General features: G+C 44.1%; 2 protein-coding genes across 3 annotated transcripts; both read right to left on the bottom strand.

Annotated features, from left to right (window-relative positions):
• Positions 1-26,950: 26,950 nt before the first annotated feature.
• On the bottom strand, positions 26,951-161,756 carry tm9sf3 (transmembrane 9 superfamily member 3). Its single transcript, XM_078530542.1, has 15 exons — positions 161,493-161,756; positions 124,431-124,626; positions 113,896-114,018; positions 96,818-96,978; positions 89,472-89,549; positions 87,083-87,214; positions 74,943-75,109; positions 69,745-69,839; positions 60,284-60,414; positions 54,229-54,368; positions 46,068-46,136; positions 42,524-42,670; positions 41,498-41,581; positions 40,232-40,308; positions 26,951-28,329 (listed from the first exon to the last, which is right to left on the bottom strand). The coding sequence occupies exons 1-15, from the start codon at positions 161,574-161,576 to the stop codon at positions 28,262-28,264; spliced, it is 1,752 nt and encodes a 583-aa protein (XP_078386668.1). The 5' UTR covers positions 161,577-161,756; the 3' UTR covers positions 26,951-28,261.
• Positions 161,757-205,155: 43,399 nt separating this feature from the next.
• LOC144668700 (fatty acid-binding protein, intestinal-like) lies at positions 205,156-254,714 on the bottom strand. 2 transcript variants are annotated; one of them, XM_078531026.1, is made up of 5 exons: positions 254,601-254,714; positions 244,848-244,954; positions 225,410-225,582; positions 208,398-208,508; positions 205,156-205,343 (listed from the first exon to the last, which is right to left on the bottom strand). In XM_078531026.1, the coding sequence occupies exons 2-5, from the start codon at positions 244,912-244,914 to the stop codon at positions 205,293-205,295; spliced, it is 402 nt and encodes a 133-aa protein (XP_078387152.1). In that variant the 5' UTR covers positions 244,915-244,954; positions 254,601-254,714; the 3' UTR covers positions 205,156-205,292. The 2 variants fall into 2 exon arrangements, with proteins under 2 accessions (XP_078387152.1, XP_078387153.1); XM_078531027.1 differs by lacking the exon at positions 254,601-254,714 and adding an exon at positions 250,144-250,202.
• Positions 254,715-288,358: the final 33,644 nt, after the last annotated feature.

The following is a 288,358-nucleotide window of genomic DNA, read 5'->3' on the forward strand; positions in this document are numbered from 1 at the left end:
GTAAGTAGTGGAGGCCCCAGCACTGATCCCTGTGACACTCCACGATTCACTGCCTCAGCACTGATCCCTGTGACACTCCACTGTTCACTGCCCCAGCACTGATCCCTGTGACACTCCACTGTTCACTGCCCCAGCACTGATCCCTGTGACACTCCACTATTCACTGCCTCAGCACTGATCCCTGTGACACTCCACTATTCACTGCCTCAACACTGATCCCTGTGACACTCCACTGTTCACTGCCTCAGCACTGATCCCTGTGACACTCCACTGTTCACTGCCTCAGCACTGATCCCTGTGACACTCCACTATTCACTGCCTCAGCACTGATCCCTGTGACACTCCACTATTCACTGCCTCAGCACTGATCCCTGTGACACTCCACTATTCACTGCCTCAGCACTGATCCCTGTGACACTCCACTATTCACTGCCTCAGCACTGATCCCTGTGACACTCCACTATTCACTGCCTGCCAACTTGAAAAAGCCTCGTTTATGTACATTGTTTTCTATCCATTAACCAGTCCTCTATTCATGCTAATATATCGCCCCCAAATCCATGAGCCCTTATCATGCCTATTAACCTTTTGTGTGGCACCTTATTAAATGCTTTTTGGAAATCCAGGTATACGACATCTACGAGTTGCCCTTTATCTACCCTACTAGTTACATCCTCAAAATATTTTAATAAAGTTGTCAAACAGGATTTCCCTTTAGTAAAACCATGTTGACTTGATCTAATCATACTGTGCTTTTCTAAGTGCATTGTTAAGACTTCCTTAATAATAGATTCTAGCATTTACCCAACTGATGTCAGGCTAACTGGCCTGTAGTTCACTGTTTTCTCTCTCCCCGCTTCCTTGAAAAGTGGTGTAACATTTGCCAAGTGCCAATCTAATGGGACTATTCTTGAACCTAAGGAATTTTGGAAAATCATAGCCAGCAGATCCACTATCTCTGTAGTTATCTCTCTTAGAACCCTGGGGTGTAGGCCATCAGGTCTCAGGGATTTATCGGATTTTAGCTCCATAGTTTCTCCAATGCATTTTCTCTATTGATATTAATTTCACTAATCTCTTTTAAACTCCCAGGTTACCCTCTATTTCTGGTATGAAACCTGTGCCTTCGATTGTGTCTAAAATGGAAAACTGGGTGGCACACAAGAAGACGCAGAGACTCCAGCACTATCTGCTTAGTTCTCTTAGACTGCCTGGTGGTCACCCGTTCGCTCTCTGGCTGCAATCTTCTAACCTGTTCACCTCTCTAAATGTGCTATCCACATAGTTCTCTGCCTTGTGGATGCACAACAGTGACCCCAGCGCCGCTCCCGCTCTGTCACCCGCAGCTCAAGCTTTTGCAGCCCAGTTCAAAATTCAATTGGCTGCAGCAAAATGCAGCTTGGGGTATTTTAACCATGTCAATCCCGCCGGCTGACGGACCACTCATTCCAGGAAGGGAATTGGCAGGAATTCATTCAGCCCAGAGAGGAGCAGGATCAGCTGTCATGCTGTCGCCCCTTCTCCACATCGGGGATCCCACAATTGGCGGAGATGAGTTTGTGTCGGGGGCTGAGGGGAGCGCTAGCTTTCCCTGTGGGACTCTGGAGGATCTTTACTCCATCTCCTCCTGGCCTCATAAGGAATTTTTTATTTTTTAAATCTTTTTTGGGCCTCTTCATCTCCTTTCCCACTGACTGGGAATCTCAGTTATTGCTTCCTGCTCAGGTTTGACAACAAACATTTTAATTGGATCCCAATAAAGTCATCGCACTTATGTTAAAAGGAGACTGCCAGCTGTGGGTATGTGTACTTGCTGCCTGTTGAGTGATGTAGATAAACTCACGCCAGGTTAGATCTCCGCGAATCCAGGTCCAGCAACTGACCTGGGTGATTTTAAATGCTCATTTGCCTAGTTTCAGCCAGGAGGGGAGGGTTAAAATTGCACCCCAGGCCAAAACTCCTGTAATGTGGACTAAACCGTAGCATTGAATGGAGTTACTCACCAATATTAGGGCACACTGCCCTCTAAGGGGCAGCACAGAGTGGAGGTGACGGGGACTCAGTGCAACAAGGAATGAGTGCTATCTTAGGAAAATTGGTATGGGTGGGATATCTCTCAGGTTTTCTCAGGCTATAATTTAAATTAACAGTCAGATTCCAAATTAGTACTTTAAATTGGCAATCTAGTTAAAAACACCTAGTTGAACAGAAACTGGCAGTGGCAGTTATCTGACAATCAATTGAGCACGGTTGCCTGAATTGGTGTTAATTACTGTAGCAGGAAGCAGACTTAGCAGTTGCAATTTGGGTGTGAGTCACCAGCCCTCTATAAAAGCAGGCAGGTTTGTAACCACACAGAGTTACAACATGGGAATTTGGTGCAGGTTGGAATTTGGTGTAGAAGAGAGAAGAGGTGCTGCTTTTGTTACCTTTTTATAAGTCTCTTGTAGCCGTATGGTCTTCTCCTGGCCTATTCCTTGTCTTCTTAGTTGTCAAAATGGGTGGAATCATCCCAGATTTGGACAAAGTGCGGTAGCGGGTGGGTAAAATGTTAATTTACCCACCAGCCGCAATGGTGGCTTCTCAGGCTGTATTGTCCCAAACCCGCTCTGGCTGCAGGAGGAGCAGCATCCTCAATCATCGGGCTTGAGAGGCACCAATGCCCTGCAAAAGAGGACAGCCACCCAGTGCTGAATGAGGATGAATGATCTCTTCCGTTCTGCCAGGGTAAGTCACGCTACTCATCACTCTCAACTCACACACTCACAAACTCATCATACATCTCACTCGCAGCCAGTTTGAGGGACATCACCATTCACTCTCTCACACTCACCTTCATTGTCCTCATCCCGTCCATGGGACCACTCACCACCCACACATGCCAGGCAAACTGGCCTGGCAGGCATCCTGCTTACACTCTCTCCATCTCAATTCATGCAGGACTAGCTGGCACACAAGAGGGAGAGGTCACAGACCGGTGGAGGAATGCTTGAAATCGAGGTCCTCACAGACTTTGAAAACAGAGCCATCCAGCTGGCCGGTGAGGATCTGGACCATTCCTGTGCTGACGGTGAGGTCGGTGGTGCTCAACCAAGTGAGGATCCAGCAGTGCAACATCCATCAGACAACCAGGCTGTGAGTGATGTGTCCTGTTTCACAGGCCACTGCCCTGCACTGATTATCTCCCCTTTGCTTTCACAGGCACATCTGCCAAACAGCCGACAAACAGGACCTTCAATCAAGGCCTGAGGGAAGTTCAGAAGAGGAATCCGCTGAAACCCTCCCTGAAGTCCCGTCACAGCATCACCCACACCCTCCACCAGCGCAGAGACACACACCTCGGTGTGACCTGGCTTTAGAGCAGCCTCGGGATCACAATCTGGTGAGCACATCGCACTGTCTGATCCACAGCAGGTGGAGGCAGGGACTTCGCAGGTTTCCGGCACTCAGAGGGCTGCTGGAGGCCAGAACATTGCTGAGTCCGAGTCAGATGATGAGCCTCTGGACTCGGTCATGTCACAGTTACTGGAGCTGCAAAGGCAAGTTGGGAACATCAGGAAGGGATGTCCGCTGCACTCCTCAGATTGCAAGGCACGATGGAGGAGTCCGTCCACCTTCAGGCTGAGGTGATAGCGCCGGCATTGCAATGCACTGAGGTCAACACTGGGAGGATGGTGGCCGCCATGGAGACCTTGGTCCAGGACGTCGCTCCTGCACTGCTGCGCGGGCTTAACTCCAGCGCTGATGCCATAGTTGGCCTCCAACAGTGTGTACACGAGAGGGGTGCGGGGCAGCTCAATCTCACTCCAGTCACCCATTCTCCTCAAGGAGTCAGCCAGGTGCCCTCGGTGCCACACATCCAGATGACTCCGGGAGTGTCCGGCCCATCCGAATTCCCTCTTCCTGTGACCTCAGCAGCTCTAGCTCCACAGCTTGATGAGGGGGCCACTGCCACACAGCAGGCCAGAGTCCTCCAGGTCTCAGTCCTCCTCAGTCCTCCAGAGGATGCAAACCAAAGTCATCACAGACAGGGCATTGCAGTCAGCAGGCTGCCTCCACCTTCACTGTAGATGTCTGGGGAGCACCAAGATGAAGCAGCAGGGTTAGGGAGATTAAGAAGATGTAGTTACACAGCCTGGGCATAGGTGTTAATTGCTTGTACATAATGTTCGCTATTGTAAATGAACTCCCAAGAATGTCTCCCTGCCTATGGCTCCTTGTCCTGATGAGCAGTGTTTGTGTCACTCAGATGTGAACCCTTTCTGTACAAGATAAAGGCAGGTGTCTCAGTCCAGGGTCTCTTCCCTGTGCTTTGTGTAACCTTCAGACCAAAACGATGGTCCGGCCTCACACTCCCTGGACATATTACTGATGTCTGCACCTTGATGGTCATTGCTGCCAAAATGTAATTGGCAGAAACATAGAAAATAGAAGCAGGACTAGGTCATTTGGCCCTTCGAGCCTGCTCCACCATTCAATATGATCATGGCTGATCCTCTATCTCAACACCATACTCCCGCGCTCTCCCCAGAGCCCTTGATGCCTTTAGAGTCTAGAAATCTATCTATTTTCTTCTTAAATATGTTCAGTGCCTTGGCCTCCACAGCCTCTGTGGTAGAGAATTCCACAGGTTCACCACCCTCTGAGTGAAGACGTTTCTCCTATCTCAGTCTTAAATGGTCTACCCCGTATCCTGAGACTGTGGCCCCTTGTTCTAGACTCCGCCAGCCAGAGGAAACATCATCCCGGCATCCAGCCTGTCCATCCCTGTCAGAATTTTATACATTTCAATGAGATTCCCTCTCATTCTTCTAAACTCCAGTGAATACAGGTCTAGTTGACCCAATCTCTTCTCACACAACAATCCTGCCATCCCAAGAATCAGTCTGGTTAGTCTTCACTGCACTCCCTCTATGGCAAGTATATCCTTCCTTAGGTAAGGAGACCAAAACTGCACACAGTACACCAGGTATGGTCTCACCAAGGCCCTGTACAGCTGCCGTAAGACATCCTTGCTCCTGTACTCAAGTCCTCTCACAATGAAGGCCAACATACCATTTGCCTTAACTGCTTGCTGCACCTGCATGCTTGCTTTCAGTGATTGGTGTACAAGGACATCCAGGTCCCTTTGAACATCAACATTTCCCAATCTATCACCATTTAAATAATATTCTGCCATTCTGCTTTTCCTACCAAAGTGGATAACTTCACACTTATCCACATTATACTGCATCTGCCATGTATTTACCCACTCACTCAACTTGTCTAAATCAACTTGAAGCCTCTTAACATTCTCCTCATCACTCACATTCCCACCTAGTTTTGTGTCACTAGCAAACTTGGAAATATAACATTTGGTTCCCTCATCCAAGTCATTGATATATATTGCGAATGGCTGGGGCCCAAGCACTGATCCCTGTGGTACCCCACTAGTCACCGCCTGCCATTCAGAAAATGACCCATTTATTCCCTACTCTCTGTTTCCTGTCTGCTAATCAATTTTCAATCCATGCCAATAGATTAGTCACACTCCCATGTGCTTTAATTTTGCACACCAACCTCTTATGTGGGACTTTATCAAAAGCTTTCTGAAAATCCAAATACACCACATCCGCTGGCTCTCCCTTATCTATTCTACTAGTTACATCCTCAAAAACCTCCAGTAGGTTTGTCAAACATGATTTCCCTTCATAAATCCATGCTGACTTTGTCTAATCCTGTTAGTATTTTCTAAGTGTCCTGTTATCACATCTTTTATAATGGACTCTAACCTTTTCCCTACGACTGATGTTAGGCTAACCAGTCTGTAATTCGTTGTTTTCTCCCTCCCTCCTTTTTTAAATAGGGGGGTTACATTTGCCACCCTCCAATCTGCTGGGACTGTTCCAGAATCTCCAGAATTTTGGAAAATGACAACCAACGCATCCATTATTTCCATGGCCACCACATTTAGTACCCTGAGATGTAGATTATCAGGCCCTGGGGATTTATTGACTTTCAGTCCCATTAATTTCTCCAGCACTGCTTTTTTAGTAACACTAATTTCCTTCAATTCCTCCTTTCCACTAGACACTCGATTTCCTAGTATTTCTGAGAAGTTATTTGTGTCTTCCTCTGTGAAGACAGAACTAAAGTAGTTGTTTAATTGCTCTGCCATTTCCTTGTTCTCTTATTATAAATTCTCTCGCTTTGGACTTTAAGGGACCGACATTTGTCTTCACTAATCTTTTTCTTCTTACATACTTATAGAAGTTTTTACAGTCCATTTTTATGTTCCTTGCAAGTTTACTCTCGTACTCTATTTTTCCCTCTTAATCAATCTCTTGGCCCTCCTTTGCTGAATTCTAAACTGCTCCCAATCCTCAGGCTTGCTACTTTTTCTACCAACTTTATATGACCCCTCTTGGGATCTAAAACTATCCTTAATTTATTTTGTTAGCCATTTCCTGCTTTTCCTGTTGTGTTTTTGCACCAAAAAGGAAAGTATAACTGTTGCAATGTAGACATTCATTCCTTAAATACTAGCCATTGCTTATCCACTGTCATGCCTATTAATGAAGTTCCCCAGTCTATCTTAGCCAAATCATGCCTCATATCTTTGTAGTTTACTATGTTTAGATTTCGGACCCTAGTTTCAGATTGGACTACTTCACTTTCCAATCTAAGGAAGAATTCTATTAGGTTATGGTCACTGTTCCCTAAGGGACCCCACACAACTAGATTATTAATTAACCCCTTCTCAATGCACAAAGCCAAATCTAGGGTAGCCTGTTTCCTAATTGGTTCCTTGACATACTGATCTGAAAAATCATCTCATACACACTCCAGGAATTCATTTGCAACAGTGTTATTGCTAATTTGGTTTGCAAAGTCCAAATGTAGATTAGTGTTAGCCGTGATTACTGAAGCACCCTTGTTCCATGCATCTCTAACTTCCTGTTTAATACCGTCCCCTACCTTACCATTACTGTTTGGAGGCCTACTGACAACTCCCACTAATGTCTTCCACCCCTTCTGAGCCAATATCCTCTCTCACTATTGCACTGATTTCATCCTTAACTAACAATCCAACTCCACCTCCTGTTTCCTTTTACCTGTCCTTCCTAAATATTGAGTATCCTTGGATATTCAGTTCCCAGCCTTGGTCACCCTGCAGCCATATCTCTGTAATCACGATCAGATCATACCCATTTATATCTAAAACAAAAACAGAATTACCTGGAAAAACTCAGCAGGTCTGGCAGCATCGGCGGAGAAGAAAAGAGTTGACATTTCGAGTCCTCATGACCCTTCAGCAGAACTGAGTAAAGTTAGGAGAGGGGTGAAATATAAGCTGGTTTAAGATGGGGGGGTGGGGGGAGAGAAGTTGGGGGGGTGGGGGTGGTTGTAGGGAGAAGCAAGCAGTGATAGGAGCAGATAATCAAAAGATGTCACAGGCAAAGGAAGAAAGACATGTTAAGGGTGGTGATATTATCTAAACGAATGTGCTAATTAAGAATGGATGGCAGGACACTCAAGGTACAGCTCTAGTGGGGGTGGGGTGGAAAGACTGACAGGGCATTACAGTTATAGATTTAAAAATAATGGAAATAGGTGGGAAAAGAAAAATCTATATAAATTATTGGAAAAAAACAAAAGGGAGGGGGAAGAAGCGGAAAGGGGGTGGGGATGGGGGAGGGAGCCCAAGATCTAAAGTTGTTGAATTCAATATGCGATCGTGTCAGCCTGTTCCTGCCCCACGGAACTCATTTCTCGTTATCTTGACTCCCTTCTCTCTCCCCTTGTCCAGTCCCTTCCCACCTACATCCGTGATTCCTCTGACACCTTACGTCACATCAACAATTTCCAGTTCCCTGGCCCCAACCGCTTCCTCTTCACCATGGATGTCCAATCCCTCTACACCTCCATCCCCCACCAGGATGGTCTGAGGGCCCTTAGCTTCTCCCTTGAACAGAGGCCCGAACAATCCCCATCCACCACTACTCTCCTCCGTCTGGCTGAACTTGTTCTCACACTGAACAATTTCTCCTTTAACTCCTCTCACTTCCTCCAAATAAAAGGTGTGGCTATGGGTACCCGCATGGGCCCCAGCTATGCTTGTCTCTTTATGGGGTATGTGGAACATTCCTTGTTCTAGTCCTACTCCGGCCCCCTCCCACAACTCTTTCTCCGGTACATCGATGATTACTTCGGTCCTGCTTCATGCTCTTGTCGGGACCTGGAAAAATTTATAATTTTGCTTCCAATCTCCACCCCTCCATCATTTTCACATGGTCCATCTCTGACACTTCTCTTCCCTTCCTTGACCTCTCTGTCTCAATTTCTGATGATAGACTGTCCACCAATATCCATTACAAGCCTACCGACTCCCACAGCTACCTCGACTACAGCTCCTCACACCACGCTTCCTGTAAGGACTCCATCCCATTCTCTCAGTTCCTTCGCCTCCGTCGCATCTGTTCTGGTGTCGCTACCTTCAAAACCAGCAACTCTGACATGTCCTCCTTCTTCCTTAACCGAGGTTCTCCACCCACGGTCGTTGACAGGGCCTTCAACCTCAACCGTGTCCGGCCCATCTCCCGCGAATCCGCCCTCACACCTTCTCCTCCCTCCCAGAAACATGATAGGGTCCCCCTTGTCCTCACTCATCACCCCACCAGCCTCCGCATTCAAAGGATCATCCTCCGCCATTTCCGCCAACTCCAGCATGATGCCACCACCAAACACATCTTCCCTTCACCCCCCCTGTCGGCATTCCGTAGGGATCGTTCCCTCCGGGACACTCTGGTCCACTCCTCCATCACCGCCTACTCCTCAACCCCCACCTATGGCACCTCCCCATGCCCACGTAGAAGATGCAACACCTGCCCCTTCACTTCCTCTCTCCTCACCGTCCAAGGGCCCAAACATTCCTTTCAAGTGAAGCAGCATTTCACTTGCATTTCCCCTAACTTAGTCTACTGCCTTCGTTGCTCCCAATGCGGTCTCCTCTACATTGGAGAGACAAAACGCAGACTGGGCGACCGCTTTGCAGAACACCTACGGTCTGTCCACAAGAAAGACCCAAACCTCCCTGTCGCTTGCCATTTTAACACTCCACCCTGCTCTCTTGCCCACATGTCTGTCCTTGGCTTGCTGCATTGTTCCAGTGAAGCCCAACGCAAACTGGAGGAACAGCACCTCATCTTCCGACTAGGCATTTTACAGCCTTCCGGGCTGAATATTGAATTCAACAACTTTAGACCTTAAACTCCCCCTCCCCCCATCCCCACCCCGTTTCTTCCCCCTCCCTCCTTTTTAAAAAAATAATTTATATAGATTTTTCTTTTCCCACCTATTTCCATTATTTTTAAATCTACAACTAATACCTTGTCAGTCTTTCCACCCCACCCCCACTAGAGCTGTACCTTGAGTGTCCTGCCATCCATTCTTAATTAGCACTTTTCTTAGATAATATCACCACCTTCAACACCTCTTTGATCCTTTTGTCTGTGACATCTTTTGATTATCTGCTCCTATCACTGCTTGCTTATCCCTACAACCACCACCCCCCCCATAACTTCTCTCCCCCCGCCCCCCACCTTAAACCACCTTATATTTCACCCCTCTCCTAACTATACTTCAGTTCTGTTGAAGGGTCATGTGGACTCGAAACGTCAACACTTTTCTTCTCCACCGATGCCGCCAGACCTGCTGAGTTTTTCCAGGTAATTCTGTTTTTGTTTTGGATTTCCAGCATCCGCAGTAGCTTTTTGTTTTTATAGCTTTAATCCTAGTTGGTTTCACTACGTACTGCTCCAAGAAATTGTCACAAAAACATTCTACAAACTCACCCTCTATATCATGCTTGCCAATCTGATTGCCCCAGTCTATATATGAATGCATAGGGTATGCCCGGGCAAGCACCAGGCATACCTAAAAATGAGGCATCAGCCTGGTGAAGCTACAACACAGGACTACTTGCATGCCAAACAGTGAAAGCAGCAAGCGATGGACAGAGCTAAGCGATCTCACAACCAACGGATCAGGTCTGAGGTCTGCAGTCCTGCCACATCCAGCCATGAATGGTGGTGGATGGTTAAACAACTCACTGGAGGAGGTGGATCCACAAATAGCCTCCTCCTCAATGATGGAGGAGTCCAGCACATCAGTGCAAAAGGCAAGCCTGAAGCATTTGCAACAATCTTCAGCAGAAGTGCCAAGTGGATGATCCATCTCGGCCTCCTCCGGAGGTCCCCAGCATCACAAGTGCCAGTCTTCAGCCAATTCAATTCATTCCATGTGATATCAAGAAACAGCTGAAGGTACTGGGTACTGCAAAGACTATGGGCTCTGACAATATTCCGGCAATAGGACTGAAAACTTGAGCTCCAAAATTGCATCCTTAGCCAAGCTGTTCCAGTGCAGCTACAACACTGGCATCTACCTGGCAATGTGGAAAATTGCTCAGGTATGTCCTATACACAAAGAACAGGACAAATTTAACATGGCCAATTAGAACCCCATCAGTTTACTCTCGATCATCAGTAAAGTAATGGAAGGGGTCATCAACAGTGCTATCAAGCGGCACTTACTCAGCAATAACCTGCTCACTGATGCCCAGTTTGGGTTCCACCAGGGCAACTCAGCTCCTGACCTCATTACAGCCTTGGTTCAAACATGGACAAACGAGCTTAAGTGAGGTGAGAGTGACTGCCCTTGACATCAAGGCAGCATTTGACCAAGTGTGGTATCAAGGAGCCCTGGCAAAACTGGAGTCAATGGGAATCAGGGGGAAAGCTCTCTACTGGTTGGAGTTATACTTAGCACAAATGAGGATGGCTGTGGTTGCTGGAGATCAGTCATCTCAGCTCCAGGACATCACTGCAGGAGTTACTCAGGGTAGTGTCCTAGGCCCAACCATCTTCAGCTGCTTCATCAATGACCTTCCTTCCGTCATAAGGTCAAAAGTGGGGATGTTCGCTGATGACTGCACAATGTTCAGCACCATTCACAACTCCTCAGATACTGAAACAGTCCATGTCCAAATGCAGCAAGACCTGGACAATTTCCACACCTGGGTTGATAAGTGGCAAGTAACATTCCTGCCACACAGGTGCCAGGCAATGACCATCTCCAACAAGAGAAAATCTAACCATCACCCCTTGCCATTCAATGGCATTACCATCACTGAATCTCCCACTATCAACATCCTGGGGTTTACCACTGACCAGAAACTGAACTGGGCTAGCCACTGTGGCTACAAGAGCAGGTCAGAGACTGGGAATTCTGCTCCAAGTAACTCACCTCCTGACTCCCCAAAGCCTGTCCACCATCTACAAGGCACAAGTCAGGAGTGTGATAGAATACTCTCCGCTTGCCTGGATGAGTGCAGCTCCCACAACACTCAAGAAATGCGACACAATCCAGGACAAAGATAAGGGAGAATTAGTGGATGTAGAACAAGGGGTCACAGTCTCAGGACATAGGGTAGGCCATTTAGGGCTGAGATGAGGAGAAACTTCTTCACTCAGAGGATGGTGAACCTGTGGTATTCTCTACCATAGAGGCTGTGGAGGCCAACTCACTGAATATATTTAAGAAAGAAATAGATGGGTTTCTAGACTCTAAAGGCATCAAGGGGTATGGGGAGAGAGCAGGAGTATGGCATTGAGATAGAGGATCAGCCATGATCATATTGAGTGGTGGAGCAGGCTCGAAGGGCTGAATGAGCTCCTCCTGTTTCGATTTTCTATGTTTCTGTTTTTTAAACTCACTTGATCGGCAGCCCATCCACAAATGTTCACTCCGTCCACTGCTGACGCACAGTAGCAGCAGTGTGTACCATCTACAAGATGCACTGCATGAACTCACCAAGGCTCCTTCGACAGCACCTTCCAAACCCATGACCTCTACCATCTACAGAACAAGGGCAGCAGACACATGGGAACACCACCACCTGGAAGTTCCCCTCCAAGTCACTCACCATCCTGACTTGGAAATATATCACTGTTCGTTCACTGTCGCTGGGTCAAAATCCTGGAACTCCCTCCCTAACAGCACTGTGGGTGTACCTACACCACATGGACTGCAGTAGTTCAAGAAGGCAGCTCACCACCACCTTCTCAAGGGCAGTTAGGGACGGGCAATAAATTCAAGCCTAGCCAGCGATGTCCACATGCTGTGAAAGAATAAACAAAAAGGTTAAATTCTCCCACAGTTATTACATTTCCTTTGTTACAAGTTCTAACATTTTCTTGCTTCGTGCTCCAACCCAACAGCATTACTACTGTGTGGGGGGGTGCGGGGGGGGTGTATAAACTACTGCCTCCGTTGTTTTCTGACTCTTGCTATTCCTAATTTCCACCTATGCCGATTTTACTTCATGATCTTTTGAGGCAAGATCCTTTCTCCATAATATCCTGACATCATCCTTTACTATCAGGACCACCCCTCTTCCTGTGCCATTCTGTCTGTCTCTCTCCAAAACATTGTGCACCCTGGAATATTTATTTCCCAACCTGTAATAGCGATTAGGTCCAAATCATTTACGTCTATTAGTGAGACTGGTTCATCTATCTTATTGCAGGTGCTTGATGCATTCAGATAAAGACCCTTTAATTTCATTCTTTTCCTTCTATTCCCTGTAATGGCCTTATTTGCTGATGTACAGTTTTTGTTCAACTCTGTCTCTCTCTGCTCATCTTTACCACATTGCTAAACTGTGCTGGTGCCTAAATGGTTTCTAAACCTCTCTTTGTACGAACCGCCCATTAGTTCAAAACCTTGTCCACAGCCCTTGTTATCCGATTAGCCAGGATTGGCCCACCTGAACTAAATTCCCAACTGCACATTCTACTTAGGTCAACTCCGACATAGGTCAACTCCGACATAGTCTCCTCTCCGTGCAACTCCGACATAGTCTCCTCTCCGTGCAACTCCGACATAGTCTCCTCTCTGTGCATCCACTTACTCGGTGCAGTTTGAAAAAAACCGGTTTGCTGACATATGTAGTATTCGGGTTTTTAAGGGTTAACCGTGTAAATAGCTCTTCCCATAACGATGAGGTCAGACAACACATGACGAGCAGTCAAGGCAGAGAACGTTCATGGCTTCAGCAGTGTAACACCTAGTCGTAGATAGTTGTACATAATTCAGTTGGAACCAATAAACCAGTTATTATTTGGACATATCAACGTCTCAGTAATTATTTCAAAGCTAGACTAACCAACATATGACAATATTGAGCCTCTGATGAGTCACTAGTTAGCTTAGTTTCCGTCTATGGTAATTAACACCTATTGAACCAACTAATTTCAGCTGATTAACAGATAATTGGCACTGCCAGGCAGCTCACTGTTGAACAAGGCTATTTAACCCACTTGAAGGTTGAAAGTTCTATGTCAGACCCTGACCCTTAATCTAAACTTAAACTTAAGAAAAAATTTACCACCTGAAACAAAATTTTTAAAAAAATTCATTCATGGGATGTGGGCTTCGCTGGCTGGGCCAGCGTTTATTGCCCATCCCTAGTTGCCCTTGAGGTGGCAGTGGGTTGCCTTCTTGAACCGCTGCAGTCCATGTGATGTAGGTACACCCACAAATCCCCAACTATACACACTGTCTCGGTCTCATTCTGGTGCAGCCTCCTCTCCATCACAGATAGAACTGCTCTCCTCAGTACCTCTGCTCTGCAAATCCTGGCTTTGCATCAGGTACAATGTGAAATTCACTACCACATGGAGTGATTGAGACAAATCACATAGATACACTTAGGAGGAAGCTAGATAAGCACAAGGCAGCAAAGAATATAAGGATGCACTGATAGGGTAAGATGAAGGTGGGAGGAGGCTACCCTGGAACATAAACACCAGTGTAAGCTATGCTTCTGTGCTGTAGATACTAGGTAGCCCTGGCTAATAATCGGCATGACTCTTTCCATCACACTCACCTCACCGCCTGCTAGTTTACTGACATTGAGTGCATAGACTGTGCCAAATTCCCTGAATTCAGGGTCACCATATATCCAGCATCAGTTAGCCTCCTGGGCTGAATCGTTGTTTACACTGTGTCCCACCTTATTACAGTAACATTGTTTAAGGATAGAAAGTTTCACCCATTCAACCTGTTCCAGAGTTCAGAAAAAGTGTTGCATTTATATAGTGCCTTATATGAGATCCCAAAGCACTTTATGAAGTAGTCGTCCTGAAGTATAAAGCAGGAAATGTGACAGCCAATTATTACGCAGCAAACTCTCACAAAACCCAATGAGATACTGACTAAACAATACACTTTATGGTGATGTTGGTTAAGGAATTAATATTGGCCAGGGGGAGAACTCTGCTTTTCTTCAAGCAGTGCTGTGGATCTTTTGCATTCATTGGAATAACATAGAAACATAGAAACTAGGAGCAGGAGTAGGCCATTCGGCCCTTCGAGCCTGCTCCGCCATTCATTATGATCATAGCTGATCATCCAACTCAATAGCCTGCTCCCGCTTTCTCCCCAAATCCTTTGATCCCTTTCGCCCCAAGAGCTATATCTAACTCCTTCTTGAAAACATACAATGTTTTGGTCTCAACTACTTTCTGTGGTAACGAATTCCACAGGCTCATCACTCTCTGGGTGAAGAAATTTCTCCTCATCTCAGTCCTAAATGGTCTACCCCATATCCTCAGACTCTGACCCCTGGTTCTGGACACCCCCACCATTGGGAACATCTTTCCTGCATCTACCCTGTCTAGACCTGTTAGAATTTTATAGGTTTCTATGAGATCCCCCCTCATTCTTCTGAACTCCAGTAAATATAATCCTAATCAACTCAATCTCTCTTCATATGTCAGTCCCGCCATCCCAGGAATCAGTCGGGTAAACCTTCGCTGCACTCCCTCTATAGCAAGAACATCCTTCCTCAGATAAGGAGACCAAAACTGCACACAATATTCCAGGTGTGGTCTCACCAAGGCCCTGTACAATTGCAGCAAGACATCCCTGTTCCTGTACTCGAATCCTCTCGCTATGAAGGCCAACATACCATTTGCCTTCTTTACCGCCTGCTGCACCTGCATGCTTACCTTCAGCGACTGGTGTACAAGGACACCCAGGTCTCATTGCACATTCCCCTCTCTCAATTTATAGCCATTCAGATAATAATCTGCCTTCCTGTTTTTGCTACCAAAATGGATAACCTCACATTTTTCCACATTATACTGCATCTGCTATACATTTGCCCACTCACTCAGCTTGTCCCAATCACACAGAAGCATCTCTGTATCCTCCTCACAGTTCACCCTCCCACCCAGCTTTGTGTCATCTGCAAATTTGGAGATATTACATCTAATTCTCTCATCTAAATAATTAATATATATTGTGAATAACTGGGGTCCCAGCACCGATCCCTGCGGTACCCCACTAGTCACTGCCTGCCATTCAGAAAAAGACCCGTTTATTCCTACTCTTTGTTTCCTGTCTGCCAACCAGTTTTATATCCATCTCAATACACTACCCCTAATCCCATGCGCTTTAATTTTACACGCCAATCTCTTATGTGGGACTTTGTCAAAAGCCTTCTGAAAGTCCAAATAAACCACATCCACTGGCTCCCCCTCATCAACTCTACTAGTTACATCCTCAAAAAATTCCAGTAGATTTGTCAAGCATGATTTCCCTTTCATAAATCCATGCTGACTCTGTCCGATTCTGCCACTGTTTTCCACGTGCTCAGCTATTAAATCTTCTATAATGGACTCTAGAATTTTCCCCACTACCGACGTCAGGCTGACTGGTCTATAATTCCCTGTTTTCTCTCTGCCTCTCTTTTTAAATAGTGGGGTTACATTAGCTACTTTCCAATCTGTAGGAATTGTTCCAGAGCCTATAGAACCTCGGAAGATGACCACCAATGCATCCACTATTTCTAGGGCCACTTCCTTAAGTACTCTGGGATGTAGATTATCAGGCCCCAGGGATTTATCGGCCTTCAATCCCATCAATTTCCCTACTAATACTGATTTCTTTCAGTTCCTCCCTCTCACTAAACCCTGTGTTCCCCAACATTTCTGGTATGTTATTAGTGTCCTCCTTTGTGAAGACAGAACCAAAGTATGTATTTAGTTGGTCAGCCATTTCTTTGTTCCCCATTATAAATTCCCCTGTTTCTGACTGTAAGGGACCTACATTTGTCTTCAATCTTTTTCTTTTCACATACCTAGAGAAACTTTTACAGTCAGTTTTTATGTTCCCTGCAAGCTTACTCTTGTACTCTATTTTCCCCTTCTTAATCAATCCCTTGGTCCTCCTTTGCTGAATTCTAAATTGCTCCCAATCCTCAGGTCTGTTGTTTCTTCTGGCCAATTTGTATGCCTCTTCCTTGCATCTAATACTATCTCTAATTTCCCTTGTAAGCCACCTTTCCTGTTTTACTTTTGTGCCAGACAGGAATAAACAATTGTTGCAGTTCACCCATGTGCTCTTTGAATGTTTGCCATTGCCTATCCACCGTCATCCCTTTAAGTAACGTTTCCCAATCCATCATATCCAACTCACGCCTCATACCATCATCACTCTCCATCTTGATGAAGAATTCTACCATATTATGGTCGCTCATCCCCAAGGGGCCTCGCACAACTAGATTGCCAATTATTCCTTTCTCATTACACAATACCCAGTCTAGGATGGCCTGTTCTCTCATTGGTTCCTCAATGTATTGGTCCAGAAAACCATCCTGTATACACTCCAGGAATTCCTCCTCTACAGTATTGTTACTAATTTGATTTGCCCAATCTGTATGTACATTAAAATCACCCATAATTAGATGTTCCTTTATTGCATGCATCTCTAATTTCCTGTTTAATGCCATTCCCAACATCACCACTAGTTTGGGGGTCTATATACAACTCCCAGTAACGTTTTTTGCCCCTTAGTGTTTCTCAGCTCTACCCATACAGATTCCACATCATCGGAGCTAATATCTTTCCTCACTATTTCCTCACATCAGACAGGACCCGTCTAATGACTCATTTGAAAGACGCCACCTCCGACAGTGCAGTACTCCCTTGGTGCTGACCCTCCAACAGTGCGGTACTCCCTCGGTACTGACCCTCCGACAGTGCGGTGCTCCCTCGGTACTGACCCTCCGACAGTGCGGTGCTCCCTCGGTACTGACCCTCCGACAGTGCGGTGCTCCCTCGGTACTGACCCTCCGACAGTGCGGTGCTCCCTCGGTACTGACCCTCCGACAGTGCGGTGCTCCCTCGGTACTGACCCTCCGACAGTGCGGTGCTCCCTCAGTACTGACCCTCTGACAGTGCGGCGCTCCCTCGGTACTGACTCTCCGACAGTGCGGTACTCTCTTGGTACTGACCCTCCGACAGTGCGGTACTCCCTCGGTACTGACCCTCCGACAGTGCGGTGCTCCCTCGGTACTGACCCTCTGACAGTGCGGTGCTCCCTTGGTACTGACTCTCCAACAGTGCGGTACTCTCTTGGTACTGACCCTCCAACAGTGTGGTACTCCCTTGGTACTGACCCTCTGACAGTGTGGTACTCCCTCGGTACTGACCCTCTGACAGTGTGGTACTCCCTCGGTACCAACCCTCTGACAGTGTGGTACTGTCTCGGTACAGACTTTTCAACAGTGCAGTTGTCCCTCGGTACAATCTTCTGACTCAGAGCCAAGAGTGCTACCCACTGAACCATACCTGACACCGTAACAGAACACACAGATCACTGCCAGTATCACCAATTGTCACAAAATGCCTCTTCAACTTTCAAAGATTTTGCTGTTATCAGCCTCAATTATTTCCCACTAGCCCCAACATCCATTACCTCTCTGAAATAGTTAAACCTGATTTCTCCACTCCTCACCCCACGTGCGCAGTAATGTTATTTGGTCTGTTCAATCACCTTCAATCTGTCAATAAGGGAATAGTGAACAAAGGCATCGCAGTGATGCTGTAGGAGAGGAGCGTTTAGAGTCTGGGCATTGGGACCATTTTAGGAACAGGAGTAACCTTTACTGGGTGTATGAGTTTCACCTGTCTCTCACTGGGACAGTAACTGGTGCAGTGCAGGAAGTAAAAACAAGACATTACTAGCAAAAGTAGAAAGTGCAGGGAATGGCAGGTAACCTTGTAAGACAGGTTGGTAATTGGTTGGGAGGCAGGAAACAGTAGAGATACAGGGGATATATTCTAGCAGGATGTGATATGTGCTGAATCCCAGGATCTCTTCAGCTTTACCCAATATTTATCAATTACTTGGGCGATGGGACAGAGAATTGCAAACATCGCTAATGCGCAGTAGTTTCTGTAGATGGGATCAGAAAGTTACAAAGTGAGACACAGATTGCATGAGCAAAACTAAGCAACATGTGACAATACTGAGTCTGTGATGAGTCGCCAGTGTTCCAGGTGGGGAAGCGTGAGGTCATCCATTTGACATCAAGAAAAAAAAATATTGGAATATTTTCTTCATGGCAAGGGAGGAGGAACTGTGCAAGAGAAAGATCATTTGGACATCCAAATCTACTAAATTCACCGTTATGTTCCCCGTAGAGACCGGCAACTTGTTAAAAAGAGATGAATTTCCCCAAAACAATGTAAATAAACCGATGGACAAGATTCCACTTTAAGACTTTTACCATAACAAACTAAAATCAGCATAGATCAAACATTAATTAATTGGCAGCTTACACTTCAAATTAACAAAATGGGCAAGTTTCACGTTAACTAACACAACGGATATGTATCTAACGAAATGCTTTACTTTACACAGATATGTACCATTAAAGGAAAAGTCGCAAAGTTACTCCCAGCTCTCAAGCAAACATTCACCTCTCCCCACCATGCCAGTCAAAACCTTGTGTCCTTCGAGAATCGTTCAACTCTGCCCTAGTTTTCCCAGGTGATTATCACCAGCAAGTCACACATCACTGACTCCCCTTTTCCCAGAGGTAACACACAGTTCTGATGATCCAGAATTCCAGAGATTCTTGTGTAAGACCCCTTTCGATGCTTTAGTTGGCTCTGGTAAAACCTTTCCCCATGGAGAGCTTTACTTCTGTTTCTCATCGTTTCTTACAGGGCAGTGAAGAGAGCTCCAGTTAGAGAACTCCAGTTTTTCTCCTGCCTGAGTCTCTGAATTAACTGTCCTTTATTCTGAAGATACTATGAAAGATGCTAAAACTGGCACCTGACTCAAGGGGTCTCTCTATTTGAGTTTCTCACCCCAAACTGAAGTCACAAGGGCATTTCCCCGAACTGAGATGTTTATCAGGAATTTCAATTACACCCTTTCCAGAGTTCTCCTTCATTTGGGATTTAAAGGGTCATTTCAAAACATAATTGTCTTGCAAAGTTCAGGGTTCATGATGGTATACAAATCGCTAAAAATAAGTACAAAAAGTAATCAAAATAAGTCATCAAAATAAATATTGGCTGTTATCTCAGGAGGTCTGGAGTACAAAGGGAGGAGATGCTTCAGTTGTTTTGGACTCTGGTCAGACCCTATCTGGAGTAACTGTAGTCAGTTTTGGGCACTGCACTTCAGGAAGGATATATTGGCTTTGGAGCATTACAGTACATATTTAACAGAATGATGCTGAGGTTTAAAGAGGGGAGGGTTGCATAAAATGGGACTGCATTGTCCTGAGTTTAGAAGGTTAAGGGGGTGATCTAATCAAAGTACATTATTCCAAATGATATAGGGATTCAATGGGGGTAGATAGAGAGGAATTACATCCTGTGTCAGGGGAGTCCAGAACAAGGAGGCACAATGCAAAAATTAGATTCATGTCATTCAGTAAAATCAGAAAGCACTCTTTACAAAGGGCCATGGAAACCTTAACATTAGCAATAGAAGCTGGAGTAGGACATGGACCCTTCAAGCCTGCTCTGCCATTAAATAAGATTACGCCTGATCTTTTAACTCAACTCCTGCACTATTCCCATATCCCTTAATACTCAAATTTTTCAATCTCTGTCTTGAACATACTTAATGACTGAGCATCCACAATCCCTTGGGGTAGAGAATTCCAAAATTCACAGCAGTTTGAGGGAAGAAATTTATCCTGATCTCAGTCTGAAAGGGACTTTGATTCCATTTTCTAGATTACCGAGCCATGGGAAACATTTTCTCACCATCTACCCTGCTAAGTCCCTGATGAATTTTATATATTTCAATTAGATCACCTCTAATTCTTCTAAACTTCAGGAGATATTAATAAAGAAAGACTTACATTTATATAGTGCCTTAAGCAACCATCAGATATTACAAAGTGCTTTAAAGCCAATGAATTACCTTTGAAACTTAGGGCTAGGCCATTTCTCCTCATAGGACAATCCCCTCATCCTAGGAACCAGCCTCTTCCTTGCACTCCCTGTAGGACAAGTATGTCCTTCCTTAGGTAAGGAGATCAAAACTATACACAGTACTCTAGGTGTGGCCTCACCAATGCCCTGTATGATTATAGTAAGGCACCTTTATTCTTGCTTTCTAATCTTCTTTGTAGCAAAAGGTAATGTATCATTTGTTTTCTGAATTGCTTGCTGTACCTGCATGTTAACTTTGTGTTTCACGTACCAGGATATCCAGGTCCCGCTGAATGCAAACATTTCCAGTCTCTCACTATTCAAAATATAATTTGTTCTTTTATTCTCATCAATGTGAATAACTTCACACTTCGCCACATTATATTCCATCTGCCATTTTCTTTCCCATTGATCAAACATACCTATGGTCCTCCGCAGCCTCTTGACATCCTCCTCACCTTTTACTTCATCTAATTTTGTATCACAAGCAAACTTCGATATGTTACAGTCAGTTACCTCATCTAAGTTATGAACATAGATTGTAAAGGTTGTGAGGTTCATGTTCTGACCTTTGTGGTACCCTGCTACTAAGAGCCTGCCAACCAGAAAAAGTCCTGTTTATTCCTACTGTTTGTTGTTCATTCGCCAATCCTCAATCCACACTAAGATATTACCCCCAATCCCACAAATCCTAATTTTGTGTAATAACCTCTTGTGTGACACCTTCTCGAATGCTTTCTTGAAAATCTAAATACACATCTACTGGTTTCCCCCCTTATCCATCTTGCTAGTTACGTCCACAAAAAGCTAACAGATTCAAACAATTTGCCTTTCACAAATCTGTGTTGACATGGTTAGTGATATTGTGGTTAATGATATTATGGTTAATGATATTATGGTTAATGATATTATGATTTTAAACTCTTACCTCCCCAAAAGCTGTTTTGCTTTGCCAATTGAAATTTTGCAACCAGCAAGATGAAGGGATATGGATCAAAGGCAGGTAAATGGAGTTGAGCTACATATCAGCATTGATCTTATTTAATGGTGGAACATGTTCGAGGGGCTGATCGGTGTATTCCTGATCCTACGAAGCAGGAATAAACAACAAAATGATCAAAGGTGTTTAGGTAAAAGAGAGAAACAAACTTAGTATAGAACAGATCAGGGGGAGGATGAAGGAGTAAGACTGACAAACAGAGGCAAGTTTGATTTGTTTGTATCCAAATATGCAACGTATATTCCTAGTAAAACTGGTGCAAGAGCATATGAGTAGCAACAGAGATGTGGCTTAGGCTAGAACAGAGCTGGGAGCTAAACATGGGCAGTAACAAAACACCACAGGGAAAGAGAAGGATTAAAAAATTGCAATAAAAACTGAAAATACTCAGCATGTCAGGTAACACCTGTGGACAGAGAAACAGAGTTAAAGCTTCAGGTCAATGATCTTTCATCAGAACTGGGAAAAGTTAAAATATAATAAGTTTTAAGCAAGTGAAAGAGGGGAGTGTGGGATAAAGAATAAAAGGGAAGTCTGAGAGGGTGGAAGGCAGGAGAGATTGATTGGCAAGGGAACTGATAGTTCAAAGCCAAAGGGGACAAAAGTAAAGAAACAAAAGATGTGTTTTGAGGTGCTGTGAATGGCAGAATTAGCAGTTGCCATCTGAAAGCAAAAACAGGAGCAGTAAAAAAAGTAGGTGGGAGGTGGAGCACTGTACTGTAACGGACCATGTAAAAGGTGATTCCATTTTGTGTTATGATGTGGCAGATGACATGTGCCAGGTGGACCAAATTCACAAAGAAACTTGCTTGTGCTATCACAATGTTTTTGCAATTTGTATTTATGATGACAATATGTGTGCACTGAATTCAGAAATAATGAGTCCAAGACCTTTAGAGATTTTAAAACTTAAATTAAAATATGTACTAACAAAATAAAAGATTTCAAGCACATACATAAGGTTACAATTACTTATTACTATAACAAATCCTAAAATTCCTAATTGACCTGACTCCCAGTTATACATCGCCTTTAAGGCAGCAGTCCAAAATAGATTTTAGATTTAACAGACTCAGCAAATTAACACAATATGCACTTGAAAGTGGAATTCCAAATTGTTTTCCCAAACTTAAGTTATTTTATATAGCAGACTTAGGCACAGAAGGCTGGAGACTTCTTGAAGGCTGTTTCACACACTCCTGTTAGATCTTACATGGCCTTCCTTTCGTAGCCTTTCATTCTCCTTTATATGTTTCTCTCTTTAATATGTAAATTTTATTATTCCATATGTCTTTGAAACTGTGTCTTCTCATAATATAAAAACTTTCATGTTGCCAATATTGTCAGTAACCTTTGGCAAAAATAAACACACTCCTTAGCCTTGCTTATCTGGCGAGCTGTAAACAGACTAAGATCCCTTTGAAATCCAAACAGTCCCTTCATTTATCTAAAAATGCAGATTCCCTTCACATCTTACATGCTAAGCCATCCATGTTTACTCGTTGGCATGTCAAGCACATTTCTACACTTAGCTTCTTTTGATGATTTCAAGCTTACAGTCTTCTTGACTCTAAATGTAATTAAATCACAGAGACAGAACCACCAAACTTAACCGCCATAAACCTACTTCACAATAAACCAGAAAAATATTATGAAAATTATACTTTTGTAACATCAGGAAAGTGTAACTCTATTAAAAACCACACTGTAGGATAGAGACAGAGAAAGAAGAAAACAAGAAATGTTGGAAATACTCCAGTTCTGGCAGCATCTGTGGAGAAAGAGATAGAGTTAACATTTCAGGTTAATGACCTTTCCAGTTCTGAGTATTTTCAGCATTTTGTTTTTTTTTTCAGATTTCCAGCATCTGCAGTATTTGTTTTTTGTAGCAAAGCAAGTGATCTGTAGACAAGTTAGAAAAAATGTTGATCAATGGCCATAATTAGCACATTTAATTCTTCAGAGATTGAAGGGGGTTAATTTAAGTGAGAGATGTCTATTTGTAGGCACAACTGCCTATGGTTGGTCAAAAAGAGTAGGCAGTAATTGGATTAGTGGAGAGTTTGGGGGAATAGGAAGTGTTGAAGCACTGGAAGAGGTAAGAGAAGGAGATAAATAAATCCATGAAGGGGCTTAAACACAAGAATGAGAATTTTAAATTTAAAATATTAGAGGATCAAGGACTGACATAGTCAGCATGGGCGAGCATGATGTCCAAGCAGATTTTGGGTGACCTGAAGCTTGGGGAGGGTAGAGAAAAGGAGCTCGCCCAAGAAAGCACTAAAGGCGGCAAGTCAGCATGTGACATAGATGAGGGTTTCAACAATGTGATCAAGGGTGAAGGCAGACAATGTGAAAGACTTGAAAGTACACTGGTATTTGCGATGGAGATTTGGTGGTAGATTCTCAGTTCAGGCATGGATAGGACACCAAGGTTGCAAGCTGTTTGGTTCAGCCTAAGGCATTTGTTAGGGAGGGAGGTAGAGTCTGTGACAAGATGACATCATTTCTTACAGGGTCAAAGACTATAGCTTCAGTCTTCCCAATAATCAATTATGGCTCACCAAAAACGGAATATAAGGCAGGCGGTCTAAGAGCATGGAATCACAGTAAGGATAGAAGTGGATAAATATTTGAAAAAGAAAATTTGAAAGGACATAAGGAAATGGCAGAGGAATGGGATGTAGTGGATAGCTTCCGAGAGAGCCAGCACAGCTGAGATGGGCCAAATGGGCTCCTATACTGAACAATTCTATGGGAACAGCAAGAATAAAAGTACTCAACTGGGCAGCAATCAGAGCGAGTTCAGGCTTACATAGCATGAAGGCAGGAGGGACAGAGAATAAAAGAAATCCAGTATGCTGATGTCTAATTGATAAAACTAGCCCTTCTATCCCCACTCCCTCCACCCCCCCCCTCCAATTTCTCAATTTCTGACAAAAGATCGAGGAGACTTTGGGGGTAAAAGTTTAGTAAAGACAGACCTATGCATGTCCCTCATGCATCATCACACAGCCATGAGATCTACCTCTTTGCAAGCTCAGACGCTGCTCCCAATCACCTACAAATTCCACACTCTTCCCCATTCACATACACGCTGGATGTATGGCCCAACTCAATCATTGCTGGGGGGAAAAACACCACACAATCCAATTCTACCACCATTTGAGAGATAAGTGGACAATTAGAATTACCAAGATTGAAAAAAAGACTTCAGCACCACAGTTTCAAGGCAGGTAGCAGACACGTGAATTCATCAGACACCAGTGGCATCATAGGCCTTCCTCAACACAGGGTGGCTCAATAATGAATGATTATGGCCTACTCCACAATGCAGATATAAAGGTTACCCAGCTAATCACTAAATACAACCTGGCCATCATTCGACATCTAGGTAAATTGGACTGGAGACCCAAAAGCCAATAATCCAGATTTTGTGCTTAAAAATAACAGTGATCACTATATTAAAGAGTAAACTGAGCAGAAACAACTGGCGACTGCACATGTGCAGTTAAATGCGCAAATCAGGAAATTGCTTTCCATGTTGCTCTGCTCCTCCAGAAGCTTTGCAGCACTAGTATCTCACCCAGAGACTTGCATTCTTGCGTTTCAATGGGCATGAACTTGCAGTAAAAATTCACTAGATACCCATTAAACTCACTGGAAAATGTCACGGCTTATCCATTCTAGTGTAAGGGGATGGTGTGCAAGGTCTTAATTACCACTCTCCTGGCATTGAAAATTAACTTATACAAATGTGGAGTTTCATTCCTTCATATTTTGAGATTTTAGAAAAATTAAAAGAAATACTTTTGCTTTTTGTCTCTGAATCCCATCTTTCTTTCCCACTTTCACTTTCTGAATAAAATTTAGCAGTTAAATTTTTTAAATTCATGCATGGGATGTGGGTAGCGCTGGCTAGCCCAACATTTATTGCCCATCACCAATTGCCTTTGAGTAGGTGGTGGTGAGCTGCCTTCTTGAATTGCTGTAGTTCATGTGGTGTAGGTACACCCACAGTGATATTAAGGAGTTCCAGGATTTTGCACAAGCGGCAGCGAAGGAACGGCGATATATTTCCAAGTCAGGAGGGTGTGTGGCTTAGAGGGGAACTTCCAGGTGGTGGTGTTCCCATGCATCTGCTGCCCTTGTCCTTCCAGATGGTAGCAGTCGTGTGTTTAGAAGGTCTAAGGAGCCTTGGTGAGTTCCTGCAGTGCATCTTGTAGATGGTACACACTGTCACTGTCTGTCAATGGTGGAGTGAGAGAATGTTTGCAGGAGAGCCAATCAAGTGGGCTGCTTTGTCCTGGATGGTGTCAAGCTTCTTGAGTGTTGTTGGAGCTACACTCATTCAGGCAAGTGGAGATTATTCCAACACATTCCTGACTTGTGCCTTGTAGATGGTGGACAGGCTTTGGGGAGTCAGGAGGCAAGTTACTCGCCGCAGAATTCCTAGCCTCTGACCTGCTCTTGTAGCCACAGTATTTATATGGCTAGTCCAGTTCAGATTTTGGTCAATGGTAACCCCAGGATATTTGATAGTAGGGGGTTCAGTGATTGTAATACCATTGAATGTCAGGGGGCGATGGTTAGATTCTCTCTTGTTGGAGATGGTCATTGCCTGGTACTTGTGTGGCACGAATGTTACTTGCCATTTGTTAGCCCAAGCCTGGATATTGTCCAGGTCTTGCTGTATTTGGACATGGACTGCTTCTATTCTAACTAAACTTTCTGGTTCTGACTGCATTATTTGTAAGGATTCTTCAATTTGATTGGTTGAGATACATATTTGCTTGACCTGTCCACACAGGTAATCATCGCAAGTTTCAAAATAAAAGCCCTGAAAGTTTGTTGGCAGGTACAAGACAGATGAACGTCAGGTGCTGAATGTTTGTTGTTGACAACCAAATCCAGGTCAATATTTTCCAAAAGTGTCCATGTCTCCATTAACAATTCTCAGAGCTCACTGACCTTTATCCCCAACTCCGATCGTAAAAATCATATAGCATAGAAAGAGGTCACTAAGGGTTAGCTATTTGAAAGAACTATCCAACTTTAGTCTCACGCCTTCACCACTTTCCCCATAGCCCTTCTTTCCTCTTCAAGTTTTAACCAATTCTCCTTTGAAAGTTATTACTGAACCTGCTTTCAGGCAGCACTCACCAGATAACTTGCTGCATAATAATTCTCATTATCTGAAATCTGTGCCCTTTGTTTACTGACACTCTTGCTAGTGTAAACAGTTTCTCCCTATTTACTCCATCAAAAAACATACAATTTTGAGGATCTCTATTAAATCTCCTTACCCATTTCTGCTCCGAAGAGGAAAGAACATTCCTGAAGGGAAACTTCCAGAATATAAATACGCACTTTTAAAATCAAGAAAATGGAAAATCACTCAAAGTAATATTTTGATATATAGACTAATCCCATATTGGGAGATTTTATTGGATATAGGTGTGTATATATAGTTAGCATATCTGTACTCTTTATCTCTACCCTCTCTTTTTTCATTTTGTCAAGAACATCTCAACCCTCTGCAGACACCAATATGCTTTCCAGCAGTTTTTTATGGTTCAGATTTACAACACACACAATTTCGTTTTCGATGGCGCAATTTTGTACTGTGCACATAACTGTTTCATTTTAAAAACGACAGCAATTCTTTATGTCTGAAAAGTTTTTATTTTGTTTTCATTATTCCTGAACATTCCTTCAAGCAGTAACGCTCCAGATGATGCACGTGTCGAGTGCTCAGGTAGGATTAACAAAATTTTAGGTTCTAAATTACAATTTTGTTGAGCCTTCAGAGACAGAATTGGAAAAATACTAAAGAAGTCAGAGTAACATCCACACATATAATGGAGATACCATTTTCATGCAATGGCAGGCAAGATGTAAAAAGCCACCCAAAAAATTGTCACACATTTATACACCAAATTAATTTGTTATCAGAAAAAGTACTATGTAATAAATCTGTACATCCAAATAAATTTGGGTTCTACGCCTAAAGTTACATTATAAGGTTATATACATTTATTACCCCCTTTCATATTATCTTAAGTAAAGCCTTCATTCCCACCGCAACATAAAACAAGACTAAGCTGCAAGACTAACTCTTGGAGAGAAGGAAAAAAAAAAGAAAATCAGTTTATACGCCCAATTAAAATATTTCACTTAGAGCTTTCTAATAAAAACCATCAACAGATCACCAGCTTTTCAAACTGTATACTCTTGGTTTGTTTTGTATTCTAACTACTGTGAAGTTCAGTGCAGATGATCATCTCTGTCCTTAGTCTTCACTCTTTGGATGGACTGAAGCTGAGAACTAATTTATAACTTATATCTCAGACTTGATGTATAAGATACAGAAATTGAGTTGGTCCAATTATAATCATGGCTGATGTGCATCCCATTACTGAAGATAGTATATAAACTGTGTCAGATTTACAAATTAAAATAAATGCAATAAGCTCCCATTGATAAAGTACAAAAACATAGCAGGTTTCTGAGCAACTGTCACAAAACTAGAATGCTCAGCTTTTCTATAGCTACCTTTCTGATCTGTTTGGAAAGGTAACCATCTCAGAATGGAGGCTCAAATAACTTTTAACTAGTCAGATTTTTCCCTCCTCAATGGAACAAATGATTTTAAATAAACTGTTTGTCCTCTTCATTGAAGAGAGCTAGTCTATTCTTCATTAATAAGCTATGTTTTATGTGGGAAGATTAGCACTGTATTGTAGTAATGCTTACTGCATATAATCCAAGCTTTTGCTGAACAGTTGGTTAAAGCAGTCAATACAAGCTCAGGATCAAGGGGAACAGATGTTGCTTTAAGCTTCCATGAATGGAACCCACACTTTACCCAGTGTTAACCCAATGTCTCCTTGCAGTTTAAACTGTGCAAGTTCCAGCCTAATGAACAAAAAGCAGTAAGTGATCCTCAGCTCCCTGGGTCTCTGGCCTTCCGTTAGTCAATTTTCACATTGGTGTAGATCTTTCGGACAAAGGCACTTGTTCCCATATAACCAACAGCACCTGGAAATAAAGAACATTTTGTTGCAGGGTGAATATAAATAGTACTTATCTGTAACATCGGTATAATAGTGAAAAATTAACCTTCGCTTGCCTTGTATAGAGGCTGCGCACTGCTTCATGCAGGCAAGCTAAAAATCAGTGTCAAGTTCCTGATCTTGATGGACTGGAGGAGGAGGAGGAGGAGGAGGAGGGGACAGAACAGCCAGTGTTGCTCACTTCTGATTGATGTCCAGTGACTCCACACCGGAATGAGATACAACCGCACAGTGAGCACATACTTGGGCGTTATGAACCCAAGGTCAAATATAGCTAGCATTCCCTGCCCCAGTACATACTGTACATTGAAGGACACTCACTTGCACAGAAAGTGTTTGTGGAACTACACCAGCAAGTCAATCTTTAAAAGGTGAACAGGACAAAAGAGAGGATGCAGTATGGGTATTATATCAATTTGCTACATGCCTACCTATCCCAGTAGCCTATGCCAATAGGCTGATCAAACCCATGCATTATTTTCAGCTGAGGCTGGAACAAATCATTTTGTTTCATACCGACATTGCCATTACAATTTGCAGTTTCCATTTAGGCGTTTAAATCATTAATAGTCAAAACAACAAAGACGGATGTTGAACATTCAAACTTATTAAAAAATAAAAGGCTGACACATCACCAAATTCACAAGTCGTTCTGACAATGTGCCAAGTACAAGAATCCTAAACTGACTGATAGTTCATCACTTCTTGTAGAGTTGATGCCAGCTCAACTTTGTTGTAACTAAATAACCTGAAATACGACTACCTTTGATCCAGAAGCAGTATAGGAAAATAAAATTGTAATTTCTTTTAAAATGTCTGTGGAATCTGTAATTATTTTTAAAATGTTTGAAAGGACTTCAGAGCTTGCATCAATTGTTAAGTGGTCAATTATAACTGTCTTGGATAATAAGAAATATTGGTCCATGTGACCTGGCCACCCGGGATTTGAAAGCAGTACCAACAGGAAGGAAGTTAAGAAAGAAGCTGTGTGGCTGGCATGCACAAAGGAGGACTACAAGCAGGGTGAAAGTGATCAGTACGCAGGTGTGGACACAAAGAGAAAGCAGACACACAGAAAAAGGAACACAGATTTTTTGTGGGGAGAAGCAGCAAATCATTCCCAGGAAGGGGCTAGTTTTTCTGTTTGGCAGTAAAGGAGACAGAAGCTATTGGAGGTACTGTGCGAGCTGGCTAAAAAGGTTTAAAACTTGGAAAGCTGTGAGATTAGTTGTTTGGTTGAAAAGGAACTCTGGAAAGTTATACCACCTGGACTGAGGGTCCACAGAAGTGTGCCTTGCTGATGATAATCACACCTGTGAAACCCGAAGATGAAATTGTTGTCGGCTAAGGCTCCTGGCCTACCTGTGTGAATAAAGAAATGCAAATTGTGGAACTATATAGCTATGTAGTTCCACATGTCTGCGGAGAGTGATGTAGATACTTCTGGCTGTGTAAGACGCATCTTTGCTGCATCGCCTATTTAAAGTGAAATTTACCTTTTTGTCATCTACCTATTAATTCATATTTAATTTGCGTAGTTCTGATTCGTTTTAAAGTAAAAGCTGCAAAAAGTGGAATCTTGTTGGTAATTTCTTCATTTGGGGGGGTCAGTCAGTAATTGAGTTATTTTGGTTTGCACAGTGCTGCTCAAATACCAACAACGTAAAATGATTTTGCATCTCTGACGAAGTATGGTGCCACACAAGAGGTTATTATACAAGATTGGGGCTCATGAGTTTGGAGGTAATATATTAGAAACAGGAATAGGCCATTTTGTCCCACAAGTCAGCTCTACTATTCCCATATTATACTAACTCTGGTTAACAAAAATCCATCAATCTCAGTGATCCAGGATCAATTGCTGTTTGCAGAAGAATGTTTTAAAATTCTAATACCCCTTTGTGCATAGAAATGTTTCCAAATTTCACTCCCCAAAGGTCTGGCTCTAATTTTTAGATAATGAACCCCTGGTCCTAGACTCCCCAACCAGCAGGGATAGTTTGTATTGACCCTATATGTCCCCCTTAATATCTTGAAAATTTCAATCAAATCACCCCTTAATCTTTCAAACTCCAGGGGCTATCACCTTGTTTCTGTATTCTCTCCTTACAATTTAACCCTTGCAGTCCAGGTGCCATTCTGGTAAACCTATGCTGTACTGCAAGGCCAACATATCGCTTGTAAGGTGTGGTGCCCAAAACTGTTCACAATAATCCAGATGTCGTCTAAGCAATGTTGAATCGTGACCTCCGCTCTCTTGCTCCGTTCATCTAGATATAAGGCCAGCATTCCATTATTTTTCAATTATTTTCTCTACCTGTTTGTGACATTTCAATGATCTATGTAGTTGGATTCCCAAGTCTGTCATGAAAATATTATAATTTTCATAATATTGTGATTTATTGTAAAAGTAGGTTAGTAGTGGAGTTTGGATTAGTTTCTCTGTGTGGATGTGTGTGTGGGGGTTTTAATTAAATTGCAGACAGCTGGTCTGGAGCTTTTGAGTGATCAAAAGGGAAGCTAGGTTTGAAATGCTAAATACATAAACATAGCTGAAGTTTTAGGATGAGCTGTGAGGAACACCTGCATTTTTAGATAAAGAGTAGTTTGAATTTCAAAGAGATGATGGGACGTTACACCTAGCCATAAGAAGTTAAACCAAATAGTGTGTTAATTTTTCCCAAAGATTACTGATAATACGAGTACTATAAAAGATTTATTTTATGGAAAAAGTAAAGTTGCAAAGATATATTGGGACAATGGAACTACATTAAAAAGAGAGAAAGCTGTATAAAGAAGATGAGGTTATGTGCAAAGAGAAGGCATTCTAAGGTCTAACAAGTGTGAAAACCCTACAGCTTTTTGCATCAAACTGCTGTCTACAGAAACCGAAGCCAAGAAAACACATTGTGAATATCCCTGCCCAGGGTACTGTGCACTTTGCCTGGGTCTGTTGAAATCTATCTTGTTTTACTGTTGCCTTAACAGAGGTGTAACTGGGAATCAGATTAATTAGGGGAGTTAGGAGTTATTATAGTAGTGTTTTGTAGATCTATGTATGTGCTTAAAATATTTTCTTCTATTAATAAATGTTTAATTTAGTCTTGTAAAAAACCTCAGACTCGGTGGACTCATTACTACTGAATTCGAGGCATGCATCTCAAAATAAAAATACAAATTGCAAAACAGTTGTGGCAGCTGTTTCAAGATTCCCTTTGGGATTCGAGTAGCTCAGCATTTACCATTTGCTGTGCCATTACAGGTCTCTCTGGTCCTCCACTGTTTCTAGCTTTTCACCAAGTATCCTACCCTATCCTCTTTTCAGCATCCAAAGTTGATGACCTTACATTTGCCTACATTAAAATACATTGAACAGTTTTTTTTCCAATTACTTAATCTATCAATATCTCTTTGGAAATTCATACTTTAGCCTTTAGCATGGATTCAGGATTAGCTTAGCTAACAGACAGAAAACAGTCATATTGGCAGGCTTTAACTAATACAATCGGTGCTTGGGTGCAAGCTATTTATAATCTAAATCAATTACTTGGATGAGGAAAATTAAGTGTAATGTTTCTGAGTTTGTAGATGAAACATGGGGTGTCAGCGAAGATAGGTGGGCACACGGTGGCAAGGCCAGTGGAAACTAAGCTCAGTGGGAAAGTAGGTGGCGAGGAGGGCACAGAGGCTGCAAAAAGTTAAATGAGTGGGCAAGAACATGGAATATGAGAAGTTATCCACTTAGGAAGATAAACAGAAAAGCAGAATATTTTCTAAATAGTGAGACGCTAGGAAATGTTGGTATTCAATAAGCCCTAGGTGTCCTTGTACAGGAATCAAAGAGTTAACATACAGGTACAGCAAACGACAATGAAGTCAATGGTATATTGGCCTTTATTACAAGGGGACTGGAGTACTAGAGTAAAAAAGTCTTACAGCAATTGTACAGGGTCTTGGTGAGTCCGCACCCAAATGCTGTGTATAATTCTAGTCTTGTTGTCTTACAGGGAGTGTAATTAGGGCCCTCTACATGGATTCCTGGGATGAGGGGATTGTTGTGATCTCACTGAAACATATAAAATTTGTAAGGGTCTTAACAGGGTAAATGCTGGGAGGATGTTTTCACTGGCTGGAAACTCTACAATCAGGAATCTCGGTCTCAGGGTCGCTCATTTAGGAGCGAGACGAGGACAAATTTCTTCACTCAAAGAATAGTGAATCTTTGGGATTCACCACTCCAGCAAGCTGTGGTGCTCAGTCACTGAGTATATTCAAGTCAGAGATTGAGAGATTTTTGGAAACTAAGAAAATAAGGGATTATGCAGGAAGGTGTTGCTGAGGTAGGTCAGCCATGATGTACGCTGGAGCAGGTTCATGGAACCAAATGGCGTACTCCTGCTCCTATTTATTAAGTTTCTTATGTAGTTCACGAACAGAATGTGTGCAACCTCAATCCCTGCTATCAGCAAATCCTCCCATTCGCAATGCATTCCATTCAAACACTAAATTAAAGTCTGCATAATGGAGGTAAGGGGTTATGTTAAAATCCCCTGCTGTGTAATTGGAATTCCTGAAACACTTATATTACTTCGGAAAGTTCTTATGCTAGGCACAAAGAATATTTCAACCAAACGAGTATTGCAATACAAAATTTTTTGGAGAAGCTGATCTGATGAGAAAAATATTGTGCATTTAAGATGCTGCCCTCTCATTTGCCTATTCTGTTGACATGGAAAAATTAATTTTAACCCAATCTCCTGAACTTTTTTCCTCCCGTAAGACTAGAGCATTGCTGAAAAAAGCCATTTTGTTGAAGCTTTTCATCTTGCACCCATCAGGACAATTCGCAAGAACACCAATATCAGGGGAAGCAACAACTTTATACTGTATGAGAAGAGAGTGCTGACTGGCAAGTGGACTCTGATTGGTAGAAGCATTGCCATGAAGAATGCACCAGTTGATGGCGACTGAGTTAACTGCCAAGCATTGTTTGAAAATTAAACCAGGCAGCTTGACTCTGATTGGTCAAGGCATTGCCCTGAGGAATGAACCAGTGAATGGCTATCACTTATTGTGTTTAGCGGAAACAGGCACAATGTGTGTGCATGTTCTTTCTGTCTGCAAAGAACAGGGCCCTGAGTATTAATATTGTAACTTCCAGTACATGCAGATGTGCCACATTGCAAGCCCAATTGACAACCTTAAATTGGTTGTCAGCATAATTTTTAGCACCCTAAGAATTATTTAGCAAATGTTGTCCAATCACTGAATCAATCCTGTAAGATTAGTTCAATTCGGCATATTCCTGTATCTGTGTCAACAATAATCTTATGCCTACAAAATACAAGTTGCATAAAGACTTTTGAGTCACTTGGGAAAAGAAGATCGTGATTAACCAAAAATAGGTCAGGAATTAGTATGTTTGAATAGAACTTAAAAATATTGATGTCCACTAACCCAAGCCATGTTAGACCGCAACCCAATACCCTATAAAACACTGGTAGAATGAAGTTGCTTGAAAGTCTCAATTCACTTCTAATCTCTTAAAATTTGATGTGGCATAATTTAGCAGCAAGAGGTAGATGGTAAATATTGTTTGTGGTCTGCCAAAGAGCTTATAACCTACTTCTATAAAGGGACGGACCTTTCTGTTCATCTTAGAAAGCTGACTTGCATTTATAGGCCGCAGGACATGCTGAAGTGCTTTACTGTCAATCAAATACTTCCGAAATGTGCTCACTGTCAAGTGTAAGAGGCATGCCAGCCAATTTATGTACAGCAAGATTCCACAAGCAGCAATATGCTCATCATATTTTGGTGATGTTGGCTGAGGGATAAATATTGGCAAAGACACCAGGGAGCACCAGCTATTCTTCATTTTACTGAAAAGAAGTGCTCTTGTAATGCAGCGATAAAGTATGCAACCAGGTTGGGCAAATATCTGGTACATCGGTATGCAGGACAGTTAGTGAAGGTAGATTGGGAAAAATTAGATGAATAGGTATGATGATAGATAAGCAATGGCAAACATTAAAAACAATCAAATCTCAACAATATACATTCCATTGAGAAATTAAAAATTCCATGGGGAAAGTAATCCAAAAAGGTTAAAGTGAATATTAGATTAAAGGGAGGGGCTTATGATGTTGCTAAGAGTGCGAAGCCTGAGGAATAGGAGAGCTTTAGAAACCAACAAAGGATGAGTGTCAACTGACAAGAAATGAAGGAGATCCAAGGGTCCAAAGCAACTAAAATCAGTAAATAAATACTGGAAAGATTAATGGGACTAAAAATCCCCATGACCTGATGGCCTATATCCTAGGGTTTGATGAGAGGCGGCTGCAGAGATAGAGGCTGCAGCAGTTGTGATTTTCCAAAATTTAGCTGATTCTGGAATGGTCCTGGTGGATTGGAAAGTAGCAAATCTAACATTGCTATTCAAGAAAGGAGGGAGAGAGAACACAGGAACATACAGGACCAGTTATCTGGCGTCAGCTGTTAGAATGATTAAGCGTAATTAAAAAAGTGCAATTGGATGCAGAGTAAATATATTATGTGAAAGGAGAATCAAGTTTGACAAATGCCAGTTTTTAAGGATATATCTAGCAGGGTAGATAAAAGGGAACCAGTGAATGTAACATATTTGGATTTTTAAAAGGTGCCACAGGAAAAGTTATTGCACGATTCAGACTCATGGGGTTTGTGAGCATGGAGAGAGAATTGGCTGCAGGACTGAAACAGCTTAGGAATAAATGGGTCATTTTCAGGTCAGCAGGTTATCACTAGTGAGGTGCCACAAGGGTCAGTGCTGAGGCCTCAGGCATTTACAACCTATATTAATGACGTAGATGGAGGAACTGAGTAAATGTATCTAAGTTTGCTGATGTTGTCAAGCTAGGTGGGAAAGAAAGCTATGGGGCGAACAAAAGAAATGTCTGCAAAGGGAGACTGAGTGATTGACCAAGGTTGTGGCAGGTGGTGAGGTTTATTTACACTGGCAAGGTCAGAAAAGCTGGATATTTCTTAAAATGGTGAGAAACTAATAAATGTTGGTGTTCAAAGAGATTTAGGTGTCCTTGTAAATGAAACACAATGTTAACATGCAAGCACAACAATTAGGAAGGCAAACCTTATATTGGCCTTCATTGAAAGAGGGTTGGAGTACAAGAGTAAGGAAGTCTTGCTGTAATTGTGGAGGGCTTTGGTGAGACCACATTTAAAGTAGTGTACACAGCTTTGGTTTCCATCGCAATGGAAGGTGGTACAACCAAGGTTCATTGCTGGTACGAGAGGGTTGTTTGATGAGGCAAGGTTGAGTAAATGGGCCTATACTCTCTGGGGTTTAGAAGAATGAGATGTGATCTAATTGAAAGGAACAAGATTCTGAGGGAGCTTGACATGTCAGAATGTTTCCTCTGGTTGGATTTTTTTTTATTTGTTTACAGGATGAGATTTTTTTTTATTTGTTCATGGGATGTGGGTGCCGCTGGATAGATCAGCATTTATTGCACATCCTTAATTGCCCTCGAGAAAGTGGTTGTGAGCTGCCTCCTTGAACCGCTACAGTCCATACGGTGTACACCCATAATGCTGTTAGGGAGGGAGTGCCAGGATTTTAACCCAGTAACAGTGAGGGAATGGCGATATATTTCCAAGTCAGGATGGTGTGTGGTTTGGAGGGGAACTTCCAGGTGGTGGTGTTCCCATTATCTGCTGCCCATGTCCTTTTAGGTGGTAGTGGTCGTGGTTTGGAAGGTCCTGTCCAAGGAGCCTTGGTGAATTCCTACAGTGCATCTTGTAGATGGTACACACTGCTGCCCCTGTGTGCTGGTGGTGGGAAGTGTGAACGTTTATGGATGGGGTGCCAATCAAGCAGGTTGCTTAGTCCTGGATGGTGTCAAGCTTCTTGAGTGTTGTTGGAGCTGCACTCATCCAGGCAAGTGGGGAGTATTCCCTCACAATTCTGACTTGTGCCTTGTAGATGGTGGGCAGGCTTTGAGGAGTCAGCAGACAAGTTACTCGCTGCAGGATTCCTAGCCTCTGACCTGCTCTTGTAGCCACCGTATTTATATGGCTAGTCCAGTTCAGTTTCTGGTCAATGGTAACCTCCAGGGTGTTGATTGTTGGGGGTTCAGCGATCATAATGCCATTGAATGTCAAGGGGTGATGGTTAGAGATGGTCATTGCCTGGTACTTGTGTGGTGCCTGTAGCTTACCTCGTATCAGCCCAAGCCTGTATGTTACGCAGTTCTTGCTGCATATGGATACGAACTGCTTCGGTATCTGAGTCATGAATGGTGAACATGGTGGAGAGTCTAGAACATGAGGCATAGTCTCGAGATAAGGGCTGGGCCATTTAAGATTCAGCTAAAAAGAGCAATTTCTTCACTTATAACTAGGAAACTTTGGAATTCTCTACCCCAGAGGGCTGTGCATCCTCAGATCAAGTATATTCAAGGCTGAGATTGATAAATTTGTGGACTCTAAGGGAATCAAGGGATTGGGCAGGAAAGTAGAGTTGAGGTCAAAGGTCAGCCAAATTCTTATTGAATGGGGGAGAAAGCTTGAATGGCCATATGACCTACTCCTGCTCCTACTTCTATGAACAGAGGGACTTAGAGGTTCAAAGACACAATTCCCTAGAAGCGCAGGTGGATAAAGTCATAATAAAGGCTAGCTGTTTTTTGGGTTTAATAAATAGAGATGCTGAGGTAAGGTTGGATAGACTAAGCTTGTATCCGTGGAGTTTAAAAGAGTAAGAGGCGGCTTGATTGAAACATGTAAGATCCTGAGGGGGTCTTGACAGGGTGAATGTGGAGGGAATGATTCCTCTTGTGGATGAATCTAGAACTAGGGGGTCACTGTTTAAAAATAAGGGGTCGCCCATTTAAAACAGAGATGAAGCGAAATTTTTTCACTCGGTCTTTGAAATTCTCTTCCTGAAAAGGTAGCAGAAGCAGATTCTTCGAATGTTTTTGAGGCAGGAGTGGATAGATTCTTGGTAAGCAAGATGTGATAGGTTATCGGGGGTAGGTGGGATGCAGATTTGAGGTTACTATCAGATCAGCCATGATCTTATTAAATGGCGGAGCAGGCTCGAGGGGCTGGGTGGTCTACTCCTGCTCCTTGTTTGTATGCTCCTATGTACGTTCGTAAGTAAATAGTCGTTTGGTAGTGCAGAACTTGAGCATTGCTGAGAAAAGAGCCATGTCTAGGCTTTTCGTCTTTGTCCGTACTTATCAGCAAGAATACCAATATAAGGGGGAAAACAACAATTTATACTGTATATGAAGAGAGTGACTTAGTTGGAAGTCACACTACCATGGAGAATGCACCACTGATGGTGACTGACAGTTAACTGTCAAGCATTGTTTGAAATTTAAACCAGGCAGCTTGACCTTGATTGGTCAAGGCATTGCCCTGAGGAATGAGTCAGCGAATAGATGTCACTTATTTTGTTTAGCTGAAACAGACGCAGTGCATGTACATGTTCTTTCTGTTTGCAAAGAACAGGGCCCTGTGTATTAATATATGTAGCTTCCAGTACACACAAATTCACCACATTGTGAGCCGGACTGACAATCCTAAATTGGCTGTCAGCAATCGCAGAATCACACCTAATGGTGGATACCGTTTCGTGTTTTGTGAGCACAGGCTGGTTGGGTACCATCTGTACCCTGCCCATTATGAACAGTGGCTGGGACATGCTGCTTGATATGACCCGCCAGTCTTTGGGAAATACGGCCTACATACCTAGCATCACACCGGCACTGAAATTCATATACCACGTTACTCATTTGTGTGATAGGCCGAACATCTTTTTGGCTTCACAGCAGCATCCTGTTAGTGGTGAATACCACTCGTGTTGCTACTGCATAGTAGCAACGTGAAACTGATAGCTTCACTGGTTGCTCAAATTTTTGCAATACCTTGCCCTTCCAGGGTAATCTGAAGTAGACTGGGCACTTTTCAGGGCCGAAAGTGATGGTCTTAGGCCCGTTCATAAGTTTGCGCGATATACAGCGCGAAATGATCTGATCAGGGTAGCCATTATCCTGCAGAATGCTTTTGATGCGTCCTGTTTCAGCATCAAGCTTGCATGGCAAGCAAATGGCTCGGGCCCTATTTACACGATTGCCGACAAGACCAATCTCAAAGCGTGTGGAACTGTAAGAATCCAAATGTGTATATTGACCATTGAAGGTAGGCTTGCAGTAGACCGTGGTAGAGAATCCCCTGGCAGATTTCTCAACTAGTGCGTCAAGGAAGGGGAGTTCATTTGACTGCTCCATTTGAGAGCAGGATGGAGCCCATTAAGACGTAAAGAAATTGTTACATGCAGCTGCGGATTTAAATATAGCAAATGTATCAGCCACAAATCGGAAATATGCAAGGAGTAGGAAAGTTAGGTCTAATTCCATCAAAGGTACGTTTTTCATGGAACCCAACAAAGATGTTTGCGAGAGCTTGGCCTAGAGGGGATTCCATGGCAACACTATCTATTTGGAGATACATGGCATCATTAAAACTGAACTCAATTGCGCGAGTTGCTGGGTTCATAAGTTCAATGAATATTGATTAATGCAATGGTAGCAGGTCTCGATCACGATGATATAGTGCTGCAGCACAAATATCTATGGCTTCCTTAAGTGACGTTTTAGTGAATAGGCTAGCAATGTCAAATGAGCACATGGACACAACATTGATATCGATATGCAAGTCCTGTAATGTCTTTGCAAATGTAAGGGTCACTGGGTAGAACTCCTCTGCTCTTCTTCAAAATTGTGCCATGGAATCTTTTAGTGTCCACTTGACAGTGCAGACGGGATCCTCAAACCTGGTTTAACATCTCACTTGAAAGATGGCACCTCCAACAATGCAGCACTCCCTCATTACTGCAGTGGAATGCTAACCTTGGCTAAGTACTTAAGACTCTAGAGTGAGACTTAAACTCATGACCCTCTGATTCAGAGGGGAGAATGCTATCAACTGAGCCAAAGCTGACTTATCAAAAACATCAAACTTTCAATTTTGTTCCCACAATTCCCACCTCCTCTGCTGAAGGTGCTAGCTCTTTGTAGGCTATTGTTGCTTAGGTGGTGACAGGCCCACTTCACTCTCGTATATCAGTCTAGGCATTTGCTGTCAGCAGGTTACTTGACTAAGGTCAACGTTGGTGTGGAGTCTCACCCTGCTCTCACCGATATCCCATTTTCCAATGTCAACTGTTGGTCAAATGCCTTAATTCAAAGCAGGATGTTAAAGCCATGCTAAGGGAGAGGGTACAAAGGAGTTTAACTAATGACACTTACAATGAGGAGGTCGAGCTATGAGGAGATATCAGAGAAACTGGGACGCTTTTCATTCCAAAAAGGAGGCAGAGGCCTTTTCAGCTTCTAAGGAAATGTGTAATAAATATTTGCAGCAGATAAATGGAGCTATGGGACAGAGTGGGGCTAGTTTTCAATTTTTCCAGCACAAATACAATAGGTTGAGGAGACCTGATAAATGAATAACAAATTATGGCGTGTAAGGAAAAGTATCTCCACCTTGCAGCTCTTGACTTAATGGGAATGTGAATAAAGTACAGTTTCACATTTGGAGAAAGTCTTATTAAGCTCCATGTGATAGGAAGGATACAAAGTTATGTTTACTGCTAGATCTGGGACATTCACTAAAGCAAACCTTTGATGATAATTCTAGACAGCATCACATTTTAATTCTAAACCAAAGCCCATCTTTTTGCCAATAAATGAAATCAAGTGCCCGGTTGGCATTGGTTTTAAACTAGTAACTCTGTATTTATCGTCCACCTGCCCTCTGGCACTTTGATGTAGCCTCGGTCTGCGTATTTCCATTTCACTTACCACACATGATCCCAAGTGCAGTGCTGAATACTGCCATGTATCCAAAGTAGAACGCTGTTTGAAACAATCCATACATTCTGTTGTGGGAAGAAAGCAAAAGGTGTTAAGTCGCACACATTCAACATTCCAAGCCCGTCATTTTTTGGATAAATGACGTAATGGAGTGGAAGAATATTTTCTAATTGGGCCACACAGTGCTAGCAAGTAATCTGTTTGTACCATTAACTGCAGAGTAAATCTTCACTGCCCCACTATACCTCAGAGGAAACTCATTTCTACAGTAGCATGAGTTTACCATCTCCCACACAATTCATCCTGTGCACTGAAGGAAACTCACATTTCAGTACCAAATTAGAAACAATGTTGTCCATTAATTCTTAGAAAGAAAGTGAAGTGAAAAATGGCCAAACTTATCTTAGATAGGACCCTTACAGCCAGTAGACAGAGGTATTGGGCTGGGTTGGATTTAAACTCAGGTTCCACAAGTCAAAGGCCTGTGACAACTTCATTTTGCCTCAGCTCACCTGCTACTAAAACACTCATCTGTGCCTTTGTTACCTTTAGACCTGACTATTCCACTGCAGTCCTGGCTAGCTTCCCATGTTGTATCCTCTGTAAACCTGAGGTGATCCCGAACCCTGTTGCCTTTGTCCTAACTTGCATCAAGTCCCATTCACCCATCATTCCTGCCCTCACTGACCTACAATGGTTAGATACCACGATTTAAAAATTCTTATCCTTGTTCTCAAACTCCTTCATGTCCTTTCCCTTATTCCTATAATCCTTTAACCCCGCAATCCTCAGATATCTGCGCTTCTCTAATTCTGATCTCTTGCATACCAGTTTTTAATCGCTCCTTCATTGGTGACCTTATCTGCCTGTGCCCTAAACTGTTACTGCATCCCCAAACCTCTCAGCCTCTCTTTCCTCTTTTAGGTCATTCATTCGGTCACCTAATATCACCTTATGTGACTCAGTGTCAAATTTTCCTTTATAATGCTCCTGCAGCACCTTGGCAAATTTAAATACGTTATAGCCTCTATATAAATGCAAGTTGCTGCTATTCCATTGCACAGTGCCACTCTCTTAGAAAATCAGGGGAGAACTTGGGGTTGGGGTGAATAGCAGAATCTAGATTAATTTAGTAAAATGCCTATTAAATCAATTTACTCCAATTTCGTATTAAATATTCCAAAATACAAGAGAATGTGGACAACCTTTTTGGCATGTCTGCTAAAATGTGAAATAGGAAATATAATTGCTTACTTTGTTTTGAAGAAATAGTAGTAGAAGGAGTACATGTAAACGTAGACTGCAGTGGACGCTGCAGAAAGGAAGCTTGTCCATTGCCTGCAATAGCAAAACATTCACTGCTTTAAAAAATGGCTCATTAAGAATGATGGCTAACATGCTTTTGAGAATGAAAACGTTCTATAAATGAGACAAATTTCAAGAACAATACAAGTTTTAGATAGAAAATGCTATTCTTTGAGCTTATTTTGAGAAAAGAACAGTGCCACAATTGTATTAAACCAGTCATTATTTTACAATGTAAAATGCAGCCCAAATTCTGTTAGCTGTGCCTGTCTTGTCTTAGAAACAAATCTTTGTGCTATGGTTTTTTGTTCTGAATGAAAAGTTGCATCTAATTCAAAAAGCAGAGTCACATGGCAAAGGTCTGGCCCCACTCTGTACGGGGCTCTTTATTGCAATAGGCTGTGGGAAGGAGGTGACTGGTTCAAGGTCAATGCTGTTGCAATGAAAGTCAAAGAATCCCAACACGTTTATCATACAAAATGTCAGCTTTTAGACAAAACTAATACAATGGCAGCTCCTTTGGTCATTAGATTAGAACAATCTGCTAAATCTAAAGTTTACGCTTTGAGCAGGGCACTTGACACAAAAAAGTAAAACTAAATCCATATTATTACACTTTGCGATAACCATCAGGACCTGGGCATTTCATGTACAAGGCCAGGGCTCCCATTCCACAGTATTAATGAGCATGTGATGCTGTGTGCGAGGTGAGCACAGGGCAAAGCTTCACTATGAAGCTCTTCACGGTTACAAAGCCTGATGAAATGCACTATTCAGGTTTACACAGGAAGAACGGCCAACTGGACAAAGTATTGGAGACCACCTGTATCTGCGAAATTCCATCTGTCAGAAGATGAGGCAGAATCAGGTTTTATTCTCATGGCAGGATTCACTTTTGTGTTGGAGCAAGTTTCAGACCAGAGCGTAAAAAACTTACCAAGATTTAAACAGATGGATAAGAACTCTCCAACTTACCACCTGTAATCTTCAGCATTGAGCAGAAAATAAGTGCAGACAATGGTCACACAGACTGTCACGATGCAGAGAATAACCAGGACAAGCATCATGAAGCCATATACATAATAAATCTTGTAAGCCCAGAAAGAAGTGAAAATGAAGTACCTAAAGATAGAGAAAACTCAACATGAATGTTCTTTTTAATTAATCTGCTTAATCTGGTCAGATGATTAAGCACAGGCATAATATGTACAATTACGATACACAAATCCACTCTCCCACTCCATAATATACATTAAATGACACACCTGGTTTTCCACTTATTTTCTACAATCGGACACAGGAAGCCGATTCATGTACTGTTGCGATTAATTTAGTAACTGGTATCAAAACATGGCACAATTATTATAATTAAACCTTTAATATTGAGACATTTATTGTCAACCATCTCAAGCTACTCTCAGCAATTGCCACTGACAGGCTTGCGCCCATCAGTACTCATGACAGTGGTATGGTAGCACAATGGTCATGTTATTTGGCCAGTATTGCAGAGTAATTTCAATTCCAGTACGGACAAAAGGTTATCAACCTGAAAAGGTAACTGTTTTTCTCCGCGCATGCTGCCAGACCTTGGTATTTCCAGCATTTTCTGGTTTAATGATAATAATCTAGAGGTTTGGATTGATGATCTGGTCCTGAGGTTAAGCAACACCTTGATTTTAAAATTCTCATCCTTATTTTCAATTCCCTCCATGTCCTTGTCCCTCCTTACCTCTCTGATCTCCTCTAGCCCCACAACCCTCAGACAACTGCGCTCATCTAATTCTGGCCTCCTGAGCATCCCTGATTTTAATTGCTCCATCACTGGCGGCTGTGCCTTCAGCTGTCTCAGCATTAAGCTTTTGAGTTCCTTCCCTGCACCTCTGACTCTCTCTCCCCCCCTCTCTTCTCCTTTAAGATGCTCCTTAAAACCTATCCCTTTGACCAAACCTTTGGCCATATGTCTCAATATTGCCTAGTGTGGCTTGGTGTCTAATTTATATCAGTACCATGAAGTACCTCAGGGCATTTTATTAAGGTAAAGGCGCCATATAAATAAAAGCAGTAGTCATTCAAATCCCGGCAAGCCAGCTGGGAAATTTAAATTCAGAGTAATGGCGACCGAGAAACGACTGGAAAGTCGTAAAATAGCCATCTGGTTCAGTGATGTCTTTTATTAGGTAAGAAAAAGGGAAACACTGGAAAAACTCAGCAGGTCTGGCAGCATCTGTGGAGAGAGAAATAAAGTTAATGTTTCCAGTCCATATGACTCTTCTTCAGAGCTCACCATGGCCAAGTAACACCTGCTGTCCTGGCTCACACTAAGAACGGTCACTTAAATGAGTGAGAGTCAGCGACTTCAGAATAGGAAGGAAACATTTTTTTTAAATCCCATTTTTACAAAGCAAAATTGTTCCAACTGCATCCATTTCACATCCAGTCAGGATCTGGCTTTTCCCTTTCTTTGACACTGAAGCACAAGTGCAGGCATAAAGCAGGGATGGTTCCGAGACCTAGGCATCCAATTTGGGAATTACTGCAAATAAACTACGTCAAAAACTGAATGTGGCTTAAAACTTTTCCCCAAGGCTGAATCTAGATTGCACACAAGTCTAAATGAAAAAGGGTATAAAACAAGTTTTTATTTGATGATAGAGCTACCTCCAAATAATCAAACAATATAAAAGTAAATTACTGTGGACGCTAGAAATCTGACATAAAAACAGAAAATGCTGGAAAAACTCAGCAGGTCTGGCAGCATCTGTGCAGAGGGGGACGGAATTAACACTTCAAGTCTAATATGACCCTTCTATGGAACTCAAACAGTATGTTGAGTTTTACAATTTTCCCAAATGCTTCCATATTAAATTTCCCTAATGCAGTGCAATTTAGAAAGCCAATACATTATTGCAGCCAACATTAAATTATTTCAGCAAAGATGACAGCATGAAATTTCCATTTAAATTATAACAAGCTCACTTAAACCTGGGTTATTTCTGGTCAGGAACTGTTAAGGGTAGAACACTGTCCTTGTCCCTCCTTACCCCTTTGATCTCCTCTAACCCCACAACCCTCAGACATCTGCGCTCATCTAATTCTGGCCTCTTGAGCATCCCTGATTTTAATCTCAGCACTAAGCTTTTGAGTTCCTTGCCTGCACCTCTGACTCTCTCCCCCTCTCTTCTCCTTTAAGACGCTCCTTAAAACATATTCCTTTGACCAAACCTTTGTCCATATGTCTCAATATGGCCTAGTGTGGCTTGGTGTCTAATTTATATCATTACCATGAAGTGCCTCAGGGCATTTTATTAAGGTAAAGGGGCCACATAAATAAAAGCAGTAGTCATTCAAATCCTGCTTTGTTAAAGCTGCCGGTGGAGGGGGAACAACTAGATGTGGCGATGGACAAAGTTAATTATCACAGTGCTACACTGCAGACTTTAGCGTGATGTTTCCCTGTAATATATTTGCAGCAATACATTAAGGGAGGTGATGGCGTAGTGGTATTGTCGATGGACTATCCAGAGGCCTAGGATAATGAGGACCTGGGTTCAAATCCTGCCATGGCAGATGGTGGAATCTGAATTCAATACAAATCTGGAATTAAAAGTCTAATCATGACTATCAAGCCATTGTCGATTATTGTAAAAACCCATCTGGTTCACTAATGCACTTTATGGAAGGAGATCTTCTGTGACTCTGAACAAGGGCAATTAGGGATGGGCCAGCGACGCCCACATCCCATGAATGAAAAAAAACACACAGATGAACAGTCTCAATAATACTTTCAGATTAAAATGAAATATATTTAAAACGGGGTTTAAATGTGGAAAATGCACATTTTGATGACCATAATGTTGATGACCACCTTTTCTTTAAATGTGGCTCTCCATAAACTGATTTCTTTTTCTTCTCTCCAAAAATTTTGATCCAAGCAGCTATTGAAATTTAAGTACTTTTTCACAAGTAGTAACTCAGTCTCCATCTTTCTTCTTGAGGCCATTTTATTTTAAGCATTAATGCTGAGTATATGATTGATAGGGGGATTAGATGGGAAAATGAGGGAAAGCTTTCTCACCCAGATGGTGCTAGGGGTCTGAAAATCACACCTGAAAGGGTAGAAGCAGAAACCAGAAACCCTCAACTCATTTTAGAGCTGTCTGGGTATGCACCTACAGGCCATGTGCTGGAAAATGGGATTAGGCTGAGGGGCTTGTTTTTTGGATGGCGCAGCCACAATGGGCAAAATGGCCTCCTTCTGTGCCATTGATTTTTCTACATTTTCTAAAATTGGAAAGGAGGAATGCGCAGGGATGTGGGGAGTGTCAGTATGTGAATTGCTCCTTTGGAAGGCCAGCATGGACACAATGGGCTGAATGCCCATCTTGTGTGCTGTAATAATTTTATTCTGTAATATGTTATGCACCATTAATGTAAGTTATGAATTCAGCCTTTAACCATATAACACAATATGAACCTGTGCTGAGGTATAATGAACATCCCATACTACAAAGAAACTTACATTTCAATAAAAATAGATCCAAAAGGCAGGATTCCACCCAAGCATACAATAACAGCTGGCTCCATGAACCTGCAACAAAAGATCAAAATTAGCAATAGTCAACTTAATGCAACATGTCGAAAGCATCATCTGTGGATGTGGCATTGTCCAAAAGAGATTTCAACTGTGAAGAGACCTTTTAGTTTGGTTCTGTGAGCTAGCTTCCTTTGCACAGCAAGGTCAAAAGGTTAACAACTTCTACACTTCCAACAACAGAGGAAAGAGTCTGTTTTCACCCCACTGAAGAAAACTGTGAATTACCCCCAAGAGAGCAGTCATGTAGAGCTGGATAAACACGGTATTCCACAGACCGCCAAGCATTTATACAACGTGCATTAAAAATGTTAAACAACTAGTTTAAGCACTTTGTTGAAAGCTAGTGAGGATTGTAAGCAAAATGGACACAAAGTGCTTTCCAGTTATGTGACAGCTGCACCTAAATTAGCAAGCCTTTAGCCTTTTAAAGAATGGGGGAAAAGAATAAAGTCAGGCAGAAAAATGGGGGCGGGGGGGATGGGACAATAATGTCTGAAGTTGTCAAACGTCCTGAATTTCCTACCCATTTCTGCAACCACCTTTTTCATCCCCATCCTACTTTAATCCTCTCCTTTTCCATGCTTGAGATTATCTTTCAATCACCTTGCAATTTTTAACCTCTTGCAAACTTCCTTCATGTAAAAAAAATCCTAAACTGTTAACTTCCAACTATATTGTGACAGTTCATGCTCTGGGCTCAGCTTTTTTTGCAGTTCCCTACCCTCTCATTTTCAAGGATATGCTAGTTTAGTGATTACGGGTTCTGAACAAGCAAGGGGGGGTCATGAGTTCAAGTCATGGCAAATTGTGAATCTGAATTTGATAAATTGCCTCTCAACACCCTCTGAAGTGGCCTGGCAAGCCACTGAGTAGTGAAAACACAATCAACAATAAATGCAGTCTTGACCACATCACAAGGATAAAGTAAAATTATTCAGTTTTATAAAGGCATTCACTCCAGTGTTTAAAAAGGGACTAATTCAAACATTAACCAACCTTTTCTAGAAAAGAAAGGACCAGCATTTAAATAGTGCCTTTCACAACATCAGGACATTCCAAAATGCTTCATTTTCCATAAGGTACTTCAAAAAGAAAGTCACATAGGCAAACAATTTCCCCACAGCAAGCTCCCACAAACAACATGATATTAATCAAATCATCTACTATAATAATGACTTAGGCCTTTGTGTACAGGGCACAATTTCAAAGCTTGCAAATATTGTGAACTGTGAAGAGGACAGTGTAGAACTTCAAAAGGACAGACAAGTGACAGATGAAATTCAACACAGAGAAGTGTGAAGTGATTCATTTTGGCAGCAAGTACATGGAGAGGCAATATAAAATAAAGCGTACAATTCTAAATGAGCAGAGGGACCTGGGTGTACATGTGCATGTCATTGAAGATGGCAGGAGAGGTTGAGAGCGCAGTTAATAATGCATACAGTATAAGAACATAAGAACTAGGGGCAGGAGTAGGCAATTCAGTCCCTCGAGCCTGCCCCGCCATTCATTACAATCATGGCTGATCTCATTTCGGCCTCAACTCCAATTTCCCGCCCTCTCCCCATAACCTTTCAACCTGTTACTCGTTAAAAATCTGTTTATCTCCTCCTTAAATTTATTCAGCTTCCCGGCATCCACTGCACTCTGAGGTAGTGAATTCCACAGATTCATGACCCTTTGCGAAAAGTAATTCCTCCCCATCTCTGCTTTAAATCTACCACCCCTTAGCCCAAAACTATGACCTCACGTCCTAGAATGCCCCCACAAGGGGAAACATCCGCTCCATGTCTACTTTGTCTATCCCCTTTAGCATCTTTAGTATCCTAGGCTTTACTGATAGAGGCATAGAGTACAAGAGCATGGAGGTTATGTTAAACTTGTATAAGACACTGGTTAAGCCTCAACTGGACTATTGTGTCCAATTCTGGGTTCAGGGAGAATGTGGAGGCATTAGAGGGAGTGCAGACAAGATTCACGAGAATGGTTCCAGGAATGAGGAACATCAGTTACATTGATACAGTGAAGAAGTTGGGACTTATCTCCTTGGAGAAGAGAAGGTTGAAAGGAAATTTGATAAAGATATTCAAAATCATCAGGGGTTTGGACAGATTAGATAGGGAAAAATTGTTCCCAGTGGCGGACGGATCAAGAATGAGGGGGCACAGATTTAAGGTAATTGGCAAAAGAAGCAATGGAGACATGAGGAAAAACTTTCATGCAACAAGTGGTTAAGATGTGGAATACGCTGCCTGAGAGCGTGGTGGGGGTAGGTTCAATTGAGATGTTCAAGAGGGAATTGGGTTACCTGAAAAGGAAGGACGTGCCAGGTTATGGGGAGAAGGCAGGGGAATGGCACTAAGTGAATCGCTCCCTCGGACAGCTGGTGCAAACATGATGGGCCGAATGGCTTCCTTCTAAGCTGTAATTATTCTGTGAATGGTGCTGGCTGATGGATAAACATTGACCAGAATAAGGGAAGAGCTTCCCTGTTCTTCAAATAGCACTATGGGATCTTCTGCATCCATATGACAAGAAAGATGGGCACTCAGCTTAACATCTCATTTGAAAGGTATCACTTCAGACAGTTGCAGCATTCCCTTGGGTACTACACCAGGAGCGTCAGCCTGGTTTCTGCACGCAAGTTTTTGGAGTGGGTCTTGAAACCATAAACTTTGGTTGACAGCTTCCAGACACACATGTTGACAGACAAAATGAGTATTTCTAATTTGCTTTTATATAAAAATAATGATTTGTATTACATAATGGAGTATGATCCATGCCTACACTATAACAATAGGAAAAAGTTAATTAAGAGCCGAAGAGGTTTGCACAATTGATCATTTTCCTACTCTTATAATACTAAATGCAGCGATAATAAGTGTGGTCTTGCTTAGCTGGTGCAGAGTCAATCATACAGCCTCAGTCTACAAGACAGTGATAACATTTAGGCTACTTATCTTTGTAGCTCCAATCAGGCTTCCGCCCTGCCACAGCACTGGCATGACTTGCAAAGTGTCAAATTACAGCCTATGTGACTGACCATAGTAAACCATCCCTCATTCATCTTGACCTGTTTTCAACCTTTGACACTTAACATTGCCATCTTACCCTATTGTGCAGCTTGATAGGGCTGCCCAGTCTACTCTACTCCTGTCTATTCAATCGTAGCCAGAGAGTCACCTGCAATGACTTCTCTACCTATTACTACACAGTTAGCTCTCTATGTCCCAGGGATCTATCCTCAGCTGCATGTTTCCCACCTACAAGCCCTTTGCTGAAATTATCCAAAAACATGTCAGGTTCTACATATAAACTAATGATACTCAGCTCTATCTCTCTTGACTGCTTCACTGCCTCCGATTTGTCACGCTGCTTGTCTGACATCCAGTATTGGATAAGCAGCAATTTCCTATTGGGAAAGATATTGGGAAGACTGAAGCCACTTCCTTCGGATGTCACCACAAACTCCGCTCCCGAGCCACTGATTCCATTCCTCTCCCTGGTATGAGGGTGAATCAAATCATTTACAACTTGGAGTGGTGTTGAGCTTTCCTGCCCCATATCCTCTTCATCATTAAGATCACCTACTTAAACCTCCATCTCTGCCTCATCAATGCCATTGTCACCTGTGAACTATTCCAATGTTCTCTTGGTTGGCCTCCCACTATGCCCACGTCATTACATTGAGCTCATTCGAAACTCAGCTGCCCACATCCTAACTTGCCCCACCTCCCATTCATCCATCACTCCTGTGCTTGGTGAGCTACACTGGCTCCCCATTAAAAAATGCTTCAATTTCAAAATCCTCATCCTTCTTTTTAAATCCCTCCATGGTTTTGGCCATTCCTGTATAACATACACATGAACAAGGAACCATTCAGCCTCTCCGCCATTCAACAAGATCACGGTTGATCTGATTGTGGCTTCAACTCCACTTTCCTTCCTACCCTCTTGATTGACAAGGGAGTCAATTTAACTTAGCCTTAAAAATATTCAATAAGACTGCCTCCACCGCTCTCTGGGAGAGTTCCACGGACTCACAACCCTCAAAGATGTTTTCCTCATTTCCATCTTAAGTGGGAGACCCCTTACTTTTAAACTGTGTCCTCTAGTTCCCCACAAGGGGAAACATCCTTTCAACATCCACTCTGTCAAGTCCCTTCAGGATATATGTTTCAATAAAACCATCTCTCATTCTTCTAAATTCCAATGGATACAGGCCCAGCTTATCCAACCTTTCCTCATAGGATAACCCCCTCAATCCAGGGATCAGTCAAATGAACCTTCTCTGAACGGCTTCTCACACAATGATGTCCTTCCTTAAATAAGGGAGATGGAAACGCTAGATGTAGTTTCACCAATACCCTATACAACTACAGTCAAACATCCCTACTTTTATATTCCATTCTCCTTGCAATAAATGACGTCATTCCATTTGCCTTCCTAATCACTTGCTGTACCTGCATACTAACCTTTTGAGATTCATGTACCAGGACTTTCTCTAAACTAAATAGTGGGGGTGAGGGGAGATGCGATAAGCCAAAGAGACAGAAGGTCAGAGAGTAGGATAGCAATAAGGGAAATGGCTATCAAAGTGTGTCAGGAAGGGACAGAGCAAACAAACATAAGAATGAGCCAGCAGTTAAGGCTAGAGATTGTGAAAATAATAATTCAAAACTAAAGGCACTCTACCCGAATACACAGCATTTGAGACAAGGTAGATGAATTGATGGTGCAAATAGAAGTAAACAGGTAAACAGGTACAATCCAACTGCCACTATGGAGACGTAGCTGCAGGGTGACCAAGGCTGGGAACTGAAATTTCAAGGGTATTCGGCATTTAGGAAGGATAGGGAAAAAGGGAAAGGAGGTGGGGTAATGCTGTTAATAAAGGATGGGATCAGTACGTTAGTAAGAGAGGATCTTAGTTCGGATGATCAAGATGATCAGTTTGAGTGGAGCCAAGAAACAACAAGGGGCAGCAAACTTTTGTAGGAGCTTTTTATAGGCCACCAATTGTGGTAATGTAGGGCATGGTATAAATCAAGAAATTAGAGGTGCACGTAACAAGGGTATTACAGTAATCATGGGGGACTTCAATCTACATAGACTAGGAAAACCTAATTAGCACTAATGCTATGGAGGATGAATTCCTGGAATGTATACAAGATGGTTTTCTAGAACAGTATGTTGAGGAACCAACTAAGGAATGGGCTATTTTAGATCTAGTATTGTGCAATGAGAAAGGGCTAATTAATAACTTTGTTGTAAAAAGACTTTAGGGAAAAGTGACCATACTGTGAGAGACTTTTACATAAAGCTTGAAAGCGATGTAGTTCAATCCAAAACTAGGGTTGTAATCTAAAAAAAAGGAATCTACGAAGGTGTGAGGGGAAAGTTGGCTGAGGTAGATTGGGGAACTATATTAAAAGGTGTGATGGTAGACAGGCAATGGCTAGCATTTAAAGAATTAATACATAGCTTGCAACAAATTTAAATTCCTTTAAAGGTACAAAAAAACAACCATGGCTAACAAAAGAAGTTAAGGATTGTATCAGATCAAAGGAAGAGGCTTATAAAGTTGCCAAAAAAGTAGTAATCCTGAGGGTTGGGAACATTTTAAAATTCAGCGAAGGAGAACCACGAAATTGATGAAGAGAAAATAGAATGTGAAATTAACCCAGTGAACATAAAAATGGACTGTAAAACTTTTATAGGTATGTAAAAAGGAAAAGGTTAGTAAAGACAAATGTGGGCTCATTACAGGCAGAGATTGGAGAATTTATAATGGGAGTAAGGAAATGGCAGAGAAAATAAACAAATACTTTGTGTCTGTCTTAACTTTGTCTCTTTCTCCATGAAAGGGACTACTGAGGTTGAGGATCGGAATGAAATTAGCGTTAGTAAAAAAAGTAGCACTGGAGTATTTAATGGGACTGAAAGTTGATAAATCCTCTGGACCTGATGATATATATCCCTGAGTGTTGAAAGAAGTGGCTGTAGCGATAGTGGATGCGTTGGTTGTCATCTTCCAAAATTCTACAGATTCTGGAACAATTGCTGTGGATTGGAAGGTAGCAAATGTAACCCCACTATTTAAGAAAGGAGGGAGAGACAAAACAGTGAACTACAGGCCTGTTAGCCTGACATTAGTAGGGAAAATGCTAGAATCTATTATAAAGGATGTGATAACTGGGCACTGCGAAAATAATGGTAAGATTGGGCAGAGTCAACATGGGTTTATGAAAGGGACATCATGTTTGACAAACCCGTTGGAGTTTTTTTGAGAATGTTACTAGCTAAATAGATAAGGGACTATCAGCGGATGTGATATATTTGGATTTCAGCAGGCTTTCAATAAGGTCCTACACAGGAGGTTAATAATTAAGCAAAATTAGAGCTCACGAGATGGATTGAGGATTCGTTAATGGTCAGAAAACAGAGTAGCGATAAATGGATCATTTTCAGCTTGGCAGGCTGTGACTGGTGGGGTATCGCAAGGATCACTGCTTGGACCCCAGTTATTTACAATCTATATCAATGATTTGGATGTGGGGACCAAATGCAATATTTCCAAGTTTGCTGATGACACAAAACTTGATGGAAATATGAGTTGAGGAGTGGGCAAGAACATGGCAGATGGAATATAATGTGGAAAAAACATGGGTTTATCCATTTTGGTAGAAAAAACAGAAATGCAGAGTGTTTCTTAAATGGGGAGAGACTGGAAAGTGTTGATGTCCAAAGGGACAAGCAATAAGGAAGGCAAATGTTATGTTAGCCTTTATTACAAGTGCATGTGAGTACAGGAGTAAGAAAATCTTGCTGCAGTTGTAGAGCCTTGGTGAGGCCACACAGAGTAGTGTGTGCAGTTTTGGTCTCCTTACTCAAGGAAGGATATACTGGCCATAGAGGAAGGGCAACGAGGGTTCACCAGACTAATCCTGGGGAGGTGGGATTGTCTGATGAGGAGAGACTGAGGAAGCTAGGGCTATGTTATCTGGAGTTTAGGACAATGAGAGGTGATCTTATTGAAGTGTACAGAATTCATACAGGACTCAATAATGTAGATGCAGAAAGGGTGTTTCCCCTGGTTGGTGATGGGCGGGGTGGAGGTGACACAGTCTCAGAGTAAGAGGTAGGCTATTTAGGACTGAGATGAGGAGGAATTTCTTTACTCAGAGGGTACTGAATCTTTGGAATTCTCTGCCCCAGGGGGCTGTGGAAGCTCAGTCATCAAGTATGTTCAAAGCAGAGGTCGATAGATTTCTAGATACCATTGACATCAAGGGATATGGGGATAGTGGCAGGCAGATGGTGTTGAGATAGAAGACCAGCCACGATCCAATTAAATGGAGGAGCAGGCTCGAGCTGCCGAATGGCTTACTCCTGCTCCTATGTTTCTGCAGCCCTACAGCTCTTAGAGATGTTTGTGCTCCTTCAATTCTGGCCTCTTATCACACCAACACCACCCTCCGCCTTCCCCCAACCCATCTTCAAACCCCATGATTCTAACTGCCCCACTACTGACGATTGTGCCTTCAGCTGCCGTAAACTTGAATTCTCTCCCTAAACTTCTCCATCTCTTTCCTCCTACAAAACGCTTAAAACCTGTCTCTTTGAGCAAGCTTTTGGTCACCTGTCCTAATACCTTATTCTGTGGTTCAATGTCAAGTTTTATTCGATAATTATTCTTCTAATTAGCTTTCATCAGTAATTTAAATGCCTGGATATGAACACAGTACTCAATGTTGTCTGCACTAGACTGGTCCTACTAGAGACAGCTTGATGTGACCACATTCTACTGGAGTGCATGAGGTTGACTCTGAACAGTACAGCTGGCATCACCAAAAAGCAGATTTCATGGCGTCCAAAATCATTTCAACAATACAAAGGATACTGCAACCTGCACCACTGATTTATCCTACTCTGAGCTTTCTCAACAGAAATGAGCTCCATGTTTGCAAATTTGCAGCTTTAACAGATTTGAAACAACATGAAAAAATAGTTGACACACTATTTTTAAAAAACAAACAATATATAACCCCAACAAACATTTAATAACATTTTTCTATGTACTCACCATTTCTTCTCTGGAATTGGACGTGGTACTGCATTGACACGACAAGGAAAGTTGGGCTGTCCCGACATATTTCTACCAAGAATAGTTCCCACCAAGTTCAGTGGAAGGATGACAAAAAAACAGATGCAGCACACAGCAACCTTTATGGAGAAAAACAGCAAATTAAAAATCAATTCAACTTTACTACACATTTTGTTTATACTGCATCGCTGAAATATTTTGATAAATTATAAACCCCAACTGGCGTGAAAAGGGTTGAAAACGATTGTATGCAGATAATGGGTGGCTGCAAGGTATTTATCAAAGTTCGGTCAATCCATAAAGATGCGATTGTTGACCGAGAACCTCTGCCAACCAAGGTCATTCTGAACTTCTTTGTACACTGTTGGAATGATTAATGGGCACCATGGATCCACTAAGATAGGACAATGCAATTGTGAGAGCACAACCCATATTAAGATATGGGCAACTAGCTGGAAAATCCTGACATCACAATGGATCAAGGAAAAGTACTGGGATTTAACTTTGAAGCTGAAGGTTTCATACACAATGGCATATTTGGGTTCTCATAGTTGATATTCACTTTGGCTTAAAGTAAGAAACATTTTACCTGAATGAAAACCACCTAACTCTTGGCTTATTAGTGATAAGAAACAAAGAGCAGTACGCCTCAAGTACTACCTCAGTCTCCTAACTCTTAAGTTGCGAATGAGATCATAATGCAGCTGTGGTTCATAAAACAGATTCAGTTATCCTCAAACTTGTCGTACAATCTGAATTGAGGTCAATTTGGCTTAATGTAAGAGCACTCAAGTCAGAACTACAATCTCGCAGGTTTTGATGCGAATCCTCTAAGTATTAGTTTAGCATTACAGCTTTGAGGATTATGCTATCAGTAGGTTCTTTGTTTAGTCATAAAAGCAATTCTATGCTTTCGACTAAAGCCTACGATATTAGTAGATTGTGTTAAAATCAAGCTGCTATGGGGAGCACAGTTGAATTCTCTTCTCTGATGATCTGGTCCCTTCTGTGTGATGTACTTGGTTACTTAAGAATTTACTTAAGAATTGCTTACAAGTTGAGAACTGGTTAGTGAATTTATTACAGAACTTTCTTAGTCTTATTTTTTTTTCTCTTTTGCAGTCTTAATCCAATTATTACTTTGTTTGCCTCTTATTTTTTTTCCTTCTGCTGTCTGAAAAGCTGTGTGTAACATGACTGCTGTTATACCGGATCACAGCAATCCAAGAGGACGTGGCTTATCCTGTACCCGAGTTCAAAACATTTCCAACTTATAAAAATATTTGCAGCGCATCAACGTTCTTGATAGACTGCACAGTACTAAACATTCAAACTACAGCTAAACAATGAAACTGCAGGCTGGAACCAAGGGTCTCTGGAGCCAAAATGTCTATTCCTGCTGATCATCGAGGCCACCTTCAAGGTAGGAAGTGATCTCTTGTTATAGACAGCTTTAGGCAGGGATAGGTTTAACCATTTGTTTGTCAAGAATCTCCCTCAGCTATTCTTTGATCTTCAAACAATTTTAGACACCATTTAGCCTTTTAAAACAACCTTGGCCTCTCAGATTTTTGTCCTCTCTTATTCCCCTCTCCAGTATGTAAAATAAGCCTGATTCCCTACTCCTTATTTAGGAAGAATTCAAACATAAACTTTAGAGTTTTATTTTGATTAATAAAACCATTAAAAATAATGCCAGTCCATTTTAGGTTGGAAGGTCATGCCAGTCCCGGCAAAATGGAATAACCTACATGCGGTTCACTAAAAAAAAGGGTTGAGCCTAAGTATGGAACAAAAAAAGGAAAAGGGGTCTCATTTAGAGGTACTCAGTTAAGTCAATTGCCTAACTCAAAGTCCTCTGAGGGCAAAACTAAGAATGGTCATTCATTAAGGACAGTATACAAGCGCCACCCAGAGGCAGCAGCACTCAAGTGCACAACAGCGAGCAACAAGGAGGCAACAAGTGGAACTTTCCATTTGTGTCTATTCTCTCTCGTGTGTGTGTGTGTGTGTGTGTCTGTGTGGCTCTCTCATATTCGCCTTTATTGATGAACTAAATATTCGGGGGGTGGGTGGGGCTTGGAGGGGCAGTAATATAGTTACACAGGAGCTAGAACTGGTTTTAATCCTTCTAACTTTTCCTGGGTAATTATTCTGCTAAAAGAGTCGGAGCCATCCGAAGTGTCCAACTCTAGCCCAGAGTTTCAGAGGGTTCCAGACACAGGGAAACTGCCATTCAGAATTTGAAATTTCCCGGCAATTCCCGCAGAGTCCTTGTGTCAGGGCTTCTGAGGGGTCCCTGGAGCATCTTCTGGTATACGGCCATCTGTACACCAAAGGATCTGGGCTTATGTGCGCAAGTGGTCAAGGATGGGATAAGCTATGATGTTGCCCCTTCCCACCACAGTATTTACATGTCTGCCAACATTCACAATTTAAGTTCATCAATGAAGAACTACAAAATAGAGCAGGGAACAAAAGGACTGAGATGAGGAGAAATTTCTTCACCCAGAGAGTGGTGAGCCTGTGGAATTCGCTACCACAGAAAGTAGTTGAGGCCAAAACATTGTATGTTTTCAAGGAGTTAGACTTAGCTCTTGGGGCGAAAGAGATCAAAGGATATGGGGAGAAAGCAGGAGCAGGCTACTGAGTTGGATGATCAGCCATGATCATAATGAATGGCGGACCAGGCTCGAAGGGCCGAATGGCCAACTCCTGCTCCTATTTTCTATGTTCCTATGACATTGGTGTTTGTGGGACTGTGTCCCAACATATATCAACACCTTCACAGAGATAAGTGGATGGAAGAAGTAAAGTATTAATTTAATTTAATTTAAACAATGTTTCCCTTTTTGGGCAATCGAAAATCAGGCAACAGCTTTCAAAAATTACCAAACTACATGAATTTAAGTCCACAAAAACTAAATCCAATTATGTTACTAGCTCATCAAAATAACGTAACAATATCGGCAAACGATTAGGTTGAATTTCATTATGTTAGAACAAGTCAGTCAGGTTTTGCAGCATAATCCTAATTTCCACTCTACATTGCTGCGTGCGCCTGGGCTGATGTCTCCAAGAAACAGTTCCGAAACAGACTCTCCTGATTCACAAAGACAATTACAAATTGGGAACTGTCCAAGGAACTGAAGAATATCCAGGTCATCTTGGGGCATGTTTATGAACATCAGCCTTACTCACTGTCACTACTCAAATAAATAGGCTGAATGCTTAGAATTCACATAATTAGTGCAAATTACAGTACTGCACCTGATAATGCAAAATATTCTTGAAGACCATTGTGCAAAGTCAATGACTTCTAGACCTTGAAACATTTTCAGGCAGCCCATCCAAAAATCTAAGCCTGTCAAACACTGAGAAAGTAACAACCCTCAAGCTATTAGCGAATGTCACAAGGAGGTTTGAGACGAGTTACCCAGTGAGGACTTTGGATTCAACAGACCATAACTAGCAGCCAAAGGTGGAAATCAGAGCTTGGCAAACCTATATTAAAGGTGTACATAAACAAATGCAACCAGCATCTCCAATAGGATGGCTGAGATCACCATTCCCTTCACTTTCTCTGTTCACCCAGCATCCCAACTCCAAATTCCCCAATCCTCAGGAAAGGTAATTAATCTTTCCCCTTAAGCTTGAATACAATGTACAAGGGTTTGGGAGTTCTCAAAGGCAGAAGATTTGTCAGGAAACAAGTTAGTGCAGCTATCTATGCCAGCAATAAAGGATATTATACAGACTTTCCAACAAGCTATAAAGCTGGAAGGATGAAGGTGGTGTATGCAAACAGAAAAGTCGCATATTAATTGGGCATTTTAAATAGCCCAAGTTAAATTGGAATACAAAAAATTAGCAAGTTAATTGAATGCATAAATAGTGTAACAAAAATGTCACATGAGGCAAATTGCACCTCTTTTCAGTAATAAAATCACCCACATATTTTGGGAACGGAACTCTGTACTTCTGGGCTACAGCAACCATAGTATAATTACACTTGATATGATTTAGGATCAATGAATACTGTAAACCAATGACCAGTTTTAAAAACACTACCTTTGAGTGGTCACGTGAAGAGATTAAGTGGATCAATGGTGAATAGCATTGAAGAAATACTTAGCCCTGGACAAGAATGGCTTTAAAGACATACTGCTGAGAATGGAAGATAAACGTCAAGGACTAGTAAGTGCAGACTAAACAAACAATAAAATGCAAAATAGAAAAATAATTAGGGGAAAGGGGTGCTGTAAATCCAAGAAAGCTGGGGTCTTGAAAAAAAAAAGGCAGAGGAATAAAGTGAAATGAGAAATGGTACAAGCCGAATTCAACAGCAAGAAAATCTTGCAGAATTAAACGGGGTCAGAGAGAGCAGTAAGCTCCTGTAAATATTAAAAGACATCATAATGAATATGTATGCTAATGAAGTGCATATTCTAGTTTTTCCTGAAGACTAACAGGCAACCCAACATAAGTTTCCTACCATTAAATTTAACAATATCAACATCACTGAAATGGGAGGTCGTAGACAGGTACAAAACATTGGAAAAAAGTGGGCTAACAGATAAATCTACAAAATGTTGTTGGGCATCAGGAAAGGGTTGATGAACACAGGAATACTCCAACGGATTGGAAAAAGCCAACACGGTAACCAATCTTCAAGATGGTAACATAGCAAACCCGCAGCACCATTACAATAATTTTGCCAAGTAACAAAATCGGTCATTAGGAGCAAGCTGAAGAATTAATTCAGTTAAATTAAACTAATAAATGGTAGTCGAGATCATTTCAGAAGGAGGCTCTGCCTGATAATGTGAAGCCCTTGACAAGTGCCAGACTGGCTCAGTGGTAGCATCTTACGTGAGAGTAAGAAGGACCAGATAAATTAGCCTGGTACCTCAATGCAGTATCGAGGGAATGTTGCATGCTTGGAGGTGCCACCTTTACAATGAGACACCAAATCAAACCGTCTGCAGTAAAAGACACAAAATGCCTTACTGAAAGAGGAAGACGAGATCTTTTGGTGTCCTGGTCAACATTTCTCTCTCAGGCCAACACCATCTAATCAAATTAATCGGTTTTTCATCTCACTTTTTTTTGGGTCCTTGGCTGCTTTGCATGCCTACAAAATAAGTGACCACATTTCTAAAGTAATTCATTGGCTATAAAGCACGTTGGGATATCCCAAGGTTGCAAAAAGCACTATATAAATTGAAACTCTTCTTCCTTTCATGGTATTTAGACAATCTCATGGCAATGGTATCCATGGTGAAAACCCATAAGTGGATAGGTAATAGGGTGAAAAGAAAGTAGTAAGCACTAGTTAGGAGAATGCTATCATTTTAGGCCACTTAACTGACAAAAAGCATAGATTCAGAAACAAATTGCAATTTAGTCCAGTTGGCAAATGATACCCAGCTAGGTTATGGTGGTTGAGCTGAATAAAGCCAAAAAATGTCAGTTGAAATTCAATTCTGTACATAGAAGGTAATGAATGCTGGAAGAATAACACCTATACATCAAATGTGTTTGATGTCACCGGGAAGAGAGGCTGAATGATCTGGGAACGACAGCAGATGAACTACCGACACATCCAATCAATGCTGAACATCAATTACTAAAGTTAAAGAAATGTTGCCCTATGTCACTAAATTAGCAGATAAAACTGAGGCCTTCTTGCTAAAACTTTACATTTCTCCAGGCAAGCCACATTGAGTGCTCCATTCAGTTTTAGAAATGTCTCAACACTTCAGCTGTGAAACGATTTGAATGGTGGAAGACCTTTCAGAGCTGCATAAAATACTAAGTGAACAAGGACATAAGGGGTTAAACCAGCAAAAAAAACGAGTAAAGTCTCATGTCAAAGAGGAAGTCGTCATAGAAAGATCATTCAATACTTGGTGCAGGGGGGAACATTTTTCTACAGGAGGATGAGCTGAATGACTTCCCTCATTTATACTTACCTTTGTGAAGATTTCAGCTGTTAGGATTTACTGCTTGTGTTCAAGTCTGACATGCTTACCATTGTTCCGAAAGGAATAGCTCGTGATGCATGATAATACATTGCAATGAAGTTTATGAAGAATGCAGTTCCGCACACCATGGCTGGGATCAAGAATGCCCCAATAAACATCTGCTTTATCCATCTTCGGCCTATTTATATACAAAAAGTAGAAAGTCAAAATTAAATTTGATTATGTGATCAGTGTTTACTGGATTTGTATTTTGCTGTTCTATACTTACATGACAGTAACGCAGGTAAATTAGTTAACAACTTGAACAAAAATGCAAGTTTCAAACAACATGACCCCACCGCTGAACAAAGATTGTCACTGACCTTCCCACTTTCTGGAGATCTTTCCAGGGCTTCCAACCTCAGTCCCCAGACCCACACTGGTCACTTCTACCTCCTTCCCAAGGTCCTTAAACAGGACTGCCCTGCTAGCCCATTGTTTCAACCTGTTATCTCAAACTTTTCTTTCTCCTTGTCCAGTCTCTTCACACTTACATCTGCGGCTCTATAAACACCCTTTGTCACTAAACTGTTTCTTAGTTCTAACTGCCTCCTTTTTCACTATGAATGCCCAGTCCCTCTATACTTCTATTCCCCAGGAAGGCTGGAGGGTTCTTGGTTCTCCCCTGAACAACGGCCCAACCAGTTCCTGCCCACATCACCCTCCTCCACCTGACTGAGCTTATTCTCATATTGAATAATTTCTCCTTTGACTCTCCTCATTCTTCCCAACACAGTGTTGCTACGGGAAGTTGCAGGGGTCTCAGCTATGCCCGTCTTTTTGTGGGATATATGGAACATTCTTTGTTCCAGTCCGACTCAGGTCCACTCCCTCAGCCGCAGGTCATCTGTGTAGCAGAAAAAGCGGTATGTTGTTTTCTGCTCTTGCCCTTTCCCATCTACCCTTTCACTTCCACCTTTCCCACCATCAAGGGACCTACACAATCTTTCCAGGTAAAACAACGATTTACTTGTACTTCTTTCAAGTTAATTTACTGTATTCACTGCTCATGAAGCAACCTGTTCTACATGAAGGGAGAGAGATAAACCAGGAAACTAAGTCAGCTAGTCAGCCTAACATGGTGATGGGGATGTTACTAGAACCCATTGTCAGGGACAAAAACTTTCTGGAAAGGCATGGGTTAATGAGGGGAGTTGGCATGGACTGGTTAAAAGCAAATCGTATCTGGCTAACTTGGCTGAAATCTTGGATAAGTTAACAGAGTGGGGTGATTAAGGTAATGCAGTAAATGTTGTATCAATGAAGTACAGGAACAGGAATGTCTTGCTGCAATTGTACAGGGCCTTGGTGAGACCACACCTGGAAGTGTGCGCAGTTTTGGTCTCCTTATCTGAGGAAGGACGTTCTTGCTATAGAGGGAGTGCAGCGAAGGTTTACCCGAGTGATTACTGGGATGGCGGGACTGACATTTGAAGAGAGATTGAGACGATTAGGATTATATTCGCTGGAGTTCAGAAGAATGAGGGGGGATCTCAGAAACCTATAAAATTCTAACAAGACTAGACAGGGTAGATGCAGGAAGGATGTTCCCGATGGTGGGGGAGTCCAGAACCAGGGGTCAGAGTCTGAGGATATGGGGTAGACCATTTAGGGCTGAGGTAAGGAGAAATTTCTTCACCCAGAGAGTGATGAGCCTGTGGAATTCATTACCACAGAAAGTAGTTGAGACCAAAACATTGTATGTTTTCAAGGAGTTAGATATAGCTCTTGGGGCGAAAGGGATCAAAGGATATGGGGAGAAAGCGGGAGCAGGCTACTGAGTTGGATGATCAGCCATGATCATAATGAATGGCGGAGCAGGCTCGAAGGGCCGAATGGCCTACTCCTGCTCCTAGTTTCTATGAACTTTCAGATGGCATTCAACAACATGACAAACACAGGGTTTATTAAGACGGTAGCCCACAGAATTGAGGAGAAAATGGTATTATGGATACAAAATTGGCTCTCTGACAGGAAGCAAAAGGATGGCGGTGGATGGATGTTTTTTGACTGGAAGGTGTTTTGGTGTTTCTGAAGGGTCAGTTTTGGGTTTATTACTTGTATAAATTTTTATAAATAACCTAAGCTTGGGTGTAGGGAGAAGCACTACAATGTTTGGAAATGGTCTGAAACTTGGGAAAATAGATTATAGGATAGGCTGTGAAACTGCATCCGAGCAGAAAGGGAAGGTGGTGGGGACTGGCAGTGGTGTGGAGGAGGAGTGCTGATGATAAACCCAATTCTTAGTTTTCCTTATTTCTGTGTATGGCAGGAAACTTTGGCACTAAATTTTAGGTAGTAGCTTAGTTATAAACAATGGAAACAGCAAAGGAATAACGGAGATGGTGGAATTATACAAGCATAAGCAGCACTTCAGACCAAATGAGAGCCAAATTAAATCACAGAAACCTCACGAGTGCTTGCAATTCCCTTCATAAAAATACATCAGTATCCAGTTATTGTCAGAGGTTAGAGAAACTTGAATTAAGATAGTGTGAAACAAATGGCGCAGTTTAAATATTAGTGGAAGCAAGGGGCAAGTTTCATGACTCAGTTTTCCAGCAGTAATTGAAGCCTTTTATGACAGGAAGGATGATGTGGCCGTACAGCAAACATGAGCTATTCAATTTCCTTAAAGATACACACTCTCTTTTGCTAACAAACCAGAAGGTTCTGCATATCAGCAAGGCCACAACTGAGATGCAATTTGGCTCAAAAGCTCCAGGCTAAAGAAAAGGGACAAGCAGCAGCTGGCAATCCTGCTCCTGGTAAGTGAGCCAGGGACACCTGCTGGAAAGTAGAGTGTGAATGTCATGCGAGGACAGGTCGTCTTCAATGGTTGAATGGCCTATCATTTATGGTCTAGGTTCAGGTATATAATTATAAGTCAGAGATTTAGCTTATGAAGCTCAACTCATAGCACCCTAAACCTCTAACTGTATTCAAACTGACACTTTAGTCTCCATCACCCTGTCTGGCAAGTCACATGAAATACTTTCACGGAGTAAAGGTGGCCCTCCTGATATCTGTTTAACATTTATACTTCACCAATTTCCTTTTTTACTTTTGTGGCTTACCTTAAAGTAATATTCCAGCTCCTAGTAGGCATTTACATTTGTCCGAAAACACTAACTACCATCTCAAAACAATGAGTACAAAACAGTGGAAATGCACAAAACTTTTATATGATGGATGAACAGGACAAGGGATAATATAGAGACAGCTGAGATTTTCCACTGTTTTTCCTACCTTGAATTTGAGATTGAGCGAAAGATTAGTGCCTTTACACCATGTAGTGGAATCAGTGAGTACTGATGAAGCCTCACAGCTTCCCTTGTCATGCTTACATTGAGTGTAAAAACACTGGCAGCGGATTCAAAAATATGGTATCAGATGCTTCAGCTCTGCATCAACGACGTTTATTAGAAAACTGTTTTTATGCAAAATGCAGCTCAATCACAACCTTAGCTACAAGTTGCTTTTCTGTCTGGGTGACTGCCTGCAACGTATGGGGCGCAGAGATTTTCTGGATAAATCAAACCGCATAGGAAGGAGCACAATAATATTCAAAATTCCACTGTGGAACCACAATGGCAAGCTTTAATACAAGCCACAAAAAGCTAGCGGATCAATATATTTCCAGTAAGTTAACCACATAAGCAGGCTGCATGGCCCCACACTTCAGAAACGTTGAGTCACCATCCATCTTGATTTTTTAAATTCCCAGAATTACTCGCAGTTAAGTGGCAGCACCAACACCTGTACAGCTGTCCTACGTAGTAAAGTATAAGCAAATCCCACACTACCAAAATCCAGCTGTCCACACATTACCTTACTACAGTCATCATCACCCTTTCACAGGATAACAAATGGTGTTAACACAAATTTAGCAACAGGAAAAAGCCATATGGCCCAACAAGCCCATCCTTGTTCTTCAGTGAACAATTCTCACCATATCCCTCTCTCCATTAATTCTCTCTCTAACCCATTTATGCTGTCTGCTTTGATTGCTTTCCCTTGTAATATATTCCACAATTTTTTCCCTTTCCATGAGAAATTTCAGACTAATTCCCACCACTAATTTTTTTAATTTATTCCCTTAGACTTGAATCCTTTGTTACAATAAATTTGCTTGGATTAGGTTTGTCAATTCCTCTCAACCTTAAAAATGGCTATTCAAACACCTCAAAGCTCTCCTCTATCGCAAAAATCCATGGATTAAATTATTCCAAGAGTTTACTCCATTCTTGGAGTCTAAAAGTATCATTTTTTTAATTAGTCAATATCAGTCACTAGCTTCACTATTCCTGCAGCACCAAAATCAAAGATTTTACAAAGCCAACCTAACCCCGAAAATCCACAAGGTAGCAACAGAAAGCTGCAGCCATTCGACCCATCTAAGCTCATGCAACCCAGAAACGCCTTCCAATTCCATTCCAGCATTCAACTGTTGTTTAAATGAATCCAACAGTTTTCATTTCCAACATCCATCAACCTTTCCATATGTTAACCACTGTGTAAATTCTTCTTGATAATCAGTCTTTTCATGAGTATCTTGAGAGTTTGAACCTGTGACCTATCATCTGATGAAATTAGTCAAATATATTTTCTGAATTGATTGTACTTATATTGTTTACTATTTCATAAGGTAGCCTCTCAGTAGTCTCCTATTAAAGATTCTCCTCACTCCATCCTCTAATACTTTGAGCCAGCTTGTGAAATACAAGATGAATTGAACACATGACTGGGTGTAACTGTGGCACATGGAAATTGAATATTTGGGCGCATTCAGAGCTCTGAAGAAGGGTCATACAGACTCGAAACGTTACCTCTGTTTCTTTCTCCATAGATGCTGCTAGTCCTGCTGAGTTTTTCCAGCATTTTCTGTTTCTGCTTCCTATTAGTTAGCTAATCCTCGATCCATTGTAATATATCACCCTCTACACCAAACTCTTATCCTGTCATGTGGCACCTTACTACTGAATGCCTTTCAGAAATCCAAATCCACTACATCAACTGGTTCCCCTTTACTCACCCTGTTATATCCTCAAAGAACTCTTAACAAATCCTATTTGTTAAACACAAATTACCTTTCATAAAGCCGTGTTGACTCTGCTTGATTGTATCAGGCTTTTCTAAATATCCTGCCAGCACCTCCTTAATAATGGGTTCTAGCATTTTCCTAATTATAGATTTTAGGCTAACTGGCCTAGAGTTCCCTGCTTTCTGTCTCCATCCTTTGTTGAATAGGGGCATTACGTTTGTGGTTTTCCAATATGTTGGGACCTTTCTAGAATCTGGGGAATTTTGGAAGATTACAACCAATGCATCCATTATCTCCGAAGCCATTACTTCTAAGACTCCAGGTCCAGGAGACTTGCCAGACTTTAGTCCCATTAGTTTGCTGAGTACTTTTTCCTTTAGTGATAATAAATGCTTTAAGTTCCTCTCTCCCTTTTGCCCTCCGACTTTCTACTGTTATTGGGATGCTTTTGGTGGAGAACGGCTGCAGAATTCTGAGGTGCAGAGGGATCTAGGTGTTCTAGTGCACGAGTCATAAAAAGTTAGAATGCAGGTACAGCAAGTAATTAAAGCGGCTAATAGAATGCTATCCTTTATCATGACGGGAATTGGAACATAAAAGTAAGGGTGTTGTGCTTCAGTTATACAGGGCATTGGTGAGACCACATCGCGAATAGTGTTTCCTATTCTCCCCAGCTTCTAATTTAAGGAAGGATATAAATGTGTTAGAGGTGGTTCAGAGGAGGTTTACTAGATTGTTACCTGGAATGAGTGAGTTGTCTTAAAGGTTACACAGACTGGATTTGTTTCCACTGGAGTTTAGAAGAGTGAGGGGTGAATTGATTGAAATATAGAAGATCCTGAACGGTATTGACAAGGTGGACGTGGGAAGGATGTTTCCTCTGGTGGGTGAGTTCAGAACTAGGAGGCACTGTTTTAAAATTAGGGGTCACCCTTTTAGGTGATGAGAATTATTTTCTCAGAGGGTTGTGCGAGTTTGGAACTCCGCCTCAGGAGGCGGTAGAGGCGGGGTCAGTGAATATTTTTAAGGCAGAGGTAGACTGATTCCCTTACCTAACAAGAATCTAAGGTTATCGGGAGGTAGATGGGGATGTAGAATTCAAAACACAGACAGATCAGCCATGATATTATTGAATGGCGGAGCAGGCTCCAGGGGCCGAATGGCCTACTCCTGCTCCTATTTTATATGTTTGTATGTTCGTTTGAAGACATATGAAATATTTGTTCAAAATCTCCACCATTTCCTTGTTTCCAATTATAATTCCCCAGTCTCATGCTCCAAGGGACCAACATTTACTTTAGCTACTTTTTTTTATATGATTGCAGAAGCTCTTACTATCTGTTTTTATGTTTCTTGCTAGTGAACTCTCAATCTATATTTTTAAGTTGCTCTTTGCCGGTTTTTAAAATGTTCCCAATGCTCAGACCTACCACTAATCATTGCAACACTTAAGTTGCTGACCACAGTTCTGGTCTCTATATAGTTAAAGGGATATAGAGGCATTGAAGAAGGCGGAAAAAAAAGATTTACAAGGATGATACGAGAATTTACCTAGTTATACTTACTGGAAAAAGCTGAAGAGGCTGGACTTTTTTCACTAGAAGTGAGAGGGCTGAGGGTGACCTAATGGAGGTTTTATATATATATATATATATATATATATAAATATATTATATATATATATATATATATATACACATACACACCAAATTTGGAGTTGTGGAAAACAGTGAGGATGACATCAACTGACTTCAATAGGACATATATAGGCTAGCAGATTAGGTAGGCAAATGACAGATGGAATTTCATACTGAGAAGAATGAGGTGATATAATTTTGGAAGAAGGGATAAGGAGAGGCAAAATAGGCTTAATGGCACAGTTCTCAAGAGTGTGCAGGAGTTAGAGGGACCCGGGGATTCATGTGCACTGATCTTTAGAGGAATCACGACATATTAAGAGAACTAGCAACACGTATGGGATCTTGGGCTTCATAAATAGAGGTACTGTGTACAAAAGCAGGGAAGTTATACTGAACCTTTATAAAGCACTGCATCTGGTTCTGGTCTTAACACTTTAGGAAAGATATGAGGGGTCTTCGAGAGGGTGCAGAGGCGATTTACCAAAACGGTTCCGTGGTTAAAGGATTTTAAGCTGCAAGGTTAGCTGCAGTTGGGGTTGTTCTTCTTGCAAAGGAGGTGGAGGGGAGGTTAGATAAGACAAGATTAGAACAGATTTAGATAAAGCAGACAAGCTATTCCCATTAACTGATGGTATAAGAACAAGGGGTATAAGGACAAGGAGAAATAGATTTAAAGTTTTGGGCAAATGCAGATGCTATGTGAGAAAGATTTTTGTTTTATGCAGCCTAGGAGAACTTGCCATCTAAGAGGGTAGTGGAAGCAGAGAAAATAATTGATTTCAAAATGAAATTGGATTTGCACTCGAGGGAAATATACTTGCAGAGCTACAGGAATACCGTGCGGGAAATGGGACGGATTGGATTGATCTAGAGAGCCTGCATTGACTTGATGGGCCAAATGGCTTCCCTCTATACCATAATGACTCCATGACATAGAGAAGACGACTTGTCTTCAAAGCTCAGGGAAACAACAGATAGCCACTAAAAAGTTCAATAGTGAATTCAGGAGAAAGTTCTATCCCCAAAGAATTATTAAAATGTAGAAATTCAAAGCGTAGCTGAGGCAAATAGCATAGATTTACTCAAGGGGAAACTAGATATGCACAAGGGGGAAAGGACCAGAGGGATATGCTGATGGGTTTAGAAGAGGTGTAAAGGAAGCTCATGCTGAGCATAAATATTGGTACAGACTGAATGGGCTGAATTGCCTATTTCTGTGCTGTAAGTACTATTAATTCCATGTAAGCATCTTGTACTATGCTCAGGTTCTCCCCTCATCTCAAAGGGCCCTCTTACTGTCAGAGCACTGAAAGAAGTTCTCCGTAACATTTTGTACCTCCAGCTATGTGTTTTTTAAAACAAGAAACCACTTTGTACGACCACTTATTGTATAAGTGCATTTTTGCATATTGACAGTAGTCAAAGCTGGACATCTCTAGACTCTTCCATGGTGTTGTCCATGTAGCATCACGAGACACTAGGCATGTTTGCAAAGGAACGTTGTGTGACATTACACACAATGTATTAACAAGCTCATTAATCTACACCGAAAGTAAAACTGAATTTTGATTTCTAGCATAGTCTGATATTATTTCAGATTTTCAGTATATGCAGTGTTTTGTTGGCACATTTGTCACATGGCGTTGAATTTTCTCCCATGTTTTAGACATCAAATTCCACCAGTATCAATTCTTCCATGAATACTATAATTGGTGGACTAGTTTAGGAGCTCAACATTAATTCTTCCTTTCAAATACAGAATATACAGGAAGATGAACAGGTTAGAAATAGATACCCACTTAAGATTATAATAGCATTGTGGAGGATGAGGCCACACAGATCGGCTGGACTGGATAAGAACTATAGGGTTTCAACAGGACATTGCTGAAAGTTTTTCAGCAAATGAGACAGCCCTGGTGTTAGCACCACAGATTTGAGAGGTTGGGGGGTGGGATGATGGGGTGTGTTTTGAGGTTTGGCAGTGGTTCCACTGGGGTCCTGGGTATGAAGGCACTGAGGCAGGAAGGACAGCAGCAGAAACAATGGGGACACATTAAACATAAACAAGCTGCGGAGTTTGGATTTGGAGGACTAAGGAAGGCATCTGCTGGAGGGCCAAGACTAGGAGTGATTTACATGTCAGAAATATGCAAGAGACAATTGCACTGAAAATACAAGTACACCAGAAGCTGAAGTAAAGGCCCAGTAAATTACAAGACTATTTGGAGAAATCTGGGCAGAAACACTAAATTCTTGCTGAGATTACTGAAAGTCTCGATTGTAATACAAAAGATGTTTTTGAAAGGCTGTCAGATTTGAAACCGTAAAAACAAACTGCCTTTCAAAAATTATTTATATTTCTGCTTTGTTACACTTATTATGGGTGAATGGACAGATCCGAGTTATTTCCTTTAGTTCAAGATTTGGAATATATATATCAACACAAACTCACTCACCATTATGGCTAGCCTTAGTGCCCGAGAGATACTGAGGGGGAATATTAAGCTTCCCACTACTTTCCAGTGACCCATGCCAGGTGTATGCAGGCAGAGATGTAGGCAGAGTCAGCTATGATCATCTTCCTCACTCTCTTTCACCACACACCCATCCATCCAGCCCACTCCCCAAAGTCAGGAAGCCTGTGACATTCACTTTGTTTCACATATTATACTGCCAAATTCTGGTATTTTACCTGTGACCAATTAATTGTCGAAATGGACCCGAATGTACTTAGAAAGGGAAGCAAGAAATCACAAAAACAAAATACATAAGATGCACAAAGTACCTCCTTGGCGAGCATACAAACTCCCTCCAAAGTAGCCATTCAGTGGCGATGTTGCAGCAAACACAAATATAGCTGTACTTAGCATTGATCCTCTCCTGGAAAAGGAGGAAAAGAGAAACAGGTCCTAACTAAATATTTAATAGCATTTTCTCAGTTACAAATTTAAAGATCTTTCATAGAATCAGAGGAATCTCCCGCACTGAAACTCACTACTCTAATCCCACTTTCGTGGCCTTTGGCTAAATCTTTGTTGAATCCATTAGAAAAAACCTTCCCTCTGGTGTGTATAAAACCACCTGAAATTAGGAATTTAATGAATTCTTGGATTTTGCAGTAGAGAAAAATGCATTTGATATTGAGCAATTAACAGAAGAGTGAAGCTTTTGATTTTTTTAATAAATTAAGTTTTATGAGAAACAGCAAATATTGAAGAAAGACACTAGTCTTCAGATACTGAACACAGAAACTGATGATTTCTCTCTTCCTCCCAGTCTCTCAAATCTGTTTTAGTCTCTGCAGCAACAAATGGTCCAACTTACCTTAAAAAGTATACCAATAGAAAGTGTCTACAATTAAATTCTTAATTCTCTAATTCCACAAAGGAAAATTTAGTTTGTGACAAAGTAGATATCACAAACCATAAAAGTTGAGGTCTTACTTTAGAAAACTTAAAGATCCCATAACGGCCTGGTAGTAAATATATCACTAAGTCAGTCCAGGGTTCATCTAACTGCCTCCTAATCTTCTGACTCAAGAGTTGAGAATGCTACCACTAAGTTAAGCTAATAGGTAAGAAACATTCTGCTTCACCGCTGAATCAACTATTGCAGATTATTTTAAAACTTAAACTCTTCACAGAATAAATCTTTTATTTCATACAGAACGTATGTACATCCAAAATGGGATCAAAGTTGCATAATCCAAGAAAAACAGGAAGTGCACTGCTTGTAGGTCACAGGTTTTGGTTAAGCATTCATCAATCTAAAATATCTTTGTCATTACTCTTACTCCTCCTTCAGGTACCATGCCCTAAGAGGGCATTGGCAACCATGGACTTCCAGTGGATTGGTCCATGGTTATGCCTGGCAAAGTACTGTAGTGGTTTGCTGTTGCCTTTAGCAGTATGGCTGACCACGAAAGTCTCCTACTCATACTGCCTGCCATCAGGTGTACTGGAAGGATTTACAGTTGATAAGCAATCTGTTTGGCCAATTTATAAACACACCTTCCATGACCAAAATTCCTGAAGTGAGACTTGAACCTGGAGCTGCTGGCCCAGAGGTAGGGACGCTACCTAATCAATCTTTTATACTAGGGTTACATTAATTCTGCTGTTATTAAGTGGAGTCTGAATCACTAACAGCTGCCATTTGAATATTTGATCATTTATCTCATTATCGTTTATACGGCCTTGATGTGTGAAATTTCACTGCCTTGTCCACCTACATTAAAATGTTGGCTTTGAATGTTTCAGCACATCCGGAAGATGAGAAATCTGTTATATGGATAAACATTCTTGTTTCCAATACATCCCCAAGTACAATGCAGGAAACAGAAGATCAGTGATAATGTATGGCTACCTCTCCCAAGTGGCCAGCCTTCAGATTAGCTCCAACAGCAAAAGTCATGCTATTCAGCATGTGAAGCCATTACTGCCAAGCCCAATCCTGTACATTTGAGTGCCTTTCCAGCATAAGACGGCTGGATGGCAATCGGATTGGAAGCTACTGATTTTGCTTCTCTGTTCAGTTGGGGCACCAAAGCCATCTGCAGCAGCGCCACAGCTTAGGCTGAGACCAACCAAGCTAGCACCATTGAAGGTTGAACGTTGGACCTGCCAGGCTTGACCAGTTCAACTGCTCACCAGAAATGTTGCTGAACCATCAAAATATATTCTAAAAAAGTGGCTCAACCTTTTCAATCTTTTGATTTATGCATGACAGTAGCTCTATGTAAAGTGACACATTAATAAATATCAGCAGTCCAGTGAAGGGAGGAATTTGATCATCAGAATAAATATTCTGCAAGGTTAGCATCTAAAGTGGATCTACAGCACCTTCCTTATCCAGCATCATTGTAAAAGTTTCAAATTACAAATGTTAAGCAACTGGCCTTAAATACTACCCGAGACAGTCTGAAAACTATGACTCAGTCACTTCCAACTTTGAAATCGTCTTCTTTTCATTCATTTCTCTACATCTCTATGACGCAGGCAGCACCTCACCCAAGAGCACATCCTTCACCTGGAAGCCTTGGGTGGAGTGTTGGCAGATTGTTCTGGCACAGGTGCCATTGTAGCCAAGTCTGATCAAGTTCTCACCTAATGTACACACACACACACACACACACACACACACACACACACACACACTCTTTCAAGCAGAGTAGATAGCGATCCACAGTGGAAACCCTGGCTAATATTTTAGTGCCCTAGACCAGAGAGATGATGCCAACTGTAGCCACTCAACAGCTTGACGCAGCCTAAAGATTGTTGCTCAGTCAGTACAAGGTTCAGTTGTGTTCATGTGCTAATGCTGCCCTCTGTTGGAAGGTACAAGAAGCAATTTCTGAGTATAAACAATCCCTTTATTGTTATTGAAAAATTTGTGAAAAGCATGTTTGCACCAGGGCCACAGTGCAGACAACTCATCAGGCTTCATGTTCTTGAGGCATAGAAATGGTGGAAGGCAGGATGTGAAGGACCAGGATCCTGGTCACCACAACAAAATCATAGATAAATGTGTAAAAGCCTATTTATGTACAGCCTTCGGTGCTCTCTTAAATGACTATGGATTTTACCCAAGTGTTTGTGTGAAGAGTTTCCTCCTATCAGTCCTAAATCCGTCTTTCAACAATTTGAATCTGTGTTCTCCCATCCTACTGCCAAGATTTACCTCAAAGGCATAATTTGCATTTATCTTTAATCAGATCATTTACTATCGACAGCCAATCAGCTGTTCAAGATGCTGCTAGTGCGCGCTCAGTGCAAGCCAAAATGCTGAGGGGAAACAAAAAGCACCAATACCATATGACAGACACCAAGCTTGTGAGAAGCACACAAAGGGAAGGCAAAGAATTGATTAAGCAGCTCTCGGTGGTACAATATCTATCACATACATCAGTTAGCTACTCTGATCATTTGAGCTACAGGGAGCTCTGTTTAGAGCCAGCTGTTTAAAATTGGAGGTTGAATATCATTTGAAGCCTTTGTAATAGGAAAGATGCAATACTTTAACTGTTTAATGCCTTTTCTACAGCAATATTGTTGATGAGGTGCTCCAGATCCACTTGAGGCTAACCCTGAAGGATATTAATTTCTAATTATCAAATGATTTCCCTTTGATAAACTGCTGATTTTTTTTAATGTACTCTATTACACCTCTATACAATTCCCTACAGACTTTCCAAAACTTAAGGACACAGCTTCCTCAACTCAATTTTCTGTCCCTTTTCTACGCTGTTTCTAGCACCTGAATGTATCTTTGCGTGTTTGTGTACAAAACTTAACACTACTCAAGATGCAGCTGCCCGAGTGTTGTTTAGTTTCAACATGATATCCCTATCCAGTGACTCCTGCTTGGAAGAGCTTGAGCGGATGCTGGGAAGTACTGAATTAGTTTAGCTATGAGGCACATCACTGCAAATACCCTGTGACATACAAAGATTTTAAAAAATTCTTTTCGCAGGATTTCAGTATTGCTGGTAAGGTCATCACTTTTTGCCCATCTCTAATTGTTCTTGTGGTGGGTTGGTGAGTTGTCTTCTTGGACCACTGCAGTCCATCTGGTGTAGGTACACCCACAGTGCTATTAGGGAGTTCCAGTATTTTAACCCATCGATAGTCAGGACGGTGTGTGGCTTGGAGAGGGACTTGCAAATGGTGTTGTTCCCATGCACCTGCTGCCCTTGTCCATCTAGGTGGTACAGGTAGCTGGTTTGGAAGATGCTGTTGAAGAAGGCTTGGTGAGTTGCTGCAGCACATCTTGTAGATGGTACACACTGCTGCCACTGTGTGCTGGTGGTGGAGAAAGTGAGCATTTAAGGTGTTGGATGGGGTGTTGATCATGTAGACTGCTTTATCTTGGATGGTGTTGAACTACTTGAGTGTTGTTGGAGCTGCATTCATCCAGGCAAGTGGGGAGTATTTCATCACACTCCTGACTTGTGCCTTGTAGACAGTGGACAGACTTTGGGGAGTCAGGAGGCGAGATACTCACCACAATTCCTAGCTTCTGACCTGGGCTTGTAGCCACAGTATTTATATGGCTGGTCAAAATCAGTTTTTGGCCAATGGTAATCCCCAGGATGTTGATGGTGGGGCATTCGGCAAAAGTAATGCCACTGAATGTCATGGGGAAATGGTTAGATTCTCTCTTGTTGGAGATGGTCATTGCCTGGCACTTGTGTGGCAGGAATGTTATTTTCCACTTACAAAGTGTCTTCAATCCAAAGACAACTAGGTGGAGTATCAGAGTTTTGTCAGCACTCAGGGAAAATGAATGACCAGGACAGCTTAAAATTGATAGAGGGGCAACCAGTAAACTGTAAAAATGTGTTTTTTGTTTAGCTACTGTAAAACAGCATAAAAGTAACCTCACAAAGCTGAGTTCAGCAATGTGTGGCAGGAAGTCAGGTCACACTGTGACATAACACAACACACTGAGCCCATCCGTGACTGTTTCCCCCTTTCCCTACAACCTGTGACTTCAGTTAGGATATTTCTATAGGCTCTATTAATTCCAATTTTTCTAACTGCCCCATATTGCACCATAGGAAGCATCACAGCTGTGCACAATCCATTTCTACATGATCTGCTGGAGAATACAACAGATGCGTGAGGGGAAGTTTGAGGGGGCAGTGAGAGCAAAGGCTCACTTTGCCCACTCCAGCTCCTAAGCCAGCAGCTTTGAAAGCAATCTGCCACATTTCCTCGTGTTGCCCAGGCCGAGATCAGCAAGCTCTGTGTAACCTATGGCTCAAACCTGGGAGCTTGCCTGTGGGGTTAATATCTCAGGAGAAAATTTCACACAAAACAAAAAAGCTACAAAAGCACTCTCAAAGACTATATTTTTTCCCTCAGTTGGAACTGCTACATTTTTCACACTGAAAGGAACATTGTACACAATCTTTTTCAGAAACACTTACTAAATTGGCACTTAAAACAATAAATTACTATAACATGAGATATATATACTTACTCTGTGTATAAGTCTTCTACCATTGCCACAACAATGACAATGAAGGACACGAAGAATATCTGACAACCAGATCCTATCAGTGATGAAAATATTAGCGGGTGACTAGATGGTCTGAATACATCACCATGAACTTGTTTCCATCCATACTCATCTCCCAGGTCTCTGTCCTGTTAAAATATAATTTCACTATGGGTTAGACTCATGCACCTTCAATCCAGTTAGGAAACAGCTAAACACTATGCAAACAGGCCAAAATAAACCTCAATAAGCTGGGCAAAAGTCCAAGGGAGCAACATTACAAACAGTAAAGTCCAAATTTAATTCTGGAGAGCTGTGTGTGTAATTTTTGCACTTGCAATCAAATATTTTACTTACTTGAAGTATTTAAATGAGCCGTTTTAATACTACAAAAGGTACCCACAACTGAAGGCATAAATTGTGAACCATCTATAAAGGCTCAGACATGCTCTGCCACAACTGGCCCTTGATCTCCAGAAATCTGGCTTGTACTGGGCTGGTACAGACAACCGGGGCCATTCCAAAAACCTCCTGAATCAGGTCTTTCCCCACAAAGTTACCAAGATTAATGTTATGTTGCTTCCCTTGTTCAAATTTCGAGCAAATTCTTGGTTGATTCTGATACTTTGATACAAGATAATGCCTTGAAGACCACTTATAAATGGTGGCCTATTATTTTGTGCCTGCTCTTCCTATAGAGGAGAACTTAAGTGACCTTTGATGTAAATCATAAAAACTTATGTTGGATGTAGATTAAATACACACACTGCTGCAGTAAGTGCATAAGATCTGACCAAGTCACAATAATATTCTGATCTTTAAGAATTGCAAAAATCAAAAAGTTTGCAAAATTGGGACAAGCAATTCAAATGCTGCGATTTTGCAAATCATGGAATTGTTACAGCACAGGAGGCCATTCTGCCCATTGTGTCTGCATCAGGTCTCCAAGTCAGCAATCCACCTAGTGCCATTCCCCTGCCTTCTCCCCATAAACCTGCACATTCATACTTTTCAGGTAACATTCTAATTTTCTTTTGAATGCTTCAATTGAATGGTCTCCATCATACAATCAGGCAGAGCTTTCCAGGCCCTAACCACTCACTGTGAAAAAGGTTTTCCTCCTATTGCTTCTTTTGCCAATTACTTTAAATCCGTTCCCTCTCGTTCTCAATTCTTTCAAGAGTGTAAACAGTTTCTTCCTATCTACTCTATCCAGACCCCTTATGATTTGGAATACCCCTTTCATATCTTCTCTCAGCCCTCCCTTCTCCAAGGAAAACAGTCCCAACTTCTCCAATTTATCTTCATAACTGAACTTCCTCATCCATGGAACCAATCTCTCAAATCTTTTCTGCACTCCCTCCAATGCCTTCACATCTTTCCTAAAGTGCAGCACCTAGAAATGGATGCAACACTCCAGCTGACACTGTCTTATACAGAAGTTCAATGTAACCTCTTGCTCTTGTACTCTATGCCCCAAATAATAAAGCTCAGGGAACTGTATGTTTTATTAACCAAGCTCTCAACTTACCCTGCCACCTTCAATGATTTATGCACGTATACACACCCAGGTGGGTTCCAAAATCCACCCTACCTTGTCCTCCCCTTGGAACCTGGTCAGTAAGAAAGGGTCGGTCAAAACAGGGTGAAGTATAGTGGGACTGCGTACATCCTGGGCTGCTTCAATTACCATGAAGGCTGTTCTGAACCCTAGAAATACTCAGCAGTCAGGGCTCTAGCAAACAAGCGCTCAATGGTAGAACAGACGGGGGAAGATGTGCCACCTGGAATATCACAACGGCTGTTCCTACAGATGAAGGCTGCAGCAGAACGAAAACTCTTGGTTTCCTTGCCACTGGGTCAAGATTTTCTTCTGTCAAGGCACGAGTGGAAGTTGGTGTGCAATGGTTTCCCATGCTCAAAAACGTCACGCACAGCCGTCTTTCCTTCCGAGCACAGCGACCAGCAAGTGGCGACGGACGCAGGATTGTATTGTCTGGAAGTTTCTAGTCATGATCTGACATGGAGACGGCCGTTACAAGATGGTTGTCTAGCACTTGGACAAGGCTGGGGTGCCTTTCAGCAGCTCTAACTGTGACTGAGCAGCCCTTTTTGGTATCCACTCTGCTCACTTCTTATGGGGAGGGTGAACTAGAAAAGGTGCCCTAAACATATACTGCCTCACCTCTTCAGGCTGGATTGCCTCATCCATAGGGATCGCCTTCTGTCGTAAAAACACACAAAAGAAAAGGAATGTTTGGGACCTGGAACATCATGACCCTCATGGACACACCCGTGAGTGATCGCCCAGAGCATCGCACTGCATTTGTCACCTGAGAACTCCGGCAATATGACATCAACATCGCCGCTCTGAGTGAAACCTGACAAGCTACAGAGGGGCAGCTCAAGGAACTCTGAAGTGGCTATACTTTCTTCTGGAAAGGGAAATCAGAAGAAGAACACAGAGCTTAGGAGTTGGATTTCCCATCAAGAATGAACTTGTGAACCAGCTTCATGAGTTCCGTTTTGCAAGAAATGAGCACCTCATGACTCTCTCAAAATGGCAAGGAACCAATTTGCCACTGTGCTCAGTGTACACGTCCCAACTCTGGACGCAGACAGTGAAACCAAGGAAGATTTCTATGCCAAACTTGACCAAATTCTCTGTGGTGTCCAAGGAGGACAGGCTTACTCTTCTCAGAGGCTTCAACACCAGAGCTGGAAGAGATTCCAATCTCTGGAACAGAACTACTGGCAGAGAAGGAATTGGCAATGTCAACTCCAACGGCATTCTTCTCCTTACCAAATGAGCAGAACACGGACTTATCATTACCAATATCCTATTCCGCCTGAAGAACAAGTACAAAACTTAATGGTCCACGGTCCAAGAACTGGCAGCTGATCGATTACAGCGTCGTCCATGCCCGGAATCACAAAGGTGTCCGCATTACCAGAACAATGAAAGGAGCTGATGACTGGACTGATCAGGGACTTATTCGTTCAATTATGTCCATCAAACTGGCTCCCAAATGGCAAATGCAACAGAAGAGATGTCCACGAAAGCTCAACGTCCAACCTCTGAAGGGTTCAATCAAAAGAGACTGATTCCAACAATGCTTTAGGGAAAAATTTTCAAAGTTCAATCAAGGGCATAAGTATTCAGTGTTGGGATGTCCTCGAGTCCAATATCAAAGCCTGCAAAGAGACAGTTGGATTTTCTGTTAGAAAACATCAGGATCGGTTTGATGAAAATGGTCAGGTTATCAACGAACTGACTGATCACAAGCACAAGGCTTTCTCCACCTGATGGAATGACCCAAACTCAAAGCAAAAGAAACTGGCTAACCAACAAAGACCGAGGTACAAAAGGTGCACCTGCAGCATGAACATGTGGTGGGCAAACAAGGCAAAAGAAATTCAACATCTCACCGACATGAATGATATCAGTGGCTTCTTCACTGCCACAAAGGCCATTTGTGGCCGAAGTACTCAAGGGTCAGCTTTTCTGAGACCTAAGGACTGGGGAGATCTGATCAAGGAAAGGGAAGCTGTCAATGCCCATTGGAGGGAGCATTTTGAAGACCTTTCTAATCACGAATCATCTGTTAATCAGTGCTTTCTATTTGTCCCACAACACCCAGTTAGAGACGAGCTCGGAAGTCCACTGATGCCTATGGAGATTATGCAAGTCATCACACAAATAACAAAGCAGCAGGTGATGATGGAATCCCCACTAAAATCTCTAAGCACAGAGGAGAGGAACTAACATTACAGCTCCATGCCCTTATCCTACAGGTCTGGGATGAACAGGAAGTCCTGAATGATTTCAAGGATACCATGATTGTGACCATCTTCAAGAAAGACGACAACTTCAACTGTGGAAAATACAGAGGTATCTCCCTGTTTCCATTGCAGTAAAGATCATTACAAGAACCTTTCTGAATGGACTTATTACACTTGCTGAAGAGCTACTCCCCAAGTCTCAATGTGGGTTTAGGCCATCAAGATGCATGGCCGACATGATATTTACAGCTCGCCAACTACAAGAAAAATGTTGCGAATATCAACCTCTCTACATAGCATTCTTTGACTTAAAGACCTCCTGGAGGGGGAGGAGGGTGGTGGTCTAGAGCCAGGGGGCAGAGCCTCAGAGTAGAGTAAAAGGTTTAGGGCTGAGATGAGGAGAAATTTCTTCACTCAGGGGGTGGTGAATCTTTGGAATTCTCTGCCCCATAGGGCTGTGGAGGCTCAGTCTTGAGTATGTTCAAGACCTGAGATCGATAGATTTCCACATATTAAAAACATCGATGGATAAAGGTATAGTGCAGAAAAATGGTATTGAAGTAAAAGATCAGCCATGATCTCATTGAATGGTGAAGTGGGCTCAAAGAGCTGAACGGCCTACTCCTATTTCTTATGTTTGACTCTGTTGTGAGGCACCCTAGAAGATTCTGAAGTGTGGATGTCCTCCAAAATTTGTTACCATCCTTCACTTGCTTCATGATAATATGCGAGCAGTGATCCTTCACAATGGATCAATATCAGTCCCTTTTGTGGTTAAGACAGGAGTAAAACAAAGTTCTCATCGCTCCAACTTTTTTTTTGATCTTCCTTGCTGCCATGCTCCATCTGACTAAAGACAAGCTCCCTGGAGTTCAGCTTATTTATTGAATGGACGGAGTTGTGAATGGTCCTGAACACTGCAATCATCAGCAACCAGTCCCACATCCGACCTTATGATGGAAGGTCATTGATGAAGCAGCTGAAAATGGTGAGCGTAGGATGCTACCCTGAGGAACTCCTGCAGCGACATCTTGGGTTGAGATGATTGGTCTCCAACAGCTACAACCATTTTTGTTGGGCTAGATATGATCCATACCAGTGGAAAGTTTTCCCCAGATCCCCAGTGACTTAAATTTTGCCAGGGCTCCTTGATGTCAAAGGCAATCACTCTCATCTCACCTCTGGATTTCAGCTCTTCAGTCCATGCTTGGACCAAGGCTGGAATGAAGCCTGGAGCTGAGTCGTGCTGGAAGACTGAGCATTGATGAGCAAGTTATTGGGGAGTAAATACTGCTTGATAGCACTACCAACAACACTTTCCATCACTGCTTATGGGGCAATAATAATCTTGTTTTTTGTCAACAGGATATATCTAGGCAATTTTCCACTTTGTTGGGTAGATGTCAGTGTTGTAGCTGTACTGGGACAGCTTGGCTAGAGGTGCGGCTAATTCTGGGACACAAGGCTTCAGCTGTGATGTTAGAGATCCACCATCTGTGATAGTGGGGACCTCATGAGGAGGCAGAGATGAATCATCCACTTGCTGCTTCTGGCTGAAGATGGTTACAAATGCACACGCGTGCTGTACTCTGTCATTGAGAATGGGAATGATCACGGAACTTATTTAATTGTCCATCACCATTAAATGTGGCTGGGCTGCAGAGCTTTGATCTAATCCTTTGGTTGCAGGATTGCTTAGCTCTGTCCATAGTATGCTGCTTCTGCTGTTTAGCACACATGTAAGGCATGTTGTATCTTCTCCAGGTTGGCAATTTTTTTTTTAAAAAGGTATTCTTGGTGCTGCTCCTGGCATGCTTGTCCACACTCCTCATTGAACCAGGGTGATCCCCTTGCTTGATGGAGTGAGGGATATGCAAAGCCAGAATCTGCTGCTGATGCCTCACAGTGCCTCATGGATGCCCAGTTTTGAATTGCTAAACTTGTTCTTAATTTATCACATTCAGTGCAATGGTACAGGATATCCTCAGTGTGAAGGTGAGACTTCTTCTCCAAAAAGCCTGTGTGGAGGTCACTCCTACCAATACTATCATAGACAGATACACCTGTGACAGGGAGACTGCTGAGGACGAGGCCAAGTAGATTTTTCCCTTGTTTTGGTTCTCTCAAAAACCTGCCACAGGCCCAGTTTGGCAGATATGCCCTTCAGGGCCTGGCCAGCTTGGTCAGTAGTGGTGCTAGCATGCCACCCTTGATGATGCATTTTGAAGTATCCCATCCAGAGTGGATTCTGTGCCCTTGCTACCCTCAGTGCTGCTTCCAGGTGGTGTTCAATATGGAAGAGTGCTCAGTCATCAGCTAAGGAAGAGGTGTTATGTGGTAAGATGATTTTCTTGCCCACCTTTGACCTGACGCATGAGACTTCATGGGGTCTGAGTCAATATTGGGAACTGAAAGGACCATTCACTCTCAACTATCTATCATTGTGCTGTCAACTCTTGTGGGTCTGTTCTGCCAGCGATGGTGATGGAGAAGTCTAGGACATTGGCCAAAAGGTATGATTCTGTGAGCATGGAAATGTCAGAGTGTTGCCTGACTAGCCTCTAGGTCTTCCAATTTTGGCCCAAGTGCTCATGATGTCAAAGATGAGAACTTTGCAGGCTTGGCTGGGCTGGGTGTGTCTAGGTTGATGCCAGGTGGTCCTTCCAATTTTTGTTCTTATTAGACTTCTATGTAGTGGTTTGATACAACCAAGAGGTTTGCTAGAGAATTTCAGAAAGCATTTAAGAGTCACCACGATGTGGGTCTGTAGTCAACGGTAGGTCAGTCCTGGTAAGACTGCAGATTTCCTTCCTGAGCATTATCACTCAGATGGGTTTTACACCAATCCAGCAATTTCCGCGTCACCTGGCTTTTTATTCCAGATTCGTGTAATGAGTTCATTTAAATTTAAATCCCCCAGCTGCTGTGGTGGTTTTTGAATTTACGTCTCCGATCATTAATTTAGGCCTCTGGATAACTAGCCCAGTAACATACCCACTATTCCAGCATACCCATCCAATCAATCACAGAACCACAACAGCACAGGAGGCAACTTGGTCCATTGAGTCAGTGTTGGCTCTCCTGAGCAATTCACATAATGCCATCCCCCGCTCTCTCCAGAGATCCCTGCACATTCCTCCTTCTCAGATATTTAGAAAATTTAGAAAAATGTGGAAATATTTATGGCACAGATGGAGGCTACTCTGTCCATTGTGTCTGCGCTGGCCGAAATACAAGGCTCCGCAGCCTAATCCCATTTTCCTGCACTTGGTCCGTAGCCTTGAAGGTTACAGGACTTCAGCTGCTTATCCAGTCATCTTTTAAGTGAGTTGAAGGTTTCTGCCTCTACTACCCTTTCAGGTAGTGAGCTCCAGGCCCCTACCTCTGGGTGAAATTTTTTACCCTCATTTCCCCTCTAAGCCTTCTACCAATCACTTTAAATCCATGCCCCTTAAGTCATTGATCTGTCTGCTAAAGTAAATAGGCCCTTCCCATCCACTCTATCCAGGCGCCTCACAACCTCGTATACCTCAATCAAATCTCCCCTCAGCCTGCTCTGTTCCGAGGAAAACAACGCCAGCTTATCCAATCTTTCCTCACTGCTGCAATCTTCCAGTCTGGCAACATCCTCGTAAATCTCTTCTGCAAATCTTAAATGTAAGATTCACCACTAGGAAAGATCTAAAATGTGATAAGGGACCTGCTTCCTTTACTGTGGCTCTCAGCCATTAGACATGGAGTTTGAGGTGCTTGGCAGACATGGTTACTGATTGAAACAAAAATTGAAAATGCTGGAAAAACAGCATGTGTGTCGAGCAGCATCTGTGGAGAGAAAGGCAGTTAACGTTTTGAGTCTGTATGACTCTTCTTCACCCTTTTTCTTTGTGGAAACCTCTTTATTCTGAACCCCTTGAATCTTCCCTTTGAATGCCTCCCACTGCTCTGACGCTGATTTATCTTCAAGTAGTGTTTCCAGTCCACTTTTGCTAAATCGCTCCTCAGCTTAGTAAAATTGTCCTTACCTTAATTTAGAACTTTAACTCCTGCCCTTTGCCCTTTTCCACAACTGTGTTAAAACTAACTGAATTATGATCACTACCACCAAAATACTCCCCCACTGCCACTCCTTCCACCTGCCCAGCTTCATTTCCTAAAACTAAGTCCAGAACCACGTTCTCTCTTGTTGGTCTTGCTACATACTGGCCAAAAACATTCTCCTGAATGCACGTCAAAAATCTGCTCCCTTCATTCCTTTCACACTAAAACCATCCCAGTTAATACCGGGATAATTAAAATCCCCTACTATTACTACCCTACTGTTTTTGCACTTCTCAGATTTGCCTACCTATTTCTTCTATCTCCCTCGTACTGTTTGGGGATTTACAGTACACTCCCAGTAGTGTGACTGCTTTTTTGTTCCTTAGCTCAATCCATATGGCCTCATTTGATGATGCTTCTAACATATCAACCATCCTCACAGCTGTAATTGTTTCTTTAACCAAAATTGCCTACTCCCACCTTTTTTATCCCCCTGTCTACCTTTTCTGAAAGCCTTGTGGCCAGGAACTTTGAGCTGCCTCTTTAAACAATGTTTCTGTAATAGCTATCATACTGCCACATTTCTATCTGTGCCTTCAGTTCATCTGTTTCATTTGCTATACACCTTGCATCGAAGTATATACCCTTGAGCACTGCCAAACTCTATATCCCAGCCTTTGTTTCCTCTGGTTTCCAGACTCATTCGCTAATTTTCTGCCTTCTATTCCCATTTCTGATTTTGTCTCATTTAAATTCACCCTCAGATTCCCACCTCACCCCGACAAACTAGTTTAAACACTTCCCAACAGCTCTAGCAGACCTCCCCACAAGGATATTTGCCCCGGTCCTGTCGAGGTGCAAACCGTCCACAGAATCAGTCCCAATGCCCCAGGAATCTAAAGCCCTCGTTCCTGCACCATCTCTCCAGCCACACATTCATCTGCTCTAACCCCCTATTTCTACGCTCACTAGCGTATGGCACTGGGAGTAATCCAGAGTTTAATACCTTTAAGGTCCTGCTTCTTAATGTCTCTCCCAACTTCTTAAACTCCGCCCGCAGGACCTCGTCCCTTTCCTTTTTTTACCTACGTCATTAATACTGATAATGGGCCACGAGCTCTTGCTGTTCACCCAATGCTGAAGTGTTAACATATAACCCATCTTAAGTTCCTTAATTTTTTTGGTCACTTCTGCCCTCTTCACTCTTGATTCATTAGCTCTTATAGGAGAATCCCAAATCTCTATGACATTGTTAAGTTGTAGTTGGGAATTTGGTGGAGAGGAGCTCCTTTTTCTACTTTTCTTCAGCATCCAGGTGAGTTTTCTTCCTTTGCCTCCAAGCTCGGTGAGTGCAACTTTCTAATACTTTATCTGTGTTAATTATTAACTAATTGACTAATTAAATAAGTACGGTTGGACAGAAACGGCAGGGCTGGTGGTGTGCCGTGACTGCAAGTGGGAATCTGTGGAATGCACTGCAATCCCAGGCAGCCACATCTGTAGCAAGTGCCTGCAGCTTAGGCAACTTTGGCTCAGAGTTGCTGAGCTGGAGTCTGAGTTGCGAACACTGCGGGGCATCAGGGAGGGGGAAGAGTTACCTGGGCACTTTGTTCCAGGAGGCAGTCACAATCTTTTGGGGTAGAACCTTACAGTTGGTCAATGGTCATGGGCTGGAGGGCGTGACTGCAAATCAGGCAAGGAGAAACCAGCATGTAGTGATGGGGGAGCCTCAGGCCCTGACTTTGCCTAACAGGTACGAGGTGCTGTGTGGATGAGAAGGAATGCAAGGTGGATGGTCAGACTGGCCATGGCACCATGGTGAAGGATGTCATTCAAATGGGGGGAGCAAAGAGGAATGTGGCAATGGTAGGGGACAGTAGAGTCAGGGGGATAGATACTATGTAAGAAATTGGGGTCTTTAATAAGCAAGTATTTTCTGCATTTTATGGAATTAGCTAAGCAGCATTGATTGTCTCTCTGGAAAAAGGATTTCTAAACACACTAACCTCTAAACAGTCTTAGTTCAGGCTGCCATGTTGACATTCCTAAGTTGTTCAGATGGCATCTTGTGTAGCCCCTCATCTATGCAATTGTTTAGAAAGGGCCACGATATGACCCTCAGCATGATGTAAACTAAAAAGCTGACCTCAAGTAGGGTGACGAACAGAGGGTAACCACCTTGACAGTTTGGGCACATGTCCTGTATCCATTGGTCAGGAGCGTTTGGACAGATGATTGACATTGGTTAAGCTACCAGCCCCCAGAAAAAGGGTATATTAACAAGTGCTCAGGCACCGGGGCTTTGGCCTGGTGGGATCATATACAGGTGAGGTCCTGGTGGGATCATATACAGGTGAGGTCCTGGTGAGGTTGCAGTGCTCATTGGCAGCTGCCTTCCTCAGAATGGACAAGGAGGAAGAGGAAGATGAGATCAAAACACACTGTGCCAACCATTTGTCCACCATCTGGGATCGGTAAACCGCTCTCAACTGTCACCGGTCGTACACTTCTAATTAGTTAATGCATCATATCTAAATTGTTGTTTCTTAATCAACTTGATAAACCACCTTAAAATTACTTAAGACTAGTTGGCTGCCTATTTAAGTATCTGTGGTCCCTGAAGCATGAATCTTACAACTGGTCTCTGCAACTGTGACTGGGAGATCCGAAGGCTGCGCTGCCTGCCTGGTGCCAGGGTTAAGGACTTCTCCTCGCAGCTGGAGGGGAACATTGTGGAGGGTGGGGGGGGGGCGGAATCCAGTTGTTGTGGTCCAAGTGGGAACCAACGACATAGCAGAACATCATCCTGGTTCTACCTAGGGGAATTTGAGGAGTTAGGGTCCAAATTAAAAAGCAGAACAAGGGTAATCATCTTTGGATTGTTACCTAAGCCACATGTCAATTGGCGTAGGGTCACGCGGATTAGAGAATTAAACACATGGCTCAGAGTGGTGTGGGGAGAAGGGGTTTCGATTCATGAGGCATTGGCATCGGTACTCAGGGAATAGTGAGCCATTCCTCTGGAATGGGCTCCACCTGAACCAGGCTGGGTCCAGTGTCGTATAGCTAGGCCAAGGGCTTTGAACTAACGGGGGTGGGGTGAAGGTGCATACAGAAGGATAGCAATGTGGGTAAAGACAAACAGAGTGGGACAGGAAGGGGCAGAGTTTAACAAAAACTGTACATTAGCAAATAAGGTCATTGCAGGGAATGGAAGTAAAAAAAATGAAACTGAAGGTTCTTTATCTGAATGCATGAAGCATCTGCAATAAGATGGATGAACTAGTGGCACAAATAAACGTAAATGATTTACATCTAATCGTCATGATAGAAACATTGTTATAAGGTGATCAAAAGATGAGAAAAAACAGAAATAAAACAGATTGCAAGAGCTTTTAGAAGTATGTAAAAAGGAAGCGAGTAGCTAAATTAAACATACCAATGAGAAGTTGTCATGGGGAATAAGAAAATGGCAGAGACATTGAACAAATATTGTGTGACCGTCTTCACAGTGGAAGACACATGTTTCCTATCAGAAATAGATGGTAATGTAGGGGATAAAAAGAATGAGGACCGCACTATCTGATAAAACACTGAAATACCAAGGCTACAGAAACCCTGGTCAGTCAATTACTGGGATTATCCTATATCACTCTCCAGTTATTAAGCAATAGATCACTACATCGTAGCTCTAGTTTTAAACTATTAAGCATTTTTTAAAACAATAAACAAGTTACTGCATAAAATATACACTCAATAAAATGTTCTCTTAAAAGGAAAATTAAAAGTCACAGACTTATGACAGCTTATTTCTCTATAAACTGCCTTAAAACCAGCTTTTTGCTTGTCTCCTTATGAACTTTGGGAGTGTTTAAAACCTACCGGCCTGACTACAGTTTGCTAATTTCAACAAAGGACACTCTGCCCCACCCTTTTTTTAAAAAATATTCCTCAAACTGCTGCCAGGTTACCCTAGAAACTAGAAGTGCCAGTTGATTCAAGGAGTAACAGGTTGCCAAGTCCATGACTCAACCAATGAGCAAGTATACCATGAAAATCAAGTGTTAAGACTACCTCTCCCATTTATCAGTGACACAAGAATGCCAAATTTTATAACACATGAAACCACATAGGCAGGGACTATGCAGGTACTTGTTCAAATACATTTATTGTACATTACTTTAAAGGAGCGGCCACCAGACCAAAGCAAGCCTCAAGCTATCCCCATGTCCTAAGACAGGCCAATCATCATTTTGAAAAGTAACTGCTAAAATGACCATTATCGAAGGACAGATCCTTACCATGTCATCCATTTCTTCTTCCTTACTATACCTAGCATAATCCTTTCGTAATGTGCGCATTAAAATCATGGAAACCAATCCGACCAGGAAAATAACCATCATGAAGGAATTGAAGATAGAAAACCAGTGAATCTGTCAACACAAAACAAGTGACATCTTAAGAATTTACACATTAATTTTACTTTACAGAATTGGCATGCAAAGTTATATCTTACAACTCAAAAAACAAATTCCCTGTGCCAAACCAATGTTCAATAAGATAAGCTTTAATATTTACAGAAGCAATACGCCCCTGTGCTTAGAGCCATCAGGCAACTCAACCACACTGACTAAAGGATCAGAGTTACATTCTTAACCTGTGTGAAGTTAATCTCAGCAAGGTAAAATTGTCCGTGCCATCTCTGTATCAGGGAGACAAAGCAAAATAATTTTCAGTGGCTTCTGCTGGAAAACACATTTGTGGACATGGGGCAAGGGCTGGACAGGGTCATCAATGATACCCATCTTGATTAAACAGCACACCATTACCCACTGGCAAAAGGTGGCATACTGGAAGACAGCCAACACCCAAGCACTCATACCTGACTAGAAGTTAATACCTTCAGAGAAGGAAAGTGGACAACAATGGCAAAAATTCATTAGAAGACCAAGAGAAATGACAACACAGCAATTTTTGATTGACAATTTATACCAGAAATGAGCTAACCTAACCTCTAAATAATTTCACTTACTTTATTTACATAACATGAACTACTGACAGGGTTCATGATGAGCCACATTGGACAAATGTTGACCAACTACCAGACTGGAAAATATGATTCATTAGTATAGAACAAGAACATTTATTGTCCAGCATGAACTTTAGTCAACTGAAAATTACTGCATCAATTTTATCTTGTAACGAAAGTTTTTCCAGTTCAGCACTGTTTTAATCTCTCGGCCATTATTTAGAAAAGGAGGTTTACAACACGTTATCAGGGCTTCTGGTTTACAATTTCTCAATACTCAATTTACATTTTATTATTTATACATCTAAATAGCTGTTTATTGATTCAAGCTTTTGCTCCCAACTATAATGTACACTTTAACTGTGAGAAAACCTAGAGAAGAGCTAGCGTATGTTCAAAGTTGTGAATACCAGCAGATTAAATACTGGGAAACCTCAAACAATCTATTGTCCACTTATTCCACTGTTTCTTAACTGCATCAGCTGTAGCTCAGTTGGTAGCGCTCTTGCTTCAGTCAGAAGGTTGTGGCTTCAAGTCTTATGTCTGAGACCTGAGCATAAAAATCTGGACTGGCACTCCACAGCAGTAAAGGGAGGCTGCACTGTCGGAGATGCCACCTTTCAGATTAGAGATTAAACTGCTCCCTCAGTTGGGCATAAAGGATCCCATGGCACTATCGCGAAGAAGATCAGATGAGTTATTCCCATTGCCCAACCCAATATTTACCCCTCAATCAACATCAGCTGACTATTGTTGTTTATTATCACATCATTGTGGGAGCTTACGTGTACAAACCGGCTGTTGTATTTCTAACACTACAGCACTGACTACACTTCAAAAAGTACTCATTGGCCGTAAAACATTTTGGGATGTCCTGAGGATGTGAACGGTGTCATACAAATGCAAATCTTTCACCACACTCATCAAACTTCAATCACAACCTCTGGCTCATTGTAAGCAATTCTATGGGAGACTGATCACTAAAAGCTATATTAACAAAACCCAAATGCAGAAAATCAAAGACTACTCCAATAGTCGTCACTCTACTGTATGACTCAGCACAGCACTCAGCCATACAGAAGTCAAGGCATCAGGTTCAAATCCTAATCTCCAGAAAGTCAGAATATCACAACTGAAGTAATAATTGGGGAGATACAAATTGCTTCAGTTCCCCAGACATATGGAGTTAGGGGGCTGGGGCAGAGAGCAAACTAGGGCTCCAACTGAAATAAAAACAGAAAGTGTTGATGAACTCAGCAGGTCTGACTGCATCTGTGGAGAGAGAAACAGAGTTAAATCTTCAAATCTAATATGACTCCAATTACTGTTTTTCTCTGCACAGATGCTGCCAGGCCTGCTGAGTTTTCCCAGCACTTTGTTTCTATTTCAGATCCCCAGCACCCACAGTAATTTGTTTTTATTTCGGAGCTCCAACTGATTACTAAGCAATGAGCTCAAGGATTGGCTGAGGACAGGGTCAGAATTGTTTGTGATGCCCCCCCCAGGGATGAAAAGCATGCAACATACGCTGCCAATGTTCATACATTCAAAGTGGACACTGGAGTGAAATAGTGTGGTGCTAATATGAATAAAATTGCATTCCAGCTTAAATACAGCTTAAAAAGTGTTACGAAAATGGTAATTTTTAAATTGCAACATACTCTGTGTTGGAAGAAGGATGGGTCAAGGTACTTATCAAATCGATCCTCAAACTTCACATCAGATTTCTTCCATTTCATCTAAAAAAACAGAAAAGACCAACTGAGTTTAGAACAATATGCAGTGGCACACAAGATGACGTTGGCAGAAATATTATCAACTTTGTTTGAGCATGATTGCACAATTTGATTTACCTGGGATTTATAATGCAGATTGCCTGAAAACTCAGTGCATAAAAAATCGATCCCATTTAAGACTTATGTAACATTTAAAAAGCTGCTGTATTGTCAGAAGGTCATGTCATGTAACTTCATGACATGCTGTTCCACTGGAGCAATCATTCTTTCCTTGGTTAAGTGATTTGCCAGACTTAGGATGAATGTGGATGGGGATTCTCGCCAAAGAAAACAATATTAGAACTGTAAGGGTATTGGGCCAAAGTAAGTGACCTTCCTCCTCTTTGCACCTATCCATGCAACTCTCAAAATCTAATCTCTCAAAATATCAGAGTTGTGGCAGCAAAATTAAATCTGATAGTGCATAAACCAGCGAGATTGGTGACTATGGGGAGTTCCAGCTGACCTGGTATTGGGGCTGCAGTGTGTAACACACCACCACCAAACACAAACTGACTGATTCATAGCCTGCCATTTAATTCCAATTGTTTCAAGATGCAGCCCTCCTGGAAGAAAGCCATTCATTCAGTGGCCTAACCTATTAAGTATCAAGTCATTGAACAGAGATTCACAGAATTGGTGCCATTGAAGTTGTCGAGCTTTCAGTGGCATCATGTTAAGAGTATTAGCTAGTGAAAATGCACTAGGAAATCTTTCAGTGAAGTTCCTGTAATAGCTTTCTACATTATACACATCCTGGGGTTAAGAAATGTACTAAGTACCTATTTAATGCCGAGACCAAAGGTAAGGAACATACTGGTTTAAAATGTGGATAGGAGAATTTCACCACGGGCATCAGCCTTACAATGAAAAGGGAACATTCAGAAAAGCAATAACTTGTCCAGTAGGGAGATCCCTTATAAGCTGTTAAACAGTTAATAAACTCCAGCTTCAGTATCAGGAACCAGTACTGTCACATGGTAGTATGATTCCAGTTTTTTAAATATTTATTCTGGTTGATGCTGGAAAGGCAGCACTTACTACCAATCCTCAGTGACTTTTAAGGCTACTTCAAAACAGGGTGGACTAGAATCAGTTGTGGATCAGACTGGGTGGGGGTGGCAGTTTCCTTTCCCAAAGAACATTAGTGAGCTTTAGAAAAATAACAGAAAACACTTGACACTATGGAATCTAACACTCACTCTCTGCTTTGCTAGTCCAGTGTCATAACCAACAGACTACCAGACTTAGCAGTTTGAAGTACTAATCTCAGTGCGATCTAAAGTTTAGCAAGATGTGGAAAACAGCAATTGCACTGCAGCTAATTTAAAGACCTTGGTTTCAAACAACTGGAACTCTTGCTGACCTTACTACCTTTGGCAAGAACACCCATCCACATTCAGGGTGAGCTTGGCAAGTCATAAAAAACAGAATTAGCAGCTACATTTTCTAGGTTATGACACAAGGAGACAGAATTGGAGAGGTGGTAGTATAGAGGGATAACAATGGCAGCAAAAACAACACAACCTCAACTCATGGAAGGGTAGAAACAAAATCCACAGGGATTGAAATCGGAGATAAAAAGGGATCACTGACCCTTGAGATATACCACAGACCACCTAAAAATAGAAAACAGGTGGAAGAAGAACTCTATGACTATAGTTAAAATTGTAGGAGGTTTGAGTTATCCAAAAATATACTGGTATGGGGAAATAGTTGTCAGGAAGGGGAAGATTTACCCCCATTCCACCCCCCGCTCCCCACATCCTCAGCTTTCTCAGCCAATATGTTTCTTACTCCAACAAGGAAGGAAGGGCTATTTTATCGAGTCCTGGGTAACAAAGTCAGTCACAAGGCAAGTAACAACAACCTGCATTCTTATATAACATTTAAAGTAATAAAGTGGTTCCAAGGTGCTTTACAGGAAGATTATAAAGCAAAATTTGACATAAGGAGATATTGGGGCAGATGACCAAAAGCTCAGCCAAAGAAGTAGGTAGTAAGGATCATCTTAAAGGAGGGAGGAGAGGTAGAGATGCAAAGAGGTTTAGGGAGTGAATTCAAGAGCTTAAGGCCGTGGGAACTAATGGCACAGCTACCCATGGCGGAAGTTATTGAAATTGGAGATGCTCAAAAAGCCAGAATTAGGTAAGCATAGATAGGAGAGTTGTGGGGCTGGTGGATATATAGGGAGGGGTCAGATCATGTAGAAATTTGAAAACAAGGGTGAGAATTTTAAAAATGAAATGTCGTTTAACCAGCAGCTAATGAGAGATGGGTGAATGAGTCTTGGTGTGAGCAAGGGCAAGGGTAGCAGAGTTTTGTGTGGACTCAAGTTTTTAAAGGGTTGAATGTTGAAGGCCAGATTGAAGAACACATTTAAACAATCAAGTCCAGAAGTAACAAAGGCATGGTTGAGATTTCAGCAGATGAGCTGATGCAGGGACAGAGTTGGGCAATTTTTAAAATCCATTCCTGGGATGGCTTTGCTGGCAACACCAGTATTTATTGGCCATCCCTAATTGCCCTCAGGAAGGTGATGTTGAGCCACCTGCTTGTACTGCTGCAGTCCTCGTGGTGTAGGTACACCCACAGTAGAGAGGGACTTCTAGAACTTTAACCCAGTGACAGTCAAGATATGGCAATATAGTCCCAAGTCAGGATGGTGTGTAACTCGGAGGGGAACTTGCAGGTAGTGGTGATTCTCATTCATCAGCTGCCCTCAATTCTTCTAAGTCGTAAAGGTTGCAGGTTTGCCAGGTGCTGCCGAAGGAGCCATGAGTTGTTGCAATGCATTGTGTAGATGGTACTCACGATGCACTGATAATGGGGTGAGTGAACGTTTAAGGCAGGGTGCCAATCAAGTGGGCTCTTTTATCCTGGATGGTGTCAAGCTTTTTGAGTGTTGCTGGAGCTACACTCATCCAGACAAGTGGAGAGTACTCCATCACATTCCTGACTTGTGCCCTGTAGATGGTGGACAGGCTTTGGGGAGATAGGTGGTGAGTTACTTGCTGCATAATTTTCAGCCTCTGATCTACTCTTGTAACCACAGTATTTACATGACTGGTCCAGTTAAGTTTCTGGTCAACGTTAACCCCCAGGATGTTGATAGTGGGGAAGTCAGCGATGGTGCCATTGAATGTCTAGGGGGAAATGGTTAGATTCTCTCTTTTTGGAGAGTCATTGCCTGGCATGTGTGGCGTGAATGTTACTTGCCACTTATCAGCCCAAGCTTGGATATTGTCCAGGTCTTGCTGCATATCAACACGGACTGCTTCAGTACCTGAGGAATTGCAAATGGTACTGAACATCCTGAATCATCAGCAAACATCTCCGCTTCTGACTTTAGGTTGGAGGATAGGTCATTGACGAAGCAGCAGAATGGTTGGGTTTAGGACACTAGCCTGACAAACCCCTGCAGTGATTTGCTGCGGCTGAAATGACTGGCCTCCATCAACCACAGTCATCTTCCTTTGCAAGGAGAGAGATGGAGTTGATAGCTAGGCAATGGCAGTTTGTGATATGGATTGTAGACAATGGGCTGGCCGTCCCAACATTTAAGTGGATATTTAAATAATCAAAAAGTAGGGGAAAAGAGATAATTCCAGCACAAGTGTTGAAAAAAGTTGAAGAAAACCCAGGGGGGAGGGTGGCAGATTTGAAGGGAACCAAAAGGCCAGCAAGGAGAAACACTAAAATTAAGTCAATAGCACATTTCAGTAAGGAATAAAGATAGTACATTGACATTCAATGGCATTACCGCTGTTAACATCCTGGGGGTTACTGTTGACCAGAAACTGAGCTGGGCTAGCCATATAAATACTATGGCTCTAAGACCAGGTCAGAGGCTAGGAATCTTGTGATGAGTAACTCATCTCCTGACTCCCCAAAGCCTGTCCACCATCAACAGGGCACAAGTCAGGAGTGTGATGGAATACTCTCCACTTGCCTCCATTCACTCCCTCCACCATTGATGCACAGCAGCAATATGTACCATCTACAAGATGCACTGCAGGAATGCACCAAGCCTCCTCAGACAGCACCTTCCAAACCCACGACCGCTATCATTTAGAAGGTCAAGGGCAGCAGATTCATGGAGTACCATCATCTGGAAGTTCCCCTCCAAGCCACTCACCATCCTGACTTGAAATATATTGTAGTTCCTTCACTGTCGCTGAGTCAAAATCCTGGAACTCCCTTCCTAACAGCACTGTGGGTGTACCTACACCACATAGGCTGCAGTGGTTCAAGAAGGCAGCTCACCACCTCATTCTCAAGGGCAATTAGGGATGGGCAATAAATGCTGGCAATAAAAGCAATGACTTCCACATCCCATGAATATAAAAAAAAACTGAGGCTTAATTGAGGTTGTCAAAAAAATTGGGTTTGAATGGAAAAGGATCATTAGCTAACAAAGATTAGCATAAAAGAATAAATCATCAAAAAAATAACCAATTAAAACGCTTTCTACAGGCACAATAGCTGTATGCTAGCTCAGGTAGGGTTAGGTTTGTCAACAGATGGGGGCAGCAAACTTGACAGGACATTGAGGGAACAAAGGCAGTAAGAACAGTTCTGATGAAAGGTCATCAACCTGTAATGTTTTCACTCTCCACAGATGCTGCCAGAACTGCTGAGCATTTCCAGCATTTTCCTTTTTACTTCAAATTTCCAGCATCCGCAGTATTTTGCTTTTGTAGTAAAACAGTAGTTACTTAGGTTCCAGAGGTGGTGATCACTGGGATCTCGAACAACCAGAGGTGGTGTAAGATAATGAGTGGAGGCTATTCAGAGATCTCTCCGTATAGGCACATGACTTAGTAAAGATAGTCAAACTTAAAGTTACATGTGTAGCTGTGGTAGGGGGTGGGGAGGAGAATTTCTGATTAGAATTTTCCAAAGATCTATGAAATGTAAGATGTGTCAAGAGGATCAGTCGATGCCAAATGTGACACTTCTTTTCAGAAAAAAGTAAGCAGGAATAATGCAAGTATGAAATCCCAGGGGTTTGTGTTGTGGCTTCTCATTTACCGCATGTACCATATGTACATTCTGGACAGGATAAGGCCATATAAAGACAAAAAGCATCTTCTGTTTTGTAACTAGAGGCATAGAAAGCAAAATTCATTATCTTTATCATAAGTCTGTTATGTGGTGCCTTTTTAAGAAATCTATAGATATTAAGTTATTAGTATTTACTTAAAATTAGTGATATTTTATTTATACAAAGCAGCAAAATGCATTTTGGAGTATTTTGCAGAAAGGGCACAAAAGCAATGGAAAAAATACAGCATCGACTCACTAGGTTATTACTGAAAGGATGGAGCTTTTTTCACTGAAGTTAAAAAGGTAAACGAGTGCTCTGACAGAAGTCTTCACCATTAAGAATGGTGCTGATAAAGAGTCTCCATTAGTCAGCAGGACAATAAGGAAACTATTTTCTCAAGCATGTTCTGGATAGTTTTTTTGCCACAACAGATCCCAGAACCAACAAGGGGTAGGCCACATTGGAGTTAATGAGCCAGATTTAGTTAGCATCTTACCAATGTGTGAACATTTATCTAATAGTGACCATAAGAAGATTGAATTCAATGTTATGTCTGGAAGGAGGATGCACCAAACAGCTGAAGCCTGGTGGGATGAGACACAGACTGTCCATCAGAAACAGGAAAAATCTGTTAACGGGGCAAAACAAAAGATCAGTTGCTTGGGGGCGGGGGGTTCAGAAAGGAATGTGTAATGCAGAACTAGTTTATACCCCTAGGAACAAGAGCTCTACTTACAAAAAAAAACAACTGTCATCAACAACTGAAGAGACAACGAACAAATAAAACTTTAAAAAATGTACAACAATGCAAAGAAAAGCATAGATCCTGGCAACTGGGTGAGATACAAGATCAGCAAAAGGTGATAAAACCATTAGTAACCTACTAAAAGGAAGTATGAAAATAAATCTGCAAGGAATATTAAAATCACCACAAATTCTTTTTTAGAATAACCATAGGGGAAAAAAAAGGTGATTAAGAGCAATGTGGGACACTTAAAACCAGTAAGGAAATGGTGGACATATTACTTTGCATCAGTATTTGCAGCACAGGAAGAGGATAACATGCTGGATATCAAGGAAATTGATACTGAGTCAAAGAAAGGGAATTGGAAAAATTAATGCAAGCAAATTAACAATAGGAAGGAAAATAATGGCACTAAAGAGTGACAAACTCCCAGGGCCAGATGGGTTTCATCTCAGGGTTTTAAAAGAAGTAGGTTAGCGGGAAGACAGTGGCACTGTGGCAGCGGCAATGCAGTGGCCCAAGTCTGGGGTCATGGGTTCAAATCCTGCCACGGCAGCTGGTGGAATTTAAATTCAAGGTATTAAAAATCTGGAACTGAAAGCTAGTCTCGATAAGTGATTAGGCAAAACTATCGACTGTCGTTAAAAAAAAAAATACCCATCCGGTTAATTAATGTCCTTCAGGGAAGAAAATCTGCGATCCTTGCCCAGTCTGGCCTATTATTTGTGACTCCAGGCCCACAGCAATGTGATTGACTCTTAACTGGCCTCTGAAATGGTCGAGCAAGCCACTCAGTTCAAGGATAATTAGGGATGGGTAACAAATGCTGGCCTTGCCAGTGACATACCACGTCCCAATAAAGAAGCTAAAAAAAAAAGAAAAAATTGCAGATATCGTGATTTTTAAGATAATTTGAAAAAGAATTAGAAGTTAGAAAAAGGTTTCACACAAAGGGTCCTGAGAATGTGTAATTCTCTGACATGACCATTATTGAATCAAAATCCATGAAGTTTAAAAGAGATTTAGATATTGATTTCGAAAAGAGAAACATTAAAAGAACTGGGGGGGGACAGCAAGAAAATGGGATGGGAGCACATGCACAGGAAAATACTGGCACAGTCTTCGGTGGTTAAACAACCTGTTTCTGTGCTAGAACACTAACCTACAATCTACATCAGGTGAAAATTATAAACTGTAAAATAAAATGTTTTATTTGTAGGCTTGATACTGAACTTCAACTCTGAAAATTCTTATAGTTAAAAAGAAACTGCATTCTGGCAATGCATAGTCAACAAAGAAAGAAATCATAGGTTGATGTTCAGATCTAACAAAGAATTTCTACCCAAAATATTAACTTGCTTTTTGGATCTGTTGTATTTGGCAGCATTTTCCAACTTTAATTGTAAAAAGAATTTTCTTTTGACAGGCTATACTTACAGAATATGACATTGCAATTTTTGTATTTGGCACCAACTTGACCTTTCCCTCACTAGTCAAGTTCACATCCACGATTCGATTGCCATTGTAGCCTATCTCGAGTTTTTTGTAAGTCCAGAGAAAATGGTCCTCTCCATTTTCATCTGCTTCCCCTACGATCCCTGCACATAACAAGAAAAACAATGTATCATGTAGTTTAGAAAGCAAGTCCTTTTTTCTCTGGAAGATGTAGAACTTCTTGAACATCTAACAGTGGTTTTCTTGAAAGAAACAATGCACTTTTTAAAATGAGTGTGCAAATGGACTACCCAGTACAGCAGTAAGGCACCCAGACCAGGAAATCCAGGGTTCAGGCACTGCCTGCGTTGTGTTAGCTGACTTATGTGGCAGCAGCAGTTGGACTGCCAGATCTGACTCTTGTTCCTATGGGCGAGGGATAGAAAGTAATCAAATTACAAGTGGATGACAAGTGAATATGAGGTTGGACTTAACTGTGATGCCCTTCATGCTGCTAAAGCTTGTCAAGACTGTCTTGTCCATGCACACACATGAAGAATAGCCACATAAGCGAAACTGATTACATCAAGTTAGCACTTTAACAACAGATTCTGGAAGAATGGTGCAGGTCGTATACGCCTATACATGGCTACTTCTGTACTCAAATGTTAACATTAATAACTCATTATACATTCACGACAACATATTTCTTAATTAAAGATAAAGCTGACATAAACAATATAAAGCAATTAACTGAGCACTCATTATATCACTTCTTCTATTGTGTGCAAAATGGCTGTCACACTTGCTTACTCAAAACATAGCATTTGAAATGCTGAAATGTTGAGATGAGATGAGATGTAGGTGTGAGTATGAGATTTTTACACCTTATCATACATCAACTGCAACATCACCACAGGCCCAACACAGACTTCTTTACCACTGTTACTGAGCCGACGATCACTTCATCTCACCCCCCCGTGCCACATCCCACCACCCACTTTATTAAATTACCATGTATTCAGCTAAAGATAAAATAGCTAGAAACAGCCAGCATGAATTCGAGGGAAATGACCTGCTTCACAAACCTCAAAAATTCCAGGTGACAGACATGATAAATGGGGTAAATGCCGTGGATGTAGCACACCTGGACTTTAGGAAAGCCTTTGACACGGTACCACAGGGGAGATTATTGGAGTAATTTTCGGGATATGGAATTTATCAAGACAATAGCAAATAATTAAAAATGAGAGAGAAAAGAGAAACTGTAGGCATTAGGGACAGATTTTCCGCATAGTTCAAGTGAGTCGCGCCGCCCCTCAATGTTCCACTCTGGGGCCACTTCTGTTCATTGTGTATATCAACGATTGGATACAGGCTTGGAGGGTGAAGTCAATAATTGCATACGATACCAAAAGAGGATCGATAGTTTTTTTTTTAAACAAATCAAAGGAAACTGCAATAGGGTATTGGCAAGGTAGAGGAATGATCTGAAATGTGAGGGACAAATTGCAATACCATTAATGGCATTTGGTTAAAAAAGCCTGAATGTAAGTAAGCTTGGTGCTGTAGAAAAGCAGATAAATTCTTTGGGTGCAAATTCACAGGACATTAAATAAACTTGATGCGGTGTCTTTAAAGAAAAGATAGTGAAATTGTAGGTTTTAATCACTAGAGGTATAGGATACAAAACCCAAGAGCTGTTAGTGACCTCACTCAGTACTGTGAACAGTACTGGCTCCACTATAGGGAAAGATATTGAGACTTTAGAGAATGCAATGTAGATTCACCAAGAAGCTGCCTTGTAAAAGAAAATACAAAGACAGGCTGGAAAAACTGGGTATTTCTTTATGAGAATAATGCAGAATATGGGGGTGATGTTATGGGAGTGGTTAAAATTATGCAAGGATGGGACAGGTTTGATAAAAACAGACTTTTTCTAGTAATTGAGGGATCGAGAACAAGGGGTTAGAGATACAAGATTAAATGGAAGTGATTTAGAACAGAAGGCAGGAGAAATTTCTTTATGTAAGACTGTGGAATCTGCTTTCAGGGCCAGTGTTTGATGCAGAAACAGTGCCAACAGTCAAGGTTAGATTGAATAGATGAGTGAAAAGAAAGCAGTCGATGGGATATAGTAAAAAGCAGAGTTAAAGGGATTCTAACTATTTGCTCATAAGGTAAATGGCCACACAGGCTGGCTGGATCCAATGGCCTGCTTCTGTCTTGTTACTTCTATTATTTTCCCATGTCCACAAAAGCAAGATTTCCCCTTGCTCTAACCATGCTTTTCTCTAGTTTCTCTCCCAGCTCATGTTGCGTGAGATCCGCTTGCTGATCCTTTAACCTGATTCCCACTCACTGCTGACTACACAACTTCCTTCTTAGCCCCATGCCAGTTGGCACTGTAGATGGTTCCGGCTGCTCAGGTACTGCCCCCTCCAAAAAAAATTAACAGAAACTCTGGAGTGTGCAATACTTTAAAACGCCTGCACAGGGACTTTCACATTGCTGTACAGTCACACAACTTACAGGTAATGCTGATCCCCTCCCTTTCAAAACCACTGACATCACACCTCCTTCTCAATCTTCTTGCCTTTGCAAGCTACTATCCCATCTATAAAATCCTGGAATGTGCGGTCACCTCCCAAATCTATGAACATTCTCTGGTGCCAGCCTTCAGTCTTTTAAGACGATGGTTTATGTTGTGGTGGTCGACACTGTTATGTATTGCCTGGTGTGGTTCAGGAGCCTCAACCTGGCACGGCAGTCTCTGCTGTATTTGCTGTGGAGGAAGACAGGGGGCTGAGAAGGTGCACGATTCGCTGGCCTGCGTTTTCTCTGGGCTCTCTTCTCGGCCACCTGAGTTTTTTGTTTTTTCTTGCCTTTTCCAATGTCCTTCCAAACAATCAGCCTCCAAAGGTCACAGTCATCAGCAACTGTCACCCAGTTGTCAGCGTCAATGTCCGCCATCTTCATATCTCACTTGCAGGTGTCAATCTAGAAGAAGTATGAACCCCCAGGTGGTTTTGACCCAGCGGCTAATTCACCGTACAGGTCTTTGGGTATATGGCTGTCATCCATCCAATGAATGTGGCCAAGTCAGCGCAGATGTCATTGGCTTAGCAAAGATGGAATTAGCACATTCCAGGGCCTCTGAGCTTGTGACCTATCCTGTCAGGAGATGCGAAGGATACATCTGGGACAACGAAGGTGGAAACTGTTCAGCCTTTTCTCCTGCCTCGCATATGTTATCCAGGTCACACACAGTAGAGGAATGTACTGGGGATACAGGCTTGGTAAACCCACAGTTTGATGTTCTCAGTCAGGTTGCTGTTCCACACCCTTTTACTCAGCTTGCATACAACAACTGTAGCTTTTGTGATGTGTGTGTTGATTTCAGCATCAAGTGACAGATTGCTGGTGATTGTGGAGCCTTGACATGTGAAGTTATCAACAACCTCCAGCGTCACATTGTCAATGTCAATGGATGGCAATATAGCAACACCCTGGGCAATAACATTTCCTTTCCTGATGGTCAAACCAAACTTTTTACAGGCATGAGAGCGTCTGTCCATTTGCTGCTGAAGGCGCTCCTCAATATGGAATATTATTGCATCATTGTCAGTATAGAGCAACTCTCTGAGGAGGACTTGGCACACCTTTGCCTTAGATCTCATGCAAGCAAGACTGAACAGCTTTCCATCAGTTCTGGTATGCAAGTAGACTGCCTCTGTAGATGGCCTGATAACAGCAGCAAAGAGAAGACTATGTCAAAGAGTGTCAGTGCCAGAGCACAATCTTGCTTGAACCCACTGCAGATCTCAGAGGGTTCTAATGTTGCCCGTCATAGCTGACCTTACCCATCATGTTGCCATGGAAAGAGGAGATCACATTGAGCAGCTGTGGTGGGCAGCCAGTTTCCTCCAGCAGCTTAAATAGGCTGCCTCTGCTCACATTGTCAAATTCCTTGTGGACTCCTTTGCTCACAGCACTTCTCTTGTTGCTACCGGACTGAGATCATGCCAATTGTAGATCTTCCATTTTGGAAACCACACTGGGATTCAGGGTAGATGCATTCAGCCAGGATCTGCAGTCTGACAAAGGCAACAAAGCAAATACTTTTTCTATGGTGCTCAGCAAGCAGCCACCTCAATAGTTGTTGCAATCACTGTCAATTATTGTCCAAGGTGTTGCTATATTGCAATCTATTGACATTGACAATGTGACACTGGAGGCTGTGGATAGCTTCACATATCTAGGCTCCACAATCATCAGCAATCTGTCACTTGATGCTGAAATCAACACACACATCATAAAAGCTACAGTTGTTATATGTAAGCTGAGTAAGGCAGTATGGAACAGCAACCTGAGAACATCAAACTGCAAGTCTACCCATCTTTGCATCATGCATATCCTGGGACACTGCCCTCTCCAGCAGAGACAGATAAGATTGTGCAGATCCTGCAGGAGTGCCGGTTTCCCATGCTTAATGAGTTCAGGCAGTATAGCATCAGCACCTGGAGCTTTGCCAATGACTTTGCTAAGCTCCTTCACTGTGAGCTCGATATTCAGTTCTGGCTTTCTACGGTGTCTAGAGTTTCCTCGGTGACAGTGTTCTCCCTAGAGTGCAATTCAAGGTAATGTTCCACCCATCTCTCCAACTGTTTATTGCAGTTGGTGACGACCTCCCCAGCCTTTGTTTTCAATGGAGCTGTTTTTTTTTGCTGATGGACCTGTTGCCTTTTTGATCCCTTCGTACATGCCCCTTTTCTGCTCTAGCTTCCCATATGTTCAGAGTGCAGTATTGGAGATGGTATCTCGAAGTATGTTCCATTTTGCTTCTGCATTCTCTGTGGGAATGCCAGAGTATGCCTGTTCAGCCAAGGCAAGGAGTTGTTGATTATTATCTGGGCAGACAGTGTGGCTGACATTAATCTGAGGGTGGCATTTCTGCTTTGAATGAAAAACTTCAAAGGTTGCATCTTCACCCCAGTGTATACCAGGGACTGATCTGTATCACAGTCAGCGCTGTGGTAGTTGCCTGTATTGAGAATACTGCTCAGAGTCATGTCTAGTGATGATCAGATCCAGCTGGTGCCAATGCCCTGATCTCAGATGTCTCCAAGACACTTTACGGCATGGTTTGAATTGAAAGATGTTAGTTACACAAAGTTTGTGGCAACAGCAAAGCTTAAGTAGTATCTTACAGTCAGAAACAGGGGAATTTATAATGGGGAACAAAGAAATGGCTGACCAACTAAATACATACTTTGGTTCTGTCTTCACAAAGGAGGACACAAATAACACACCAGAAATGTTGGGGAACACAGGGTTTGGTGAGAGGGAGGAACTGAAAGAAATCAGTATTCGTAGGGAAATGGTGTTGGATAAATTGATGGGATTGAAGGCCGATAAATCCCCAGGGCCTGATAATTTACATCTCTAAGAGTACTTAAGGAAGTGGCCCTAGAAATTGTGGATGCATTGGTGGTCATCTTCCGAGATTCTATAGACTCTGGAACAGTTCCTACAGATTGGAAGGTAGCTAATGTAACCCCACTATTTAAAAAGGGAGGAGGAGAGAAAACAGGGAATTATAGACCAGTCAGCCTGACGTCAGTAGTGGGGAAAATTCTAGAGTACATTATAAAAGATTTTATAGCTGAGCACGTGGAAAACAGTGGCAGAATTGGACAGAGTCAGCATGGATTTACAAAAGGGAAATCATGCTTGACAAATCTACTGGAATTTTTTGAGGATGTAACTAGTAGAGTTGATGAGGAGGAGCCAGTGGATGTGGTTTATTTGGACTTTCAGAAGGCTTTCGACAAAGTCCCACATAAGAGGTTAGCGTGTAAAATTAAAGCCCATGGGATTGGGGGTAGTGTATTGAGATGGATAGAAAACTGGTTGGCAGACAGGAAACAAAGAGTAGGAATAAACGGGTCTTTTTCCAAATGGCAGGCAAGTGGGGTACCGCAGGGATCGGTGCTGGGACCCCAGTTATTCACAATATATATATATTAACGATTTAGATGAGGGAGCTAAATGTAGTATCTCTAAATTTGCAGATGACACAAAGATGGGTGGGAGGGTGAGCTGTGAGGAGGATGCAGAGATGCTTCGGGGTGATTTGGACAAGCTGAGCGAGTGGGCAAATGCATGGCAGGTGCAAAATAATGTGGATAAATGTGATGTTATCCATTTTGGTAGCAAAACCAGGAAGGTAAATTATTATCTGAATGGCTATAAATTGAGAGAGGGGAATGTGCAACGAGATCTGGGTGTCCTTGTACACCAGTCGCTGAAGGTAAGCATGCAGGTGCAGCAGGCGGTAAAGAAGGCAAATGGTCTATTGGCCTTCATAGCGAGAGGAATCGTGTACAGGAGCAGGGATGTCTTGCTGGAATTCAACAGGGCTTTGGTGAGACCACACTTGGAATAACATTCAAGGCTATGGGCCAAGTGCTGGTAAATGGGATTAGGTAGGTAGGTCAGTTGTTTCTCACGTGTCGGTGCAGACTTGATGGGCCGAAGGGCCTCTTCTGCACAGAGATTCTGTGAATATTGTGTGCAGTTTTGGTCTCCTTATCTGAGGAAGGATGTACTTGCTATAGAGGGAGGGCAGCAGGGACTTGTGTCGAGTGTGTGGGTGGAGAAAGTTAACATGCTTTCCACTTTTTGTGGTAGTTTGCTTCTCATTCCCATCCCCCATTGCTGGCTAGCCATAGCACAAAAAAAAAAGCCAAACGTGCAAGTCTGCCCCTGTCAATACACAGCTTCTCTATTGGCAAATTTTCAAGTCCTCAGCTGTGAACATCTTACCCGTGTCTAAGTGTTTGAATTTTGCCAAGGAGATTTCTGCTCCTGCCACAGCACTGAAATGGCCTCAATAAGACACAAATAGCATCCTCTGTGACTGTGGTGAATTAGCCCTCTTTGATCTTTCTGCAGCCGTTGACACTGTTGACCACACCATTCTCCTCGAATGCCTTTCCTGCGTTGTCCTACTCAATGGGATGGCCCTTGCTCAGTTCCAAACGTAGTCAGAGCATCGCCAGCAATGGCTCATCCTCATACCCCAAGTACAAGTTACCTTGACACCCTTCTTTTCCTCAGCTATTATCCCATGGTGGCATCATCTGAATACATGGAGTCAGGTTTCATGCATACTGACAGCAAACCTCTCCATCATCACTTTTAACTCTACTGCCTGTGTTGTCAGACTGCTTCTCAGATATCCAGTCATGGATGAGCCACCGGTTTTTCCAGTTAAACACTGGGAAGGCTGAAGCCATGATATTCAGCCCCATCACAAATTCTGGATCTGAGCCATCAAATGCATCCTCCACCTTGGCTATTGTCCATGCTCAACCAAACTATACATGCTCAACCAAGCTGTTCACAACTTTGGTGTCCCATTCAACCCCAAGCTGAGCTCTGACTCTTTATGCTCACCAGCACAAAGATGATCTACTTGCCCTCCATAGCATGGCCTGACTCCACCCCTACCTTCACTCATTTGCTTCTGAAATCCTCATCCATGGCTTTGTCACCCTCATATTCGTCCATTCCAACAGTCTCCCAGTTAGTGCCCCATCCTCGACCCTACAGCTCAACCAAAACTCTGCAGCCCATATCCTATCCACACCAACTCCAGCTTACCTATCACCTGGCCTTGCTGACCTACTTTGGCTCCTAGTTCAACAATGACAACAGTTTATAATTTTTATCTGTGTTTAGAAATTGCTTCATGGCCCTGTCCTTCCCCTCCTCTAACTTCCTACACTTCTACAACTCCCCCGCAACCACAACCCCCAAACTCTCCTGTTGTCTGACATTAAATTGCTCCATTGGAAGCCTCAGGCCAAAACAAAGCATCCCAATCACAACGCTTCAACATAATTTAAGAAGAAATAGCTTACAAATTACTGCTCTGCACTGCGTTTGCTCTGCTCAGTCAGATCAGCTCAATAGCTGCCATAAGTAATCTCAGACCCCTGGGCAAAGGAACCAGGAAAAGACTCAACAGTGCTTTGGTTCCTGATCTATGTTCAGTGACCATCACTTGGAAGCACATGTGTGAGGTCAGTTATGGATGGGGATTAACTGTGACCCAGACTCATTGTCCAGGTTCAATGGTGAATAATCATGAAGACATTTGCCACAAGTTACCAGGGGGCACTAGCACCAGGTGAACCCGATAACAAAGCAAGTCTGAGACAAAGTTGGGTGGCACAGAAAATAATGTAGATGGGAGAAAAAAATTGCAAATGGACATTGACAGACTAAGTGAGTGGGCAAAAATCGGCAGATGGAATTCAATGTGGAAATGAGACACCATCCACTTTGAGCCTAAGAAAATTAGAGCAGTACATTTTCTAAATGGCAAGAAATTAGGAACTGTGAAGCAGCAGAGAGATTTAAGCGTGTAATTACAGTAATCAGAAAGCTAGCAGACCGGTGCAAGACAATTTTAAAAACTAATGGAATTAGCAGGTGAAGTGCAGATTCCCCAGAATGACATGGGGCTAAAAGCATTAAATTATGAGCACAGGTAATTGTAGTTAACAGCTTAAGTATAAGATCGATACTGGTGTAAAAAAATAATTACAATAAAGTATAAAGAGTGGGGGATTCTTCAAGTGTAAAGAGTGGGGATGCTAGAGTAATTAATAAATTAAATAAAATACAATAGTGATGGCAGGAAGGGTGATGTGTTGCTGCTGCAGCTTGAGAGAGCTGGATTACCATGGTGATCCAGAGCGAACATATCTGCAGTAAGTGTTTGCAGCTCGAGGAATTTCGGATCCGAGTTGAGGAGCTGGAGCCTGAGCTGCAGACATTGCGCCACATCAGGGAGGGGGAAAGTTACCTGGACACTTTGCTCCAGGAGATGGTCACACCCCTCACATTAGCTCATTCAAATGTGGTCTGTGATCAGGGACAGGAGGGTGTTGCTGCAGGTGAGGCAGGTTTGGGGACCCAGGGAGTACGGTTCGAGGAGTCTTGCCCCTGCAAATGTCAACAGTTACGAGGTTCTTGTAAGCTGTGTGGACAAGAGCAGGGACTGCCGGGAGGATGAGTGAACTGACCACAGCACCGTGGTACAGGAAGCCATTCAAGTGGGGGGAGGAAACAGGATAGTAGTAGTAGTGGGGGACTGTATAATTAGGGGGATAGATACTGTCCTCTGCAGCTGTGAGCACGAGTCCCAAAGGCTATGTTGCCTGCCCAGTGTCAGGGTTAAGAACATCTCCTCAGGGCTGGAGAAGAACTTGCCGAGTGGGAGGGCAGGGATGCAGCAGTCATCATCCAAGTTGGTACCAATGACATTGATAGGACTAGAAAGGAGGTTCTGCTGAAAGAATTTGAACAGTTTGGAGCTAAATTAAAAAGCAGAACCTCCAAGGTAATAACCTTGGGGTTATTACCCGAGCCACGGACAAGCTGGCATAGGGTAAATAAAGTCAAGGAGTTAAATGCATGGCTCAAAGATTGATGTGGGAAGAATGGGTTTCAATTAATGGGGCACTGCCACCAGTACTGAGGTAGAAGGGAGCTGAGGGGACGGGCTTCACTTGAACCGTGGTAGGAGCAGTGTCCTGGCAAATCAAATAACCAGGGCTATAGAGAGGGCTTTAAACTAAAAAGAGGGGTGGGGACAGTCCTGGAGAGGGGATACGTAGGCTTACAAGGCAAAAGAATATGGCAACATTGCAGGGCAGCTATTTAGGTAATAATACCCAGAGTGTGACAGGAAGGGATAGAGTGTACAAACATAAAAAAAAGCAGCAAATAGGGTCAAAGGGTAAAAAATGGGAAAAAGACAAAATGAATGGCTCTTTACTTAAATGCACATAGTATTCGGAACAAAATAAACAAATTAGCGGCACAAATGGAGGTTAATGGGTATGATCTTACATGCATTGCGGAGACATGGTTACATGGAGATCAAAGCTGGGAACCAAATATTCAGGGGTGTGTAACTTTTCGAAAGGACAGGCAGGAGGGAAAGAGTGGTGGGGTAGCTTTGTTAGTACGAGGTGGAATAAGTATGACAGCAAGAAATGATCTACGTTCGGAGAATGTAGAATCCATATGGGTGGAGGTGAGAAATAACAAGTGGAAGAAGACACTGGCAGGAGTAGTCTATAGGCCCCTTAACTGTAGGGCAGAGAATAGATCAGGAGATAATGAGGGCATGTAAAAGAGGGAGTACGCATTAATCATGGGTGACTTCATTCTTCATGTGGATTGAGAAAATATAATAGGCAGCGGTAGCCAGGAGCAGAATTCATAGGCAGTTTCCTAGAACAATATGTTGTGGACCCAACCAGGATTAGGCTATTCTGGATCTGGTGATATGTAATGAGGCAGGTTTAATAAATGATCTCAGAGTAAAAGGTCCCCTAACAAACAGTGACCATAACATGGTAGAATTTAGCGTTCAGTTTGAAAGTGAGAAACTTGGGTCAGAAACAACTGCGTTAAACTTAAATAGTGGTAATTACAAAGGAATGAGGGCAGAGTTGGCTGGAGTGGAGAGGGAGGAAATAAATTCTGAGGGTAAACTAGCAAGTAATATAAAAATAGACAGTAAGAGCTTCTTTAAATATACAAAAAGGAAGAGAGGCCAAAGTAAACATAGGCCCCTTAGAGAATGAGGCTTGGGAATAATAATGGGGAACCGGGAAATGGCAGAGGAGTCGAATAAATACTTTGCATGTGTCTTCACGGTAAAAGACACTAATAACATTACAAAAATACTAAATAATCAAGGGGCAAAAGAGGGGGTGGGGAAGGAAATAATTACAATAACTATCACTAGAGAAAAAGTACTAGGGAAACTAATTGGGCTAAAGGCCGATAAGTCCCCTGGGCCTGATGGGTTGCATCCTAGGATATTAAAGGAAGTAGCTACAAAGGTAGTCGAAACACTGACAGTAATCTTCCAAGAATCCTTAGATTCTGGAAAAGTCCCAGAGGATTGGAAAACTGCCAGTGTAACACCCTTATTCAAAAAGGGAGGAAGACAAAAAACAAGTAACTATAAGCCAGTTAGTTTAACGCCCGTCACTGGGAAGATGTTAAGAGTCTATTATAAAGGACGTAATAGCAGAGCATTTAGAAATGCATAATATAATCAAGCAGAATCAGCAAGGCAATCATGCCTAATAAACTTATTAGAATTCTTTGAGAAGGTAACAAGCCGGATAGATATAGGGGAATCAGTAGGTGTAATATATTTGGATTCCCAAAGGGCGTTTTGATAAGGTACCGCACATAAGGCTACTTAATAAAATAACATAAGATGGTGTTGGGAGTAGTATATTAGCATGGATAAAGGATTGGCTAATAGAAGGCAGTGTGTTGGGATAAAGGGTGCATTTTCAGGATGGCATCCTACAACTAGTGGAGTGCCACAGGGATCAGTGCTGGGGCCTCAATTATTTACGATATATATTAATGACTTGGATGCGGGAAGTGAATGTACTATCACCAAGTTTGTGGATGACACAAAAATAGGTGGGAAGGCAAGTGGTGAGGATGAGAGTCTGCAGACGGATAAAGACAGGCTAAGTGAGTGGGCAAAAACTTGGCAGATGAATAAAATGTGGGAAAATGTGAGGTTATGCACTTTGGCAGAAGAATAGAGGAGCTGAATATTATTTAAATGAAGTAAGACTGCAGAAAGCTGCAGCACAGAGGGATTTGGGGGTCCTCATGCATGAATCAGAAAAAGTTCAGCAGGTAATAGGGAAGGCAAATGGAATGTTGGACTTTATTTCAAAGGGAATGGAGTATAAAAATTGGGAAGTCTTGCTAAAACTATACAAGGCATCAGTTAGGCCACACCTGGAATACTGTGAACAGTTTTAGTCTCCTTATCTAAGGGAAGATACAGTGGCATTGGAGGCAGTCCAGAGAAGATTCACTAGGTTGATGCCGGGTATGGAGAGATTTTCTAATGAGGAAAGGTTAAGTAGGTTGGCCTGTACTCATTGGAGTTTAGAACAATGACAGGTGGCCTTATTGAAACATTAAGATTCTTAGGGGGTTTGACAGCGTAGGTGCTGAGAGGTTGTTTCCCCTTGTGAGAGAGTCTAGGACCAGAGGGCATAATCTCAGAGTAAGGGGTCACCCATTTAAGACAGGGGTGAGGAGGAATTTTTTCTCTGAGGGTAGTGAATCTGTGGAATTCTTTACTGCAGGGGGCTGTAGAGGCTGGGTCGTTAAGTATATTTAAGGCTGAGATAGACAGATTTTTAATCAGTAAGGGAATCAAGGGTTATGAGGTAAAGGCAGGAAAGTGCAGTTGAGAATCATCAGATCAACCATGACCTCGCTGAATGGTGGAGCAGACTCGATCAGCCAAATGGCCTACTTCTGCTCCTACATCTTATGGTCGTCTTAGGTTGCATAGACTAGGTTTGCATTCTTCCCTCAAGCAAAGAAGATTAAGGGGTGATCTAACTGCTATGTTTAAAATATTTAAAGGATTTATTAGGGTAGGCAGACAGAAAGTATTTCCTCTGGCGGGGAGTCCAGAATGTGAGGCATAACTTTAAAATTAGAGCCTGGCCGTTCTGGGGTCACGTCAGAAAATACTTCTTCACACAGAGGATAGTGGAAATCTGCAACTTTCCCCACCAAAAAGCTACTGAGGCTGAAGATCAACTGAAAATTTCAAAACAGATCGATAAACTGTTGTTAGGCAGGGTATTAAGAGTCATGGAACTGTGGATGACAAATCATGGAAGCATTGCTAACTGAGGGAGTATGGCATTGAAAATGAGGATCAGCTATGATCATACTGAATGGCAGAGCAGGCCCAAAGGGCCAAATGACCTATTCCTGCTCCTATTTTCTATGTTTCTAACTTTTGCAGTAATTATGTGGAGCACAAGTTCATGTAATATATGCAAGGCCATTTTCTAGATCAGTATGTCCAGGAACCAACTGAAGAAGTCTAGTTTAGAACTAGGGTTGTGCAAAGAGAAATTATTAATCAATGGGCTTATACCAATCAAACCTCTAGGGAATAGTGATCATAATATGGTAGAATTTTACTGAGTTTGAGAGTTAAGTCTGAAACTAAGGTCTTAAATCTGAAAGAAGGAAACTACAGTTATGAGGGAGGGGTTGGCTAAGGTCAGTTAGGAAAACTAGATTAAAAGACATGATGGTAGATAAGCAATTGCAAGCATTTTAAGAAATCACCCAAAAATTTGTAATATACTTTTTCTGAAAGAATAAAAACGCCAAGGAAAAAGTCATCCTACTGTTGATCTCTGGAGAAGTTAAAGATAATGATAGATTAAAGGAAGCGGCTTGTAATATTGCCATAAACAACAGTAAGCCCGAGGAGGAGTTTAGCATTCAAAGGATGATTAAGGAATTGATAAGGAAGCACAAAAGAAAATAAGAGAAATCTAGCAAGACTTAAAAACGGATTAGAAAAGCTGCTATAGATATGCAAGAGATTCTTGAAAATAAACATGGATCTCTTAGAGGCAGAAAAAGGAGAAATTATAATTGGGAATAAGGAAATGGCAGACACATGAAATAAACACTTTGTATCTGTATTCAAATTAGAAATAACATTACAGAAATCGTGGCGAACCAATCGTCGAGTAAAAATGAGGAATATTATTAGTAGAAAAACAGCACTGGAGAAACAAACATGACATAAGGTCGACAAATCCTCAGGACTTAGAATCATAGAAAGTTTACGGCACAGAAAGAGACTACTTGGCCCATCGTGTCTGCATCAGCTGAAAAATGAGTCACTCAGACTAATCCCCCTTTCCAGCATTTGGCCTGTAGCCCTGTAGATTATGGCACTTGAGGTATATATCCAGACACATTTTAAATGAGCTGAGGAGATTTCTGCCTCTACTACCCTTCCAAGCACTGAGTTCCAGACCCCCACCACCCTCTGGGCTAAAAATATTTTCATCATCTCTCCTCTAATCTTTCTACCAATCACTTTAAATCTATGCTCCATAGTCAATGACCTCTCTGCTAAAGGGGGAGGCGGTGGCATAGTGGTATTGTCACTGGACTGGTATTCCAGAGACCAAGAGTAATGCTCTGGGCTCGAATCCCACCACTGCAGATGGCGAAATTTGAATTCAATAAAAATTTGGAATTAAAAGTCTGATGATGACCATGAAACCATTGTCGATTGTTGTAAAAACCCATCTGGTGGTCTGGTGGGGAGTCGTCTTTAGGGAAGGAAATCTGCCGTCCTTACTTGGTCTGGCCTACATGTGACTCCAGACCCACAGCAATGTGGTTGACTCTTAAAATGCCCTCTGAACAAGGGCAATTAGGGATGGGCAATAAATGCTGGACGAGCCAGTGACGCTGACATCTCACGAACGAATAAAGAAAAAAATAGGTCCTTCCCATCCACTCTATCCAGGCACCTCTCAATTTTGTACATCTCAATCAAATCTCTCCCCAGCCTTGATAGCATGCACTCTACAGCTTTAAAATAGATTGCTACAGAGATGGTGGATTCGTTGACTTTTAATTTCCAAAGATTCCCTAGATTCTAGAATGGTCCTTATATTGCAAAAGCAAGCTGCTATTCAAAGAGTGGGAGGGAGAAAACAGGAAACTATAGGCAATAAGACTGACAACAGGAATAGGGAAATGCTATAATCTATAAGAGCTGTGGCAACAGGGCACTGAGAGAACCATATCATTAGGCAGAGTCAACACTTTTATGAAAGGGAAATTATATGTGATAAAACTGTTAGAACTTCTTGAGGTTGTAACCAGTAGGGCAGGCAAAGGTAAAATCAGCGGCTGTATTTGGATTTACATAAGGTATCCGATAAGGCAACAGACAAGAAGTTCTTACACAAAATTACGGCTCATGGGATAGGGGTAATATATTACCATAAACTGAGGGTTAGTTAAGAGATGGAAAACAGGAGGAGGAGTCAATTTGGCAGGCTATAACTTGTGGTGTCCAAGGATCAGTGCTTGGGCCTCAGCTGTTTAAAATCTACAATTATTTAGATGATGGTACTACTGAGTATAATATATCCAAATTATTTCTAAAAAAGAGACATGTCAAAGCTTTTCTTCTTGCACTCATCATCTGGGCACTTCACTAGAATACCAGCATAAAGGGAAAAACATCAATTTACATGTATGAGAAGGGAGTGATTAGTTGGCAACTGCACTCTGATTGGTTGTCAGCGTAATTCTTAGCACACTAAGGATTATATAGTAAATGTTGGACGCTGTTTTCAGTTGTGCAAACATGGGCTGGTTGTGTACGGTCTGTACCTTGCCCATTGCGAACACTGGAAGAGACCTGCTGTTTCATACGATCCACCAGCCTTTGGGATATATGGCCTACATATCTATCATCACACCGGCACTGAAATTCATATACCACGTTACTCGTTTGAGATGGGCAGAACGTTTTTTTAGCTTGACGCCAGCATCCTGTTAGTGGCAAATGCCACTCGTGTTGCTACTGCATAGTAGCAGCGTAAAACTGCTAGCTTCACCTGTTGCTCAAATTTTTTGAGATACCTTGCCCTCCAAGGGTAATCTCAGGTAGAGTGGGCACTTTTCAGTCAGGCAGTGTGGCGCATTTGTGCGCACTGGAAGCTACATATGTTAATACACAGGGCCCTGTTCGCTGCAGGCAGAAAGAACATGTACACGCATTGCACCTGTTTCAGCTAAACAAAATAAATGATAGCCATTCACTGACTCATTCCTCAGGGCAATGCCTTGAGCAATCAGGGTCAAGCTGCCTGGCTTAAATTTCAAACAATGCTTGACAGTTAACTGTCAGTCACCATCACTGGTGCATTCTCTATGGCAATGCCTCTACCAATCAGAGTCCAATCAATCAGCTCATTCTTCTCAGTATAAATTGCAGTGTTCCCCTTAAAATGGTCTTCTTGTGAAGTGTCCTGATGGGTACAAAACGGAAAACTTCGACATGCTTCTTTTTTTCAGCAAGATCCAAATTCACAGAATCTCACAGTGCAGAAGATGCCCTTCGGCTCACCGAGCCTGCACCGACACGTGAGAAACATCTGACCTACCTACCTAATCCCATACAGAGATTAGGTGTGAGGAGGACACAAAGAAGCTGCAAAGAGATATAGACAAGTTAATTGAGTGGACAAGAGCATGCAGATGGAACAACTTCACACTTCTCCACTTTGGAAAAAAAAGTAGAAAAGCAGAAGGCTGGGAAATGGTATTCAGAGGGGTCTGGGTGTCCTTGTACACTCAACGCAATATCAGCATTGCAAGTAAGGGCAAGCAATTAGGAATACAAATGGTTATATTAGTCTTTATTACTAAAGGATTGGAGTAAAAGAGTGAAGTCATACTGCAATTGTACAGGGCTTTGGTGAGGCCACATCTGGAGTACTGTATACAGTTTTAGTCTCCTGACCAATAAGATACAGGGAGTGCAACAGAGGTTCACTATTCTGATTCCTGGGATGAGGAGATTGTCCTACAAGGATAGATTTAGAAGACTAAGTCTATATTCTCTTGAAAATATTACCCTCATTGAAACATAAAATTCTAAAGGGGCTTCATAGGGCAGATGTTGGGAGGATGATTCTCCTGGCTGCAGAATGTGGAATTGAGGGGTCAGAGTCTCAGAATAAGGGACCAGCCATTTAGAGGAGACATTTCTTCACTCAAAAGGTTATGAATCTTTGGGATTCTCTATTCCAGAGGGCTCCATATACTCAGACGTTGAGTATATTCAACAGAGATCGAAAGATTTTTAGATGCTAAGGGAAGTAAGGGATATAGGAAGATTGCAGGACAGTGGAGTTGAAATAGATCAGCCATGATTGTACTGAATGGTGAAGCAGGCTCTAAGGCCTGAATGGCCTCGCCCTGCCCCTATTTACATTATGTCCTTATGAATGTTGGAAAAGGCTCAAGAGCTGAATGGCCTATCCCACTATGTTCAGAATGGGAAGGGGAGAATTGGAAAAGAAAACAAGCAAATGGAATTCAGCTTGCCTTCCTGTGAATATCCTTCATTAAACTCAACCTGAGATATCACTTACCCCAAATTGGCAAATCATCAATGTACATCTGGTACCAGTAGTGGTTCTTGATAGCATAAACAAAGGCATCCCGTTTTGGTTTATCCAGCTCAATTTCACAGTAAGTACTTTGCATGACATCCTCTAGATAAAAGGAATGCATTAAAGTATATTAATCATTGTCAAAAAATGCACCAGAATATAAATACCAAACTGGATATTTTTACATTATAAATTTCTAGCATACTATTATACCTTTACCTTATATACTGTGATATCAAGTTAATAAATTTCAAATTTTTGGACCTTAATAGGTTTCTCCATGGTTCCAAATGCAACTTTTATAGATCATGAAATAACAAAATGCTGAAAATACTCAGGTCTGGCAGCATCAGTAGAGAGCAAAAAAGAGTTAATGTTTCAGGTGAGTGACCTTCCATCAGAAATTGAAAGGTCTCAGAGCTGAAACATTAGCTCTTTTTCTCCCTCTACAGATGCTGTCAGACCAGCTGAGTGTTTCCAGCATTTTCTATTTTTATTTCAGATTTCCAACATCCACTGTATTTTATTTTATTTTTATGAATCATGAAAGTAGATGATCAGCCGTGATTGTACCGAATGGTGAAGCTAGCTTGAAGGCCCGAATAGCCTCGTCCCGCCTCTATTTACATTACGTTCTTATGAATGTTGGAAAAAGCTCAAGGGCTGAACAGCCTATCTCAGTATATTCAGGAGAATGGGAACTGCAGTTGATTAGTATGACTGTCTTTTCACTTCTGGGATCTGGATTGCCGCCGGGGGGGGTGAAGAGAAGATGTGTTTGGTGGCTGCCTCATGCTGGAGTTGGCTTTCCACCCCTCCATCATTTTCACATGGTCCATCTCTGACACTTCCCTTCCCTTCCTTGACCTCTCTGTCTCAATTTATGGTGATAGACCGTCCACCAATATCCATTACAAGCCTACCAACTCCCACAGCTACCTCGACTACAGCTCCTCACACCCCGCTTCCTGTAAGGACTCCATCCCATTCTCTCAGTTCCTTCGCCTCCATTGCATCTCTTCTGATGATGCTACCTTCAAAAACAGTTTCTCTGACATGTCGTCCTTTCTTCCTTAACCGAGGTTTTCCACCCACGGTGGTTAACAGGGCCCTCAACCGTGTCTGGCCCATCTCGCGCGCATCCGCCCTCACACCTTCCTCTCCCTCCCAGAAACATGATAGAGTCCCCCTTGTCCTCACTCATCACCCCACCAGCCTCCTCATTCAAAGGATCATCCCCAGCCATTTCCGCCAACTCCAGCATGATGCCACCACCAAACACATCTTCCCTTCACCCCGCCTGGCGGCATTCCACAGGGATCGTTCCCTCCGGGACACCCTGGTCCACTCCTCTAACACCCCCTACACCTCAACCCCCTCCCACGGCACCTTCCCATGCAACCATAGAAGGTGCAACACCTGCCCCTTTACTTCCCATCTCCTCACCGTCCAAGGGCCCAAACACTCCTTTCAAGTGAAGCAGCATTTCACTTGCACTTCCCTCAACTTAGTCTACTGCATTCGTTGCTCCCAATGCGGTTTCCTCTACATTGGAGAGACCAAAAGCAGACTGGATGACCGCTTTGCAGAACACCTTCGGTTTGTCCGCAAGCATTACCCAGGCCTCCCTGTCGCTTGCCATTTCAACACTCCACCCTGCTCTCATGCCCACATGTCCATCCTTGGCCTGCTGCATTGTTCCAGTGAAGCTCAACGCAAACTGGAGGAACAGCACCTCATCTTCCGACTAGGCACTTTACAGCCTTCCGGACTGAATATTAGTTCAACAATTTTAGATCATGAACTCTCTCCTCCATCCCCACCCCCTTTCCGATCCCCCCCTTTTTTCCCCCAATAATTTATATAGATTTTTCTTTTCCCACCTATTTCCATTATTTTGAAATGTATTTCCATCCATTGTTTTATCTCTACCTTTTAGCCTTTTTCGATTCCTTCACCCCACCCCACCCCCCACTAGGGCTATCTGTACCTTGCTTGTCCTGCTTTCTACCCTTAATTAGCACATTCCTTAAATAATATCACCACCTTCAACACCTCTTTGTCCTTTTGGCTGTGACATCTTTTGGTTATCTCCACCTATCACTGGCCCTTTATCCAGCTGTACTTGTCCCACCCCCCTTTAAACCAGCTTATATTTCACCTCTCTTCTATTTTTACTTAGTTCTGTTGAAGGGTCATTCGGACTCGAAACGTTAACTGTGCTCCTCTCCGCAGATGCTGCCAGACCTGCTGAGTTTTTCCAGGTATTTTTGTTTTTGTTTTGGATTTCCAGCATCCGCAGTTTTTTGCTTTTAACTGCATGTTCCTTTCCTACTATTCCCAACTATTTAAGAAGGGAGGAAAAGGGAGAATGAAGAACTACAAACCTGTTAGTTTGACATCAGTAGCAGGGAAAATGTTAGAACCTATTATAAAGGGAAAATGCTAGAATCTATTATAAAGGGTGTGATAACCAGAAACTTAGAAAATAATGGTAGGATTGGGCAGAGTCAAAATGGGTTTATGAATGTAACTATTAGAACAGATAAGTGGGAACCAGTGGATGTGGTGTACTGGATTTTCAGAAGTCTTTCGATAAGGTCCCACACAGGAGGTCAGTAAGCAAAGTTAGAGCACATGAGATGAGGGCTGTGGAGGCTTAGTCACTGAATATATTCAAGACAGAGATCGCTAGGTTTCTAGATGTGAAAGATATCAAGGGATATGGGGTTGGTGTAGGAAAATGGCACAAAGTAAAACATCAGCTATGATCTAGTTGAATGACAGAGCAGGCTCGAGGGGCCGAATGGCCTGCTTCTATTCCTTATGTTCCAGAGTGTTCAAAGTCATGAAGAATTTGATAAAGTAAACGAGGAGAAACTGTTTCTAGTAGCAGTAGAATGTGATAATGTAAAAATGTGACAACTGGACATTTAGAAAAGAATGGTAAAATTGGGCAGAGTCAACATGGATTTATAAACAGGAAATCATGTTTGACAAACTTAGAATTTTTTGAGGATATTACTTGCAGCATTGATAAAGGGGAACCAATGGATGCGGTGCATTTGGATTTTCAGAAAGCTTTTTATAAGGTCCCACACAGGAGGTTAGTAAATAAAATTAGAGCACATGGGATTGGGGGAAATATACTGGTATGGATTGAAAGTTGGTTAACAGGCAGAGAGTAGGAATGAATGGATTGTTCTCGGGATGGCAGGCTGTTACTAGCAAGGATCAGTGCTTGGTTCACAGCTGTTCACAGTCCATATAAATGATCTGGGTGTGGAGATCAATTGTAATATTTCCAAATTTGCTGATGACACCAAACTGGGTGGGAACATAAATTGTGAGGGGGATGCAAGGAGACTTCAAGGGGACTTGGACAGGCTAAGTGAATGGGCAAGTAGATGGCAGATGGAACATAATGTGAATAAATGTGCAGTTATTCACTTTGGTAGAAAAAAACAGAAAGGCAGAATATTCTTAAAAGATGAAAGGTCAGGAAGTGCAGGTGTCCACAGGGGCCTGGGTGCCCTTGTTCATGAGTCACTAAAAGTTAGCATACAGGTGGAGCAAGCAATTAGGAAGGCAAATGGTATGCTGGCCTTCATCACAAGGGGATTTAAGTGCAGGAGTAAAGATGTCTTGCTGCAGTTGTATAGAACCTTGGTGAAACCTCACCTGGAGTATTATGTACAGTTCTGGTCCCCTTAGTCAAGGGGGGATATGTTTATCAGAGGGAGGGCAACGGTGGTTCACCAGATTAAACTCTGGGATGGCGGGATTGTCTTATGAGGAGGGACTGGGGAGACTGGTCTACATTCCCTAGAGTTTTGAAGAACGAGGGGCGACCTCATTGAAACTTACAAAATTCATACAGGGTGTGACAGGCTGGATTTAGACAAGATGTTTCCCCTGGCTGGTGAGTCTAAAACTAGGAGACATAATCTCAGGGTAAGGGGTAGGCCATTTAAGACTGAGATGAAGAGGAACTTCTTCATTCTCTATCTCAGAGGGCAGTGGAATTCTCTACCCCAGAGGGCTGTGGATGCTCAGTCTTTGAGCATATTCAAAACAGAATCGACAGATTTCTGGAGGCTAACGACATCAAGGGATATGGAGATAGTACGAGAAAGTGCTGTTGAGGCAGATGATCAGCCACGATCTAATTGAATGGTGGAGCAGGCTCGATGGGCCAAATGTCCTATTCCTGTTCCTATGCTCCTACCCCAAATGCATAAACTTCACCTGTTATTGTGATTCGCCTGTTCACCTTCAAAAGCTTCCTCTAACTGTGCCGTGTCTACCTTGCCTCCAGAGAACAGCTGAGCTCCTAATTCCAGCTTGGTGTCCAATTAATGCCTTCTGCTTAGAGCATTTTTACATTTCGCTACATTAAAGATGCAACACCAATGTAAGCTATTATACTTGAATTAAATCAGTCCCTCATCACATCAAAACATATCAAGGCACCTTTACACAATGCTTCATTTGAACAGAAGGAATTACGTGACAATGGCAGCCACCCTACACAAGTAAAGCCTACAAGGTAACCTGTTATCAGCGCTGTGTGCGAAGAAGGGAATGCTGACCAGTCACCAGGAGATCTCCTTGCCTACTGTTCAACAAAAAATGCCGTAGAATTTTTCATGTGATCCAAGAGGCTGATTGGGCTTTTGATTTAACAAGCTCATCCAAAATACTGCACCAATGGACTCCAATAGAATGTGACATCTACCAGCACAATGGCACTCAAGGGTCACAGACAGAATAACAGTACAAATCCACAAAACACGACCTTCATGTAGCTGACTTTAATTGCTCCACCATTGGTGGCCTTGCCTTAGTTGCCAAGGCCCTAAATCTCTCCAAGTCCTTCCCTAAACCTCTCCACTTCTCCTTAGAATCTACCTCTGACTAAGCTCTTGGCCACCTGCCCTAAATTCTCATGTGGCCTGGTGTCAAATTTTATTTGATAACGTTCCTGTACAGCGTAATGGGATGTTACTATGTTAAAAGAGCTATATAAATGCAAGTGGTTATCGTTGTTGTTATTGTAGTTAATAAACCCAAATAAAAGCTCTTTCATCAAATGGGGAAGAACTTATAACACTGGCCTTGGAAAGATTTTCCACCTGTTGTAGTCAATTTAGTTATGTGGTATTCTAAAATCGCATTATACACAAAGGACTCATTTTAAAATCACACTTCAGTTTTTGATCAAGGAAGGCAGCAGAACTTCCAATTAGAAGAAAACTGCACCTAGCCACACACAGACATCCCCAACAAACTCCAAGATGACCAGAAAACATGAGCTAAGGCAATCAGTAAGAATGATACTGAAAAAAATGAGCAAATATTTTCTTCTGGGTAGCTCCCTCGTTTCAATCCACTTACAATTGAAACATATCAAAGCAAAAGTAGCATTGCACTGAGAAATAGCAGCAACTTATATTTTTATAGCCCATTTAATATAATAAAACATCTCAAGGTGCTTCACCGAGGCACTATCAAACAAAATTTAACACCGAGCCACAATAAGGAGATATTTGGTCAGTCAGAGTTTTAAGGTCTTTAAAGGAAGAAAGTGACGTAAAGAGGCAGAGGGGTTAGGGGTGGAATTCCACAGTTTAGGGCATAGACTACTGAAGGCATAGCCACCAATGATCACAAGATCATAAGAAATAGGAAGAAATTGGCCCATCGAGCCTGCTCTGCCATTCAATAAGACCATGGTTGAACTGATTCTGGTTTTAACTCCACTTTCCTGCCTGTCTGCAACAACCTTTAGCTCCTTTGTAGATCAAAAATTCATCTAACTCGGTCTTGAATATATTCAATGACCCAGCCTCCATTGCTAAGGAAGAGAATTCTAAAGACTAATGACCCTCAGAAGAAATTCCTCCTCTTCTGTCTTAAACAGGAGACCCTTTATTTTGAAAATGTGACCCCTAGTTATAGATTCCACCCGTCTCCCAATGAGGGGAAACATCCTCTTCACATCTACCCTGTCTATATGTTTCAATACGTTCACCTCTCATTCTTCTAAGCTCAAATGAGTATTGGCCTAACCTTTCCTCATAAGACCATCCCTTCATTCCAGGAATCAGCCTAGTGAACCTTCTCTGATCTGCTTCCAATGCAAGTACATCCCTCCTTAAATAAGGAGACCAAAATTTTACACAGTACTCCAGGTGCGGTCTCACCAATGCCCTGTAAGGGCAAAGCTACCCTACTTTTATACTCCAGCCTCCTTGCAATAAATGCCAACATCCTATTTGCCTTCCTGATTACCTGCTTAACCTGCATTAACTCATTGTGATTCATGTACAAGGACACCCAGATCTCTCTTTACCGCAGCATTCTGCAGTCTCTCTCCATTTAAATATTCTTTTTTCTGTTCTTCTTGCCAAAGTGTACCTCACATTTTCCCACATTATACTCCATCTGCCAGTTTTTTTCCCCACTCACTTAGCCTATCTGTATCCCTTTGCAGACTCTTTGTAACCTCTTCGCAACTTGTTCTCCTACCTATCTTTGTATCACCTGCAAATTTATCTACAATACAGCGGGTCCTTTTATCCAAGTCTATCATAGATCATAAATAGTTGAAGCCCCAACACTGATCCCTATGGCACTCCATTTGTTAGTTTGCCAATCTGAAGATGATCCATTTATCCCGATTCTGTTTCCTGTTAGTTAGCCAATCCCCCACCCATGCTAATATATCGCCCCCAACGCCATGAATTCTTATCTTGTGCAATAACCTTTTATGTGGTACCTTATCTAAAGCCTTTTGGAAACCCTAATGCATTATTACATCTACTGGTAACCCTTTATTCGACCTGGTTGTTAAATCCTCAAATAATTCTAAAAATATATTTGATTATAATACAATGTGAAATACTAAAGTCAGTTTGCTACCAATCTGATTTCAATATAATTTGCTTCTAGAGTGTTTGCCTGCATGCATGTGAGGTGGGCAACATGGAGCTTGGTAGGAAGTTTGAATCTGAGGATTCCAAGTATCCAGTAAACTGGTAAAAAAAACAATTACAAATTACAATAGTTTGGACCTAGATGCTTTTAGACAGGTCAACCATCACCAGAAGTCCAGGCACACTAGACCTGGTCAGTTGCAACTCGCAGTCCAGGCTGTAAGCATACTACTTAACAAATTGAATAGTGCAGCAATTAAAATTGGGGATACTTAAGAGGCCAGAATTAGGCGAGTACAGATATCTCAGAAGATTGTAGGGCCAGAGGAGGCTACAGAGATAGGGAGGCTTGCAGTCAGGGAGGGATCTGAAAACAAGGATGAGTATTTTAAAATCATGATGTTGCTAGATCAGGTGAAGGTCAGCAAGCACAGGGGTGATTGATGACAGGATTTGATGCAAATTAAGGCATGGCAGTGTATAGAACGTGGGAGGCTAGCCAGCAGTATTTTGGAATAGTCAAGTCTGTAAGTAACAAAAGTACGATTGAGTGTTTCAGTCGCACTTGAGCTGAGGCAGGACCGAAGTCAAGCGATGATAGAGGTGGAAACAGTAGTCTTAGCCATGGCACAAAAAAGTGGTCTGACACAGCACAGAAGGCCACCATTCACCCCATCGAGAGTGCGCCAGCCCATTAGAGGAGCACTTCAGCCCCTGCTCTTTCTCCATATTCCTACAATGATTTCTTCAAGTATTTATCAAATTCCCTCTCAAAAAGTACTTTTGAATCTGCGTTCACCACCCTACCAGGTAGTGCATTCTAATTCTAATCAGTCATTATGTAAGTTTTCCTCAGGTTCCTTTCGCAATCACCTTTGCTTATCCATTCTTTGGCTATTAGAAACAGTTTCTCTATTTACCTTACAAACCCTTCAGGATTTTAGGCACCTCTATTAAATCCCCTCTGAGCCTTCTCTGTTCTAACCCCAGCTTCTCCTGTGTACCAACATAACTGTAATCCTGAATGTTTGAACCGTTCTAGCAAATCTCTTCTGTACTCTTTCAAGTGCGGTGCCCTGAATTATGCACAATACTCCAGCTAGGGCCGAGCTCGTGTTTTATATAGGTTCAGCATAACTTCTTGGCTTTTGTACTCTATGCCTCTATTTATAAAGCCCGAGGTTCCAAATGTTTTATTAGCTGCTTTGTTAACCTGTCCTATCGCCTCCAAAGAATAGGAGAAATAAGAACAATGATTTAACATATGCAATCCCCCAGTCCTGTGCCACCACTCTAGTATCAATGGAGGATTGGAAAATTGTGGCCAGCATCTACACAATTTCTACCCTTACTTCCCTCAGTAACCCATGCTGCATCCTACCCAGGCCGATGACCTATTCACTTTAAGTACTGCTTATAGAGGACCTTTGGTTCCCCTCTTGTTAGGCGCCAATCTACTCTCTATTTGAAGCCATCTATTCCCTGCTCTCATGAGCCTTAAGCCCAGATCAAAGAACCATGTGCACAAACCAATGGCCACTCTGTGCTGTCCAAGGACAGTGAAGCTGGAGATTTGTGCAGTACCAGAATGTAAATTCTTCTGCAAATTCGACCTGGGTTTGGGGACATAATGTCAGTAGGTTTATAAAATGCTGCATGAAACCAATGTTAAACTGACAGCTTACTTAGAAAAAATATGAATTTAGAACTGTGCATACTCAATTTAGTGTGGTAAGAAAAAGTTCCTGATATCTATCCTAGATTTGCCATTTACTAGTTTGAACCTGGGATCCTTGTCCTCCTCTTGCAGTTTTATAGTTTAGCTCTCCAGATGTACCTTTTCTATAATCGTTCGTCAGACACCTTCTTTTACAGCTGAAAGTTTCTTCAGTCTTTCCTTATAAATGAGGCCCCTAAGATGAGGTCCATACACCATCCTGGCTTAACAGCCATATCCCAAAAATTAATTAAGAGTCTTCAATTTTATACTGATTAGCAACTTATTTATCCCACACATTTCACATCTTTGCACACTTGCTTCTTAAAATATTCTGTTTCTGATTAATCTGAAGGTTTTGGATTCAAGTCCCACTCCAGGGAGTTAACCACAAAAGTTTAGGTTTGCACTCCTATACAGCACTGAGGGGGTACTGCGTTGTAGTTTGGGTGAATGTTAAACTGAAGTTTCACCTGCTCTCTCAGGTGGATGGAAATGATCTCACGACATTATTTTGAGTACGAGCAGGGGAGTTATCTCCACAAACAAGAGTAAAAGCAAATTATGTGCTCATTATCATACTGATGTTTGGTTACCACATTTCCGACATTACCATCGTGACTACATTTCAGGAGTGCTTCATCAGCTATAAAGCATCTTGGATCATCCAGTGCTCATGAAATACAGTGTATATAAATGCTTTTTCTCTGTGGCACTTGGAATAACGTTCAGGAGGTTACTTTGAATCGATAATGAAGCAACAAATACAGAGTGGGAGAAACAATTATTAAGTAAATTTACAGTGGAATCTATTCAACAAGTGGTTTACAAATTAAGCACAGCCCTGAAAAGCAAAGAAGATAATTCTGGGGTAATGCAACTATGGTGCTAAAGAATGGTTCGGGCGCATATTGAACACAAAGCAACAGCAGACACAAGGTCAAAGAACATGAACAAGAATGAGGGCTGTAATAAAAAGATACAAAAAATGCAAAGGGAGAGTATATGAAAACATTTATTTATAATTAATGGGTTATGGAGAAGCGAACATAAAATTTAAATTACGACAGTTAGAAGGTAGCTCAGGCAATTCTTCACAAAAGTTTGCGAGAATACCGAACTCTCCACCCTAGAAAAGCAACTGAGGTGTTTAAAAAGGAAGTAACTACTTACTGCACAAGTAAGGCTATTGGGGGATATGGGAAAAGACAAGGAATCAATAATGAAAACTTAGTGACATGGGCTGGATAACATTCTAATTCTTAAAATGTCACATGTCTAAAGGTTCAAAAGTTATGAAACACTGCACTGATTTTGCACAGTACATTTGTAAAACTAAGATCCCAAAACAATGTCCCCATAAATATGGCTCCCAATATTGCACACCCCGCACATTTCACAGCTTTGCACACTCGCTATTTGAAAAACATCTCAGTGGTCCACCTGTGGAATTATCCTCACAATGATTTCTAAAGTTGTTTGAGATTCAAATATACCATTCTAAATTAGATTTGAAAAGATTGAATTTTTGATTGCTCCTGATTGCTGGGGGCCATAGCCAGGGCTCCCCCATCTCTGCGGCCGTCTGTTGCTGGGTTCCCTCGATTCACCAGCCAGGCTGCCCATTTGGCCATCTGCCAGGCGGGAGTTGAAGTTACAAGATGTGAACGCGTCCTCCACATCCCTGGGTTCCTTGGCCCTTTTCAGTCTCACCCATACCCTCCCCGCCTCCCTGTAAATATCAGGGCCTGTATATCTGCACCCAAACTTCCTGTTTAACGTCATGTATTGCAATAAGCATAGTGAGTACAATATCTTACCGTCATGCGTTATAAAACAAAGTGAATCAATATTCCTACCTTTAAATTTAATATCAAGACCACTGAACTCCAACTCTACTCCTTGAAGGGCTTCTCCTAATGTTTCATGGTAATGGTTGATAGTCTTTTTTTTCCCTGCACAAAAGGGTAGGGAAAAGTACTTGTATGTTTCTTGTCGATTATGGTAGGGTCCAACAGTGTTCATCCATAAGACAACTTCCTCTTTATCTGCATACTGGAAAGAATAAAATCAAATTATTAGCAGTTCAGCTATACTGTAGACTAATCTAACAAATAGCTTCTCATCTTCAATGAACTTGAAATTACTAAGTGGACATTTTGAGTAAGGCATTGCTCCAGAGGTCAGGTAAATATAATTACTTTAAAGCGAATATCCTTTACAGCTTACTGACAATGCCAAACTGAAGAAGCTAAAACTCAGGGCACCCGAAGTTACAAAATGGGATGTCAATATTACTAGTAGGAGGAGAGAAAGAACCAAAGGGGATGCTCCAAGATGTAGACCCTTTGGTTAATGTAACTAGTTTTACAATTGAAGTATAATGTAGCGTTCAAGAGTAAAGCCTTGGGGACTTGCATTCCATACAGGTCTAATCTTACAATTCACAGACTTCCAATATTTACATTGAAACATATTAAATTGTCTCTGATGCCAAAATATACCAACAAGTACATCAGTAAGCCATACTGACCTGTGAGTCCAAGGTTCAATGCCAAGCCTGAAGGTACAGTTACACATTCATGTACCTGCCAGTAGCCCATCCCTAGAGGTCATTATCCACATACAACCCATGTCAACTTCAGCACCATACTGGGCCATGTCTGATCTCAACCTCACACAATATTTATATCATCCCATTTGCGGAGATTTTCATGTTTCCTAATAATTGCTTGAATGTTCCACTTAATTTGCACATGCCTTTGGGCTGCCACTCCAGGCCCAAGACTGTCAATCCTATTTCTAATTTTAAAAACTTTTCTTCTTACCTCTTCTAGATCGTTCTCCACTCTTAGATACTCTGCCATCCTAAATCTCTACACTCAATTCTTCAACATTCATCTCTTTTCCAGCCACACTCTCAGGCTTGACTGTCTCATTGATAAGCCTAACTTTCCCTCTGTGCTTCTGTTGGGATCCTCCAAACAGCCCAGCAAGACACTTGACACTACCTCATTACAAGGAACATCCTCAACTGTCGAACTTTCAGCCCAGCATGTCTGCTGGGGGCTCAGCTTGTCAATCCCCTTCCCGTCCAACTCCCTGCACAGTTGACCCAGTGAATCAGTTTCCACCATCGCACTCTGCATCTCTCTCCAGAATGGCCGTTCCCTTGTAAACATGACCCCTGCCATCCACAAGCTTATTGTGGATGACTGCATCAACATCATGGTCTAGATGAAAACCTGTCGGAAAGTGATGACAACTTCTGCCTAAATGAAGCCTGGGCAAATCTTCCAACACTTAGCTCACTCAGACTTGCATGATGATAGTGTGGTTCTTTATCTTCAAATCACACCCTGGTCTATCCCCCTGCTCCTCTGGCACTTTCTCCTCCTTTGAGCATCTCCCCTTGTTCCAACCCTCTTACCTCATTTAAAATCTTTGTTCTCTACCGCCCAGCCAAATACCATATAAATTTTCTCCCTAAGTTATCTTCACTGTTTTCCATCCTCAATCTCTGCACTGAGCAACTTTTCATCCACAGGTGATTTCAACCTCCATCTCAACTCATCATGTTCTCTCTTCTGATTTCACTACACTCTTATCCTCCTGTAATCTTCTTAACCCAAAATCATCGCAATAGCCTCAACCTTGCCATTTCCTCAAAAACCATCACTTGACCCCCACCAGCCTTGCAAACTATGGCCCCATCTCCAATCTTCCTTTCCTCTCCAAGTCTTTGTGCATGTTTCCTCCCAATCCATGTCCATTCTTCCCGGAATTTCATCTTTGAATCTTTGAATCCCTCCAATCGGATAGGACTAAGGTAAGCTTGAGCTCCGTGTGCTTTTCCACTCGGCTGCAGGCTTTGATATGGCTGACCACACCATCCTCCTCCAATGCCGCTCCACTGTCATTCATCTAGGTGGAGATGCTCTTGCCTGGTTCAATTCTTACCTAATCGTAGCCAGGTATGATTGCAATGGCTTCTCTTCCCGCTCCTGCACCATTATCTCCAGTGCCCACAACATTTCATCTCAAATTCCATCCTATTTCTCATCTACATGCTGCTCCTCGGTGACATCATCAAAAACACCGCATCAGCTTTCACATGTATGCTGACACCACCCAGCTGTACCTCAGCACCACCTCTTTTGGCTCCTCCACGGTTGTTAAATTATCAGATTGCTTATCCCACACCCAGTATTGCATGAACAAAAATTTCCTCCAATGAAATATTGTGAAATCAAAGTCATTTACTCCAAGTTTCTGCTACAAAAGAAAAAGTTCCCTTGCTACCAGGTCCATCTCCCCGCAAACCCCCCACCATCACCCAGGTAACAGTCTGAAATTAAGTCGTTTGTTTGCAATCTTGATGTCACATTTGACCCAGAGATGAGCTTTCAACTAAGATCGCCTTTTATTACCTCCACAACATTGCTCGACTCCACCTCTTCCTTAGCTTAACTGCTGCTGAAACCCTCACCCATGTGTTTGCTAGCTCTAGTCATGGTTATTTCAACAAACTCCTAGCTGGTCTCCCACATTCTACTCTCCACAAATCTAGTCATTCAATGTTCTGCCACTCATGTCCTTACACACACCAAGTCCTGTTTATCCATCACCACTGCACTCGCTGACTTCTGGTTAAGCCATGCCTTGATTTTAAAATTCCCATCCTTGTTTTCAAAGCCCTCCATAGTCTCCTCCCTCCCTATCTTTAATCTCATCCAGTCCCAAAATCTTGAAATACCTGCGCTCTTCTAACTCTGGTCTCTACAGCATTCTCAACTTTAATTATGGCACCGGTGGCCATGCCTTCAGCTGTCTAGGCCTCAAGTTCTGGAGTTGTCTCCCTATACATCTTTACCTCTCCACCTCTCGCTCCTCATTTAAAATAATTCCGAAATCATTCCTCTTTTACCAAGTTTTTGGTCATTTGCCCTAATATTGCATTATGTGACTCAGTGTCAAACATTGTCTAATAATGCACCTGTGAAGTGCCTTGGAACATTTCATTATGTTAAAGGCATTATATAAATACTAGTCATTTTTATTGTTACAGGATCACAGAATTTTAACGGCACAGGAGGCCATTCAGCTCATCATGTCTGCACCAGCTCGCCAAATGAGCATTATGACCTAGTGCCATTGCCCTACCTTTTCCCCGTACCCCTGCACATTGTTCCTATACAAATAATCATCTAATTGCTTCTTGAATGCCTTGATTGAACTTGCCTCCAGCACACTTCCAGGCAGTGCATTCCAGACCCAAACTACTCGCTGTGAGAAAAAGCTTTCTCACATCACATTTGCTTATTTTGCAAATCACTTTACATCTGTGCCCCCTCGCTCTGATCTTTTTACAAGTGAGAACATCTTTTCCCTTTTGCACTTCCCTCAATTTAATCTACTGCATTCGCTGCTTCCAATGCGGTCTCCTCTACATTGGAGAGACCAAACACAGACTGAGTGATGGCTTTGCGGAACACCTTCGGTCTGTCTGCAAGCATGACCCAGACCTCCCTGTCGCTTGCCATTTCAACACACCGCCCTGCTCTCATGCCCACATGTCCGTCCTTGGCCTGCTGCAATGTTCCAGTGAAGCTCAATGCAAACTGGAGGAACAGCGCCTCATCTTCCGACTAGGCACTTTACAGCCTTCCGGGCTTAACATTGAGTTCAACAACTTCAGATCACGAACTCTCTCCTCCATCCCCACTCCCTTTCTGATGCCCCCTTTTCCAATAATTTATATATTTTAAAAATATATTTTACTTTTCCCACCCATTTCCATTATTTAAGTTTATTTCCATCCTTTGTTTTATCTCCACCTTTTAGCCTATTTCAATCCCTTCCCCCCACCCCAAAAGGGCCATCTGTACCTTGCTCATCCTGCTTTCTACCCTTAATGTCACCAGTAGCACATTCCTTAGCTATTATCACCACCGTCAACACCCCTTTGTCATTTTGTCTATGACATCTTTGGCAATCTTTCCTTTGCCTCCACCTATCACTGGCCCTCTATCCAGCTCTACCTGTCCCACCACCCTCAACCAGCTTATATTTCGCCTCATTTCCATTTTTCCTCAGTTCTGACGAAGAGTCATACGGACTCGAAACGTTGACTGTATTCCTCTCCGCAGATGCTGTCAGACCTGCTGAGTTTTTCCAGCTATTTTTATTTTTGTTTTCTCTATCTACTCTGTCTAGCCACCTCATGATTTTGAACATCTCTACCAAAGCTTCTCTTAGCCGTCTTCTCTCCAAGGAGAACAGTCCCAACCTCTCCAATCTATCTTCATAGCTGAAGTTTCTCAACCCCAGAACCATTCTTGTAAACCAATTCAGCACTCTCTCTAATGTGTTCATATCCTTCCTATAATGTGGCATCTAGAACTGTACACAATACTCCAGCTGAGGTCTAATGAATGTCTTATATAAATTCAGCATAACCTCCCTGCTCTTGTACTCTATGCCCCTATTAATAAAGCCTAGGATATTATATGCTTTATTAACTTTCATAACTATTCATTCACAGGATGGGGGCTTCGCTGGCTGGGCCAGCATTTATTGCCCATCCCTAGTTGCCCTTGAGAAGGTGGTGGTGAGTTGCCTTCTTGAACCACTGCAGTCCATGTACACCCACAGTGCAGTTAAGGAGGGAGTTCCAGGATTTTGACCCAGTGACAGTGAAGGAGTGGCGATATATTTCCAAGTCAGGATGGTGAGTGGGGGAACTTCCAGGTGGCGGTGTTCCCATCTATCAGCTGCCCTTGTCCTCCTAGATGGTAGTGGTTGTGGGTTTAGAAAGTGCTATCAAAGGAGCCTTGATGAATTCCTGCAGTGCATCTTGTAGGTGTTACACACTGCTGCTACTGTGCATTGGTGGAGGGGGGAGCGAATGTTTGTAGAAGGGGTGCCAAACAAGCGAGCTGCTTTGTCCTGGATGGTGTCAAGCTTCTTGAGTACTGTGGGAGCTGTACTCATCCAGGCAAGTGGGGAGTATTCCATCACACTCCTGACTTGTGCCTTGTAGATGGTGGACAGGCTTTGGGGAGTCAGGGGGTGAGTTACTCGCCACAGGATTCCTAGCCTCTGACCCGCTCTTGTAGCCACAGTATTTATATGGCTAGTCCACCTGTCCTGCCACCTTCAATGATCTATACACATATACACCCAGGTCTTTTTGCTCCTGCACACCCTTCAAAATTTCACCCCTTATTTTATATTGTCTGTCCATGTTCTTCCTACCAAAATGCATCACCTCACATTTCTCCGCATTGAACTTCATCTGCCACCTATCTGCCCACTCCACCAACTTATCTATGTCCTTCTGAAGTTCTACACTGTCCTCCTTGCAGTTCACAACATTCCCAAGCTTCATATCATCCGCAAACTTTGAAATTGTCCCCTGCACTTCAAGATCTAGATCATTAATATATATCAGGAAAAGTAAGGGTCCCAATATAGACCCCTGGGGAACTCCACTACAAACCTTCCTTCAGCCCAAAAAATATCCATTAACCATTACTCTCTGCTTCCTATTTTTCAGCCAATTTTGTATCCATGTTGCTACTGTCTCTTATTTCATAAGCAATGACTTTTCTCACAAGTCTGTTGTGTGGCACTGTATCAAATGCCTTTTGAAAGTCCATATACACCACATCAACAGCAGTACCCTCATCAACCCTCTCTGTAACCTCTTCAATAAACTCCAGCAAGTTAGTTAAACACGATTTCCCCTTTAGAAATCTATACTGGCTCTTCCTTATCAACCTATATTTTTCCATATGACTTCTAATTCTATCCTGAATAATTGTTTCTAGAATCTTGCCCACCGCTGAAGTTAAACTGACTGGCCTGTAATTGCTAGGTTTATCCTTACAACCTTTTTTGAACAAGTTGGCACAGTTAGTGCCAACCACAACCCGGGATACTGACCAATTCTAACACCCAACCTCTGTCGGGGCTAAGATCAGCCAGCTTGGGACAGATTTGGGGTTGAAATGGGTCCAACCTAATGCTCAGCAACTAACTGCCTAAATTCACTGAGTGATCAGGAGAATTGAAAATCATTTCAAAATTTGTAAGGCTGATGTATTATCTGATCTGTAGGATACAGATCTATTCTGTAACCTCAGTGAATTACTCAGCTCAAGTGAGTTTATGGGAGAAGCAGTGGCGTAGTAGTAACTTCACCGGACTAGTAATCCAAGTGCCCAGGCTAATGTTCTGGGGACATGGGTTTGAATCCCACTACGGCAGCTGGTGGAATTTAAATCTCGGTAACAGTGACCATGAAACCATTGTCGATTGTTGTAAAAACCCATCTGGTTCACGAACGTCCTTTAGAGAAGGAAATCTACCATCCTCACCTGGTCTGACCTACACGTGACTCCAGGCTCACAGCAACGTGGTTGACTCTTAAATGTCCCCTGAAATGGCCTAGCAAACACTACAAAGTCAACAAAAAGGAATTAAACTGGACAGATCACCCGGCATCAACCTTAGCACCGGAACGACAATAGCAAACCCAGCCCCATCAACCCTGCAAATTCCTCATTACTAAAATCTGTGGGTTTGTGCCAAAACTGGGAGAGCAACAGCCTGACAAAGTCATACTCACAGACAGACAATGTCCCAGACACCACCATCACTATCCTTGGATATGTCCTGTCTCAACGACAGAAGAGACCCACCAGAGGTGGCAGCACAGTGATATACAGTCAGGAGCCCTGGAGAGTCCTCAGCATTGACTCTGGACCACATGAAGGAAACTTTCTGCTGATTACCACCTACTGCCCAAAACCACACCTGCTTACCTGCCACCCCCAACACCACTGAGGGTGCAAGAGCACAGAATGCACTCTGGGTGGGGGAATTCAATGTCCATCATTGAAGGCATTGGAGAGAATACAGAGATTCACAAGAATGATTCCAGGGATAAACAACCGTAGCTATGAGAATAGATTGGAGAGGTTGGGTCTGTTTTCCTTGGAGAAAAGGCTGAGAGGTGACTAGTTAGAGGTATTCAAGATACTGAGGGGTATGGATAGGGTAAATAGTGAGAAACTGTTGCCTCTCAGGAGTACATCAAGAACTAGAGGGTACCGATTCAAAATAATGGGCAAAAGGAGTAAATGTGATGTGAGGAAAAGATTTTTCACCCAGAGGATGGTTGGAGTCTGGAACAAACTTCTGAGAGGGTGGTGGACGCAGATTTGATCGAGATGTTAAAAGGGAATTGGATTGCTATCTGAAAATAGAGAATGTGCAAGGTTGTAGGGATAAGGCAGGGGAGAGAGATTAGGTAGATTGCGTGTTTAGCGAGCCAATGCAGACTTGATGGGCCAAATGGCTTCTTCCCACACTGTAAAAATTCTGTGATCACAAGAGTGGCTCGGCAGCACCATTACAGACCGAGCTGGTGGAGTCCTAAAGGACCTAGCTGCTAGACTGGGTCTGCAGCAGGCAGTGAGGGAAAAGCCGACTCGACCTCATCCTCACCAATCTATCTGTTGCAGAGTGTCTGTCGATGACAGTATTGGAGGAGTGACCACCACATGGTCCTTGTGGAGATGAAGTCCGGTCTTCACACTGAGGATACCCTCATGTTACGATGGAGGAAATACCACCGTGTTATTAGCTATGAGGAGAGGTTGGAGAAACTCGGATTGTTCTCACTAGAGCGACGGAGATTGAGGGGTGACTTGATAGAAGTTTACAAAATTATGAATGGCATGGACAGAGTAGATAGTCAGAAGCTTTTTCCCAGGGTGGAAGAGTCAATTACTAGGGGACATAGATTTAAGGTGAGAGGAGAAAACTATAGAGGAGATGTGTGGGGCAAGTTTTTTTACGCAGAGGGTAGTGAGTGTCTGGAATTGTGCCAGAAGAGGTGGAGGAAGCAGGTACGATAGTGGTGTTTAAGAGGCAGCTTGACAAATACATGAATAGGATGGGAATAGAGGGATACGGACCCCGGAAGTGCAAAATGTTTTAGTTGACGGGCAATATGATCGGCGCAGGCTTGGAGGGCCGAAGGACCTGTTCCTGTGCTGTACTTTTCTTTGTTCTTTGTGTTAAATGGGCTAGATTTCAAACAGATCTAGAAAGTCAAAACTGGGCACCCATGAGGCGCTGTGGGCCATCAGCAGCAGCATTTTATACAGCCACAATCTGTAACCTCACGGCCTGGCATATTCCTCACTCTACAATTACCATCAAGTCAAGGGATCAACCCTGGTTTAATGAAGAGCATAGGAGGACATGCCAAGAGCAACACCATGCACACCTAAAAATGAGGTGCCAACCTGGTGAAACTAGAACATGGGACAACTTGCGTGCCAAACAGTGGAAGCAGTATGTGAGTTAAGCAATCCCACAATCAACGGATCAGACCTAAGCTCTGCAGTCCTGTCACATCCAGTAATGAATGGTGGTGGACAATTAAACAACTTACTGGAGGAGGCAGCCCCACAAATATCCCCATCCTCAATGATGGGGGAGCCCAGCACATCACTGCAAAAGATAAGGCTTCAGCCAGGCGTGCGGAGTGGATGATCCATCTCAGTCTCCTGCGGCAGTCCCCAGCATCACAAATGCCAGTCTTCAGTCAATTCAATTCACTCCAGGTGATATCAAGAAACTGAAGGCACTCAATACTGCAAAGGCTATGGGCCCGGATATTATTCCGGCCATAGTGCTGAAGACTTATGCTCCAAAACTAGCCATGCCCATAGCCAAGCTGCTCCAGTACAGCTACAATACTGGTATCTATGCGGCAATGTGGAATATTGCCAAGGGGTGTCCTGTACACAAAATGCAGGACAAATCCAACACAGCCAATTACTGCCCCATTTGTCTACTCTCAATCATCAGTAAAGTGATGGAAGGGGTCGTTGACAGTGCTTTCAAGCGGCATTTACTCAACAATAACCTGCTCACTGACACTCAGTTTGGGTTCCACTAGGGCCACTCAGCTCCTGACCTCTTAACAGGCTTGGTCCAAACATGGGCAAAAGAGCTGAATTTAAAAAGGGAGGCGAGTGACTGCCCTTAACATAAAGGCAGCATTTAGCCGAGTGTGTCATCAAGGAGCCCTAACAAAACTGGAGTCAATAGGAATCGGGGGAAAACTCTCATACCTAGCGCAAAGGAAGACGGTTGTGGTTGTTGGAGGTCAGTCATCTCAGCTCCAGGACATCACTGCAGGAGTTCTTCAGGGTAGTGACCTAGGCCCAACCATCTTCAGCTGCTTCATCAATGACCTTCTCTCCATCATAAGGTCAGATGTGTGGATGTCCACTGATGATTGCACAATGTTCAGCACCATTCAGGACTTTCAGATACCATGCCCAAATGCAGCAAGACCAAGACAATATCCAGGCATGGACTAACAAGTGGCAAGTAACATTCACGCCACACAAGTGCCAGGCAATAACCATCTTCAACAAGAGGAATTCCAACCTTCTCCCCATAACATTCCATGGCATTACTATCACTGAATCCCAACTACCAACACCTTGCGGGGGGGTTACCATTGACCAGAAGCTGTATTGGACTAGCTATTTAAATACCTTGGCTACAAGAGGAGTTCAGGAGCTGGGAATTTTGCAGATAGTAACTCATCTCCTGGCTCCCCAAAGCTTGTCCACCATCTACAAGGCACAAGTCAGGAGTGTGATGAAATACTCTCCATTTGCCTGGATGAATGCAGCTCCAACAATATTCATGAAACTTGACACCATCCAGGACAAAGCCCGCTTGATTAGCCCCCGATCCACCATCGTTGACATCCACTCCCTCCACCACCAAAGCACAGTGGCAGCAGTGTGTACCATCTACAAGATATAATGCAGGAACTCACCAAGGCTCCTTTGACAGCATGTTCCAAACCTGTGACCTCTGCCACCTAGATGGACAAGGGCAGCAGATGCATGGGAACACCACCACCTGCAAGTTTCCCTCCAAGTCACACACCATCCCGACTTGGAACTTATGCACGAAGGGCATAGCTGAGGTATTAAATGTAAACTTGGTAGCTGTCTTTACCAAGGGGGATGCTGATAAAGTTGTAGTGAAAGAGGAGGTAGACGCGACACTGAATAGGCTAAAAATTGATAGAGGTATTAGAAAGGTTGGCTAGACTTAAAAGTTGAAAACAAAAAGCTAAAAGCTACTGCGGATGCTGGAAATCCAAAACAAAAACAGAATTACCTGGAAAAACTCAGCAGGTCTGGCAGCATCGGCGGAGAAGAAATCAGTTAACGTTTCGAGCCTTCATGGCCCTTCGGCAGAACTGAAGCATAGTTAGAAGAAGGGAGAAATATAAATTGGTTTAAGGTGGGTCGGGGGGGAGAGACACATTGAGGGTGTGGTGATTGTGGAGATGAGCAGGAGTAGGACTGGAACAAGGAATGTTCCACATACCCCATAAAGAGACAGGCATAGCTGGGGCCCATGCGGGTACCCATAGCCACACCTTTTATTTGGAGGAAGTGAGAGGAGTTAAAGGAGAAATTGTTCAGTGTGAGAACAAGTTCAGCCAGACGGAGGAGAGTAGTGGTGGATGGGGATTGTTGGGGCCTCTGTTCAAGGAAGAAGCTAAGGGCTAAGCTCAGGATGGTCTGAGGGCCCTTAGCTTCTTCCTGGGCCCCAGCTATGCCTGTCTCTTTATGGGGTATGTGGAACATTCCTTGTTCCAGTCCTACTCCGGCCCCCTCCCACAACTCTTTCTCCGGTACATCGATGATTACTTCGGTGCTGCTTCATGCTCTCGTCGGGACCTGGAAAAATTTATTAATTTTTCTTCCAACCTCCACCCCTCCATCATCTTCACATGGTCCTTCTCTGACACTTCTCTTCCCTTCCTTGACCTCTCTGTCTCAATTTCTGATGATAGACTGTCCACCAATATCGATTACAAGCCTACCGACTCCCACAGCTACCTCGACTACAGCTCCTCACACCCCGCTTCTTGTAAAGACTCCATCCCATTCTCTCAGTTCCTTCGCCTCCGTCGCATCTGTTCTGATGACGCCACCTTCAAAAACAGCTCCTCTGACATGTCCTCCTTCTTCCTTAACCGAGGTTTTCCATCCACGGTCGTTGACAGGGCCCTCAACCATGTCCGGCCCATATCCCGCGCATCCTCCCTCACGCCTTCTCCTCCTTCCCAGAAACATGATAGGGTCCCCCTTGTCCTCACTTATCACCCCACCAGCCTCCGCATTCAAAGGATCATCCTCCGCCATTTCCGCCAACTCCAGCATGATGCCACCACCAAACACATCTTCCCTTCACCCCCCCTGACGGCATTCCGTAGGGGTCGTTCCCTCCGGGACACCCTGGTCCACTCCTCCATCACCCCCTACTCCTCAACCCCCACCTATGGCACCTCCCCATGCCCACGCAGAAGATGCAACACCTGCCCCTTCACTTCCTCTCTCCTCACCGTCCAAGGGCCCAAACAGTCCTTTCAAGTGAAGCAGCATTTCACTTGCATTTCCCCTAACTTAGTCTACTGCATTCGTTGCTCCCAATGCGGTCTCCTCTACATTGGAGAGACCAAACGCAAACTGGGCGACCGTTTTGCGGAACACCTGCGGTCTGTCCGCAAGAAAGACCCAAACCTCCCTGTCGCTTGCCATTTTAACACTCCACCCTGTTCTCTTGCCCACATGTCTGTCCTTGGCTTGCTGCATTGTTCCAGTGAAGCCCAACGCAAACTGGAGGAACAGCACCTCATCTTCCGACTAGGCACTTTACAGCCTTCTGGGCTGAACATTGAATTCAACAACCTTAGATCTTAAACTCCCCCTCCCCCCATCCCCACCCCGTTTCTCCCCCCCCCCCCCCCCCACTTTTTTTTCAATAATTTATATTGATTCTTCTTTCCCCACCTATTTCCATTATTTTTAAATCTAAACTAAAACCTTGTTAGTCTTTCCACCCCACCCCCACTAGAGCTGTACTTTGAATATCCTGTCTTCCATTCTTAATTAGCACTTTTCTCAGACAAATGTCACCACCTTCGACACCTCTTTGACCCTTTTGTCTGTGACATCTTTTGATTATCTGCTCATCTCCACAATCACCACACCCTCAATGTGTCTCTCCCCCCCACCCCCCCCACCCACCTTAAACCAATTTATATTTCTCCCTTCTTCTAACTATGCTTCAGTTCTGCAGAAGGGCCATGAAGGCTCGAAACGTTAACTGATTTCTTCTCTGCCGATGCTGCCAGACCTGCTGAATTTTTCCAGGTAATTCTGTTTTTGTCTTAAAAGTTGAAAGGTCATCAAGATGCATCTGAGGATACTGAGGGAAGTGAGGATGGAAACTGCGGAGGTACTGGCTGCCATCTTCGAGCCCTCCTTGGACATGCCAGAGGGCTGAAAATTTCAAATTTATACCCTTGTTCAAAAAAGAGTGCAAGGATAAACCAGCAACTACAAGTCATTAAGTTTAACCTCAGTGCTGGGAAAGCTTATAGAAGTTATAACTCGGGGAAAAAATTAGCAATCACTTGGATAAACGTAGATTTATTTAGGAAGACCAGCACGGATTTGTTAAGGACAAATTGCATTTAAATAATTTGACTGAGTTTTTCTATGAGGTAACAAGATGGTTGATGAGGGTAATGGGGTTGGTGTGGTTGACATGAACTTCCAAAAGGCACTTGATAAAGTGCCACATTACAGGCTTGTGAGCAAACTTGAAACCAGGGAACAAAGTAAAGTGACAACATGTATATGAATAAAAACAAAAAGCTAAAAGCTACTGCGGATGCTGGAAATCCAAAACAAAATAAAAACAGAATTACCTGGAAAAACTCAGCTGCCAGACTTGCTGAGTTTTTCCAGGTAATTCTGTTTTTAACATGTATATGAAGTTGGCTGAATGACAGGAAACAGAGTAATTCGGGTATTGCTGAAAAAATATATTTTGTTGAAGCTTTTTGTCTTGCACTCATCAGGACAATTGCAAGAATACCAATGTCAGGGGAAGAAACAACTTTATACTGTATGAGAAGAGGGTGCTGATTGATTGGCAAGCGGACTCTGGTAGAAATGTTGCCATGGAGAATGCACCACAGTAATGGCAAACAGCTGTTTTTCAGACTCAGGAAGATATATAATGGGGTTCCCAAGGGGTCAGTATTAGGACCACTGCTTTTCTTAACCTATATTAAACTTGGTTATACAGAGTACAATTTCAAAATCTGTGGATAATACGAAACTTGGAAGTACTGTGAACTCTGAGGAGTATGGTGCTAAACTTCAAAAGGACACAGATAGGCTGGTGGAAAAGTGTCAGATAAAATTTAATGCATAGAAGTGCAAAGTGATACATTTTGGTAGGAAGTAAAAAGAGAGGAAATATAAAAAAAAGGATATAATTCTAAAGGAGGTGCAGGGCTATATGTGCACAAATCACTGAAGCTGGCAGAGCAGGCTGAGAAAGGAGTTTAAGGCATATGGGATTCTGGGCTTTATAAATGGAGGCATAGAGTACAAAAGGAAGTAAGTTAAGATGAACCTTTATAAAACCCTGGTTTGTCCTCAGTTGGAGTGTTGTGTTCAATTCTGGGCACAATATTATGAAAGAAGTGAAGGCATTGAAGAGGGTGTTGAAAAGATTTACAAGAATGTTTCCAGGAATAAGATACTTCAACTGCACAAATAGATTGGAGGAGCCAGGAGTGATCTCCTCAGAGAAAACATCAGGGGGAAATGTGACAAGGGGGTTGAATCATGAGGGAGTTTGGTAAGAGGTAAAATTGCTCTGGCACACCAATTTAAGGTAAATGGCAAAAGAACCAGAGACGGCAGGAGAAAACATTTTTTAATGCAGCGAGTGGTTCGGACCTGGAACATTCTGCCTGAATGGTGGAGGAAGATTCCATTGTGATTTTCAAAAGCAAATTGGATAAACATGTGAAAATTAAAATCTGCAGGATTGAAGGGAAAACGCAGGGATTGTCACCAGCTGAATTGTTCTTGCAGAGAGCCTGTACTGACTCGATGGGCCAAATGGCCTCCTGCTCTGAAACCATGATCTATAACTGGTCCTCTGTTTCAACTCTTTGCTTGACTGTATACACTGCCAGTGAGTACTCATTTGAAATGAACTACAGAAGGCCCTCGATGTATGTTTTGCAAATGCAATTAGCTTGGGGCAGGTCTTGTACTCTATAACAGGTGCTGAGAAATCGCAAGTTTAAATAAACACAAGTAAACAAGTCTTAAAGATTCCATTGTGATTTTCAAAAGCAAATTGGATAAGCATTTGAAAATTAAAATCTGCAAGGTTAAAGGGAATGGAACCAGCTTAATTGCAGAGAGCCTGTACGGACTCGATGGGCCAAATGGTCTCCCCGTTCTGAGCTCTGAAGAGTTATACGGACTCAAAACTTTAACTGTATTTCTCTCTCCACAGATGCTGTCAAACCTGCTGAGTTTTTCCAGCATTTTCTGTTTTTATTTCGGATTTCCAGCATCTGCAGTATTTTGCTTTTATCTTAAAGTTTGCAATGTGCCTGCAGTGCTGATTGAATTATTTTGCCCAGTCACCAACTTGAGGATTTCACACCATAATTGCACCAATTCATCTGATAATCGAAATAACTTAGAGTTTTAAAAATCCCTTTATTTTGGCTGTTAGTTTTTTGATACTCCCCTTTGAGCCATCCTAACTTTTTTGCTATCCTTACATGTTTTATATTTGTTTGCAATCGTATCGCACGACCTATCGAGACTCCAAATTGACATCACCGTCCTCAGTGAGACCCATCTTCCTGGGGAGGGTCAGCTGAGGAACAAGCAGGGCGAGACGACATCTACTGGAAAGGAAAGCTAACAGTGATCCTCGCGTCCATGGATTTAGTTCTGCCATCCAGGATAGGATCTTGGATGCACTGCTTGAACTCCCCAGTTGTGAAAACGAAAGACTCATGACACTTCGCCTACAGCTCAGCCGTAACCAATATGGTTATGCCCTGGCCCTCGATTGCGATGAAGATGTTAATGAAAATTTCTATTTGGATCTTAGTGAGCTCCTCACTGCCACCCCAAAAGAAGAAAAGATCATCCTTCTGGGGAACTTCAATCCCAGGGTTGGCTGTGACTCAATGTCTGGAGTGGAACCTTTGGGGAAAACGGGGCAGGGAAAAACGAACGAATGTGATGTCCTCCTGCTGACCAAGTGCACTCGGCATGGCCTCATTACAACAAACAGCCTCTTCTGCCAAGAGGACAAATATAAAACCAAATGGGGGCATCCTAGATTGTGACACATCCTGGATTATGTCATTGTTCGAGCCAAAGGTCCAAGTGGTGTTTGTCTCACTTAATCCATTCGGGAGGGCTGATGGCTGCTGGACAGATCAAAGTTTGTTTGATCGGTGATGAACATCTACCTAGCAACCAAGCCACTGCAAGGCGCAAAATTCCAACAGGAAGATCATCAAACAGCCTGAAGCACCTAAAACAGCCCGACCAAAAAGAGGAATTCTGAGTGCAGCCCATGACCAATCTGAAAAACCTTCACACAGCCAACTGAATTCCTGAACTGTAGGATCAAATAAACTCAGCTGTACTAGGCTCCTTTACCCAAACAATTGGGTTTGGGCATCGCCGTCACCGGGACTGGTTCGACGAAAATGATGCTCAAATACGAGAACTCCTGCAACAAAAACGAGCAGCCTTAGTTGCCTGGCAGAACAACCCAAGGTCTCAAGTCAAGGAGGAAGCATTCCAACAGCTCCAGGATAACGCCCAAAGACAAACCAGGAAGCTAAAGGAAATGAGGTGGAAGAGAAAGTCCGAGAGATCCAATAGTATGCTGAAATCATGGTGTGAAGCTTTCTGAAACCAGCAGGGTCATCGACAGACCAAGGTCAGATGGACAAAATTTCCTTCACTCTCAGGATGGTGTTTCTCTTCTCAATGCCAGCCATCAATGCTGGAAAGAACATTCTGAACAACTTCTCAATTGTAAATCCACAGGGGCAGCTGATGCTCTCCAGGTTATCCCTCAGTTCCCTGGGTTAGAATCCACGGGTGAACCACCATCGATGGGAGAGCTGCAACAAGCAATCAAACAGATGACAAACAACAAAGCCTGCGGCCCTAATGGTTTTCCAGCTGAGCTCTTCAAAGCTGCCGGACTTCTACTTAAATTAAAACTCCATGTACTCATCCAATGGATTTGGAATGAAAAAAAACTCCCCGCTCCACATCAACTTCAGGAATGTGACAACTGTAACTATCTTCAAGAAGGGAGATAAATCATGCTGAGGAAACTATCGAGGTATTTCCCTCTCATCCAGAGCAGGGAAAATTCTGACACATTCCCCTGAATCACTTACTTCCTGTGGCTGAGGAAATCACCCAGGGACATAGTGCGGCTTTAGATCTTACAGAGGAACCTCTGACATGGCCTTCGTTACCAGGCAAATCCAAGAAAAATGTCGCGACCCCACCAGGAACTCTTCATTGTATTCATCGACTTGTCCAAAGCATTTGACTCAGTAGATCACCAGGCTCTGTGGATTGTGCTTCAGGATTTGGACATCCAACAAACTACATCACAATCCTGTAACTGCTTCATGATGATATGGCTGCAGCTGCCTAGAGTGGGAGATCTGAAACAGACGCCTTCAAAATACAGACCGGGGTCAAGCAAGGCTGAGCGATAGCCCCTATACTATTTACAATCTACCTGACAGTGGCTATTCACCTGAAAGATCAACTGCTCTCTCGTATCAGTATTAAATACCGTCTAGATGGAAAACTCTTTAACCTCAGTCACCTCTGTGCCAAAACTAAACTATCAAAGACACACATGATCTATAGTTTGTGGATGACTGCAGGTCATTGCCCACTCTGCACTAGATTTTCAAGTCACTCTTGATGTCTTCAATTTTGCATACAAGAAATTTGGCCTGTACTTGAATATGGCCAAAACAAAACTCATGTAAAGCCACACCAAATGCTAGAGTCCTTCTTGAAGCCAGCTCCACAAGCATTCAGGCAAAACTCCTATAAAATATTCCACCTTCCATATATGTTGAAGGAGAGACGCTAGAATACGTTGAACACTTCCCATACCTTGGTAGCCACCTCTCTCAAAAGGGCACCATTGACGAGGAGATCCAACGCCGGATCAGCTGCGCCAGCTCAGCCTTCTACAAACTACAGCAGCAATTGTTTGACAACAAAGACCTCTGCAAGTCAACAAAAGTCCTAGTGTATAGAACAGTTGTTGTCAATGCTCCCTCTAATGTCCCCTTCCTGTGCACAGCCCATTTGTTGCAATGCATGGTTCCTTTAAGATTGCTGTGCAGCCATGCCCAGGTACATTTTAAATGCAACACTGCTTATGCACGGTACATTTCTGATTGCCATGCAACCACCGACCCATGTAGCTTAGGAACAACCGCTGTCATCACTCAATCTGTACTGCATTGAGACCTGGATCAGGGAGACACAGCAGCACTAGAGAAATTCCATCAGCAATGCCTCCGCCACACCCTCTGTAAATGGGAGGACCGTCGAACAAATGCTACAAACCTTATTGAAGCCAGCTCCACAAGCATTCAGGCAAAACTCCTATAAAATCAACTTCGATGGACTGGAAACTGTGTCCAGATGGCTGGAAAACGTCTACCCTGTCAGGCCCTGTTTTCCCAACTCTCGAACAGCCACAGTTCTAGAAGAGGACAAAGAAAACGCCTCCAAGACACACTGAAGCTTACCAGAAAGCTTGGCATTGACATTAATGACTGGGAGGAGCTCACTACCAAATTGTTCAAAATGGCCACATCTTGTCCATCAAGCTGCATCATACTAAGTCACAGCGTCTTGATGGTGAGGCAGAGCGGCGACAGGTAAAGCAAATCCTGCACTCTGAACCCCACTACCTCATGGGACCTACTGCCCCGTGTGCTGAAAGATCTGTGGATTGAGAATCAGCCTGTTCATTCACATGAAGAACTGTGGCAGAAGCTCACGACCCTCGAGGGACCGCCATCACCACCAATTTGTTTTATTCTGTAGATCCTTCCTGTATTTACAACATACCCCAATGTCGGTTCCACCATTTTAAAACCAAACAACCTCGAATAGGTCCCCTTTCGCCCTACCAAAATTAACTAACTTACTTGTTTAATCTGAGAATTCCAAAATCAATGATTGTTTATTTAAATGAAACCCATGGAAGGCCTGGACCATTATTCAGATTTGGAATTAATCCTTAATTTAAATTATTTCATCATCAAATTCTATTCAAATGTACCAAGTGTTGTTGCTGATATATTTGGTAACGATAGAAGAGAAAAAAATAAAGAATAAATTTAAGTTTTATATACATCTTAGCTTTCGCCAAAAACACATTAAACAAGTGCATAGTAAAGATTTTTTTTATCCTTACAGGCTTATTTATGAGGCTACAAATCAAAAAACAGCCTTTTTACAAAATGAGCTTCAAATTCACACTGCAGATGCTACTGGAGGGCATGCAACTGAACAAATGCTTAGATGGATACATCTGCAGCTTTCACAACGCTCCTGTGCCTCCACAACACTAAGAACGAAAGGTGAGAATGAGAAAAAGTCCAGGGGGGCGGCAGGTGTTAGGAAACTTTTGAGGAAGAGGAAATACTGCCAAGTCTACTATGCTGACAAAAAAGAGTCAGGAAGGGAGATTTTAGGGAGGAAGAAAGGTAATGTGAATCTTGTAAAGTTGTAAGTGTTACAAAAATTCCATCAGCGATCCTGCATCCTTCAGTATGGGGAAAGAACATACGTGTTTACCCTGTGTCAATCATTTTTCAGTAAATTTACCATTTTGAAACAATGGGCAAACCCTGGTCACAGTTATTTTAAGTTAGAACAGAGCCCTTATTCCTACAAATAGTAAGCTAGTGAGCAGAGCTCAATTTTTTTAATTCATTCATGGGATGTACCCCCGGCTAGGGCAGAGGGTACTTAGGAGTCAACCACGTTGCTGTGGGTCTGGAGTCACATGTAGGCCAGACCAGGTAAGGACAGATTTCCTTCACTAAAGGACATTAGTAAACCAGGTGGGTATTTACAGCAATCGACAATGGTTTCATGGTCATTATCAGATTTTTAATTTCAGATCTTTATTGAATTCAAATTCTGCCATCTGCCGTGGTGGGATTTGAACCCAGGTCCCAGAGCATTACCCTGGGTCTCTGGATTACTGGTCCAGTGACAATACCACTATGCCACTGCCTCACCACTACATGTTTTTAAGATAAGATCATAGGAAATACAAGTAGACCATTTAGCTCCTCGAACCTGCTCTGCCATTCAATATTCAATAAGATCATGGCTGAAATGATTCTGGTCTTAACTCCACTTTCCTACTTGAGCAACCCCCCACCCAAAAAAGTCTCAACACCCTTGTAGATCAAAAATCTGTCTATCTCAGCCTTGAATATATTCAATGGCCCAGCCTCCACAGCTCTGGGGGGAGGAAGAGAATTCCAAAGACGACCTACCACCAAAGAAGGAATTCCTCCTCATCTGTCTCAAATGGGAGAACTCTTATTTTGAAACTATGCCCCATAGTTCTTGATTACCTCCCCCCCACCCCCCACCCCTCCCAGAGGGGAAACATCTCTCAGCAGCTACCCTGTCAAGCCCCCTCAGAATCTTATGTTTCAATAAGATCACCTTTCATTCTTCTAAACTCCCATGAGTATAGCCCAATCTTTCCTCACAAGGCAACCGCTTCATCCCAGGAATCAGCCAAATGAACCTTCTCTAATCAGCTTCCAATGCAAGTATATTCTTCCTCAAGGAGACCAAAGTTTTGCACAGTGTCCCAAATGCAGTCTCACCAATGCCCTGTGTAGTTGTAGCAAGACTTCCCGACCTTTATACTCCAGCCCCTTTGCAATAAAGGCAAACATTCCATTTGCCTTCCTGATTACCTGCTTAACCTGCATTAATTCATTGTGATTCATGTACATGAACACCAGATCTCTCTTTACCGCAGCATTCTGCAGTCTCGCTCCATGTAAATAACATACTGTTTTTCTGTTCTTCCTGCCAAAGTGGACAATCTCACATTTTCCCACATTATACTCTATCTGCCAATTTTTTGCCCAGTCATTTAACCTATCTGTATCCCTTTACAGACTCTGTGTCCTCCTCACAACTTGCTTGCCTACCTGTGTATCATCTGCAAATCTTGCCAATACAGTCGGTCCTTTCATCCATGTCATTAATAAAGATTGTAAAGAGCTGAGGCCCCAGCTGTGAGCCCAGTGACACTCCACTCGCTACAGTTTGCCATCCTGAAAATGATCCACTTATCTCGACTGTTTCCTGTTAGTTAGCCAATCCTCTACCCATGCTAATATATCACCCCCAACACCATGAGCTCTTGCCTCGTGCAGTAACTTTTTATGTGGCACCTTATTTAATGCCTTTTGAAAACCCGAATGCATTACATCTATACCTTTATTCACCCTGCTTGTTACATCCTCAAAGAACTCTAATATCTTTGATCAGAATACAATGTGATCTAACTCAAGTCAGTTGCTACGAATCTGACTTCAATATAACTTGTTCCTAGAGTGTTTGCACGCATGCATGCAAGGTGGGCAACTTTGAGCTTGGCAGGGAGTTTGAACCTGAGGATTCAGAGTATCCAATAAACTGGAAAACAACAATTACAAATTACAATACTTCTCAGACGAAAAATCTCAGATGAAAAAGAACAGATTTACATAAAGAAATGAGTTTTCCACAAGTAAACAAGCTGCATATTTGGTACAGTACAATGGACAATGCAACATGATTGATACCTTGCATGAATAAAATGAAAGCCAGAACTGAACACTACAGACTGTTCCACAACAATTGCTAACGGACATAATTAATCCTTCACATTTTGCTGAGTTTAACAATACTATTTGTTATTCAATGATTCTATCTGTCGCAGTCTTACATTATCACTGGGTCCAGATGGAGACTTGCTATATTCAACTCAAACTCCTTATGTCTGAGGACCTTAAAACTGTGGAACTCCTCAACTTCTTCGCTACCCACTCTCTCTCTAATTTTCAACCTTTTGAAACACAAACTTGCCAGATTACTGCATTTTTTGTAATTACTGATTCTATGCTCTTCAATCTTTGGCATCTGCACTGTGAGCATCAGTCCTATACCATGGCAAATAAAAACTGCACATCTTCCTTTAAACTTAAAAAAGAATGAGGAATTGGCATCAAAGCAGGTGATGTCAATGATGGGGAAACTCAATGCCAGCATCAAGCAGTTCCACATCTCAAACTGCATAGGTTAGATGCTGGTTTAACCTCCCTTATACTAATTAACTAATATCCTGAATTAATTCTTTCCCACACAGGAGTTCCAATTTGATCTCATGTTTCCCATGTCCTTCAAAGAATAAGGTTATCTTGAAAGGATTCCCATGACATACCAATAAAGCTCTGATTACTCATCTTCAATTCTTGCTGAAGATCTTAACTCTGGATTAAATATTTCCATTGTCCATGTAAAACCTTGCATTGGAAAGGTCTACGGAAAAATGATCAAACTGTAACAAAGAGTTTGAAATGGGTATTTTAATCCTTAATGCTATCCTAGCATTATTCCTGTTTTGTGCTTTCAGTAACTTGCCGTGCCATATTGTTTCTGCATATTCCATCTGTAAATAAATCTATTAATTTTAGCCCATTGGTTTGTCTGCTTAGTACATCCCCTCTTTTGAAAACAATAATAAAAGCACTCTAGGAATCTCACATGGTTATGGGGAGCAAACAGGAAAATGGAGCTGAGACTACAACCAGATCAGCTGTGATCTTACTGAATGGCAGAGCAGGCTTGTGGGGCTGAATGGCCTACTTCCACTCCTAAGTCCTATGTTCCAATGATTTCCAACCATTGATATCACAATAAATAGGTAATTGTTAGTCTCAGACACGCTATCTGAGACAACACTGTAAGGCTGCAGGTTTTGATTCACAGCAGATCTGTCTGCTTATGGATGCCACTTTTTGCTGGGGGGCACTATAGAAAAACATTAGGAGGAACTGCGCTGCACATCACTGTATCCAGAGTTCCAGCAAAAATGTTTGCCTCTCAAAACTACATGCTACAATTTTAAATGGGCTGCTGGAACAGAGAGTGCTAGGATATACACAAATGTGTCTGACAGAAGCGGAATAAGTTGGTAAGACTGTTTAAAAAAAAGCAAACGGAATCCTTGGCTTTAGAACCAAAAAGCAAGAAAGCACTGCACATCTCTACCTCCCGTGCCTCCTTTAAGATGCATCTTAAAAAAAACTTTGAAACCAAAAACTTTTAGTTACCTGTCCTAATATCTCACATGGCACAACTTCCAATTTTGTTCAACAATGTGCCTTGGGGCTTTTTACTACGTTAAAGGTGCTTTAAAAATGCAAGTCATTGTTATAAACTTTTATAAAGCACTGGTTATGCCTCAGATGCAGTACTGTGTACAATTCTCAGCACCACACTTTACGAAAGGCACCATGCATTAGAGACGATGCAGGGCACATTTACTACATCAGTACCAGGGATGAGCGACTTGAACTATGTGAAGGGAATAGAGAAGCTGGGATTGCTCTCGTTTAAGCAAAGGTTAAGGAGAGATGAGGTGTTCAAAATGAAGAAGAATTCTGATAAATAATTGGAAACTATTTCCAATGGCAGAAGGTTACAACAAAAGGACACAAAACCAGTGGGGTGATGAGGGGAAAGATCTTGTACACATTGAGTTATTGCGATATAAAATGCACTGCCTAAAAGGATGCTAGAAGCAGATTCAACAGTAACTTTCAAAAAAGAAATTAAAGATATAGTTGAAAAGGAAAACAATGTAAGGCTGTGGGGGAAAGAGCAGAGTAATGGAACTAATTTAATAATTCTTTCAAAGAGACTGAATGGCCCACTTCTGTGCTTGTATGATTCCAGTGAAGAAACATATCAGAATTCAGGCAGGGACATGTATGTACTGTACCAGAGAGTAAGGCTCAAGGTAGGCCCCTGGGAAATTTAGTTTCACACAATTTCAAGGATCTTGGATTGAAGCTCTAGTTCTGAGAAATGGGCATGCCTCAAAAAGACAATAGCAATGGGAAAAAATATTTTTTACGCTTACAAAAGGTAACCCCTATAATCCCCACTAACAACCTAATTTTTTATTCAGTTTCCTCACATTACTGTGGAAAGAAGATGGTGGCTAAAGGAATTTCAAACTGAATTTTCCCACTGCTACTTTTAGTGACTTTTATATGCAGGTTGCTGAGCCTTGGTGAATAGTTTTCATACCTCCTTGCAATTTTTCGATTAGTCTCAAGTTCACAGCTAGGGCTGTCTGGCCAAAGTTCCAGTTGGGAACAAAAAGAAATTAGAGAGATTTGAACAGAATGCAGCTGAGCTAACTTAGTGAAGACTCAAGAGTCTGATGAGAGGGGGAATTTTAAGTATAAATTTTGCTCTTAAAATTCTAATCTAGTCTATAATTAACAGTAACTGGAAAATTCTGTGTAAGCAGGCTAAGTTCTTTCTTTCTGGCAGTTTAGAAAAGGTAAACTCACTCTCAGCTGTAGGAGCTGAGTAGTGGTTGCTGTAGCCCCAGTTCAGTTTACTGTAAATTCAGGGTTCTTTAATGCAGCCAAGGCAAACGGAGTGCAGCTGAGCTAACAGTGAAGACTGGGACTTCGCTTGGTGTGTGGGGGGGTGGGGGTTTGTTTCCTTTTCCATTTTTCTCACGCTGTAGGAATTGGTTCTTGCTCTACTACAGGGAAAGGAGCTAGCTGTTTGGTCAGTATCTGGTAAGTAGATAAGTTCTATTCTATCCCCAAGGTTTAAAATAATAGACAAATTGGTGGTAAGGTTAATAAAATACAAAAGAAAGCAACCAAAATAAGCAATTAATATAACTAAGAGATTACTTAAAACACATTAAGGATGGCAGGACAGGTGATGTGTCAAGGCTGCAGCATATGGAAGCTGCTGGATAACACTGCAATCCGGGGCAAACACGTCTGCAGTGTTTGTGGCTTGACGAACTTCAGCTCAGAGTTACTGAGCTGGAGGCTGAGCTGCAGACTCTGCAACACATCAGGGAGGGGGAAAGCTACCCGTATGCTTTGTATCAGGCAGTTAGGATAGGGTCTTCTGATTTGGTCAGTGGTCAGGGACAGGAGGGGGTGACTGCGAGTGAGGCAGGTAAGGGGACCCAGAGGGCAAGCGTGTGAGCCTCTGCAATTATCCAATAGGTCTGAGGTTCTCTCAGCTTGTTTGGATGAGAATGAAGGCTGCAGGGTGGATGAGCAAACCGACCATAGCACCATGGTACAGGAAGCCACCCAAGTGGGGGGAGTAAAAAGGAACGTAGTGGTAGTAGGGACAGAATAGTGAGGGGGAGTGCCACAGTTCTCTGTACCAAAGAGTGAAAGTCCAGGCAGTTGCGTTGCCAAGCCAGTGCCAGAGATTGGGACATCTGCTCAGGGCTGAAGAGGAACTTGTAGTGGGAGGGGGGGGCGGATCCAGTGGTTGTGGACCATGTAAGCACCAACGACATAGGAAGGATGAGGAAGGAAGCTCTGCGTAGTCAATATGAGGAGTTAGGCACCAAATTAAGCAGAACCTCAAACGTAATAATTTCTGGATTATTACCTGAGCCATAGGACAACTAAGATTAGAGAAATTAATGCATAGCTCAAAGACTGGTGTGGGAAGCGGGTTCCAATTTGTGGGGCACTGGCACCAGTTCTGGGGAAATTGGGGGCTTTACCATTGGGACGGTCTACATCTGAACCGTGCTGGGGTTGGTGTCCTTGCAAGCCACATAACTAGGGAAGTAGAGACAGTTTTAAACTGAATAGTGGGCGCAAGGGATCAAATTTGGAAAGATGTGATAAACCAAAGAGTGGAGATAAGGCAAGAGACGCAGGTATTAGTATGGGAAAGATAAACAGACAGTGACAGGAAGGGACAAAGAGTACAAATCTAAGAGTATATCAGCAGGTAAAGCTGGACGCTACAAAAAGAATAAAAGGAAAAAACTGAAGGCTCTGTATCGAAACACAGGTAGCAATCCAATCCAAACTAAAGAGATGAACTGATAGCGCAAATGGAAATAAAGAATTACAATCTGAGAGCCCTTACAGAGACATGGCTACAAAATGGCAGACTGGGACCTGAATATTGAAGGGTATGTGACATTTAGGAAGGACAGGAAGTTCGGGAAAGGTGGAGGAGTGGCTCTGCTAATTAATGATGATATTAACACATTAGAGCAGAGTGACCCAAGTTCAGGAAACCAGGATGTAGAGCGGTTTGGGTTGAGATGAGAAATGATAAAGGTAAGAAGTCACTCGTGGGAGTGGTGTACAGGCCCCTCAATTGTAACTACACAGTCGGACAGAGTACAAAAGAGATAACGGGAACTTGTCAGAAAGATACAGCAACAATCTTTGATTTAAATCTACATATAGACTGGAAAAATCAGATTGGCAAAAGTAACGTAGATGAGAAGTTCATAGAGTGTTTTCGGGTTGTTTCTTAGAACAGCATATTATGGAGCCAACCAGACAGCAGGCTATACTAGACCTGGTATTCACAGAATCTCAGTGCAGAAGAGGCCCTTCGGCCCATCGAGTCTGCACCAACACGTGAGAAACACCTGACCTACCTACCTAATCCCATTTACCAGCACTTGGCCCATAGCCTTGAATGTTATAATGTGCCATTGAGCGTGGTATTGAGCAAGGAGATAGGATTAACTGATACCTCCGAGAGAAGGCACCCCTGTGTAGCAGCGACCATAATATGATTGAATTCTACACTCATTTTGAGGGAGAAACGAGTGCGTCCAAGACTAGTATTTCAAACTTGATGAGGGCATGAAAGCAGTGTTAGTTAAAATGAACTGGCAAATGAGGTTAAGGAATAGGTCAACAGAGGTTCAGTGGCAGACATTTAAAGGGATAGTTCAGGACACACAGAATATATGCAATCCAATGATAAAGAAAAATTCCAAGGGGAGGGTGCCCCAATGCGTGATTAACTAAAAAAGTCAAGGACAGCATCAAACTTAAAGAAAAAGCTTATAATTACGCCAAGACGGGTGGCAAGTCAGAAGATTGGACAGAGTATAAAGAACGGCAAAGAATGACAAAAAGATTAATAAGGAGGGAAAAATTAGAGAATGTGAGAAAGCTAGCTAGTAATATAAAGACAGATAGTAAGGGTTTCTATAGATATTTAAATAAGAAAAGTTAACAAAATGAGCATTTGTCCTATAGAAAGTGCACCTGGGGAATTGATAATGGAAAGTAGGGAGATGGCGGCTGAATTAAACAGGCATTTTGCTTCAGTCTTCAGCATAGAGAACACAAGTAACATCCTGGAAATAGCCGTAAATCAGGAAATGGAAGGGAGGGAGGCACTCGGGGAAAAATTACAATCACCAGGGAAGTGGTATTGAGCTAATTGTTGGGGCTGCGGGCTGACAAATCCCCAGGTCCGGATGGACATCACCCTGAGATCTTGAAAGATGTGGCTAGTGAGACAGTTGATTCACTGGTTTCAATTTTCCAAAATTCCCAAGATTTGGGGAAGGTTCCATTAGATTGGAAAATAGCAAATGTACCTCCTTTATTCAAAGATGGAGGGGGACAGAAAACAGGAGGCTACAGGCCAGTTAGCCTAACATCTGTCATAGAAAAAATGTTAGAAGCTACTATTGAAGATGTTATAGCAGGGCACTTAGAAAAATTCAAGGCAATCAGGCAGAGTCAACATGGCTTTGTAAAAGGGAAATCATGTTTAACCAATTTATTTGGAGTTCTTTGGAGGAGTCACATGTGCTGTAGAGAAAGGGGAGCCAGTGGATGTATTGTACTTAGGCTTTCAGAAGGCATTTGATAAAATGCCACATCAAGAGTTAACGCGAAAAATAAAAGCTCATGGTGTAGAGGGTAACATATTGGTATGGATAGAAACAAGAAGCAGACAGTTGGCATAAATGGGTCTTTTTCTGGTTGGCAGTATGTGACGAGTGGTGTGCCACAGGGATCAGTGCTGGGACTTCAACTTTTTACAATTTATATAAGTGATTTGGGTGAAGGGATCAAAGGTATGGTTGCTAAATTTTCTGACAACACAAAGTTGGAAGGAAAGCAAATTGTGAAGAGGATATAAGGAGGCTATAAAGTAAGATAGATAGGTTAAGTGAGTGGGCAAAGATCTGGCAAATGAGAGTATAATGTGGGCAAATGTGAAATTGTTCATTTTGGCAGGAAGCATAAAGAAGATTATCTAAGTGGTGAGAGATTGCAGAGCTCTGAGATTCAGAGGGATCTGGGTGTCCTAATGCATGAATCACAAAAGGCGAGTATGCAGGTATAGCAAGTTATCAGGAAAGCTAATAGAATGTTATAATTTATTGTGAGGGGAATTGATTACAAAAGTAGGGAGACTATGCTTCAATTGTATAGAGCATTGGTGAGACCACATCTGTAGTACTGTGTACAGTACTGGTCTCCTTATTTAAGGAAAAATGTAAATGCATTAACAGTTCAGAAAAGGTTTACTCTACTAATACCAGAAATGGACAGGTTGTTTAATGAGGAAAGGTTGGACAGGTTAGCCTTCTATCCACTGGAATCTAGACAAGTAAGAGGCGACTTAATTCAAACCTTTAAGACCCTGAAGGGCCTTGGCAGGGTGGATGTGGAGAGGGCATTTCCTCTTGTGGGAAAACCTAGAACTAGGGGTCATGGTTTAAAAATAAGGGTCGCTCATTTAAGACAGAGATGAGAATTTTTTTCTCTCAGTGGGTAGAGTGTGCTTGCACACGTACAGGAGAGCGAGCACATCCTGAGTGGGGCACAGCCAGAGTGGGTATTCGGAATTCGGTGCACAGGGGACAAGTGCTCTTTGCATTTTTCCCTTGCAGTCCAAATTCTTAAACCTTCAGAGCGTGCTGCAGCAGTAGAGGCTACAAGGGAAAGGAATCACTGGTAAGTAGTGGGTAAGGTATTTACTACTTTAATCGCTTATAGTTTAAGGTCTTTTTGTGGTTTACAGTTTGTATACTCTGCAGTAACGAGGATCAGGAAAGAAGGGTCCTGAAGTAATTGACTTAAAAGGTTTAATTTAAAGGGATAAGTCATGGCAGGAGCGCTCAAAGCCGTGGTGTGCTCCTCGTGCTCCATGTGGGAAGCCGGGGACATTTCCAGTGCCCGGGACCAGCATGTGTGCAGGAAGTGTGTCCAGCTGCAGCTCCTGGAAGCTCGGGTTTCAGAGCTGGAACGGCGACTGGGGACACTGTGGAGCATCTGCGAGTCTGACAGCATCGTGGATAGCACGTTTAGAGAGGTGGTCACACTGCAGATGAAGGGACTTGAGGGAGGAAGGAGGGGAATGGGTGACTACCAGGCAGTCCAAGAGAAACAGGCAGGTAGTTCAGGAGTCCCCTGGGGTCCCGCTCGCAAATCGGTATTCCGTTTTAGAGGCTGATGAGGGTGCTGGTTCCTCCAGGGAGTGCGGACAGAGCCAAGCTTCCTGGCACCATAAGCAGCTTGTCTGCACAGGAGGGGAGGAAGAGCAATAGTAATAGGGGATTCTATAGTCAGGGGAACAGATAGGCGCTACTGTGGCCGTCAAAGTGATCCCAGGATGGAATGTTGCTTCCCTGGTGCCAGGGTCAGGGATGTCACTGAATGGCTGCAGGGCATCCTGAACAGGGAGGGTGATAAGGCAGAGGTCATGGTACATGTTGGTACCAATGACATAGGTAGAAAGAGGGATGAGGTCTTGCATCAAGAATTCCAGGAGTTAGGCAGTAGACTAAAAAGCAAGACCTCCCAGTGCCATGTGCTAGCGAGCTCAGAAATAGGAGAATAGCGCAGATGAATACATGGCTTAAGAGTTGGTGCAGGAGGGAGGGTTTTAGATTCCTGGATCACTGGGACCGTTTCTGGGGAAGGTGGGACCTGTACAAGCGGGACGGTCTACATCTGAGCCAGAGCGGGACTAACATCCTTGCGGGCGGGTTTGCTAGTGCTGTTGGGAGGAGTTTAAACTAATTTGGCAGGGGGAGGGGGCACAATGTTAGCAGAATAGGGACACATCATAATACAGTAAAACAATCAAGTCAGAGGGAGTACAGCTGCACTAAGCTTCAAGGGATTAAGGCAAGGCTGGATGGCCTCTATTTTAATGCCATGAGTATTACAGGTAAAACGGATGAGTTAAGGTGAGGATTGACATGTGGAATTGTGATACACTAGCCATCACTGAGACATGGTTGAGGGAAGGGCAGGATTGGCAGCTCAACATTCCGGGATATAGAATCTTCAGGCGAGACAGGGGAGGGGTTAAAAGAGGAGGAGGCATTGCATTTTTAGCTAAGGAGTCCGTTACTGCAATAAGGAGAGATGGTATCTTGGAGGGAGCATCGAATGTAGCTTTGTGGGTAGAGCTCAGGAATAAAAAAGGGGCAACCGCATTATTAGGTGATTAAAGACCCCCAGATAGTCAGCTAGAAATTGAGGAGTAAATATGTGCACAATTTGTGGAAGTGTGTAAAAACAATAACAATAGGGTAATTATATTAGGTGATTTCAACTTTCCCAACATTAATTGGGATAGACATAGTGTTAAGGGCTTGGATGGAGTGGATTTCTTGAAATGTGTACAGGGGAACTTTTAAGGTCAATATGTAGAGGGTCCAACAAGGGACGGTGCATTGCTGGACCTAATTCTGGGGAATGAAGCCGGACTGGTGGCTGAGGTGGTGGTGGGTGAGCATTTTAGTGATAGCGACTACAACATGGTACAGTTTAAGTTTGTTATGGACAAAGAAATCGACAAGTTGCAAAAAAATGTTTTGGATTGGGGGAGAGTGGATTTTAGTAAAATAAGGCAGGATCTGGCCAAGGTAGACTGGGAACAGTTACTTGTGGGGAAATCTACACAGGAACAGTGGAGGGTGTTCAATAAGGAAATGGGGAGGGTACAGGCTCAACATGTTCCCTCTAGGGTGATAGGAAGGAGTAACAAGCCCAGAGAACCATGGATGACCAGAAATATTCAGGCTATGGTGAGAAGGAAAAGCAAGGCTTTTAGCAGGTACAAGGGAAGCAAATCAGCAGAGGCATTAGTGGAGTACGGAAAGTGCAGGGTGGAGCTTAAGAAAGCAATTAGGAGAGCAAAGAGGGGATATGAGAAAGCTCTGGCTGGCAAAAGTAGGGAAAATCCCAAGATATTCTATAAGTATATCAATGGGAAGAGGATAACCAGGGAAAGAGTAGGGCCCATAAGGGACCAAGGGGGCAATCTATGGGTGGAGCCAGAGAACATCGCTAGAGTGTTGAATGAATACTTCACATCCGTCTTCACTCAAGAGAATGAGGATGAAAGTATTGAACTCGGGGAGAGAGACTGCGAGGTTCTTAAGCAAATTGATATAGGAAGTGACAAGGTATTGGAGGTGTTGGCAGGCTTAAAAGTGGACAAATCTCCAGGTCGGGATGATTTGTGTCCCAGACTGCTGAGGGAGGCAAGGGAGGAGATCGCAAGGGCTCTGACCCAAATTTTTAATTCCTCTCTGGCCACGGCAGAAGTGCCAGAGGACTGGAGAACAACTAATGTGGTTCCGCTATTTAAGAAGGGTTATAGAGAGAAGCCAGGGAACTACAGGCCAGTGAGTGTCACGTCAGTGGTAGGGAAACTATTGGAGAAAATTCTGAAGGGGAGTATCTATCTCCACTTGGAGAGGCAAGGTTTGATCAGGGATAGTCAGCATGGCTTTGTTAGAGGGAGGTCATGCCTAACAAATTTGATTGAATTTTTTGAGGAGGTGACCAGGTGTGTAGATGAGGATAGTGCAGTTGATGTAGTTTATATGGATTTCAGCAAAGTCTTTGACAAGGTCCCACATGGGAGACTTATAAAGAAGGCAAAGGCACATGGGATAGAGGGTAATTTGATAAGGTGGATTCAAAATTAGCTTAGTTGTAGGAGACAGAGGGTGATGACAGAAGGATGCTTTAGTGACTGTAAGCCAGTGTCCAGTGGCGTACCACAGGGATCTGTGCTGGGTCCCCTATTATTTGTCATTTATATAAACGACATAGAAGACTATGTGGGGGGTTGGATTAGTAAGTTTGTGGATGACACAAAGATTGGCCGGGAGATTAACAGTGAGGTTAAGTGTCTTGGGCTACAGGAGATATAGACGGGATGGTCAAATGGACGGATAAGTGGCAGAAAGAATTTAACCCTGAAAAGTGTGAGGTGATACACTTTGGAAGGAGTAATTTGACAAGGAAGTATTCAATGAACGGCACCACACTAGGAAGTTCTGAGGAACAAAGGGACCTTGGAGTGTGTCTCCATAGATCTCTGAAGGCGGAGGGGCATGTTAGTGGGGTGGTGAAAAAGGCATACGGGGCACTTGCCTTTATCAATTGAGGCATAGATTACAAAAGTAGGGAGGTCATGTTGGAGTTGTATAGAACCTCGGTGAGGCTACAGCTGGAGTACTGTGTGCAGTTCTGGTCACCACATTATAGGAAGGATGTGATTGCACTGGACGGGGTGCAGAGGAGATTCACCAGGATGTTGCCTGGGATGAAACATTTAAGTTATGAAGAGAGGTTGGATAGACTTGGGTTGTTTTCGTTGGAGCAGAGAAGACTGAGAGGCAACCTGATCGAGGTGTACAAGATTATGAGGGGCATGGACAGGGTGGATAGGGAGCAGCTGTTCCCCTTAGTTGAAGGGTCAGTCACAAGGGGGCATAAGTTCAAAGTGAGGGGCAGAAGGTTTAAGGGGGATGTGAGGAAAAACTTTTTTTTACCTAGGGGGTGGTGACGGTCTGGAATGCGCTGCCTGGGAGGGTGGTGGAGGAGGCTTGCCTCACATCCTTTAAAAAGTACCTGGATGAGCACTTGGCATGTCATAACATTCAAGACTATGGCCCAAGTGCTGGTAAATGGGATTAGGCAGGTAGGTCAGGTGTTTCTCACGTGACGGTGCAGACTCGATGGGCCGAAGGGCCTCTTGTGCTCTGTGATTCTGTGTGTCTTTGGAACACTTCCTCAAAAGGCAGTGGAAGCAGAGTCCTTGAATATTTTTAAGGCAGAGCTAGATAGATTCCTGATTAACAAAGGAGTGAAAGGTTATTGGAGGTTGTCAGGAATGTGGGGTTGAGGTTATATTCAGATCAGCCATGATCTTATTGAATGGCGGAGGAGGTTCTAGGGGCTGGGTGGCCTACCCCTGCTCCTAATTTGTATGTTGAACACACATTGATAGACAGTCCTTTTAACTGAAAGCTGTTAGCACAGATTTCTGTCCAGGATCAGGAGGTCAGGATGCAACAGCAGTGATAAAAGTTACTTCATCAACTCAAGCAAGATGATCCACCAATGTCGGAAAGCAGAATTATTCTCATTTTAGATCATGCAAAAACAAGTTGTACTCATTAAATTCTGTGAAAGTTATAATATATATTGATCTATACATTCAATTGCAGTCTTGAGAAATAAAACATCTGAATGCTTGTTCTGGCCTGGCTGCCCTAAAATACAAATTGTCCAGAAGCTGAGAGGTTGTAGAAACACGTGCGTGGGCATGTGCAGAGACAGTGTGGGACACTGTTATACCACTACACTATCCTATGAGGAGATATTGGACATTGTGAGTCAATGCTGGTATAAAAGGGGCCTTGGGGTCCACTTATAAGAGCAACAGCCTCCACTGAACCAGATAAGAAACTTGTGACAAACCCAGATTTGAAACACTGGCAATCAATCTCTTTAGATCTCCTATACATTTTTCTAGGGGAGTGTCTTAAGCTTTTTAGTTTTCAATGGCCAATTAGATGCAGGAGTCAAACAAATTTGAAGTCAATGCCCTGATTAATTTGCATCACAAAATATGCAAATTAACAGATCTTGGTGTTTTTACCTAGCGATGTCACACCACTGTCAAAACAACCCCTTCTAAACCTCTAGGTCTATAACATTTAAAGCAGAAAAACCAGTGAATATAAACAGAAGCACAAATTGGTGAATGGCTGAGCTTGGTCAGGGGTTGAGGACAACTGCCTATGGGCTAGTTTGAATATTCTGCTCCAAGACAAACATTCTCTTTTAAAGACTAATTTTTAAATTCTCTGTTTGCCATTTGTCAAATGTCTTCCTAGCACCCCCCCTTGTGAAAGTTTCATTCCATACAGAGTCTCATTTTGCTCAGGTCACACACTTCATTTTCTCCAGCCTCAAAAAAACCCATCCAGACTAATTTTCAGATTAAATGCAACTGCCATGCTAAGGTGATAAAAACATTGGGTCATTAGGAAATAAGGCCCAATATCTCTCACTTCTTCCCCCAGTACAGGACTTGAACACAATCTAAGCCGAGACTCCAATGCAGTATTGAGGGAATTGTTAGAAGTACCTTCCTGGAGAAGATGTTAAACCAAGGCCTATCAGTTTATTCCAGTGGTTCAGGTGGGTTTTAAAAGATTTCATAGCACTAATTCAAGCAAGACATTCTCTTAGCAAACATCCTTTCCTCAATCATCACCAACAAGAATAGCTGATACTAGAAATTTGAAAAAAAAACCAAAATGCTTTACACTATAATTTGTCATTTAACTATTTCCTGTTCTCCACCTCATCATTTTATAAATCATTTTTCTTTTACTGTATACTGTATGTGGCCTTCACAATACTTTTCCCTTGCTCTATTCTTCCTTATGAGCTGTGCATCTGTAATTCCTTCCAGTTGTGAAGATTATATCTGAAATGTTTTCTTTTTGCTTTCTCCACAGATGCTGCCTGATCTGTTGAGTGTTACCATAAAAATAGATTAACTAGTCATCACCCATCTGTGGGACCTTGCTGCGTTCAGAATGGTTGCTGTATCTACCTGCATAACAGTGACAAACTTTGGGGCATTTGGGACACAAGAAGCTGTTTTCTCAGATTGTGTTTTATTTTCTTTTTGCCTGCCTTCCCTGCTTCCCAGAGCCTCTTCTGAAATTAAGTTCCACTTAATATTTTCCTACTGTGGCTTATTTCACTTCAGTATCTCAAGTTTTGAAACTATCTTCCCCAACCTTCCATACTTTAACAACCCATGAGTTTCAATTTAAAGCTTGACATCACCTAACAGCAGTTCCTGATTTACCTTGTCTTTTCTACTCATCTCTTCAGTCTGATGTCCGACATAATGAGGTGTCAGTTCACCTTGCTCAATAAAGAAACTCCCTTCTTCACATTCGATCCATTCATTTTGCACTGTGCTTGACCCAATTTATCTTGATTACAAGCTAATGTGCAATACAACATATAACTATGCCAATGATCACTGGTCTGCTTTTCATGTACAAAGCTATGTTCTTATAATCACCAGTATACCATTCCTCCTAAACAGTGTCAAGCTGTTCACAATAATTTGCAAGATGAAATGTTACATTTTACCGAGTATCTTTGATGTAAATAGGACAGGAATGATGAGTAAATAGATATTCCAAGGTTTTGAATGCATTATCAATAGTCATGTTTGCATGTCTTGTTAGTGCAATTCCACCCACTCCATCTGGGTGTAAAGTGCTAGTTCAGGAGCACCATCTCTGTTTTAGCACCTGATCTATCATGCCATATTCATTTATTACCATGTAATTCTGAGCTAGAGCAAAAAGGGATGACTAAATAAAATGTGTATACTAAACTGGTGTACCATCTGTATGATATACTGGAATTGCTGCACATGTAATAAAAACAATAATACTCTTCTAGGGCTGGGTAAGCATCATTAGTTCCCTACATTGTTGTTCTGAGAATGCAATCTTACCAGCAATACTTATCATAATCTAAAAGATTGTAGATAAAACAAGTACAATTTCTGAATGAAACCACACATCAACTAATGAGTGCTGGGCAGCACAGTTGTTAAATCCACTTTACCCCGTTGAACCAAGCAAAGACACGGAGTGTACTACCACGCTGTACTTGTAATCTGCCCATTACATGTTCAAGCCAAAAATTCTCAAACAATTGCAGACACCGGCTTACAGAACAATACGGAAACAACTGGAAAGAATCACAGGCCCTCACCACAAGAGTCTCCCAACTTCTGGTTCCAATAAATCGGGCTTGCTGGACAGTTATGGGCAGTGTCCTGGAATACTATGGACCTGCCTGGTTCAGGTATTGGATTATCATGTCTGCCACAGAGGATCAACCTGGCTCCAATTTCCAGTACTATCCTGTTCAGCCTAAATGGATGCAAGGCAAAGTGGGCTGTTTGCTAGCTGAAGGATTTGCAATTCAAATGCTTTTGGGGGAATCTCAATCCAGTTTCTAATGGGCATCAGCCTACAGGACAAATTCGTGACCCGATGCTAAACCAGCAATCGTTCTTGGCCACAGCACGGACCTGGATGTGAAAGAATATCAGATGGTGGAAGAGATTTTGCCCAGAGGTTGCGACAGAGGGGAGATTTACTCTGCAGTAACCTGACCTGGTAGAATGTAATGGCAACAGTGAGTGCCAACATAGATGGTTCATTCTCTTTTGTTAACATGCCTTAGCTTGAGGACAAAGTATACAAAAATTGTTTATGTAAATGCCAGTATTTCACATCATGTGGTTACAAGAACTGAATAACTAAAGCCCCTCAAAGAGCAAGGAGGTTTAGCTTATATGTGCACACTTGATTTACTGGGGATTTTAATGTTTAGCTAATACTGAACAATGGTTAATTTTGAATGGTTAGTTATACTGAGACTGTGAACAGTATAACCACATATTTCCATGGGGAGACATTGAGTCTCTGGGCATTGTTTTTTCATTTTACAGATCAGAATGACAATCCACTGCCCCACCATTCCTTCTATCTTCACCATCTGTCATTCGGGCCCTGTGCTATCTCCAGTTTTTTTTTTCCCGCTCAAGGCCATAATTATGCAATGGCACACTCAGCCTTTAAGTTGCTGCTCTCCACAACCTGGTCAAATGATTGGCAACAAGCTGTTCAACAGTGAGAAACACCACATTTAGCACAACCCTGTCCCTCACCCCCCAACATCTTAGCAGCACAGAAACCAAGGTGCAACTTCCATCTCCAGAGCAACCAGAGCTTTCTCAAAACCACGGACCTGTCCAAGCTGGCCACGAATGTTCATGTTGCATGTCTTTTGGAGGGGGAGTTTCATGGAGTTACTTCCAATGCTTTACAAGTACGAGAGCAAATCGTTATAGGGGATGTGCCTGTCTGGGTTACCTGCAGCCCACCTGATAACTTTTGCAGCCAATGTGGGTGCAATGAGGTCCTGTCTGGGTTTGCAATTCAAGGATGGACAATTGCAAATCCTTACCCACTCCAGCCAGTCACCCAAAGACACCCAAGGGTCAAGCAGCCCCACACACCTCATGGCCCAGGTTAGTAACTGGAGATGCAACAAGGAAATGGAAAGGCTTTTCTATCCGTCACATCCCTGCTGTCACCGCCACCATTACAGGCTCCAGCTCCAGGGCAACTGGGACCCGGGACCCTGGCCCCAGGCCGGCTCCAGGGGAGGGGGGTGTCTCCCCCCCAACCCCAACCCCAGCGGCACAAGGTCAGCGGCGGGGAGCGGAATCCGCTGACAGGGCCGCGGGCACCGGCCAACCACCCGAGCCCGGGGGCTGAGCGGGGCCTTCGCCACCGGGCCTGACAGCGAGAGGCAGGATCGGGCCGAGCTGCTTCCCCCGGCCGGCGGGCCTGCCTCCCCTCGCCGGGGCCTCCTCCTCTCCCCCCCCCCACACACCCCGGCGGCCCGGGCCCGGGCCTCGCCTCACCCCCTCGCCTCTTACCGTGTGATCGTGCTCATCCGCCCGGGCCCTCAGGACACTGAGGCCGACACAGGCCAGCAGGAGCGGCAGTTTCCAGGGGGCCATGTGGGCGGCTGTGCTCGGTGCTGCCGCTCTGACGGGGCTGGGCTGTCCCTGGGCTTGTCTCTGTCGGGGCGCTGGGCCTGAGGCTCTCGGTGGCTCCGGCTCCGGCTCCCGCTCCGGCCCCGCCTCGCGCTGCTCGGCCTCAGGAGGCGCGCGCCACAAGCCCGCCGCTCCGGCACCGCCACGTCATCGGGTACTCCGCGGAGCACGCAGGCGCGCGGGGGTGGCGACAGGGATCCGGGGAGGGTGGGGGGGGCGGGGTTAACAGCGCCAGGGGCGGGGCCGCTAGCGTCGGAGACGATGACCCAGCGCCCGGGGCGGGTTCGGAAATCCGGGCGGGGGGAGGGGCCAGTAGCGACGTGGGCGGGGTTAACAGCGCTGTGGGCGGGGCCAGAGATTAAGGGCGGGGCTTGGGAGCTCCAACAGGTAAACACCAGCACCGCCTCCTCTCCAGCTCAGTTCTGTGTCCAATGCGAGCAGCAGCTCTACCCATAGTATTGTAAACCCCACCCCCTCATTAACATAAACACCACCCCCTCATTAACATAAACACCACCTCTTCATTAACATAAACACCACCTCTTCATTAACATAAACACCACCCCCTCATTAACAAACACCACCCCCTCATTAACATAAACACCACCCCTTATTAACATAAACACCACCCCCTCATTAACATAAACACCACCCCTTATTAACATAAACAACACCCCTCATTAACATAAACACCACCCCCTTGTTAACATAAACACCACCCCCTCATTAACATGAACACCACCCCCTCATTAACATAAACACCACCCCCTTATTAACATAAACACCACCCCCTCATTAACATAGCACCACTTCATTAACATAAATACATTCTCTATTAACATAAACATTACCCCCTCATAACGTAAGCACCATCTCCGAAATCAGAATCCCGTACCTACTGCCTAATGTACATGGTTGGACCTGTTTGTGTCTGTGGTGAGATATCCGCTGCCCTTTGTGGTCATGGCTCCCCAATTCTTTAATCTCTCCTTTCCTTCAGGAAACCCACAGAGATGTGCCTGCGGGCATCAACATCCTAAAGTTGTAATCCTCTTCAGGGAATCTCTTCAATCTCTGCAGACTGCGTTCCTCCACCATCACACAGAGCAGTAATCGGAGATGACTGTGCCTGAGCTGCCCACCACAAGGAAGACGTCCAGACTATGGCAAAAATTGTTGAGTGCTGTCAAAATGTTGGACTTTGAATCAGTGTCTCCAAGACCAAAGTTATGTTTCAGCCAGTACCAGACACACAATGAAGCACCAGCAATGGCCATGGATGGCACCAGTCTCGAGGCTCTCATGCCTTGGTAGTTTGCTCTCTACCAGGCCAGTGCCCTTACCACCCTGCTGTATAGCACAGAATCCTGGGTATGCTATAGGTGCCACATCAAAGCTCTGTAACTCTTCCACAAAGTCACCTGAGGTCCATCATGAGAATTCAATGGCAGGACAAAATCACAAATCAATGAAGTTCTCCATCATGCTGGGTTCAATAGTGTGGAGACCACACTCCAGAAAATTCAACTTAGGTGAGCAGGCCATGAATGGTTACAGAGCCATAGAGCCATAGAGTTTTACAGCACGGAAAGAGGCCCTTCAGCCCATCATGTCCACACCAGTCAACAAGCCCCTATCTGCTCTAATCCCATTTTCCAGCACTTGGCCTGTAGCCTTGTATGCTATGGCATTTTAAGGTTTAATCTAAATACTCCCTAAATGTTGTGAGGGTTCAGGCAGCGAGTTCCAGATACCTACCACCCTCTGGGTGAAATTTTTTTTCTCAAATCCCCTCTAAACCTCCTGCCCCTTACCTTAAATTTATGCCCCCTGGTTATTGACCCCTCCACTAAGGGGAATAGTTTCTTCCTATCCACCCCTATCTATGCCTCTCATAATTTTATACACCTCAATCAGGTCCCCCCTCAGCCTTCTCTGCTCTAAGGAACACAACCCCAGCCTATCTAGTCTCTCTTCATAGCTGAAACGCTCCAGCCCAGGCAACATCCTGGTGAATCTCCTCTGCACCCTCTCTAGCGCAATCACATCCTTCCTATAACGTGGCGACCAGAACTGCACAGTCCCCAAAGAAATCTTCTAAAGGGAACTTCGAAAAAGCACTTGATACAGTGCCACACGCCAGACATGTGAGCAAAGTGAGCTCATGGAATAAAAGGGACAGTAGCAATATGGACACAGAATTGGCTGATTGACAGGAAACAGAGAGTAGTGGTGAATGGATTTTTTTTTTTGGCTGGAGAAAGGTTTGTAGTGGAGTTGCCAAGGGGTTAGTGATGAGATCCTTGCTTTTCCTGAAACATATCAACAACCTAGACTTTCATGTACAGGGCACAATTGCAATCTTTGTAGATGATATGTAAGTTGGAAGCATTGTGAACTGTGAGGAGGATAGTGTAGAACTTCAAAGGGACATGGACAAGTTGGTGGAATGGGTGGACAGGTAGCAGATGAAGTTTAACGCTGAGAAATGTGGAGTAAATCATTTTGGTAGGATGAACATAGACAATATAAAATAAAGGGCACAAGGGGGTACAGGAGCAGAGGGATCTGAGTGTATATGTGCATAAGTCAATGAAGGTGACAGCACAGGTTGAGAGAGCAGTTAATAAAGCATACAGAATCCCAGGCTTTATTAATAGGGGCATGGAGTACAAAAGCAAGGAGCTTATGTAGAACTTGTATAGGACACTAGTTTGGCCTCAGCTAGAGTATTGCTTCCAGTTCTGGGCACCACACTTTAGGAAAGATGTGAAAGCATTAGAGAAAGTGCAGAAAAGATTCGTGAGAGTGGTTCCAGGTATGAGGAACCACTTCAGTTATGAAGATAGCCTGGAGAAGTTTGGACTGTTTTCCTTAGAGAAAAGAAGGCTGAGAGGAAATTTGATAGAGGTGTTCAAAATCATGAGGGGTCTGGGCAGAGTAGATTGGGAGAAACTGTCCCCACTTGTGAAAGGATTGGGAGTGAGAGGGCACCGATTTAAAGTAAGCGACAAAGAAGCAAAAGTGGTAGGAGAAAAATCTTTTGTCACACAGCGAGTGGCTAGGGTCTGGAATGCACTGTGCAGAAGTGGTAATGTAGTGGTATTGTCACTGGACTAGCAATCCGGCCAATCGCAGGGTAATTATCTCAGACCTGGGCTCAAACCCCAACATGGCAGATGGTGAAATTTGAATTCAATAAAAAATCTGGAATTAAAAGTCTAATGACGACCACAGAATCATTGTCATAAAACCCAAGCATTTATTTATTCATTGCTTTATCCCCTTTTTATCCCTTTTCCCCAACCACCATCCCCTCCCCCACCTCACCCCCAAAGGCATGCAAGTATGATCCAGACCTCCCTGTCGCTTGCCATTTTAACACTCCACCCTGCTCTCATTCCCACATGTCCGTCCTTGGCTTGCTGCATTGTTCCAGTGAAGCTCAACACAAACTGGAGGAACAGCACCTCATCTTCCAACTAGGCACTTTACAGCCTTCCGGGCTGAATATTGAGTTCAACAACATCAGTCCATGAACTCTCTCCTCCATCTTCACCCCTTTTTAATCCCTATTTTTAAAATTTATTTTTATTTTTTATCCACTTACTTTCATTTTTATTCATTTATTTATTATTTTATCCCCTTTTTTAATTCCCTTTTTCTATCCCTTTTCCCCATCCACCGCCCCTCTCCACCCCACCCCCAAAAGGGTCGTCTGTTACTTGTTCTATGTTGTTCTTTCACAAAGTGCTGACTCTTGTTCTACTATTCACACATTCTGCTTTCTTACATTTATGACACTATTAGCACCTTCTTTAGTCCTTATCACCACCATTAACACTCCCTTTGTCTTTTTTTCCATGACATCTTTGCCAATCTCTCCTTAGCCCCCACCTATCACCTTCTATCCAGCTTCACCTGCTCCATCCCCTTAAACAGTATAAATTTCATCACATTTCTACTTCTCTTTAGCTCTGAAGAAGAGTCATACGGACTCGAAACGTTAACTCTGTTTATCTCTCCCCACAGATGCTGTCAGACCTGCTGAGGTTTTGCAGCATTTTCAGTTTTTATGTCATCAAAACCCCATCTGGTTCACTAATCCCCTTTAGGGAAGGAAATCTGCCGTCCTTACCTGCTCTGGCCTCCGTGTGACTCCAGACCCACAGCAACGTGGTTGACTCTTAAATGCCCTCTGAATGACCAACTATTATAACTTGGAATTGTAACTCTCTTTAGTATAACCCGCAACCCTGGATTGGATGAAGCAGTTCTGGAAAAGTGAGCGAGTCAACTCTCTTTAGTGACCTCAATGTGTTGTCATCATAATACATTAAGTAAGTAGTACTTGTATACTCATTAACATTGTGTTGATCCTCACAGCATTTTATACAATCTGTTCCACATACTGTTGAAGTGCAAGTGTTATCTGGTACAGCATAGTTAAAGGAGCCTGAGATGAATACATTCATCACAGGACTAAAACTCCTTGTGACTAGTATAATTTGTTTGGATTCATCATTATCCTCATTCTCTTCCTCAGAATTTGTCTTCATCAAGCTTCGTTTCAAGTACCCTGCAAGTTATGCTCAATATGCTAAACTTTAGGACTGCCAACCTCTGCTCTGTATTGCTGCTGGTTTACCTGCTGTGGGTGAGGAAGAAAATGGGGGGAGGTGGTTTGTTCCCAATGCCCGCTGGTGTGACCCGTATTGATCATCATGCTGTAGTGGGTCATAGCATGCATACCCATTCTTGCAATGGAAGTCGGCAGAGGGGGCAGATTGTGACATTTGGCACCTGACCTGCCAACTTGGACCTCACCATTCCTGTTAATACCCTCTCTTAAGCATGCACAAGTGGATATGCATCCAACAGTACAAGGTGTCAATGTATCAGTAATTATATTTTCAAGAAAAAAACAAAAATACCTGGAAAAACTCAGCAGGTCTGGCAGCATCTGTGGAGAGAAACACATTTAACGTTTCGAGTCCGAATGACCCTTCAACAGAACTAAGTAAAAATAGAAAAGAGGTGAAATATAAGCTGGTTTAAGGTGGGTGGGGGGGAGGGGGGGCACAAGAAGAGCTGGATAGAGGGCGAGTGATAGGTGGAGATAACCAAAAGATGTCACAGACAAAAGGACAAAGAGGTGTTGAAGGTGGTGATATTATCTAAGGAATGTGCTAATTAAGGGTAGAAAGCAGGACGAGCAAGGTACAGATAGCCCTAGTGGGGGTGGGGTGGGGGGAAGGGATCGAAATAGGCTAAAAGGTAGAGATAAAACAATGGATGGAAATACATTTCAAAATAATGGAAATAGGCGGGAAAAGAAAAATCTATATAAATTATTGGAAAAAACAAAAAGGAGGGGGAAAATCAGAAAGGGGGTGGGGATGGAGGAGAGAATTCATAATCTAAAATTGTTGAACTCAATGTTAAGTCCGGAAGGCTGTAAAGTGCCTAGTCAGAAGATGAGGTGCTGTTCCTCCAGTTTGCGTTGAGCTTCACTGGAACAATGCAGCAAGCCAAGGATGGACATATGGGCATGAGAGCAGGGTGGAGTGTTGAAATGGCAAGCGACAGGGAGGTCTGGGTAATGCTTGCGGACAGACCAAAGGTGTTCTGCAAAGCGGTTACCCAGTCTGCGTTTGGTCTCTCCAATGTAGAGGAAACCGCATTGGGAGCAACGAATGCAGTAGACTAAATTGAGGGAAGTGTAAAGTGCAAGTGATTACATTTTCAAGGTCAATTAACAATCTTCTTGTTGACTGGGTATTACACTGTATAGCAACTACATTGTTAAGACAATTGCATTGTTAAAACAAACGATGGGCATTGGCTCACCTACAAATGGGTCCAGCTGGAACACTCCAGTATGGAAGGGACTCAGAGAGTCTGCTACACTGCAGGGTTATCTTGACAATAAACCTGCTTGATGTAAAAGACTAGCTTTGGACTCATTCTTCCATGACAAACACTTATTGTGATTAACACAAGGGACTCCTGCACCCACTTCCCCCATCCAATACATCATCATTCAATCTGCAGGTGAGGTGCTTTTGACTCCCCTCTTGCTGTTGTAGGGTTAATGCAAAGTACTGAATTGTTAGAGAAGCTGTGAGGAGTGGTTTAAGTCAGCAGGGATTGGTGGTCTTTGTCTGGAAGGAGTTCTGTACATTCTCTGAATAGACACTTTCTCCCAGTCAGTGGAGTTGGGTAGGGTGGGGCTGGGGTTATATTTGCAGTTTCTCTTGGATTGCACCAATGGAGGGGGCTGGAGCAGAGGCAGCAAAGGAGGCAAGCTAGCCACAGAAGAGGAAGGCTGAATTATAAGAATAGATATGAATATTTCATTAAAAGAAAGACTACACATTGTGTGCATTGTCACCAATGGTCTCACAAGCAGTTTTATTAATGGAATATGTTATATTTACTTCCTTGTTGATCCTGTAGTTTCTCCCTGCAGTGTATATGTGTCCTGCGGATTATACTACTGGAGATTGTACCATAAAACGCTCCTTGTCATGTAATGCAAACAACGACTGAGAGAGCCTCATTCCATGGCAGGTAAACAGGATGGCACTCCTTTATCAACTTCCTGAAGGAATTGCTCAACCATCATCACTAAAGTGGCTTGAGTTTTAGTGAACAATCGCTTGTTGCACAGTATTTTTAATCAGCTACTAGCTACTACTTAGCACTTTCAATATAACTCCATTAGTGGAAACAACTACTCAGACACTCCAGGTTTCCTGCAATGAAGTTTTTCTCCAGCCTCCCAAATGGCTCCCATCATTTATTTGGCAGCCTTCCATCTCTAGCTTTTCCCACAGGAACAAGGAGTTGTGCCCCTTTAAGCTACCACCAGCCTTTAAGGTCAACAGTAACACTCCAGGTGAAACACACTTCAGGTGCATTTCCCAGTAAGGATCTAGGAAACTGGATAATCAGGATTACAGGTGGGATAATTATTGACCTGTTTCACGTCATTCAGGATTGTAAAGAATTCAGCTTTTCAGCTTACATAACAACCTACAAATCTGAAAAAGCTGATAAACATAGGAACAAGAATAGGATATTTATCCCCATAACCCCGCTCTGCCATTCAATAAGATTGTGCCTGATCTATGACCTAACTCCATTCACCTGCCTTTGCCCCGTACCCTTTGATACTTTTGCATAACAATAACCTATAAATCCTGTTTCAAAATGAACAATTGATCCAACACCAACTGTTGTTTGTGGAAGAGGGTTCCAAACTTCTACCACATGTTTTTAATCTTTCACAGGATGTGAACATCGCTGACTAGGCCAGCATTTATTGCCCATCCCTAATTGCCCTTGAGAAGCTGGTAGGGGTGAGCTGCCTTTTTGAGCCGCTGCAGTCCATGTGGTGTAGGTACACCCACAGTGCTGTTAGGGAGGGAGTTCCAGGATTTTGTCCCAGCGACAGTGAAGGAACGGCGATATATTTCCAAGTCAGGATGGTGAGTGGCTTGGAGGGGAACTTCCAGGTGGTGGTGTTCCCATCTATCTGCTGCCCTTGTCCTTCTAGATGGTAGCAGTCATGGGTTTGGAAGGTGCTGTCGAAGGAGCCTTGGTGAGTTGCATACACTTTGCCTGAAGCAGTATTTCCCAATTTTGTTCCTGAAAGATCTGCCTCTAATCTTTAGACTATTTCCACCTAGTCCTAGACCCCCCAACCAGCAAAAGAGGATTTTCCCTCCCAACCTTATCTGTTCCCATTAATACCTTAAGAACTTCCAGCCAGTATCCATAGACTACCACCTGCTCTGCCTGGTTGAACTTGTTCTCTCATTGAACAATTTCTCCTTTAAATCATCTCACTTCCTCCAAATAAAAGGTCTTGCTGTGGGTACCTGTGCGGGTCGTAAATATTATATGGAACGTTCCTTGTTCCAGTCCTACTCGGGACCTCCTCTCTGAGCTCTTTTTCTGGTACATTGATGACTGCCTCAGTGCCTTGTCCAGTTCTCACTCTGAATTTAAAACTTCATCAACTTTGCTTCCAATTTCCACCCCTCTCTCAGTCTGACATGGTCCTTCTCTGACTCTTCCCTTCCCTTCCTTGACTTCTCTGTCTCCATTTCTGGTGATAGGCTGTCAACTGATGTTCATTGTAAGCTCACTAATTCCCACAGCTACCTTCACCACACTTGCTCACACCCTACATTTTGTAAGGACTCTATTCTCCCAGCCCCTTCTGATGATTCAACCTTCCACACGAGTGTTTCTGAAATGTCTTGTTTTTTCCTCAACTGAGGATTCCTCCCCACTGTGGTTGCCAGGGCCCTCGACCGTATCAGCCACGTTTCTACTCTCCCTCCCTCCCTCCCTCCCTCCCTCCCTCCCTCCCTCCCTCCCTCCCTCCCTAAATTACGATAACATTCCCCTTATTGTCACCTTCCACCCCATCAGCCTCCATATTCAACAGATCATTTTCTGTCATATCTGTCACTTCCAACATGATGCGACCACCAAATGCATCTCCCCTGCCCCTTCGCTTTCAGCATTCCGAAGGTGTTAATATGGCAATCACCTTGTTAAAACCAATTGCTAATTAAACAGGTGATGGGCATTGATTATCCCATCGAAATAGAATAAAAAGATACAGCTGGAACGCTTTGTGCAGAAGCTACTTGGAGTTGTCTTGAAAATAAACCAGCTTGAACCAAAAGATCAGCCTGGTTTAATTCTTCCACCACAACCTCTTATTGTGAGTAACAAAGGGACCGTTGCCTTGATGATACCCTGGTCCAGTCCCCAATCACCCGTCCTATCATATGCCGCCTTCCTGTCTTCTCTTCCCTACCCTGTTTTCCTATCACAGACCTTCATTTTAGAACATAAGAATATAAGAAATAGGAGCAGAAGTAGGCCATTCGGCCCCTCGAGCCTGCTCCACCATTCAATAAGACCATGGCTGATCTGCTGGTGTTTCAAGTTCCACATTCCCATCTACCTCCGATAACCTTTGATTCCCTTGCCTGACAAGAATCTATCTACCTCTGCCTTAAAAATATTCAATGATCCCGCCTCCATCACTTCCTGAGGCAGAGTGTTCCAAAGTCCCACAACCCTCTGAGAGAAAATGTTTCTCCTCATCTCTGTCCTAAAAGGCCGACCTCCCCTAATTTTAAAACAGTGCCCCCTAATTCTGGACTCATTCACAAGAGGAAATGTCCTTTCAATGTCCACCTTGTCAATACCATTCAGGATCTTGTATACTTCATTCAAGTCACCCCTCACTCTTCTAAACTCCAGTGGAAACAAGCCCAGTCTGTCCAACCTTTCCTCATAAGACAACCCACTCATTCCAGGTATCAATATAGTAAATCTTCTCTAAACCACCTCCAAAGCATTTACATCCTTCCTTAAATAAGGAGACCAAAACTGCACCCAGTATTCGAGGTGCGGTCTCACCAATGCCCTGTATAACTGAAGCATAACATCCTCACTTTTATATTCAATTCCTCTTATAATAAAGGATAGAATTCCATTAGCTGCCTTAGTTACTTGTACTTGCATACTAACCTTTTGTGACTCATGCACTAGAACACCGAGATCCCTCCGCACCTTGGAATATTGGAGCCGTTCTCCGTTTAGGTAATACTCTGCTTTTCCATTCTTCCCTCCAAAGTGAACAACTTCACATTTTCCCACGTCAAATTCCACCTGTCAGATCTTTGCCCATTCACTCAACCCTATCTACATCTGTCTGCATCCTCCTTGTGCCTCTTCACAACATACTTTCCTACCTATCTTTGTGTCATTTGTTAATTTAGCTACCATGCCTTCACCCCCCTCATCTAAGTCATTGATATAAATTGTAAAGAGTTTAGGCCCCAGCACAGACCCCTGTGGGACTCCACTCGTCTCATCCTGCCAATCAGAAAAACCCATTTATGCATACTCTCTGTTTGCTGCCAGTCAGCCAATCTTCTATCCATGCTAATATGTTACCCCCTACACCATGCACTTTTATTTTCTGCAATAACCTTTGATATGGCAACTTATCAAATGCCTTCTGGAAATCCAAGTACAGCACGTCTACAGGTTCCCCTTTATCCACGGCGCATGTTACTCCTTCAAAGAACTCTAATAAATTAGTTAAACATGATTTCCCTTTCACAAAACCATGCTGACTCTTTCCTTGAGTTTTTCTAAGTGGCTGACTATAACCTCCTTAATGATCAATTCTAACACCTTCCCCATGACAGACGTCAAGCTAACTGGACTATAGTTTCATGTTTACTGCCTCCCTCACTTCTTGAATAGAGGGGTTATATTTGCTACTTTCCAGTCTGATGAAACCTTTCCAGAATCTAGCGAATTTTGGAAAATAATACCAGCGCATCTACTACCTCATTAAGCACCTCTTTTAAGACCCTAGGATGAAGACCACCAGGGCCTGGAGACTTGTCAGTCTGCAGCTCCATCGGTTTGCTCAGTACCGCTTTCCTAGTGATTGCAATTTCACCAAGTTCCTCTCTCCCCTCACTGGAATGTTTTTGTATCCTCTATAGTGAAGACAAGTAAAGTATTTGTTCATTTTGTCTGCCATTTCCTTATTATCTCTATTAACTCCCCATTGTCACTCTCTAGAGGATCTTTTTAAATACCTGTAGAAACTTTTGCTACCCATTTTTACATTTCTAGCTAGCTTCCTCTCATACTCTAATTTATTTCTCCTGATTAACCTTTTAGTCATTCCCTGGCGTTCTTTATATTCTGACCGTGTTTTGCCCTCATCCCACCCTACCCTTGCTCAAAACCTATTACGTTTCTAACTTTCCCCAGTTCTGATGAAAGGTCACTAACCTGAAATGTTAACTCTGATTCTCTCTCCACAGATGCTGCCTGATACGTTGAGTATGTCCAGCTTTTCCTGTTTTTGTTTCAGATTTCTAGCATTCGCAGTATTCTGCTTTAGGATTGGTGCCTCATTCATGTACTGTTATCTCTCCTAGTGTTTTAACTCTTGGATTCCAGGTATCATTCTGAAAACAGCTACAAAAAGACTGACAGTTCAAAAACAAAACAACATCCAATTAAAAATCAAAGACCTGTAATCTTCATGGTAACCAAATAGGTTAAAAAAATCTCCTTTATTACATAATTCAGGACTTTGGGATTATGTTTTTCAAATTGGTTTGGTTTTCTGTGAAAACTGAATCCCAATGATCTAGCCCATAACATATAAAAATAAATAGTTATAATGGGAGTGCAGCGGGACATGAATTTATCATGACTTCAGTCCCATCAGTTGTGTTACAGGAAATGAAGCCTGAGGTACACGAAAGTATAATTTTTGCAGTGGAGCATTATGACATTTTTCAAGGGAGGAACTGAACTCTGATGGTGCAAAACACAATTCCTAGGAAGGCGGTTTGAAACATGTACATGCCGCAGGGAATTTTGTTACCAAGAAGGAGTAGCCAGAGGCGGCTAAGAGACAGCGGTAGGAGGTATTGTAGCCCTGCACCTGGATCGGGTGCAGGGAGCATTTTAAGAACCTAACCAGGTCAGAAAATGTGAGCACTGTTGCAGATTACCCTATGTCCTGTAGTGCACACCCTGCTTCCTCACTCTGTCTTGTCAATCGAACTCAGTCATATCACTCCTCACACCCACTTGAGTTTGAAGAGCCCCCTTTGTTCACTTTCTATAAACTTCATCAACTCCCCATTCCTCACTGTCACCTAGCCCAATCTGTATGAAATGTGACGCTTCGAGATAGTCACCATCCATTGGATGAAGACATTCCTTACAGTCATTCAGAGATCTGTCGTTCATCCATTGCAGGTGAAAAGAGCCCAGAGCACGAGGGAGAGGGAGAGCAATGGAGCAGAACAGCCACACAAAGTGCAACTAAGACCATCAGAGGAAGAGGCCATGGAAATGAGGGACATATCTGCATCCCTGGCTATCAGAGATGGAGACTGGAACCTCAGCTCCATGGTGACAGCATTAACCATCTCAGGCAACACTCAGCCATGTTGACATGACTTCAGGAATGAAGGAAAGATGCTTCCTTTATTTGCCAAGTAGCAACATTTTTACATTAGCAGCACTAATTCATATCCATTTCTTCTCTCCTTCATGATCCTCATGTGCAGAAAAGAAATCCATGGAGTTTACAGGCGAGGATTTCTTGGAGGAGCTGAATCTCCGAGGCTTCACTGGACACATTCTCACCGTGCACCAGCTCAGATACTCACACTTTGCTGGGTCCAGTCAGGCAGTTAGTTGTGCTTTCAGCTGGAGACTCTCAAAGTTCACAGTTCAGCACAAGCAGACAGTAGTGGCAGGGGCGGCTGTGGAGAGTCTGTGTCAGCCCACCCAGCCTCTGCTCAGCTAGACCCAGGTGCTGAACCCCAGGGTTCATGGATGAAAAGGATAAGGTACTGACAATCCTGCCATGCCTGCTGTTCACAACACCAGAGAGGAGGAATGTGACCAGCTCAAGCATGTGTGGATTGATGTGTCAGGCAGGCAGGCGCGATGTTATCACTTTGTAAAGTGGCCAACTGTGTGGAGCATCAATCTGGGTAATCAAATGAGTCTACACATGTCTTGACCACGGCCATGCACATTACAGATGTCAACGTGTCTGCTGTCTGAAATAGGATGAGCTTTGCTCTTACGCTCTTACAATGATGCACTGATCTGCACCAAAGTGCCCTCCAGCAGAATGGTAGCTGTGAAATTTAGCAGGGTCACGAGAGGGTTGATAGCGAAAGGAGACATGGAAGTTATCCACTCAGAGTGCTCCCACTTCTCACCTGTTGACCCTCTTCAGCCAGTACCTGATATACTGCCTTGTGACACGATGGCCGAGCCTGTTCCTGCACACATACAGGCGAAACAGACTTTGCAGGATAGAAAAAGGGATTAAAAAAGGGGATAAAAAGGGGATAAAACAATGAATAAATGAATAAAAATAAAAATGAAAATAAATGGATAAAAAATAAAAATAAATTTACAAACAGGGGATTAAAAAAGGGGGTGGGGATGGAGGAGAGAGTTCATGGTCTGAAGTTGTTGAACTCAATATTCAGCCTGGAAGGCTGTAAAGTGCCTAGTCGGAAGATGAGGTGCTGTTCCTCCAGTTTGCGTTGAGCTTCACTGGAACATTGCAGCAGGCCAAGGACGGACATGTGGGCCTGAGAGCAGAGTGGAGTGTTAAAATGACAAGCGACAGGAAGGTCTGAGTCATGCTTGTCCTCACTTTTCACCCATTTCCATTTCCACCCATGCCATTCCCGCCAACTCCAGCATGATGCCACCACCAAACACATCTTTCCCTCGCCCACCCCTGTCAGCATTCCATAGGAACCATTCCCTCCGGAACACCCTGGTCCACTCATCCATCACTCCCAACACCTCATCCCCTTCCCACGGCACCTTACCATGCAACCACAGAAGGTGCAACACCTGCCCCTTTATCTTCTCCCTCCTCGCCATTCAAGGGCCTAAATATTCCTTTCAGGTGAAGCAGCGCTTTACTTGCACCTCCTTCAATTTGGTCTACTGCATTCGCTGCTCCCAATGTGGTCTCCTCTACATTGGGGAGACCAAATGCAGACTGGATGACCATTTTGCAGTACACCTTCAGTCTGTCCGCAAGCATTACCCAGACCTCCCTGTCGCTTGCCATTTCAACACACCACCCTGCTCTCATACCCGCATGTCCGTCCTTGGCCTGCTGTAATGTTCCAGTGAAGCCCAATGCAAATTGGGGGAACAACACCTCATCTTCCGAGTATATGAATGACTTGGATGAGGGAACCAAATATAATATTTCCAAGTTTGCTGATGACACAAAACTGGGCAGGGTTGTGAGTTGTGAGGAGGATGCAAGGAGGCTTCAGGGCAATTTAGACAAGTTGTGCGTGTGGGCAAACACATGGCAGAAGCAGTATAACATGGATAAATGTGAAGTTAAACACTGTGGTGTGAAAAACAGAAAGGCAGAGTATTACTTAAATGGTGATAGATTGGGAAATGTGGATATACAAAGGGATCTGGATGTCCTTGTACACCAGTCAATGAAAGTAAACACGCAGGTACAGCAAGCAATTAGGAAGGCAAATGGTATGTTGGCCTTCATTGCAAGAGGATTTGAGTTCAGAAGTAGGGATGTCTTACTGCAGTTATACAGGGCCTTGGTGAGACCCCATCTGGAGTAGTGTGTGCAGTTTTTGCCTCCCTACCTTAGAAAGGATATACTTGTCATAGAGGGAGTGCAGCGAAGGTTCACTAGGCTGATACCAGGGATGGCAGGACTGTCGTATGAGGAGACACTGGTTCGACTGGGCCTTTATTCACTAGAGTTTAGAAGAATGAGAGGGGATCTGATTGAAACGTATAAAATTCTAACAGGGCTAGACAGACTAGATGCAGAGAGGTGTTTCCCTTGGTTGGGGAGTCTAGAACCAGGAGCCATAGTCTCAGGATACGGGGCAGGCCATTTAGGACCGAGATGAGGAAAAATGTCTTCACTCAGAGGGTGGTCAACCTGTGGAACAGAAGCTGTGGAGGCCGGGTCACTGAGTATATTCAAGAAAGAAATTGATAAATTTTTGGATATTAGAGGCAGCAAGGGGTATGGAGTGAAAGCGAGAACATGGTGTTGAGATAGAGTATCAGCCATGACATATTGATTGGTGGAGTAGGCTCGAAGGGCTGAATGGCCCACTCCTGCTCCTAATTTCTATGTGTCTATGATTAGGCACTTTACAGCCTTCTGGGCTTAATATTGAGTTCAACAACTTCAGACCATGAACTCTCTCCTCTATCCTTGCCCCTTTCTAATCCCCTTTTTTAAAATTTATTTTTATTTTTTATCGACTGAAGAAGAGCCATTCAGACTCGAAATGTTAACTCTATTTGTCTCTCCACAGATGCTGTCAGACCTGCTGAGTTTTTCCAGCATTTTCTGTGGTTGTTATTGGACCTTGACAATGTAATCGCTGATATATTGACAGGGGGATGTGATCCAGTGTAAGCGAGTAACTGATCTGCTATCCCCAGCTTCAACATGAGCAACTGCTCTGGTGTTGGGTGTCCCATCTTCATCATCCTCTTCTTCATCTTCCTCCTGCTCTCCAGTGAAATCTTCAGTAGCTGATCAGTGCTGAGTGGATTATTCCTCCTTCACCTCTAATCCTGGCGGCAGCGCTTTATTGAGCAGAATCTATTACAAAATGATTACCTCAAAGACCCTTACTGCTGAGTACTGAACAGTGCCTCTGTACCAGTCGAAGCAGCTGAAACACATCCTGATGCTGACCCGCTGACACCTCTGGTGTTCATTTGGCTGTCGCTGTTGATGGAATTTTTTGGTAGGGTTCCTCAGAGGTACCATCAGCCAGGTTTGAAGAGGATATCCACTGTTACCTGGCAACCGGTCCTTCAGGGCACTTGCAGGTCTGAAATGTCGGACTGCAGGATGAAAGCATCACAGGCGCTCCCAGGGAAAATGGCACAGAACCTGCACGAACCTATTCTTGTGGTTGTCCACCATCTCAACATTGATGGAAGGAAACCCTTTGTTGTTTATAGATGCTCCTGGTTGACCTGTCGTGCTCAGGTTGCCACATGTGTGCATTTGATACGACTGGGAAGGCAGCCAGAGACAGGAACCTGAGCGCCCACTCATTCTGGCTATTGTCGTCATGGGGAGAAGGTTACTTAAGTCTAAGGCCTGACAAACAATCCAGCCATCACCTGCCTTAATCACTGATGTGCGGGGGACTGTGAGACCCCCGCTGTACCCCCAGTAGCGCCTTGGAAGGAACCAGGGCAAAAAGGTTGACGGAGGAGGTCACTCACACAGCCGCTGGTAACATGTGACTGCCAAGTCTGGCAGGAACCAAGTGTTCTCCTAGGGAGCTGCAGGTGTCAGTGACTGACTGATGTGTTGGTCTCAGGCTGCAGACTCTTCCGAGACCTCATGGAAACGGAGTCTCTGTTCGTATATCCTGATGTGGTAATACCGCCTGTGGTCTTAGCCCGTCTGTTGCTGCCTTCTCTGCTGCTCGCCATACACATTTATCTTAAATAAAAAGACACAACAGTGCCTCCGCTCCTTCCTTGAAGAATCTACTGGTTCAGGTAACCTTTCTCTATCTCTCCCAGTTGAAGGCTGTTCAAAAAACTGATCACAACACCGACCATTTTGCCCTTTTCTTGCATTAAAAACATGAAATAAAATTGCATCTGGAGGCACAATTAGTGGGAATGAGCATCAGCAATATATCAGGGCTATTCCACAAACAAATTTCAATAGTCATTCTTGAGAAAATATGACAGCATTGTTTGTCTGAGTCTGACCTGACATTTCCCTTTATTTCAGCCCTCTTCCAAATCATTAGGAAATGTGACAGAACTGCCAGAAGGCAAAGTAAAAGCTCCTAATTGGACCAAAGACCCATGGTTGGTTGCTTTTGTTTAGCATTTATTTATTTTATAGTCTAAACTGACTCTCCAGTGAAGTACCAGGGGAGTGCTGCAATGTGGTGGGGGTTGGGGAGGGAGCAGGCATCTATCGAGTAGATGTAAAATATTCCATGCCACTATTTGAAGAAGAGCAGGGGTGGGGGGCGGTTTCTTCCTGACCTTCTGGCCAATATTTACCCCTCAACCTATGGCAGTAGAACAGGTTATCTGGTCGTTGTCACATTGTGGGAGCTTGCTGTGTGTAAATTGACTGCTGCATTTCCCTCCAATGCAATAGTGACTGCACTTCAAAATTAAAATATGAAATTCTCATCTTCGTCTTCAATTCCCTCCATTGCCTTGATCCTCCCCATCCCTGTAATCTTCTCCAGCCCCTAAACCCTCTGAATTGTCTGCGCTCATCTAATTCCCACCTTCCTGAGCATCCTTATTTTAGTTGCTCCACCATTGGCGACCGTGCCTTCAACTGCCGGGGTTCTAAGCTCTGGAATTCCTCCCCTAAACCTCCTCATCTCTCTACCTCTCTCTCCTCCTTGAAGACATTCCTTCAGACTTAACTCACTAGCCAAGATTTTGGCTAGTCATCTTAAGTGACTCTGGGTTTAATTTTATTTTATAACACTTCTATTAAACACATTGGGGCATTTTATTCCATGAAAGGTGCTATATAAATACAAGTGATTGTTATTCATTCATTGGCTGTAAAACACTTTGGGATTTCCTGAGACTGAGATGCAATATAAATCCAAGTTCTTCCTCATTGGTAGAAGCTGAGTACAGCTGGTGTTGTCATAGTGATTGGAATTAATTAGTGCGATTCAGATTTTTCTTTATGAATTGGTTGGGATTAAAACCCTAGTGTCCTCTTTATAATTATTCTGAAGCAAATTGTAAGGAAATAGCATTTTGTAGGTCCCCAGAATCTTTAGGCGCTAAAGAGTCTCCAAGGTGACCAGGATTTGGTCTTAAGCTGAAATGTTGGTTTAACCCACGCTTAGCGCAAGACAGCAGCTTGATAAAGAAATATAAACATGTATGTGGAAAAGCTGCCTGGAGGATTGTTAAACAGCTATTTGCCATCCCTCTCCCTGGAGGACTCTAAAGGCTTCAAGGGGTATGGGGAGAAAGTGGGAGTATGGTGTTGAGATAGAGGATCAGCCATGATCATATTGAATGGTATAGCAGGCTCGAAGGGCCGAATAGCCTACTCCTGTTTCTATTTTCTAAGGGCAGAATTTTCCTGTTGTAGTGTGAGGGCGGGGCCCCACACGTCTGCGCGCAAAATGACATGCGGTGATGTCAGGCGAGCGTCCTGACATCATCACGCGCCATCGTGATATTTCGTTGGGCGGGTGCGTGATGATGTCCGATGAGCGCCCGCCATTAATTAACGGGCCACTTAAGGCCCTTGACTCACCAATCGATGCTGATTTTTCGGCGCCCGTGCAATCTTCAGGTCAGCGCACGGGCGCAACGGGCAGGTGGGTAGGACACATTTGTATAAACCTCATCCATGGGTGGGATAAGAGGTCTCAGTGGAGTCGCGAGTGTGCTCTCTCAAGTATTTATTTTTCAAAGTTACTGATACTTGCCTGTGTGATCTGCAATACTTCAAAACACATACCAGCTGCTTGGTCTGGACTCACAACCTTCAGGTCAGCACCCTGCAATGAGGAATCTTTTCCGGGCCTGCATGTTTCAGGGAGCCTTCCCTTAGCCTGGGAATGGGAGCTGAACTCTCCACTGGAGGCACCTCCTCCTCTGAGGAAGGGAGGGCTAGAAGGGGGAGGAGGCCAGGAGTGTACATTCATCCTCCAGGAGAGCCACCTTTGGGAGGAAAGGCGCAGGCACAAGGTGTGCAGGGCCAAGAGGTGGACCAAGGCAGAAGGGGCTGCAGAAGACGCCACTATCCTGCTGCCAGGGTTTAGTGGGGGTAGAACTCAGGATAATTGTGTAAAGGAAACATTCACATCCTTTGCTCAGTTGTAAGAATTCCCCACCAGACACTGAGCGAGGCAGTCTCAGAGTTTAGTGAAGCTGGGCTGGGCAGTGCAGAGTCTGTGAGGAAGATGTGCTGATCTCTTACCCACACATTGTGAATCTGCGCCAACATTTGATCCCTTTAGTATCATTGAGTCAACTGATGATTGTCAACCTCTCAGATTTGCTTTCTCTTTCACTGATCTTGCCAGAAGGACCAGTTCTCCTGGAATCCCACAGAGATTGTCTCGTCTGCTTGCCTTAGCTCAGGTGAAACGCCCTGGGAAATGGTGTAAAAGCTGAAAACATGTGCATCCTTTGGGTTCTGCTGGTCTCCTGTCAGATTGACAGAGGGAGCGGAGAACTTCTCCCGAAGAATATCAGGCCACACGACCTTGTTTGTCTAACTGAGATTGGGGAGGGCAGTTTGGCCTTTGTTCATAGGACATAATGTTCTTCTATCCAGACAAAAATCTTTGATTTCTATATGCACATGTTATTTTTCCTTAAACAGCATTGTTTTCTTTTTCCAGTCTCAGGACTGTTCCACAGCGGGCCCCTACAGATTTAATGTATGAAGTCTCTACACGTCTCCCAGGCATCTACGTGTTTCATTAATAACTCATTATATCATCAAAATCTGATTAAAGAGATCCTGAAGGACAGTTTGATGCATGCACACTTAGCATGGTTAGGTTGCTGCTGCATACAGTGTTCTTAATTTGATGTGTGCTCTAGACTAGATTCCAAGCATCAGATCTTAAATGTTCTTGTTACAGAAGTAAACAGCTTGTTTACTGTACCAGGTTAGGTCACTCTCAGTAATCATGTGGCGATCTCAATCTGAAGGGAGATCTGAACTGGTATTTTGAGGCTGATGTTCCCTTTGGCCTGTGCACCCACACCAGCCCTCTCTTTCTGTTACATGGCTGTGACCAGGGTTCCCTCAGCACTTTAGAAGGCTCCATCAGTTTCAATCATTGGCTTGGTGGGTTAGAGTGGGTTTAATAAATGCTGCAATGCTCCATTAACGAGGAATGGTCTCAGCCAAAAAGCCCAGGAAGCAAAGCGCCCCACGATGCTTTGTTGGCTTATCTTTTCAGTACATATGCAGAATAGATTAATGCAGGTTGCATTGTGGGATGGTTTAAAATTGCCGAGGTTTGAGTGGCATCTGAATACAACAACAACTTGCATTTATATAGCACCTTTAACACATTGAAACCCCCCCCGCCAAAGCCACTTCACGGGGGTGACGATTAGATTAAATTTAACACTGAACCACACAAGGCAATTAGGAATTTAGGACAGGTAACCAAAAACTCGGTGAAAATGTAGCTTTTAAGGAGCATCTTAAAGGAGGAGGGAGAGGTGGAGGGGTTTAGGGATGGAATTCCGGAGCTTGGGGCCCAGGTGGATGAAGGTATGGCCACCAATGGTGGGGTGATGGAAATCGGGAATATGTAAGAGAGTAGAACTGGAGGAAGGCAGAAATCTCAGGGGGTTGTAGACTTGATGAGCTTACAGTAGCAGGAACTGAAGCTGGGTGCCCAGGCTGCTTGTTCTGACTACCAGTGAATGGTAACCATGTGAGTGCTGCAGATTCACTGAAGCAGAACAACTGCTGATAGTTTATATTAATGCTGCCAAAAATGGTGATTTCATTACAGAGGAATCTGTATTTGAGAGATTTGATTTTACTTGTCGAAAAGTAGTGTACAGTTATAGTGGTGAGGAGAGTGAGACACAGCGGGAGGATTTAGCGAGGGGACAGAGAGAGACAGCAGGAGGATTTAGTGAGGGGACAGAGAGAGACAGCAGGAGGATTTAGTGAGGGGACAGAGAGAGACAGCAGGAGGATGTAGTGAGGGGACAGAGAGAGACAGCAGGAGGATGTAGTGAGGGGACAGAGAGAGACAGCAGGAGGATTTAGTGAGGGGACAGAGAGAGACAGCAGGAGGATTTAGTGAGGGGACAGAGAGAGACAGCAGGAGGATGTAGTGAGGGGACAGAGAGAGACAGCAGGAGGATGTAGTGAGGGGACAGAGAGAGACAGCAGGAGGATTTAGTGAGGGGAAGAGAGACAGGAGGAGGATTTAGTGAGGGGGCAGAGAGAGACAGCAGGAGGATGTAGTTAAGAGTGTGAGAGGAAGCAGGAGGATTTTACTGAGGGGAGTGAATAGTTTTTAACCACAGGAGACATCAGAAGACGATCCCCAAGGTGGTCACAAACTCAAATGAGGCACCTCCTGTGGGCAGGGAAGCTGAAGTAAACCTGGAAGAAGAAGGAGTTGAAGAGCAGTGAAATTTGTCTTTTATTGCATGAGATGAGTACTAGGAAAGAGGGGCTCAAGGGAAAAGGGGCCTTTGGGAAGGAGACTGCGGGAATGTGGAGTCAAGGAGAAAGGAAGATTGGAGAATTGGGAGCTCGGTGGGGGACACTGCAGAATGGAGTTTTGGGGGAGATGGAAACTGGGGAATGGGACTCAATGAGAGGGTTGGAAACAGGAATGGGTAAAAGTACCCTGGATAGGCGGATTAGGGCTCATGCAGGGAGGGAAGGGGAAATTGAAATAGACGGAGATAGAAAAGTGTGCTTATGCCAGGTGTCAGGTAGAAAACACAATTGAGAACCAAGCTGAATACAGAAGGTTCAGGGGAGAGGTGAAGAAGCAAATAACAGAAGTGAAGAGGGATTGTGAGAAAAGCCAACATAAAGGGGAATCCCAAAGTCTTCTACAGGCACACAAATAGTAAAAGGGTGGTAAAAAAGAGGAGTAGGGCCGATTAGAGACCAAAAAGGGGATTTACACATAGAGGCAAGAGGCATGCCTGAGGTGTTAAATTAATACTTTGCATCTGTCTTTACCAAGGAGGTAGATGCTGCCCAGGCCATGGTGACAGAGGAGGAAACTCAGTCAATAGAGGGGTTTAAAATTGATAAGGAGGAGGTACTGGATAAGCTGTTGGTGTTTAAAGTTGATAAGGCACTGGGACCAGATGAGATGCATCCAGGGATACTGAAGGAAGTGAGGGTGGAAACTGCAGGGGCACTGGCCATAATCTTTCAGCCTTCCCTAGACTCAGGGGAGGTGCCAGAGGACTGGAGAATTGCAAACATTACACCCTTGTTCAAAAAAGGTTGTAAGAATAAGCCCAGCAATTACAGACCAGTCAGTTTAACTTCGGTGGTGGGGAAGCTTCTAGAAGCAATTATTCAGGATGGAATTAGTGGTCACATGGAAAAATGTGGGTTGATTAGTTAGAGCTAGCATAGATTTCTAAAGGGGAAATCATGGTTAGCTAACTTGCTGAAGTTTTTTGAAGAGGCAACAGAGAAGGTTGATGAGGGTAATGCTGTTGATGTACAACTCTAAATGATGTGTGGGGGCAGAGGGAGGTGGGTGCAGATGTGCATAGGTCATTGAAGGTGGCAGAACAGGTGGAGAGAGCAGTTCATAAAGCATATAGTATCCTGGGCTTTACTAATAAGGACATAGAGTACAAGAGCAGGGTGGTTATGCTGAATTTATATAAGACATTAGTTAGGCCTCGGGTGGAGTATTGTGTACAGTTCGGGGTGCCATATTATAAAAAGAATGTGAGTGCATTGGAGAGAGTGCAGAAAGGTTTACAAGAATGATTCCAGGGATGAGAAACTTCAGTAATGAAAATAGGTTTGAGAGGTTGGGACTGTCCTCCTTGGAGAGGAGAAGGTTAAGAGGAGATTTGATAGAGGTGTTCAAAATCATGAGGGGTCTGGATAGAGCAGATAGGGAGAAACTGTTCTCACTCGTAAAAGAATTGAGAATGAGAGGGCACAGATTTAAAGTGGTTTGTAAAAGAAGCAAATGCGATGTGAGAAAAAACTTTTTCACACAATGAGTGGTTCAGGTCTGGAATGCACTGCCTGAAAATATGGTGGAGGCAGGTTCAACTGAGGCATTCAAGAGGGCATTAGATGATTATTTAAATAGAAAGAATGTGCAGGGGTATGGGGAAAAGGCAGGAGAATGGCACTAAGTTATAACGCTCATTTGGAGAGCCAATGCAGACACAATGGGCCAAATGGCCTCCTGCTGTACCATAGAAACTCTATGATTCTGTGAACTGGGGGTCGAGGTGGGCATGGGGAACAGCATTACCCACAGAGCTGGGAACAGCAGTGGCGCTGAGAGAGGAGCAACCAGGAAAAGGGCAAGGTGGGGATTCCACCAGGAAGAACTAAGAGGGAGAGGAGGAGGAAGCTTTTTGAGTTGAGGGCTATTAGACTGTGGTATTCTTCACCACATGTGGTCGTTGAGGTAGACATGAAAGCTGCATTTCAAAGGGAGTGTGATTTTTGTAAAGCCCTTGGAGCAGGGGGCAGGTAGCATTGTAGGATAAAGCATAAGCACAGAATAGATAGATAGATCTAAGTTCTATCGTTCTATAAAAATTGTTATTGAGACTGAGCCTAGGGAATGGTCTCTTTTTTTAATTCATTCATGGGATGTGGGCTTCGCTGGCTGGGCCAGCATTTATTGCCCATCCCTAGTTGCCCTTGAGAAGGTGGCGGTGAGCTGCCTTCTTGAACCGCTGCAGTCCATGTGGTGTAGGTACACCCACAGTGCTGTTAGGGAGGGAGTTCCAGGATTTTATCCCAGCGACAGTGAAGGAACGGTGATATATTTCCAAGTCAGGATGGTGAGTGACTTAGAGGGGAACTTACAGGTGGTGGTGTTCCCATGCATCTGCTGCCCTTGTCCTTCTAGATGGTAGTGGTTGTGGGTTTGGAAGGTGCTGTCTAAGGAGCCTTGATGAGTGTTTGCAGTGCATCTTGTAGATGGTACACACTGCTGCTACTGTTCATCGGTGATGGAGGGAGTGAATGTTTGTGAATGGGGAGCCAATCAAGCGGCTGCTTTGTCTTGGATGGTGTCCAGGTTCTTGAGTGTTGTGGGAGCTGCACTCAGCCAGGCAAGTGATTTAGAAAAGCTGATGCTCTGAGTTTAGGATGAAGTAGCCTGTGGGAAATTCCCCAGACCGAATGCTCTGTCCTCAAGTCCAGCCTCTCAGATTAATTCACTCTGGTCCGTTCCTCAAGGTTTTAATGGCTGGAGTCCATGTACAGAGCTGCTGTGACTGAGGCTCCCTGTTCAGAGTCACCACCTTCACAGGGAACTGGAATCTAAACCAGAGGCTAAGGAGGCAGGTGGACAGATTGGGTTTGTTAAAGGGCCCTTCAACCGGGGGGGCTGCTGAATGCAACTTGTTCAGTGCAGCGGGGTTTGTGACTGTAGCTTCAGTGTGAATATAAGAGGTCAGAGGATCACATCTTGAATGCTGTGTGCAATTTTGGTCTCCATATTTAATGAAGGATACACTTGTATTGGAATCAGTGCAACAAAGGTTCACTAGATTGGTTCCTGGGATGAGAGGATGAATAAACTGAGCCTATAATCCCTGGAGTCAAGCAGAATTGGCAGCTCCTGGCACTTGTTGAGATGCAGGTCCACAGGCAGTTAGAGAAGCAGGACAAGTGGGAAAGGCTGTCCAACATCCAAGAGGAGGAGGCAAGCTCACCAAGCTAAACGTTTTCCCAGTCCCTCTCCCACTAGAGAGTCCTTTCCTCCTCTTTCTCATCTATCTTCTGACCCTTGGCAACATCATCTGCTGCATGGGTCAGCTTCTACATGTAGACTTATGACACCAGCTCCACCTCTCCACCATCTCTCTTGCTCCCACCACTGCCTCTGTGGTGTCAGACTGCTAAGCCAACATCCAGTCTCTGTCAAGCTATAATTTCCTCCAGCTCAATATTGGGCTATTGTTTGGGAGTGCAGAAATAGTCACCTTTACAACCTGAATCGCATTGTGTTGCACTAACTGCCTGTGGACCTGCATCTCAACAAGTGTCAGGAGCTGCCAATTCTGCTTGTAGGTACCTCAGGCTTAACATCATTTGACCAGCCGGTTGAACCTCGGTGATGGGAAAGTTGGTAGAGATGATGATCCAGGAGAAAATTAACAACAACTTGGACAAGTGTGGATTAATTAAGGAAAACTACCATAGATTTGTTAAAGGTAAATTGTATTTAACTAATTTGGCTGAGCTTTTTATACAGTAGCAGAGAGGGCCGCTGAGGGTAATGTGATTGGTATGATGTATATGGACAAAAGGCATTGATGAAGAGCCATATAACAGGGAAAATGGCATCACGGATACGAAATAGACCGAGTGACAAGAACAGAGGGTTGTTGAATGGTGGTTTTTCATACTGAAAGAAGGTACAATGTGGGGTTCCCCAGGGGTCAGTACTATGAGCACTGCTTTTCTTGATATAAATTAATGGCCTAGACTTGAGTGTGCAGGGCAAAATATGCAGATGACACAAAACCTAGAAATATTGTGAAGTGTGAGGAGGTTATTGTGAGGGGAGACGGTGAAGTAATGGTAATAACACTGGACTACTTATCCAGAAACCCAGGTTAATGCCCTGGGGACATGGGTTCAAATCTCACCATAGCAGCTGGTGAAATTTAAATTGAAAAAAAATCTAGAATTGAAAGCTAATGGTGACCCTGAAACTATCATCAATTGTAAAAAACCCACCTGGTTCACTACAGTGAAGGAAATCTGCCATCCTTACCCAGTCCGGCCTACACGTGACTCCAGATCCACAGCAATGTGGTTGACTCTTAACCGCCCTCTGAAGTGGCCCAGCAAGACACTCAGTTCAAAGATAACAAATGCTGGCCTTGCCGGTGACACCGACATTCCACCAAAAAAATACTTTTTCAATAAAGGACATAGACAGGCTGGTGGAGTGGGCAGGCGTGTGGTAGTTGAAATTTAATGCAGAGAAATGCGAAAAGCTACATTTTGGTTGGAAGAACAAGAAAAGGCAAAATGAAATCAAGGATACAATTCTAAAGAGGGTGCAGGAGGAGAAAGACCTCAGGGAAAGATCATTGAAGGTGGCAGGTAGGTTGAGAAAGTGTTCGAAAAGGCATATGGGACCCTGGACTTTACAAAGGGTGGAATCATCCAGTCCTGTTGAGGAGGGGTGGAGGGACACAGAGGCAGGACTATGGGCTGGTCAAGGAACAGAATGGATTAGTGAAAGATCGTTCTGGTGTTGAGGCCACAATGTCGGGGGCAGGCTATCCCGGGATTGAGGTCACGCTGTTGGGGCCATGTTGAAGAGACTGTCCTATGGCCGTGTGGGCCAGGTTAGGGGGCTCTGTGTGGCATGCATATCTTGGGCAGGGGAAGGGCTCTCTGGGCAGTGATGGTCGTGTGCAGTGTGGTGTACAGGGCATGGTTGGTTACCGAAGGAATTTGATCCAGGGGGTTAGAGTCAAGGTACTGAGAGGCACAGGGCACAATCATGTCCAGGAAAGGCATCTGTATCCTGTAGGTCAGTAGCTGAAAAGTTATGGGGGTGGGTATTGGATAGTCTCACGGGTGGGAGGGTCACCCCAAAAGGTCAGGGTGCACCTGGCTTTGAAGGGGAGGGGTCAGGTGGACAAAAGGCATGGGGACAGCAACACTAAAAGAGTTTAAGCGAGGGGAATTCGAATATCCACGTTGGTAATGATGGGTTCAAGGGTAACAGGGAGGCTGGACAGTAATAGGAGGAGAACATCAGGATCAGGGAGCCTGGTGATTTAGCGGAATGCCTCATGGCTTACAGAGGGCAGAGAAGAAGAAGGAGACGAGAGAGATGGAGGTGTCTGGCTTTGCAAAGGGAGGAGCACCTGCCTCAAGATGAAGGGGTGGCAGGGCCTACTGCGTATGCAGCAGAAGATCCATTACTCGTAGGAGCTTAGCTAGGCCCAAGGTCAATAGACGGTGCTTGTCATACCTGTAGATGACTGAAAACCAGTGTGGCCACAGACTGCGCATGTCCAGGGAACTGATTGGTTACGTCTGCCACCTGCTGCAGGATTTGGTGCCATGGGGACATGGAGGGCATCCACTGCCAGTGGCTTTGAAAATGATCATGGTGCTCAATTTTTAGGTCAGTGGCTCCTTCCAGGGCTCCACAGGTGACCTTTGCGGGGTCTCACAAGCCTCGAAACAGAAGCGTATCCAGGAGATCATGGACACCATCTTTCCGAAGGCACAGAATTTTATGCATTTCGACCAGGATCAGGAAAGGCAGGAAGCAAGAGCACTGGGATTTGCCCAGATCTCTGGGTTTCCACAGGTGCAGGGTGACATCGACTGCACTCACATGGTGCTTAGATCTCCATGGCAACAAGCAGTCAACTACATCACCCACAAGGGCATTCAGTCACTGAATGTTCAGCTGGTGTGCCACCACAAACACATCCTACAGGTCTGTGCACGGTTCCCAGGGACCATCCACAACTCCTACATCCTGAGCAGATCTCAGACCCCTGACATAGAAACATAGAAACATAGAAAATAGGAGCAGGAGTAGGCCATTCGGCCCTTCGAGCCTGCTCCACCTTTCATTATGATCATGGCTGATCATCCAACTCAATAGCCTGCTCCCGCTTTCTCCCCATACCCTTTGATCCCTTTCGCCCCAAGAGCTATATCTAACTACTTCTTGAAAATATACAATGTTTTGGTCTCAACTACTTTCTGTGGTAGCGAATTCCACAGGCTCATCACTCTCTGGGTGAAGAAATTTCTCCTCATCTCAGTCCTAAATGGTCTACCCCATATCCTCAGACTGTGACCCCTGGTTCTGGACACCCCCACCATAGGAAAGCAAAGAGGGGATATGAGAAAGCTCTGGCTGGTAAAAGTAGGGAAAATCCCAAGATATTCTATAAGTATATCAATGGAAAGAGGATAACCAGGGAAAGAGTAGGGCCCATAAGGGACCAAGGGGGCAATCTATGGGTGGAGCCAGAGGACATCGCTAGAGTGTTGAACGAATACTTCACATCCGTCTTCACCCAAGAGAATGAGGATGAAGTTATTGAACTCGGGGAGAGAGACTGCGAGGTTCTAAAGCAAATTGATATAGGGAGTGACAAGGTATTGGAGGTGTTGGCAGACTTAAAAGTGGACAAAACTCCAGGTCGGGATGATTTGTGTCCCAGACTGCTGAGGGAGGCAAGGGAGGAGATCGCAGGGGCTCTGACCCAAATTTTTAATTCCTCTCTGGCCACGGCGGAAGTGCCAGAGGACTGGAGAACAGCTAATGTGGTTCCGCTATTTAAGAAGGGTTGTAGAGATAAGCCAGGGAACTACAGGCCAGTGAGTGCCACGTCAGTGTTAGGGAAACTATTGGAGAAAATTCTGAAGGAGAGTATCTATCTCCACTTGGAGAGGCAAGGTTTGATCAGGGATAGTCAGCATGGCTTTGTCAGAGGGAGGTCATACCTAACATTTGATTGAATTTTTTGAGGAGGCGACCAGATGTGTAGATGAGGGTAGTGCAGTTGATGTAGTTTATATGGATTTCAGCAAAGTCTTTGACAAGGTCCCACATGGGAGACTTATAAAGAAGGCACATGCAGATGGGATACAGGGTAATTTGATAAGGTGGATTCAAAATTGATGACAGAAGGATGCTTTAGTGACTGTAAGCCAGTGTCCAGTGGCGTACCACAGGGATCTGTGCTGGGTCCCCTGTGAGGTTAAGTGTCTTGGGCTACAGGAAGATATAGACGGGATGGTCAAATGGGCAGATAAGTGGCAGATGGAATTTAACCCTGAAAAGTGTGAGGTGATACAGTTTGGAAGGAGTAATTTGACCAGGAAGTATTCAATGAACGGCATGACACTAGGAAGTTCTGAGGAACAAAGGGACCTTGGCGTGTGTGTCCATAGATCTCTGAAGGTGGAGGGGCATGTTAGTGGGGTGGTGAAAAAGGCATATGGGACACTTGCCTTTATCAATTGAGGCATAGATTACAAAAGTATGGAGGTCATGTTGGAGTTGTATAGAACCTTAGTGAGGCCACAGCTGGAGTACTGTGTGCAGTACTGGTCGCCACATTATAGGAAGGATGTGATTGCAATGGAGGGGGTGCAGATGAGATTCACCAGGATGTTGCCTGGGATGAAACATTTAAGTTATGAAGAGAAGTTGGATAGACTTGAGTTATTTTCGTTTGAGCAAAGAAGACTGAGGGGCGACCTGATCGAGATGTACAAGATTATGAGGGGCATGGGACAGGGTGGATAGGGAGCAGCTGTTCCCCTTAGTTGAAAGGTCAGCCACGAGGGGACATAAGTTCAAGGTGAGGGGCAGGAGGTTTAGGGGGATGTGAGGAAAAACTTTTTTACCCAGAGGAGGGTGAGGGTCTGGAATGCACTGCCTGGGAGGGTGGTGGAGGCGGGTTGACTCACATCTTTTAAAAAGTATCTGGATGAGCACTTGCACGTCATGACATTAAAGGCTATGGGGCCAAGTGCTGGTAAATGGGTTTAGGTAGGTAGGTCAGGTGTTTCTCATGTGTCAGTGCAGATTCGTTGGGCTGAAGGGCCTCTTCTGCACTGTGTGATTCTGTGGACACCCTTCCTGCATCTACCCTGTCTAGTCCTGTTAGAATTTTATAGGTTTCTATGAGGTCTCCCCTCATTCTTCTGATATAAGCCAATATAATCCTAACCAAATCAATCTCTCCTCATATGTCAGTCCCGCCATCCCAGGAATCAGTCTGGTAAACCTTCGCTGCACTCCCTCTATTGCAAGTACATCCTTCCTCAGATAAGGAGACCAAAACTGCACACAATATTCCAGGTGTGGTCTCACCAAGGCCCTGTACAATTGCAGCAAGACATCCCTGTTCCTGTACTCGAATCCTCTCGCTATGAAGGCCAACATACCATTTGCTTTCTTTACCGCCTGCTACACCTGCATGTTTACCTTCAGTGACTGGTGTACGAGGGCACCCAGGTCTCGTTGCACATTCCCCTTTCTCAATTTATAGCCATTCAGATAATAATCTGCCTTCCTGTTTTTGCTACTAAAAGATCATTGAGATCATCCACCCATTTTCTGCACTGGATGGCTGACCTCTTGTGTGCAGTGTTGGCACTGACCACCACTGCCACTGCCTCCCAAGCCAGAATGGTGAGAGCGATTGGCCTCCTGCGGAAAGAGCGGAGGTAGAGGACCTCACAGCGGGCCTCCATGGCGTCCAGAAGGTGTCCCAGGGATGTGTCACTGAATTGGAAGGTTGAAATCTTCCTGGCTTTTCAGGCCATATCTTCACTGGAGCAGCCCTGGGCTGCAAACATTGAGAATGTGCGCACAGCTGCAGTTTAAATATGGCGCCTGGTGTGAGGAAGCGGTGAGGTAATAACGTGTTGTCCAATCGGAGGCCCCCCCTGCCAGCGGGATGGCGTGTTTCCCGTGCCTGCATAATTTATGAGGTGGGAAGGAGATGATACGGCGCAAAATCCCGCCATTGCGGCCGGCGGGTAAAACGTCTTTTTTCATGCCCACTACCGCACGCAGTGCAAATCGGAGACGATTCTGCCCAAAGAGCACAAAAGTAAGGGAGTTATAATAAACCTGTGTAAAACTCTGGTTCGGCCCCAGCTGGAGCATTGTGTTCAGTTCTTTATCTTAGGAAGGATGTGAAGGCTTTAGAGAAGGTTCAGGAAAGATTAAGGAGAATGGTTTCAGGGATGAGGAATTGAGCTAAGGGGATAGATTGGAAAGGCTCGGGCTGTATCCTTTGGAGAAGAGAAGGTTAAGAGGAGATTTGATGGAGGTGTTCAAAATCATGTGGGGCCTGGACAGAGTAGATAGGGAAGAACTATTCCCATTGGTGGAAGGATCGAGAATGAGAGGGCATTGATGTAAGGTGAATGGCAAAAGAATCAAAAGTCACACGAGGATAAAGTTCTTTTACGTGGCGAGTAGTTCAGACCCAGAAGCCTGAGAGTGTGGTGGAGGCAGATCCAGAAGAGAGTTGCATAATTATCTGGAGCACTATGGGGGGAGTGAGACAAGCAAAGTTCCGGAAAGCTGACCACGACACAGGGTTGAATGGTCGCTTCCCGTGCTGTAACTATTTGAAGATTCTATGACCCTCTCGTCTCCAGCCAACCTGCCTCATGGCTTCTATCATTGGCTGCCCGACACATCAATCCTCACGGCCTCCCCAGTACCCACGGCCAATCAGAAAACAAACAAACTGTTCATTGTCCAACTGGAGGATTCTAGTCCAGATGGTTAATCAAGCAGCCTCTTTTTCCAATCCCTGATAAATTTATAACAAATAAATGTAAGTTCCAAGAAAGTGAAATCTTTTTGTTTAACATTAGGTTGTTTAACAGCCTGATTGTTGCTCGCTGTAGTATCCAGGAGGTTAATCTTTAATTCCTGGACACACAAAAACAATCCTGGAGAGTTGGCAACACTGGTGGTAGATAAGAGATAAAAACGTTAGGTGATGATAAAGTTTACTCCTTGCCATGGCAACAGAGTGAGTGTGACCCGCTAAGCCCTAAATGAGAAAACATGCATCATTAAAATGGAAGTATTTAAGGGTCAGTGACTTAAATATCTATACAGTGGAACTTGTACCAATATTACTAATGATGAATTATTTGGCAATGTGCAGACAACCTGAGCAAACACAACATGAAAGAAACAGGATATGGCAGCAGGATACTGGAGTCAGGGTGAGTGTTGACTTTTGCAGGGTTGAAAGAAAAAGCTTGGCATTATGTGGAGTTTAGGATGAAGTAGCAAGCGAGAGACAAAGTGTGGATATGGTTAGGTGAGTGAGAGCCTGGTTGCGATACTAAAGAAAGGCAAAGTTAAGAATGAGACCAAATAATGGAAAAGGAAGGAGGGGCAGGAAGAAGCTGTCAAAGTTCATTCACACCACAGGAATGCAGGGGCTAGATTATCACTGCGGCAATGTTTGATCAAAGGGCGTCCTTGTCCCTGGTGAAAAGTGATCCAGGTCCCTGGTGAAAAGTGATCCTGGTCCCTGGTGAAAAGTGATCCAGGTCCCTGGTGAAAGGTATCCCCGTCCCTGGTGAAAGGAGATCCCGGACACTCTTGGTGACTGGTTTTGCCACAAACAGACCGCCTGTACCGAAACTACATACTCTGAATGGAAGCAGACTCAGGGCTAAGGGGAAGCAGAGGAATTAGGGGAATATTCATAGGACATAATAAAATAGAGTGGTATTCTATTTTATCCCTAAAGGTGTAGAAGATAAAAGCCAAGAGATTATGACAACCTGATATAAAACCCTAATAGAACATTAGTTAGTGCACTTGGTGCAATATATTGGGCTCTATAAGGGAGAGTATTGAGGCATTGGAGAGGAAACAGTGCAGATCGACTAGGAAGTATGGTGAAACACCAAAAAAATGATTTAAAATTATGTTTTTTCTTGCTGGAGCAATTAGGATTGGGGGCAGGGGTGGGGCAGCGGTGGGGGTGGGGTGGGGAGGGCGAAAGAATAGAAGTGTTTAAAATAATGGGACAGGGTAGACAGGAGCAGTTACTGTTTCCAGTAATTGATGGGTCAAGAATGAGGGACATTTATACAAGATTAAAGATGAAGAGGGGGAGGGGTGTGGTGGCAGGGGTTGGGGGTAGGAGGGGAGGGGGGTCCGTGAGGAGGAACTATATACAGAAAGCTCTCAGGCTATGCAATTCAGTTCCAGAGTTTGTGTTTGAGACAGAAACTGTGGGGGTGATTTTAACCCTAACTATTCAATGGAACCTGGGTAGGAGGGCAGTTAAAATTTGGCCAGGTGACTGACCTGCCCTGGAGCTGCCTCGAGCTGAACAGTCCCAATTTCAACCAAGGGGAGGCGGTAAGGACAGCCACACAGAGCCAGGTATGCAGATGGGTTCCCAATGACATCATCAGAAGTCAATGGAAATATATCGTCAACCTGAGTGGGAAGTCTCAGTGACTTTCCTGCTTCACACGCAGTCTCATTCTGTGACATTAAAAACTAACCACAATGTGTAAATGAAAAATATCTCCCAAAAATTATTCCTTAAATTTTTCTTAATTTTAAAAAAAATTCTCTATTGGAACCATCACCAGAACAAAAACAATCCTAACACCCTTCAAAAGTTCACTAACTCACAGGGGTTCCACTTAAAGTGGGTTTTGTATTAAAATGTTTTAATGCTGGCACAAAATCACGAAAAAATGTCATTAGATCTGATCAAGGTGTTTATAATGATTGTGAGAGCTGAAGGTAAACCTGCAGGTGCAGCAGGCGGTAAAGAAGGCAAATGGTATGTTGGCCTTCATAGTGAGAGGATTCAAGTACAGGAACAGGGATGTCTTGCTGCAATTGTACAGAGCCTTGGTGAGACCACACCTGGAATATTGTGTGCAGTTTTGGTCTCCTTATCTGAGGAAGGATGTACTTGCTATAGAGGGAGTGCAGCGAAGGTTTACCAGACTGATTCCTGGGATGGCGGGACTGACATATGAGGAGAGATTGAGTCGATTAGGATTATATTCGCTGGAGTTCAGGAGAATGAGGGAGGATCTCATAGAAACCTATGAAACTCTAACAGGACTAGACAGGGTAGATGCAGGAAGGATGTTCCCGATGGTGGGGGAATCCAGAACCAGGGGTCACAGTCTAAGGATATGGGGTAGACCATTTAGGACTGAGATGAGGAGAAATTTCTTCACCCAGAGAGTGGTGAGCCTGTGGAATTCGTTACCACAGAAAGTAGTTCAGACCAAAACATTGTATGTTTTCAAGAAGGAGTTAGATATAGCTCTTGGGGCGAAAGGGATCAAGCCTCTGGAGTGGGTCTTGAACTCACAACCTTTTGGCTCAGAGCTGAGGCGCTACCCACTGAATCAAAGCTGACCCTCCCAGGAACAATTCCACCAGATTCCTGCTGATTGGCATCGCACCTGGAACTTCCCATTGAAAGTGTTGCTCAATGTTGAAATGTGTGGGGACGATCAAAGTGAGCGGCAGTCGTGGAGTGACATGCAAAATATTTCCTAACCTTCTCACCATATTAATCCTGGATGTCAGGGTTGTTCACATGTTCCTGCAATGGAGTGAAGGAGGCCATTCAAGATTTAACCGCCCCAAAGCAGGACGACAATCCCTGGAGATCAGGTGCCAGAATGTCATCACCAAAACAAAGCATCTGGCACATAAAATGCAGCCAGATGGAAAATCCCCGGCAGAAAGAATGGGGACCAAACCCTGGACTCTTGTCCAAGTCTCCCCAGCGCCACCACCTATTCTGCACCAATTTGACTTGAACCCCACCACTCAACACAAATCCGCCCGGTTTTCCCCAGTTAAAATTCAGCATCAATTGAAGAAACCTCTGGCTAAATTTCATGATGTTTCACAATGCACAGCAAGTTATAAAAATATGAAGCAAAACTCATTTTGACTCCCACAATCCACCATTAGGGGGATAAGGTTCAGTCCTCAGACAGAGGCCTGAAAGCTGCTCAAATCTTGGAACAAAACAGGTTAAACAGCACAGGCCGACTTAAAATCTCCCTGTTGCACTGGCCAGGCATGTCCGCCCAGGGGCTGCAGGTGCTGACATCCCTCTGTCCTCACCCCCCCGTCAGTCACTGGAGATCAGTTCCCCTCCTCACCCTGCCTTCCCTTAGCTGCAGAGAGCTGGTATTTTCTGTAAGGAGCAGATGGGCAATCGGGCAGGACAACCTCCCTCTGTTTCCCGAGATCAGGAATTATTTCCCAGGCACACTGCGGCCTCCCTGCAGATTCCCTACACTTCAAGGTAAACATGGGCAGTGCTGAAGCAGGCTCACCACTGCTGTCCCCCAAGAGGCAGGAGGAGTGGTGCATCCCAATTTCTCAGTGTCTCCCAGTCTAATAATGCAGTCGGCCATGTTATGTTCTTCTTCTGTTCAATAAAAACATACCAATAATACACAAGAATTTGTGAAACAATAATGGGAGTTCTTTATTTGAAGATAATACTGTATACAGGTAAAGTTAACTGGGAGGCTATTATACATACATCATTCTCCTAATCATGCTGTTCATTGACTGAATAAAAATCATGGGATTAATACATCATATCCTGTCAAGATGTTAATGATTGACAACAGTTTAAGATACACCCCTTAAAGGTATATGTCATCATGTTGTTATGATCCCAGCTGATGTTACAACTGGATAAGCCTGACTCCAGGGCAGATCCCGGCTTGACAGATCCCAACTTTTATTTATTTGTTTAGATATATGGAGAGGGGCTACTGAACAGAGTCACTGAGTCAGCTAAAGAACTTATATCAAAAGAGTAAGACATTTATTAAACAAGAAAAGATGAACTATATTACAATACTCCTTCAACCAAAGCTATACCGCTACAGATATATACAGATTTGTAAGGATAACACAAGTACAAAAGCTATCTTATACTCTAATGTTCGGAGTAAGTATAGTCCATGTAAACCAATTGACAACCTGTGGCCGCACTCTGAAACCAAGTGACAGATGTCACCCCAACCAGATGCTATGGGTCTCTCCTCAGTTCCCCCCAGACGCTTGTCACACTGTGAGCCAACTGGTCTCACTGAATTCCGCTCTTCACACGAGGGTTTCTAATCTCCACTCTCCGAAAACTCGCCTTGGAATCTTTTCCCAAACTGGCGCTTCCTCTCAGGCCCTTCCACAAGGATTCACCTCCAGGGTTTTGAACTCTTCTTCTGCTGTTCTTCTCCCCTGAGTCACCACATGCATTCAAGCTTTCTTCCACAAACTCTTTTTCACTGAATCAGCTGCCAACAGTACACCACTGCTTCACATGCTCACAGCAAAGAGGTACAGACTTTCAGTTGCCTCTTTGGACCTTCTGACTTCTCACAAGCCTTTATATCACTTTGACTCTGCTTCCTGCAGCTTGGAGCTTTAAGCTTGATGCTTGGAGCCTTTCTCCGCCCCTCACTCTTAACTTCACTTAACAGGACCTTTTCCAGGTTCCTGTCCTCCCTTTGACTAGAAAGTCTGCTAGGGACTTTCTCCTGTTCCACTCCCCTGGATTCTTGGGGACTTTCTCCTTTAGCTTGGGACTTGCTATTTGTCTCCTTTGCTCCAGTCTCTCCCTGGCAGCTACTATCAACCAACTTTAGCTCGGAACTGACTATCTGCCTCTTCTAGGCTGCATCTGCTTGGCCGCTGCCTTCAAAACTAAACTCAAAAACAGCTGTTCCTAGCTTCTATGTGTGTCTGTGGGAGGACCCTGCCTCTCTGGACCCCTGTTGCTAGGCAACAGCCTAGTTTTTCTACTCTTGTATTTGCTTCTCTTACAGTCTCATTAGAAATGCACCTTTAAAGTGAAACTAAAACCCAACTTGACCTTTTCTTAACACACAGATACAGAAATAGAAATCAAACTTAAATATTAAAGCTAAAAGTCATTCCGAACACTCACAAATACTAATATAACTTACTTAAACTATCTCTATTTCCTAACAATATCACAACATCCCCTTTTTTTCCTAAATTAAAGCTTTACCTTTAACAAATCAAACAATTTACATGAGAGCAAAAGAAGATAATATGGTGTCTGAGTGTACTTTAACACAGAGCAATAGATGTACAAGTCTCTGAATTGAAACTGCAGTTTGCTTATCTGTCCAATTTTAGTTATAATGATCTTTGCTGGAGGCTACTGAATGGTTTCAGACTGCTGGTTAGGGAGCTTTGTCTGTGTGTCTTAGACCATGTTCTGTGTGCAATAGAACACTCAGTGTTTCTGGTTGTGGTATTGTTCTGGTTTGTTGCCTGTCATACCATTTGGTGTTTGTACTTAATACAATCTTGGTTCCAGGTGTAAGCTGACGATTTCTGCTGGATTCCAGGTGCTATCAGCTGGGTGTTGGACTCAGACTTTCTGTCCAATGTTCAGGTTAATTCGTTACCCACATGTTGGTCAAGGGCACCTTTCATCTTCCCCTGTTTTTCAACTAATGGATCACGTACTCCTGGGAGTATCAGCGAGTGATGACTGGGAGGTTTGTTCACACTTGTCTGCTGAATAGCAGTTCCATGTTGGTCCCAGAGTATGAAGTTTGCAAGTTTGGAATGGGTGTATATAATCGGTTCAAACAGTGTCATCTGGCCTGTTGGCTGAGGATCTGTGCTGCAGGATAAGGTGATCTTCTCTCAGTGTAAGCACAGGGTTTCCAATGGCACTCCCTGTGGAATCTGCTCTTTTCCATTGTCTCAACGATGCCATGGATGGTGACCATGGACAGGCCTGTGATCACTGGGCCTGAGGTGTACACAATATAAAATATCTGGGGCGATCAGGGTGAGTCTTTGTAGTGACACTTGAGTCTAATGGATCCCAGGGATGGAATCTCTGAGTCATTGTACGCAGTGAGCTTGGCAATTATTGGTTGAATCATCACTTGTCACCTCTGTGGGTACATACATTTCAGTGTGCGAAGTGAAAATATCTTTGCACCCACATTAGTACCCAGTTTTGCATATAGATTATGCTGACCATTCATCTGTGGGTCAATCTGGATGGTGCCACTGTGCCAGTATGCTCTGTGATGTTCACCGTGCTGAATGTTGGCTCACTTTGTATAACGATGGTCTGGTCATCCTCATCTGTTTGTGCAGCTTGACTAGACATTTTGTGAATCTTGTCTTTACACTGTTTGGTACACGCTCTTGGTTGTTTGGAATGCTGTACCTGTCTGGCCCCTGGTTGTGGCTGTTTGTGATGTCGAAACACTTGTTTGGCCTTTGCTTTCTGCATTGGCTCTGCCTGTGTCCTCTGGTGCCACAAGTCTCGCAGACAGTGTTAAAAGCTGGGCATTTTCTGGGTACATGTAAGATGCTGCACCACCCACATTGCTTACAGGGCTTTCCTCTGTTGGCTATCGTGCCAATGTTGGGTGAATTATGCACAGCCCGAAGACCCGGTCTACACAATAATATGGCTTTGTACTTGCACCTGTGCTATCATGAGCTTTATTAACCTGTCAGTTCAGCTGCTGTCGCAATCATGATCCTTGTTTCTGCATCTACTTATGAACTGATCAATGGTCTCTGTTGACTGTTGCCTAAGGGATATGAATTCCTGTGTGTGTTCTGAAGTTGAGCTTTTACACACAATTGATCTATGAGTGATGACCATATTTTATCTGGCTTCTTAAGATGATTGTTGGACAGATCTGATGTGTTCAGCCTGTGGAGGCCTTCATTGACTATATCAATTTTAATGTTAATGGCTTGTTTACCTGGTTTGGAAATACTAAGGTCCAGAAAACACAGCGTGATGCATTGTCGGAACAAAGTAAACTCAGATAGGAGAGCTGTTGCCTTCCAATTGAGTGTTGGAAATTTTGTGGTCATCTTTTAGCTTTTGCAGGATTTTTTAATGCTATCTGGAGCTTTTGACAGCTATGCAAGTTTCTTTCAGCTCTTTTAGATTTAATTTAGCTCTGAGTTGCAGTACTTTTAGTGGCCACTGCCTTAGCTGGTTGTAGGTTATTGCTTGACTGCAATGGAGGCTCTGTTGAGCTTTTTTTTCCAGTTTACCTCTAAGCTCTGCCCACAAAAAAAGTAATTTTGGTAGAAAAATGGCTGCCGGACTTCCAAAGTGAAAGCAAACAATGAAAAAAGCTTTTTCGCAAGCTTTTCTGGTTGCTGGAAGCTGCTACTGGATAGATTATTCTTCCCAGCCCAGTCTGCAGTATTTAGCTTTATCAGTAATGGATTCTCCTGTATGTGGAGTTCTACTTAAAGTGAGATCACCTGCAGTCTGCTGTTTAATTTATTTTCCTGCTGAAACATTATAGCAGTCAAACTTTCACTAATTAAGCTCTCCCACATTTGAACAATCTTACCAGGACCCAATTCCTGATAGCAGGAGGGAGGTGCAATCCTAGAGCAAATGTACACTTTGTGTCGGATTCCTACAAAGCTACAGAATCATTTACACATGGTGAGGCTTGACAGTGGTTTCAATTTCACAGCAGCCCTTTTCGTCTGTTGCATGTGAAGGAGTTGAGGTTTGTATATCTTACAGGCAAACCTTCACAAACCGTGCTGCCACACTGCCACCATGTCACATTCTTCTTCTTCGGTGTAAATATACCAATCATGCACAAGGGTTAAATAGTCATTTGGTAATACAGAACTTGAGTATTGCCAAAAAAAGAGACATGTCTAATCTTTTCATCTTGCATATAAGGGAAAAACAACAATTTATACTGTATGTGACGAGAGTGCTGATTGGTGGGCAAATGGACTGATTGGTAGAGGTGTTGCCATGGAGAATGTACCAGTGATGGTGACTGACAGTTAACTGCCAAGCATTGCATGAAATTTAAACCAGGCAGCTTGACCCAAGTCCTGAGGAATGTGTCAGCGAATGGCTGTCATTTATTTTTGTTTAGCTATATTTTGCTTAGCTGAAACAGGTGCAATGCATGTACATGTTCTTTCTGTCTGCAAAGTATAGGGCCCTGTTTGTTAATATATGTAGCTTCCAGTACATGCAAATGCACCACATTGCGAGCCCAACTGACAATCTTAAATTGGTTGTCAGTGTATTTCTTAGCACACTGAGGATTATTTAGCAAATGTTGTCCAATCGCGGAATCACATCTAATGTTGGACACTGTGCTTTGAGTTTTACAAGCAGGGGCTGGTTGGGTCCGGTCTGTACCCTGCCCATTGCGAACAGTAGCTGGGACATGCTGTTTCATACGATCCGCCAGTCTTTGGGAAATACGGCCTACATACCTAGCATCACACTGACACTGAAATTCACACACCACATTATTCATTTGTGTGATGGGCAGAATGTCTATTTGGCTTAACAGCAGCACCCCGTTAGTGGTGAATACCACTTGTGTTGCTACTGCATAGTCGCAGCATGAAACAGCTAGCTTCACCTGTTGCTCAAAGTTTTGAGATACCTTGTCCTCCCAGGGTAATCTGAGATAGACTGGGCACTTTTACTGGCCGAAAGTGACAGCCTCATGAGTTTACGTGATATACATCCCTGAAATAGGAAATGTTTGATTAAGCCAAATGTGGGTCCATGACAGGTAGAGTCAGAAGAATTCATAATGGGGAATAGAGAAATGGTAGAGGAGCTAAAAGATTACTTTGTGACTGTCTTCACTGAGGAAGATACAAGAAACCTCCCAGAATTCGAGATACAAGGGACTGGGGAGAATGAGGAATTGAATGAAATTTGTATTAGTAGGAAGATTGTATTTGAGAAATTAATGGGACTGAAAGTGTGTAAGTACCCCGGGACCTGATATTCCACATCCCGGAGTGCTGAAAGAGGTAGCTATGAAGATAGTGGATGCATTGGTGGGCGTCTTCCAAAATTCTATAGATCTTGGAATGGTTCCTGCAGATTGGAAGGCAGCAAATGTCACCCCACTATTTAAGAAGGGAGGGAGAGAGAAAACAGGGAACTACAGACCTGTTAGCCTGACATCAATAGTAGGGAAAATGCTGGAATCCTAGAATGCTAGGATTTGATAAATGGACACTTGGATAATAATGATCTGATTTGGCATATTCAGCATGGAATTATGTTTGACAAATCTGTTGGAGTTTTTGAGGATGTTACTAACAGAATTGATAAAGGGGAGTTGGTGGACGCAGTGTACTTGGATTTTCAGAAGGCTTTTGATAAAGTCCCCCACAGGAGGTTGGTTAGTAAAATTAAAGCACATGGGATAGGAGATAATATACTGGCTTGGATTACGGATTAGCTAACAGGCAGAAAACAGAGTAGGAATAAACGGGTCATTCTCATGTTGACAGGCTGTGGCTAGTTGGGTACCGGAAGGATCAGTCCTCGGGCCCCAGCTGTTTACAATATGCATCAATGATATTTCCAAGTCAGCAGATGACACAAAGCTAGATGGGAATGTGTGTTGTGAGAAAGATGCAAAGCGACATCAAGAGGATTTGGACAGAATTAGTGAGTGGGCAAAAACATGGTAGATGGAATATAATGTGAAAAAATGTGAAGTTATCCACTTTGTTAGGAGGAACAGATGTGCAGAGCATTTTCTAATAATAAGAGGTTAGAAAGTGTAGATGTACAAAGGGACCTGGGTGTCCTTGTCCATAAATCGCTGAAAGCTAACATGCAGGTGCAGCAGGCAATTAGGAAGGGTAATAGAACGTTAGCCTTTATCACAAGTGGATTTGAGTACAGGAGTAGTGAATTCATGCTTCAATTACATAGAACCTTGTTCAGGCCGCACCTGGAGTAGTGTGTTCAGTTTTGGTCCCCTTACCTCAGAAAGGATATTAATGCCATAGGGGGAGTGGAACGAAGGTTCACCAGACTTGTTCCAGGGATGGTGGGACTGTCCTATGAAGAGAGATTGGGGAAACTGGGCCTGTATTCTCTAGAGTTTCGAAGAGTGAGAGGCGATCTCATTGAAACCTACAAAATACTTAAAGGAATAGACAGGGTAGATGCAGGTAAGATGTTGCCCCTGGTTAGGGAGTTTAGAACCAGAGGACACAATTTCAAAATAAGGGAGAAGCCACTTAGGACCGAGACAAGGGAATTTTTTTTTACCTGGATGGTTGTGAATCTTTGGAATTTTCTACCCCAGAAGGTTGTGGAAGCTCAATCATTGAGTATGTTTAAAGCAGAGATTGACAGATTTCTGAATATCAATGACATAAAGGGATCTGGGGATAGTGTGGGGGGAAAAGGCATTGAAATGGATCACATTGAATGACAGAGCCGGCTTAATGGGCTGAAAGGCTTGTTCCCACTCCTATGCTTTTATGGATGGTGTTGAGCTTCTTGAATGTTGTGGGTTCTTTATTTGAAGATAAGACTATATTCAAATAAAGTTAACTGAGAGACTATTATATACACACCTTACTCCTAGTCCTGCTACTCATAGAGTAACTACAAGTCATGGACTAGTCCACCATATCCTGTTGAGGTAGTAATGATAGACAGCAGTTTAAGATACGCCCCTTAAATGTGTATGTCATCATATCACAACAGGCCAGATCAGGGTAGGATTTTATCTGCCTTTCCCCCTCCCCGCCTGGTTTCCATAATCAGGAAGAATTCCGATTGAGGCCTTAATGTTTTTAATGGCTCCTTGATTAACAATTTTTGATGAACTGACACTTCAATAATGTGCTGACCTATTGATCAATGTCAGGACTGCAAAGGGTTGCACAAAGTTGCATAGGGCTAGACAGGGTTGTGCAGGACAACAGAAGAATGTACAGGGCTGTACCATGTATCTGCCCAGGGTCATGGTCTGCTACTGGCTACTTGGGAATTATAATGGACCGGTATATGGGGAATTGATTCATTCTTCAACATCCTCTATTGTTCTGTCAGAGATTTCTGAGGTTGGAACTAATGGAGACCCAGGAATACTCCGTGGGCGTAATGGCACCAAACTTTATTTAATTCTAGTGACTGTCCCCTGGTGATGCTCCGAAGGAGTATCAGGAATAACATTGGGTGGAGGAGCACAATGGAGAACAAGTTGAGTGTTGTTGCCTGTGTATTATGGGGTTAAAATGGGTACAGCAATGACAAATTTAGCAGGGAGGCAACCCTCATCCTACTTCTCAAAGACCTCGCTCCCATCAATATTGAAATGAAGATCCACAACCCATTTCCTGGAAATTTGTTTAAACTCATTGGAGCTTATGCTGCACAATTTTTCCAGGCACTGCAGAAGCCCGGATAGGGTCCTTAACTCTGGTTGTCAAGCTTCCAGGATTAGGGATCATAAGAATCATAAAAATATAGGAAGAGGAATAGGCCATTCAGCCCATCAAAACTGCTCCACCATTCAAACAGACCATGGCTGCTCATCTACCTCTACAGGATCCTTCCCCAATATCTCCATATCCCTTGATATCATTAGTCTCCAGAAATCTATCGATTTCTGTCTTGAACATGCTCAATGACTGAGCCTCCACAACCCTCCAGAATAGAGAATGCTAAAGATTCACTACTCTCTGAGTGAAGAAATTCCTCCTCATCCCAGTCTTAAATGGAAAAAAGAATATGAATGCAAGAAAGTGAGAAACATAAAGGCGGACTATAAAAGTTTCTTCAGGTATGCGAAAGATCAACAAGGACAAATGTGGGTCCGTTACAGGCAGAGACAGGAGAATTTATAATGGGGAATAGGGAAATGGCAGAGAAACTAAACAAATACTTTGTGTCTGTCTTCACAGAGATAGGTACAAAAAATCTTCCAGAGATACTTGGAGCCAAGGGGTTTGTGAGTCAAAGCTTCTTCTGTTGAGAGTAATCCCAGGAGTAAAACCACCAGGGTAATGTTTTATTTTTCATTTTCTTCAAGCACTTTCATTCATATTTTATAAGAATAGTGGAGATGGAAAAAAGGCTGTTTGACTGAGAGTGAGAATTATCCAATCCGATCTTCTTGCTTTCTGATTGGCTGTGGGAAATTGAGTGCTCTGATGATGGATATATTGGACAACCAATGACGAGGGAGTGAGTGAGGGCGATTGGATGAGAGAGGTCATGTGGAGATACTTCTGGGGATACATACAACTGGAATTGTTAATGCCACCTTAACATGGGATTGGTATGGTTTTAAAAAAACCTATAGAGAATGTCTCCATCTTGAGGCGTCCTTCTCTCTTTCAGCTACCTATATTGGCAGATCTCACTCACCTCTATCACTGTGGCTGCTGATCTGTCTTTGCTAGGGAGTTTCCTGGTGGCCCTCCGGCCTTGGGGGGGGCCTGCCTGTTGTCCTGCATTGGAGGGTGAGTGCATACCCTGGCCAGTAATTAACCAGCTTGTATATATTTGCATCAAGCATCAGGCACCAACACAATATGGGGTTTGGGCCCCGCAAATATGCCCAACGCCAGGACCTTGGAACAAAAATTCAGCCCCAAATCTCCAGAGAAGACAGTGAACTCAAAGACAAAACAACCACCACGAGCCAAGTCTCTGAGACACTTTTTTGAAGAACATTGAAACTACCTTGTTTTTCCTTTTGTAACTTTTAATTGGTTGAATTGAATGCCCAGTCTCCCCGTTTAGTCTCATGGTATAAATTCATGGTTGATTCTGACAAACTGAAAACTTGCGTAATGAGGAACGAGCTAACACCATCTGTATCAATAGACACTGTTTATAATCAGCTCAAATATGAAGTATTGCTTCTGTATTACATTTTGAATTGATATGAACCAATTAGGATGTGAAACTAAATCTCCTTGGATCTCGGAGGATGTCCCACGTCAGCTCAATTTACTGTTTCTTGAAGAATCTTTTGGTGTCCTGTCCATCAATCTTAATTATCTAAATTTAGAGAAAAGGATATTCAAACTGTTAGAAATGGGTGACAGAGTAGGTATCAGCATCACACAACCTGCCGATAGGATGGGTTTGGATTCATGGTTTCAGCAATGGATAGTTGCCAACTGTCCACTCATGAAAAATTACTGGCGGAATTCTGCTGATCTGTAGGCAGCAATAGCCCTGAGGGGTAACGTGACAAAGAAGGGGTAAGGGTGCAGGCAAAGGCAGGGCAGGTAATTGGGCTAAAAAGGAATGGGGAAAAGGTGTGACTCTCAGATTGGGGAAGGAGTAGGGAGATGGTCAACATGAAGTTAGAGGGTCGGAGAAGGACAGTTTCATTGTGAGAGGGTGGGGAGTTGGATAGGGTAAAGTGTGTGTGTGAGAGGGTGGGGAGTTGGATGGGGTAAAGTGTGTGTGTGAGAGGGTGGGGAGTTGGATGGGGTACAGTGTGTGTGTGAGAGGGTGGAGAGTTGGATGGGGTAAAGTGTGTGTGTGAGAGGGTGGGGAGTTGGATGGGGTACAGTGTGTGTGTGAGAGGGTGGGGAGTTGGATGGGGTACAGTGTGTGTGTGTGAGAGGGTGGGGAGTTGGATGGGGTACTGTGTGTGTGTGAGAGGGTGGGGAGTTGGATGGGGTACAGTGTGTGTGAGAGGGTGGGGAGTTGGATGGGGTACAGTGTGTGTGTGAGAGGGTGGAGAGTTGGATGGGGTACAGTGTGTGTGTGAAAGGGTGGAGAGTTGGATGGGGTAAAGTGTGTGTGTGAGAGGGTGGGAAGTTGGATGGGGTATAGTGTGTGTGTGAGAGGGTGGGAAGTTGGATGGGGTACAGTGTGTGTGAGAGGGTGGAGAGTTGGATGGGGTACAGTGTGTGTGAGAGGGTGGAGAGTTGGATGGGGTACAGTGTGTGTGAGAGGGTGGAGAGTTGGATGGGGTACAGTGAGTGTGAGAGGGTGGGGAGTTGGATGGGGTACAGTGTGTGTGAGAGGTTGGGGAGTTGGATGGGGTACAGTGTGTGTGAGAGGGTGGAGAGTTGGATGGGGTACAGTGTGTGTGTGAAAGGGTGGAGAGTTGGATGGGGTAAAGTGTGTGTGTGAGAGGGTGGGAAGTTGGATGGGGTACAGTGTGTGTGTGAGAGGGTGGAGAGTTGGATGGGGTACAGTGTGTGTGTGAAAGGGTGGAGAGTTGGATGGGGTAAAGTGTGTGTGTGAGAGGGTGGGAAGTTGGATGGGGTATAGTGTGTGTGTGAGAGGGTGGGAAGTTGGATGGGGTACAGTGTGTGTGAGAGGGTGGAGAGTTGGATGGGGTACAGTGTGTGTGAGAGGGTGGAGAGTTGGATGGGGTACAGTGAGTGTGAGAGGGTGGGGAGTTGGATGGGGTACAGTGTGTGTGAGAGGGTGGAGAGTTGGATGGGGTACAGTGTGTGTGAGAGGGTGGGGAGTTGGATGGGGTACAGTGTGTGTGAGAGGGTGGGGAGTTGGATGGGGTACAGTGTGTGTGAGAGGGTGGGGAGTTGGATGGGGTACAGTGTGTGTGAGAGGGTGGGGAGTTGGATGGGGTACAGCGTCTACGTAGAAAAATATAGGAAGTGGTATTGGCAGCTCGATTTGAGGTTAGCAGCTGCAGTCTGATTTCCCGGTGCCCCATGTCTCTCTCTACCCCCAGCCCCAATCCCCAGTGTTTCCCCTCACGAGGCCTGGTCCATTCCCGGGCCTCTCTCCCTGACTCTGCTCCCCCACCTCTCAGAGACCACCCTCACCCGCTACCCCCCATCTCCATCAACCATCTCCATCGACCACCTCCTGCCCCTGGTATTTGTTCCTGCACCCACCACTCCCCCATCCCCCACACGAGTGAGACACAGATATAAGATCTAAATGAGTCACTCCCATCCCCTTAAATGGCAAGTCCCTCACACCCCAGAATGTGCCAGAATCCACAACTGTTTCCGGGCTCACTCGCACTCCCCCCTTCATTATAAATATTCCGGCCTTTATAATGAATTATTTTAATGGTCTTAGGATCAGGGCTATTATGGATTTGTCATATTTGACTGAGTTTCCAGGTTGGTCTTTGTCCCACACTGCATTGTTTTCCTGGCATTAATGGGCACAAAAAGAAACTTTTAAAACTACAACTCCATTATAGTCCCGATACTCCCACCCTATATCTACCCCTCTCTGTCCCCAGACTCCCACCCTATATCTACCCCTCTCTGTCCCCAGACTCCCACCCTATATCTACCCCTCTCTGTCCCCAGACTCCCACCCTATATCTACCCCTCTCTGTCCCCAGACTCCCACCCTATATCTACCCCTCTCTGTCCCCAGACTCCCACCCTATATCTACCCCTCTCTGTCCCCAGACTCCCACCCTATATCTACCCCTCTCTGTCCCCAGACTCCCACCCTATATCTACCCCTCTCTGTCCCCAGACTCCCACCCTATATCTACCCCTCTCTGTCCCCAGACTCCCACCCTATATCTACCCCTCTCTGTCCCCAGATTCCCACCCTATATCTACCCCTCTCTGTCCCCAGACTCCCACCCTATATCTACCCCCCTCTGTCCCCAGACTCCCACCCTATATCTACCCCTCTCTGTCCCCAGACCCGCACCCTATATCTACCCCTCTCTGTCCCCAGATTCCCACCCTATATCTACCCCTCTCTGTCCCCAGATTCCCACCCTATATCTACCCCTCTCTGTCCCCAGACTCCCACCCTATATCTACCCCTCTCTGTCCCCAGACTCCCATCCTATATCTACCCCTCTCTGTCCCCAGACTCCCACCCTATATCTATCACTCTCTGTCCCCAGATTCCCACCGTGTCTATCCCGCTCTGTCCCCAGATTCCCACCGTGTCTATGCCTCTTTGTTCCCAGATTCCCACAGTGTCAATCCCTCTCCGTTCTCAGATTCCCACCGTGTCTATCCCTCTCTGTCCCCAGATTCCCACCGTGTCTATCCCTCTCTGTCCCCAGATTCCCACCGTGTCTATCCCTCCCTATCCCCAATGCTCACCGTATGCCTTTCTCTCTCTCTGTCTGTTACTCACCTGCACCAACGTATCTCCTTGAGCTTCTCTGATTGTGATAAATTCCTTTCCATCCGGAAGTATCTTAAAGTGTCCCTCTAAGCGGTTTGCACTGGTCAAGTTAAACTTTCCCTGAAAAGCAAAAAGAGGGAATGATTCCAAAGTGACCTGAGGCCTTGGATAGGGAGTTTGGTGTGCTATTGAATCACTGGTTCACTGGCTTCCTGTCAGACTCTGCTGCTGATTTGCCAAATAGTTTAGCCACAAACAAGGTGTCCAACTGATAAAGGGAAATGGAATTGTGTTTCAGAACGTCATCTGCCTTTCTCCTCCCTTTCACTTATTGACTGATCTGCTGTTAATCTGCGACATCTCCCATTTTCAATGACATGTCATGTTTAAGTCCATTGGACAGAATCGTCCATGCCCACTGGCTTCGGGCCTGCTCAGCGGCCTGAGTGGACAACATGGCGAGAAGGCGGGAAACCAGTTTGCGATCATCCGCTCAGCCTGTCGATGGCGGGCTGTGTTTCCTGGGTGGGAACCTCATTATAATACATCTGCATATCATTATAAGGTCAGCCAGCTGGAATCATCCCCTCCTGCTGGATTGTCCACCCACCACGCCGATTGTTTCACAACAGCATATATAAGGCGTGCACTTGGCACTTTGAGGGGAACTCGGAGGTGAGTGCACAGTAACGTTGCACAGCACTCGCCCGGGTCACCTGTTGGACTACAAGGTTGAGGTACATTGGAGGCGTGGGGCAAGGGCTGCTCTGTGGTTGAGGTACATTGGGGATGGGGGCAAGGGCTGCTCTGTGGTTGAGGTACATTGGGGATGGGGGCAAGAGCTGCTCTGTGGTTGAGGTACATTGAGGGTGGGGGGGCCAGAGCTGTGGTTGATGGTAGTGCACAAGCACGTGGGGGGTGTCGGGGAGGGAAGCGGCCTTGTATAAAGTGACCATTCATCTGGAGCTGAGACAGTTCAGACGCAGCCACATTGATATGACTGGAGTCAGGTCTCTAGATTATCTGCCCAGTCAAGCAACACAGAGGCATGAAAGTGCCCCTAAATGCTCCAGAGCTTTTCACCCCTCGGGCACAGACTGCAAACTAATGAGTGTTTTAGTGGACTGCAGAACAGCTGGACGACTGGGTACGTTGTACAATCTCCTCGCTAAAACTGACCATGGAGCAGTCACTGGTGGAGACACTCACAGCCCCTGTGCAATGTCATCATCCCGGTTTGGGCCAGTCTCCCCCATGGTTCATGCTAACAGGACAGCCTTGCAGTGCGGGTTAGGAGAATGACTGTGCCTGAGCTGAGAGCACAGCCTGCAGTCCAGTGGGCAAAGCTGCTGCCAATCGGTCAGGTGGAGAGGGGCGGAGATGGGTGGGGTTTCGGGCAGCCATGCAGCGCACTAATCTCTGGCCATCCAAGTGGTGTCCAGCACTCTCCAGGATGTGTTAAGGAGCTTTCAGACTTAACAAAAAGAGGTTCCTAGTACACCCCTTGCTAACCTGCGCATTTCTCTCTTTCATCCTGCAAGAGGAGTACATCAGGATCATGGAGCCTGGTGACCTAGCTGTATGCCTCGTGGCGTACAGAGAGAGGGCACAATGGAGAAGAGAGTGACGGAGGTGCCTGGCTGTGCAGAGGGAGGAGCAGCAGCCTCTGGAAGAAGGGGCAGCTGGGGCTCCCACAACCCATTGAAGAGCCACAGTGAGCCGTCACTGGTCAGCGCCGAGCTAGACCCAGGGTCTATAGACACCGCCTTTCATTCCTGCAGATGACCAAGAACCAGCGTCGCTGAAGACTGCACATGTCTAGGGAACTGATAGGTCACATATGCCACCTGCTGCAGGATTTGGTGCCACGGGGGACATGGAGGGCATCCACTGCCAGTGGCTGTGAAAGTGACAGCAGCGCTCAATTTTTACACCAGTCGCTCCTTTCAGGGCTCCACAGGTGACCCCTGTGGGGTATCACAAGCCTCCACCCACAAATGCATCCATGAGGTCATGGATACCATCTTCGTGAGGGAACACAACTTTGTGCATTTCACCCAGGGCCAAGAGAGCCGGGACGTAAGAGCGATTGGATTTGCCCAGATCTCGGGTTTCCCACAGGTGGAGGGTGACATCGACTGCACTCATGTGGCGCTCAGATCTCTGTCGCAACAAGGGGTCAACTATGTCACCCGGAAGAGCTTCCACTCATTGAATGCTCAGCTGGTGTGCGACCACCACAAACGCATCCTGCAGGTCTGCACACGGTGTGTCCGCGACTCCTACATTCCCAGTCGGTCACAGATCTCTGACATCTTCCAGGGTCCACAGGGGCTGCAGGGTTGGCTCCTCGGGGACAAGGGCTACCCACAGAGGCCATGGCTGGTGACACCCGTGTGGCGGCCTCAGACTGCAGCAGAGTGAAGGTATAACCAGGCTCATGCTGCAACTTGCAACTTGGTGGAGCAAACCATCGGGATGCTGAAGATGTGGTTCCGGTGTCTGGACCGGTCTGGTGGAGCCCTGCAATACAGTCCGCAGAGGGTGTCACACATCATCGTCGCCTGATGCACCCTTTACAACCTGGCGCTGCAACTGGCTTAGGAGGAAATGCAAGACCGGGAGGTCTCCTCCGATGAGGAGGACGTCAATGGTGATGAGTGTGAGGAGGTCCTCGAAGGTGACGATGATGGTGATGAGGCGATCACACTGGCCAGACGAGGCAGGCGCTCGGGAGGCCCTCAGAGCTGTTAGATTCATGGAGGATGATGACGACATCAGTGAGGAGACACCATAGATCCTCACATTGCATCTGTGAACGTTTGACTCCAGTCTGGCTGGTGGCAGTGTACATACCCCCTGTGAGAATGCTCCTGTCATGTAGACGCAGCGGAGGGCCCTAATAGTCACTTAATTGCAGGAGGATGTTGGCGACATGCAATGAGGACACTCTAGATCTTCACTTGGCCTCTGAGAATGTCTGACTCCTGTCTGGCTGAGGGCAGATTGCTTACGCTCTGTGATCAGGGTCATATCATAGAGATGCAGCCATGAAACTTTAAAAACATGATTCAGGAGCACAGCATCACTCATCACTGATGGTGAAGAGATGGGGACCAGCCCCATCTTAAAGGTGCTGAGAGCACACAGAGAGAATGACTGTGATGTGTAAAAACACAAGTCTAAAGGCACTGTATCTGAAAGCACAGAACATTCACAACAGGTAGTCGAATTAACAGTGCAAATAGATATAAATGGGTATGATCTGATCATGATTACAGAGATATGGCTGCAGGATGACCAAAGCTGGGAACTGAATATCCAAGGATACTCAATATTTAGGAAGGACAGGTAAAAAAAAACAGGAGGTGGAGTTGGATTGTTAGTTAAGGATGAAATCAGTGCGATAGTGAGAGAGGATATTGGCTCAGAAGGGGTGGAAATACATTAGTGGGAGTTGTCAGTAGGCCTCCAAACAGTAGTAGTAAGGTAGGGGACGGTATTAAACAGGAAATTAGAGATGCATGTAACAAGGGTGCTACAGTAATCACGGCCAACACTAATCTACATATGGACTGTGCAAACCAAATTAGCAATAACACTGTTGCAAATGAATTGCTGGAGCGTGTATGAGATGATTTTTCAGACCAGCACGTCAAGGAATCAATTAGGAAACAGGCTACCCTAGATTCAGCTTTGTGCATTGAGAAGGGGTTAATTAATAATCTAGTTGTGTGGGGTCCCTTAGGGAACAGTGACCATAGCCTGATAGAATTCTTCCTTAGATTGGAAAGTGAAGTAGTCCAATCTGAAACTAGGGTCCGAAATCTAAACATAGGAAACTATAAAGATATGAGGCATGATTTGGCTAAGATAGACTGGGGAACTTCATTAATAGGCATGACAGTGGATAAGCAATGGCTAGTATTTAAGGAATGAATGTCTACATTGCAACAGGCAGGAGTCCTCTCCCCGTTCAACGGATCCTTTTACCCACCTCCAATATTCTCCCTCCACTTGGACCCCTCCCTCTGGACTCTTACCTTCTCTTGATCTTTTCATTGAGAACTGTCAGCGTGACATTAGCCGTCTCAATTTCTCTGCTCCTCTCACCCATTCTAATCTGTCTCTCTCTGAACTCACTGCACTCCGTTCTCTCAGGTCCAACCCCAACATTGTCATCAAACCCGCTGACAAGGGTGGTACTGTTGTTGTCTGGCGCATTGACCTCTACCTCGCGGAGGCTGAGCGTCAACTCGCAGACGTTTCCTCCTACCTCTCCCTGGACCATGACCCCACCACAGAACATCAAGCCATTGTTTCCAGGACTGTCACTGACCTCATCTCCTCTGGAGATCTTCCTCCCACAGCTTCCAACTTGATAGTCGCCCAACCTCGGACGGCCCGCTTCTACCTCCTACCCAAAATCCACAAACAGAACTGTCCTGGCAGACCGATCGTGTCAGCCTGTTCCTGCCCCACGGAACTCATTTCTCGTTATCTTGACTCCCTTCTCTCTCCCCTTGTCCAGTCCCTTCCCACCTACATCCGTGATTCCTCTGACACCTTACGTCACATCAACAATTTCCAGTTCCCTGGCCCCAACCGCTTCCTCTTCACCATGGATGTCCAATCCCTCTACACCTCCATCCCCCACCAGGATGGTCTGAGGGCCCTTAGCTTCTTCCTTGAACAGAGGCCCCAACAATCCCCATCCACCACTACTCTCCTCCGTCTGGCTGAACTTGTTCTCACACTGAACAATTTCTCCTTTAACTCCTCTCACTTCCTCCAAATAAAAGGTGTGGCTATGGGTACCCGCATGGGCCCCAGCTATGCCTGTCTCTTTATGGGGTATGTGGAACATTCCTTGTTCCAGTCCTACTCCGGCCCCCTCCCACAACTCTTTCTCCGGTACATCGATGATTACTTCGGTGCTGCTTCATGCTCTCGTCGGGACCTGGAAAAATTTATTAATTTTGCTTCCAATCTCCACCCCTCCATCATCTTCACATGGTCCATCTCTGACACTTCTCTTCCCTTCTTTGACCTCTCTGTCTCAATTTCTGATGATAGACTGTCCACCAATATCCATTACAAGCCTACCGACTCCCACAGCTACCTCGACTACAGCTCCTCACACCCCGCTTCTTGTAAAGACTCCATCCCATTCTCTCAGTTCCTTCGCCTCCGTCGCATCTGTTCTGATGACGCTACCTTCAAAAACAGCTCCTCTGACATGTCCTCCTTCTTCCTTAACCGAGGTTTTCCATCCACGGTCGTTGACAGGGCCCTCAACCGTGTCCGGCCCATATCCCGCGCATCCTCCCTCACGCCTTCTCCTCCTTCCCAGAAACATGATAGGGTCCCCCTTGTCCTCACTTATCACCCCACCAGCCTCCGCATTCAAAGGATCATCCTCCGCCATTTCCGCCAACTCCAGCATGATGCCACCACCAAACACATCTTCCCTTCACCCCCCCTGACGGCATTCCGTAGGGATCGTTCCCTCCGGGACACCCTGGTCCACTCCTCCATCACCCCCTACTCCTCAACCCCCACTTATGGCACCTCCCCATGCCCACGCAGAAGATGCAACACCTGCCCCTTCACTTCCTCTCTCCTCACCGTCCAAGGGCCCAAACAGTCCTTTCAAGTGAAGCAGCATTTCACTTGCATTTCCCCTAACTTAGTCTACTGCATTCGTTGCTCCCAATGCGGTCTCCTCTACATTGGAGAGACCAAACGCAAACTGGGCGACCGTTTTGCGGAACACCTGCGGTCTGTCCGCAAGAAAGACCCAAACCTCCCTGTCGCTTGCCATTTTAACACTCCACCCTGTTCTCTTGCCAACATGTCTGTCCTTGGCTTGCTGCATTGTTCCAGTGAAGCCCAACGCAAACTGGAGGAACAGCACCTCATCTTCCGACTAGGCACTTTACAGCCCTCTGGGCTGAATATTGAATTCAACAACTTTAGATCTTAAACTCCCCCTCCCCCCATCCCCACCCCGTTTCTTTTCCCCCCCGACCCGCTTTTTTTTTTCAATAATTTATATAGATTCTTCTTTCCCCACCTATTTCCATTATTTTTAAATCTAAAACTAAAACCTTTAGTCTTTCCACCCCACCCCCACTAGAGCTGTACTTTGAATATCCAGTTTTCCATTCTTAATTAGCACTTTTCTCAGACAAAGACCACCACCTTCAACACCTCTTTGACCCTTTTGTCTGTGACACCTTTTGATTATTATCTGCTCACACCACACCCTCAATGTGTCTCTTCCCCCACCCCCACACCCCCCCACCCACCTTAAACCAATTTATATTTCTCCCTTGTTGAAACTATGCTGCAGTTCTGCCGAACGTTGACTGATTTCTTCTCCGCCGATGCTGCCAGACTTGCTGAGTTTTTCCAGGTAATTCTGTTTTTGTTTTGTTTTAGTTATACATTCCTCTCTGGCACAAAAACACAACAGGAAAAGCAGGAAATGGCTAACAAAATAAATTAAGGATAGTATTAGATCCCAAGAGGGGTCATATAAAGTTGGTAGAAAAAGTAGCAAGCCTGAGGATTGGGAGCAGTTTAGAATTCAGCAAAGGAGGACCAAGAGATTGATTAAGAGGGAAAAAATAGAGTACAAGAGTAAACTTGCAAGGAACATAAAAATGGACTGTAAAAGCTTCTATAAGTATGTAAGAAGAAAAAGATCAGTGAAGACAAATGTAGGTCCCTTAAAATCCGAAGCGGGAGAATTTATAATAAGAGAACAAGGAAATGACAGAGCAATTAAACAACTACTTTAGTTCTGTCTTCACAGGGGAAGACACAAACAACTTCTCAGAAATACTAGGAAATCAAGTGTCTAGTGGAAAGGAGGAATTGAAGGAAATTAGTGTTACAAAAAAGCAGTGCTGGTGAAATTAATGGGACTGAAAGTCAAATCCCCAGGGCCTGATAATCTACATCTCAGGGTACTAAATGTGGTGGCCATGGAAATAGTGGATGCGTTGGTTGTCATTTTCCAAAATTCTGGAGATTCTGGAACAGGAGGGTGGCAAATGTAACCCCCCTATTTAAAAAAGGAGGGAGGGAGAAAACAACGAATTACAGACTGGTTAGCCTAACATCAGTTGAAGGGAAAAGGTTAGAGTCTATTATAAAGGATGTGATAACAGGACACTTAGAAAATACTAACAGGATTAGACAAAGTCAGCATGGATTTATGAAGGGAAATCATGTTTGACAAACCTACTGGAGGTTTTTGAGGATGTAACTAATAGAATAGATAAGGGAGAACCAGTGGATGTGGTGTATTTGGATTTTCAGAAAGCTTTTGATAAAGTCCCACATAAGAGGTTCATGTGCAAAATTAAAGCACATGGGATTGTAGCTAATATATTGGCATGGATTGAGAATTGGTTAGCAGACAGGAAACAGAGGGTAGGGAATAAATGGGTCATTTTCTGAATGGCAGGCGGTGACTAGTGGGGTACCACAGGGATCAGTACTTGGGCCCCAGCTATTCACAATATATATCAATGATTTGGATGAGGGAACCAAATGTTATATTTCCAAGTTTGCTAGTGACACAAAACTAGGTGGGAATGTGAGTGATGAGGAGAATGTTAAGAGGCTTCAAGTTGATTTAGACAAGTTGAGTGAGTGGGTAAATACATGGCAGATGCAGTATAACGTGGATAAGTGTGAAGTTATCCACTTTGGTAGGAAAAACAGAATGGCAGAGTATTATTTAAATGGTGATAGATTGAGAAATGTTGATGTTCAAAGGGACCTGGATGTCCTTGTCCACCAGTCACTGAAAGCAAGCATGCAGGTGCAGCAAGCAGTTAGGAAGGCAAATGGTATGTTGGCCTTCATTGTGAGTGGACTTGAGTACAGGAGCAAGGATGTCTTACTGCAGCTGTACAGGGCCTTGGTGAGACCACACCTGGTGTACTGTGTGCAGTTTTGGTCTCCTTACCTAAGGAAGGATATACTTGCCATAGAGAGAGCGCAGTGAAGACTAACCAGACTGATTCCTGGGATGGCAGGATTGTTGTGTGAGAAGAGATTGGGTCGACTGGGTTTGTATTCACTGGAGTTTAGAAGAATGCGAGGGAATCTCATTGAAATGTATAAAATTCTGACAGGGATGGACAGACTGGATGCTGGGATGATGTTTCCTCTGGCTGGGGGAGTCTAGAACAAGGGGCCACAGTCTCAGGATACGGGGTAGACCATTTAAGACTGAGATAGGAGAAACGTCTTCACTCAGAGGGTGGTGAACCTGTGGAATTCTCTACCACAGAGGCTGTGGAGGCCAAGGCACTGAATATATTTAAGAAGGAAATAGATAGATTTCTAGACTCTAAAGGCATCAAGGGCTCTGGGGAGAGCGCGGGAGTATGGTGTTGAGATAGAGGATCAGCCATGATCATATTGAATGGTGGAGCAGGCTCGAAGGGCCAAATGACCTACGCCTACTCCTAGTTTCTATGTTTCTGCCAATTACATTTTGGCAGCAACGAAAAGCACCGTCAAGGTGCAGACATCAGTAATGTGTCCAGGGAGTGTGAGGCCGGACCATCGTTTTGGTCTGATGGCTGCTCAAAGCACAGGGAAGAGGCCCTGGACTGAGACACCTGCCTTTATCTTGTACAGAAAGGGTTCACATCTGAGTGACACAAACACTGCTCATCAGTGGGAGTTTATTTACAATAGCGAACATTATGTACAAGCAATTAACACCTATGCCCAGGTTGTGTAACTACATCTTCTTAATCTCCCTAACCCTGCTGCTTCATCTTGGTGCTCCCCAGACATCTACAGTGAAGGTGGAGGCAGCCTGCTGACTGCAATGCCCTGTCTGTGATGACCTTGGTGGACATCCTCTGGAGGACTGAGGAGGACTGAGACCTGGAGGACTCTGGCCTGCTGTGTGGCAGTGGCCCCCTCCTCAAGCTGTGGAGCTAGAGCTGCTGAGGTCACAGGAAGAGGGGATTCGGATGGGCCGGACACTCCCGGAGTCACCTGGATGTGTGGCCCTGAGGGCACCTGGCTGACTCCTTGAGGAGAATGGGTGACTGGAGTGAGATTGAGCTGCCCCGCACCCCTCTCGTGTACACACTGCTGGAGGCCAACCATGTCATCAGCGATGGAGTTCAGCCCGCGCAGCAGTGCAGGAGCGACGTCCTGGACCAAGGTCTCTATGGCGGCCGCCATCCTCCCAGTGTTGACCTCAGTGCATTGCAATGCCGGCGCTATCACCTCAGCCTGAAGGCGGACGGACTCCTCCATTGTGCCTTGCAATCTGGGGAGTGCAGCGGACATCCCTTCCTGATGTTCCTGAACTTGCCTTTGCAGCTCCAGCAACTGTGACATGACCGAGTCCAGAGGCTCATCATCTGACTCAGACTCAGCAATGTTCTGGCCTCCAGCAGCCCTCTGAGTGCCGGGGACCTGGGAAGTCCCTGCCTCCACCTGCTGTGGATCAGACAGTGCGATGTGCTCACCAGATTGTGATCCCGAGGCTGCTCTAAAGCCAGGTCCCACAGAGGTGTGTGTCTCTGCGCTGGTGGAGGGTGTGGGTGATGCTGTGAGGGGACTTCAAGGAGGTTTTCAGCGGATTCCTCTCCTGAGCTTCCCTCAGGGCTTGATTGAAGGTCCTGGGTCCTGGACTCTGTCGGCTGTTTGGCAGATGTGCCTGTGAAAGCAAAGGGGAGATAATCAGTGCAGGGCAGTGGCCTGTGAAACAGGACACATCACTCACAGCCTGGTTGTCTGATGGATGTTGCACTGCTGGATCCTCACTTGGTTGAGCAGCGCCGACCTCACTGTCAGCACAGGAATGGTCCAGATCCTCGCCGGCCAGCTGGATGGCTCTGTGTTCAAAATCCGTGAAGACCTTGATTTCAAGCATTCCTCCACCAGTCTGCGACCTCTCCCTCTTGTTGTGTGCCAGCTAGTCCTGCATGAATAGAGATGGAGAGAGTGTAAGCAGGATGCCTGCCGGGCCAGATGATAAGTTCGCCTGGCCTGTGTGGGTGGTGAGTGGTCCCATGGACGGGATGAGGACAATGAAGGTGAGTGTGAGACAATGAATGGTGATGTCCCTCAAACTGGCTGCGAGTGAGATGTATGATGAGTTTGTGAGTGTGTGAGTTGAGAGTGATGAGTAGCGTGACTTACCCTGGCAGAACGGAAGAGATCATTCATCCTCATTCAGCACTGGGTGGCTATCCTCTTTTGCAGGGCATTGGTGCCTCTCAAGCCCGATGATTGAGGATGCTGCTCCTCCTGCAGCCAGAGCGGGTTTGGGACAATACAGCATGAGAAGCCACCATTGCGGCTGGTGGGTAAATTAACATTTTACCCACCCGCTACCGCACTTTGTGCAAATCTGGGATGATTCCACCCATTTTGACAACTAAGAAGACAAGGAATAGGCCAGGAGAAGACCATACGGCTACAAGAGACTTATAAAAAGGTAACAAAAGCAGCACCTCTTCTCTCTTCTACACCAAATTCCAACCTGCACCAAATTCCCATGTTAGAACTCATTCCTTGTCATCTCCACTCTGTGTGGTTACAAACCTGTCTGCTTTTATAGAGGGCTGGTGACTCGCACCCAAATTGCAACTGCTAAGTCTGCTTCCTGCTACAGTAATTGACACCAATTCAGGCAACCGCGCTCAATTGATTGTCAGATAACTGCCACTGCCAGGCAGTTTCTGTTCAACTAGGTGTTTTTAACTGGATTGCCAATTTAAAGTCCTAATTTGGAATCTGACTGTTAATCTAAATTATAGCCTGAGAAAACCTGAGAGATATCCCACCCATACCAATTTTCCTAAGATAGCACTCATTCCTTGTTGCACTGAGTCCCCGTCACCTCCACTCTGTGCTGCCCCTCAGTGGGCAGTGTGCCCTAATATTGGTGAGTAACTCCATTCGATGCTACGGTTTAGTCCATGTTACAGGAGTTTTGGCCTGGGGCGCAATTTTAACCCTCCCCTCCCGGCTGAAACTAGGCAGATGAGCATTTAAAATCACCCAGGTCAGTTGCCGGACCTGGATTCGCGGAGAGCTAACCTGGCGTGAGTTTATCTACGTCACTGAGCAGGCAGCAAGTACACATACCCACAGCTGGCAGTCTCCTTTTAACATAAGTGCGATGACTTTATTGGGATCCAATTAAAATGTTTGTTGTCAAACCTGAGCAGGAAGCAATAACTGAGATTCCCAGTCAGTGGGAAAGGAGATGAAGAGGCCCAAAAAAGATTAAAAAAAAAAAAATTCCTTATGAGGCCAGGAGGAGATGGAGTAAAGATCCTCCAGAGTCCCACAGGGAAAGCTAGCGCTCCCCTCAGCCCCTGACACAAACTCATCTCCTCCAATTGTGGGATCCCCGATGTGGAGAAGGGGAGGCAGCATGACAGCTGATCCTGCTCCTCTCTGGGTTGAATGAATTCCTGCCAACTCCCTTCCTGGAATGAGTGGTCCGTCAGCCGGCGGGATTGACATGGTTAAAATACCCCGATCTGCATTTTGCTGCAGCCAATTGAATTTTGAACAGGGCTGCAAAAGCTTGAGCTGCGGGTGACAGAGCGGGAGCGGCGCTGGGGTCACTGTTGTGCATCCACAAGGCAGAGAACTGTGTGGATAGCACATTTAGAGAGGTGAACAGGTTAGAAGATTGCAGCCAGAGAGCGAACGGGTGACCACCAGGCAGCCTAAGAGAACTAAGCAGATAGTGCTGGAGTCTCTGCGTCTTCTTGTGCGCCACCCAGTTTTCCATTTTGGACACTGGTAACGGTGATCGTCCCTCAGAGGAGTGAGGCCAGAGCCAAGTCCATGGCGCCATGGGTGACACAGCCGCACAGGAGGGGAGAAAGAAGAGTGGGAGAACAATAGGGGGTTTGATAGGGAATCAGACAGGCATCTCTGCTTCCATAGATGTGACTCCAGGATGGTTTGTTGCCTCCCTGGTGCCAGGGTCAAGGATGTCACAGAGCGACTGCCGGACATTCTTCTGGGGAGGGTGAACAGCCAGAGGTCGTGGTCCACATTGGGACCAATGACTTAGGTAGGAAGGGGGATGAGGTAACGAAAGCAGATTTTAGGGAGTTAGGAAGGTAATTAAAAAGCAGGACCTCAAGAGCGGTGATCTCAGGATTTCTCGCAGTGCCGTGTGCTGGTGAGCACAGGAACAGGAGCACTGAGCAATTGAACACATAGCTAGAGAAATGGAGCATCAGATTTCTGCAGCCCACCCGTCACATTTAAATCCATAAATCAAGAGTCATTTAGGCTTGTTATCAAGCCTAATTGACCCTGATAATACGCCGCCCACACCATAATGTGTTTGATGTGGGCAACAGGGCAAGAGCAGGAAGCCCAATTTTTTACATGAAATGTTTAAAGGGCAGAGAGGGAGATGGGGGGGGCGGTGTCAGTGTGGTCACTCTTCAGGACTGACCTTTGCTGATTGAGGGGCAGCTCCCCCCTTAGACTAAACCCCCCCTCCCTTCCTACCCACTCCTTCCCTTAAACCCACCCCCACCCCACCACTGCCTCTTTCCCTAACGCACCCACACCTTCTAGGCCTAAGACCCCAGACTTACCTGCCTTAGGCCTTGGGCTTCTCTCTTCAGCAGCAGCCCTGGCAGCTCCAGAGGGTGGGACTTGGGGCAGAAGTCCCACTCTAACCTCAATAGCCCACCCCGCAGCAGCACTTTATCCCTGTGGGGTGGGTTGGCATTGAAGGTTGATGAATCCCGTGGACCAGATGAGTTACATCCCAGAGTGTTGAAGGAGATGGCTAGAAAGATGTTGGATGCATTTGTGGTTATCTTTCAAAATTCTATAGATTGAGGAAAGGTTCCGGCAGACTGGAAAGTAGCAAATGTTTTAAGGAGGGAGGGAGAGAGAAAACTGAGAACTACAGACCTGTTAGTGTGACAACAATGGTAAGGAAAATGTTAGAATCTATAATAAAGGATGTGATAATTGGACACTCAGAAAATAATGAGTCAACATGGATTTATGAAAGGGAAAATCATGCTTGTCAAACCTACAGGAGTTTTTCAGGATGTTTCTTGTAGCATAGATACAGGAGAATGAGTGGATGTGGTGTATTTGGATTTTCAGAAGACTTTCGATAAGGTCCCAGACAGGAGGTTGGTAAACAAAATTAGACCACATGGGATTGGGGGTAATGTACAGGTATGGATTGAGAATTGGTTAACAGGCAGGAAACAATGGGAATAAATGGATCATTCTTGGGATGGCAGGCTGTTAATAGTGGGGTACCATAAGGATCAGTGCTTGGGGAAGTTCAGGGGCAGGTGCGTGTGGGCGCGCCTCTGATCAGTGCCCCCAATTGGGGGTGCACTGCCATTTTATGTGGGAGGGCCAATTAAGGCCCGCCCAATGTGACATCTGTCAGGAAGTGCTATGCGGTCCCTGTGCGGAGGGTGGGGGGTGGTTTCCCAAAGCCAGGAGTGCGCTCTTTTGCACATGTGCACGAAAGAGCACACTCATCTCCCTGAGGCTAAGTGCTGCCTTAGGGAGATCGGCGCCAAACTTAAAAATGTTAAATGTAGAGAAATAAAATTTCCCTGACATGTCCCCTCATGTGACACTGTCACCTGAGTTGGGACTTGTCCATCACTTTTAATTAAACTTTTATTAAATTTTTAAAAACCCTCATGAAACCCCATCCCGCCCGTGGATGAGGTTTTGTGCTTTTTCTGAAGCCCGCCAGGGCTCCCTTAATGTTGGACGGGCAGGTCCTTTAACTAGTTCAATTAGTTTTTAAATGGCGTCATTAGGCCGTTGACAGGTCAGGGGGCAAACAGCTGCACCCTCGCCAACCTGAAAATTGAAATGGGGTGGGGTGACGTCGGGAGTTCCGCCCAATGTCATCCCGTTCATTTTACTCGTCAGCGAGCGGGTCTCAATATCCTGTCCACAATTTATATAAATGATTTGGATGTGCGGATTAAATGTAATATTTCCAAATTTGCTGATGACACAAAACTAGGTGGGAACATGAGTTGTGAGGGGGATGCAAAGAGGTTTCAAGGTGATTTGAACAGGGCAAGTGATTGTGCAAGAATGTGGCAGATGGAATATAATGTGAGTAAGTGTGAAGTTATCTATTTTGGTAGAAAAACAGAAAGACAGAGTATTTCTTAAATGGTGAGGGGTTGGAAAGTGTTGATGTCCAAAGGGATCCGGGTGCCCTTGTTCATGAGTCACTAAAAGTTAAAATGCAGGTACAGCAAGCAATAAGGAAGGCAAATGGTATGTTGGCCTTCACCACCAGGGGATTTGAGTGCAGGAGTAAAGCTGCAACTGTATAGAGCCTTGGTGAGTCTGCACCTGGAGTATTGTGTACAGTTTTGGTTCCCTTATTTAAGGAAGGATGGACTTGCCATAGAGGAAGTGCAATGGAGATTCACCAGATTAATCCCTTGGGATGGTGGGATTGTCTTATGAGGAGAGGTTGAGGAGACAGGCTCTGTATTCTCTAGAGTTTTGAAGAATGAGAGGTAATCTCATTGAAACTAATAAAATTCTTACAGGGCGTGACAGGGTAGATGTGGATAGGATGTTTCCCCTGGCTAGTGAATCTAGAACAAGGGGACCCAGTCTCAGAATAAGGGGCAGGCCATTTAAGAGTGAGGCGGGGAGTAATTTCTTCACTCAGAGGGTGGTGAATCTTTGTAATTCTCTACCCCAGAGGGCTGTGGAGGCTCAGTCATTGACCATGCTCAAGAGAGAATCGATAGATTTCTGGATACTAATGACGCCAAGGGGATAGAGTGGGAAAAATGGCATTGAGGTAGATGATCAGCCCTAATCTGTTTGAATAGCAGAGCAGACTTGAAGGACTGAATAGATTCCTCCAGCTCCTATTTCCTATGTTCCTAAGAATTGACAGCATGGGCAAGGGTGACAGGGAACAATATTAACCCAACTTGCCTGGTGAGAAACTGGTGGAATCAGGAGCCACCCTGGTTTCACACCCTTCCCAATTTTTTTCTCCACTGAAGGGAGTTCAGGGTAATATTGCTCAGGGTGCGAGGGCAGCACTGCACTGCAGCTCATCAAAGTCCACCCGACGAGATGGCCTAAAATTGCCCCTAATCCTCACTGGTTATAAACTGACCCAGAGCTAAAATCAGGGCTCTAGACTCAAAACCCCTACCTACATATATTAGTCGACTTCAGGACAGATTGTGAATCTGTTTACTGCAATGCTTTAAGCAGCTAACTTGTCACATAAATAAATGTGTCTTGTGTTTTCTGTGTTTTGAACAACTCTAGTTTTCAACGAGCAATTGCAGGACAGGGACTGCCCGAGGGTCAGTCCCTGCTCTGTGCTGAGTTAACTAATCTCTGCTGGGCAGCCGCTAGGGTGTTAAAACGGACTCATTAGGTTTGGGAAGGGAAAGGATCAGCCGGGGATCGCTGCTGGAAAGTCTTCATGTGCAGATGTTATGTGAGATCCAAGTTGTACTTGACCGTGCTGCCAAACTCCATACCAACTTCCAACCTGCCAACACTCATGGTGCAAACTCGTAGAATCATAAAATAATAGAATAGAGCAACACTTAAGAGGCCATTCAGCCCATCAAGTCTGTGCTGGCTCTTTTGAAGAGCCGGGGAGGCAGTGGCGTAGTGGTATTGTCACTGGGCTGGTAATCCAGCGACCCAGGGCAACGCTCTGGGGACACGGGTTTTGAGATCATTTTGAGATCAAAAAAAAATCTGGTATGAAAAGTCTGATGATGACCATGAAACCATTGTCGATTGTCATAAAAACCCATCTGGTTCACTAATGTCCTTTAGGGAAGGAAATCTGCCGTCCTTACCCAGTCTAGCCTGCATGTGACTCCAGACCCACAGCAATGTGGTTGACTCTTAAATGCCCTCTGAACAAGGGGCAACTAGGGATGGGCAATAAATGCTGGCCTAGTCAGCGACGCCCACATCCCACAAATAAACTTTTAAAAATCCCGTCAGTTCCACTCCCCCAGTCTTTCCTCTGCATTCTTTTCTGCTTCCAGTATTTATCCAATTCTGTTTTGAAGGCTATGATTGAATCTGTATCCATGCCTCTATCAGGCAGTGCATTAGAAATCCTAACCTTTCATTGCGTAAGAAAGTTTTCCCTCTTGCTGTCTCTGGTTCTCAATCACCTTCAACCTGTGCCCTCTCATTATCGCCCATTCAGCCACTTTACTTCCTTCATGCAAACCCTTCATGATTTTGGACACCTCTATCAAATCCACTCTGTGCTCTAAGGTGAACAATCCCAGATTCTTCAACCTTTCCACATAACTGTAACCCCTCATCCCCGGAACCGCTCCGGTAAATCTCTTCAGCATCCTCTTCAAAACCTGCACATCCTTCCTAAAATGTGGTTTTCAGAACTGGACACATATGACACTTGGAGCTGAGCCAATATTTTATATCGGTTCAGTATAATCCCTTGGCTTTTGTACTCTGCCCCTCTGTCTATAAAGCTCAGGACTCCATATGCTTTATTACCTGTTTTGTCACCTTCAAAGGTTGGTGCACAAAAAAACCCCAGGGCCAGGAATTTACGGCTCCTCCCACAGAACTGAATGGAGATGTAAATGGTTCTCCGCATCCTCCAGGGGAGACTCACCGCGGTGGGGCTGTAAAATCCTGGCCCACGTATCTCTCCTCTTGCAACCCTTGTGACATTGTTCATTTGTATTATCCCTCCTCATTCTTCCTACTGAAATGTATCACCTCCCACTTTTCTGTGCTGAATTTCATTGAGCCTGTGCGCCCCATTCCACCAACCAATCCACACCCACTTGGAGTCTGATGCTGTCTTGCTCAGGACTGATTTGAAGAGCGGACGGGTGAGAAACTGCGAGGCCACTGCCGGTGTCAGTGAAATGCGGGTGACCAATCATTGTCAGCGGAGTGCGAGGGAAGAAACTGGAGAAGTGGGTAATAAATTATTCCTGTAATACCTTCACCTGACTCCCATTAGCAAGAGTATTTTCAAATTCTTCGTTCAAGGACCATTCCGATGTCTTGGTACAAAAGCAACTTTTCTCAACTATAGTGAATTTGTTTCCTTCCTGCTTTATGTCCATTTGCAGGTTGTCCTTCATTGCCATCTTCCTCCCTGTTTCAGGTACACCTGAAAAATGTGAACACAAAACCATGAGTGACAGACAGAGGCTGTTGTTCACAGGAGGCAATCGGACTGTGAATTCAGCACACAGCTGATGATATTCAGTAACACAGGCAATACCTACAGTTGAATTGCGGATGTCGGACCTGCTCAAACAGGAGCTGTTCTCAATACAACAACAACTTGCATTACATAGTGCCTTAACACACTAAAACATTTCTAGCCACTTTCTACGATCATTATGAAGCTAAATATTGTTGTCTTTTTATAAAGATATAAAGGCACAATCACTCATAAGGGACTGGGTGAACACGTTGTGGATTTGTTTATTAAGACAAGGCACATGAGACAGATATACATGGGTAGAAAGCTAGAAGACATGAGCAGCAGAGCTGTGTGTGCTGTGTTCTGCTCACAGTTCAAAGTGAAACCAAGACTGGGTCACATGACATACTTCCCTTCTAATGATGACATGCTGCTATCCCTTTAAGGCATATTGCAACAGATATAACAGTGAGCCACGTAAGGAGATATCAGAACATGTGATCAAAAACTTGGTCAAAGGGGTAGTTTTTAAGGAGCGTCTGAAAGGAGGAACAGGCGGAAAGATTTAGGGAGGGAATTTCAGAGTTTAGGGTCTAGGAAACTGAAAACACAGCCACCAATGCTGGAGGGATTAAAAATCAGGGATGCACAAAAGGCCAGAATTGGAGTAGTGCAGGACCTCAGGGGATAGTAGGACTGGTGGACGTTACATAGATAGGGAGGGGTGAGGCCATTAATGAAGGTCCAGTTCCTTCTCTGTTCAGTAATCCTGACAAAAGACGAGTTTCCACCTGGGTGCTGACATGACCCAATGCTAATTCTCCGCCACTTCCTCTGACACCCTCAACCCTCCCATCAAATCCTCAGCGAATCACCAATTCCCTCAGTTCAATATCGGGAAGACTGGCTTTAATTTCCAACACTGACTTCATGCCCTGATTACATCACACTTTCCGGTTATTCTCTCAGGTTTAACAACAGCTTGCACCTTTAACGAAATAAAACACCCCAAGATGCCTTTGAATCACAAGGTTCTGGGTTTAATTCCCATTCCAGAGCCTGATCACAAAAATCTATGCTGACACTTCAGTGCAGTACTGAGGGAGTGCTGCACTGTAGAAGGTGCTGTCTTCTGGATGAGTCGTTAAACTAAGGCCTCGTTTGCCCACTTGGGTGGATGTGAAGAATCTCGTGGCACTATTTTGAAGAAAAGCAGGGGCATTCCCCCTGGTGTCCTGGCCAATATTTAGCCCTCAATCAACATCACAAAAAGCAGATTGTCCGGTCATTATCGCGTTGCTGTTTGTGGGAGCTTGCTGTGCACAAATTGGCTCTCGTGTTTCCTGCATTCCAACAGTGACTGCACTTCAAAAGCACTTCCTTGGCTGTAAAACGCTTGATACGTCTCATGGTTGTGAAAAGTGCTACAAAAATATGAGTCTTTTTTTAAAGATGTTTCACAGGAACATAACCTCCAAAGTGTAGAGAGAGGTAGAGAAGTGGAGACATCCGGGGGGATTTGCAGAGCTTAGGACTGAGGTAGCTGGAGGCAGAGCACCAATGGTGGGGCACAGGAAGTCAGGGATGTGCAAACTGTCAGGGCTGGAGGAGGAGAAAGTTCTTGGAGGGTTGTAGGGTGGAGGATGATTACAGAGACAGAGAGCATGAGGCCATGGGAGGGGGTTTGAATATGAGGGTGAGAAATTTAAATTTAAGGTGCTGGTGAACTGGAAGCCAATGTAGATCAGCGAACACAAGGTTAATGGATGAACAGGACTTGGTTTGAGTTAGGATACAGGCAGTAGAGCTTTGGATGAACTTAGGTTTACTGGGGGCGGAAAGTAGATGCTGGCCAGGAGAGTATAGTTAAGTCTAGGGGTATCAAGGGCATGAATGAGGCAACAAATAAGCTGAGCCTGAAGCAAAGATGTGCAATGTTATGGAGGTGGAAGTAGGTGGTCTAGGTGATGGAGAGACTTTGGGATTGGAAGCACATCTCAGGGTCTATTGGATGCTAAGGTTGCAAATACTGTGGTTCAGCCTCAGGCAATGGTCAGATGGAATTTTTGGCTAGGGAATGAGCATGTGGGTTTGTGGGGAGTGTGTGGGGGATGGAGGGGGGGAGGTGTGGGGGCTATGGGTGGTCAAAAACAATGGTTTCACCTTTACCAATGTTTCATTGGAGGAATTGTGGATCATCCAATACTGGATGTTGGACAATGGAGGGGTTGAGAGGGGCGGTGTTTAGGCAGATCTGGGTGTTGCCAGTGTACATGTGGAACCTCACATTGTGTTTTTGGATAATATTGCCGAGGGGCAGCATACAGATGAAAAATATGACCCAATCAAGGATAGATCCAGTCACCGTAAACTGATGCAACGTTGTTTGCAGTTTCCATTTCAAGGTTTTTTTTCTGCTGTGACCAGTCATCAAATTGTAAAGCAGAATATTTAATGCAAAGATAACTATAATCAGTGTTTCTGCTCAAGTCCAAATAAGAGATCCAGTCATTGCACTCCCCACCCTCCCCGGAACTCAGTGCTTGGCTCTCTAACCCGGCAGGCCCAATCCTTCCCTCCTTCTGTCTTTCTATGATCGGCGCCATCTTTGGTGCAGGCAGCTGTCTGGGCATCACTGACTTTGATGCCACAGGCACTTTAATTACATGTGCGGAAAAGTGGACCCTCTCCAGTTGTAGTGTCACCCAACTCAGGTTTCGTGTACAGGGATACTCAGGTCCTTCTGAGTACCAATGTCTCCCTGTCTCTCATCACTTAATAAATATTTCACTTTTCTATCCTTCCCACCAAAATGGGACATACCCTCACATTATACTTCATCTGCCATCTTCTTGCCCATCCAGTTAGGCTGTCCATTCCTTTTGCAGTCTCTTTGTGTCCATCTCACAGCTTACTTTTCCACCTACCTTTATATCATAAGCAAAATTAGATCTATTAGACTGGTCCCCTCATCTTAATCATTGATATAGATTGTAAATAGTTAAACCTCAATCACTGAACTGCCAACCTGAAAATGACTTGTTTATTCATCATCTCTGTTTTTTCTGTCCCTTTAACAATCCTCAACCTATGTTTAATATACTACAATAAACCCCATAAGTCCTCAATTTGTGTAACCACATCTTATGTGACGCCTTACTGAATGCCTTTTGAAAATCCAGACACACTAATTATTTCTTTAAATGTTTGCCATTGTTTATCTACCTCCATCACACATTTGAACCTAATTTTCCAATCTACCTCAGTCAACTCACATCTTGTTTCTACATAATTGGCTTTATTTAAATTCAAGACTCTTAACTACATCACTCCCAAGCTCAATATGAAATCTCATAGTATTATGATCACTCTTGCCCAGAAGAGCCTTCACCATAAGATTACCAATTAACTCTGTCTCATTACACTGTACAAGTTCTAAAGTAGCCTGTTCCCTAGTTGATTCCTCAATACATTGTCCTAGAAACTTTCCCAAATGCATTCCATGAACTCACTCCCCAAACAACTTTTGCCAATTTGTTTTTTCCAATCTATATGAAAGTCTCCCATGATCACTACCTTACTCTTGTTACATTCTTCTCTAATTTCTTGATTTATACTCTATACAACATTATGATTATTGTTAGGGAACCTATAAACTACTCCCACTGGTGCCATTTGCTCTTCCTTAGCTCTATCCATACTGATTCTACATCCTGGGTTTTTGGACTAAGAAAGCTGTTTCTCTCTCTGCCTCGATCTCATTTTTATTATCAGACATACCCCACCTCCTGTTATATTATGTAATGGTTTTCGAAATTTAAGTACCCTGGAATATTTAGTTCACGGCGTTTGCAAACCTGGGGGGGGATTTCCTCAGGAGCCTGCAGAGCAGTTGGAGGGGGTGGGGATGAGTGGGGATGGGTGTTAGTTCCGAAAAAATTACAAAACATGCCGTTGGACAGATACACTAACATTTTCCTATCTCCTCCCGTTTTTCCCAAAGGCAGCTTGTGTGTGGGGTCAGTGACTCACCCGACAACAATGGGAAGTCATTTGAAATTGTTAATGATTCAATTATCAGCCAATGGTCAAAGGAATTTTAACAGCATCGTATGGGACCCTCGCAGTATCTGCAAATCATCAACACACAGGAGGCAAGTGCAGAGCTGGATATTGGATCAGAATGAAAATGCAATGCAATCTGAATGTTAAATAGGAGAAAGGACAAGGCGGAGGTCATCTGCAGGCCACTGTCCCAGACCCCGTGCTGCTGGTCACTGTTAGAGCTGCTGGAGGTCACTGTCCCAGACCCCGTGCTGCTGGTCACTGTTAGAGCTGCTGGAGGTCACTGTCCCAGACCCCGTGCTGCTGGTCACTGTTAGAGCTGCTGGAGGTCACTGTCCCAGACCCCGTGCTGCTGGTCACTGTCTGAGCTGCTGGAGGTCACTGTCCCAGACCCCGTGCTGCTGGTCACTGTTAGAGCTGCTGGAGGTTACTGTCCCAGACCCCGTGCTGCTGGTCACTGTCTGAGCTGCTGGAGGTCACTGTCCCAGACCCCGTGCTGCTGGTCACTGTTAGAGCTGCTGGAGGTCACTGTCCCAGACCCCATGCTGCTGGTCACTGTTAGAGCTGCTGGAGGTCACTGTCCCAGACCCCGTGCTGCTGGTCACTGTTAGAGCTGCTGGAGGTCACTGTCCCAGACCCCGTGCTGCTGGTCAGTGTTAGAGCTGCTGGAGGTCACTGTCCCAGACCCCGTGCTGCTGGTCACTGTTAGAGCTGCTGGAGGTCACTGTCCCAGACCCCGTGCTGCTGGTCACTGTTAGAGCTGCTGAGGTCACTGTCCCAGACCCCGTGCTGCTGGTCACTGTTAGAGCTGCTGGAGGTCACTGTCCCAGACCCCGTGCTGCTGGTCACTGTTAGAGCTGCTGGAGGTCACTGTCCCAGACCCCGTTCTGCTGGTCACTGTTAGAGCTGCTGGAGGTCACTGTCCCAGACCCCGTGCTGCTGGTCACTGTTAGAGCTGCTGGTGGTCACTGTCCCAGACCCCATGCTGCTGGTCACTGTTAGAGCTGCTGGAGGTCACTGTCCCAGACTCCGTGCTGCTGGTCACTGTCTGAGCTGCTGGAGGTCACTGTCCCAGACCCCGTGCTGCTGGTCACTGTTAGAGCTGCTGGAGGTCACTGTCCCAGACCCCGTGCTGCTGGTCACTGTCTGAGCTGCTGGAGGTCACTGTCCCAGACCCCGTGCTGCTGGTCACTGTCTGAGCTGCTGGAGGTCACTGTCCCAGACCCCGTGCTGCTGGTCACTGTTAGAGCTGCTGGAGGTCACTGTCCCAGACCCCGTGCTGCTGGTCACTGTTAGAGCTGCTGGAGGTCACTGTCCCAGACCCCTTGCTGCTGGTCACTGTTAGAGCTGCTGAGGTCACTGTCCCAGACCCCGTGCTGCTGGTCACTGTTAGAGCTGCTGGAGGTCACTGTCCCAGACCCCGTGCTGCTGGTCACTGTTAGAGCTGCTGGAGGTCACTGTCCCAGACCCCGTGCTGCTGGTCACTGTTAGAGCTGCTGGAGGTCACTGTCCCAGACCCCGTGCTGCTGGTCACTGTTAGAGCTGCTGGAGGTCACTGTCCCAGACCCCGTGCTGCTGGTCACTGTTAGAGCTGCTGGAGGTCACTGTCCCAGACCCCGTGCTGCTGGTCAGTGTTAGAGCTGCTGGAGGTCACTGTCCCAGACCCCGTGCTGCTGGTCACTGTTAGAGCTGCTGGAGGTCACTGTCCCAGACCCCGTGCTGCTGGTCACTGTTAGAGCTGCTGGAGGTCACTGTCCCAGACCCCGTGCTGCTGGTCACTGTTAGAGCTGCTGGAGGTCACTGTCCCAGACCCCGTGCTGCTGGTCACTGTTAGAGCTGCTGGAAGCAGCTATACAGACTCAGAATTGAAGGTCCCTCAATTTTAATAACTGAGATTCCAAGATTCAGCTCCTTGGTTCAGTTATGGTTTCTATCTCAAACCCACTTTTTTCTATTGGTGCCATTAAATCAACAGCCTTGTCACAAATACTTTGTGCCTTCGTATATATTGCCTTTATTTTTAACCTGTTATTATTATTACTTGACGTGACCTGAGGCACTCAGACACCATTAGCTTTGTTAAACTTTCCGGGCAGCATTTTCCCTTTCGGGTTAAGGTGCTTAATTGGGGGAAGGATAATTATAACAATATTAAGCAGGAACTGAGGAATCTAGACTGGAGGCGGATGTTTGAGGGCAAATCAACAACTGACATGTGGGCGGCTTTCAAACGTCAGTTGATAAGAATTCAGGACCAGCATGTTCCTGCTAGGATGAAGGATAAGTATGGCAAGTTTCAGGAACCTTGGATAACAAAGGATATTGTGAGATTAGTCAAAAAGAAAAGGGAAGCATTCGTAAGGGCTGGAAGGCTGGGAACAAATGAAGCCCGTGGAGAATATAAAGAAAGTAGGAAGAAACTTAAGCAAAGAGTCAGGAGGGCTAAAAGGGGTCATGAAAAGTCACTGGCAACCAGGATTAAGGAAAATCCCAAGGCCTTTTATACATATGTAAAAAGCAAGAGGGTAGCCAGGGAAAGGGTAGGCCCACTCAGGGACAGAGGTGGGAATCTGTGTGTGGAGCCAGAAGAAATGGGAGAGATACTAAATGAATACTTCTCATCAGTATTCACCAGAGAGAAGGACTTAGCAGACGATTTGTCTAGGGAAGAGTGTGTAGATAGCCTGGATCATGTTGAGATCAAAAAAGAGGTGTTAGGCATCTTGAAGAATATTAAGGTGGATAAGTCCCCAGCGCCAGATGGGATCTACCCCAGAGTGCTGAGGGAGGCAAGGGGGGAGATAGCTGGGGCCTTGACAGAAATCTTTGTATCCTCACTGGCTACGGGTGAGGTCCCAGAGGACAGGAGAATAGCCAATGTTGTTTCATTGTTTAAGAAGGGTAGCAGGGATAATCCAGGAAATTACAGGCCGGTGAGCCTTACGTCAGTGCTAGGGAAATTATTGGAGAAGATTCTTCGTGACAGGATTTACTACCATTTGGAAGCAAATGGGCGTATTAGTGAGAGGCAGCATGGTTTTGTGAAGGGGAGGTCGTGTCTCACGAACTTGATCGAGTTTTTCGAGGAAGTGACAAAGATCATCGACGATGGAAGGGCAGTGGATGTTATCTACATGGATTTCAGTAAGGCCTTTGACAAGGTCCCTCATGGCAGACTGGGACAGAAGGTAAAGTCGCACGGGATCAGAGGTGAGCTGGCAAGATGGATACAGAATTGGCTTGGTCATAGAAGACAGAGGGTAGCAGTGGAAGGATGTTTTTCTGAATGGAGAGCCGTGACTAGTGGAGTTCCACAGGGATCAGTGCTGGGACCTTTGCTGTTTGTAGTATACGTAAATGATTTGGAGGAAAATGTAACTGGGCTTATTAGTAAGTTTGCAGACGACACCAAGGTTGGAGGAGTTGCAGATAGTGAAGAGGATTATCAAAGGATACAACGGGATATAGATCGGTTGGAGACTTGGGCGGAGAAATGGCAGATGGAGTTTAATCCGGACAAATGCGAGGTAATGCATTTTGTAAGGTCTAACACAGGTAGGAATTATACAGTAAATGGCAGAACCCTTAAGTGCATTGACGGGCAGAGGGATCTGGGTGTACAGGTCCACAGGTCACTGAAAGTGGCAACGCAGGTGGATAAGGTAGTCAGGAAGGCATATGGCATGCTTGCCTTCATCGGCAGGGGTATTGGGTATAAAAGCTGGGAAGTCATGCTACAGCTATATAGAACATTTATTTAGGCCACACTTGGAATGTTGTGTGCAATTCTGGTCACCACATTACCAGAAGGATATGGAGGCATTGGAGAGGGTGCAGAGGAGGTTTACCAGGATGCTGCCTGGTCTGGAGGTTATTAGCTATGAGGAGAGGTTGGAGAAACCCGGACTGTTCTCACTAGAGCGACGGAGATTGAGGGGCGACTTGATAGAAGTTTACAAAATTATGAGTGGCATGGACAGAGTAGATAGTCAGAAGCTTTTTCCCAGGGTGGAAGAGTCAATTACTAGGGGACATAGATTTAAGGTGAGAGGAGAAAACTTTAGAGGAGATGTGCGGGGCAAGTTTTTTACGCAGAGGGTAGTGAGTGTCTGGAATTCGCTGCCGGAGGAGGTGGAGGAAGCAGGTACGATAGTGGTGTTTAAGAGGCAGCTTGACAAATACATGAATAGGATGGGAATAGAGGGATACGGACCCCGGAAGTGCAAAATGTTTTAGTTGACGGGCAATATGATCGGCACAGGCTTGGAGGGCTGAAGGGCCTGTTCCTGTGCTGTACTTTTCTTTGTTCTTTGTTCTTTGTTCAAATTGGGAAGTGTGAGTTGGGCCATTTGCTGACATTGCGATCCTGAGATCTGGAGGCCAGCCCATTCAGCTGGAATTTTTGTCTTCCAGAGTTGAGGGCAGGATGGAGTTGGGGCTGATGCTTCTCGATACAGGTCCGAGGCAGGAGGTTCCGCCCCCATTTACTGGGACATTGCTTTTTAGGCCCCCTTGCCCATACATCTCACCCCCTCACCTCCCCACGGCTCCTCCATGCCCCTCATGCATGGTCTATGCCCCCATGCCCCTGAACATCATCCTTGACCCCCTTGCCCTCTCCATACCCCATGCCCATGCCATGCCCTGTTCATATCCAGATGCATCCTCCATACCACTCCTAGTATCCACCATGTACAGATCTCATGAGCCATATAATAACACTGGGAAGTCTTTGAAACCCTCAGGAAATAAAAAAATAATTAGCCATTCAAAATCTAGTTGAATAAACACTCTGTCATCTCAAGTGTTCATTAATCTATCTAAATAAACAAACAGCAGTTCAAAAACCTCTTCAAAACATTGCATTTGTTGAAGTGAACTGTCAAATGTGATGAAGGGATATGTCAAGAGACATTCAGTGGCAGATATTTAAAGGGGTATTTCAGAATAAACAGAATAATTGCATTCCAATGAGAAAGAAAAATTTCAAGGGGAGGACCCACCATCTGTGGTTAACTAAAAAATGTTAAAGACAGTATCAAACTCAAAGGAAAAGCATATAATTATGCTAAGACGTGGGTGGTAGGTCAGAAGATTGGACAGAGCATAAAGAACAGCAAAGGATGACAAAAAGATTAATAAGGAGGGAAAAATTAGAGAATGAGAGAAAGCTAGCTAGTAATATAAAGACGATAGAAAGAGTTTCTATAGATATTTAAATAAGAAAAGAACTAACAAAGTGAATGTTTGTGCTATAGAAAGTGCGTTTGGGGAATTAATAATGGAAAGTAAGGAGATAACAGATGAATTGAACATATATTTTGCATCAGTCTTCACTATAGAGGACACATGTAACATCCCAGAGGTAGCTGTAAATCAGGAAATGGAAGGGAGGGAGGAACTCAGGAAAATTACAATCACCAGGGAAGTGGTATTGAGAAAATTGTTGGTGCTGCGGGCTGACAAATCCCCAGGTCAGGATGGACTTCACCCTGAGGTCTTGAAAGATGTGGCTAGTGAGATAGTTGATGCACTGGTTTTCATTTTCCAAAACTCCCTAGATTCAGGGAAGGTTCCATTTGATTGGGAAATAGCAAATGTACCTCCTTTATTCAAAAAGGGAGGGAGACAGAAAGCAGGAAACTACGGGGCAGTTAGGGATCTGTCATAGGGAAAATGTCAGAAGCTATTATTAAAGATACTATTGGAGGGCACTTGGAAAAATTCAAGGCAATCAGGCAGAGTCAACATGGCTTTGTGAAAGGGAAATCATGTTTAACTAATTTATATATTTTCTATTCATTTATGGGAAGTGGGTGTCACTGGCTGGGCCAACATTTATTGCCCATCCCTGGTTGACCTTGAGAAGGTGGTGGTGAGCTGCCTTCTTGAACCGCTGAAGTCCATGTGGTGTAGGTACACCCATAGGGTTATTAGGAAGGGAGATCCAGGATTTTGACCCAGTGACAGTGAAGGAACGGCGATATATTTCCAAGTCAGGATGGTGAGTGTCTTGGAGGGGAACTTCCAGGTGGTGGTGTTCCCATTTATCTGCTGCCCTTGTCCTTCTAGATAGTAGTGTTCGTGGGTTTTGGAAGGTGCTGTCTAAAGAGCCTTGGTGAATTCCTACAGTGCATCTTGTAGATGGTACACACTGCTGCTACTGTGTGTCAGTCGTAGAGGTAGTGAATGTTTGTGGATATGGTGCCAATTAAGTGGGCTGCTTTGTCCTGGACGGTGTCAAGCTTCTTGAGTGTTGTGGGAGCTGCACTCATCCAGGCAAATGGAGAATATTCCATCACACTCCTGACTTGAGCCTTGTAGATGATGGACATGCTTTAGGGAATCAGGAGGTGAGTTACTCGTCACAGGATTCCTAGCCACTGACTAGCCACAGTATTTATATGGCGAGTCCAGTTCAGTTTCTGGTCAATGATAACCTCCAGGATGTTGATAGTGGGGGATTCAGTGATGGTAATGCCATTGAATGTCAAGAGACGATGGTTAGATTCTCTCTTGTTGGAGATGGTTATTGCCTGGCACTTGTGTGGTGCAAATGTTGCTTGCTACTTGTTAGCCCAAGTCTGAATATTGTCCAGTGCTTGCTGCATTTGGACATGGACTGCATGATCTGATCCGTTGGTTGTGAGATCACTTAGCTTTGTCTATCACTTGCTGCTTATGCTGTTTGGATGCAAGTAGTCCTGTGTTATAGCTTCACCAGGTTGATACCTCATTTTTAGGTATGCCTGGTGCTGCTCCTGGCATGCCCTCCTGCACTCTTCATTGAACCAGTTGATCCCTGGCTTGGTGGTAATAGTAGAGTGGGGGATATGCTGGGCTATGAGGTTACAGATTGTGTTCGAGTACAATTCTGCTGCTGCTGATGGCCCACAGCGCCTTATGGATGCCCAGTCTTGTGTTGCTAGATCTGTTCGAAATAGACCATAGACCATAAGACATAGGAGCAGAAGTTAGGCCATTTGGCCCATCGAGTCTGCTCCGACATTCAATTGTGGCTGGTAAGTTGCTCAACCCCATTCTCTCCCACCTTCTCCCCGTAACCTTTGATCCCCTTACCAATCAAGAACCTATCTATCTCGGTCTTAAATACACTCAATGACCTGGCCTCCACAGCCTTCTGTGGCAATGGATTCCATAGATTCACCACTCTCTGGCTAAAGAAGTTTCTCCTCATCTCTGTTCTAAAAGGTCTTCCCTTTACTCTGAGGCTGTGCCCTCGGGTCCTAGTCTCTCCTACTAATGGAAACATCTTCCCCACGTCCACTCTATCCTGCCTTTCAGTATTCTGTAAGTTTCAATCAGATCCCCCCTCATCCTTCTAAACTCCATCGAGTATAGACCCAGAGTCCTCAAACGTTCCTCATATGTTAAGCCTTTCATTCCTGGGATCATTTTCGTGAACCTCCTCTGGACCCTCTCCAGAGCCAGAACATCCTTCCTGAGATACGGGGCCCAAAATTGCTCACAATATTCTAAATGTGGTCTGACCAGAGCCTTATAAAGCCTCAGCAGCACATCCCTGCTTTTATATTCGAGTCCTCTCGAAATAAATGCCAACATTGCATTTGCTTTCCTAACTACCGACTCAACCTGCAAGTTAACCTTAAGAGAATCCTGGACTAGGACTCCCAAGTCCCTTTGCACTCCAGATTTCTGAATTCTCTTCCCATTTAGAAAATAGTCTATGCCTCTATTCTTCCTACCAAAGTGCATGACATCACACTTCCCCATGTTGTATTCCATTTGCCACTTCTTTGCCCATTCTCCTAACCTGTCTAAATCCTTCTGCAGCCTCCCCGCCTCCTCAATACTACCTGCCCCTCTACCTATCTTTGTATCATCTGCAAACTTAGCCAGAATGCCCTCAGTTCCTTCATCTAGATCATTAATGTATAAAGTGAAAAGTTGTGGTCCCAACACTGACCCCTGCGGAACTCCACTAGTCACCGGCCGCCATCCTGAGAAGGACCCCCTTATCCCCACTCTCTGCCTCCTGCCAGACAGCCAATCTTCTATCCATGCTAGTACCTTGCCTCTAACACCATGGGCTCTTATCTTACTGAGCAGCCTCCTGTGCGGCACCTTGTCAAAGGCCTTCTGGAAGTCCAAGTAGATAACATCCATTGGCTCTCCTTTGTCTAATCTACTCATTACCTCCTCAAAGAATTCTAACAGATTTTTCAGGCATGACCTCCCCTTGATGAAACCATGCTGACTTTGCCCGATTTTACCATGCACTTCCAAGTATTCTGAAATCTCATCCTTAATAATGGATTCTAAAATCTTACCAACGACCGAGGTCAGGCTAATCGGCCTATAATTTCCCGTCTTCTGCCTCACTCCCTTCTTAAAAAGGGGGGTTACATTAGCGATTTTCCTGTCCTCTGGGACCCTCCCTGACTCCAGTGATTCCTGAAAGATCACCACTAACGCCTTCACTATCTCTTCAGCTATCTCCTTCAGAACTCTGGGGTGTAATCCATCTGGTCTAGGTGATTTATCCACCTTCAGACCTTTCAGCTTTCCTAGCACCTTCTCCTTGGTAATGGCCACCATACTCACCTCTGCCCCCCAACTCTCTTGAATTTTGGGGCTGTTACTCGTGTCTTCCACTGTGAAGACTGACGCAAAGTACCTATTCAGTTCCTCAGCCATTTCTTTGTTCTCCATTATTACTTTTCCAGCGTCATTTTCCAATGGCCCAATGTCCACTTTTGCCTCTCTCTTACCCTTTATATATCTAAAAAAACTCTTGCAATCTTCTTTTATGTTACTGGCTAGTTTACCCTCATATTTAATCTTCTCCCATCTTATTCCTTTTTTAGTTGTCCTCTGTTGGTCTTTGTAGGCTTCCCAATCCCCTGGCTTCCCACTGCTCTTCGCTGCATTGTATGCTTTCTCTAGATTTTATGCTGTCCCTGACTTCCCTTGTCAGCCATGGTTGCCTCGTCCTCCCTTTAGTATGCTTCTTATTCCTAGGGATGAATTTTTGCGTGTGTCCCAAATTACTCCCAGAAACTCCTGCCATTGCTGTTCCACTGTCTTTCCTGCTAGGCTCATCTCCCAGTCAATTCTGGCCAGCTCCTCCCTCATGCCTCTGTAGTTGCCTTTATTCAACTGTAATACCGTTACATCTGATTCCAGCTTTTTCCTTTCAAATTGCAGGGTAAATTCTATCATATTATGGTCACTTCCTCCTAAGGGTTCCTTCACCTTAAGCTCCCTTATCAAATCTGCCTCATTACACATCACTAAATCTAGAATTGCCTGTTCCCTGTTGGGCTCCACCATAAGCTGCTCCAAAAAGCCATCTTGTAGACATTCCACAAATTCCTTTTCTTGGGATCCACTACCAACCTGATTTTCCCAGTCTACCTGCATATTGAAATCCCCCATGATCACTGTAACCTTGCCTTTCTTGCACACCTTTTCTATCTCCTGGTGTATCTTGTGCCCCACATCCCGACACTGTTCGGAGGCCTGTACATAACTCCCATTATGGTTTTTTCACCTTTGCAGTTCCTCAACTCTACCCACACAGATTCTACATCCTCTGACCCTACGTCGTTTCTTGCTATTGATTTAACTTCATTTCTTACTAACAAAGCAACCCCACCCCCTCTGCCAACCTGCCTATCTTTTCAATAGGATGTATATCCTTGGATATTTAGCTCCCAGTCCTGATCCCCTTGCAGCCATGTCTCCGTAATGCCCACCACATCATACCTGCCAATTTCAATCTGCGCCACAAGCTCATTTACCTTATTTCGTATACTGCGTGCATTCAGATACAACACCTTCAGTCCTGTATTTCCCATTCCCTTTCTCGTTGTCGTCCCTTTATCTGATGTGCTTGAAGTTAGATTCCTAGCCCTTTCCAAACACTCTGTCCTATTCTGTGTTCTGGGGACTTTAATAGCCTCTCCTGGGCTCTCCTTTCTTTTCAGTTTTTTCATAATTTTTCATGATTGAATCCACCCCCCCATACGCTAACCTGATACTTTGTTTCCCATTAGTCATACTTCTTGGAGTTTTACCCTTCGCTTCCCCCCAACTTTCTAGTTTAAAGTCCTGTTGACCATCCTATTTACCCTTTTCGCTAGAACATTGGTCCCAGATCGGTTCAGGTGGAGACCGTCCCAACGGTACAGATCCCTCCTGTTCCAATACTGATGCCAGTGCCCCACAAAATGGAACCCCTCTTTCCCGCACCATTCCTTTAGCCACGTGTTTACTCCCCTTATTCTCGTGTCCCTATGCCAATTTGCACGTAGCTCGGGTAGTAATCCGGAGATTATAACCCTTGAGGACCTGTTCTTTAATTTAATTCCTAGTTCCTGATAATCCCCAAACAGGTCCTCTTTCCTAGTCTTACCTATGTTATTTGTCCTGACGTGGACCACAACAACTGGATCCTCCCCCTCCCTCTCAATATCCTTTCAAGCCGGTCAGAGATGTCCCTCACCCTGGCACCGGGCAGGCAACATACCATGCGGGACTCTCGATCCTGCTTACAAAGGAAGCTATCAATTCCCCTAATTATAGAATCCCCTACAACTACCACTTGTCTTTTTGCTCCTCCCTCTTGAATGGCCTCCTGTGCCACGATGCCGTGGTCAGCTGGCTCATCCTCCCTACAGCCCTCTTCCTCATCCACACAGGGAGCAAGTACCTTGTACCTGTTAGACAAGGTCAAGAGCTGAGGCTCCTCTGTTCCTGAACACAGGATCCCTCTACCTGCCTCACTTGCAGTCACACCCTGCTGACCCTGACCACTGACCGGACTTGAGGTACTTCATCTACCGGGTGTGACTGCCTCCTGAAACAAAACGTCCAGGTAACTCTCCTCCTCCCAGATGTGCCGCAGCGTCCGGAGCTCGGACTCCAGCTCATCAATTCTGAGCTGGAGTTCCTCCAGCAACCAATACTTGCTGCAGATGTGGTCACTGCGGCTCACAATAGGATCTGCCAGCTCCCACATCATACAGCTACAGCACATCACCTGCCCAGCCATCTCGACTTAGTTAATTCATTTATTAATTAGCTTTGCAGTTTTTTTTCAAATTTGGTGCAGATTTCCTACTAATCAATCAGGTCACAGCTTTCCTGTGACGTCACTATTTCAGTTTTATCCTGTGTCTCCGCCGCTCTCCTCGCGCTCTTTTATCCAATTTAGCATGGTGGTAGTGCCACACAACACAATGGAAGGTATCCTCTGTGCAACTGTGTGGGGGTCACTCCCTGTCATGGGCAGATGCATCTGTGGCAGGCAGGTTGGTGAGGATGAGGGCAAGTATGTTTTTCCCTCTTGTTGGTTCCCTTACCACCTGCCACAGACCCAGTCTAGCAGCTATATCATTTAGGACTCGGCCAGCTCGGTCAGTAGTTGTGCTACCGAGCCACTCTTGGTGATGGACACTGAAGTCCCCCACCCAGAGTACATTCTGCGCCCTTGCCACTCTCAGTGCTTCCTCCAAATGATGTTCAACATGGAGAAACACTGATTCATCAGCTGAGGGAGGGCAGTATGTGGTAATCAGCAGGAAGTTTCCTTGCCCATGTTTGAACTGATGCCATGAGACTTCATGGGGGCCAGAGTCGATGTTGAGGACTCCCAGGGCAACTCCCTCCCGACTGTATACCACTGTGCCACCACCTCTGCTGGGTCTGTCCTGCCGGTGGGACAGGACATACACAGGGATGGTGATGGTGGTGTCTGGGACATTATCTGTATGATTCCGTGAGGATGACTATGTCAGGCTGTTGCTTGACTAGCCTGTGAGACAGCTCTCCCAATTTTGGCACTCGCCCCTGGATGTTAGTAAGGACGACTTTGCAGGGTCAGCAGGGCTGAGTTTGCCGTTGTCATTTCCATTGCCTAGGTCGATGCTGGGTGGTCCATCAGTTTCATTCCTTTTTTGTGACTTTGTAGCAGTTTGATACAACTGAGTGTCTGGCTCAGCCATTTCAGAGTCAACCACATTGCTGTGGGTCTGGAGTCACATGTAGGCCTGACCAGGTAAGGACGGCAGATTTCCTTCCCTAAAGGACGTCAGTGAGCCAAATGGGTTTTTACGACAATCGACAATGGTTTCATGGGCATCATTAGACTTTTAATTCCAATTTTTTAAAATTTAATTAAAATTCCACCATCTGCCATGGTGGGATTCAAAGCCAGGTCCCCAGAGCATTACCCTGGGGTTCTGGGTTATTATTCCAGTGACACTACCACTACGCCATTGCCCCCCAATATTGGGGGTATTTGAAAGAGTCACATGTGTTGTGGGTAAAGGGGAACTGGTGGATGCACTGTACCTAGATTTCCAGAAGGTATTTGATAAGGTGCCACATCAAAGGTTATTGCGAAAAATAAAAGCTCATGGTGTAGGGAATAACATATTGGCTTGGATAGAAGATTGGATAGCTAACAGGAAACAGAGGGTAGCCATAAATGGACCTTTTCCTGGTTGATGAGATGTGATGAGCGGTGTGCCACAGGGATCAGTGCTGGGGCCTCAACTTTTTACAATTTATATAAATGACTTGGATGAAGAGACTGAAGATATGGTCCCTAAATTTGCTGATGACACAAAGATAGATAGGAAAGTACATTGTGAAGAGGAGGTAAGGTGGCTACAAGAGGACATAGATAGGTTCAGTCTGTGGGCAAAGATCTGGAAAATGGAATATAATGTGGGCAAATGTGAAATTGTCCATTTTGGCAGGGAAAATAAAAAAGAAGCTTATTATCTAAATGGTGAGAGATTGCAGAGCTCTGAGATGCAGAGGGATCTGGGTGTCCCAGTGCATGAATCACAAAAATCTAATATGCAAGTACAGCAAATAATTAGGAAAGCGAATAGAATGTTATCATTTATTGTGAGGGGAATTGATCACAAAAGTAGGGAGATTATGCTTCAGTTGTACAGGGTGAAACCATATCTGGAGTATTGTATACAGTGCTGATCTCCTTATTTAAAGAAATAATGCATTGGAAACAGTTCAGAGAAGGTTTACTGGACTAATACCAGGAATGGGCGGGTTGTCTTATGAGGAAAGGTTGGACAGGTTAGGCTTCTATCCACTGGAGTTTAGAAGAGTAAGAGGCGACTTGATTGAAACCTTTAAGATCCTGAGGGGTCTTGACAGGGTGGATACGGAGAGGATGTTTCTGCTTGTGGGAGAATCTAGAATGGGAGAGTCATTGTTTAAAAATAAGGGGTCGCTCATTTAAGACAGAGTTGAGGAGAAATTTTTTCTCTTAGAGGGTCGTGAGTCTTTGGAACTATGGGAAAAATCTTCCCCCTGTTGCGGGGGAAGTGCGGGAGCGGGCAGGGGTGGGCCCACCTCCGATCAGCGCCTCCGATCAGGGGAGCACCGCCATTTTGCGTGGGCGGGGCAATTAAGGCCCTATGCGCTCCCTATGCAGGCGGGGAGGGATTCCCTCAGCTGGGAGTGCGCTGTTTCGCACATGCGCGCAAAAGAGTGCATAGATCTCCCTGAGGCTAAGTGCGGCCTCAAGGAGATCGGCTCAGAATTAAAATTTGTAATACAAATGATAAAAAAATTTCCCTGCCATGTCCCCTCATGTGTCACTGTCACATGAGTTGGGACATGTCCATAACTTTTACTGAAACCTTTAATAAAAATTTAAATATCCTCATGAAACTTCATCCCGCCCGTGGATGAGGTTTCATGCTTTTTCCGAAGCCCACCAGGGCTCCCGGCCTGCCCGCCGACCCTAAGGTTGGACGGGCAGGTCCATTAATGACTTTAATTAGTTTTTCAATGGCCTCAATAGGCCACTGACAGGTCGGAGGGTGCGCAGCTGACTTGGCTGCACCCCTGCCGACCTGAAAATGGAAATGACGCGGGGTAAAGTCGGGAGTTCCACCCGACGTCATCCCGCATAATTTTACGTGTCGGTGAACGAGCACCGCCCCCGGTCACTGACCGGAAGACCCTTCCTCAAAAGATGGTGGAAGCAGAGCCCTTGAATATTTTTAAGGCAGTGCTAGACAGATTCTTGATTAACAAAGGGGTGAAAAGTTATCGGGGGTAGGCAGGACTGTGGGATGGAGGTTACAATCAAATCAACCACGATAGTATTGAATGGTGGAGAAGGCTCGAAGGGCCAAGTGGCCCCACTCCTGCTCCTCGTTCGTCTGTTTCTTTGTTTTTCATATGTTCATATCTGCTCATAAAACTACGAATCAAACAAAACACACCGTCCTCTCCAAGGCTGTGTCAACAGCTCCTGCTGAGATAAATCCATTCAATACAATAGAGTCTTTGAATTTGCCTGACCTGATACCTAGCCATCTACTCCTTTTTTGTCAAAGGCTCAATGGAGTTTTAATCAAAGAAGCCTGACATCCGTTCAGTTTCTTCAAGTCTCAAAAGAGGTCTGGATGTTAGATCAATGTAAACCACAATGTCCAGATGAACCATTTAAATCATTTTGCCAGTACTGTTGAGTGCAGATGAGAACTTTATCCAATGGAGAAAGGGCTGTAATGCATGTGAACACTTACACAATGCTGATCAAATTAATAATCATTTACCTTTTAAGGACAGAGCCCTATGATCAATCACTACATTGAAAACATAATTAAATTGCCATACAGTATCATATTATGACATTTGAAGTTGGCAAGTGCTTTAAAACTTACCTGCAAAAAAGTTCCCAACTCCACAGCAGGCTTCCCCCAAGGTTCATGAAATGACTTATTAGGCCTGGCTCCCACAGCCTTCAGGAACCTAACCACCTCAAAGTAAAAACCGATATCATGGAAAATTGCATCTGCAGCAGGCATTTAAATTGTGATCCTCACATCACTTTCCATGAGCATGGATCACAATCCAACACGCTTCCTGTCCAGTGGAAAATGGTATCCATTGGGAATGGCTTGGTAAGATGAAAATTACGATCCTGCATGCCTCCAATTTGGGCCACACCATGTGGGTTCGCCCAGCGTTGGGAGGGGAAAATCTGGCCCTCCACCTCTTTCTGATACACATGTGGCAATCCTCATCGAGATGGAGATGTTCTGTAACTACCCCTTAATTAACCTCAGATTAACACACCCGTTAACACTCGATCGAATTTCTCTTAAGGTCAACAACGACTGACTTACCCAAAGCAATGAGGAACGCCTCAAAATTATCATTGTCGAACACCTTCCAAACTCCATCAAAAGCCATGGCTAAACCTATAGAGGAGCAATGACTTCCTGATGCTGACCTGGTGAGAGAAATGAGAGATGTGTTTGGGAAGCTCAGATCCAACTCGCAGAGACAGACTCATAGAAATTTACAGCACAGAAGGTGATCATTCAGCCTGTCGGGTCTGTACTAGGTCTTTGAAAGAGCACTTGTGTCTGGTCCTACTTCATTGCTTCTTGTTTGTAACTCTGTAAAACCCTCAACCTTACATATGTGTCCAATTCCCTTCTAAAATCATTTGTGGAATCAGCTTCCACCACATTTTCAGGCTGAGCGCTCCAGATCTCAACAACTGTGAGTGAAAAAACATATTCTCATTGCCTCCCCTCTGGAACTCAGTGGTCTTAAATCCACGAACTCTGGTTGAGTTGATTGATTGAACCCATTTGACTGAGGGAATACATCCTCTCTATTACCTCAAAACCTCTCATTATCTTGAAAACCTTCAATATGTCACCTCTTAACCTCCTCTGTTCTAAGAACATTCTAACATTTCCAACCTCTCCTCATAACTGAAGCTCCTCATTTCTGGTAATGTCCTGGTAAATCTCCTCTGTACCCTTTCTAAGGTCTTTACATCTTTCCAGGAGTGTGGTGCCCAGAACTGTCCACAGAGCTTCAGCTAAGGCCTAACCAGCGATCCTTTCATTATAAGTTGAAAAAGGATTCAGGATGGACTGTTGCAGAATTTCTCTCAAAGCCAGGGGTTTAGTTAGCCGTGTTGTGAAACCAAAGACAGTTGATAGGTTTTGCAGTCTGAAGTTAAATGGCTTCCTTTGATGTTGTCGTCACTCACTCCGTTGTTATTGGGATTTGATATTTCAGTGTCCACTGCACCTCACATTGCCGTTCTATTTCATTTCATGAACAGTAACAATGTCTTTTATTGTCACCTAAGTCACGAGTCATTGATGCGTTTGAGGACATGAAGTTGGCAATGGAATGTGAACTGTTAACTCTCAGTGGCTGTGGTCTGTGTGCTGAGAAGTCTAACCCAGTTGTGTTTACTGCTCAAGTTGTCTCAGGAGAAAAAGCTTGAAGGTTCCAACTGGGTTTAATCGTGCTTTACAATTCTAATATTTTTAAGAGCCTTTCACAGAATGAGAAATTTCTATGACACTCTTGCTGAGGAATTGCGGAAGCCGTTGGGAGGTGTGAATGTTGTAGCTCAGATTTCTATAAATTCAGAGGTTTTGCGTTCAGAAACAGCTTGTGGAAGGAAGATGGGAATGGGAGCAGGCCATTCAGCCCCTCAAGTCTATTCTGTCTTTCAATTAATGGGTGGTCCGTACCACAACTACCTTAGTCTCTTTTGCCTTGATACCCACAGCCAACAAAGATCAAAGGATCCATGTGTGTTTCTGGCTTTGGGTACTGACATGTTAGAGAAAGCACGTGTATTTTATAGTGCCTTTCACAACTTTGGGGGGTTTGCAAAGGGCTTTACATCCAGTTTTGAAATGTAGTCGCCATTGGGAAATGCAGTAAAAACAGAAAATGCTGGAAAAACACAGCAGGTCTGACAGCATCTGTGGAGAGAGAAACGGAGTTAACGTTTCAAGTCCATATGACTCTTCTTCAGAGCTAAAGGAAAGTCAGGAAATGCAGTCGCTAATTGGTGCAAAGCATGATCTCACAAATAATGAGTAGATAATCTGCTTTAATGACATTGAGGGATAAATATTGGCCAGGTTGACAGTGAGAACTCTCCTGCTCCTTCTTCAAAATTGTGCCTGGGATCATTTATGTCTACCTAAGCCAGCAGTTTAACATCTCCTCTGAAAGAGAGCACCTACAATGGTGCAGAGGTGTCAGCTGTGGCTCAGTTCATAGCACCCTCGCCTTTGAATCAGAAGGTTGTGGGTTCATGTCCCACTCCCGGAAACCAAGAACTGTGAATGTACTCGAAAGAGTTACAATCTGTGACTGTTGATAACTCGAAAGAGTTACAATGGTGCAGCACTCCTTCAGCATGCACTGAAGTGCCAGCTTAGATTACGCACTCAAACTTCTGGAGTGGAGGCTTAAACACACACCCTTCTGATCTAAGGCCACTATAGACATGATTGCTGAAACTAATAAAGATTTACTGAGGCCTGCATTGCTCCAGAATAGGCTGTCAACTAGACACAGCCTTGAGTGATCAAGAACTCAGCAGCAATCCCTGGTCAGGACTGATCCTGCTAAGTGATTTCTGATCAGCCATAAGAGGCACCAGATATAACCGCATTTCACATGCATTTTCTTAATGAGTCTTTCTCTGCACAACTGGAAAGGACAAGCAATGCAGCCAGTTACAGAAAGGTTTGAGGAAAATATAGAATAACCAGAAGACTGTAGGATGTCTTAGTAATTTGACAAAGGATGTCTCTGCATATGGCAGAGAGACCCTGAAAAGGTTAGATGGGCTCTACTTTGAGGCAGGTATAGCTCAGGATAACATTGATGTGGTTTTTATCAGGGCAAAGGAATCCTGCACTGGGGAAACTGATTGGATTTTATGTTTTCAATAATTGGAGTGAATTCCTCAATGGAAGGATGGAGTAGGAGGTGCTGAGCTTCAGCTCCTCAAGCTGGGAGGTCCAGCTCCATTGGTGTAGAGAAAAACCAATTCAGAGATAGGATAGTTGCTGGTACCCAGTGCAATGGTACCAGGAAGAGGTTCTGATGAGAACCATATGTCATACTCATAGCTTGTAACGTCTGTACAGTTAATACAGCAAATAATCTGAAATGATAAACATAAACTGAAAGAAAGGCAATGATCAAATGTATGATTTACACAAAGTGAAGATAATGGAGGGTGAGGACGGTCTGAGGCAATCTGAGTGATCAGCGAATCAGCAGCTTGCCTTACACTGAACCTCACTTCCTTTTGACTGAAGGCAGTCGGACACGGTGCAAAATGGACACACTCGTTCACTACCGCCCTAGAACAATCTGAGCCCCTATGACACTAATTTCTGCAATACCTTTTAACATGCTCTTAGAACCATCAGTGCCAATTTCTGTCTTTGCCACCCTGACATCATCAAGCATTACCCAGGCAAATAGGCAGAACTGACAACCTGGCTCATCCTTTGCTGAATCTCCCACTATCCTTTTTAAGGGAATTAATCACATCATCACCATATGAATCCCCTTCATCAGATTTTCCTTTTTGTGCTCCTCTCTTCTCGGTACCATGCCCTAAGGGGGCTTTGGTGATCATAGACTCCCATTCGATTGGTCCGCGATTGTAAAAACAAAAAACTGCGGATGCTGGAAATCCAAAACAAAAACAGAATTACCTGGAAAAACTCAGCAGGTCTGGCAGCATCGGCGGAGAAGAAAAGAGTTGACGTTTTGAGTCCTCATGACCCTTCAACTGTTGAAGGGTCGTGAGGACTCGAAACGTCAACTTTTTTCTTCTCCGCCGATGCTGCCAGACCTGCTGAGTTTTTCCAGGTAATTCTGTTTTTGTTTTGGTCCACGATTATGTTTGGCAAAGCACTGCGGTGGTTTGCTGTTGCCTTCGGCAGTATGGCTGAGCAGGAAACTCTCCCACTCTTACTGCCTGCCATCAGGTGTATTGGAAGGATTGTTTACAGGCTGATAATCAACTTGTTTGGCCATGTCATGAACACACCTCCCCTGGCCATCAAGCCCTGATGTAGGACTTGAACCTGAAGCTTCTGTCGCAGGGGGAGGGACACTACTGCTGCTCCACAAGACCTCCCATGCTCCACTGATGGATGAAAACTCTACCCCACAGTGTCTGGTCAGACATATGTAAGATTTATTCCTTACAGAATCCTTGTTTCCTTTACACAATAGAGACTAAGTGGAAAATTGAAGCTGAGAGAGGATAAACAGGTCCTTTCCTCTTATGCAGAAGTAATCTATCTCAAGATTAATTTTACAAGCAATAGTTAACAAAGGGTTAATGGTTTAAAAAACATGACAAAGACACTGATCCTAAATCTTTTTTACAGTAAATTACTAACTGCAGGAATCAGGTGTTGTGGAACAGAACCTAAAACTATGGCCTGAATTTTTCACCGGGGAAGAGGTCCTTGCCCCTGCCAAGTGCCCCGCAGCCATTTTACACTCAAATGAGTGTTAACTGGCTGCAGGCAGGACTTCTGCCCCTCACTCAGGAGGGAGTCCCGCCTTAGAGAGATGTCAGCCTATCTGCAGCGACGGTGCTGCAGTGGACAGAAGAAGAAATGCAGGAAGATGTCAGAGCCTAAGTCTGGGCACTGGAGGCCCAGGTATGTTCAAGGGGTCCCAGGGCGGGGAGGGTAGGGAAGGCCTGTGGGGGGGGATTGATCAAGGTCTCGGTGGGGAGAGGACAGAGAGGGGGGTTAGGGAGGTCCAGAAACCACTGGACCTTAAGAAGGGGTTCCCAGCTTCAAAAGGGGACTTCTTATGGAGGTGCTTCCCTTCTCCTTCCCATCCGAGATGTAATCCCGTACATTTTCGGGCTTCCCCAATGCCAGTTCAATCCTCCCAACAGCCTAAAAATTGACGCTGGATCGGAAAAGGCCCTTAAGTGGTCATTAATGGGCCACTAAATGGCCTCAACTGGGGCAAGAGCGGGCTCCCCATCCACGGCCTTGCCCGCCTCAGCGTGAAATTGCCAGGGTGGGCGGGAACCCAGAGGGAATTCCCGTCTCTTCAATTTCGCGCTGCCCCCCCACCCCCTCTCCAACCCCCTGACTAAAAACCCTCCGGTGGGGGAGTGTAAAATTCTGGCCATTTAAAAAAAAATTTATCTTTATTGCTATTTCTTATTATTTTAAACTGGTCTTTTCTACTGAACAAAGTCAATTAAGGTGTCTGACCCTCTGTCTGTGATTTATCATCAGCGGGTCTCCCGAACAAAATAATTCACTCCTCAGTTTTGGAAATGTCACACATTGTGATGCCTGAGGAGATTCTAACAGATTCCCTGGAACTGCATAAACTAACTTCAAAGAGAGACACACGACAGGCATTTTGTGTTTGATAAGCCAGGCTTGTTAGCAGAGTCGGTGAGTCTGTGGAGACAATGACTTCCCAAACACCAGACCCTCAACAACCCATAATGGCTGAGATGTTATCAGTCCTGGGCACAAAGCCAATTTCCAAACACAACTTTGTTGAAGTCACTGTGGAGAAGTAAGGTCACATGATCTAAGATTCTGGCTTGCTGAACAGAATACTATTACTCTCTGAACTGCTTACCCTAGTCTGCTGCTTTAACATTCGATTGGCAGGCCAGACAGAAGCAATCTCTGGCCAGGTTGGACAACTGGCCCCCATCTAAGTTGACTCTGCTGGGAAGATTTTGTACGATCACCTACAGAACTGATTCAATCTTTGCATGCCTGCTTCATCTTGGGACATCAACACCACCAGCAAAGCAAATCTTACACCATCGATCTTCAGCCAACTGACCCCTGTGAAAGAATTCCTCATTGGACTTTGATTCTGGACTCTGGAATTCACATGAACCAATATTCATTTTCTCTGTGGTCCTTGTACTAGATAACCTCCTTTTCTCTATCTCTCCCTTTACTGTATAAGTGGGAAGTTGCAGACACACCTCTTCACAATTTTTTTGAATGTGCGCAATAAACTAACCTTCTGAGTTCATCCTAACTCTAGCTTGCTGTGGGAAATATGCCACTGCCTATTCTAAAAAAAAAACTTAAAACATCTTCTGTTTAAGGGTGGATGGTAAGAAGAAAAATCAGTGCCGCTTGAACTGACCCCCTTCTGTCCATAACACAGGGCACAATGTTCAGCAATTGATTCAAATTGCTATTGCCCCACTGGGCTGGTCTTTCCCGTTTTTGACATTGGGTGTGTCTTCTTCGACCCCATTGTGACCCTGACCCAGGAAATTGAATATATTTAGGTGTGACAAAATATTACACCTGACTTTAATTCATTAACCCATCTTATTCACATCAGCTGTCAGGCTTTTGTACGGCTCCCACAAATTGCAAGGACTGAGAGGAGGTGCCTGGCTTCAGTTGCTGAGTATTAGTGCCACCAGGTGATCATTTCATATTCTGTTCAACGGAGCAGAATGTTTTTTTGGTTAACACTGCTGTGGTTGAAGGGTGTCACTACATCACTTGAGTATGATACTCTGTCCAACCAAAAGGCTACAGGATTTGTTATAAAGTGGTTCCTTTGAGGTAGAGCTCAATATTTTGGAACAACATCAGTAAAGCATTGCTCGTGAAGTAACCTCCAATACATTTACAATCTGTGACTAACAGGAATCTGACCCTGTGCCGGAGCCCTGATGTTCATTGGTTTGAATCTTCATTCTGCTCAGTCCTTGAGCTGCCCTGCACCAAGTGGTGAGCGAGTTAATGCAGGCACATCATCTTCCTGGGAAGCATATGTGGGCACTGAGAGCGGGAATCATGGAACGAGGTCACCTCTGGCAGTTCATTCTACTGTTTGCTGACTAGCTCCAGGGATCCCTGGCCTGGGAAAATGGTGACATCAAACCCATCCTGACAGAGTGTGGGAAAAAACTTCGCGACAAAAGCATCGGGCAGGATTGAATAGTAAATTAGCGACAGAAAGGCTGCTTTACATCTGTAGCGCACTGCTGTGACATTGGTCCACATCAGCCCTCTCTTGAAGTGAAATCAACAATTAATGATGATCCTTCATGGAGAACCCTTACAGTCAAAGGAGACTTTCCTACCTTAGTACAGTGACTGCACTTCCGAAACGACTACATTTGCTGTAAAGCACTTTGGGATGCCCTGAGGTTCTGGAAGGTGCTATGTAAATGCACTATTCCACGACGGAGAGCATCGTATCTGTGCCTTACCCACAGGACCTTTCCTGTCAGAATGGGAGTTCCAGCTGATTTTTCTCTTCCCTAGCCCAGGAATACTGGGTCAGTCGTGATACCTCGCGGTTGTCCAGGCTGAAATCAGCTAACTCGGCAGAACTTGAGTTGGATACAATGGCTCTAATTCCAAATATTGGTCATCTGGTAGCTGACCTGACAGGCCATCTTTATATCTTCATAGAAAAGACAGGGAGTTTGTAAAGGGGAGTGACTGTGTGTGACCTTGTGTTTATATCGCACCTTTCACGACCTCTGGGTATCTGAAAGCTCTTTACACCCAATTAAGAGCCTGTCAAGTGTAAACACTGTTGTAATGTAAGAAAAGTAAAAGCCAATCTTTTGCACAGCAAGATCCCGCGAACAGCAAACTGACAATAACCTATTTTTTTTATAGGTATCAGTTTCTGAATGGAAAACTGGCCAGGACACCAGGAAAAACTGTCTCGATTTCCTTGAATTCACATCATTGGATCTTTTATATTGACTTCAGGGGGTAGGAAGGACCTCAGTTTAACACCTCATCTGAAAGTCAGCACCTCCAACAGTGCAGCAGTCCCTCAGTGCTATATTGAGTGTCACCCTGGATATTTTTTGTGTTTAGGTTACTGGAGTGGGATCAAAGGAAAGCGTGCTCCAGAGCCACAGCTGAACCCAAACTCACCTTTACACATATTTACAACCAGACACTAGTAAGTAAGGAGGGGACACTGGGGAGTGGCTGGTGAATTTTCCTGTCTGAGATCACCAAACTGTACAGACCCCTGTCCTCACTTATCACCCCACCAGCCTCCGCATTCAAAGGATCATCCTCTGCCATTTCCACCAACTCCAGCATGATGCCACCACCAAACACATCTTCCCTTCAACCCCCCTGGCGGCATTCCGCAGGGATCGTTCCCTCCAGGACACCCTGGTCCACTCCTCTATCACCCCCTACACCTCAACCCCCTCCCACGGCACCTTCCCATGCAACTGCAGAAGGTGCAACATCTGCCCCTTTACTTACCCTCTCCTCACCGTCCAAGGGTCCAAACACTCCTTTCAAGTGAAGCAGCATTTCACTTGCACTTCCCTCAATTTAGTCTACTACATTCGTTGCTCCCAATGTGGTCTCCTCTACATTGGAGAGACCAAACGCAGACTGGGTGACCGCTTTGCAGAACACCTTCGGTCTGTCCGCAAGCATGACCCAGACCTCCCTGTCGCTTGCCATTTCAACACTCCACCCTGCTCTCATGCCCACATGTCCGTCCTTGGCCTGCTGCAATGTTCCAGTGAAGCTCAACGCAAACTGGAGGAACAGCACCTCATCTTCCGACTAGGCACTTTACAGCCTTCCGGACTGAATATTGAGTTCAACAATTTTAGATCATGAACTCTCTCCTCCATCCTCACCCCCTTTCCGATCCCCCTTTTTCCAATAATTTATAATTTTTTTACAAATATATTTTTCTTTTCCCACCTATTTTTAAATTTATTTCGATCTATTGTTTCATCTCCACCTTTTAGCCCATTTTGACCCCTTCCCCCCACCCCACTCCCACTAGGGCCATCTGCCACTAGCTTGCCCTGCTTGCTACCCTTAATGTCCCCATTAGCACATCCCTTAGATACTATCACCACCGTCAACACCTCTTTGTCCTTTTGTCTATGACACCTTTGGCAATCTCTTCTTGGCCTCCACTGGTCCCCTATCGAGCTCTGCTTGTCCCAACCACCCCACTCTACCAGCTTATATTTCACCTCATTCTGATATTTCCTTAGTTCTAATGAAAGGTCATACAGACTCAAAACGTCAACTCTGCTCCTCTCCGCAGATGCTGTCAGACCTGCTGAGTTTTTCCAGGTGTTTTTGTTTTTGTTCTAGATTTCCAGCATCTGCAGTATTTTGTTTTCATGTACAGACATCAGAACCTTCAGCTTAGCATGATTCATGATTCCAGACATTGGAACAGTGCCTTTAGAGTAGCTCACTACTGACATGCAAATGAAGCAACCTGCAGGGACAATGTTCATGTTGCAGCATTGTGGAATATTACAATCTGCCCACCAAACCCCCAACCCACCCCCAAATACCCCCCATTCCCCAGATCGATCTTTGTTCAGTTGAAGCTGTGCAGACACAACTAATCACACTGCTCAACACACTGCTAAACTGTGGAAAAGCAGCCACTCATTGAATGTCAGCAGTTACCTTTTGCACACTTGAAGCTGTGGCACTGATATTCATAACTATACATGACCCTGGTGGTTCAGCGAATCAGCAGGAATATTACTGCCAGTCGGTGCTTTGCTGTGTCTGCCTGTCAGGTACTTTCAGCGACCCCACCCTTAAAGGCTGGGCTGACCCCCCCCACCCCGCCCCAGTGAAGGTCCTGGCTTTCATCCCCAGGGTCTGTACAGTTTGGTGATCTCAGACAGGAAAATTCACCAGCTTTCCTGCTCTCAGCCACTCCCCAGTGTCCCTTCCCTACTTACTAGTGTCTGGTTGTAAAGGTGAGTTTGGGTTCAGCCGTGGCTCTGGAGCACGCTTTCCTTTGGTCCCACTCCAGTAACCTAAACACAAAAAATATCCAGGGTGATACTCAATATAGCACTGAGCGACTTTTGCACTGTTGGAGATGCTGTCTTTCAGGTGAGGTGTTAAACTGAGGCCCTTCCTGCCCTCTGAAGTCAATATGAAAGATCAAATGATGTGAATTCAAAGAAACCGAGACAGTTTTTCCTGGTGTCCTGGCCAGTTTTCCACCCCTCAACTCCCAAGTACTCAGAGCTAAACATTTTAGGAAGAATTAGTTGTGAAATAGACAGCACTCACCTCCTTGCTGCTGTTTACACCCAAACTCTGCGGCGAAATGTGAGGCGATGCAGGTTTCCTATCACACCTGATCTTGGTATGCAAGTTGTCACTTCCGCCTCCTGATTCATCCGCTTCCTTGTTGCCTCTGGACATGTACAACGTATTGCTGCGCATTGAGACATCTAAATCTGAGAATATTGCTGCACCAGCTCTGGCCTGCCCCATACAATGAAAGAATATCAGATAAGTCAAAGGTATGAGGGAGATCTGTGAGTGAAGGGAGCTGCCAAACTTGAATCTACCAATCAGTGACAAGCTTCATTGGCCATCAATCAACATTCTGAGGCAAGGAGTGAAAAATAGAGACTAGCTTTTTAATACAGGCTGTGCCAGTTCCCCAACTGATAACAAAGGCTAGCAATACTAACTTTGACATTGTGCACTGAAGCCCAGCACTCTAGCATAAGAGAGAATGGCAGCGGTCAGAAATACGTATTTAAATATGAGCCTCACATTGCAGTTTAACCTTATTGTGGAATCTCTGTTATATCTACTCCAAGCAGACAGAATGGAAGGACAGCACTGCACACATACAGAATCTTCCTGCACTGCACACAGACAGAATCACACAGACAGCACTGCACACAGACAGAATCACACAGACAGAATCTTCCTGCACTGCACTGCACACAGACAGAATCACACAGACAGAATCACACAGACAGCACTGCACACATACAGAATCTTCCTGCACTGCTCTGCACACAGACAGAATCTTCCTGCACTGCACTGCACACAGACAGAATCACACAGACAGCACTGCACACAGACAGAATCTTCCTGCACTGCACTGCACATAGACAGAATCTTCCTGCACTGCACACAGACAGAATCTTCCTGCACTGCACTGCACACAGACAGAATCTTCCTGCACTGCACACAGACAGAATCTTCCTGCACTGCACTGCACACAGACAGAATCACACAGACAGCACTGCACACAGACAGAATCTTCCTGCACTGCACTGCACATAGACAGAATCTTCCTGCACTGCACTGCACACAGACAGAATCTTCCTGCACTGCACACAGACAGAATCTTCCTGTCTTACCTGGACATCTCAGAGTGCTTTACAGTGAAGAAATTACTCTGAAAGGGCACTGACTGTGATGTAGGCAAACGCAGCAGTTCACATGTACACAGCAAGATCCCAGGCTACTCCTGCATACAACATTTATGTATGTTCACAAGGAGCAAACAGAAGTTCTTGACCTGAACAAATGATCAGTCAGAAAAAAAAATTAGCTCTATAAACCCTTATTTATTCTACAATCGAGTAGTTCCTTTGTAAGGCACTTTGGGACTGAATTTCACTCTGGGTGGACACCAGGCAGGAGGTGGGGGAGGGGAATGGTGGTGTGGTTGAGGCTGATTGAGCCACTCACCCCATATTCCCAGAGACAGGCCTGAGCAGCGCTGTAGCGTGTTAGATGTGGCTCAGTGAGTAAAGCTCTTACCTCTCACTCTCACTCCAGCGACTCAAGCTTAAAACCCAGCCTGATGCTCAACTACAATCTGAAAGTATCCTTCAGGCAAGATATTGAACCAAGGCCCTGCTAGTCCTCTCAGCTGAATGGCATTATTTCAGAGAAGAGCAGGGGGTTTGGAGGGAGTGTAGCAGGCTTGACGCTATTTGATAATCTGTTCAATTTTATCATAAGGTGAACGTAGAGCGTGGCAATTACCATTGGACTAACTTGGTTGAAACAGAGCAATTGATATTCCTGTAATGATTCAAAGCTAAGAACATGCCACCACTTCCCAAATCAGCCATTTTACCTGATTTAGACATAATTACCTCGAACTGTTTCTCCATCACTTCTGACCTCTTAGCCTCAGGAAAACCCTTGTAGATCTCTGGTTAAAAGCCTGGCTGCCTGCACAAAATGACTTCTCTTTAGATTTGAATGGCGGAGCTGGGAGGTGTGGAGGAGTCGAGCATATTGGGAAGTTCAGATTCACAAAACACTAAAGGCAGCGCCTCACGTAGATAAAGCCATAAAAAAGCAAATGGAATACTATTATGACAAGACATATGGAATATAAAAGTTGAGATGTAATGGTGTATCCGTACAATATGACAGTTGGAAGGCTGTGTTGAGTTCTGGGCTCCTCAATATGGCAAAGATGTTAAGAGAAAGTCAGCAGCACAGATGGTGTGGGCAAATATGAAGAAAAGCTGTTTTTTTATTATTCAACTAGAGAAGATTCTGAGGCGATTGAAAAGGATGTTTAAGATTAAGGGATGGGAAAGAGTAGATAGAAGCAGAAAAAGATGTATAAATGAGATTAAGTGTAAGAGGTTTAGGGCAAATAGCAGGAGGAGCATGTTTCTATAGAGAACTGTGAAGCTGTGGGATGCATGGCCTGAGCTAATGATTGAAGTGGAGACCAAGGCAACATTAAATAACTTAGATAGGTGGCTAAAGGAAAGGGAAGTAAAAGGGATATGGGAACATAATCGACACATGGATTTAGATGCTGCTAAAACCAATGGACACCCCGAGCTGATGGGCCTGTCTCCATGTTGTAACTTTTATGTAAATTCTTTGTTAAAAATTTCTTTCAGAGTCAGTTCTATCCAACTGTTTACAGCCAGACATGGGGACCAATGGCCTCCCAACACAACAGGCTAGGGAGATGTATTTTGATTGTAAAGGGAAGTGAATGAATTACTTACGTATATCCTCAAAGCCTCGTTCATTCGCATCTTAATTACTGATCACCCAGTTCGTTATTTAACTTGTTCAAATATGTGAAAGATCTAACATTAGAAATATTTTTTTGTCCCCAATTTTTTATGTAGAAATATGATCAAATCATCCCCAAGATATCCTTTAAATATCAGCTTAAATGTTGGACAGGCCAGCTCATCACTACTATGAATCATACTGCAGGGTCTTTCACATCCCCCTTCATAGGCAGGGGGTTAGTCCAATGGTAATTGCCACGCTCTATGTTCACCTTATGATAAAATTGAACAGATTATCAAATAGTGTCAAGCCTGCTACACTCCCTCCAAACCCCCTGGCCCTCGGTTTAACATCTCATCTGAAAAACAATGCCAAGTCAGCACTCCCTGAGTACGACAATGAAAAGTTAGCGCTTAAATCCTGGATTAGAGTTTGAATCTGTTACTGTATAATCGTAAGGCTGCTACCAACTGAACCAAGCTGACACAATATCAAATTAACTCAACACAGAGTAACAACTGAACCTGGAAGTGTTCTGACCTGACAGGCTGCACAGTGCATTTCCCCTTTGCACAAGTTTGTAACAATATGTCCGATGAAAAGCAAACTCTGTACCTGAGTCGTTAGGACCTGGCTGGTTCATTGCAACAGCATGGAGAAGCCTTAAACAAAAGCAGAAAATGCTGGAAATTCTCAGCAGGTCAGGCAGCATCTGTGCAGAGAGAAAGAGAATTAACGTTTCAGGTCCACGACCTTTCATCAGAACTGGGAAAAGTTAGAGATGTCATAGGCTTTAAGCAAGTACAGGGGCACGGAAAGGGGGGGATGGTGGGGAGCAGGGAGAACAAAAGCTCTATGTTAGGGAAGAAGGCAGGAGAAATTAAATTACAAAAGGGACGATGAAAGAAGATGGAATGGGATAAGTAAAGAGACAAAAGATGGCTCTAGAGGAGACGTAATGGAAACAGCAGGATCGTGGCCAGCAGCTGCCACATGATACAAGTGACTGCTTGGTTATGATCTGGAATTGGTGCACTCAATGTTGATCCTGGAGGGCTGTAAAGATGAGGTTTCGTTCCCCAAGTTTACATTGAGTTTCATCGGAACAGTGCAGGAGGCTGAAGGCAGAGGTCAGCAGGGGGAGTGGGTCAGAGAAATGAAGTGACAGGCAGCCGGAGCTCGGAGTCACATTGACTGAACGGAGACGTTTCACAGAGCAGTCACCCAATCTGCACTGGGTCTCCGCAGTACGGAAGAGCTCGCATCATGAGAAGTGAATAGGGTTTATTACATTGAAAGAAGCACACACAAATCACTGTTTCACTTAGAAGGAGCAGGTGGGGCCTTGGAAAGTGAGGAGAGAAATATTCCATCTGCTGCACTTGCACAGGAAGATGCCTTGGGCAGGGGAGGCTGTGTTGGGAATAATAAAGGAGTGGACCAGGGTGTTGGGAAAGGAACTGTCCCTTCTGCTAACTGCTGAAAGGAGATGGATGGCAGGGATGTATTTGATAGTGGCGTCATGCTGGTGGTGACAGAAATTTCAGAGAATGATCTGTTGAATGTGGAGGCAGATGGGGTGGAAGGTGAAGACAAGGGGAACCTCATTGTGACTCTGGGGGAGGGAGGGCAAAGAGTGAGAGTAGATGTGCAGGGGAACCTGTGATGGAGCAGAATTGTGAGAGCTGATATAGAAGGTGTTTTCACCAGAACAGGCACAACAGAGATGGAGAAACTGAGAGAATGGAATTGAGACCTTGCTGGAAGCCGGGTTTGAAGAAATATCAGGTAATGATGAGGTAACTGTGGGAATATGGTGGACATTGATCCTAGAAATTCTTATTCCTAAAAATAGAGTCAAAAGTCAAGGAAAGGAAGGGAAGAGTTGGAGATAGAAATTAGGAGCAAAGTTGATGAACTTTTCCGGTTCTGGGTGAGAGCAGGAAATGGCACGGATACAGTTATTAATGTACCGGAAAAGAGTTGAGGGAGGGGCCAGAATAAAACTGGAAGAAAGAATATTCCATGTATCCCATCAAAAGGTGGGCACAGTTAGGACTGATCTGGGTTCCCATAGCAACATCTGCTATTTGGAGGAAGTGAATGGAGTTGAAGGAGAAGTTGTTCAATGTGAGAACAAGTTCAGCCAGGAGGAGGGGGCATTTGGGATGGAGATGAAGATGGGCAAAAGGAGGTGATGATTCTGTTATTCCCATTTACATCTCCTCTGAACAATTACACTGAACAATTTCTCCTTTAACTCCTCTCACTTCCTCCAAATAAAAGGTGTGGCTATGGGTACCCGCATGGGCCCCAGCTATGCCTGTCTCTTTATGGGGTATGTGGAACATTCCTTGTTCCAGTCCTACTCTGGCCCCCTCCCACAACTCTTTCTCCGGTACATCGATGATTACTTCGGTGCTGCTTCATGCTCTCGTCGGGACCTGGAAAAATTTATTAATTTTGCTTCCAATCTCCACCCCTCCATCATTTTCACATGGTCCATCTCTGACACTTCTCTTCCCTTCCTCGACCTCTCTGTCTCAATTTCTGATAATAGACTGTCCACCAATATCGATTACAAGCCTACCGACTCCCACAGCTACCTCGACTACAGCTCCTCACACCCCGCTTCCTGTAAGGACTCCATTCCATTCTCTCAGTTCCTTCGCCTCCGCCGCATCTGTTCTGATGACGCTACCTTCAAAAACAGCTCCTCTGACATGTCCTCCTTCTTCCTTAACCGAGGTTTTCCACCCACGGTCGTTGACAGGGCCCTCAACCGTGTCCGGCCCATATCCCGCCCATCCTCCCTCACGCCTTCTCCTCCTTCCCAGAAACATGATAGGGTCCCCCTTGTCCTCACTTATCACCCCACCAGCCTCCGCATTCAAAGGATCATCCTCCGCCATTTCCGCCAACTCCAGCATGATGCCACCACCAAACACATCTTCCCTTCACCCCCCTGACGGCATTCCATAGGGATCGTTCCCTCCGGGACATCCTGGTCCACTCCTCCATCACCCCCTACTCCTCAATCCCCACCTATGTCACCTCCCCATGCCCACGCAGAAGATGCAACACCTGCCCCTTCACTTCCTCTCTCCTCACCGTCCAAGGGCCCAAACAGTCCTTTCAAGTGAAGCAGCATTTCACTTGCATTTCCCCTAACTTAGTCTACTGCATTCGTTGCTCCCAATGCGGTCTCCTCTACATTGGAGAGACCAAACGCAAACTGGGCGACCGCTTTGCGGAACACCTGCGGTCTGTCCGCAAGAAAGACCCAAACCTCCCTGTCGCTTGCCATTTTAACACTCCACCCTGTTCTCTTGCCCACATGTCTGTCCTTGGCTTGCTGCATTGTTCCAGTGAAGCTCAACGCAAACTGGAGGAACAGCACCTCATCTTCCAACTAGGCACTTTACAGCCTTCCGGGATGAATATTGAATTCAACAACTTTAGATCTTAAACTCCCCCTCTCCCCATCCCCACCCCGTCTCTCCCCCCTCCCTTTTTTTTCAATAATTTATATAGATTCTTCTTTTCCCACCTATTTCCATTATTTTTAAATCTAAAACTAAAACTTTGTTAGTCTTTCCATCCCATCCCCACTAGAGCTGTACCTTGAGTGTCCTGTCTTCCATTCTTAATTAGCACTTTTCTTAGACAATATCACCACCTTCAACACCTCTTTGATCCTTTTGTCTGTGACATCTTTTGATTATCTGCTCCTATCACCGCTTGCTTATCTCCACAATCACCACATCCTCCACTTCTCTCTCCCCCCGCCCCCCCACCTTAAACCAGCTTATATTTCTCCTTTCTCCTAACTATGCTTCAGTTCTGCCGAAGGGTCGTGAAGACTCGAAACATTAACTGATTTCTTCTCCACCAATGCTGCCAGACCTGCTGAGTTTTTCCAGGTAATTCTGTTTTTGTTTTGGATTTCCAGCATCCGCAGTAGCTTTTAGCTTTTTGTTTTTTTCACATCTTTTGTTTCTTGACTTGTCCCATTAGCATCTTCTTTTCCCTTGTACCATCATTCCTGCCTTCCCCTATCGTCCACCCTCCCTTTTGGGCTTCCTCCTCTCCTTTCCCCGGCCTTTTTGCTTGTTTAAAGTCTGTTGCATCACTAACTTTTTCCAGTTTTGATGAAACTGAAACATTGGGCAGAATTTTTGGGTTTGCGGGTCAGGGTGCACTTAAAATTCTGCGGCTGTATTTCCTGCTGCCCACCAGCCTGCCCCAGCCTGGTGATGATTTAAGGGGTGGAGGGCAAGACCTTGATTGGCCCACCTGCCCTCACGCCAACTGCGGCTCTTAAGTGCTCAATAAATGGCGACTTAAGGGCCACTTCCCACACGGCCACAATTTTTCAACTGGCAGGAGGAGGTTAGCAGAGGGTGTGAAGGGAAGCCTGTTGGATCTTGGGCAGGAAGTGGGAGCAGGCCAGCCCCTTTCATGGGCCCCTTTTCTGATTGGAGGTTTCCGCTCAAAGCCTGTTCCCCCCCACCCAGATGCCCCCTTCCCTTGGCTGTGCACTCTGGTCCCTCCTTGCTCCCCCACCCCTCACTCCCCCTCCTCCTCCCGAGGCTTCATATCCTGGCCCCACTTAGAACCCGCTCCACTCCCACCCCAATTTACCTGTATGCTGGCTCTCCTCCAGGACCGGCTGCAGTTCCAGCAGTGGCCACTGGCCCTGGTGGCGCTGCTGGGTCCGGAAAGCTACCACCCCCCCAATCTGATTGTCCAGCTATTGCCCTTTAACTCTATTTCCCTGTCCAGACCTGCTGAGTATTCCCAGCATTTTCCAAGTAGGAAAATTTCATTACAGGTTTCCAGGATTCTCAGTATTTCTCTTTTGTATGGAGAAGCCTTAGCTGCATTTATTCTAAATAGACATATATTACCCCTCACACATTGTTGTTTAGCCTCGCACACAGGCTAGTCACCGGTACTTATAACAGTTAATTCCTCACCAAGGTACCTCTTCTCTGGTTGACATTTTCTTTGTTAGGTTTTTGGCTTTGATTTTAACTGGTGATGGGTCAGGGTTGAGGGGTGTGCGCAGGGTGGTGTTGGGTGGGGGGATGTCAGGCGGGGGTGTCTGCATTGAGACGGGCAGGGGTACATAAAGGAGGAAACTCCCCACAGAGACTCAGCATGAGACCTGGCCTTTTCGAGCTCCCTGGTGGAACGGTGGAGCCTCTGGTCAGCAAGTAGACTCAGCCTGATTTTAACCCCACACCGACACGCCATTCCCATTGGGCAGGGGATTAAAATTACAGCGTTTATGTCCGACAATGTTGGCAGTGATCACTGTAGGTAAATCTTTAATGGGTGGTGGTGCAGTAAGATCTGGGTTTCCTGTAATTTAATCATAAGGCTTAAGGTCAAATACAATTACTGACTAAGATAGGGAGAAGATCTAAAAGGGACTTAAAGCTCAGACTAGCCACAAAACCACATGGGTATGACTGTGTTTTCACAAGCTCCACAGACTTTATTACATTTCCACAATTAGCACAAAGTCATGATAGTTAGCAAAGGACAGAGGTCAGCTGTCACGTACACAGTAGAACACTAGCCCTCAACCTCTGGTTGACTTTTTTTTATTTGTAAAAATACACTTTATTATTAAAATAGCTGAAAGAACATTACAAAACATTTCATCATCAAAAGTGCGATCATATTCAAGTTTTCCACATAGATCATGTCGCACCCTGAGGTGTTTCAATACAATCAAGGAACATTCCAGACATTTCATAATGGCCATAACGGACAGTCAGACTGTGCAATGGCATTTAAGTTGTCCACATAGATCATGTCGCACTCTGAGGTGCTTCAATACAATTGTGAGAGATGTAATATTCACTGCACACATTCATGTGAGTTGTACAGCCCGAGGGGTTTATACAACTCCCAGCCCCTCGGTGCACTATGGCAGAAAGGTCTTAGACAGGGACCTTTCCCCGTTGCGCCTTTGCAGCTGCTGCCCCAAGCTTTAGTGCGTCCCTCAGCACATAGTCCTGGACTTTGGAATGTGCCAGTCTGCAATACTTGGTCGGGGACAACTTTTTGCATTGGAAGACCAATAAGTTTCAAGAAGGCCAAAGAGCGTCATTCACCGAGTTGATGATCCTCCTCTGGACACCTTGTCTCATGATTGAAGTTGATCTTCTGTCTTCTCTTCTGATGATATCTTACAAATCCTTATTTTATACACTGTTCCCAGCTTGGCTCTGTGCCATATTAGGTAAAACCCTGTTTCTGTCTATCTGATTGGTCAGTCATTGCCCTTCCATGATGGTAGCTTGAGTCTGGTTTAGGTCATTGTCATTGTCATTCAGGGGATCCAGGCTCCTGCTCCCTTGTCTACTGCATTCGCTGCTCCCAATGCAGTTTCCTCTACATTGGAGAGACCAAACGCAGACTGGGTGACCACTTTGTGGAACACCTTCGGTCTGTCCGCAAGCATGACCTAGACCTTCCTGTCGCTTGCCATTTCAACACTCCACCCTGCTCTCATGCCCACATGTCCGTCCTTGGCCTGCTGCATTGTTCCAGTGAAGCTCAACGCAAACTGGAGGAACAGCACCTCATCTTCCGACTAGGCACTTTACAGCCTTCCGGACTGAATATTGAGTTCAACAACTTTAGATCATGAGCTCTGTCCTCCATCCCCACCCCCTTTCCCATCCCCCTTTTTCCAATAATTTATCATTTTTTTACAACTATATATTTTTCTTTTCCCTCCTATTTTTAAATTTATTTCGATCTATTGTTTCAACTCCACCTTTTAGCCTATTTTGATCCCATCCCCCCACCCCACCCCCACTAGGGCCATCTGCCACTAGCTTGTCCTGCTTTCTACCCTTAATGTCCCCATTAGCACATTCCTTAGATAATATCACAACCATCAACACCCCTTTGTCCTTTTGTCTATGACATCTTTGGCAGTCTCTTCTTGGCCTCCACCTATCACTGACCCCCTATCGAGCTCTCCTGTCCCACCCCCTTCTACCAGCTTATATTTCATCTCATTTCTATATGTCTTAGTTCTGATGAAGGGTCATACGGACTCGAAACATCAACTGTATCCCTCTCCGCAGATGCTGTCAGACCTGCTGAGTTTTTCCAGGTATTTTTGTTTTTGTCCTGCTCCCTTGTTGTTTATTCATCAACAATGACTAATTAACGAGATTAATATGCACTTGTCCCATTTCACAGCTATTTAGCTAGACATGTTTACAGTTCTGTTGAAGGGTCATGTTGGACTCGAAACGTCAACTCTTTTCTTCTCCACCGATGCTGCCAGACCTGCTGAGTTTTTCCAGGTAATTCTGTTTTTGTTTTGGATTTCCAGCATCCGCAGTAGTTTTTTGTTTTTATTTATGTTTACAGTTGTTACTGGTTAAAAGACTAACAGCCTCCCGGGGGTTATACACAATCTAACAACTTTTGAACAAAGGATTTTTACATCATCTGAATTCATCCTTTTCATCATTCCTGACATGCCAGGACTTGTACAGACTGTAGCTTACATTCATCTGAGTTCATCAACCATGCCTTGCGGCTATGTTATATACAGAATACAGTTTGAACTAAAATACTCAAGGATATGACAACTAAGTCTTCACCAATACTGTAATCAAATAAAATAAACTCAGTTCTATGGTGTGGTGTCTGCAGTGGGTGCAGGTTCTTTAAACTGAGTACTGGGTGTTGTTTGTAGTCACAGCACTCTGTCTTTCTGTGTGGAAGCGTCAACAGGAATAAACTGGTCAGGAACAGTAACAAATGTTTTGCCCATTCACTGTTACTTGAAACTTCCTCTCCTGCTGCTAAAAATATCCACAAAGTCAAATAAGTGGACGTGGCTATTTTGTTCAAGAGAAGTTTGAGCAACTTTACTCAGCCTGTAATAAATATAAACATTGAGTTCATTATATCATTCCCTCAGCTCCATGTTCATTGATATCTTTAAGAGGTTGATGCAAAAAGTAATTTGATACAGGTATACGAAGAATCAGCTGGCTTCAAGCTCCATTGGTAAGGGTTTAAACTAATTTGGCAGGGGGATGGGATGCAGAGTGGAGGTATACTAGGGGGTGATGTACAGACAAGTATAGAAGAAAAACCAAGCCAGTCTGGAAAGCAGAGTGTATATAGTCAAGTTAAGGCACAAGGGAGCATGGCAAGGCTGGATAGCATTTATTTTAATGCAAGGAGTAAGGCAGATGAGTTGAGAATGTTGATTAACACATGGGGATATGGCACCATTGCTATCACGGAGACATGGTTAAGGTGGGGCAGGACTGGCAGCTCAATATTCCGGGGTTTAGAATCTTCAGGCGAGATGGGGCGGGGAGGGTGGGGTGTAAAAGAGGAGGTGATGTTGCAATATTAATCAAGGAGTCAATTACTGCAATAAGGAGGGATGATATCTTAGAAGGTTCCTCAAATGAGGCCATATGGGTAGAACTTAAAAACAAAAAGGGGTTAATCACATTGCTGGGGGTGCACTATAGACCCCCAAACAGTCAGAGAGAGATAGAAGGGCAGATATGTAGGCAAACCTCAGAGAAGTGTAAAAATAATAGGGTAATAATAGTAGGGGATTTCAACTTTCCCAATATTAACGATATAGACAAAGTGTGAAAAGCTAAGAGGGGGCGGAATTCTTAAAACGTATCCAGGAGAGCTTTTTAAGTCAGCACGTAGAAAGTCCGACAAGAGACAGGGCGGTGCTGGACCTAGTTTTAGGGAATGAAGTTGGGCAAGTGGTAGAAGCATCAGTGGGGGAGCATTTTGGTGATAGTGACCATAACACAGTAAGATTTAAGGTAGTTATGGAAAAGGACAAAGATGGACTGGAAATAAAGGTTCTGAATTGGGAGGAGGCCGATTTTAATGTGATGAGACAGGATCTGGTCAAAGTGGCCTGGGAGCAGCTACTTGTAGGAAAATCTACATCAGAGCAGTGGAAGTCATTCAAAAAGGAAGTAGTGAGAGTGCAGGGCCAACATGTTCCCGTAAAGGTGAAGGGTGGGATCAACAAGTTCAGAGAACTCTGGATGTTGAGGAATGTGCAAGATTGGCTAAGGAAAGAAAGGGAAGCTTATGGTAAATACCGAGGGCTCAAAACAACAGAAGCCCTAGAGGAGTATAGAAAGTGCAGGGGGTTACTTAAAAAATAAATTAGGAGAGCGAAGAGGGGACATGAGAAAACACTGGCGGGTATAATAAAGGAAAATCCAAAGGCCTTTTAAAAATATATTAGGGGCAAGAGGATAACCAGGAAAAGAGTAGGGCCCATTAGGGACCAAAGTAGCAAACTCTGTGAGGAACCGGAAGACGTAGGTGAGGTTTTAAATGAGTACTTTGCATCTGTATTCACTATAAAGAAGGATGATATAGGTATAAAAATCAGGAGGAGGACTATGATATACTTGAGCAAAATAGCATTGAGAGGGAGGAGGTATTAATGGTTTTAGCAGGCTTAAAAGTGGATAAATACCCAGGCCCAGATGAGATGTACCCCAGGTTGCTGTAGAAGGCAAGGGAGGAGGTTGCAGCGGCTCTGACACTAATTTTCAAATCCGCTCTGGCCACAGGAGAGGTGCCAGAGAACTGGAGAACAGTGAATGTGGTACTGTTATTCAAGAAGGGTGGTAGGGATAAACCAGGGAATTAAAGGCCAGTGAGTCTAACATGAGCAGTAGGGAAACTTTTAGAAAAAATTCTGAAGGGCACAATTAATCTCCATTTAGAGAGGCAAGGATTAATCAGGGATAGTCAGCATGGCTTTGTCAAGGGGAGATCATGCCTAACAAATTTGATTGAATTTTTCGAGGAGGTGACTAGGTGTGTAGATGAGGGCAGTGCAGTTGGACTTCAGTGAGACTTTTGACGCAGTCTCACATGGGAGACTGGTAAAGAAGGTAAGACCCCATGAGGTCCAAAATTAGCTTAGTGGCAGGATGCAGGGGGTGATGGTCGAAAGTTGTTTTTGTGGAAGCCTGTGTCCAGTGGCATACTGCAGGGTTTGGTGCTGTTTGAAGTGTACATTAATGATCTAGACATGAATATAAGAGGCATGATCAGTAAGTTCACAGATGACACGAAAATTGGTGGTGTGGTAAATACCGAGGAGGAAAGCCTTAGGCTACAGGATGATATAGATGGGCTGGTCAATTGGGCAGAGCAGTGGCAAAGATTTGATAGGTCGGGGTTGTTTTCCTTGGAGCAACGAAGGTTGAGAGGGGACCTGAGAGAGGTGTAAAAGATTATGAGGGGCATGGATAGGGTGGATAGAAAAGCACTTTTTCCATTAGTTGGGTTGTCAATAACCAGGGGGCATAGATTTAAGGTAAGAGGTAGAAGACTAAGAGGGGAGTTGAGAATTTTTTTCACCCAGAGGGTGGTGGGAGTCTGGAACTCACTGCCTGAAAGGGTGGTTGAATCAGAAACTCTCTTAACATTTAAGAAGTATTTAGATATTCACTTGCGTTGCCATAGCCTCCAGGGCTATGGGCCAAGCGCTGGAAAATGGGATTAGTGTAGTCTGATCTTTGTTGACCAGCATGGATACGATGGGCTGAATGGCCTCCTTCTGTGCTGTAAACATCTATGACTCTAAATGGAATTTAATCCTGAAAAGTGTGATGTGATGTATTTTGGGAGCACTAACAAGGCAAGGGAACACTCAATGAATGGTAGGACCCTAGGAGGTACAGAGGATCAGAGGGACCTTGGTGTACATGTCCATAGATCCTTAAAGGCAGCAGCACAGGTAGATAAGGTGGTTAAGAAGGCATATGGGATACTTACCTTTATTAGTCGAGGCATTGAAAACAAGAGCAAGGAAGTTATGTTGGAATTGTATAAAGCATTAGTTAGGACACAGCTGAAGTACTGTGTGCAGTTCTGGTCGCCACAGTATAGGAAGGATGTGATTGCACTGGAGAGGGTGCAGAGGAGATTCACCAGGATGTTGCCTGGGCTGGAGCGTTTCAGCTATGAAGAGAGACTGGATAGGCTGGGATTGTTTTCCTTAGAGCAGAGAAGGCTGAGGGGGGACCTTATAGATGTATATAAAATTATGAGGGGCATATATAGGGTAGATAGGAAGAAACTTTTTCCCTTAGTGGAGGGGTCAATAACCAGGGGGCATCGATTTAAGGTAAGGGGCAGGAGGTTTAGAGGGGATTTGAGGAGAAATGTTTTCACTCAGAAAGTTGGGGGTATCTGGAACACACTGCCTAAGGGGGTGGTAGAGGCAGGAACCCTCACAACATTTAGAGTAGATAGGGTCTTGATGGCCGACACAGACATGATGGGCTGAAGGGCCTGTTTCCGTGCTGTAAAACTCTATGACCCTATGACCCTAATTGTGCATGAAATCTAGACTGAGATAACAATACAACACTGAGGGCGTGCAGCATTGTCAGAGGTACTCTCTTTCGGATGAGACATTAAGCTGAGGCCCCAGCTATCTGCTCAGATTGATGTTAAAGATGACACCAGAGTAGAGTAGGCGAACATTCATCCCTGGCCTGACCTCACCTCAGCAGATTAAACTGTTCTGTTAATTTATTTATTGTCTGTGGGATCTTGCTGGTTGCAAATCAGTTACTGCACTTTAAGATTCATTTGTAGGGTGTGAGGTACTTTATAAAGGCAAAGGGAGATAGATTCTTGATAAGCAAGGGGGTGAAAGGTTATCGGGGGTAGGCAGGAATATAAGGTTACAGTCAGATCAGCCATGATCTTAGTGAATGGTGGAGCAGGTTTGAGGGGCCGAGTGGCCTACTCCTGCTTCTAATTCTTATGTATGTAAATTGAAATTGTTTCTTTGTGTCGTTATTAAGATTTATGTTCTGGCGCTTTTCCAAGTCATGGAATGTTTAATTCATTTCTTGCGAGTTGTGGATTCTGAGCTGAGCTGGATGGTCAAATACGCTGTCCTATTTAACCCTGATATAGGTTTAAACTCCCATCACCACTGGACCACAATTCCACTGTCTCGCTCCAGAATCTCAGTTGGCTTTGCAACAATACATCATCTTTACAATGCAGTTGGCAATGGCGGTTGAAGTATTCACCGTTTATAGCTGAGTAACTGGCCATTTATCTCCCTGTGAGACATGAAAGGAAGATCAGTACAGAATTGTAAATCATTTCTGATGGAAGGACACAGGCTCAAAGCATTAACTGTTTCCCTCTCCACAGGTGCTGCCTGACCTGCTGAGTATTTCCAGCAATTCCTGTTTGTATTTTAGATTTCCAGCAACTGCTGTATTTTATTTGTGTAATATTAGAGGTAACACTATCGGATGTTTCCTCCTCATCTTTTCTCTGAGAACAATGGAGGTAAAATCGTCTATCTCTCCTTTTTAATTTTGGTTTGTTATTTTCTTCAGTATAAAGACAATTAACCTGAAACTCAGGAAACGCAAAAAATATTCCCCTTCAATCCTACATGTTCATCTTCTATCTAAAAATGTACTTAATTTATTCATTGAACATTTTATCATTGAAACAGGTTATTGTATCTGTTGTTGTTTTTCTTCACAGGATCTTCCCAGTCTAATCCCACTCTCTCCTCACTCTCTGCACCTTTTCATATCCCACCCAGGCTAATCCCACTCTCCCCCTCACTCCCCACACCTTTTCATATCCCACCCAGTCTAATCCCACTCTCCCCCTCACTCCCCACACCCTTCAATATCCCACCCAGTCTAATCCCACTCTCTCCTCACTCCCCACACCCTTTAATATCACACCCAGTCTAATCCCACTCTCCCCCTCACTCCCCGCACCCTTTAATATCCCACCCAGTCTAATCCCACTCTCCCCCTCACTCCCCACAACCTTTAATATCCCACCCAGTCTAATCCCACTCTCCCCCTCACTCCCCACACCCTTCAATATCCCACCCAGTCTAATCCCACTCTCTCCTCACTCCCCATACCCTTTAATATCACATCCAGTCTAATGCCACTCTCCCCCTCACTCCCCACACCCTTTAATATCCCACCCAGTCTAATCCCACTCTCCCCCTCACTCCCCGCACCCTTTAATATCCCACCCAGTCTAATCCCACTCTCCCCCTCACTCCTCACACACTTTAATATCCCACCCAGTCTAATCCCACTCTCTCCCCTCACTCCCTCCACCCTTTAATACCCCACCCAGTCTAATCCCACTTTCCCCCATCACTCCCCACACCCTTTAATGCCCCTCCCAGTCTAATCCCACTCTCCCCCTCACTCCCCGCACCCTTTAATATCCCACCCAGTCTAATCCCACTCTCCCCCCTCACTCCCCGCACCTTTTAATATCCCACCCAGTCTAATCCCACTCTCCCCCCTCACTCCCCGCACCCTTTAATACCCCTCCCAGTCTAATCCCACTCTCTCCCCTCACTCCCTCCACCCTTTAATATCCCACCCAGTCTAATCCCACTCTCCCCCCTCACTCCCCGCACCCTTTAATAACCCAAACAGTCTAATCCCACTCTCCCCCTCACTCCCCGCACCCTTTAATATCCCACCCAGTCTAATCCCACTCTCCCCCCTCACTCCCCGCACCTTTTAATATCCCACCCAGTCTAATCCCACTCTCCTCCCTCACTCCCCGCACCCTTTAATATCCCATCCAGTCTAATCCCACTCTCCCCCCTCACTCCCCGCACCCTTTAATATCCCGCCCAGTCTAATCCCACTCTCCCCCTCACTCCCCACACCCTTTAATATCCCTCCCAGTGTTATTCCACTCTCCCACTCACTCCCCATATCCAGTAATACCCCACCCAGTCTAATCCCACTCTTCCATTTGCTCCCAAAACCCCTTGACATTCAAGTAAATATCTAATTCGCTTTCAAAAGAACTGTTGGATCCTCCTTCAGAAATGCTTGTGGCGGAGAGATCCACATTCCTATCAGCACCAGAGTGAGATTTTGTTAAACTACCCTTCAAACCTTCAGTTATTATTTTAAATGTGTTCTTTCATTTCTGTTTCCTCAGCCAATGAAAATAATCTCTCACTATTTGGTTTATTCTAGTCCTTCATTATCTCAAAATGCTCTAAAGGGCAGAAACCCTACCACATTCCTCCCGCCACTCAGAATGGATTGAGACATTTCTACTCATATGTTTTTATTCTGGTATTTATTCCCTGGGGAGTGGGGGTGCGGGGGGTGGGGGGGACACTCCTGTGTCCCTCTCTGGAGAGCTAGGGAAATGGTAGTAATGGTGGTAATGTTGCTGGACTAATAATCTAGAAACCAAGGCTATTGTTCTGGGGACATGGGTTTAAATCCCCACCATGGAAGCCCATGCAATTTAATTTCAATTAATAAAATCTGGAATTAAAAGCTAGTTTCATTAATGGTGACCATGAAACGATTAATGATTGTTGTTAAAAAAAACTCATTTTAGGGAAGGAAATCTGCCATCCTTACCTGGTTTGGCTTATAAGTGACTCCAGACCCACAGCAATGTGGCTGACTCTTAAATGCCCCTCTGAAACGGCCCAGCGAGCCACTCAGTTCAAGGGCAATTAGGGATGGACAACAAATGCTGGCCACCCACATCCCATGAAAGAATAAAAAATAATCCATTCCTATCCAGCAACATCATATGCATTTCAATTCCTTTTGTCATTTTAACAAAGAGCCGTAGGGGAGACTGTGGACGGAATCATCCCAGATTTCCACTCAGTGTGGTAGCGGGTGGGAAAAAGGATGTTTTATCTGTTGGCCGTAATGATGGCTTTTTTGCGTCATAACATCCCAATCCCACCTCATTAATCATGCATTCCTGGGAAACCATGAGTCTCACCACTCTGGCTTGAGAAGCAGTGGCAGTGGTGGTCAGTGCCAACACTACACAGAAGAGGTTGGCTATCCAGTGCAGACAGAGGATGAATGATCTCATCTGTGCAGCCAGGGTAAGTTAACCATCCCATCACTCTAAACTCACACACTCACAAGCCCATCACACATTCACTGGCATCTCACTCACTGCCAGCTCAAGGGACATCACCACTCACTCTCTCTCACACACCCTCACATCTCCATCTGGCCTCACCTCCTCTGGAGACTGATTCCTCAGCCCTCACTATTTTGAGGCCACTTGCACAGGTCACCATGTGTCCCCCACACACACCCTGGGATATCCCCCTTCCCCAGTACAGCCCTCGCCCTGCAGCTTCTTCCCTTGCCTGAGGCCACTTCCCCCACTTCCCCAAGCAAGTCCTAACCCTGCAGCCATTATAAAGCCCTCTCTGCCTTACAGTTGGTCTGGCAGGTAGAGACCTGCCCATGAGCCCCTCTAAAAGTGATGCAGTGCTGCCTGGGAAGCCTGACGCTGATGCCCACGAGTGCTGCCCGAAGCAAGGTGGGCAAACAAACCTCGAAGTCCCGAGTGAAGTGCAGCCGCTAGGTGCACGTTGCTTATGTACAGTTGTGAAACATGCCGTGATGATCCACCGTGGGAGGATGATTCCATCGAGCGGGGCTTATAATGACATTCAGATGTATTAAAATGATGTTCCCGACATCCGGCGGTGAGAAATGCAGCTCACCATTGACGGGTGGAGCGGACGATCGCACACTGGCTTCACAACGGCATGAAACCGAGTTTTGGCCTTTTTGGCCATATTGCCCGCCCGGCATGACATCCCACACCGGCAGCGATGGAAAATCCTGGCCCGCGGGACAGGAAATTGACTTTCTCAGAGGTGAAGGGTCTAACTTGGGAATGAGGAACACGCTTCGGGAATGAATCAGTCTGGGTTTTGTTCTCCCTCAGGTCAAGTGCGCTCGGAAAGAGTGTGTTAAAGCTTTTTTTTGCCTGAAGCATGTTTGGACTGAACCCTCACCCTCCGAATTGCTATCAGACTCCCTATCATGCTTCTAGATGTCTGCTGTCATAGCTCTTCCATTGTGCTGCTCCTCAGGATGTGGGTACCTCCGGCAAGGCCCAGCATTTATTGCCCATTCCCAGTTGCCCAGGGAAAGTAGTAATGGGCTTTTTCTTTTGAGTAAGTGAGTTTGTAATTAGTGGGCTTTTTACTGTTTTGGTGCAATCGAGAGGCTTTCTTGACCCATTGAGAGTGTAATTGAGAGTCAATCACATTGTTTTGGGACTGTACTCACATATCAACTGGACCAGGTAAGAACAGCAGGTTTTCCTTCCCAAAGAATATAAGTGAACCAGGTGGGGTTTTACAACAATTCCACAGTTTCGTTGCTACTTTTTACTGATACCAGCTGTTTAATGTTGAACTGAATTCCCAAACAATCGTACTCAGGTTCTCTGGGTTATTAGTCGAGACCCAGCCTGCTGTTTCTTTGACCTGGGTGAATTTCAAGAAATACTTGTTTTATGATTGTCAGCAATACACAAACCAAACCCTTGAAAATCAGACTCAGGCCCCAAAAAACTGGCTGCTCCAGATGTGCCTTGACACTTGTAGCTACAAAAGATTTGTAACTTGAGCATGTTTTTTTTATTCATTGACAGGATGTAGGCGTTTCTGGCACAACCAACATTTATTGGCCATCCCTAATTGCTCTTGAGAAGGTGGCAATGATCCATTTTCTTGACAACTGAGCATCATGCTAGGTCATTTCAGAGGGCATTGCTGTGGGATTGGAGTCACATATAGACCAGACCAGAAAAAATAGCAGGTTTCCTTCCCTAAAGGGCATTCATGAACCAAGTGGGTTTTTACGACAATCTGGTAGTTACATAGTCACCGTTCCTGATACTAGCTTTGTATTTAATTCCAGATTTATGAGTTTAAACTCCCTGACTGCCATGGTGCCACTCATGTGTCATGAATGCTGAATTTTACAAGGCACTTGTGTTTTAAAATGTCTCCTTTAACTTAAGGTAAAACAGAACGTTCTGAAAAGTGGGGTGGTGTAGTCATGATAAAACATCTCTGCTCAGAGACATGCCCATGTGATCTGGTTGCCATGGGGAGGGAACCTCAAACAGACACCCATTGAGGAGTTGGGTGCCAGTTTTAACACCTGCCCACAGTATTTCACAGAAAGAGGACAGCTGCGATCTGAGATGCAGGAAACAAAGAAGCCACTGCTATGGGAAAGCAGGTGAACCGTTTTGTGTTAACCAAGTAGGATGCTTGTAAGAATTAGGTTTCTGTTAAAAAGGAAGGGATTAAATGGGGCTTTTGGAGATTTAAGGAATGAAGAGTCACCGAGGTGTGCCTTGCCAGTGATAAGTGGATCCGGGAAACTCAGACTGAGTGGAATGATTGCCGATGGATACTGGAAGTTTCAAGCTGGCATGACAGGGAGAAGTGAGCCTTCTGGAGAGCTGGGAGTGACTGTGGGATGGTTCCTGGAATGCTAAACATCTGCCAGAAGCACAGCGTATGGTGAAAGTGTTTCGCAAGACATATTTCAGTTACATTAGTCAGTTATTGTGAAAGTATCTTTTCTTTAGTCTGATGTATTAGTGGCCTGTTAAGTAATGTTTAATCTATGCTAATTTTAGTTTGTGACAGTAAAAGCCTTAAAACCTGAAATTTTGTCCTTTAGCTCTTTCCGCTGGTTGCTAGGAAATTAATTTATTTTCAGAAGTTATCCGTTTCTATGGTGATTATAACACATGTTTTAGGATTATTAGTCTAGGCCTCTGCATTACTAGTCCACGTTGTTACCATACACATTCAATTCAGTAAAATCGACTAAAGGATATAAAAGGCGGAGAAAAATGAAATAAGAGTGAGGTGAGTTGTGAAAAACGGGCAATAGATTCACCTCCACCTGTTCCATACTATGACACGCAACCAAATTTAATCCCTTTGATACTTGGGACAGAATTCTTTAAGGAATGAGTGAGATTATGTCAGGGCTTTGAGTTTTAAATTATGGAAGTAGATTCACAAACCAAATTTGTCTTCATTAAGAGAAATGGAAAGATGATTGATGACTGAAAAATGATGAGCACAGTTAACCCAGATTCACATTAGATTCACTAGATTCGGAGAACATTCCATTAGATTGGGAAATAGTTAATGTAACATATTTATTTAAAAAGGGAGGGAGGCAGGAAGCAGGAAACAGCAGGCCAGTTAGCTTAACATCTGTCATAGGGAAAATGTTAGAAGCTACTATTAGAGATGTTATGACAGGGCATTTAGATAGATTCAAGGCAATCAGGCAGAGTCAACATGGTTTTGTAAAAGAGAAATCATGTTTAACCAATTTATTGGCGTTCTTTGAAGAAGTCACATTTGCTGTGGGTAAAGGGGAACTAGTGGATGAACTGTACTTAGATTTTCAGAAGGCATTTGATAAGGTGCCATATCAAAGGTTATTGTGTTAAAAAAAAAGCTCATGATGTAGGGGGTAACATGTTGGCACAGATAGAAGATTGGCTAGCTAACAGGAAACAGAGAGTAGGCATAAATGGGTCATTTTCTATTTGGCAAGATGTAACGAGTGGTGTGCCGCAGGGATCAGCGCTGGGACCTCAACATTTTACAATTTATATAAATGATCTGGATGAAGGGACTGACGGTATGGTTGCTAAATTTGCTGAAGACACAAACATAGATGGGAAGGTAAGTTGTGAAGAGGACATAAGAAGGCAACAAAAGGATACAGATAGTTTATGTGAATGGGCAAAGATTTGGCAAATGGAGTACAATGTGGGAAAATGTGAAATTGCCCATTTTGGCAGGAAGAATAAAAGAGAAGCATATGATCTAAATGGTGTGAGATTGCAGAGCTCTGAGATGCAGAGGGATCTGGGTGTCCTAGCGCATGAATCACAAATAGTAAGTATGCAGGTACAGCAAGTAATTAGGAAAGCTAATAGAATGTTATCATTTATTGTGAGGGGAATTGAACACAAGAGTAGGGAGGTTATGCTTCAGTTATACAGGGCACTGGTGAGACCACATTTGGAGTACTGTGTACAGTATTGGTCACCTTATTTAAGGAAGGATATAAATGTGTTGGAAGCAGTTCAGAGAAGATTTATTAGACTAACACCTGGAATGGGCGAATTATCTTATGAGGAAAGGCTGGACAGGCTAGGCTTATATTCACTGGAGTTTAGAAGAGTAAGAGACAACTTGACTGAAACATATAAGATCCTGAAGGGCCTTGAAAAAGTGATTGTGAAGGGATATTTCTTCTTGTGGGAGAATCTAGAACTAGAGCTCACTGTTTAAAAATAAGGGGTTGCCCATTTAAGGCAGAGGTGAGGAGAATTGTGAGTCTTTGGAACTCTCTTCCTGTAAAGGTGGTGGAAGCAGAGTCTTTGAATATTTTTCGGCAGAGGTGGATAGATTCTTGATAAGCAAGAGGGTGAAAGGTTATCGGGGGTAGGTAGGGATGTGGAGTTGAGGCTACAGTTAGATCATGAACGGTCTTATTGAATGGTGGAGCAGGCTCGAGGGGCTGAGTGGCCTACTCCTGCTCCTAATTCATATGTATGTTCACAGTGTTTATTTATCTCAGACTGTCATCAAGGTACCTCGAAGTTGAGTGCAGAATTAACCAGTCGCAGGCAAGATTTTGGATCAGAGGAAGAGCAATTCACAGTAAAATGGCAAATGGCATGAATATCAGGTCAGGAGCAGATGTTGTAACTCAGCCTTCCTCCCAGCATTGTTACTGAATGCTTTCATTAGAGGCATTTCTATAACCAGCCTGGTTCTCCCTGAATTGAACAAGCCTCAGGCACAGTAAAGGCAACTTTGCTTCAGAACCAAAGGCGCAATGACTGCCCACATTCTCTGCTCTACTCTGGAGTCCAGTGAATCACACACACTCTTACTGTTAATGGCAAAAAAAAAACGAATGCCCAGATTTTGTTGTCAGCAGGAAAGCAGGGTTGCAAGGGATCAATCTTTGATCTATAAGGGAGTCAAAGGTTATGTGGGGGCAGGCAGGAAAGTGGAGTTGAGACCACAGTCAGAACAACCATGGTCTTATTGAATGGCAGAGCAATCTCGAGGGACTGAATGGCCTACACCTGTTCCTATTGCTTATGATCTAATGCTGCTCACCACTGACCCCAAAGAAAACTGCACTGAGAGATCTATTGGTCTCTGCCATGAGAACATTAACTCTTTCTGTGTGCAGTTGACTGCAGTGCAGTTTAATGGGGATTCCCAATGTGCAGCTGCAGTGTCAAACTGTCCAAGCTGCCAATCATATCAAAACATTCTCACAGACAGCTAATTAGGAAAATAAAAGCACTAATTATCAAACCAGTGTTTAAATAGTTTACAGAAAGCAGAAGAAAGATTGGGACATACATGGGGATAAGGTAGAAGCTGAAATGTCATGAACATTTTAACTCTTTTAAATTCATTATTTAAAAATCCAGTTTGAAAAAATCTAGAAATTTCTTATGGAGGAGACATTGAACAATATTCTACAAATATATAATTATTTTTTCAGGGCCAGCTCAGTTGTTCAGCAGTAGTTATAACTTAAATCACCATTAAGAACTCAGCAACACCTCACTGAACAAGGCTTAACTTTTCATGGGGCTTCTAACACTAATATGGGAGCTGAAAATAGGATTTTCTCAACACATCAATTGATTTCACGATTGCTGGCTCTGGGGCGGGGGGTGGTGGTGTGGAGTTCAGTGGGGTGGGGATGTCCACAGTGTAGCAGGGAACAGAGCAGTGAATGGTGGCGCACAACTTCAGGATTTCTGAGTTAATCTGTACTTGCACTGAATCCTGAAGGTGCTATCCAATTCCGAGGCTTAATGTAGGTGAACGCTAACAGTTCAACATCAAAACCACAGCAAATTTCAGCCCATTATTTAAACATAACTAAACGTAGGAACAGGAAAGGGAACAGGTGAATGGCTCACAGGGAGTAATAACAGTAGCTTCAGATTAAGAGAGATTCTTCAGGACATTCTTCGAACAGTCCGATAATCTGAAAGACTTGCCGAAGAAATGGTTTCGACAGCCCTCCTGTTCTCCTGGACATGGATAGGCTGCTCAGCAAGTGGAGAGAAAGGGATGCGATGCCTAGAGGAATTTTCCTCTTCATCTATCACAGATTAATGTCAGAGGCAGCTTTCATACCATTTCTCTGATCGTTCTTCTGTCAAAGGATCAGCAGATGTTCTTGAGAACCCTCAGAAATTCAACACTAAAAGTGTCATACCCACTGACACTGAAATTGAATTAAAGCTGTGTAGCTACTGCTGTCCCTTTATGATAAAAGAAATCTTTCAGATAACAGACATTAATGCTAAGACATAAACCATCTCCCACTGAAACTGTACCTTGATGGTTCAGTCACCAGAGATAATTGGGCAAAAATTAATCAGGACATGGGATGGGGGAGAGAGGGCAGGAGAGAGAGAGGGTGGAGGGGTTGGCAGGAGTAGGAGGGAGAAGAGTAAATGCAACAGATCTATCCTGTGGATTTAATACCTGTGGTTGACCAAATATCTACAGAAACCGATGCACAATGACCTCAGAGCCAAAGCGGCAGCAGAATGAAATTCCACAGTGCGGGTGTGAGGAAAAACCATTCTATTGCGAGGAGATGCCAGTGGCTGAGATTCAAACCCCACTGTGCGTCAATGCTCGTGTCATCAAGGACCACTTGTGCGGACGATGGGAACACCGATGCTATGGTCACCTGACAGAAATGTGACAAGAAATATTTATCAACACATATCTTTGAAAGCAGCCTCAGGTCAGTCAGTTTGGGGGGGATAGAGACACTCAGAGGGGAGAGATCCCACCCAGCAAAGATAAGACCCTAGGTAGCATCCATTAAAAGGCAGCAAAGTGGGGTTAGCCTTTTACCTACCACTTTGCAGAACCAAGCCAGATCTTCGCTACAGGGGCTTAACTACAACTTTGGCCAGAGCAAAGCAAGAAACCCACTGTTGCAAGTGCTAAGCTAACTGTGAATTAATTTCCGGGATCATCCAAAATTCATTTTCTTCAGTGAGCCAAAAGGGAATCATCAGGTCTTCAACGTTTCAATATTCCATCTCAAAAGAGTTAAGTATAACCATGAGCAGAATTTTCCCTGCTCGCTGGTGTCGGGCATCATGGCGGGTGTGAGAGGACAACATGGCGGGAAGGCCAAAAATCATTTTCACACCATTGTGAAACTACCTTGCAATCGTCCGCTCCGCCTGTCAATGGCGGGCTGCGTATCCCACTGCCACACACTGGGAAATTCATTGTAATATATCTGCATATCGTTACAAGCCCAGCTCACCAGAATCATTCCCCCCACGCTGGATCATCGGACACGTTGGCGTGCAATCACACCGACGTGTTTCACACCTGGTGAGCTGCACTTCACTCGGGACTTTGAGGTTTGTTTGCCCACCTTACTTCGGGCAGCACTCGTGGTCATCAGCGCCAGGCTTCCCAGGCAGCACCACATCACTTTTAGAGGGGCTCATGGGCAGGTCTCTACGTACCAGACCAGCCGTAAGGCGGGGGTGGCTTTTCAACAGCTGCAGACCTAGGGCTTGCTTGGGGAAGAGGGTGAAGTGGCCTCAGGGAAGGGAAGAGGCTGCAGGGTGAGGGCGGTACTGGGGAAGGGGGGTATCCCAGGGTGTGTGTGGGGGACACATGTTGATCTGTGCAAGTGGCCTCAAGATGGTGAGGGCTGAGGAGGCAGCCTGCAGAGGAGATGAGGCCAGATGGAGATGTGAGGGTGTGTGTGAGAGAGTGAGTGTTGATGTCACTTGAGCTGGCAGTGAGTGAGATGCCAGTGAATGTGTGATGGGTTTGTGAGTGTGTGAGTTTAGAATGATGGGATGGTTGCCTTATCCTGGCTGCACAGATGAGATCATTCATCCTCTTTCTGCATTGGATGGCCAATCTCTTCTGTGCAGCATTGCCACTGCCTTCCAAGCCAGAGTGGTGAGACTGTTGGGCCTCTTGTAGCCAGAGCAGGAGTACAGGACATTGCAGTGGGCTCCAAAGGTATTCAGAAGGCATCCCAGCAATACATCACTGAATCTGGAGGCTGCTGTCTTCTTGCCTTTCGGGGCAATGTTTTCGATGCAACAGTCCTGGGCTGGAATCACTGAGAGGTCTGCATGCTCCTGCACTTTGAACATGGTGCCCGGCCTGAGGAAGCAGCGAGGTGACGGTGTGGTGAGTGAATTGGAGGCCACAGTGCGTTCCCTGGGAATGCATGATTAACGAGGTGGGATTGAGATGCTACAGCATGAAAACCCGCCAGTGTGGCCAGTGTGGAAAACACCCTGTTTCCTGCCAGCACTTAGTGCAGATCTGGGATGATTCCGCCCCATGACATTTTTGGACTTTTATAAAAATCTCAGTGCATGCTACCTCTTTTGCAATCACCTTTTACTGTGTGCATGTGTGAGTGGGTGCTGTTGCGATTACATTCAGGTTTTGAGGAATATACATGTATTCTTTTTATCAAATTTAGGAGAAAACCTGTCATGTGTCTGTCCTTGAGAGTCACAGCACTCAAGAGGTTAAACACTTCTTCATTAAAACACATCTTGTTGTGATTAGCCAAGAGGTGGAAAAAGGTGAAACCATCCAGCCATCTCTCCCCTGACTGTGACAGATTCTCGTATTTAGATTGGTTTATCTTTGATATCCTGAATAAACTTTCCAGAACTTTTAAAAAATTTGCTCTTGGGGTGTGGGCAACACTGGCAAGGTGATACTTATTACCCACCTCGCGTTTCCTTGAGGTGCATTAAGGGTGGACCACAGAAGTGTGGACTTCTGGACGAGACACCGAACCAAGTCCTCAGCAGCCCTCTGGGGTGTAAAAGACCCCATTCACTATTCTGAGAACAGCAGCAGGTTTCTCCCTGGTGCCTTGGCCAATATTTATCTCTCATTCAACATCACACAGAAGACAACAGGCTATTTGCTTATTATCACATTGCTGTCTGGCAGAATTTGCCACAAACTGACTTCCACACTTGCTGCATTCATTAATGCAGCAACTACTGTTCAGAAATACTTCCTTGGCTGTAAAAGGGCTTTGAGACGTCAGGTGGTTGTGAAAAGCGCTATAAAAATGCACGTCTTTTTCTTTGGTGTTCTGGAGCTATGCATTTCCCAGGCCAGAGAGGAATGGCGGGTGTTCCCTGAAGGCCATTGATGATTCACAAGCCCACAGCTTTCATCTCCTGCCGCTAATCAAGTTAAAATCACAATCATCCATTGTAGGTTTGAGCCCTCAACCACTGATTCGTCAAAAATCAGCAAATGGTCCGGCACACACAGCTCTTCCTCAATGAGGAAATGGTTTGCGTTAAGTCCATGATGAAGCAGTGGGCTGGGGCAGCAATGGGCTTGGGGAGTCACTGGCCTTTCTATGATATGGTCTTCATATAGGGCTGACTTGGCCAAGGGATTGCCCGTTCATAGCTATAGGGTGTGAACAAAACCCATCATCGTAATAAACACTCCCTCCGTCGCTGGCACACACTGACAGTAATGTGACTGCCCTCAGGATGCACTGCAGCAACTCATCAAGCCCCCTTCAACAGCACCTCTCAAACTGGTGACTTCCATCCCTTAGGAGAACAAGGGACGCATGGGAACACTACCACCCGCAGGTTCCCCTCCAAGTCACACACCATCCTGACAAGAAACTATATTGCCATCCCTTCATCATCACTGGGTCAAGATCTGGAACTCCCTCCCTATCACTGGAAGCATCTTCTCTAGACAGACGGCATTCATCACTGCCTTCTCCAGGGCAACTAGAGACAGGCAATAAACATTGGTCTTATCAATGAGAACTCAGAATCAATAAAGAAAAAGATAAATACGGAGGGCTCCTGGCCAAATTTACGCTGTTGTTCCGATAAATACAATTTCACATTTTTAATGTAATTCAAACATCAAACATTAAATTGTGGCTACAAGAGCAGGTCAGAGTCCAGGAATCCTGCAGTGAGTAACTCACCTCCTGACTCCCCAAAGCCTTTCCACCATCTACAAGGGACAAGTCAGGAGTGTTTTGGAATACTCCCCACTTGCCTGGATGAGTGCAGCTCCCACAACACTCAAGAAGCTCGACACCATCCAGGGCAAAGCAGCCCACTTGATTGGCACCACATACACAAACATTCACTCCCTCCACCACCGACGCACAGTAGCAGCAGTGTGTACCATCTACAAGATGCACTGCAGGAATTCACCAAGGCTCCTTCGACAGCACCTTCCAAACCCACAACCTCGACCATCTTGAAGGACAAGGGCAGCAGATACATGGGAACACCACCACCTGCAAGTTAATATAAAAGCAAAATACTGCAGGTATTGGAAATCTGAAATAAAAACAGAAAATGCTGGATAAGCTCAGCTGCTCTGGCAGCATCTGTGGAGAGAGTTAATGTTTCAAGTCCTTATGACTCTTCTTCAGAGCTTGCAACCTGTAAGTTCCCCTCCAAGCCACACACCATCCTGACCTGGAACTATTTCACCGTTCCTTCACTGTCGCTGGGTTAAAACCCTGGAACTCCCTCCCTTACAGCACTGTGGGTGTACCTGGACCGGATGGTCTGCAGCAGCTCAGGACCGCCTCCTCATGGGAAATTAGGATAGGCAACAAATGCTGCCCTTGCCAACAATGCCCACGTCCCATAAAGAGAATAAGAGCAGAGCTTGTTGCATGAAATTGGCATCTTTAATAAGCAGGAATTTTCTGCATTTTATGAGATTAGCTAAACAGCATTGATTCTCTCTCTGGAAAAAAGAGTTGACATTCCTGAGCTGATAGAATGGTATCTTTTGAACCGCCTTATCTACATGTTTAGAAAGAGCCAGGATATGACTCTCAGCAAGATATAAACTAAAAAGCTGACCTCAAGCAGGGTGACGCACAAGGTGGGTGGTGACCACCCTGATGTTTTGAGTACCTGTCCTGTGTCCATTGGTCAGAATAGTTAGAATAGGTGATTGGCACTAGGTAAACTACCAACCCCCATAAAGGGTACATATACTGGTGTCATACTGGTGGTATAGGGCTGCTGAGGTGCTGGTAGGGGGCTGAGGTGCTGGTGAGGTGGCAGTGCCTTCTTCAGATGGGAGATGGACTGGAGGAGGAGGAGGAAGATCGAGAGATCGAGGGAAGAGTTTCCTAACACTTTGACTAGAGAGAGGAATGCTGTTATCACAAGCTGTTACAGGTCGTATACTTGTTTTCCTGTCTAATTAGTTAATGTAGCATACCTAAACTGTTGTTTCTTAATAAACTTAATAAACCATCTTATAATTACTTATCACTAGTCGACTGCTTATTTAGGTATCTGTAGTCCCAAACCCAGAAATCTTACTCAAACTCTGTAATGCTCATGTCATGCATGTTCATCTTAGAACTGATCACCAATGCACTGTAAATGGAGCAGAGATCAATTTAGATATAAAGGCCATTTGCCTATTCTTAGATCATCCCTCCAAAGATAAACATTCTTGTCTAATCCCACTCTCCTCACTCTCCATGCTGTTTAATATCCCAGCCCACTCTCCCCCCATTCCCCACACCCTTTAATATCTCAGCCTGTCCAATCCCACTCTCCCCCCAATCCCCACACCCTTTAATATCCCAGCCTGTCCAATCCCACTCTCCCCCCAATCCCCACACCCTTTAATATCCCAGCCTGTCCAATCCCACTCTCCCCCCAATACCCACACCCTTTAATAGCCCAGCCTGTCTAACCCACTCTCCCCCCAATCCCCACACTCTTTAATATCCCAGCCTGTCCAATCCCACTCTCCCCCCAATCCCCACACCCTTTAATATCCCAGCCTGTCTAATCCACTCTCCCCCCAATCCCCACACCCTTTAATATCCCAGCCTGTCCAATCCCACTCTCCCCCCAATACCCACACCCTTTAGTATCCCAGCCTGTCCAATCCCACTCTCCCCCCAATACCCACACCCTTTAATAACCCAGCCTGTCCAATCCCACTCTCCCCCCAGTCCCCACACCCTTTAATATCCCAGCCTGTCCAATCCCACTCTACCCCCAATCCCCACACCCTTTAATAACCCAGCCTGTCCAATCCCACTCTCCCCCCAATCCCCACACCCTTTAATAACCCAGCCTGTCCAATGTCAGCTGTGGCTCAGTTCATAGCACCCTCATCTTTGAATCAGAAGGTTGTGGGTTCATGTCCCACTCCTGGAAACCAAGAACTGTGAATGTACTTGAAAGAGTTGAAAAGACCCTCCCCTCAATCCCCACACCCTTTAGTATCCCAGCCTGTCCAATCCACTCTCCCCCCAATCCCCACACCCTTTAATATCCCAGCCTGACCAATCCCACTTTTCCCCCTCACTCGCATACCTTATCCCAGCCTAATCTCATCCTCCAAATCGTCCCTCTAAAAAGACCCTACACTTCCCCATCGTCACATCTAATTCTCCTTTGAATGTTTCCTGCTTCCTGTCAGTGCCCTACCCAGGAGTCCACTGCTGGATGTGATTGTCCCTCTGTATGACACTCCTGTCAGCTGTCTGAATTTCACACTTCATTCATTTGCATCAGCCTCATTGTCTGAATCACAATCTTATTTTGCGTAATGATTGGAATCTAGCTTTTTAATTCAGGTCACAACCCTAATTCCCTCACTGTTGCCTCCTTTCAAGGCCGAAAAGCTCAAGTTTGTCCAATATTTCTCATAACTCAGGTCTTTGAGACAAGATTCACCTGCTCTGTGTGGGAAGGGATTCACTTATCCAATTGGCCACATTGAAAACCAACCTGTTTACACAAATAGACAATCTTTTAAATGTTCTGACCATGAAGAGTTTTAAAACAAAAGCTATCTCCCTAAGGGGGAAGCAATGGTGCAGTGGTATTGTCATCCAGATACTCAGGGTAATGCTCCCCACCACAGCAGAGGATGAAATTTGAATTCAATGAAAAAAAAAATCTGGAATTAAAAGTCTAATGATGACCATGAAACCATTGTCGATTGTTGTAAAAACCCATCTGGTTCACTAATGGGAAATCTGTTTTCCTTACCTGGTCTGGCCTACATGTGACTCCAGACTCACAGCAATGTGGTTGACTCTGAAATGGCCTAGCAAGTCACTCAGTTCTCAAGGCCAATTAGGGATGGGCAATAAATGCTGGCCCAGTCAGCGACACCCACATCACAGGAATCAATTTAAAAGAACCCAATGTACTTGCACTGGGGGGAGGGGTGGTGGGAGGGTGAGGGGTGGAAGCCATTTACCTGCTGTAAACCTTGACTCAACAGGTAGCACTGCTGCCCCTGAGCTACAAACTTGTGGATTCAAGTCTCACTCCTGAGACCTGAGTACAAAATCTAGGCTGGCACTGCAATGCTGCGCTAAGTGAATGCTGCACAGTTGAAGGAGCTGTCTGCATTTAGATGTTATACAGAGGCCTTCCCTGCCTTGGGTGTAAAGGATCCCATGTGCTATTGTGAAGAAGGCAGGGGAGTTCTCCCCAGTGTCCTGGTCAATATTTACTGCTCAATCAACATCACTAAACAAAAATGATGATCTGACCATTATCTCATTGCTGCTTGCGGGAGCTTCCTGTGCAGAAATTGGTTCCTGTTTTTCCTCCATTACAGCAGTGACAACATTTCAAGAGGACTTCCATTGCCCTTTGGGACGTCCTGAGGTCATGTAAAATGATATGTCAAATGGAATATTTCTTCCTTAGGGATCAGCCCTTGTGGCTCTGATCTGCACTGTTTCCAGTGCCTGAATCCTTGTTTCTCTGTGACCAGAACTCAAGATCCGGTCTGATCAAAGCTCCAGGGGATTTGATCCTGACTTCCTCTGGCTTCTATATTCCTGCTTTAGTTCCAGAGTTCAGCAACGTTATTGATTTGCTTATTACTGCATTAATTCAATGTGTTTGAGCACAGATTCTAATAAAATCCCTAAATCTTGTTCAACGTCACCATAGCTAATCCACTGTCAGAGATAGGTTTAGCGCCTGCTGTCCATTTCTATCTGGGTTAGCCTACAGCTTCCCCCATTTCTCTTTTAGCATTCTCTGAAGGGCTCACCAATGCGTTCATTGCTGCCTCCTCACGAGCATCAATGCCAGCTGCCCCATCCTGCTCTCAGGCTGCCCTCCCCACCCAGTGTGCCAGCTGGGCGCTGCTCTAGCCAATCTCCTCCTTGTCCAACTTACCCTTTCCACTGATGACCCTGTGGACTCTGCGTTGGCCCAGTTGTCACCGCCCCCCCCCCTCCACATCTCCTACCAGGATGTTTGTTCACTCACAAACAAAACCTGTTGCTTAACCTAAAGCTTATTGTCAATGATTGCATCATGGCCTTAATGGAAACCTGGCTGATGGATGATAATGGCTTCCGTCTAATTGAAGCCTCCCTGTCTCGCTATGCCTTTCACCACCAAGATCATGGAGGTGGTGTGGCTCATGTAACCAAATCGCTCCTTGGTCTCTCTCCCTACTCTTCTAGCATTTTTTTCTCCTTTAATCATTTTGCTTTGTTCCACCTCTGTAACTTCTCATTTGAAATCCTGGTTCTCTATCACCCACCCAAGTACAATGTGAATTTTCTCTTCACTGATTTCCTCCCTCAGTCTCTGTACTGGACAGCTTCCCAGCTCAAGGGGTGAGGGTGGCAGACTGGTAACTGTCAGTGGCTGAGTAATTCCAAGGTACAGGACAATGTTCTAATGGTGTGAGCTCAAATCCCACCTTGGCAGCTGTGGCTTTCTGGTAAGTTTAATTCAGAAGGAAATAAAAACTTTACTCACACAGCATCCTAATTGTACATGCAATGAGAACAGTCACTCCCTCAGACGCGCTCACAAGAAAAGGTAAATTCTAGAGATGAAACATACATAATATGTCTTTAACTGAATAGCAAAAGGTAGTCCTTTAATATGCAAGAGTTGCAGGCCTGATGGATTTCACATGGTTCTTTGGAGGTTGTAAATCTCTGGGTTTTTCTTATGAAGTTGCAGCTGAGCTTCTGTAGAGAAGAATCTTGCAGGTGAAGGTAAATTAACCCCCCTCTCACTGCCTGAGAAGACTGTTTGTCTTGGGCAGGGTTCCTTTCTTCTTGCTGGAGCATTGCTCTCCTTGTGTCCTGTTAGTCTGCAGACTGACTTGCCCCCAGCTGGTTCTTAGAATAATATGTGTTATCTCTAGTGAGTTTCGATCATGTGACCAAACAGATGATACAATGTTAGAAGCCATTGCTATACAACATACGATGAATAGCGGCCATTCACACCTGCTTGTGATAAACTGGTTTCTTCATATCGCCCTTTGTTAGGTTTTGAATTCGCAGACACTGAGTCTGGGGGAACCATTGGATTTCAGTTTCTGTAAATGTCTAGACGATAGGGAACACACAAGTGATGTTGTATCCAGAATGCCTTTACAAGGGAGGGTTGTCCCCCACGGGCGTTTAGATTTTAATGATTTTCCAGAAAGATGGGTTAGTTTTTTTCTGGCAACAAGTCACCTGACCTCCCCTGACTCCATCTTGGGTCAAAGTAGATTGCCCCATTTGCCATGCTTTTTTTAAATGTAAAAATGTTCATTGTTTCCATAAATTCGTGGGTATATGACACGAGAGTGACACATTCTGGTAATCTACGCTGCACTCACTCCAAAGCCTATATAAAAGTAAATATGCAATGAAATTAAGGAGAAAAGGTACCATTCTGAAAATCAGGTATAGATTGAGTAGGCTACGAGAGAGCCCAATCTTCTACTTTATCTGTTATCATGAGTTTGTCTTGGGATTCGTTAGCTTCTTATTCTAGAAGAGATCTCGCTGGAGGCAATAGTATTTGTTCTAAAACATTTATTTACATTCTAACTATTTACAAAGGTTAAATAAGACTGACATATAGCTAGAGCTGCCCTCTGAGGTGCTACTCAGACACCCACTCTCAGTGAGTGACATCTGTGTGACATATCTTCTTGCACATGCTCAGTATGCTCTTATTAAAGTTAACTCTTCACTCTACACTTTATAAAATTCATA

The sequence above is a fragment of the Cetorhinus maximus genome, chromosome 27 (genome assembly GCF_964194155.1).
Source record: "Cetorhinus maximus chromosome 27, sCetMax3.hap1.1, whole genome shotgun sequence".
Taxonomy (NCBI): Eukaryota; Metazoa; Chordata; class Chondrichthyes; order Lamniformes; family Cetorhinidae; genus Cetorhinus; species Cetorhinus maximus.

Excerpts from the sequence above, each read along its gene's own strand:
- tm9sf3 (XM_078530542.1), bottom strand. The coding sequence starts at position 161,576 with ATGGCCCCCTGGAAACTGCCGCTCCTGCTGGCCTGTGTCGGCCTCAGT. Across the intron at positions 75,110-87,082 it reads AAGAAGAAATGGATGACATG|GACAGAGACCTGGGAGATGA; the intron begins GTAAGGATCTGT and ends ATATTTTAACAG. Across the intron at positions 54,369-60,283 it reads CTATTCCTTTCGGAACAATG|GTTGCTGTGTGCTGCATCTG; the intron begins GTAAGCATGTCA and ends TTCTCCATAAAG.
- LOC144668700 (XM_078531026.1), bottom strand. The coding sequence starts at position 244,914 with ATGGCTTTTGATGGAGTTTGGAAGGTGTTCGACAATGATAATTTTGAG. Across the intron at positions 208,509-225,409 it reads CTAATGGGAGTCAGGTGAAG|GGAAAGTTTAACTTGACCAG; the intron begins GTATTACAGGAA and ends TTTGCTTTTCAG. Across the intron at positions 205,344-208,397 it reads AAGGAGATACGTTGGTGCAG|ATAATTAAGATTGATGGACA; the intron begins GTGAGTAACAGA and ends CTCTAAATTTAG.